The sequence below is a fragment of the Carcharhinus amblyrhynchos genome, chromosome 23, assembly GCF_965287045.1.
Source record: "Carcharhinus amblyrhynchos chromosome 23, sCarAmb.v2.hapA, whole genome shotgun sequence".
Lineage (NCBI taxonomy): Eukaryota > Metazoa > Chordata > Chondrichthyes > Carcharhiniformes > Carcharhinidae > Carcharhinus > Carcharhinus amblyrhynchos.
In genome coordinates, this window is record NC_137346.1 from 32,992,955 (window position 1) to 33,232,075 (window position 239,121).

At 42.0% G+C, this 239,121-nt stretch overlaps 3 protein-coding genes across 10 annotated transcripts; 2 read left to right on the plus strand and 1 right to left on the minus strand.

The window, feature by feature from the left end:
* Positions 1–24,989: 24,989 nt before the first annotated feature.
* On the plus strand, positions 24,990–157,752 carry mtmr4 (myotubularin related protein 4). 8 transcript variants are annotated; one of them, XR_013889311.1, is made up of 21 exons: positions 49,684–49,891; positions 65,177–65,248; positions 84,621–84,710; positions 97,104–97,220; positions 101,781–101,813; positions 103,401–103,483; positions 108,593–108,759; positions 109,743–109,839; positions 122,667–122,780; positions 127,149–127,333; positions 128,843–128,971; positions 131,754–131,865; positions 132,373–132,568; positions 137,941–138,126; positions 139,088–139,258; positions 139,722–139,873; positions 142,945–144,361; positions 148,305–148,415; positions 152,497–152,585; positions 153,774–154,019; positions 156,363–157,752. XR_013889311.1 is itself a non-coding variant. In XM_080210980.1 (21 exons), the coding sequence occupies exons 3-21, from the start codon at positions 65,234–65,236 to the stop codon at positions 153,949–153,951; spliced, it is 3,642 nt and encodes a 1,213-aa protein (XP_080067106.1). In that variant the 5' UTR covers positions 49,684–49,891; positions 50,973–51,071; positions 65,177–65,233; the 3' UTR covers positions 153,952–155,751. The 8 variants fall into 8 exon arrangements, 7 of the variants coding, with proteins under 7 accessions (XP_080067107.1, XP_080067108.1, XP_080067106.1 ...); XM_080210980.1 differs by lacking the exon at positions 156,363–157,752 and adding an exon at positions 50,973–51,071 and having other exon boundaries at positions 153,774–155,751; XM_080210981.1 differs by lacking the exons at positions 49,684–49,891; positions 156,363–157,752 and adding an exon at positions 24,990–25,049 and having other exon boundaries at positions 153,774–155,751.
* A 19,191-nt stretch (positions 157,753–176,943) lies between these two features.
* On the minus strand, positions 176,944–184,035 carry LOC145357303 (fibrinogen-like protein 1-like protein). The gene is made up of 3 exons (XM_080210532.1): positions 183,935–184,035; positions 181,110–181,238; positions 176,944–178,207 (listed from the first exon to the last, which is right to left on the minus strand). The coding sequence occupies exons 1-3, from the start codon at positions 183,948–183,950 to the stop codon at positions 177,573–177,575; spliced, it is 780 nt and encodes a 259-aa protein (XP_080066658.1). The 5' UTR covers positions 183,951–184,035; the 3' UTR covers positions 176,944–177,572.
* A 42,955-nt stretch (positions 184,036–226,990) lies between these two features.
* LOC145357337 (fibrinogen-like protein 1-like protein) lies at positions 226,991–230,559 on the plus strand. The gene is made up of 3 exons (XM_080210592.1): positions 226,991–227,121; positions 229,196–229,275; positions 229,949–230,559. Coding segments are annotated over exons 1-3 (693 nt in total). The 5' UTR covers positions 226,991–227,119.
* The last annotated feature ends 8,562 nt before the right edge of the window (positions 230,560–239,121 follow it).

Below are 239,121 nucleotides of genomic sequence, written 5' to 3' on the forward strand. Positions count from 1 at the left end.
GAGTACTGTGTGCAGTTTTGGGCGCCGCACCTGCGCAAGGATATTTTGGCCCTGGAGGGAGTGCAGAGGAGGTTTACTAGGCTGATACCGGAGTTGAGGGGATTGAGCTATGAGGAGAGGCTGAATAAACTAGGCTTGTACTCGTTAGTGTTTAGAAGAATGAGGGGAGATCTCATTGAGACGTATAAGATGATGAATGGGATGGATAGGATAGAGGTGGAGAGACTCTTTCCGCTCAAAAAAGACAGTAGGACTAGGGGGCACAGCCTCAAGATAAAGGGGAGGCGATTTAGAACAGAGTTGAGGAGGAACTTCTTCACTCAAAGGGTGGTGAATCTCTGGAATTCTCTGCCCGTTGAAGTGGTGGAGGCTGCCTCGCTAAATATTTTTAAGAAGCGGGTTGATGGGTTCTTGATAAGAGAGGGGATTAAGGGTTATGGGGAGAGGGCGGGAAAGTGGAACTGAGCCACGACAGATCAGCCATGATCTTATTGAATGGCGGGGCAGGCTCGAAGGGCTAGATGGCCTACTCCTGCTCCTATTTCTTATGTTTATGTACCCCAGTCCAACGCTGGCATATCCACATCATGACTACTGTTCACTTGCCTGGATTCCATCAGCTGTACCTTGTGTGTCAACATTGGCAAGCACTTGTAAATTAGTGTGCCTGGATGTTGACTCCTCTATACCCCTTTTTTCTCCAGCTTGCATCAAAGTTGAAAAATCTCATTGTTCCATGATGTAGTTCTAACAGTTAGTTTGTTTATTTTAAATTCCGTTCTTAACCAAATTCACCGGCAATTCCTCCTGTTGTTCAAGGTGTTATTCATGACGCTTCTTTGAGACTTTTGATGCTTGACGTTCATGAGATTTTACCTGAAGATCGGCCTTTGTCAAACTTGTAGAATCAAATTTATCATTGCTGCAGCCCTTGCACTATAGATACCCCCATAGTGCTGTTAGGGATTTTGACCCAGCAGCAGTGAAGGAATGGCAATATATTTCCACGTCAGGATGGTTAGGGGAACTTCCGGGTGGAGGTGTTCCTGTTTGTATGCTGCCCTTGTCTTTATAGTTGACGGTGTCTAAAGAGCATTGATGAGTTCTTGTAGTGTATCTTGTGGGTGATGCACGCTGTTGCCACTGTTGGTGGTGGAGGGAGCTAATGCAGGGTCCATCCCAGTGACCATGTCTGTAGTAAGTGCAGGTTGCTGGAGGAGCTCCAGCTCAAGGTAGATGAGGTGGCCTCTGAGCTACAGACACTGAGGCTCATCAAGGGGAGAGAGGGTGCCATTGTCAATGGGGTGCAGGTGACATCCACCCCCCCAGACTGGCTAACTCTAAGGGTCAGGGACAAGAGGGGGCTGCTGGGAGGAGGAAGGGGGGTGAGGAGCGGAGGCCTCAGCCTCTTAATCTGCATAACAGGTTTGAGGTTCTTGCTTCCAGGCTGGACGAGAATGAGGCAGGTGAGATTGGTGAGCAAACTGCACACGGTACAGTGAGGCAGCAGGACATCGGCAAAGAGAGGGGGAAAAGGAACGTAGTAGTGATTGGGGATAGTGGGGTGAAGGGTATTGACACTATCCTTTGTCACAATGACGAAGTGCACAGAAGGGTGCGTTGTCTGCCTGGTGCTCGGGTACAGGATGTCGCAGCTGGGCTGCAGAGGAACCTGGAGTGGGAGGGTGAGAATCCGGTCATTGTGGTACATGTGGGTGCCGGCGACATAAGCAAAATGCAGACTGAGGATCTGGGGAGGGAGTATGAAAAGCTGGGAATGGAATTTAAAAAGTAGAACCGACAAGGTGGTTATCTCTGGGCTACTGCCTGAACCGAGTGCAGACGGGCGTAGGGTTGACAGGATTAAGGAAGTGAATGGGTGGCTCAGGGATTGGTGTGGGAGGAATGGGTTTGAATTTATGGGGCATTGGCACCAGTATTAGGGTAGGTGGGACCTGTTCGGGCGGGATGGGGTTGGTCTGAACCGTGCTGGGACCAGAGTGCTGGCAAATCGAGTAAAGAGGACTGTAGACAGGGCTTTAAACTAATTGGGGGGGGGGGGGGGGGGGGGGGGGGGAGGGTGCGAGGGTAGGTGATGTTACGAGGTCTAAAGTTAAGGAGAGGGTACAGGTAAGGGAAGAGGCCGAGGATGTCCCAATAATAGAGGGAGTAGGGGGCGTGAGTATGGTTGGTGGCGTTACGGCAAATAGGGTCCAGGTGAAGGCTGGGATGAAAGCGCTTTATCTGAATGCACGAAGCATTCGGAATAAAGTGGATGACCTGGTGGCACAGATCGACACAAATGGATACGATCTGGTGGCCATAACAGAGACGTGGCTGCAGGGTGACAGGGACTGGGAGCTGAATGTACAGGGCTATCAAGCGTTTAGGAAGGATAGGCAGGAGGGAAAAGGGGGGGGGCGTAGCTCTACTGATTAAGGATAGCATCACGGTGGTAGCAAGGGATGATATTGGAGCCAAGGAGCAGAGGGTGGAATCGTTGTGGGTGGAGATTAGGAACAGCAAAGGGAGGAAGACGCTGGTGGGTGTCGTCTATAGGCCCCCGAATAATGATCTGGAGGTGGGGCGGCTGTTAACGCGCAAATAAGTGCGGCGTGCAGGAATGGGACGGCCGTAGTTATGGGGGATTTCAATCTGCATATTGATTGGTCGACCCATGTTGGACGCGGGGGGCTCGAGGCAGAGTTCTTGGAATGCTGCCGGGATAGTTTCCTCGAACAGTGTGTGTTGGAGCCGACGAGGGAGCGAGCTATCTTGGATCTGGTGCTATGTAATGAGGCGGGTAGAATTAGGGACCTTGTGGTAAAGGATCCTCTTGGGGAGAGTGATCATTGTATGGTGGAGTTTCTGATGCAGATGGAGGAGGAGAAAGTGGGTTCCCGGACACGCGTCCTTTGTTTGAATAGAGGGGAGTACGGTAGGATGAGAGAAGAATTGGCGAATGTGGACTGGGGGAGCGTGTTGGAGGGAGGGTCTGTTGAGGAGCAGTGGAGGATCTTTAAGGAGATCTTTCTTGGTGCTCAGCAGAAATTTATTCCGATGGTCAAAAAGGATAGTAGGAGGAGAGGTAATAAGCCGTGGATAACGAAGGAGGTGAAGGAAAGTGTTAAATTAAAAGCGGAGGAATTTAGAGTAGCTAAGAGTAGTGGGCGAGAAGAGGATTGGGAGAGGTTTAAATGTCAACAAAGATTGACAAAGAAGTTGATAAAGAAGGGTAGGAGAAATTATGAAGCTGGGCTAGCGCTTAATATAAAAAAGGATAGCAAGAGTTTTTATAAATATATAAAAAGGAAGAGGCTGGCTAGGGTGAATGTTGGTCCTTTAGAGGATGAGAAAGGGGACCTAGTGGTAGGGGATGGGGATATGGCTAAGGTATTGAATAACTTTTTTGTTTCTGTCTTCACGGAGGAGGACGTGAATAATTTGCCGGGTGTTAGCGATGGAAAGGTGGTAGGACTGGAGGGTCTTAATGACATTACTGTTACTAGAGAGGCGGTGCTCGACAGACTGGAGGGGCTGATTGTGGACAAGTCCCCAGGACCGGATGGAATGCATCCGCGGGTTCTGAAAGAAATGGCGGAGGTGATAGTGGATGCCTTGGTGGTTATTTTCCAGACGTCGCTGGATTCCGGGGAAGTGCCGGATGATTGGAAAACGGCTAATGTTACGCCGTTGTTTAAGAAGGGTGCCAGGCAAAAGGCGGGGAATTATAGGCCGGTTAGTTTAACGTCTGTGGTAGGTAAAATGTTAGAATCTGTCATTAAGGAGGAAATTGTGAGGCATCTTGAAGGGAATTGCTTGATAGAGCAGACGCAGCACGGTTTCATTAAAGGGAAGTCGTGTCTGACAAATTTACTGGAGTTCTATGAGGATGTGTCTTGGGCGGTGCATAGAGGAGAGCCGGTGGATGTGGTCTTTCTAGATTTTCAGAAGGCGTTTGACAAAGTACCTCACGAGGTTATTGCAGAAGGCCGAGGGACATGGAGTTGGGGGTAGGGTGTTAGCGTGGATAGAGGATTGGTTGTCAAATAGGAGGCAGAGAGTGGGGGTCAGTGGGTGCTATTTGGATTGGCGGATGGTGACTAGTGGCGTGCCCCAGGGGTCGGTGCTGGGGCCTCAGCTTTTTACCATTTATATAGATGATCTGGAGGAGGGAACCGAGTGTAGGGTGTCGAAATTTGCTGATGACACCAAGATTGGGGGAACGGCAAATTGTGCGGAGGGTGTGGAGAGTCTGCAGAAGGATCTAGATAGGCTGGGCGAATGGGCCAGGAAATGGCAAATGGAATTTAATGTTGGCAAGTGTGAGATGGTCCACTTTGGTAGGAAGAATGGTAGGAAGGACTATTACTTACGGGGCGAAAAACTGCAGCAGGCGACGGTGCAAAGAGACCTCGGGGTCCTTGTGCATGAGTCGCAAAAACCCAGCTTGCAGGTGCAGCAGGTGGTCAGGAAGGCGAATGGGATGCTGGCCTTCATAGCGAGGGGGATTGAATATAAAAATAGGGAGGTCTTGCTGCAGCTGTATAGGGCATTGGTGAGGCCGCAGCTGGAGTACTGTGTGCAGTTTTGGGCGCCGCACCTGCGCAAAGATATTTTGGCCTTGGAGGGAGTGCAGAGGAGGTTTACTAGGCTGATACCGGGGTTGAGGGGAGATCTCATTGAGACGTATAAGATGATGAATGGGATGGATAGGATAGAGGTGGAGAGACTCTTCCTGCTCAAAAAAGACAGTAGGACTAGGGGGCACAGCCTCAAGATAAAAGGGGGGCGGTTTAGAACGGAGTTGAGGAGGAACTTCTTCACTCAAAGGGTGGTGTGTCTCTGGAATTCTCTGCCCATTGAAGTGGTGGAGGCTGCCTCGCTAAATATTTTTAAGACGCGGGTTGATGGGTTTTTGATAAGAGAGGGGATTAAGGGTTATGGGGAGAGGGCGGGAAAGTGGAACTGAGCAGCGACAGATCAGCCATGATCTTATTGAATGGCGGGGCAGGCTCGAAGGGCTAGATGGCCTACTCCTGCTCCTATTTCTTATGTTCTTATGTTTGTGGAATGGGAGTCAATCAAGTTGACTGCTATGTCCTGGGTGGTATCAAGTTTCGAGTGTTGTTGGAACTGCACCCATCTAGGCAACTGGAAAGTATTCCGTTACACTCCTGACCTGCGCCTTGTAGATGGTGGACAGTTTTGGGAGTCAGGAGGTCGGTTACTCGCCGCAGGAATCCCAGCCTCTGATCCCTCTTGTAGCCACAGTGTTTATATGGCTAGTCCAGTCCAGTTTCTCATCAATGGTAAACCCAGGATGTTGATAGGTTGTTAGTGATGGTAATGCCATTGAATGTCAAAGGGTGATAGATTTTCTCTTGTTGGAAATGGTCACGCCTGACATTTCTGTGGCGTGAATGTTACTTGACACTTGTCAGCCTAAGCCTGGATACTGTCCAAATCTTACTGCATTTGGACATGGACTGCTTCAATGTTTGAGGAGCTGTGGACAGTGCTGAACAAATCATTGGACAAATACACTTCTGACCTTGTGTTGGAAGATAAATGATTGATAAAGTGGCTGAAGATGATTTGGTTCTGGACAACACCATAAGGAAGACTGTTCCTAACAGCATTGTGGGTGTACTACACCACATATACGCTGCAGCAGTTCAAGAAGGCAGGTCATCACCTCCTCAAAGCAATTAGGGATAGACAGTAAATGCTGGCCTAGCTGCTGATGAATGAATGAATAAATAAAGAAAAGCTCATTGTTGTGGTACTACCAGACTCTTCTTGATGGGCAGTGAAGTACCCCACCTAAAGTACCTTCTGAGACATTGCCGTCCTCAATGTTTCTTCCAGCTGGTGTCCAACATAGATTAAAGCTTCATCAGCTGAGCGGTGGGGCGTGTCTGTGCTAGATCCCATGAATTAACTAAAACAAAATCAATGTACTAATTGAACCAATAATGGCACATCCAGACCTGATAATGTGTGAAGTGCTCCTTGCTAACATCTCTGCCACCATTGGAGAGCTGTCTCACAGGTTGGTCATACTCGCCAAATCGTACCTTATGGACAATGTCATAGATGCCATCCCCACCATGTCCAGGTGTGCTGGTAGGACAGACCCGTCAGAGGCGGTGAAGGCAGTACAGTGGTACGCAGGCGAAAGGGAGATTACTTGGGAGTCCTCAACGTCGACTTCTGGCTCCTTGAATCTCATGGCATCAGGTCAAAGGTGGGCAAGGAAACCTCCTGAGGATTATCGGATACAGTACCCCCTCAGCAAATGAATCGGAACTACTCCATGTTGAACACCACTTGGAGGAAGCAGAGGCTGACAGAGGAGCAGAATATTCCCTGGGACTTCAATGTCTTATCGTCAAGAGTTGTTTAGTACCACCTCTACACACTGAACTGACCAAGTCCTAAAGGGCATAATGCTAGACTTGGTCTGCACCAGTTTGTGAGGAAACCAATGAGGGAAAAACATACTTGATCTCATTCTCATCAGCCTATCTGCTGCAGATGTATCTGTCCATGACAGTAAGTAGCAACCACCACACACACCTTGTAGAGACAAAGCTTCATTTTCACATTGAGAATAACCTCCATCATGTTGTGTGGCACTACCACCAAGCTAAATTGGAGTAATTTCAAATTGCAACTCAATATCAGCAGTAGCAGAATTTTACTTGAGCACCATCTGTAACCTCATGGCCATTAGCATCAAGCCAGGGGATTAATCCTGGTTCAGTGAGTGCTGGAAGGCATGCCAGGTGCAGCTCTAGGCACACCTAATAATGAAATGTCAACCTGGTGAAGCTACAACACAGGACTGCTTGCATGCCAAACAAAAAGCAATAGATAGAACTAAGTTATTCCACAACCATTGGATCGGATCTAAGCTGTGAGATCCTGTCACATTTTGTTGTTAATGGTAGTGAACAATTAAATAACTTGCTGGGGAAGGAGGTTTCAGAAATTTCCCTAGCCTCAACGATGGGGGAGGCCAACATACCGGTGTAGAAGACAAGGCCAAAGCATTTGCAACAATCTTCAACCACAGATGTTATATGGATGATTCGTTTCAACCTTTTAAGGAGGACCTCAGCATCACGTCAAATTTCAATCATTTTAATTAATTGCACGTGATATCAGGATGTGGCTGTTAGCCTGGGATATTGCAAAGGTTATGGGCCCAAATTCCGGCAGTAGTATTGAGGACTTATGCTCCAAAACTTGCTGCACCCCTAACCAGGTTGTTCCACTGGCATCTACCCAGCAATATGAAAAATTGCCCAGCTATGTCCTATACACAACAAGCAGAACAAATCTGAGGATTGGGCTAACGTGTGGCAAGTAATATTCACACTACACAAGTTCAGGCAATGGCCATTTTCTCTTGCTATTCAATGGTCTTCACTGACTTCCTCACTATCAACATCCTGGAGGCTAACACTGACCAATAACTGAGCAGGACCAGCCACATAATGACTGGCTACAAGAACAAGTAAGAGGCTGGGTCTTCTGTAGCGAGTTGTTTACCTTCTGACTCCCCAAAGTCTGCCCCACCATCAACAAGACACAAGTCTGAAGTGTGATGGAACACTGTCCACTTGCCTAAATGGGTACAAATCCAAAAAAAATTCAAGAAACTCGATACATCTAGGTCACAGCAGCCTGTATGACTGTAACCTCATCCACCACCTCCAGCATTCACTTTATCCATCACTCGTGCATGATTGCAGCAATGTGTGTCATTTACAAGATGTGCTGCAGCAACTCACCAAGGCTCCTTCAACATCACCTTCCAAACCTGAGACTTCTGCCACTTAGAGGGACAAGGGCAACAGATGCATGGGAACACTACTATCTGCAAGTTCCCCTCTGAGCCACACACTATCCTGACTTGGAACAATATCACCAATCCTTCATTGTTGTGTCAAAATCATGGAACTCCCTTCCTAACACTAAGTATACCTACATAACCTGGTCTGCAGCCTCTCAAAAGAGGGGGAAGACCACCATTTTCTTGAGGGCAATAAGTGCAGCCTAGCCAATGATGCCCACATTCCGTGAATGAATCGGAAAAAAAAGGTGGATCCTTTCAAACCTCTCAAACTCCTAGGAGGCTTCAGATCCCTGGTTGAGAGGCACCGCACTAATGCATACTCAACTAAGGAGATTAATGGTTATTATAAAGCCTCCAATCAGAGAAAATTAAATATTATTTGCAAATCTAGGTTTCATACCCTAGCCGTGAAGCTGTATTTAGTCTAGTGAATAGGAAATTATATCATTATTAGATTGCCACAATTCCACAATCTAATGTGGAGTTCACTTTTGCCAGTTTCCAAATGTACAGAGAATGTAGTAACGCACAAGCTAAATATGCTAACTCTTGAAATTGTGCTATCAAGAAAAGCTTTCAATTTCCATTGATATTCAGATGGTACATTACTGTGCTGCAGAAAGGCTCGCCACTAATACGTGACTATGGCAGCAAAATAAGCCCCATACTCATCAAAGTGTAATCATCTGATGCTGTCGTTACTGTAAATCCTGAATGCAAGAAGGATATCACATGGTATAATTGCTCTAGGCTCGTGTAAACTGGAAATGCTATCTTAAATAATCTAAAATGATCTAATTGGCTTTATGTTAATACCTTAAAGGTCAGTGATTGGCAAGGTTTGCCCAAGTAATTGACCTTTGAGTGAACGTTAATGCGTGTCACTATACTTATTACGATAGTGACTTATTTTGAGAAAAATTGGATCGGAAAGCTTTACTACTATAAGCTTGAACAGTGTATTTTGTGTATGTTTCTGATAACTAGGGAGGAAGCTTGTACTGCTCAATAATGATGTAACTCCTTAAATCTGCAAGAGTATTCAGTGTGGGCATATTGGCATCAGTCGGTATTGCATTTGGCCATTCAGTAGGGGAGGAAATAAAGGAGTGTACACTATTGGTGCATAACTACAGCTAAAGTAAACATAACGATCAGACATGTCAATAAAGCAAAGTTCACTGATATTGCCATTAAAAATTAACCCACAGAAACTGGAAAGATTAACCTAAGGCTCAGGGCTGTTTCCTGCTAAAACTGAAGAAATTCCAACTTTGAACAATGTGAATTATTTCTTTCAGACTGTTTGAAACTGGGGTACAGTAGAATGTCACAGTGGTTAGTATTGCTGCCTCTGTGTGAGGGAGCTGGGTTCGATTCCACCATTGGGTGACTGTGTGAAGTTTGCACGTTTTCCCCATGTCTTCATGGGTTTCCTCCAGGTGCTCTGGCTTCCTCTCTCAGTTGAAAGTTGTGCAGGTTAGATGGATTTGCCATGCTAAATTGTTCCATAGTGTCCCTAGATTTGTAGGCTAGGGGGATTGGAAGAGTAAGTATGTGGGTTGCAGACCTGGGTAAGATGCTCTGTCAGAAAGTCAGTGCAGACTTTTGATGGGCTGAATGGCTTCCTGTACTATCCTGAAATTCCTGAGTTTAATTTTTCTATAATCACTTAGTATTTTTTTTTGCTACATACTAGTAACAGGCTATCTTCTAGAAGTTGATAGTGGACTTGTCCCAATTTTCCTGATGAGCTGCACAAAGGGTGTAACAATCATTCAGATCACTAGACTCTTATTCTGTTTCCTGATCATTTAGTTGGAGTATTACTCATATCAGTGTCAATGATTAGCATGGGGAAAAGATTGTTTGTTTGGGTCTTTGAACCTGATCATGATTTAAAATCCTTCACTTGAACGATGCAGGAGGCAAGACTGTAATCCAGTCTGATGCTCTCTACAATAGAGAAACCTATAGTACTTGCTCTTCAGACTTCCACGTGAACAAACAATAGCTTTTTGAGCAAGGTACTAACAGGGCTGCTGGCTTCTGTGGAATTATATGAATTATACCCTAACTGTAGAGGGATTGGAATGCCCTGCCTGCTGCGGTTGTAAATGCGCCTAGTTTGGGGGCGTTTAAGAGATCCGTGGATAGGTTTATGGACGAAAAGGGATTGGTTTAGATTAGTGGGTCATTGTTTTTTTTCAACTGGTCGGCGCAACATCGTGGGCCGAAGGGCCTGTTCTGTGCTGTTATGTTCTATAGTCACATGAATTCTATCTCCACTTTCTTCTCTTCTGTAACTTGTTGCTGTGCTGTAGTTCCAGGCACTGAGATGTCCTTTGTTAATTTTCCTAAGTCATTGTTATTCATACATGAGCCAGTGAATTTAGACCAGCACCCTGACTGGGAGAAGGATCATAGTTAAGCCTGATCCTGTTCTTGTCCAAAGATCATTAATGTGTTTCCAGTAAGGGTTATTGAATCAGAGCAGGAATCACAGCTGATGTTTCTTTACATAACCCATGGAAAATGATACAGAAAAGGAATCAAACAAATGGATAATTAATTTATCTATTTGCATCCCTTATTTGATTTACAGTTTGCACATTAACCAGAATGAACTAGCAATCAGGGCAGAAGTCAAACTAATATCAGGACTGAATGTTATTGAGCGTGCAATTTCACGTTGCATTGCGTGTCGAATTGTAGCTATGCTGATATGGCAATAACTGGATCAGAAAGAGAGAGCTACTAATGGCCTGATTTCTTAGACGAGTGACTTGGAAGAAGCTGAACTGCTGAAATTGGGTGGTCTGAGAAGATTAGAAGAGTAGATAAAAGTGTAAGAGCTTGATGATGGATTCACTTTGGGCTCTTTTTATGCCTGTAATCTGAATGGGCGGTTGGGGTCATCCTGTAATTTCTGAACTCTAGGATATTTTTAGACTTTGTAGTTGCAGGCATCTCCTCATTCAAATGTGCAGTGCCTGAATATCCTCTAGTGAATTTGTCATTGTTTGCTCATTAGTAACTTGTACGTTTCTGCCAAGGGGGAGGCTATGTTTTTAAATTATTCATTCATGGGATCTGGGCGTTGCTGGCTGGGCCAGCAATTATTGCCTATCTCAAATTACTTTTGAGAAAGTAGTAGTATGCTGTTTCTTTGAACTGTTGTATCCATGTGGTATAGTTATATCACAGTAAGAAGTCTCACACACCATGTTAAAGTCCAACCAGTTTATTTGATAGTAAACCCACAACATAACATAAGAACATAAGAAGTAGGAGCAGGAGTAGGCCGTCTAGCCCTTCAAGCCTGCCCCGCCATTCAATAAGATCATGGCTGATCTGAAGTGGCTCAGTTCCACTTTCCCGCTTTCTCCCCATAACCCTTAATTCCCTTGCCTACCAAAAACCTATCTAGCCTACCAAAAACCTATCTAGCCGTGTCTTAAATATATTTAGCGAGGTAGCCTCCACCACTTCAACGGGCAGAGAATTCCAGAGATTCACCACCCTTTGAGTGAAGAAGTTCCTCCTCAACTCCGTTCTAAACTGCACCACCCCCTCCCCTTATCTTGAGGCTGTGCCCTCTAGTCCTGTTGTCCTTTCTGAGTGGGAAGAATCTCTCTACCTCTATCCTATCCATCCCTTTCATTATCTTATACGTCTCTATAAGATCCCCCCTCATCCTTCTAAACTCCGAGTACAGACCCAGTCTATTTAGTCTCTCTTCATAGTCCAACCCCCTCATCTCCGGTATCAGCCTAGTGAACCTCCTCTGCACTCCCTCCAAGGCCAAAGTATCCTTGCGCAAGTGCGGCGACCAAAACTGCACACAGTACTCCAGCTGCGGCCTCACCAATGCCCTGTACAGTTGCAGCAAGACCTCCCTGCTTTTATATTCAATCCCCCTCGCTATAAAGGCCAGCATCCCATTTGCCTTCTTGATCACCTGCTGCACCTGCAGACTGGGTTTTTGCGACTCATGCACAAGGACCCCCAGGTCCCTCTGCACTGTAGTATGCTGCAGTTTTTCGCCCTTTAAATAGTAATCCCTCCTACTATTATTCCTGCCAAAGTGGATAACCTCACACTTGCTAACATTGTACTCCATCTGCCAGGTCCTCGCCCACTCGCTCAGCCTATCTAGATCCCTCTGCAGACTTTCCACACCCTCCGCACAATTTGCTTTTCCACTTATCTTTGTGTCATCAGCAAATTTCATCACCCTGCACTCAGCCCCCTCCTCCAGATCATCTATATAAATGGTAAATAGCTGAGGCCCCAGCACCGATCCCTGCGGCACTCCACTAGTTACCAGCTGCCAATCAGAATAGCACCCATTGATACCAACTCTCTGCCTCCTATTAGACAACCAATCCTCTATCCATGCTAACACCTCACCCCCAACTCCATGCCCCCTAACCTTCTGAAGCAACCTTTTGTGCGGCACCTTATCAAACGCCTTTTGAAAATCAATAAACACTACATGCACCGGTTCCCCTCCTGTCTACCGCACTAGTCACATCCTCATAGAATTCCAATAAATTCGTCAAACACGACTTCCCCTTAATGAATCCATGCTGCGTCCGCTCTATCAAACAATTCTTCTTTGACAGATTCAAGCATTTTTCCAACAACAGACGTTAAACTAACCAGCCTATAATTCCCTGCCTTTTGCCTGCTACCTTTTTTAAACAGCGGCGTAACATTAGCCGTTTTCCAATCTTCCGGCACTTTCCCAGAATCCAGCGAAGTTTGGTAAATAATCACTAAGGCATCCACTATCACCTCTGCCATTTCCTTCAGAAGCCTGGGATGCATTCCGTCCGGTCATGGGGACTTGTCCACCATCAGTCCCACTAGTCGATCAAGGACCACCTCTCTAGTGACAGTAATCGCATTCAGGCCCTCTACTCCTACCATCCTTCTATCTTTAACATCTGGCAAACTATTCGTGTCCTCCTCCGTGAAGACCGAGGCAAAAAACTTATTTAAGGCCCCAGCCATTTCCTCATCTCCCACTACTAAATCCCCCCTCTCATCTTCTAAGGGTCCAACATTCACTCTAGCCAGCCTCCTCCTCTTTATATATTTGTAAAAACTCTTACTGTCCTTTTTTATATGTAGTGCTAGTTTAGCTTCATAGTCTATCCTTCCTTTCTTTATCAACTTCTTAGTCAATCTTTGTTGATTTTTAAACCTCTCCCAATCTTCTACTCGCCCCCTACTTTTAGCCACTCTAAAAGTATCAGCTTTTAATTTAATACTGTCCTTTATTTCCTTCGATAACCACAGCTGATTATCCCTTCTCCTACATTCCTTCTTTACCATTGGAATATATTTCTGCTGAGCATCAAAAAAGATCTCCTTAAAGATCCTCCACTGTTCCTCAGCAGTCCTGCCGACCAATCTGTGCCCCCAGTCTACATTCACCAATTCCTCTCTCATCCTATTGTACTCTGTTCAAACAGAGGACACAGGTTCGGGACCCTACTTTCTCATCCTCCATCTGCGTCAAAAACTCAACCATACAATGCTTTTGGAAACGCTATTCCTTTGTCAGATGTGTAACCTGGTGTTGTGAGACTTCTTACTGTGTTTTACCCTAGTCCAACGCTGGCATCTCCACATCATGTATAGATATATCCACAGTGCTATTAGGAAGGGAGTTCCATGATTTTGAATTAGCAACAGAGAAGAAACAGTGATTTATTTCCAGGTCAAGATGGTGTATGGCTTGTAAGGGAACATGTAGCTGATGGTGTTGCCATGTGTCTGCTATCCTTCTCCTTTTAAATGGTAGCCACTATGGGTTTGGAAGGTGTGGCGTAAGAAGATGTAGTGAATTCCTGGGGTACACACTTTTGCTACTGTACATCGGTGGTGGAGGGAGTGAATGTTTGTGGATGAGGTGCCAATTAGTTGGGCTGCTTTGTCCTGGATGGTGTCAAGCTTCATGAATGTTGTTGGAGCTGCACTTGTACAGGCAAGTGAAGAAAATTCCATTGCACGCCTGACTTGTGCCTTGCAGATGGACAGGCTTTGGAGAGTCAGGAGGTGAGTTACTTACTGCAGAATTCCTAGCCTCTGACTTGCTGTTGTAGCCATGATATTTATATGGCTGGTCCAATTCAGTTCCTGGTTAATGGTTAAACCTCCCCCGCCCCCAGCCCCCAGAATATTGATAGTGGGGGATTTGACAATAGATACTATTGAATAGATTCTCTTATTGGACATGGTCATTTCCTGATACTTGTGTGTATGGGTATTACTTGCTACTTGTGAGCCCAAGTCCAGATATTGTTCAAGTCATGCTGCATTTGGGCATGAACTGCTTCAGTATGTGAGGACACGTGAAATGGTGCAATCATCAGTCAAGGTGCCAATTTGGACCTTATGATGGAAGGATGATCATTGATGAAGCAGCTGAAGATGGTTGGACTAGGACACTATCCTGAGGAGCTCCTCTAGTGATATTCTGGAACTGAGACGATTGACCTTCAACAATGACAGTCATCTTCCTTTATGCCAGATATGACTCCTAGGAAAGGTTTCTTCCTGATTCCCATTGACTCCAGTTTTGATAGGGCTCCTTGACACCAAACTTGGTCAAATGCTGACTTGCTGGGGAATTACTCTCACTTCACCCCTGGACTTCTGCTCTTCATGTTTGAACCAAGGCTGTAATGAGATCAGGAGCTAAGTGATTCTAGCAGAACCCAAACTGAGCATCAGTGGGCAGGTTATTGCGCAGTACGTGCTGCTTGATAGCCCTGTTGCTGACATTTTCCATCACTTTGCTGATGATCAAGAGTTCATTAATGAGGTGACCAGGTTGTAATTGTCCTGCTTTTTGAAAGCTGGGTTTTTTTTTTCACATTGTCGGACTGATGCCAGTAGTATAGCTGTATTATATAGTTATATTCTCAAGTCTTGTGCAGTTTATGTTAAATATTATGGTGCAGAATATTAAATGTTCTCGTACAGAAAAGTCAGTCAGTTGGTCAATGATTACCGCCTTAATTCTTGAAATAACTGATCATGGCAATAATGGACTAAAGGTAAAATTATCCATGGCCCTGACTCCTAAATGCTCTCACTCAATTTATTTATTTTAAGAAAAATGAATGTGTGTTCACTCATTTATTATTAAATTAAGACAGAGTAAAACTTGGTTATGTTACCTGTTGTTGAATATCCTGCTGACGTTCATTGGCAAGATTCAAATCTACATCGCAGAATGTTCGCTTAAGTGAGGTACAGGATCCTGACCACTTTCCGGACTGTATCCCAATAAGAGTTGATGTTTCAAAGAGAAAGTTCAAATTTTAAAAAGAATTGCAGAAGAACCACAACTTGAAACCTGCAAATAATCTTAAAACATGGTAACTAGTTAAAGAATTGTATGTTGCAATTCGGAAGTGTTCATTATTCTGAATTCTGGATTGACCAGAACCACCTGTAATTTGATGAGTGAGTTAATTTGCTGAGGTAATTCAGCAAGCATGTGAATAGAATCCTGTCATTGGTTAGGAACAAGTTTTATTTTCCTTTTAACAATATTTAGTTAGTAGGGTAACAGTTTCATTTTCAGTATAACCAAGATTTATTTCAAACTGGAATGTTATTTTAATGTTATTTTAAACTGTTGCTCTTGGCAATGTGATTGTTGTTAATTACAAATGTTTTATCTTCTCTCTTTTCATTCTTTTATTTCTTTGGTGATTGTTACATTTTTCCTAATTGGGAATATTGGAGTCAGATTCTGTGTGAGCAATTTTGCTGCTGGTGGAGGCCATTTGGCTATCTAAATTTACCCTTGCAGAAGTGTCCAACAGTATCTCTTCACTAACCCCATTGTGGCTTCCAATTCTTTCTCTGAATGGTCTATTCTTTAGGGAGCATGTTCTATATGTTCATGTCAGTCATAATATTTTATCTCTTTCTCTACTCTTACAAGTAACATTGCGTGTTTTACTATCTTGCGTTCCTCTTTAAGTCCATCTCTTAAGACATCTTAGTTCCAGGCCATGGGATCAGAGTTTGTACAGTCTTTCACAATGCAGACCTTTGTTACAGGAAATTGATCTTATAGATTTTCCTTGCACTGCCTCTATTGGCACTTTAATATCTCTACCACGTCAGCTTTTGCCTGTTTAAGCTTTTATGAAGTGTCTTGGAATATTTTCCTAAATTTCATAGCCAGGGACCCAGGTTCGATTCCGGACTTAGGTGATCGTGTGGGGTTTACATGTTCTCCCCGTGTCTGCATGGGTTTCCTCCCACAGTCCAAAGATGTGCAGGTTGGGGGGATATGCCATTGTAAATTGCCCCTTAGTGTCTAAAGACATGTAGGTTAGGTGGATTAGCTGTGGTAAATATGCAGGGTCATGGAGATAGGGTGGGGGGATGGGCCTAGATACTCTGACAGAGAGTTGAAGACTCACTGGGCCAAGTGGCTTCCCTCAGCACTCTAGGGATTCTATGATTAATGATACTGTATACATGCAAGTTGTTGTGAAGAAAGTGCAGTATTGAAATTGGTGTCTCGTTAAACAGTGTAACAGTAGTGTACATTCTATTGACTTTGTTAAATGCTGCTCTGAATTGGTTGGATGTTTAGTATTGAGATAGCTCAGACTCCTAGGTCTCTCTGGACTTTATCCTCAGTTTATTCTTGGCCATTTGTGGAGTTGTGCTGCACTTTTGCTTTTAATTTTATTTGCCAGTCGCCATACTTTATCCAACTACATTGGCTTCTGAGTTGCTTCCACTGCACTCTCGGTCTGATGCCATGTGCATATTTGATCAGTTTGCATTACATTTTTAATTGCGTGTCATTTTATATGAATTAACATTAGTTGCAGCAATGCATCCTGGGCACCGGCTTACTGCTTTCTACCTCAGTACAACTTCTCTAATGAGTGTTTATTTTCTGACCACGTGCAATTTTTTATTCCTGCTCCAGGGTTTACCTTAAATTTCCACAGCTTTGAGTTTGACTAATTCTTTTGGAAATCCTTTCCCTCTGAATCTATGTTGACTGCTGTTTGCTAGATTACTTTAGTATCGCTAATAACCAAGCTTACTCCTGATAACCTGATCAGGAATGTAGGTAAATGGATTTGTAGCTGCTTGTATGTTTAGTCCCCCATTTTGAATGCAAAACGCATTGTTTACTGGTGAAATGCTAGTAGAATCAAAGATATCCAATGCATCTTTATAATGGCTGCCACTGCTTTACAAAGCACCTCTATTGTCCCTGCACTTTGGGATAAATATCCATTCTTAGTAATTTTGTCGATTTACACATTAATAAAATTGAAATTTTCTCAGGGAGATTGTTTTGCTTGTGACTCCCCTTTTAAATACTTGAAGTAACCATTTATTATATTGCAATGTTTTACTATTTTGCTATTCTTTCAAATATGTAGTATCACAGTGTAGCATTCGATCAAATAATTGCTGCTCAGTCTGCTTGCTGGGACAAATATGGGAGCAACTCAGATGTAGTGGTTCTATAACAGTTCCTGGGAGCAGTCTATTCCTGCCACACACTGGCTGTTGTTTCTCTTATTCAAATTTCTTGACCTTTTTGTTTTGATATTCAAGTTGACGCAACTCATTTCCAGTAGCTTTTAGGAAAAATCACTTTCTGTCCCTCTCTTTGTTTGTAGTACTATCATTACCACACGCCTTTATTTCCAGTGTAATGCATCATGTTTCATATTTTGCCCATAGTGTTTCTAAATTTCATCTAGTTTTCTCTCATACTTTTCACTATAGTAATCTACTTTTTGCAGCTCACCCTTCTTAGTATGCCCTTCCCTAAAGTTGAGTGTTCATTTAGTACTCATTCTCTTTCCTTGTTATTCAGTCTTTTTTTTCCTTCTAATCCTAACTTTAAACTGTACCATTTTGTGGGCATTGTGCTGATCTGTTCTCTTGGCTGTTTTAGTTTTGGCTGAGTAGTTCCACACGTGCTTTGAAGGTTGTAGATTCAAGCACCTCTCCATAGACTTGAGCACGTTATCTAGGCTAATGCCTTAATGCAATACACAAGAGTTGCGTTGTCAGCGTAACTGTCTTTTGGATGAATCATTAAACTGATTCGTTCTTTCCAGATGTGTGTAAAGGATTGTGGCAGTATTTTAAAGAGTGTTGTGTACTCCCTGACATCCAATATTTATCCCCATGAACGTTAGTGGGGGAGGGGGAGAATTTCTGGTCTTACATCAGTACTGTTTCTGGGACCTTGCTATACTCAAATTGATTGCTTTGTTTCTTGCATTATGATAGTGACTACACTAGCACTTATTGATTGTAAAGGACTTTAGCATGTCTTGAGCTGATAAAAGATGCTATATTTTTGAAGGATAAATAAATATCCCAAATGCTTGTACTCTCCACACTTCCCTTCCATATCCAAGTCTGCAGTTGAATCATTATCTGCTGCCTTTCACATTTAGATTTTGTATCCTTTGTATCTTGACTGCTTCATATTGTCTATTTTGTGTATTTTCATGCATTATTCTTCACTGTTTTCTAAAATCGGTATCAGTCAGGTGAAACCTGTCCCATTTGTGCAGTTTTGTCCTGCCCCAGCTAGCACTTGTTAGTGGCCCATAAATTTGAAACTCCTTTTATGTCATCATTCTACCCATCTATTTCTTCCTAATTTATCCTAAATATGATACCAGATGTAATTTTGATATTGCGACTTTTAACATCTTTCACCTTGGTTTAGTCCCCAAAACTTGATACGATTTATGCCATGATATACTTTCGTGAACACAGTAAAAAGTCTGACAACACCAGGTTTTAGTCCAACCTATTTATTTGATAATATACTCACTAGCTTTCAGGGTTACCCCCTTCGTCAGGTGAATGGAGAGTTCTGGCCTCAGACAGAGCATATAAAGCACAGACAGTTTAGAGATTACTGATTAAAATGCGAATCCTTACACCTAACCTGCTGTTCAAGACCTGAAGTGGCTGATAATGTGAGTGGAAGGAGCACTGATCACAGTTTAAAGAGATGTGTATTGTCTCCAGACAGTACAGTAAGTGAGGTTTTGCAAACCCAGGCAAGTCATGGGGGTTACAGATAGTGCGACATGAACCCAAGATCCCTGTTGAGACCGTCCTCGTGTGCGGAACTTGGCTATCAGTCTCTGCTCAGCGACTCTGCGCTGTCGTGTGTCGTGAAGGCCGCCTTGGAGAATGCTTACCCGAAGGTCAGAGGCTGAATGCCCGTGACCACTGAAGTGTTCGCCAACAGGAAGGGAACAGTCTTGCCTGGTGACTGTCGAGCGATGTTCATTCATCCGTTGTCGTAGCGTCTGCATGGTCTCCCCAATGTACCATGCTTCGGGACATCCTTTCTTGCAACGTATCAGGTAGACAATGTTGGCCGAGTTGCAAGAGTATTTACCATGTACCTGGTGGATGGTATTCTCACGTGTGATGATGGTATCCATGTCGATGATCCGGCATGTCTTGCAGAGGTTGCTGTGACAGGGTTGTGTGGTATTGTGGTCACTGTTCTCCTGAAGGCTGGGTAGTTTGCTGCGAACAATGGTCTGTTTGAGGTTGTGTGGTTGTCTGAAAGCAAGAAGTGGGGGTGTGGGGATAGCCCTGGCGAGATGTTCGTCTTCATCAATGATATGTTGAAGACTCCGGAGAAGATGTCGTAGCTTCTCCGCTCCGGGGAAGTACTGGACGACGAAGGGTACTCTGTCCACTGTGTCCTGTGTTTGCCTTCTGAGGAGATCGGTGCGGTGCGCACCGATCTCCTCAGAAGGCAAACACAGGACACAGTGGACAGAGTACCCTTCGTCGTCCATAAGAACATAAGAGCATAAGAAATAGGAGCAGGAGTAGGCCATCTAGCCCTTCAAGTCTGCCCCGCCATTCAATAAGATCATGGCTGATCTGTCGTGGCTCAGTTCCACTTTCCCGCCCTCTCCCCATAACCCTTAATCCCCTCTCTTATCAAGAACCCATCAACCCACTTCTTAAAAATATTTAGCGAGGTAGCCTCCACCACTTCAACGGGCAGAGAATTCCAGAGATTCACCACCCTTTGAGTGAAGAAGTTCCTCCTCAACTCCGTTCTAAACCGCCCCCCCTTTATCTTGAGGCTGTGCCCCCTAGTCCTACTGTCTTTTTTGAGCGGGAAGAGTCTCTCCACCTCTATCCTATCCATCCCATTCATCCTCTTATACGTCTCAATGAGATCTCCCCTCATTCTTCTAAACTCTAACGAGTACAAGCCCAGTTTATTCAGCCTCTCCTCATAGCTCAATCCCCTCAACTCTGGTATCAGCCTAGTAAACCTCCTCTGCACTCCCTCCAGGGCTAAAATATCCTTGCGCAGGTGCGGCGCCCAAAACTGCATACAGTACTCCAGCTGCGGCCTCACCAATGCCCTATACAGCTGCAGCAAGACCTCCCTACTTTTATATTCAATCCCCCTCGCTATGAAGGCCAGCATCCCATTCGCCTTCCTGACCACCTGCTGCACCTGCAAGCTGGGTTTTTGCGACTCATGCACAAGGACCCCGAGGTCCCTCTGCACCGTCGCCTGCTGCAGTTTTTCGCCACGTAAGTAATAGTCCTTCCTACCATTCTTCCTACCAAAGTGGACCACCTCACACTTGCCAACATTAAATTCCATTTGCCATTTCCTGGCCCATTCGCCCAGCCTATCTAGATCCTTCTGCAGACTCTCCACACCCTCTGCACAATTTGCCTTTCCCCCAATCTTGGTGTCATCAGCAAATTTCGACACCCTGCACTCGGTTCCCTCCTCCAGATCATCTATATAAATGGTAAATAGCTGAGGCCCCAGCACCAACCCCTGGGGCACCCCCCAGTACTTCCTCGGAGCGGAGAAGCTACGACATCTTCTCCGGAGTCTTCAACATATCATTGATGAAGACGAACATCTCGCCAGGGCTATCCCCACACCCCCACTTCTTGCCTTCAGACAACCACACAACCTCAAACAGACCATTGTTCGCAGCAAACTACCCAGCCTTCAGGAGAACGGTGACCACAATACCACACAACCCTGTCACAGCAACCTCTGCAAGACATGCCGGATCATCGACATGGATACCATCATCACACGTGAGAATACCATCCACCAGGTACATGGTAAATACTCTTGCAACTCGGCCAACATTGTCTACCTGATACGTTGCAAGAAAGGATGTCCCGAAGCATGGTACATTGGGGAGACCATGCAGACGCTATGACAACGGATGAATGAACATCGCTCGACAGTCACCAGGCAAGACTGTTCCCTTCCTGTTGGCGAACACTTCAGTGGTCACGGGCATTCAGCCTCTGACCTTCGGGTAAGCATTCTCCAAGGCGGCCTTCACGACACACGACAGCGCAGAGTCGCTGAACAGAGACTGATAGCCAAGTTCCGCACACATGAGGACGGTCTCAACAGGGATCTTGGGTTCATGTCGCACTATCTGTAACCCCCGTGACTTGCCTGGGTTTGCAAAACCTCACTTACTGTACTGTCTGGAGACAATACACATCTCTTTAAACTGTGATCAGTGCTCCTTCCACTCACATTATCAGCCACTTCAGGTCTTGAACAGCAGGTTAGGTGTAAGGATTCGCATTTTAATCAGTAATCTCTAAACTGTCTGTGCTTTATATGCTCTGTCTGAGGCCAGAACTCTCCATTCACCTGACGAAGGGGGTAACCCTGAAAGCTCGTGAGTATATTATCAAATAAATAGGTTGGACTAAAACCTGATGTTGTCAGACTTTTTACTGTGTTTACGCCAGTCCAACGCCGGCATACCCACATCATGAATACTTTCGTGAACCAGAACTGGCTGCTTTCTCTCCCCTGGAAATTTTTCATCTTTTCATGATACCTTTTATCATATGACCTACAGGGCACACACCATCTGAGTTGCAGCCACAAGATACGACGTCCTTTCTCCACATAGGAGTTTCCCAGCACTGGCCACTGGATAGAACTCAGGATTGGGAACCGTGGCTGATATTTCTTTTCTTTCCTCAATCCAGGAGACCAACATTAATTATCATGTTCTTACCTTACCACCAAGGAAAACTTTGACTGACTTAGCACAACCTGGGAACTGATGATGGGGACCTTAAGTTCAGTTCAGTATTTATTTTTAAAATCCATATCTCAAATATCAGTTTTCAGCCGAGGACAGATGTCCAGTTGCTCAAATGCTTCAGCCAATATCATTCTTGATATGGTAGTTTGGAGACAGCAAAAGAGCAGGGAGAGAGATAACTTACTTACTGCCTGCCTTTTTCTGTGAAAGGAATCTTAGCTCTGTACCAGCGCCTTTCAGGAGGCTGAAGAGCAGAGATTATATTGTGTGTTTGGGCGGTGAGGTAACCTGGTGTCACTCTAATTCAAGGCATTGGTGTTGGCTCGAGAAAACAGGAAGACAATTGTCGAATGAAACTAAATTCAAAGTAACTTCTGAAAAGATAAAATGATTTGGAAGGTGATGCACATGGAAACACTCCGAATGTTTGAAACTACTTACTGCACTCGATGAGGAAGCTTGTGTGTCCTTGTGCATTACTTTCAGAAAACATAAAATGATCTGTAGTTAACAAACTTATTTCATTCGACAACTGCTCTTCCTACAAGTCCTTCTATCGCCATGGAGTTCTCCAGTACTCAATTTATAAAGGCTCAGATTTTCATTCCGATGTGATCTTTCATTCAGATCACGTGCGGAGATGGGAGGATTCCAGGTACTGCTGACCTTTAAAAATGACAGCCTGCAATTCAGATTTTCATTCCAGGGGACATGGCATGGATTAGAAATCAGGCCTGCCACCTCGGAATGAATGCAGAGGCTGCCAGATGTGGAGGGAGCTGAGCGGAAGACCTGCCTCTGTGTTCTGGCACTTAGTCAATTTTTTTTAAATGATTAAGACAAAAAGCAACCCCCCCTCCATCCATGCTTCCATGCTAACTAATGCCATCTCATGCCACCCCACCCCCTGGCCCCTTATACCCCTGTGCCAACCCATGACCATCATCTACCATCCTTTGCTCTTACTGCCTCAATGTCAACTCGCCTAGTAGTCCTTTTTATGAGGGCATCTTTCAGGGTCTGGAGGTGTCTGTCACGATCCTTCTCATCTGAGCAAATCCTATGTATACGGAGGGCTTGTCCATAGGGAATGGCTTCTTTAACATGTTTAGGGTGGAAACTGGAGAAGTGGAGCATTGTGAGATTGTCTGTGGGCTTGCGGTACAGTGAGGTGCTGAGGTGACCGTCCTTAATGGAGATGCGTGTGTATCTATTATCCTAGTATCCATAGTTCTAATGGGTTTATGCACTTTTTGCACATGATCATGTTCACTTTTAATCCCAAAGGATGCCTTACCTCTCCCAAAGAAATATTCTAACTATCCAAGCAAAGTCACCAAGTTCAGACTAGCTCTTACTTGGTCTACTCTTCACATGCCAGGTTTCACACTTCTGGGCTACCAAAATCCCACTGATGTGGCTGATGTAAATGGCTGGCTGTCTGGTTTCATAAAATACATATGTGTGAGCTCCCGCCCGACTCCTATCCTTCCCCATGAAAATAGGAAATGTCATCTATGGGGGTGAGACTTACAGTTTTGAGACATTTCCTCTATTTCAGCCACGTCAGAGAGCCTCTACATTGTGGCGAAAATCTAGGTCAGAAGGTTTGAGTTATCGTGAGTGCTTCAGAACACAGAATGTTTCTGCAGTGTGCGTAGCAGTGCTGCTTGGAGTCATAATGATAAATATTTTAGGCCCCCAGTTGACAATGTGGCTGGAGAATTCAAAATCAAGAACTGTGATTTGAGGCATGTGGCAGGTTGAGTGGGACAATCTCTTATTAAATTTACATTGTCATAGGACCACTTTTGGCACAGGAAGTTCAAATTACTATTATTTTTAAAAATCCATTAGAGTTGTTGGAATGTTAAATGATGGTGTCCTGAACAAAATGCTTGAGGCTTAATTATGCATCATTAATTGAATGGTTATAATGCTATGCCATGCAGTTGCAAATGCAAAGGTTCCGTACGCTGTTTTTGAACTGAAAGTAAATAAATTGTGTGGGTTGTCCTGTTGCTAAACATTAAAAAGAACATTGAGTTTACTGATTTCATTGATTTCAGTTTCTCTGTGATATGGAGGGCATGGGGTTGGGGGCATGGTGGTCAAGGGATGTGGTGAATTAAGTTCTGCCTGTTTGTGGCAACACCGTAGATGGGTGTGTGTGTGTGAATTTCAGTAACAATACGATTAGACCTGACTTAGGGGCCTCCTCTTGGTCAGATAGCTCACCAGCTCTTGTTTGAGCTAGTGCATGACTAAAGATCATTTGAGTGCTTATGAAATACCTTCGTGAAGAATCAAGAGTGAAAAGAGGAATGACAAAAATTGGGATGAGTATTTTGTAGGGTAGTGACCAGCAAAAAAAAGTGAATATCATGAATATGACTCATGCCCATGATTCATATAGTTGTGTGACAAGCTCATGTTGCCATATTTCACATAATCCCTCAGTGATACAGACAGCAAATGTTTAGATTATTAAGTTATATTGGAAGTAAGTCACATTCTTGTATTTCTCCTGCAAATACAAGCTTGTGTCACTAGACATAGAGACGTGTGATTGCTTGCTCTACGACTTTCAAATTAATCCTGTAAACAACCTGACGTACATCCTCCTATTGAGGATAAAGATTGTCTCTGTAGGAGTGAAAGCAGATGGCATAGTTATCAATGCAGTGACATGTGGTGCCATGTTGAGCTTCCTGACACCTCTGCCACCACACTTGTGTGACTGCATGAATGTTGTAAAGGACTGTTTTTAGTTGAAAGAAGCATTGATTTAAAAAATTTTGGTAATTGGGTGAAAAATAAAACTTGCTCAAAGACTTTGCTCGGCCATCGCTGCAAGAGCTTGCTCAAAGACTAGACTGCTTGCAGCGATGGCCGAGTGAAGTTTTTGAGCAAGATCTTGAGCAGTCTCTCCACATACCTCAGAGAGTGCCAGGAATAACATATTTCTATTTTCCTGCAGTAACTGAAATGTGTGAAATTGAAGTCCTAAGCCCTGATGTGGTAAATTGACTGGATTGGGAGATGTCCAGGTAAATCTGCACAATGCTAATTAAGCTGATTTCTGCAAGGTATTACAATTGACTTCCAAATCTCTTAACAAGAGTTCCCATTACAACTATGCAGGGATCATTAGTAAGAGTTTGTGTCTATGGCTATCAGCTGAAGTATATTATTCCCAATAGGCATCAGCGTTGCTTGAATAAGATACAGGCAAATGCCAGTATCAGAACAAATCCTTCAAGTAAGGAATAGAAGGGGAGGAAAACATCTGTGTGAAGTGTGATACTTGGAGACAATGCACAATCTGTGAATTTTATTTTCATGCTTTTCATCACAGAATGGGTAACTTCAACAACAAAAGCAGAAAATGTTGGAAAATCTTAGCAGACCTGACAGCAACTGTGGAGAGAGAATAGAGCTATCAGGTGGGATTCTCCAGCCACGCCTGTCCCAAAACAAGAGGATTCTGCCCCAGGTCAATGGATCTTAGTGTGCAATGCCCCTGCCTCCTGTCCATTACCATTCCAATGGTGCGCGGAATGGGAGAATTCCCATCAACATTTCGAATCCAGATAACGCTTTGTCAGAGCTTTTGTTTCAGATTCCAATATCCACGGTAATTTGTTTTTTCTTAAGACTTCAACCTGACTGACTTGATTGTGTAACAGAAATTAATGTAAGAAAGGCTGCTGGAATCCTCAGTGTATGCTGGAACTAGTGGGGTTGTTGTACACTCCAGACAGTTGCTCTTGACCCTGTCAGTATTTACACAGCGTCACATTTTTGGGAATGTTAAATGATTCACTTAGATAAGTTCATTACTTTAAATATATATGTGTCATAGATGAATGTGAAATTACTTTGCCTTGCAAAAGTGAAAAAGGGTAATACCATATAGTAATATTGCGAGTTTGTATGTGTGACAGCAGCAACTTGCCTTTATATAATATTTTCAACGTAGTAAGATCCCCTAACATGGTTTACCACAGGATGAAACTAAAACATAGCTCAGAACTATGAGATATTAAGGTAGATAATCAAAATCTTGGTTAAGGTAGTAGCTTTAAAGGAGGACAGTGAGGTGGAGATATGAAGAGGGGAAATCCCAGAGCTCTGGGCCAACTGGGGAGAGATGAGTCCATGGCAGGATTTGAAAACAAGTATGAGGCTATTGCTTGACTGGTTATCATTGTAGGTCAGTGAGCACAAACGTGATAGGTTAACAACACTTGGTGTGAATTAAGGTGCAAGCAGAAGAGTTTTTTTTTGGGGGGGGAATGCTGTTGTTCAGGTAGAAATAGGTGGTCTTGATGATGGCATGAATATATAGTTAAAAACTCATGGGGTCAAGTCTGACATCAAGGAAAATAACTGTTGCTAGAGAGGAATGGAGTCAGTGGTTGGGAATGGAAATAGGAATGGGGGTGGAAAGCAATGACTTCAGTCTTCCCAATATTTAATTGGAGTAAATTTCTGCTCATCCAGTCCTGATAATTTAATAACAGTGGGGGAGTTGAGACAGATGGTGGTGAGCTAGAGCTGTGTTGTCATTGTACATGTGTAAGCTAACACTGATTTCTGACTGTCATTGCAGGCAGACATAGTTATGAAGCAGCCAAGGATAGATGTCTGAGGATTTCAGCAGCAGATGAGCTGAGATGGGGTAGAGTCAGGTGATATTTAAAGTGCTGTTACAAAATTGTATGTAGGTGTTGTCAATGATGGAGGCTCATTTCAGGGCCAAGTGTAACGTCAACTTGTGAATAATCTGTTTCAGCCTTATTCATTTGTTAGAGAGATGGCATTAGTGTCTAGGGAGTGGTGTTTATGATGGTCACTGAAGGCAATAGCTTTGATCTTCCCAGTATTTAATTGGAAGAAATTAGAGTGCTGACAGAATGTGGCAACAAGATTTGTACACCACCACCATCATGGTGGTTGCTTAGCTCAGTTGGCTAGATGATCATAGAAGGATGCAGAAATTTGCCAAAGCTGCACGTTTAATCCTTGCACCGACTGTGGTAGTTCCTGGATGTCTGTGTTTATGTCTTGCAGTAAGAAGTCTCAACACCAGGTTAAAGTCCAACAGGTTTATTTGGTAGTGTAAGCCACAAGCTTTCGAAGCGCTGTTCCTTCATCATGTGAGTGGGAGTTATATACACAAACAGGACATATATAGACACAAACTCAGTTTACAACATAATGGTTGGAATGCGAGTCTTTACAGGTAATCAAGCCTTAAAGGTACTGACAATGTGAGCAGAGAGAGGGTTAAGCATAGGTTAAAGAGATGTGTATTGTCTCCAGCCAGGACAGTTAGTGAGATTTTGCAAGTCCAGGCAAATCGTGGGGGTTACAGATAGTATATATGAACCCAAGATCCCGGTTGAGGCCATCCTCATGTGCGAAACTTGGCTATCAGTTTCTGCTCAGCAATTCTGCGTTATCATATGTTGTGGAGGCAGCCTTGGAGAATGCTTACCCGAAGATCAAAGGCTGAATGCCCATGACTGCTGAAGTATTACCCCACAGAAAGAGAACACTTCTGCCTGATGATTGTCGAGCGATGTTCATTCATCCGTTGTCGTAGCATCTGCATGGTCTCCCAAAGTACCATTCCTCGGGATATCCTATCCTGCAGCATATCAGGTAGACAATGTTGGCCGAGTTGCAAGAGTATGTACCGTGTATCTGGTGGATGGTGTTCTCACTTGAGATGACGGCATGCATGTCGATGATCTGGCACATCTTGCAGAGGTTGCTGTGGCAGGGTTGTGTGGTGTCGTGGTCACTGGTGTCCTGAAGGCTGGGTAGTTTGCTATGGACAGTGGTCTGTTTGAGGTTGTGCGGTTGTTTGAAGGCAAGAAGTGGGGGTGTGGGGATGGCCCTGGCGAGATGCTGATCTTCATCAATGACGTATTGAAGGCTCCGGAGAAGATGTCATAGCTTCTCTGCTCCGGGGAAGTACTGGACAACGAAGGGTACTCTGTCCGCCATGTCCTATGATTGTCTTCTGAGGAGGTCGGTGTGGTTTTTCGCTGTGGCTCGTCGGAACTGTCGATTGAGTGGAGTGCCATATCCTGTTATTATGAGGGCATCTTTCAGCATCTGGAGGTGGCTGTTGTGATCCTTCTCACCTGAGCAGATCCTGTGTATACGGAGGGCTCGTCCATAGGGGATGGTTTCTTTAATGCGATTAGGGTAGAAGCTGGAGAAGTGGAGCATCGTGAGATTGCGATACAGTGAAGTGTTGAGGTGACTATCCTTGATGGAGATGCGTGTGTCCAAGAATGCAATCAATTCTGGAGAGTAGTCCAAGGCGAGTAGTGCATCGGTTGAAGGTCCTGTGGGGTGAAGAGGTCTTATTCGATTGAGCCTATGTATGAAGATGTTGGCATATTGAGGTGCAAAATTGGTCCCCATGGCTGTTCCGTGTGTCTGGATGAAGAACTGGTTAGAGAAGGTGAAGACGTGGTCCAGGATGAAGTGGGTGAGTTGTAAAATTGCATCTGGAAATTGGCAGTTGTCAGCGTTGAGTTCTGATGCAGTTGCAGCAATGCCGTCGTTGTGAGGGATGCTGGTATAGAGTGTTGAGACATCCACTATGACAAGGAGTGTTCCTGGTTCAACTGTTCCATGTGTGCTGAGTTTCTGTAGGAAGTCCGTAGTGCCATAACAAAAGCTGCGGTTCTTTGTACAATGGGTTTCAGGATCCCTCGAAGTAACCAGACAGGTTTTCATGCGTTTTGCCTGATACGATGGGACGTCCAGTTGTGTTGACCTTGTGTATCTTCAGGAGGCAGTAGAGATCTCCAGCACAGATAGTATGTGGGATGAGAGCATGGAGGGTGCTCTGAAGGTCCAGATCAAAGGTCCTGATCAGTCTGTTGAGTTGATGGGTGTATTCTTTGGTCGGATCTGCGGGTAACTATTGGTAGTGTTCCTCATTGTTCAGTTGTCAGTACAGTTCTTTGCAATAATCCATTCTGTTCAGTATGACGGTGGCTCCTCCTTTGTCTGCTAGTGTACGCCATGCTTATAGAGTGGTACCACTTACGCTATATATAATCAATTGCTTCTTGCTAATGAAGAAGGACGCCTATGGGTCCTTTTGTGGACCAGGGCTAATTACTTAGAACATTAGTTGTCCATCACTATTCAGGAAAAACAAAATCCACAGATCAGAATGACTAGTCCTACAATATATGGTGATAATCTGAAATTAATCAATTTGTTGAGATTACTGTCAGTAAATTCTTTGTAAAGCATATCATTGTGAAGTTGTGATCATCACAAGTTGTGGTCATCATGCGGTGTGGTGTACCATTACAATGTGTTGTTATAGGTGAAAAATGCACCTGACCAAATTTGAATATACAAACTGAAAATAATTCCTTGTGTCTAAGATTGCTATCTTAGATTGTTGTCAAACCTGGAGATTGGGGGAGGTGCTCTACTTACCTGATACCAGTGTTACTTTCTAAGAAATGTCAACCGTAATTTTGGATTAGCACTCTTCAGTTCAAGTACCATGTTTAAAGTGGGAAATAGGTTTGTATTACTTGGAGCAATCAGGGAGTTGCTGAATGTTTTCTAAAGGCTGGTCAAAATAGGTTAGAAAAATCCTTCTGACACATTCTAACAGGTTCTCTGTGATTGCCTTTTAGGGCCCACAATGCAAGTTACATAGCCCATTAGGGTTAGCATATTGCTTTCAATCTACATCCCTTGAAGTCTTAACCAAGGAGTGTTAAATGTATCGCCTGTGATACAGCTTCATCAAGCCCGTGGTGTCCTGTTATTGTTATTTATGGTTAGCAACGGTTTGTATTGCCGTGTGTCCCAAAATAGAACCTCAATCTCCCAGGCACTGCTTCTCTTAAGCCTGGAAAAAAAACTATTGGCTGTTACCTACCACATGTAGCATGTGATTTACAGTGTTCCCCCATGCTGATACATCAACTTTAAAGATACAGAGAATTGGCTCACACCTGGGAACGATTAGAAGATAAAGGGGTGTGAGTATGTATAAAGGTCAAAGGTAGCTAAAGGAGTGTGAGAAAATGGGATTTGGTGTAAGTGGGAGTAGAGCACCATTCAGGTTAGAGGTGTGAAGTCAAACAGGGACAGTGGGAGGAGGAACGAGGTGGGGGCCAACTTTTCCTGCAGAGCTGGAGTAGCCATTCAAAGTGAGTGAAAACTAGGGCCCTTACTGTGGCTAAATGATTGAAAGATTATTTCCAGTGAATTGAGGGCACAATATAGGCTGACACTTCAGTGCATACTGAGACTGCTACGTTGTTTGAGATATTGTCCATGAGATGAAATGCTAAACTGCTACTATGCCTGTTCCAATGGGGAGAAGAGTAAGATCTCTACTGATACCTTGGCAAAAATGGTCTCCTGGCTAACACTATCCAAAAAGATTATCTGGTAATTCAACTCATTGCTGTTTTGTGGGACCTCGCCTGTCTAAAACGAATGTCAAGACTTAAATACCTAGTTGACTGGAATGCTTTGTGAGCTACTATATAAGTAAAAATCTTTGTCATTCATCTTTTGAACAGGGGAAAATTATGACCAAGGCTGGCATTCTTTAGGGTGGATTCAAAAATGATTATTTTCTTGTTATTGCTGCCATTATTGCAAGTTATAGTCTACATAAACTGGTGCAATTTTAATCCTAGAAGAGCTACCTTCAAACTCGCTTCAATGCCAACATTTTATTGCACAATCAATTGAGGGAAAGGGAATAGGTACGATGGTTCTTTTCACATTTAAAGCAGATCCTGGTATTCGTGGAATGTCCATAGCCTTCATGTTTACTCTGAATTTCCTGCTAGTACAGCCAACAAGTCTCTGCTGACTGTTCTGAACTGTGGAGGCTTGAATGTTTACAGCATGCTCTTGGAGTAATGATGTGAATATCCTCAATGGTATGCAAGCATCATATCTTTGATGTCAGGGTATGTTTTATGTTACGATGGCACTTGAAAATTGGAAATGTTTGAGATTGTGCTTGCAGAGCTTACAAGTTGCATTGTTGCAATAAAACATATGCACTCCACAACACACACCTCCTGGTATTCTGTACACAATAGCAGAGGTTTTAACCATCTAGGTTTTACTTTTTAGAACTGTCCCTAAACTTGTTTGCCATCTTATTTTTCTCCCTCCTTTAAAATTGATTTTTTTTTTGCCAACTGCATTTAGTAACATGCCTGATTGGTTTACTGCTGCACAATCTGTTCTCCTAATTGAAGTGGCTTGGGGTTTTGCTACAGTTGAAGCAATATGCAAATATAAAGTGTCCCCTACTCCTCGTACAGCAGTGTCACTTCAGTGTAGATTCGGGGAAAAGGAAGTGTAAATTTGTAAAACAGCCTATCTGAAGTTAAAGGTTCACAGAAACGTTGGCCACGAAAGTGTTAAAGAAGTCACAGAATTGTGTATACTAGTGGTTTCTGCCTCAGTGCAGCTGTATAATAACTTACTCCAGAATTTGTTGTGAAATTTATGGCTTTGAATTGCTAGTGATCAATCTTGAGGCTTTGGAAAGAGGAATTGATATTTAAGTTTTCTTGAAATTGGTTGTATATAAGCTGGAAAGTATGTACGTTTGAAAGCTGAAGTAATTTATTTTTGGTCTCTGGAGTTCATTATGGGCTAGATACTAATATAACCCTTCTTTCTACCACTGTCTGTCCTTTCCCTATGATAAGGTGTCACTTTTTCAATTAGCTGATAAATTTGGTGCTGAAGGAGAAACATGCCTGATGTATCTCCAAGAATAGACAGCAACCGTTCTTGTTTATTCTGCTGCTGATATTGAGTTTGGGTGAGAGGTATAATTTGCAGTCCATATTAATTTTGTTTTGTTTAAATCTCCATGGTTTAATGTTGCATCAACGTTGCAAGTAGCGTTGGTGTAATGTGGTTTTGCTTTGCTTCAGCCCAACAGTTCTAGTGTAAACTGAACTGAACCTGGAGTCAGAGTAGATCCTAAAATTGAAGTGAGACAGGCTAAGGGAGAATCATGCTTTACTTTTATTTGCATTGTTAGGCTGCAATACTGGATTTGCACAATGTAAGTGTATTATTTTAAATATACTTAATATACTTAACAGAAAGCAGAAGTGGCATCTTTCTGTTTTGAGATAACAAGAAAGTTTTGTTGCTGTCTGGCAGAATATCTGTGTATTAGATTTTGGAGGTGATTCTGGAAATTGCATAATGTATTAAATTCAGAATAGAAGGACAAGTATTATGTTTTGTGTGTTTTTAAATCTAAGAAACTACATTTATGCATCATGTATTTAATAATTATTACTATTTCTATAAGAGTGAACAACAACTCATTTTAGTGCCTTTACATAATAAAATATTTGCTACACGAGCATATAAAACAAAATATAGAACAGTAATACATTTCCAGGTCAGAATGGTGAGTGGCTTGGAGAAGAATTTCGAGGTGATGCTGTTCCCATGAGCTGCTGGCCTTGTCCTTCTAGATGGTTGTGGTCATAAGTTTGGAAGGTGTTGTCTAAGAAGAGATGTCAAATATCATCATGGCATACGGTGATAATACAGGAAAGTGGCATTGAAGCCATGATCTAGGGCAAGGCAGGCTTGAAAGGCTGAATGACCTACTCCTGTTCTTCTGTTTTATTTATTATTACAGTCACAAGTAGGCTTACATTAACACTGCAGTGAAGTTACTGTGAAAATCCCCTAGTTGCCACACTCCAGTGCCTTTCTGGGTACACATGGCCAATGCACCTAACCAGCATTCTTTTGGACTATGGAAGGAAACCAGAGCACCCAGAGGAAACCCACGCAGCATAGGGAGAATGTGCAGACTCCACACAGTGACTGAAGCTGTGAATTAAACTTGGGTTCCTGGTGCTATGAGTCAGCAGTGCTGACCAGTGTGCCACCATGCCACCATGCTCCTGTTCTTGTGTTTGAGGGAGAAAGTGATGTACAGAGGACAAGGAGTGCAGTGAGGATGTTCTAGAACTTGTGGCCTAAGCAACTGAAGGTGTGACCACCAACAGTAGAGCAATTAAAATTGGGGATTCTCATCAGAGGTGCGTGGATATCTTGGATATGGGGTGGAGCAGATTACAGAGTTAAGGAGACGTGAGGCCATGGAGCGACTTATGAACATAAAGAACTGAAGTAAGCCACTCAACCCCTCGAGCCTGCTTACCATATATTTCAATTAAGTTGCCTCTTACTCTTCCAAATTCCAGCAGATACAAGCCTGTCTAACCTTTCCTCATAAGACAACCCACCCATTCCAGGTATTAGTCTGGTAAACCTTCTCTGAACTGCTTCCAACATATTTACATCTTTTACAGTCTCACTAATGCCTTGTTCAGCCGAAGCATGACCTCCCTATTTGTATTCAGTTGTCCTCAGGATAAATGATAACATTTTACTAGCTTTCCTAAAGACTTGCTATACCTGCATACCGGCCTTTTGTGATCCCTCTGCACCTCAGAACTCTGCAATCTCTCACCATTTAAATAATTTTTTTATTCTTCCTGCCCAATTAGACAATTTCACATTTTCCTACATTACACTTGATTTGCTAGGTCTTTGCCCAGACACTTAACTATTTATGTCCCTTTATAGCCTCCTTATGACCACTCACAACTTAGTTTCCTTCCTATCTTTGTGTCATCAGCAAATTTAGCAACTATCCCGTCAATCCCTTCATCCAAATCATTTATATAAATTGTAAACAGTTGAGCTTCCGGCACTGACCCCTGTGGCACACCACTGTTGCACCTTGCCAACCTGAAAAAGACCCATTTATGCCTACTCTATGCTTTCTCTTAGCCAGCTGTCTATCCATGCCAGTATGTTATTCCGTTCAATATGAGCTGTTATTTTCCAGAATGACCTTTGATATGGCATTTCATCAAATACCTTTAAATTTAAGTCCAGTATACCCACTGGTTCCCCTTTATCCACAGCTCAGGCTACTTCCTGAAAGAACTCCAATAAGTTGGTTAAACATGATTTTCCTTTCAGAGAACCATATTGATTCTGCCTGGCTACTTTGAACTTATCCAAGCGTCCTGCGATAATATCTTTAATAATAGCTTTCATGTTTCTCCTACAACAGATGTTAGGCTAACCAGTCTGTTGTTTCCCACTTTTGGTCTCCCTCCATTTTGAATAATGGAGTAACATTTGCGATCTTCCAATCTAATAGAACCATCCCCGAATTAAAGGAGCTTTGGAAAATTGAAACCAAACCGTCAACTATCTCACTGGACACTCCTTTTAAGAGCTGAGGATGAAGTCCGTCAGGACCTAGGCTCTTATAAGCCGCAGCTCCAATAATTTACTCAATACCACTTTTCTGGTGACTAACTTTCCTGAGTTTCTCCCTCCCTTTCATTTCCTACTTCATAGTTGCTTCTGGGGTGTTACTTGTATCCTCTAAAGTGAAGGCTGATGCAAATTACCTGTTAAATTCATCTGCTATCTCCCTGCTTTCCATTGTCAATTCTCCAGATTCACTTTCTATAGGATTAACTCACAACTTTTCTTTTATAAATATTGATAAAAACTCTTACTATCTGTTTTTATATTTCTGTTTAGCTTTTCATGTACTCTATTTTTTCTTACTTATTAATCTTTTAATCATCCTTTACTGTTTATATTTTGTCCAATCGTCTGAACTTGTAAACTGATGAGAATTTTAAAGTCAAGATGTTGCTTGACTGGGAGACAATATGGATCTGTGAACACAGGGATGATAATTGAACAGGATTGGTGCACGTTAAAACATGGGGTAGAATTTTGAATGACAAGAAGAGGGTAGAATGTGGGCTACCAGTCAGTATGGGATCGTTAAGTCTAGAAGTAACAAAAGAACAAAGAGTTTCAGAAGCAGGCAAGATGAATGTTGTAGAGGTGAAAAGTCTTAGTGCTGCTGCAAATGACTTATGAAGTTCAGCTTTGGTCATTCGTGAAACCAAGGTTCAAACAGACCGACTTAATCTTCCGTGGAGAGGGATGGATGTGGTAGCTAGGGAATGGATTTTGGAGTGCAGACCAAGAACAATGGCTTCAGTCTTCCCAGTGTTTAATTGGAGGAAATTTCTGTTCCTCCAGCATTAGATATTGTATAAATAGATAATTTAGCGACAATAGAAGAGTCAAGAGAGATAGTGATGAGAGTGAGCTGTGTCATCAGTGTAGCTGTGAAAACTGATGCTGTGCCTTCTGATAATGTCTATGGGTAACATGTAGATGAGAAACAGGAGGGATGAAGGATAGATCTTGGGGTACTCTAGAGGTAATAGCGCAGAAGCAGTTAGAGAAGCCATTGCAAGTAATATTCTGGGTACATAGATAATCTACCTGGGGCGGTACACTGGTTAGCACTGCTGCCTCACAACACCAGGGACACGGGTTCAATTCTTGGGTGATTGTGCAGTTTGTACCGATTCTCTGACAGAGTATTTTATCCAGGCCCTCTTCCCTGCCCTAACCCTGTAACCTCATTTCCTATGGCTAATCCATCTAACTTACACATCTTGGGATACTAAGAAGAAATTTAGTACGGCCAACCCACCTAATGTGCACATCATTGGACTGTGAGAGGAAACCCAAGCAAACACAGAGAGAATGTGCAAACTCCACAGACAGTCACCCAAGGCTGGAATTAAACCTGGGGCCTTACCACTGTGAGGCAGCAGTGCTAACCACTGCGCTGCCCAAATTAATTAAATTCATTCAACATTCGCACCTAGTGGGCGGCACAGTAGCACTGTGGTTAGCACTGCTGCTTCACAGCTCCAGGGACCTGGGTTCGATTCCCGGCTCAGGTCACTGTCTATGTGGAGTTTACACATTCTCCTCATGTCTGCGTGGGTTTCCTCCGGGTGCTCCGGTTTCCTCCCACAGTCCAAAGATGTGCAGGTTAGGTTGACTAGTCATGTTAAAATTGCCCCTTAATGTACTAGGATGCTTAGGTTAGGGAGATTAGCGGGTAAAATATGTAGGGGTTTGGAGGCAGGGTCTGGGTGGGATTGTGGTAGGTGCAGAGTCAATGGGCCGAAGGGCTTCTTTCTGCATTGTAGGCTTCTATGTTCTATGTACGTGATCTGACCTCTATGGCTAAGCCTTCATAATCTGAGCATCAATGCTCTGCAATGTTAATATTTAATCTTATGTCACCTATTAGTAGAATAAAACAGACTAAGTAGAACATAAGTGGTGTGGCAGGAAATATGTGCAGTGTGCAGGATTCATATACTGTGTGCACAGTTGAATCCTGATTTGCCAGTGCTTCTAGGACAAAATGAGTTGGTAGGCCCTTGTGTACGACTGTTGTGCAGGGTGAAAGTTTGTGTGGAGTGGTGTAGTTGCCTAAATTTTATTTTACTGTTTTCTTTAGAAAAATCCATTTAAGATTCTGGAAGCACAGCAGCTGTAAATTACATTACCCTTTGAACAAGTCTGTCTTTTGGCAATTGCAGTAAAGCAATGGCGTAAAAGACACAAAGACTTATTTGATCATTTTCTTCCGATGCCAGATGCTAATTTCAGCATCTTTAAAGACTTTATAGTGTCAGCCTTGGCTCAGTAATAGTAATCGTTTTGAGTCAGAAAGTCACAGTACCATGGAGATATATATGTACGCACATATATAGGCTATTTCTTTTCATTAAGCTATTGATATTTCATAAACTGTGCAACATTTCTACAGTCAAATGTTTGAATGAATGGTTCATCTGTGTCAGTCACTCTCTAGCAGACTTTATGGAAGATTTCATTTCTGATAAAAGCAAATTACTGCAAATGCTGGAATCTAAAACCAAAAGAGTAAATGCTGGGAAATTTTAGCAGGTCTGGCAGCATTTGTTCATTTGTGATCTTGTTGTAATCCCCAAATCAGAAATAACTTCATAAAGTGACCACAACTCTTTGTTGAAGCATTAGTGAATTATCCAACCATGCCAAGTGACCATGCATCACTACCAGTGAAGATCATTTGATTGACAACATTTGAGATTTGAAGCTGAAAAATGAGACTTAAAAAAAACATTTTTTGCAAGTGGACATGTGGGGTGTGGGTGGTTGAGGGGTGGGAGATTTGAAGGGCGGCGGTGGGGTGGTTGGGGAGGGGATGTTGGGATGCAAATGGAGTTCTTTAACATGACATCAAGTTGAATTCAGCAGTTTACTTGAGCAAACTTGTTTAATTAAATGGAGACTGCAAGGAGTGCTCAGCAATGTTTTAGGATGTTGATGTAGGTTTGTACTTTCAAAATAAGTATCTTTAATTTAGCAGCTCCTTGTTTGATTTGATTTGTTATTGTCACATGTATTAACATACAGTGAAAAGTATTGTTTCTTGCGTGCTAGTCAAAGCATACCTTTCATAGGGAAGGAAATGAGAGATTGCAGAATGTAGTGTTACATCATAGCTAGGATATAGATAAAGATCAACTTAATGCAGGGTAAGCCCATTCAAAAATATGACAGCAGCAGGGAAGAAGCTGTTCTTGAGTTGGTTGGTATGTGACCTCAGATTTTTGTATCTTTTTCTCTACAGTGAAAGATAGAAGAGAATGTCTGGGGTGCGTGGGGTCCTTAATTGTGTTGGCTGTTTTGCCGAAGCAGTGGGAAGTGAGGACAGAGTCAATGGATGGAAGGCTGGTTTGCGTGATAGATTGGGCTACATTCACGACCTTTTGTCTTGGGCCTTACGGTCTTGGGCAGAGCTAGAGCCATACGAAGCTGTGGTACAACAAAAAAGAATGCTTTCTACTGTGCATCTGTAAAAGTTGGTGAGAGTCGTAGCTGACATGCCAAATTTCCTTAGTCCTCTGAGAAAGTAGAGGTGTTGATGGGCTTTCCTAACTATAGTGTTGGCGTGGGGGGACCAGTACAATTTGTTAATGATCTGGACACCTAAAAACTTGAATCTCTTTGACCCTTTCTACTTTGTCTCCATTGATGTAGATGGACATGTTCTCCTTCACGCTTCCTGAAGTCGATGACAATCTCCTTCATTTTGTTGACATTGAGGGAGAGATTATTGTTGCCACACCAGTTTACCAGATTCTCTGTCTTGTTCCTGTACTCTGGCTCGTCATTGTTTGTTTGAGATCCAACTCACTACGATGGTGTCATCAACAAACTTGAAAATCAAATTGGAGAGGAATTTGGCCGCACAGTCACAGATGTATAAGGAGTAGAATAGGGGGCTGAGAACACAGCCTTGTGGGGCACTAGTGTTGAGGATGGTCATGGAGGAGGTGTTGTTGCCTACCTTACTAATTGTGATCTATGAATTAGGAAGTTCAGGATCTAGTGCAGAGCATGGTGCTGAGGCTCAGGCTATTGAGTTTGGAGATGGGTTTCATGGGAATAAGTGTTGAAGGCTGAACTATAATCAATAAAAGGAGTCTGACATAGGTGTCCTTTTTATCTTGATGTTCCAGTTGAGTGCCAGGCCAGGGAGATGGCATCTGCTGTAACCTGTTGCGGTAATAGGCAAACTGTAGTGGATCCAGATAGTCCAGTTTTGGAGTTGATCCATGCCATGACTAGCCTTTCGAAGCACTTCATAATTATGGATATCAGAACCACCAGCTGATAGTCATTAAGGCATGCTGCTGGGTTTTTCTTTGGTACTGGGATGCTGGTGGTCTTCTTGAAGCAGATAAGAACCTCAGCTTGTTGTGAAGAGAGGTTGAAGATGTCTGCGAATACTTCCACCAGCTAATCCGCACAGAATCTGACTGCTTGCCCAGGTACCCCATCCGGCCAGTTGCTTTCCGTTGACCTTCAAGAAAGCTGCTCTGACATCTGCAATGGTGACCCCTGATACAGGGCTTCCAGGGTGGAGGGCATTCTCTCGCTGACCTCGTGTTCAAAATGGCATAGAATGCATGTATTGTATGTATAGAATCCTTGTATTATAATCAATGTTAATATTATGGCCTTCCCCATCTTAGAGATATGGAATGATGTGGAACTGCTGAATGATGTCCTCCTGCTTCCAATTTAATTTTGGCACTTCAGACTGAAACCTAATTTGCAGAATGCACTTATGTCTACTGGTTTGTTAGTCACATATTTGTTGTTCTTGATTATCCACAGATGAATGTTGAAAGATGCAAATATAAAATGAGGAAGGTAGCACTGAGTACACGGTTCAAGATTGAAAAACATGAAACCGCTGTGATCTAGATAAAGTAAAGCTACCATTTGGTTACAGCATATAGTAATGGCATTTATCTATCTTTACATGGGTTTCCTGGAATAGTCTTCTGTAGAAATACACCAAAATTACAAAAGGAAACAGGCCATTCAGCCCAACTGTTGCATGACCATGTTTATATTGCTTGCGAGCACATGGTTGAATCACTTTTTTTCCACCTTGTTCCTGTATTCCTTTGAACAGCTGTTCAATCTAATATTGAGTATTCACAATTTTTTGTCTCAATCCTTGGATGTGAAATCTGCAGCCTACAGTTCTGTAACAACGTTTATTTGCTCCAGAACAAGGCTGTATTTTCAAAAAGGATGTATTTTGATTTCCTAGCTCAGTCCTTATAATGTAGGTGAAGTATTATATCTTTATTTTAAAATAATACATGTCTTGAGTGTACTGTGTGTTGGTTGTTTCTTGGCTTTGAGTGTGGTGTTGAGCACTGAAAATTTCATGTATCATTTCCTACTTTTAATATTATGTGTTAACTAGCCTTGTAGGCAGGCAAGTGCATTGTCATTTTGTAATTATTTTCCCATCAAAGCTAGCAAGTTTCAATTGATTCCCAGCACAATATTAAATGAGGAAATAGGAAGCAGCAAGAAGAGTGGAATCCAAAACTGTGACAGGGCTGGCATGTTCTGAAATAGAATACTCTCCTTGAATAACCTTTTCAATATTGCTCTCTAACTCTGATCCGGTTTTCAGTTAGTTCTTCAGAAAGTACAACATCTATGATGGTGTGCTGTTGAAATATCAAGACTCGAAACGGTCTGTGCCGCCATTCCGAAGTGACTGAATTCTTTGTTTTGTGGATCAGGATGCAACATGTAGATTCGGATGTAATTCTGTGAGCCATTTCCAGGTTGTATTTTGTGGTTGGGAAGTGAAAGCTGGTAAAGTGGGGATATAATTCATTATTCTCCTTTTAATGTGTTTGGGATTGTTGAGATGAGAAAAATCCTTGCTGTTAAAAGTTTTAAATTTTAAGTGGAAATTGATGCTTGCTAAGTCCAGTTCATGTGAGAATACAAAACTCGTCTTGCATCACCCCATTTCTCCCTCACCTAGCCCCCAAAAATCTAGTTAAAGTTGTATGTTAGAGTCCAGTCATTCTTTCCCTCCAGTGACAGAGGGACAATTTTGGCAGCCCAATTTATTTACTAAACTGAACAGTTTAATAAACTGCGAAAATTATCTGTACAGAATTCACGAGATGTACAGCGTACAAGCTGAGAGACTGCATGCACAATCGAAATTTCAGAAACATATCCAAAGAGCACAGGATATCTGAATGTATAATTGTTACTCGCTGGTCCATCTTGCTTTTGATATGTTTCATTTTTTAAAAAAAAATTCTGAGCATTTAGTTAAAGTTTTTGAAGCCTAATATGCTAAATAATATACTAATGGGATTAATTTTACAAAACAAATGTAGACCAGATCTTGTTGCACAAGAAACATATCTCCCAAAAACATGTATTAAGCAAAACTAAAAGCATGTTCCTACTTGAATGCCGTGTTTCAAACTTTGCTTACACTACAGGTTTTGCAATCAGTGAGGGGTTTTGTTTTTTCTATGTATATTTGTGTTATATGTATTATGGTATAGTAATTACTCTAACTTACTTACAGCCATCTTTAGTAGTTATGGTACTACTCCTTGTAATATTCACAGCAATTTTGCATATGCTGGTCACGATATTGCTGCTATCGCTGCTTGTAAGGCTGCGGTGTTCCGACTAACACACCACTTCCCTCCAGCTTGTGCAATGTTGTCCATGAATGCAGTACGGCTCCCCAAGGCGATCCTCCAAGCAGTACCCTGGGTGTTCTTCTCCGCAGCGCCACTCCCCCTAGATTGTGCAATGCTGTCCACCTGAAAAGCACTCCTCCTATTAGTCCTTAATTAATCGCCATAAATGGTGATTAAAGCTGCAACTATAATGAAAACATTTCAGGACTGTATTCTATTCTTCAAACTTCACAGGCGTCTCTTGTGGTTTATGATGCAATTAATTTACTTTTCAGGATTTTTTTACTATTTTCAACTGAGGATCTGTTCCTCTCCATTTCTCCATTCCTTTGAAATATTCCTTAAAACTTGCCTCCATCTGTTCTACTACCATCTTATCAGCTTGCCAAATTTTGTTTGACAACCTTCTTGCAAAACACCTTGGACATTTTACTATGTTAATTATAACATGTATTTTTTTCTGCCTCATGGGAAAATTTAAAACATATCCCAAAATGCATATGCACAAGTTTAGAAGGAAAAAATTGTGCTCAAAGAAAAGGGGTTAAAATGCTAATTGGCAGACATTTTATTTCCTCAAATATAAATAAGGCTAGATGGCCTACTCCTGCTCCTATTTCTTATGTTCTTAAATAAGCAACTCATTAGCTTGTTCTCACAAACAATGAAAAAAAACCTGTGGCACATTATTGTGGGAAGTTGTTCCAGGTATTCAGCAGGATTGGTTGACCAGAGAACCTCTCTTAGGTTAACATAGTCATAAGAGACAAAAATGCTCTTTGACAATGAGATTTTGAACTAGAAAGTAGTGAGAGCAAGCTTTGGCCTAGATTCAGATTTTTATAATGTAGAACAATAGTTATGAATTGTTTTGTTTAGCTAAGACAACCCACTAATGTGGGAAAGTGTAAGATGATACTTTATATTGTAAAAAGATGAGTTATACAAGTCAAACTAAGTGAATCTGATCACAATTGTTGTTCTTTTTGTTCATTCACTGTAAAAGAAAACCGGTTTATGATTTTGTATCCAGTCTTAACACCACGTTTTTGCTCATTATGCCATTGTACCAAGTATAAAGGCAGTCTAAACCAAGTACCAGAAAAAGTTACTCCAATAACTTAAGAAGAATTGATACCACTGAGCTTGAAGCTATTTAATAACAGGCCAGATTTGTAGCAGCATCTATAAATAGTTGGGGATTTCAGGTATTTCCTTCACCAAAACTGGAAACTGAAAGCTAATTTCTTAATAGGAACTGAAGAATTGAAAAGAAGCAAGACCGACTGGCAAAATGTCCAGATTCATTGGCAGGCTGATGGATAATGTACGAAGATCACCAGGGCGGCACAGTGATTAGCATTGTTGCCTCACAGTGCCACGGACCCGGGTTCAATTCCTGGCTTGGTCACTGAATGTTCTCCCCGTATTTGCATGGGTTTCCTCTGGATGCTCCAGTTTCTTCCCACTGTCCGAAAGATGTGGTGGTTAGTTGCATGGTCCATGCTAAATTCTCCCTCAGTGCACCTGAAAAGGTAACAATGTGGTGACTAGGGAATTTTCAGAATAACTTCATTGCAGTGTCAATGTATTAAGTAAACTTAAGACTTTCAGTGAAAGGGCGGCACAGCGGTTAGCACTGCTGCCCCACAGCTCCAGGGACCTGGGTTCAATTCTGGCCTTGGGTGACTGTGTGAAGTTTGTATGTTCTCCCTATGCCAGCATGTGTTCCCTCTGGGTGCTCCAGTTTCCTCCCTCAGTCCAAAGATATGCGGGTTAGGTGGATTGGCCATGTTAAATTGCTGCTTGGTGTCCAAAAGTGTGTAGGTTGTAGGATTAATTATACTAAATGTGTGGGGTTACAGGAAAAGGGTGGGAGAGGGGTCCTGGGTAAGATACTCTGTCAAAGAGTTGCTTTATACTCAGTGGGGCCAATGACCTCTTCTGCACTGTGGAGATTCAATGAAGTCTAAAATACCACTTTTTCCCAGCCTTTTTATACATCTAAACATTTTTACACCCTTCATTTGTCGTTATTTTTTCTTGTTCATTTCCATTAAGAGCTTGTTTGTCTATTGTCTTTATCAGGCCTGAATGTCTTGCTCTTTTTTCAGAATTTCTTAACTTTGAACCCTCCTAAATGCTTTCCACGAGAGGGAGATAGAAGTATATAAATGCTCATAATGTCTTCAACTGGTTTTCTACTGGATGTGCCTAACTAAGAAAGTTGCTACACGTGAATGGTTTCTGATCCAGAGTGTTCTTTGCTTCTGTTTTGGTATATTGTTCCAATATCTGGAAACATGGGACAATTTGTGCTAAGAGCTGCCCCATCCTGTGATTCTAAGCTTTGCCTGCCCTGTCTTTGGGTTTGAGCATTATCTAAACAGATAATGAAAAGGTTTGAGTTTTCAAGTTTCTCCGAATCTATATGTCATCGTACTAGGCAGTAGAAGTGTTATGACCACTCTCACCACATCCTTCCTTTGATGTGGAGCCCAAAACCGTGCACAGTGCTCCAACCAGAGGCCCAAACATCCTAAACCACTGCAACACGAATATCAAACATGCCTACAGCTCTATCGTCTGCCCACACCTTGGCAAAACAGACCACAATGTTGTGTGCTCCTGCTTCCGATTTGCACGCAAAAATTGAAGCGTGAAAATCTGTCTAAGTAAGTCATGAAATGCTGGTCTGAGGAATTGGATGATCTCCTACAGGACTACTTAGAGTCAGTGGACTTGTCAGTATTTAAAAACTCTGCAACCAGCCTAAATGGATACGCCACTACAGTAACTGACTCGATTAGTAAGTGCGTAGAAGACTGTGTGACAAAGAAGCAAATTTGTGTGATTCCCAATGCAAACCGTGGATGAACAGGGATATCTGCTACTTGCTGAAGTCTAGGTCCGAGGCATTCAGGTCAGGTGACCCTGACCTATACAAGAAAGCCAGGTATGATCTAAGGAGATATATCAAAGATGACAAAAGACAGTACGGATGAAGATAGAGTCCCTGGATCCACGGTCCTGTGCCGACTATGGAAAGGTCTGCAAGACATAATAGGCTACAAAATGAAGGCATGTAAAATTGCCAGCACCAACACACCTCTCCGTGATGAGTTCAATGCATTGTATGCCTACTTTGAATAAGAAGTCAGCAAGACCAAGTTCTCCACCCTGGAAGCCTCGGATGAACCTCTATCTGAGGTCACCATTGAAAATGTCAGAACAGCTTTCTCGAAGGTTAACCCATAGAAAGTGACTGGCCCAGATGGGATACCCGGATGAGCTCTCAGATCCTGTGCTGACCAGCAGGCAGAGATATTCGCAGACATCTTCAACCTCTCTTCACACCAATCTGAGGCCTCTATCTGCTTCAAGAAGACGATCATCATCATCCTGGTCCCAAAGGCCAAGAAGCATGCATTAATGACTGTCGTCCAGTGGCTCTGACATCGATCATTACGAAATGCTTCGAAAGATTTGTCATGGCACGAATTAATTCCAGCCTCCCAGATTGTCTGGATCTACTACACTTTGCCTATTGCAACAGGTCCACAGCAGACGCCATCTCCCCAGCCCTGCACACAACCTATATAACAAAGACACCTATGTCAGATTCCTATTTATTGTCTACAGCTCAGCCATCAACATCATTATTCCTATAAAACTCATCTCTAAACTCCGTAGCCTGGGGCTCTACTCCTCCCTCTGCAACTGGATCCTGAACTCCTTACCCATAGACCGCAATCAGTAAGAATAGGCAACAATTCCTCCATGATGGTCCTAAACACTGGTGCCCCACAAGACTGTGTCCTCAGTCCCTTACTATACTCCGTATACACCTATGTATGTGGCCAACTTCCCCTCCAATTTTATTTTCAAGTTTACTGATGACACCACCGTAGTTGGATTTCAAGCAATGACAAGGCGGAATACAGGAATGAGATTGAGAATCTGGTGAACTGATGCGATGACAATAATCTCTCCCTCAATGTCAACAAAATGAAGGAAATAGTCATCGACATCAGGAAGCGCAGAGAATATGCCCCTGTCAACATCAATGGGGATGAAGTAGAAATGGTTGAGAGCTTCAGGTTTTTGGGTAACCAAATCACCAACAACCTGACTGGTCCCTCCATGCCAATACTACACTATAGTTAAGCAAACCCACCAATGTCTCTACTTTCTCAAAAGACTAAGTAAATTTGGCATGTCAGCTACGACTCCCTCCAACTTTTACAGATACACCATAGAAATCATTCTTTCTGTTATATCACAGCTTGGTATGGCTCCTGCTCAGCCCAAGACTGCAAGAAACTACAAAGGGTTGTGAATGAAGCCCAGTCCATCTCACAAACCAATCTTCCACCCATTGACTCTGTCTACACTTCCCACTGCCTCAGCAATGCAGCCATCATAATTAAGGACTCCGTGCACCCCTGACATACTCTCTTCCATGATGTGGAGATGCTGGCGTTGGACTGCGGTAAGCACAGTAAGAAGTCTCAACACCAGGTTCATGTCCAATCAGTTTATTTGGTAGCACAAGCCACAAGCTTGCAGAATGTTGTTCCTTCATTAAGTGAGTGGGAGTTCTGTTCACAAACAGGGCGTCCAAAGACATGAACTCAATTTACAAAGTAATGGTTGGAATGTGAGTCTTTACAGGTAATCAAGTCTTAAAGGTACAGACAATGTGAGTGGAGAGAGGGTTAAGCACAATGAGATGTGTAATGTCTCCAGCCAGGACAGTTGGTGAGATTTTGCAAGCTCAGGCAAGTTGTGGGGTTTACAGATAGCGACATGTTGCACTATCTCTAACCCCCATGACTTGCCTGAGCTTGCAAAATCTCACCAACTGTCTTGGCTGGAGACAATACACATCTCTCTGTGCTTAACCCTCTCTCCACTCACATTGTCTGTACCTTTAAGATTTGATTACCTGTAAAGACTCGCATTCCAAAAATTATTTTGTAAATTGAGTTTGACTTTATATGCCCTGTTTGTGAACAGCACTCCCACTCACCTGATGAAGGAGCGGCACTCTGAAAGCTTGTGGCTTGTGCTACCAAATAAACTGGTTGGACTTTAACCTGGTGTGTGAGACTTCTTATTGTGCATGTTCTTGTCCACCTTCTTGCGTTGGTGAAAAAGATGCAAAAGTCTAAGGACACAAGAACAGCTTCTTGCTACCACCAGACTTTTGAATGGACTGACCTCACACTAAGTTGATGTTTCTCTGCATCCTATCCATGACTCTACACTACATTCTACAATCTCTCCTTTCCTTCTCTATAAACAGTATGCTTTGTGTAGTATGCAAGAAACCATGTGATAATAAATCAAGTAAAAAGTCTGACAACACCAGGCTTTAGTCCAACCGATTTATTTGATAGTAAACTCACAAGCTTTTGAGGGGACTCCCTCTTCGTCAGGTGAATGGAGAGTTCTGGACTCGGACAGAGCATATACAGCACAGACAGTTTAGAGATTACTGATTAGAATGCGTTCGCATTCTGAGGCCAGAACTCTCCATTCACCTGACGAAGAGGGAGTCCCCTCGAAAGCTTGTGAGTTTACTATCAAATAAATCGGTTGGACTAAAACCTGGTGTTGTCAGACTTTTTACTGTGTTTACCCCCGTCCAACGCTGGCACATCCACATCATAATAAATCAAATCAACCCACAAATATGGTCTTGTGTAGTTTTGTGTAGATTCTGTAACTCCACACGTAAAACCCAATATTCCATTAACTTTTTTCTTGATCTTGTTCACTTGCAGTGCTGCTTTTAATGCATTGTAAACACAAACCACAAATTCCTTTGCAGTTCCATATTACCCAGCTGTCTTGCATTCCAAGTATCCATAATAATAGGTTTTGTCTTTCAGAAATGTTTTGGTCAGTTTAAGGACAGTATCTCTTGCTGGATTTACTTGGTGGGCATTTCCTGGTGCAAGAAACTGCTGAATAAATGCAAATATCTTGTCTTTAGGGGCCATCAGCAAGTGCAAACTAGAGGGGATTAATTGCCTTCTCTTTATTACATGTTCTCTCATGCAGCTAAGAATCTTTTAAGGAAGGCGCTAACTAGCCTGCTGAGTGCAAATACTGTAGAATTACTTCAGAGTAATGCATTAACCTGATGCAAGTGAAAAATGTTTCAGTGAAGTGTTAATGACAGTTTTAACCCAATTCAGTTTATTACATTCAATTAAACTTTTGAGATGTGAGTGTTGTTCACTTGGGGCGCATTTATTTTGTGTTACTTTAAACCCAATGGCACAATTTTATGTAGCTTTTTCAGGGTCAGAAGTATTGATTATGGTGAAAGAATTTAAAATCCTGCAATTAAAGTAGTCCTGTTGCAATGCAGACAGTAAGTTGACTGTAAATGTTTTGCGGGTCTCTGTTACTAAATTACATATTTTACATAAGCAAATTATCACTATAGCTTACAACTTTATTTCATTCTCAGAATTATTTATTTATGCCTTCGAATTTAGTATTATTAATAAATTCAGGCCTTACTCCCTCACTTCCTGTAGTCCTATATCATTGATATACACATTGAATTGAAGTGGTCCCCAAACAGAACCCAGGAGACACTGATACATTCAACCACTGTCCACGTCCAGCATTAGTTTCTATCCTGTTTACCCCGTCTCAGTAGTTTATACTCCAAACTGAGAGTACTGTTCTTGCTGGAATAAATACTGCTGGTTCTAATTATTTTCTTAATCTAAACATTCAGTAATTTCACAATAATAAGAACTACAAACTTTTCTCCTCCACGGGTGTCAAACTAGCTGACCTGTGATTATTCACTTTTGAAAATGGGTATTGCATTGACAGCTTGAGTCTTCCAGTATGCACGCTCTTTCAATAGTATTCTGACGTATAATTTCTACTGCCTCTGTTGTTTCTCCCCTTTGAATCATATTTTCTATTTTTGTACATATTTTATAATTTCTCATTTTGTTTTTTCACAGTATTTACTTTCTTCCCAGTGTTTTCTTTTGTGAACACAGAAGGATGTGTTACATGTAGGCTCAACATTGCAGTGAAGTTACTGTGAAAATCCCCAAGTCGCCCCACTCCGGCACCTTTTTGGGGAAAATTCAGGGAAAATTTAGCATGCCCAAAGCACCTAGCCAGCACATCTTTCGAACTGTGGAATGAAACTGGAGAGAACGTGCAGATTCTGCACAGTGACCCAAGCTGGGAATTGAACATGGGTCCCTGTGCATTGAGGAGGCAGTGCCAACTACTGTGCCATCCCATAAGTATTTACCATCCTACCTTCACTGGGAGCCCACCTGACATTCAATTTTTCTTCCGAATATGTTTATACAGTATTATATTTTTGAAATTCATTCTTTATACTCTTTCCTGAAGAAACTTGTTTTTGTATTGCCGCCTTTTCTGTTTGGACGTAGAAGTTCTCCCAATGTGCAGACATATTTAACTCATCATCTTGGTAGGATTTTGTTGCCCATAAGTAGATGTAGCACTGCCTCTCCCATTTTGTCTCAAAAATTATAAAATGATGCATCAAAAAGCCTCAATTAACCATCAGGAATATTTGATTTGTATACTAGAAAAGACAAGATTCAAGTTGTTTTTACAGTTTGGAATCATTTAACCATGGCAGGCTATCGGGTAGGTATTTGAATAAAAAGCTGCAGAATAGACGGCAAAAATTGCATATCTGCCACCTGCCTGTAATTTCTAATTCAAAAGCAACATATTGCGAATGCTGGAAACTTGAAATTAGAGCGGAAAATGCAGGTCTGGCAGCATCTTATAGTTACAGGTCGATGACCTTTAGAACTAGGAAAAGTTAGGCAGTAGCAAGAATATAAAAGCAATATTAGAAATCTGAAATAAAACCAGCACTGGAAAAACTCAGCAGGTTTGGCATCTGAGTAAAGACAGATGTTTCGAGTCCAGTATAATTCAGAAAGAATCATATTGGATTCGAAACGTTAACTGTAATTCTTTCTCCACACATGCTGAATTTTTCCAGCAGCTTCTGTTTTTATGTTGGCCTGTAACAATGTAATTTCCATGACAGGATCCAAGTGCGCAGCCTCAAAATTAAAGCCAAATTTGTCCATGCGATCACTTTCAAGAAAGTGAATCTAACTTTTGTAATATAGTTGTCCTAGTGATTTATCTAGTAGGATCGCATTTGTGAAGGAGACGGTTGTGTTGTGGAACTCGCCGTGAGCATTGGCCAGTTTGCTGTTCAGTGTACGAATTGCCTGAGGTTGCAGTAATTTATTGAGCGCTGAGTACGTGCACCTTGATTTCTCGTGCTTGGATTGAATAGCCTGGCCTCCCTCCTCAAGGAATATTGATATTTTCATGGCCAATCTGAAGCTGCATCTTTGTTTTCGAGCCTATCAGCTGCAGGGGAGGGCAGTGCCTGAAAACTGCAAAGTCTCTGCAGCTTGAAAAGTTTAGAGTTCACGCAACATAAATAGCCCATAAAATGTAACGTCAGATACCCTGTTACATAAAGTGACCGTCCCGGGGTGGGGGAGGGGGTTATACGTTTTGGGTATCTCCTAGGGTTTTGGTTTTGGGGGTGGGGGGGGGAAGATTTACGTCTTTCGTTAGTACAGCACGGTGGCTTGGGCTGTCCATTGTTCCCGATTATTCAACACGTATCTGTAGGGCTGGCCACGTCTCTCACGTTGTCTGTGCATTTGGAACACGTTGTACTGTAATCGGGGAGCTGACACGTCCTGCCATTCCAGGCTGTGCCTGCCTACGTCTTGTGGGTTGGGCATATGCAGTGAAAAACGCTGGAGAAAGTAGCAGTGTGAGTGGGTAAAATTGCAACCGATTGTTCGGTGAGTAAAAAAGCGAGGGCGTTGTATTTACTTTTGCATAATAATTAAATTTACATCGGCAACATTTATTGCACGATCTTAATTCCCGAGTGCTTTACAGCTGCTCCTGTTAGTGGTCGTGCAGAACAGTCAGGGAAGTGAAAGCAAAGTAAGCATTTCTAGCCGTTCGAGATTTATACATTTGCTGTGACAGTCACCTTGCAGTGCACCGTTAAAGATTCCTGGTCTCCGTAAACGGCTCGGCCAGAATAGATTCACTTCCGTCGTAACTTTGTAGAATGTATCTTTCACAAGTTTGGAAACATGGAAGACAAATGGTAAATTCGTAATGATTATGAAAAGGGTGCCCGTGTAAACAGAAGATCCTCCTGGTGGCCATCGCAGTGCTTCGTTCTCATTTTAATTTTATTGTATGACATGGAAAAGGGAAAGGTTAAGGTATTAAATGATTGTTTTGTTTGATACAAATGGACTAGTGACAATATTTTCCGTCAGTTGGACAGTCAGCAGACTGGTGGAAAAGCAATCGGATTGAAAATATTTGGTGCAAATACTGCAATAAATCTAAAAATTGTTCAGGCGCAGAGTTAGGTCTCAACTTGGTATTACCTGGGACTGATACAGGTATAGTAGGAACAAATTATGAAACGAGAGCAGGACAGCTGTGCATGCACTCTGCCAAACTATTATAATATGCAAAATTCTGTTGGCATGACCCTCAATTACAGATAAAGGGAATTCCTCACTATATGTTGGTCAGACCCTAATGTAAATGCAAGATAAACACTAGTAATGGAACAGATTTAAATTTTTAGCATGTGTGTGAGATAAATTGAATGTGTATTCTGTGAACCCGAGGTCATTTTGCTCATATCACAAAAGGAGTCGTTTAGGACTATTTATCATAGAGTCTCTACAGTGCAAAAGGAGGCCATTCGGCACATTGGGTCTATTGAGTATCTTGCCTCAGCCCATTCCCCCCACCCTATCCCTGTAACTCCACACATTTATCATGGCTAATCCATCTAACTAACACATTGTGGAACACTTAAGGGGCATTTTTTTTTCTTCTTCGGGTAAGCGTTTGCCAAGGCAGCCTTCACGATAGAGGACAATGCAGAATTGCTGAGCAGAAACTGATAGCCAAGTTCCACGCACGAGGACAGTCTCAACTGGGATCGTGAGTTCATGTTACACCATTTGCAATCCCCGCGACTTGTCTGGGTTTGCAAAATCTCACTAACTGTCCTGGCTGGAGACAATACACATCTCTTTAACCAGTGCATTGTCTCTTTAACCTCCATTACATTGTCTGTACCTTTAAGACTTGATTACCTGTAAAGACTCACATTCCAACCAGTATCTTGTAAATTGCGTTTGTGTTTGTATATGCCCTGTTTGTAAACATAGTTCTTCACTCACCTGATGAAGGAGCCTGAGAAGTTAGTACTGCCAAATAAACCTGTTGGATTTTAATCTGATGTTGTGAGACATCTTACTGTGCTTAACCCCAATCCAACACAGGCATCTCCACATCTTGGCATTTTTTTTACCATGGCAAAGTCACCTTTGGCCTATGGGAGGAAACAGGAATGTCTGGAGGAAATCCCACGCAGACGTGGAGAAAATGTGCAAACTCCACAGTCATCTAAGGTTGGAATTGAACTGGGATTCCGGGTGCTATGAGGCAGCAGTGCTAACCCTGCATCACCACACTGCCCTAATTCGGGACCAAACATTTATAATCCAAGTTAACAGCTAAATAATGTATATATGCCCACATGACTTAACATTAACATGGGAGATATACCACCTACTGCAGAAAGAATATAGAATTCTGAGTTGCTAAGACACTGCTTGTAGTGTACTATGCCTGGTTACAGATGGACACAATTCTGATGGCCTTGTGAACTCAAGATCTGGAAACCAGAGATTGAAAGCCTGTTATGAGTATTTGGTAATCAGTGAACACTCCTTTATGTTTCTTAGGATTACATGATTTTGCTTTACTCGTCCTTTCATATATTCACAATCAAAATCAGCAATAACTGGAACTGTAGTCCTGCAATACTGGCAATAATTGGAACTGTAGTCAAGATAATTTTTTTTTTAAATTAAATAGTGTGAGTAACTAAAGTCAATGATACAAAATGATCTGGAGCACTCAATCCACCTTGGCAAGCTTGCAGTGCAAAGGGATCATGTAGCTGCTATGCTCCCTAGATCCAGGAGCTGCTGGTACAGTTTGTTCAGTTAATCATTCATTGGGCACTCAGGTGGCAGGACACTTGACAAGGGCACGGTCTGTGGCATGAAGTAATTGATATTGTATGATTGTTTCAAATGTAGTCTCAATCTTTATTTATTAATCACAAGTAAGATTACAATACCTTTGCAATTAAGTTACTGTGAAAATCACCTAGTCGCCACACTCCGACGCCTGTTTGGGTACTCTGAGGGAGAATTTAGCATGGCCAATGCACCTAACCTGCGTGTTTGCACATCTTTTGGGAGGAAATCCATGCAGGCACGGAGAGAATGTGCAAACTCCACACAGACACTGACCCAAGCCAGGAATTGAACCCGGGTCCCTGGTGCTGTGAGATAATAGTGCTAACCACCGTGCAACCCCAATCTTTGCTTCAAATGTCTTCACTAGTTCACTAGGGGCTAGTTGAATAGACTGTGCTGCTGATCATCTTTTGTATCACCACAGAGAATGTCAGTACAAGTTCACTTTGGTTCACGTTTAGTTACTTGACAAAGAACAAGACCGGGTGATCTACAAGAATCCAGTCACCTTGACCATGCAGTCTGCAAGGCAACAGTCCCAGTTGTTGTTGATTTTGATTGTGACCACTCTTGGCGGATCATGTCAGAAGTCATCGCAAGTTTTTGATTGTACATTTTGACAGCTTAGTTCCTCTTTAATATTCACACAGTGCAAAGAAGTGGTTTGTAGTTAGGTGAAGTATCTCTGTCGCTCCTGGTACAACATGATGTTTATATGGTGCTCTGGGTTTATATTCTGTTATGTAACTCCATTGGAAATAAGGCACTATATTACTGGTGTTCTGTTGCCCTGAGTATGTCAAATGGAGAAATTCAATACTGGAATCTGAATTCTTGAAAAAAAAATCCAAATTCTTGAATGTCAGTGGATAAAAACATCGACATGCACAGAAATGCACACAATCAGTCTTCACCCAAAAAAAACACACCATTGAACTTCATTGCTCAGTGCTCCAGCACAGCACCCAGCTGCACTTGAATGCTTTTAATATGTTTGATTTTGCTACCTTAATTGTTATATTTTTTCAACCATATCACTAAGCAAACCAGCTGCTTTCTCATTTTCCTAAAATTGACATTTACAAATTTAAAATGAGCCCTCATGACATGACTTCACTTAAAATAACACTCTTGGTTTACCCTATCAATCTCTTCAAACATTTCATATTCTTCAATGAGCCTCTTAAAAATGTTGTGATTTAATCTCTCTCATCTTTCCTATTGCTCATCTCTTTTACACTGAGAATCACTCTTGAAAGCAACTATGCCCATTTTAGAGTACAGTTCCCAAAGTTGAGTACAGCCATTTAGCGTGCAGTTACCGTCTCACTTTAGCATTGAAGAGTACAAAATTAACAAGTGTAAATCTGACTCTGAAATGCAGTGGTGCCCAATCCGACAGGGTGTTCCCTCGTACCTGATACTGTATGGAGTATGATTTTGTGTGGTGTCAAACGATGTCTCTTGGGGATTCTGGCACTTTATAAATATGAGCAGTGTGATTCTTCTTGGGAGTGTTGTAAACAGAAGCAGAAGAAAAAGGTCATTAGGCCTCTGATTATTTGTGCAGAAAGACATCATGGTCCCCCATTGTACAGTTTATTGTTTCTTAAATGATTTGCATTTTGGCTTAACTACCCATATGTTCATTCAATGTGTTGTTCACAGTGCTGAATTTACTGACTTCGGTCCTAAATTAAAATTTTATTCTCTGGTTTGATATTGTAAGCCACAGCACAAATTGGTATAGGATCAGGTGTAGTAGTTTGAGCACAATTCATGCTCTGAGCCTGCTCTGCCATTTAATGAGATCATTGCTGACCTGTGACCCAGTTCCATATACAGTATCTGCCTTTGCCCCAATTCCATATACAGTATCTGCCTTTGCCCCAAATCTCTTGAAGTAGCCTATACTTTCTTAAATTTTTTTACTCTTGCTTTAATGAATGAAAAGTCTGAGTTTCTCCTGTCTTCCTTGGGATCAGTCTCTCAACTCATGCTAGATACGTTTACAGGAATCAAACACCTTCCATGTATCCCAATCTAGAGGCATTGCTCCAGGTGTAGATTAACCAGCACACTTCAAGTTTGAGCATTACTTTTCTGTCCCTGTAGTTCAGATTTGCTTTACTTATTGTTGCTCTATAGTGATAAAGACATTGAGTGCTGGGTCTACCTAAATGCTTTATTACTTTAAATTTATTCTTTGGTTATTTTGACATTACTTGTGAAATACTCCATTTGCTATCTTTATGTTCTGTATTCTCCATTGCAAAATTGATCACTGCAAATATTCAGAGCTCTGATGACAGGATTGCATTCACAGCCAGAGGCCTGGAGACTTGTTGGCTGTGAGCAGCTTCCTAAAACTAGAGGTCTCAAACTGCTAACTCAGTAGAAGTAAACCTCAAGTGTTGTATAACCAGTATAATTTTAAGCTTCACTAACATCTGTGTTTTTGTATTGGCCTAACTGAGTATGTTACCTTAATAAAAGCAAAATATTGCAGATGCTGGAAATCTGAAATAGAAAGAGAAAGCACCGAAAAAACTCGAAGTCTGTCTGGCAGCATCTATGGAGAGAATAAACATTAACATTTTAAGTCCAATATGATTTATTTGGAACTTTTTTTTATTATCTCTCCACACTGATTGAATGCTCACACCAAGGAATCAACTGTTAGAGAAAAATTTGTATTTATGTTGTGCCATTCACATTCTAAGTTGCTTCACTGCCAATGAATTACTTTTAAAAGTAGTTTGCAGACAAACATGGATGACAATTTCTAGGCTGGGAGATCTGAAGTTCCAGACTAGTTAATAGATGGTCTTTATAAGGAGTGAATTGGATAACTGAGACAAGTGTTTATTCAAAAAAGTTGAGGGATTTTACACTTCATCAGCCCAGGGCTAAGAAAGAAGAAATCCATTCAGGTTTGTAGTTCTGATATTATCTAGGGAAATGGAGACTTTGGGTGAGGACAGGTTCTGGGATAGCAGTAATGGTTGAATGGCCATAAAACTCACTGATCCTGAGGTCTCAAATAACAGGGAACTCTCATACCAGGTGCTAGAAGATTGCTGGCATCTTAGGAATTGTGAGCAAGCAAGACAGGATGTCTTTAGGAGATATGAGAAAAGGAATTGATATCAGATTGAAGGCTGACAGTCATCTCAGCAATCAGAAACAAATACTTCAGTTATCATTTTGGCACTGCATTTTTTTTGCAAAGGTATGCACCACACTGACACCACCACTGGTCAGATCTGTATGGAAGTAGAGCATTCACAAAGTGTTTCTGTGAAATAGTGGCAGGCCTTTGCAATTTGCATATTTATAACCAGCAATCTGATGAAAATAAACAATGTGAAAAAATAATAGTGATTTAAATCACACCTGACAAGCTGCTCATTTAATTTAAACTTGTGCCACATATCTTTTTTACTTTTCCCTGATTCCTACAGCATTCACAATTATGGTGTCAGGAAACCTGCTTCCAGGCATCATTTACTATTGCTGTAGCCAGTACAATACCTAAAAGATCAGTTCAGTCAGCTGACAGGCAACTATCTGTCTCATCTCTTCTTTCCTCAGGATTCAAACTCCAAGTTTCATGCAGTGATCCGTTAATACTCAGGAGTAATACAGTTTTAATTTCATTGCTAACCATGACTATTCATCCAAAGATTTTCCTCGAGGTTATCCGAATCTGTAAATGAGCTGTCCAACAAACACCCAAATCGTCACTGTTCTCAAACCAATACTAGTCGTTGTTTTATCTTCCAGGATTTCTGAAGTCTGATCAGTATGGAACATAATTCTCTCCCTCTTTCCATTCTTTTGCAATCTAAAGGTTTTTGCAAAATCCAAGTTTGCTGACATTTAATCATGACTCCCTAGTGTTAATGTCTTCAACTTGTTTCTAAGATAACAAGTGCCTAGTAGCTTTAAGGATGAAGTAAAACGTTTTTTAAAAACTTTTTTTAAGTTGATGACTGCACTGTGGGTCTTGGATTTTTACTTTGCTCAATTTAGAAACTAGAAGCAGGAGTAGGCCATTCAGCCATTCGAGCCCGCACCACCATTCATTTTGATCATGACTGATCATCAAATCCAATATCCTGAATCCCCCCTCCTCCCATATTCCTTGATCCCTTCAGCACCAAGATCTATATCTAATTCTTGAAATCAGACAATTTTTTGGCCTCAACTATATTCTGTGGTAGTGAATTCCACACATTCGCCACCCTCTGGTGAAGAAATTTCTCCTCACCTCAGTTCTAAAAGGTTTACCCCTTATGCTCAAACTATGACTCCTAGTTCTGGACTGCTCCACCATTGGGAACATTCTTTCTGAATCTAACTTATCTAATCCTGTTAGAATTTTATAAGTTTCTATGAGATTCCCCTCTCTCTTCTAAGCTCCTGTGAATATAATCCTAACTGACATAGTCTTACCTTATATGACAGACCTCCCATCCCAGAATGAGCCTAGTAAACCTTCGCTGTACTATCTCTATAGCAAGGACATTCTTCTAGAGACATCAAAATTGCGCACAGTATTCCAGATGTGGCCTCTGCAACACCCTATACAATTGCAGCAAAACATCGCTATCCCTACAGTCTAATTATCTTGCTATGAACGCCAACATACCATTTGCCACTTTTACTGCCCACTGTGCTTGTGTGCTTACTTTCAGCAACTGATGTACGAGGACTCCAAGATCTCATTGCGTATCCATCTCCCTCAATTTACACCCATTCAAGTAATAATCTGTCTTTCTTTTATTGCTACCAAACTGGATAACCTCAGTAAAGTGGGGGTAAAGCGTTAGTGTGGATTGAGGATCGGTTATCTAACAGGAAGCAGAGAGTTGGAATCATTGGGTGCTTTTCTCGTTGGCAGTTGGTGACTAGTGGAGTGCCGCAGGGATCGATGCTGGGGCCTCAACTGTTTACCATTTACTTAGACGACCTGGAGGAGGGGGCTGAGTGTAGGGTAACATAATTTGCTGATGACACGAAGATGAGTGGAAAAGTGAATTGCGTGGAGGGAGCAGAAAGTCTGCAGAGAGATCTGGATAGGCTGAGTGAGTGGGCGAGGACCTGGCAGATGGAGTATAACGTTAGCAAATGTGAGGTTATCCACTTGGGCAGAAATAATAGTAGGAGGGATTATTATTTAAAGGGTGAAAAGCTGCAGCATGCTACAGTGCAGAGGGACATGGGGGTCCTTGTGCACAAATCGCAAAAACTCAGTCTGCAGGTGCAGCAGGTGATCAAGAAGGCGAATGGAACGTTGGCCTTTATAGCAAGGGGGATAGAATATAAAAGCAGGGAGGTCTTGCTGCAACTATACAGGGCACTGGTGAGTCCGCAACTGGAGTACTGTGTGCAGTTATGGTCCCCTTATTTGTGGAAGGATATATTGGCTTTGGGGGGAGTACAAAGAAGGTTCACCAGGCTGATACTGGAGATGAGGGGGTTAGCTTATGAAGAGAGATTGAATAGACTGGGCCTGTACTCGTTAGAGTTTAGAAGGCTGAGGGGGGGATGTTATTGAGACATATAAGTTGGTGAAGGGACTAGATAGGGTAGAGGTAGAGAGTATCTTCCCGCTTAGAAAGGAAAACAGAACTAGAGGGCACAGTCTCAAAATAAGTGGGGGGGCACTTTAGAATGGAGTTGAGGAGGAACTTCTTCACTCAAAGGGTGGTGAATCTCTGGAATTCTCTACCCATTGAAGTGGTGGAGGCTACCTCGTTGAATATGTTTAAGTCACGGGTAGATAGATTTCTGATAGACAAGGGAATTAAGGGTTATGGGGAGAAAGTGGAACTGATCCACTTCAGATCAGCCATGATCTTATTGAATGGCGGGGCAGGCTCAAAGGGCTAGATGGCCTACTCCTCCTATTTCTTATGTTCTCACATTTATCCATATTATGCTGCACTCAGCCTGTCCAAATCTCACTAAGGCATCTTTGCATCCTCCTCACAGCTCACCCTCCCACTCAATCTTGTATCATCTGCAAATTTGGAGATAATACATTCAGTTCTGTCTTCCAAATCATTAATATATAATGTAAACAGTTGGGGCCCTAGCACTGATCTCTGTAGAACCCCACAAGTCACTGACTGCCAATCAGAAAAAGACTAATTTATGCCAACTCTTTGCTTCCTATCTGCTAACCAGCTTTCTATCCATCTCAAGACATTAACTGCAATCCCATGTGCTTTAACTTTACGTAATAGTCTGTTATGTGAGACCTTGTCAAAAGCTTCCTAAAGGTTTAAACAGACCACATCCACTGGTTCTCCTTGGTCAACTCTACTAGCTACATCCTCAAAAAAGTTCCAACACTGTTCCAAGCATGATTTCCCTTTTATAAATCCATACTGACTTTGTCTGATTATTATTACTCCCTTCCAAATGCCAAGTTATGAAATCCTTGATAATAGACTCTAGCAACTTCCCCAGTACTGACGTTGGGCTCACTGGTCTATTTGTAACAATAAAGTGAATTGCCACTGAAATAGGTTCATTAACCCTGTATGAAACTAAATAGTTAGTTTGAAATCATGTTTCAGAGACTAAGTAATTGTAGTGTTGAATTTGTTTGATTTGAGTTGCACAAGAATCTGAATCATTGAGTGAGTAAAAAAAAAATCAGGTGGAAGCTTATGAAGTTCAGATTATGGTAGAATGTGGTTCTTGTTATTAGCTGATGAACCTTCCTGATGTGCAGTAGAACCTGTAGTGGCATGAGGGAATGGTAGTTTGTTTTTTGTTTGGTAGCATTGAGGGTTTCGGCACAAAGGCCTGTTCCGTAACCCCTGCGTATTGCTAACAACACTGATGGAAGTTTTAGTTTTATAAAACCATTTATTGCTCAAAGACTTTGCACCTAAAGCTAGAAAAATAAATTTCATTAAAAATCAAAGCTGCCACATTGTCACTGAGATTTCAGTAAAGGATAACAGTTGCTGAATGAAATGTTTGGGCTCTGTGGCCTTGAACTGTAAAAGAAGCCAAGCAGTAAAATTATATATTCCGAAACGTAGCTTGTGTCTTTAGTGAACAAATTATGTTTGTGACACTAACATGAAGACGTCCCTGTAGGCCAACTAAACTACTCCTATTTCTTATGTAACAAGCTTGGCGTCTGTAGTGGTGAGAACAGTTTGCGGTGATAAATTAAAGACATTACACACTGTTTCTATTACTGTTTCATGTGCTGGAAGTACTTGGTTCTGGCAGCATCTGTGGAGAAAGAAACGGGAATTACTGTTTTAAGTCTAATTTTACTCTTTGAAATGCATTGAACTGTATTGGCTGAATGTGGTTTCATGTTGTGTTCAGGCAAAAATGTACCAGTTTAAGGCTATTTACTATTCATGTTCATCCATAACTAATGCGTTCCATTATACAGACAAGGACGGTGGCTGACTGAAGTGACATGAATATCAATGTAGGATCCGTTATGTAAATTGACTGGCCTGTAAAACATGAATAATAATAAACGTTTTAAAAAGCTGTAAAATCTTATGTTGTTGATAACAGTCCTGAGCTATTAATTTCAATATTATTTAAGATGTATTGATCTAAAATTTGCAGTTGTCATTAAATTTAATCAGAGATACCACTGGGTTAAGTCATAATTTAAACTTCTGTAGTGCAGTAATTAAGCACTATTAATGCTAGACTGTTTAGGATCAATTTTGGTGCATGCATTTGTTAATTCTACACAGGAATTGACCAGACTTTGCAGGGCTGTCTTTTCTTTAAACGAGTAGTGATTACATTAAACAATAGTTGTACTTGTGTACACACGTGCATTGCCCTAATGCCAGCTTATTGCTACTGATCTCACTGTTCAGTCAGTTTTGGATTGGCCAAATGCAGATGGTAGTTCAAGGATTGGGATGGGGGTAGGGGTTAGAAAGCTCTCCCTACACACTGAACTTTAAACACACTGAGTGCTCAGTTGTACTTTACAGAAACTTGGAGCCTGCATTCATTTTAAAGAGAAGTTTAAATTTAGCAGGTAACAAAAGGCAACTATTGGAATGTTAGATTCTGGATGAACAACAAAGATGCTCATTATGCAAATTAATTGTAGCATCACAACTGTAATACATGTTTACAAAATAATGAGAGTTGGTAATGTTTAAGTATAGACCAGATTTTTCAAAAATATAGTTTCATGAAATTTGTAAAAGTACATTACATAGTTCAAGAAGTCTCACAACACCAGGTTAAAGTCCAACAGGTTTATTTGGAGTCATGAACTTTTGGAGCACTGCCGCTTCCTCAGGTGAGTGGCTACTTACGCCATTCCAAGGACGGCCTCAATTGGGATCTTGGGTTCATGTCACACTATCTGTAACCTCCACGACTTGCCTTGGCTTGCAGAATTTCACTAGCTGTCCTGGCTGGAGACAATACATACCTCTTTAACCTGTGCTTGGCTCTCTCTCCACTCATACTGTCTGTATCTTTAAGACTTGTTTACCTGTAAAGACTTGCATTCTAACCATTATCTTGTAAATTGAGTTTGTGTCTGTATATGCCCTGTTTGTGAACACAAGTTCTCACTCTCACCCGATGAAGGAGCCTGAGTCTCTGAAAGTTAGTGCCAAATAAACCTGTTGGATTTTAACCTGGTGTTGTGACTGAAAGGCCTTAGACAGTAACCACTGCGCTTTTGCTGTGACTGACCCAAGCTTTGGTGCATCCCTTGGCATATAGTCCTGAACCTTGGAAAATGCCAGTCTGCAACACTCTGTTATGGGCAACTCTGCACTGGAAGACTAGCAATTTTCAGCAGACCAGTGAATGTCTCTCAGAGTTGATAGTCCTATAGCAGCAGTTGATGTTTAATGATATGCTGTAAAGGCAGTTCACGGGGATGCACATGTCTGACCTGTGTTTTGGAGCTGTTTGGGATGAGCCTCAAAAACCACGATCTCTTTTTAGAAATTCTTTGCAAATTCTGGCATATTCCAGAAGGTGTTGGACAGCAGTCTCTGCTCCACCAAAGGCACCGTGAGGGCAGCATGTTGAGGGGAGTCACACTCTGGATGTGCAGGAAGGATTTATTAGGGAGGGCCTTTCTCACTGCCAGCCAAGCTATGTCTTGGTGCCTGTTTGGACCTGATAACTATACACTGTAAATTGGAATATGTTTAAAGCTTATTGCTGTGCCAGCAAACTGCATGTGCACCTCATAGTCATACGGTATGTGCTGACTGAAGCATCTCGCTGAACCATTTATGGATGAGGGGAACACTAATGGGTGAGTTAATGCTTGATTCAGAGTCCTGCAATTTTCCGTTTTGTTCTGTTTTCCAGAATCTGATTTCCCATGGTTTTGATTAGGAAAGTTTAAAGATATCTTCACAGCTGGGATCAAAGTCACAGTGAGACATTGATTTTTCTGTTCCCAGGGATGTCTGGAAGCATAAATGTTATTGTCGTTCAAGGTTGAGATTCTAGCTTGCAATTTTTAATTGATTAACATTCTAAGATGAAGTGAAACAGCTTTGTCTATTGGTGGTTTCATTTGTGCTTTATAAGCTGTTGGAGGTACTGTGTAGGGCTTGCACATCTGACGTGGCATTGCACAACCTCACCTAATGGCCAATTGGGTTAGATGCTAAACACTGTTGAAACTTGCAGAAATGCATTACATCAGGTGTAACGTCTTTAAAGTATCAAGGAAGGACAAATAACACTCATCAAAACCAATAGCAACTGATTTATACAACATCTTTAATGTAGCAAAACTTTCCAAAACTGAGCAGGAGTAAAATTGAAGATATGGAGCGAGGAAGTCTTTGACCGTGGAGAGATGTATTGAAACAACAGAGTACGAGAAGTCATAAAACGTGGAAGCTTGTGTTTGAAGGTTCTGGCAAAAGTGGTAAATTTGAGGAGGGAATGCTGAGTATCCCAAAGGTGTAAACACGTGAAGTGCCGTCCGGGAGAGCTGGAAGGGGTTGCAGGTTTAGGAAGGAGAGGATCGTCGGTGGGATTTTAGGATGAAGGTTTTGAAGTTGATACACTGAGGGACAGGAAGTTATTTGGAAATTACAAGACCAGGGATAATACGTGAGCAAAACTTTGTACCAGATCTAATGATATTTACAGAGTTGCATTTATGAAGTCTGGAGCTTAAGAACATAAGAAATAGGAGCAGGAGTAGGCCATCTAGCCCTTCGAGCCTGCCCTGCCATTCAATAAGATCATGACTGATCTGAAGTGGGTCAGTTCCACTTTCTCGCTTTCTCCCCATAACCCTTAATTCCCTTGTCTATCAGAAATCTATCCACCCGTGACTTAAATATATTCAACGAGATAGCCTCCACCATTTCAACAGGCAGAGAATTCCAGAGATTCACCACCCTTTGAGTGAAAAAGTTCCTCCTCAACTCCAATCTAACCTGCCCCCCTCCTTATCTTGAGGCTGTGTCCTCTAGTCCTGCTGTCCTTACTGAGCAGGAAGAATCTCTCTACCTCTACCCTATCCATCCCTTTCATTATCTTATACATCTCTATAAGATCCCCCCTCATCCTTCTAAACTCCAACGAGTACAGACCCAGCCTATTTAGTCTCTCTTCATAGGCCAACCCCCTCATCTGTGGTGTCAGCCTAGTGAACCTCCTCTGTACCCCCTCCAAGGCCAACACATCCCTCCTCAAGTGCGACCAGAACTGCACACGATACTCCAGCTGCGGCCTCACCAGTGCCCTGTACAGTTGCAGCAAGGCCTCCCTATTTTTATATTCTATCCCCCTCGCTATAAAGGCCAACATTCCATTCACCTTCTTGATCACCTGCAGACTGGGTTTTTGCGACTCATGCACAAGGACCCCCAAGTCCCTCTGCACCGTAGCATGCTGCAGCTTTTCGCCTTTTAAATAGTAATCCCTCCTACTATTATTTCTGCCCAAGTGGATAACCTCACACTTGCTAACATTGTACTCCATCTGCCAGGTCCTCGCCCACTTGCTCAGCCTATCCAGATCTCTCTGCAGACTTTCCACACCCTCCACGCAATTTGCTTTTCCACTCATCTTCGTGTCATCAGCAAATTTCGTCACCCTACACTTAGCCCGCTCCTCCAGATCATCTATGTAAATAATAAACAGTTGAGGCCCCAGCACCAATCCCTGCGGCACTCCACTAGTCACCAACTGCCAACCAGAATAGCACCCATTGATACCAACTCTTTGCTTCCTATTAGACAGCCAGTCCTCTATCCACACGAATACCTTACCCCCAACTCCATGCACCCTAACCTTCTGTAGCAACCTTTAGTGAGGCACCTTATCAAACGCCTTTTGGAAATCTAAAAACACATCCACCGGCTCCCCTCTGTCTACCACACTAGTCACATCCTCATAAAAATCCAATAAATTCATCAAACACGACTTCCCTTTAACGAATCCGTGCTGCGTCTGCTCGATCAAACCATTCTTTTCTAGGTGCCTCGCTACTTCTTTGATGATGGATTCTAGCATTTTTCCAACTACAGACGTTAAACTAACCGGCCTATAATTCACTGCCTTTTGTCTGCTATCTTTTTTAAACAGCAGCGTGACATTAGCCGTTTTCCAATCTTCTGGCACTTCACTAGAGTCCCGCGAATTTTGATAAATAATTACTAAGGCATCCACTATCACCTCTGCCATTTCTTTCAGAACCCTGGGATGCATTCCATCTGGTCCTGGGGACTTGTCCACCTTCAGTCCCATTAGTCTATCAAGCACTACCTCTCTAGTGATAGTAATCGCATTTAAGCCCTCATCTTCTATCCTTCTTCTATCTTTAATATCCGGCAAACTATTTGTGTCCTCCTCCGTGAAGACCGAGGCAAAAAACTTATTTAAAGCCTCAGCCGTTTCGTCATCACCCACTGCTGAATCTCCCCCCCCCCGCATCCTCCAAGGGTCCAACATTCACTTTAGCCTGCCTCCTCCTCTTTATATATTTGTAAAAGCTTTTACTGTCATTTTTTTATATTTAGTGCTAGTTTAGCTTCATACTCTATCTTTCCTTTCTTTATCACCTTCTTAGTTATTCTTTGTTGATTTTTAAATCTTTCCCAATCTTCTAATCACCCACTATTTTTAGCCACTCTGAATGCAACAGCTTTTAATTTAATACTCTCCTTTATTTCCTTTGATAACCAAGGCTGGTTATCCCTTCTCCTACAGTCCTTCTTTACCATCGGAATATATTTCTGCTGAGTACGGAAAAAGATCTCCTTAAAAATCCTCCACTGTTCCTCAGCTGTCCTTCCAACCAATCTGCACCCCCAGTCTACATTCGCCAATTCTGCTCTCATCCTATCATATTCCCCTCTGTCCAAATAGAGGACACAGGTTCGGGACCCTACTTTCTCATCCTCCATCTGCATTAGAAATTCAATCATACTATGATCACTCGTCCCAAGAGGATCCCCCACAAGAAGATCCCTAATTCTACCTGCCTCGTTACAGCTTGGAGCTTGGGAGGAGGCTGCAGGTAAATCAAGCTGAAGTAAGGGCAAACTACTGTGGATGCTGGAATCTGAAACAAAAACAAAGTGCTGGAAAGTCTCAGTAGGTCTGACATCATCTGTGGAGAAAGAATAGAACCAACATTTGAAGTCAGAATAACTCTTCGTCAGAGCTCAAATCAAGTTGAACAGTTTCAAATTCTTTGGACATTGTTCACTTGCTAAATACCAGTGTTGCAATCATTCACTTGTTTAGTGTCCTGTGATAAACACATGTTCTGTAATTCAGTACAAACATTTTATTCTACTCATATAGCAATCAGCATTTGAAAATAAATAACCTACAGATGAGATGGGTGAGGAAAGAATACAGTTGTTTAGAATGGGTGGACGTTATTCATATTTTTTTCAGTAATGGCACTGAAAGTCAATTGCTGTTATAAGGCTGAGGACAAATGTTAACAGGGCTTTGTTTTTATTCACCTAGGTGCTACTGGGAGTGAACAAGCAATCACAGCTTTTTTGACTTGAGGTGACTAAGACCATGGGAACTGAGACAGTAAGTTATCTGTGTTTTTATGTTTTTGATTTTGCCAATTTCAGTTATATTAAGGCATTTAAAATGCTATATATGCCACATCTCAACAAATGACAGAATGACATCCCTCTGGCAAGAATCACTGGAGGCGGAGAGTACCAGAGGACTGGAAAGTAACTAATGTAACACCGCTGTTTAAGAAGGGAGGGAGGCAGCAGACGGGAAATTACAGGCCGGTTAGCCTGACTTCGGCCATTGGCAAGATTTTAGAATCCATTATTAAAGATGAGATCGCAGAGTACTTGGAAGTGCAAGTAGGACTGAGTCAGCAAGGCTTTGTCAAGATAAAGTTGTGTCTGGCAAATCTGTTAAGACTTCTTTGAGGCAGTAACAAGGAAGTTAGATAAAGGAGACCCAGTGGACATGATTTATTTAGATTTCCAAAAGGCCTTTGATAAAGTGCTGCAAAGGACACTGGTAAATAAGTTAAGTGCTCGTGGTGTTAAGGGTAAGATCTTGGCATGGATAGAGAATTGGCTGACTGGCAGAAGGCAGAAAGTGGGGATAAAGGGGTCTTTTTCAGGATGGTAGCTGCTGACTAGCGGTGTGCCTCAGGGTTCAGTGCAGGGATCACAGCTTTTTACAATATACATTAATGATTTGGAGGAAAGAACCGAAGGTACTGTTGCTAGGTTTGCAGTTGATACGTAGATATTAGAGGGACAGATAGTATTGAGGAAGCGATGGGCTGCAGAAACACTTGGACAGGTTAAGAGAGTGGGCAAAGAAGTGGCAGGTGGAATACAGTGTGGAAAAGTGTGAGATTATGCACTTTGGAAGGAGAAATGGAGGCATAGACTATTTTCTAAATGGGAAAATGCTTAGGAAATTAGAAACACAAAGGGACTTGGGAGTCATTGTTCAAGATTCTCTTAACGTGCAGGTTCAGTCGACAGTTAGGCAAAAGAAATGTTAGCATTCATGTTGAGAGGGCTAGAATACAAGAGAAGGGATGTACTTCTGAGGCTGTATAAGGCTCTGGTCAGACCCCATTTGGAGTATTGTGAGAAGTTTTGGGTCCCATATCTAAGGAAGGATGTGCTGGTCTTGGAAAGGGTCCAGAAGAATGATCCCTGGAATAAAGAGCTTGTCATATGAGGAACGGTTGAGGACTCTGGGTCTGTACTCATTGAAGTTTAGGAGGATGAGGGGGGATCTTATTGAAACTTACAGGATACTACAAGGCCTGGATAAAGTGGACGTGGAAAGGATGTTCCCACTAGGAAAAAATAGAACCAGAGGGTACAACCTCAGGTTAAAGGGATGATTCTTTAAAACCAAGAAGGGGAGAAATTTCTTCAATCAGAGTGATGAATCTGTGGAACTCTGCTGCAGAAGGCTGTGGAGGCCAGGCCATTGAGTGTCGTTAAGACAGAGATAGATAGGTTCTTGATTAATAAGGGGATCAGGAATTATGGGGAAAAGACAGGAGAATAGGGATAAGAAAAATATTAGCCATGGATGGCGGAGCAAACTCGATGGACCGAGTGGCCTAATTCTGCTCCTATGTCTTATGGCCTTAAGCTGAGTGACCAACCTGAGCAAACTTTGAAGAGGTTGGAGATAACAACTGCAGATGGAGTATGGTCACCTGATATCTTGGGGTGAGGGGTTAGGAGCTGCTTTATGCCACAGGCTTGGAGGTTTAAGATGACCTTAAATGTAATCTGAACCGGATTTGACAATATGATGCATAAAACTGTTAATGTCTTGGTGCTGTTGATTTTTGATTAAAGCCACGGGAACATAAGAACTAAGAACAGGAATATGTCATTTGACTGTTCTGGCTAGCTCCATCATTTGATAATGTCATGGCTGATCTGTTTGTGATCTCAACTTCACTTTCCTGCCCACCCCTTATAACCCTTGACTTTCTGGTTGATCAAAACTCTTTCTAACTTGTCTCGAATATATTCAATGACCTAGTCTTGACTGTGAACTGTTTGTCGGCAAGGAAAAAAAATCAGTCTTAAATGGAAGACCCATAACTTTTAAACTGTATGCTCCAGTTCTAGACTCCCCCAGAAGGGAAAATATCCACTCTGTCAAGTCCCCTCAGGATCTTAGCAATCACCTCTTATCCTTCTAAATTCCAGTGAGTATATAGGCCCAACCTTTCCTCCAACCTCCTCATTCCAGATACCAGAGTGAACTCCTTAAATAAGGAGACTAAATTGTACAAAGTGCTCTAGATGATGTCCTGACTAAGGCGCCATACAGCTGTAACGATATTTCCCTACTTTTATAGTCTGTTCTTGCAATTGTTTCCCTTGAGATTAGATTCCCCAACCAATGGAAACAAAGCATGGGCACAGCCTGAGGATAAATGGCCAGTCATTTGGAGTGGAGATGAGGAGAAATTTCCTCAAAGGGTGTGAATCTTTGGAATCCTCAACCCCAGAGGGTTGTGAATGTTCCATCACTGGATACATATAAGGCTGGGACAGATAGATAGATTTTTGATATCTCAAGGAAATAAGTGATATGGGGAGTAGACAAGAAAACGGAGTTGAAGCCCAAGACCAGCCATGCTCATATTGAATGCTGGATCAAGCTCAGTGCGCAATGTTAGTCTATTCCCGCTCCTAATTCTTAGTTTCTTATAAATCCCAACATTCCATTTGCTTTCCTAATCACTTGTTGCACCTACAAACCAACGTTTTGTGTTTCATCCGTCTAGAGCCCTTTGTACCATCGAGGTTCCCTCACCATTATAGAATATGCCACTTCTGGATTCTTCCTGCCAAAGTGGACAAGTGCATATTTTTCCATGTTGTACTCTATTTGCCAAATTTTTACCTATTCACAACTTATCTAAATCCCTTTTGTACATTCTTTGTCAACTTGAAAGCTTACTTTCCTGCCTATGTTTATGTCGTCAGTTTAGCTACCATACGTTCAGTTCCTTCATCCAAAATAAGTACATCTCCAGCGGTGATCACTACTAGTGACAGTTTGCCAACCCAGAAGTACCCTCTGTTATCTGTTACCTAACCAACATACTAGCCATGTTGATGTTAACCCTCTTCTCCATGTATATTAACTTTTGATCAAATGTTTAGAAATCCAAGTACTTCACATCTACAGGTCCCCCTTTATCCACTTTATTACATCTTTAAAAAACTTTAGTAAACTAATCAATCATGATTTTCCTTTCACAAAACCATGTTGATGCTGCCTCATCCCATTTATGATTTGCTAAAGAAAATGTCCTGACATTACCACCTCAATCCCTGTGTCAGAAGTTAGGATAACTGGCCTATAGTTTCCTGCTTTCCGTTTCCCTCTGTTGAATAGAGATGTTACATTAGTGATTTTCCACCCTAAAGGAATTTTTCCAGAATCCAGGGAATTTTGGAAGTTCACAACCAATACCTCTACTATCTCTGCAGCCACTTCTTTTAAGGCCCTAAGGTGAAAGCCATCAGACCCAGGGGATTTGTCAACCTTCAATTCTAATACTTTTTTAGTATCATTTTCCGAGTGATTGTTTCAAATTCTTCCCTCCCTTTTACCTTTTGATTTTCAATTATTCTTAGTATGTTTTTGTGTCTTCTGCATTGTTGACAGATGTAAAATAACTGCTCATAGTTTCCACCATTTCCTTGTTCCCCATTAATTCTACAGTCTGTAAAGGACAAGTACTCATATTGGCTACTCTTTTTTCCTTTTAAAATACTTGCAGAAATATTTTTTTCTTATTTCTACACAACTTTCTCTTGCACTCTAATTTCTTTCTCATAATTTTAGTCATTCCATGTTGCTTTCTAAAATCTGTTCAATCTTTTGATCTGCCACGCATCTAGAATGGCCTGGTTCCTTGTTAGCACTAGAATGTTCTGATCTAAGAAATTGTCCCAAATAAATTCTATGAACTCCTCTTCCAGGCATATCTTTGCTAATCTGACTCGTTCAATCTCTATGAAAATTAAAATCACCCATGATTATTTCGGAACCTTTTTTATGTGCCTGCATTATTTTCTTCCTGTATCCTCTGTTCTAGTGTTGCAAATTTAAGGGGCCTATAAATTACTCCTACAAGTGACTTCGCACTGTTGCTTTTTCTTATCTCCAACCAAGGTAATTCTACATCCTGATTTTATGAATTAAGGTCATCACTCATTATTCCAATAATATCACCCTTAATTAACAACTAATCACCACTGTTTCCTAGCTTCTGATCCTTCTCAAATGTCAAATATTGAACATTTAGGTTCCAGGCTTGATCACCTTGCAGCAATGTCTCTGAGATGGCTGTCAGTCATACTTACCTATTTATATTTGCTCTGTCAGTTCTCCATTGTGTTGCATGTGCTGTTTACATTCAGATGCAATGTTTTTTCCCACAATTATTGCAAATTCTAACCGTATGAATTTGAATGCAGAAGCAGATAAACTCTGTCCCTTCCTGCCATACTTGCATATCATTACCCACATCACTACACTGCTCTGCTGTATTGCCGTTTATCTTTATTTTACCACATGCCTTCTTTGCCTCTGCAATTTCATTTGAAGACTTGGCCCTAGTTAGTTATGTTGCCAGAATACTAGTCCAGGTGAAGACCTCCTCAGTGGTATAGCTCCCACTATCCCAAGTACTAGTGCCAGTACCCCATCAATTGAGATCCATTTTTTCCACAACAACCTTTTAAGCCACACTTTAAACTCTAGCCTTACTTGCTCTTTGCCAATTCACCCGTGGCTCAGCTTGTAATCCAGAGTGGTTTGGCTTTTTAAATTAGAGCCTAGCTGCTCATAATCTCTAAACAGCACTTCTTTCCTGGTACTAACTATGTTGTTGGTACCCACATGAACCACATCAATTATATCCTTGCTTTCTGACTCTCGCATTCCTCCCTAGCCCTATGCAGATTGTCCCAAACCCAGTACCAGTCAGGAAACACAACCTTGTGGACTTATCCTCTCAGCTGCAGAGAACTACACCTATTCTTCTAACAATACTGTTCCTACTGTTGCTACGTTCCTATTTACTCCCTCCACTTAAACAGCTCCCTAAACCATGATGCCATGATCAGTTTGCTCAATCACCATGTAGCCCTTCCTCTCTTCCATACAAGTTGCAAGCACGTTGAACCTATTGGGCTACTGCAAGGGCAGGGAGCCTCCACTTCTATTTTCTCAATCCCATTTCTGCCTTACTCATAGTCACACCTTTCGTCCTCAACCATGGAATAAATCAAGAGACCCTAGCCGAAGGAGTGGGCTGCCTTCTGAAACAAAATGGCCATAGGAATATGGAATATAGGAGCAGGAGTAGACAAAGGAAGAGCGGTAGATGTGGTTTATATGGACTTCAGCATGATCCCCCATGCAAGACTTATTGAGAAAGTGAGGGGGTGTGCGATCCAAGGGGACATTGCTTTGTAGATCCAGAACTGGCTTGCCCACAAAAGGCAGAGACTGTTTGTAGATGGGTCTTTCTCTGCACGGAGGTCGGTCACCAGTGGAGTGCCCCAGGGATCTGTTCTAGGACCCTTACTGTTTGTGATTTTTATATATGACCTGGATGAGGAAGTGAAGGGATGGGTTGGTAAGTTTGCCAATGACACCAAGGTTGAAGCTGTTGTGGATAGTTTGGATGGATGTCAGAAGTGACATAGATAGGGTGCAAGACTGGGCGGAGAAGTGGCAGATGGGCTTCAACCCGGATAAGTATGTGATGGTTCATTTTGGCAGGTCAAATGGGTTGAAGGAATATAATATTAAGGGAAAGACTCTTAACAGTGTGGAAGATCAGAAGGATCTTGGGGTCCAGGTTCATAGGTCTCTCATCGGTTTCGCAGGTAGAGGATGTGGTTAAGAAGGTGTATGGTGTACTGGCCTTTATCAATCAAGGAATTGAGTTTAGGAGTCAGGAGATAATGCTGCACCTGTATCAGTCCCTGGTCAGACCCCACTTGGAGAATGTGCTCAGTTCTGGTCGCTTCATTACAGGAAGGATATGGAAACCATAGGGTGCAGAGGAGATTTACAAGGATGTTGCCTGGATTGGGGAGCATGCCTTATGAGGATAGGTTGAGAGAGCTCGGTCTTTTCTCCTTGGAGACATGAAGGATGAGAGGGGACCTGACAGAGGTGTATAAGATACTGAGGGGTATTGATCAGGTGATTCTCAGAGGCTTTTTCCCAGGGCTGAAACGGCTGCCTCAAGAGGACACAGGTTTAGGGTGATGGGAAGTAGGTACAGAGGAGATGTCAGGGATAAGTTTTTCACTGAGGGTGGTGGGTGCATGGAATCAGCTGCTGTCAGTGGTGGTGGAGGCAAATTCGATAGGGTCTTTTAAGAGACTTCTGGATGAGTACATGGGACTTAGTAGGATTGAGGGTTATAGATAAGCCTACTAGGTAGAGATATGATCGGCACAACTTGTGGGCCGAAGGGCCTGTTTGTGCTGTATTTTTTCTATGTTCTATGTTCTATTTGACCCTTTGAGCTACTGCACCATTCAGTAAGATCGTGGTTGACTTGGCTGCATTCTTGGTTCCACTCTGTTGTCTGCACTCCATATACTTTCTTGTCCAACAAATATCTAACTAACTCAGTCTTGAATAAATTTAAAGACCCAGTCTTCACTACTTCCTGGGGAAGAGAGTTTCACATTAATGACCCTCTGAGAGAAAGAAATTCTCTTCTCTGCCTTAAAATGGAGTTCTCTTATTCTTAAACTGCAGCATGTCCCTGAGTTCTAGTTTCCTCATTAGAGGAAACATCTTCCTGGTATTCACCTTATTTGATTTGATTTATTATTGTCATGTGTATTAGCATATAGTGAAAATTATTGTTTCTTGCATGCTATATAGAAAAAGCATACCATTCACAGAGAAGGAAAGGAGAGTCAGCGTGTAGTGTTACGGTCATTGTTAGGGTGGGGAGAAAAATCGCAAGGTAGGTCCGTTCAAAAGTCTTAGTGCAGCAGGGAAGAAGCTGTTCTTGAGTCGATTGGTACTTGATCAGAGACTTTTGCATCTATTTCCCAACAGAACAAGGTAGAAGAGAGAATGTCTGGGGTGCTGGGGTCCTTAATTTCACTGGCTGCTTTTCTGAGGCAGTGGAAATGTAGACAGAATCAATGGATAGGAGGCTGGTTTATGTGATGGATTGGGCTACCTTCATGACCTTATCCAGTCCCCTCAAGATCTTATATGTTTCAATAAGATCACCCGTCATTCTGCTTGACTCCATTTGGCATAGGCCTAACCTGTTCAATCTCTCTTCAGAAGATTAGCTCTTTCTCCCAGGAATGAGTCAAGTGAACCGTCTCTGAATTGCTTCTAAAGCAATTGTATTGCTTTAAAATAAGGAGACCAAAACTGTAAACAGTACATCAGATGTGGTCTTGCCATGGTCCTGTACAGCTGCAGTCAAACTTCCCTACTTCTATATTCCATTCCTGTTAAAAGCCCACATTCCATTTACCTTTCTTATCACATGTTGTACCTGCATAATAACTTTCTGATTCCTATACTGGGGGCACCCTGTGTACCACTAAGTTCTGAAATCTCTCTGCATTTTAATAGTATACTGCTTTTCTACTCTTGCTGCCAAAATGGACATGTAGGTAACTTTCTCCCTCCCTGATGCATCACAGTGTTTAAAGTTTAGTCTCCAGCTCATTAGCTCTGAGCAGGAGTTCTCAAGTTGCAGACGTGGTCACTGTGGATCAAAGTCATGTCCATGAGTTTGCATATTCTACAACTGCAACACCTGTCCTGCCACCCATAGTGTGTTCTTATTAACTAATGGATTATTTTCTTTAATTAATACCACTAGTCCTGTTTTTGTTTATATTATATTTCAATTGATGTCATGCTTATCCCAATTAAAAGTCGCTAGTTTAGATTAAAAAAATGCTGACCAAACAATCACTTAACCTTCTTTCCTGTTATGTTACACTTTGGTTTTCTTCAGAATGCTCTGAACCCATAGACTGACCCTTCAGCTCTTCAAACCTTGCAGTTGTCTGTTGGTTGTCCTCTATTTCTGGAAAATATCTTGTATCTTCTACAGCTATTGGAGGTTGAAAAAAGAGCATTCTGTTCCCCCTCTACACTGAATTTTCACATGAACCCAACTTCACTTTCAGTCAACATCTCACTCAAACCTAGTCTCATCTCTGTGCATCCTCCTGAAAAGTAATGCAGAAAGAGTTGACACCTAATGTAAGAGTTGGATTCAGAGCAGTGAGCTTGAAAGAAAATGATTTGAACGGAGCCAAAGTGAAGCTTAACAAAAACTACACATAATTATCAGTGTTAAAATGGAGATGGAGCAGAAGCAGAAACAAAATAGAACAAACATGTTGGGCTAGTTGGAACACGACATAGACTTGTAAAGGTCAGTCAATCCTTCATCCTTCTAGTTCTGGAACTTGATTTCAGATCTCTACCCCTCCCCTTTCCTTGTGAAAATAGTGGTAGACAGAGGGGAACCGTTGGATGTGGTGTTTATCGATTTTCAAAAGGCGTTTGATAAGGTGCTGCACAAAAAGTTGCTTCAGAAGGTTAGGGGGCATGGAGTTGGGGGTAAGGTGTTAGCGTGGATAGAGGATTCATTGTCTAATAGGCAGAGAGTTGGTATCAATGGGTGCTATTCTGATTGGCGGTTGGTGACGAGTGGAGTGCCGCAGGGATTGGTGCTGGGGCCTCAGCTATTTACCGTTTATATAGATGATCTGGAGGAGGGGGTGGAGCGTAGGGTGATGAAATTTGCTGATGACACAAAGATGAGTGGAAAAGCAAATTGTGTGGAGGGTGTGGAAAGTCTGCAGAGGGATCTGGATAGGCTGAGCAAGTGGGCGAGGACCTGGCAGATGGAGTACAATGTTAGCAAGTGTGAGGTTATCCACTTTGGCAGAAATAATAATAGGAGGGATTACTATTTAAAGGGAGAAAAGCTGCAGCATGCTACGGTGCTGAGGGACCTGGGGGTCCTTGTGCATGTCGCAAAAATCCAGTCTGCAGGTGCAGCAGGTGATCAAGGAGGCGAATGGGATGTTGGCCTTTTATAGCGAGGGGGATAGAATATAAAAGCAGGGAGGTCTTGCTGCAACTGTACAGGGTACTGGTGAGGCCGCAGCTGGAGTACTGTGTGCAGTTTTGGTCGCTGCGTTTGCGCAAGGATATATTGGCCTTGGAGGGAGTGCAGAGGAGGTTCACTAGGCTGATACCGGAGTTGAGGGGGTTGGACTATGAAGAGAGACTAAATAGACTGGGTCTGTACTCGTTGGAGTTTAGAAGGATGAGGGGGGGATCTTATAGAGACGTATAAGATGATGAAGGGGATGGATAGGGTAGAGGTAGAGAGATTCTTCCCGCTCAGAAAGGATAACAGGACTAGAGGGCGCAGCCTCAAGATAAGGCGGGGGGCAGTTTAGAACGGAGTTGAGGAGGAACTTCTTCACTCGAAGGGTGGTGAATCTCTGGAATTCTCTGCCTGTTGAAGTGGTGGAGGCTACCTCGCTAAATATATTTAAGTGACGGGTAGATAGGTTTTTGACAGACAAGGGAATTAAGGGTTATGGGGAGAAAGTGGGAAAGTGGAACTGATCCACTTCAGATCAGCCATGATCTTATTGAATGGCGGGGCAGGCTCGAAGGACTAGATGGCCTACTCCTGCTCCTAGTTCTTATGTGTGGGGAACAGGAGTGGGATTTGAATCATAAATAGGACCCTTGTCAGACCCCACTTGGAGTACTGTGTGCAGTTCTGGTCGCCTCACTATAGGAAGGACGTGGAAGCTATTGGAAGGGTGCAGAGGAGATTTACAAGGATGTTGCCTGGATTGGGAGGCATGCCTCATGAAGATAGGTTGAGGGAGCTGGGACTCTTCTCCCTGGAGAGACGAAGGTTGAGAGGCGACCTGATAGAGGTTTATAAGATGTTGAGAGGAATAGATAGGGTGGATTCTCGGAGGCTATTTCCCAGGGCTGAAATGGTCGCTACGAGAGGACACAGATTTAAGGTGCAGGGAAGCAAGTACAGAGGAGATGTTAGGGGTAAGTTTTTCACTCAGAGGGTGGTGAGTGAATGGAATCGGCTGCTGTCGGTGGTGGTGGAGGTGAACTCACTGGGGTCTGTTAAAAGACTTCTGGATGAGTATATGGGATTGGGGGTTATAGATAGGTCTATGGCTTAGTAGGTATACAAGTGATCGGCGCAACTAGTGGGCCGAAGGGCCTGTTTGTGCTGTAGTGTTCTATGTTCTATAAATGTAAAGTGAGGTAAAGGATAATTTTGCGCATCCCTGAGAAACCATTGATCATGTAGAAGAGCTGCTTGTAGGTTAGTTTAGGCAGTGATTGGTGGAAAGCATAAGGCAAGGTAGTTTTTAAAAATTAAATTAATTTTAATGAATTTTAAAAGCCTGTTTTTAATATTGCACAGTATAACTCGATTGTTATATGAGTCATTACACACAGCATAACTATCCTGAATCTGAGTCACCAGCAGGGTGGGGCAAGGAGAGGAAGACAGTGATTGATGAGCTGCTGTTTCCGTTGTTCACCATCTCCTTACTTTATAGGCGACATCAGCCCATGGAGAAATACACAAGTGGGGGAAGAGAACATCGTAAATTCAGCAATACAATCATAAGCAATCTCTGTCATTTGAGATGCTTCCACTTTTGACTTTTGTTAAATGCAGACCTCTGCTGGGCTTTCTACAGCAGCATGGCTACTCATCAGGTGCTCTGACTGTTGTTATCTAGTGCTGTTAAAATTACAGTAACATATTTTGTATATTTTAATTACCTTTTCTAGCCATACAGTTTTGGTCTGATCCTTGTGAAAATTGATATATTTGACGTTGCTCACTGTCTTGAAATTGTTGATGTTATGGGATGATTTTATTAAAAGCACGGTTAAACTGCTCTGTTTCTAACTGTGCCTTTGATCCAGCCCTTTTTTTGGGATTGTTTGGATCTCTACCCCTCCCCCATGCTTTTCTCTCCATCTGTCTCAGTCTGTCTCCTCAGACAGGATCTGTGGACCTGCCTCTACTCCCTACTCCTGAGGAATTTTGGTCAGTCAAGATTTTCCTAGCTGCTCCACTTTCCCCCACCCCTCAACCATCCACCAGGCATTATCTTAAACTCCCCTGTCTGCAGTCATTTTGCTTTTTCCCCCTTCATCAAACTCTATTATTATGTGAAAACACCCAGTCCACAACAATAGTGGAATTGCATTTAATTTCTGCCACTAGAGGGAGATAGCAAACTGTGTTAAAATAGCGATGGGTGGCACAGATAGGGCACTGCACTAATAATATTAGGTACCGATTATTTAATGGATTGTGTCAGGTATTCAAATATATTTTTGACCCCAAGCCCAAATTAAATTTTTAGTACTTAATACAGCTTTTTATTGTGTACTGCTCTTTTTGCACTGTATTGTTTTCTAATAACCATACAGATTGTAAATTCAACGATGCATACTCACTATGAATTTGAAATAGATTCCACTTTGAAACTGTAGAAATGTTTAGAATCTTCCAAAGAAATATTTTCAAATATCTGTGATAAATTCAAACTGCTCCAAATGGATACAGAGATGTTTTCAGCCTGTACCCTGTACAATAGCTGACTGCAGCTCTCTGCAGTGGAAGCTTCCTCTGATGCAGTACAGGTTACACAGCAATGAGTGATGCTGTATAGGAGGAGCTAAAACCCCATTTCATCCTGTGTCTTGAGCAGTAGTACAGCAATGTATACCTGCTGCAGGGAGTGAACTCATTGGACAAAGTCTGGGAAATGCTCCCGTACATTATTCACTTTCTAGGCAGTGTGTGTTCATCATTTTCTATTTGGTAGCAGAGAAACAGCGATGAAGGGGTCTGTGCCAGGGCTGGATACACCCTCTGTACTTCTGTCTAGGCTCCATGTACTGCAGGATCAGACTGGCCTTCACTGAACATGAGTCTGGCTGCTCACGTCAGCTGTTCCATGCTGAATTGCTTTGTGAGTCTCTGCTGTTCTTTTTTCTTTCAGCTTTGAGGCCTGTGCAGCCATGGGTTTGCTGGATAATTCTTGATATGCAATGTATTAGGGGGAACAGGGGAGGAAATCTCATTGAACCTATTGATGTTATTAGGAAGGAGAGGCTGACTGGTGACTAAGCATATTCTGATGCACAGGGCCGAGCCAGCATTACTTTCAGGTGCTCACGAAGGCTCGACATTAATAAAAAAATGTGTTTATTTAGAGATTTCTATTGTTCTGAAGATTATTCTGTTGTTAATCAAATGCTTAATTCTTGAATATTTAGTGAATTATAAAAATTTGAAATATATTTACTGACCTTGATGGCTGGTCAGCCATGCTGTTGTATCCAGAACCAATAATGGGCAGAGGGTGTTTCCAGATGCCGTTTTAAAGAAAATATTATACTACTCTCTGAAGCTCAGGCATTTTAGGAGGGGACAGCTATTGTGGCTTTATAGTTCTATAATTTGAAGTAATTGTGAAAGCAACCACATTTGGGTCCAGTATCTGCCAGCCCAGTTCATATAAATGCAGTGAGCTTTTCACCTTTTTATTATCTTTGTCTCCAGATGTAGTAGATTTATAACAAAGCAACGTTCTAGAATGAACTCTTGTGGAGATGTCTGTTAGGGTTTTCCTAGTCAGAGCGTAATGTCTGATCAATAGTGCCACATAGATTGTTTTTAATGGAAGTTCAGATTGATGGGCTGTAGACCGTTATGGGGATTGGCAGGTGACAGACCATATTAATAAAGAGGGGAGCAGAATAAGATTTAGCTGCAGAGCTTCTACATTAACAGGATGTGTAAAACAATGGAGATTGGTATTTCAGGGCCCCGTAATGATGCACTAAAGAACACAGTAGAGTTCAGTTTAATGGGCTGTAGAATATTCTAGAGATTAGCAGGCGAGAGTTTGGATTAATGGTCTATGATCCGTAAGAGGAATTAACAGGAGAGGTGATGGATTAATGGACTGTTGAACATAGTAGGGAATAATGATCATAGGTCCAGATTGATAGACTGTGAAATATGTTAGAAATTATTGGACAGGGATCTGGAATGATGTCCTATGAAATAAGGAGCAGCAGGAATGGATCTGATATACCAGTAGTAAACGTCCATCAACATTGTTGAGAGAAAGAAAATGATTTAAAAGTGAATGGTAATGGTAAGTTTCAGAAGTTAATGAACTGCATGCATATAAAGTCAGAGCTGTATTTTTATTGTATGAATGTGAGTGCATGTCCTTGTCAATCTGAGCATATACTGGGTTTCTTCCAATTTTTAGAATAATTCAAGGGATGTGGGTTTCATTGCCTGAGCCAGCATTTTTATTGCCCTTGAGAAGGTGGTGGTGATGAGCTGTCTTCTTGAACTGCTGCAGTCCACATGGTGTTGGTACACTCACCCACTGTTAGGAAGGGTGCTCCAGAATTTGGACCCAGCGAAGGAACAGCAATATATTTCCAAGTCAGGATTCCCATTTGTCTGCTGCCTTTGTCCTTCTAGATGGTGGTGGTCAAGGGTTTGGAAGGTGCTGTCTAAGGAACCTTGGTGAGTTCCTGCAGTGTTCCAATGTAATTACAAGAAACTGAGGACGCTTATTGCTACCTGAAGCCAGTGTTGTTCACTTGATGGAATAAATTCAGATTCTTACCGTAAGCAAGGAAAAAAAAGCACAAGTTATTCAGAAGTTGCATTGTAGATTCCTATAGGCTATTTAATTACTATAGTGAATATTGCAGCCTGCATACGGACAGATTCCAACTGTAACGTCAAGGTCAGCCAAGTCAAGGAAATTGAAAGCCACCTTACCCAGAAAGTATGACATTTATATTGTTATATCTTTTGAAAAGCTCACTATTTGGCATCTGTAGTACATATTCATAGTAGATTGGAATTGTCTGTCTTGCACATACTTTTTTTTTTGTAGCTGTCACCAGTTGAAGCTCTGCCAGATCTTAGTGGTCTATGATACCTGGATTGCCGTGGTTGATAGCTTCTTGCAAGATATTTTGCATAGCAACTTTAACCACTCCCCCACCTCCATCCAACTTGCTTTTCGGTTTGGTTCTGTAGTTGGCCTGCTTCAAAATCATTGTCCAAGCTTTCTCTGCAGCTTCATTCTCCATAATAAATAATTCTGTATAAAAGCATCCCTACTTCCAACAAATACGTTCTCATCAATTCTTGATTAGTATGTTAAATGCCATTGCAACCTTTTAGATGTAACATGTAATCATAGAGATATTAGAGGACATCCAATATCACATCCTATGGGAAGGCCATTCTCTTTTACTGACCATTGGAATAAAGTCCTACTCCTTGTACAATGTGTCATTTGCGTAGTTGATGTCGAGAATATCCTGCTTTTCGTGCAACTGATTTTAAGTTTGAGAATGCAAGGAGAGACCTTTTTAACATTCAAGGCCGTGGGCCAAGCATTGTAAATGGGAGTAGGTGGAAGTCATGTTGTGGAGATGCCGGCGTTGGATTGGGGTAAACACAGTAAGAAGTCTCACAACACATGATAGCTAGTGGCTTTTGCTACCAAATATACCTGTTGGACTTTAACCTGGTGTTGTGAGACTTCTTACTTAGTCGGAGGAAGGCCAGGTGTTTCTCATGTGTCGGTGCAGATTCGATACCCTGAGGGGCCTCTTGTGTATTGATGATTCTGTAATTCTAAAGTTAAAAAATACTTTCCAAATTTAACACTTTGGATCTGTTGATACAAAGAACACATGCTTTGATGATGATGTATTCTTATAGTTTGATTGAGTGGTTGGTATTTCATGTGTGTGCTGGTGGGGCATAGTTTGTTATATCCCTCTACTAAATAAGCAGTACATTAATGTCACCGCTCTGCTGATACCTCTGGGGAGGTTACATCAACACCTCCAAGGGAAATCAGGTGAGATTGAAATCGAGCAATGTTATTCTAATTGTTGTGTCTGAAACTAAATCCTCAAGTACACTAGTTTATAATATGGAAATCAGATAGGAATGCTCATGTTTATCTTACTTTGGAAGTTTGTCCATGGCGCACTAAATTAGTGATGTGTTGAACAATTATTTTTACAAAATGAGGTACTATAAATTAATTTAAATTTTCAGTGTGGTAGGTTTTTCATTCTGACACTGTGCATCTCAGAGGAATTTAAAAGAAGGCAGTGATATTGTTGCTGGACTAGTAATCCAGAGACCCACGGTAATGCTTTGGAGACCTGGGTTTGAATCCCACCATGGTAGATGGTGAAAGTTTAATTCAGTAAAAGTCTGGAAAGAATAGAATAATGATGATCATGAAACCATTGTTGATTGTCATATAAACCCACCTGGTTCACTAATGTCCCTTATGGATGAACTCTGTTGTCTTTACCGATCTCCATGTGACTCCAGATCCACAGCAATATGTTTGACTTGTAAATGTCCTCAGATGTGGGTAATAAATGCCAGCCCAACCAGTGACACCAACATCCTGTGAATGAATAAAAATAATTATTTGCCCTTTACCAGAAAGGGATGTGAGTAAACCAGGGCCTCATATTCTCTTACTAGCCCCTCCATAATCCATAGTTTCTTCCTTGTTGATTTATCTAAATCAGGTTCAAGTGCAGTTTGATTTTCTTTTTAAACCTGATTTAAAAACTGCAGTGAGCACACTCTCTCCAACGGTTAGTGAATAAATGTAATTTTCAGGGTAGTCAGTCTCAAGTACTGCACAGCTGTAGTCTAAGGATTGATCTTCAATCTGTGACTGATCTAGGTTAGAATGTCGTGAACACTGGTAGAATTAACCTCAGCACCGGTACTCAATGGAGTGGAGCAATCAGCTAGGAGTGCCGTTTCTTCATTGTCGTTAGAGGGCCCTCTTGTCTGTAAGCCAACCTGTGTTAGAAGGGCTTAGGCTCATAATGCAGAACAGCAGTAACATTGAAATGATTGCTAAATTGTGAATATCTTGTTCATGGCTCATATTATAAATTTTAAAGTTAGTGTGAAGATAAGGTTAACTAAAAGGCTGGACTTTAGAGGTGGACAGAACACCTAAAAGAAATAGCAAATTTAGGAGGTTACCAATGTTTGTCTAATAGAGTCAGAACAGAAGGCTGGAGCCATAAAAAAGCAAGTGGGCTACTTGGCTGGAGAAATTGTAAAGGAGGAATAATTGGCTTGGAGGTCAATTTGAGGGTAAATCAGAGCAGGCTACATCATCATGAAGATGGAAGCTAAAGTTCTCCGGTTTTAATTTATCTGAATATCTGTCAAAGGTCACCCTTACTGAAAGTGTGCTGCAATGTGCAGACTCCAGGCAGCCAGGGATCAAAGAAGCCCTGAGAGACATATGATGCATCTGTTGATTGCAGTTTGGACTTTGTGTGGTTTGACTTTGAGAGGCCCTTGGAGTCATTCAGTGAAACCATAGCTTAGGAAAATCCTGGTGAACTGAGACAATAGTGGAAGGGCGCTGATTCTGTGCTAGAGATGGTTAGGACTCAGAGGAAGCCATGGGAGCCATTTATAGCTCTGTGCAGCTGGGAGACTGGAATTCGGAGAAAACCAGGGCAGTACCACTGGCAGTCTGCGCAAGAGTTGGAAATTAGGCTGGAATGCAATTTTGTGAATCCTGTGGAAAGCAGCCTCAAGAGAAAAGATGAAAGAGTTGGAAGGTCAACAGTTGTTGAGACAACCCTGTTGTTACAGAAGATTAGGAGGCATGGAGTTGGGGGTAAGGTGTTAGCGTGGATAGAGGATTAGCTGTCAAATAGGAGGCAGAGAGTGGGTGTCAATGGGTGCTATTCGGATTGGCGGTTGGTGACTAGTGGAGTGCCCCAGGGATCGGTGCTGGGGCCTCAGCTATTTACCATTTATATAGATGACCTGGAGGAGGGAGCTGAGTGTAAGGTGTCGAAATTTTCCGATGACACAAAGATAAGTGGAACAGCAAATTGTGCAGAGGGTGTGGAAAGTCTGCAGAGGGATCTAGATAGGCTGAGCGAGTGGGCGAGGACCTGGCAGATGGAATACAATGTTGGCAAGTGTGAGGTTATCCACTTTGGTAGGAATAATAATAGGAAGGACTACTACTTACAGGGCGAAAAGCTGCAGCATGCTACGGTGCAGAGGGACCTGGGGGTCCTTGTGCATGAGTCGCAAAAACCCAGCCTACAGGTGCAGCAGGTGGTCAGGAAGGCAAATGGGATGGCATCTTGAGGGGAATTGCTTGATAGAGCAGACGCAGCACGGTTTCGTTTAGGGGAAGTCGTGTCTGACAAATTTACTGGAGTTCTATGAGGATGTGTCTAGGGCGGTGGATAGAGGAGAGCCGGTGGATGTGGTCTTTCTTGATTTTCAGAAGGCGTTTGACAGGGTACCTCACAAGAGGTTATTGCAGAAGGTCAGGGGACATGGAGTTGGGGGTAGGGTGTTAGCGTGGATAGAGGACTGGTTGTCAAATAGGAGGCAGAGAGTGGGGGTCAATGGGTGGTATTCGGATTGGCGGTTGGTGACTAGTGGAGTGCCTCAGGGGTCGGTGCTGGGGCCTCAGCTATTTACCATTTATATAGATGATCTGGAGGAGGGAACCGAGTGTACGGTGTCGAAATTTGCTGATGACACCAAGATTGGTGGAACGGCAAATTGCGCGGAGGGTGTGGAGAGTCTGCAGAAGGATCTAGATAGGCTGGGCGAATGGGCCAGGAACTGGCAAATGGAATTTAATGTTGGCAAGTACGAGGTGGTCCACTTTGGTAGGAATAATGGTAGGAAGGATTATTACTTACGTGGAGAAAAACTGCAGCAGGCGACGGTGCAGAGGGACCTCGGGGTCCTTGTGCATGAGTCGCAAAAACCCAGCTTGCAGGTGCAGCAGGTGGTCAGGAAGGCAAATGGGATGCTGGCCTTCATAGCGAGGGGGATTGAATATAAAAGTAGGGAGGTCTTGCTGCGGCTGTATAGGGCATTGGTGAGGCCGCAGCTGGAGTACTGTGTGCAGTTTTGGGCGCCGTACTTACGCAAGGATATTTTGGCCTTGGGAGTGCAGAGGAGGTTTACTAGGCTGATGCCGGAGTTGAGGGGGTTGAGCTATGAGGAGAGGCTGAATAAACTAGGCTTGTACTCGTTAGAGTTTAGAAGAATGAGGGGAGATCTCATTGAGACGTATAAGATGATGAATGGGATGGATAGGATAGAGGTGGAGAGACTCTTTCCGCTCAGAAAGGACAGTAGGACTAGAGGGCACAACCTCAAGATAAAGGGGGCGCGGTTTAGAACGGAGTTGAGGAAGAACTTCTTCACTCAAAGGGTGGTGAATCTCTGGAATTCTCTGCCCGTTGAAGTGGTGGAGGCTACCTCGCTGAATATTTTTAAGACGCGGGTTAATGGGTTTTTTGATAAGAGAGGGGATTAAGGGTTATGGGGAGAGGGCGGGAATGTGGAACTGAGCCACGACAGATCAGCCATGATCTTATTGAATGGCGGGGCAGGCTCGAAGGGCTAGATGGCCTACTCCTGCTCCTATTTCTTATGTTCTTAACCCTGACTTTTGAGGGAATTTAGAGGCTAGATCTTTGAAAGTAAAGAGTTAAAATACTTCATCAGGGAGATTGATTTTGTATCAGATTGTATGACTCAGTGGTCACTAATATTTAGGTAGGTTGTTGAGAAATCCATGCCACGTGTCTTGGTCACATCTGCCATTTAGTGTGCTGTTTGGTGTGTTTGACGACAATTTTCTTGTTAACTCAGAATTTACCTTGTGTTAATTCTGGATGCTAGAGTATAAGATGGATATTATAAATTGCTTTACCTCTGACTTTATTGTAAAGTTTATTTTTTGTTTGTTTAAAATCGCTGGATCTTGTGGCATTATTCTGAGTGGGTAACTGGGAGTTCAATCAACTTTTTTAAAAAAAAACAAAAAATCGCTGGGCCCCAACTGGACTGTAACTTGGCTTCCTGTAATAGCAAATTATACTTCTTATTGGCAGTAAGAAACAGGTACTAAGTCCAATAAACATATCCTGAGTTCCCATTAAAGTTTGCATTCCCTCTATTATTTAGTTGGTAAGATTCCCCTACTGTGACAGTGACTGAGTGTGAGGATGAAGTGGACTACTCATTTGTTGCAAAAAAAAAGCCAAGCTTTTTAATTTTATGAAGTGCTGTAATCATCAGTGGACGCTTAGTCATGGGACCTTCATCAAAATTAAATTACCGAGCCTCCTTAACCTCCATGGGTTCACATATTGCACCTATTGTAGTTTCCTCAGTTCTAAGCATACCATGCATGTTCTGAGCTTGATCCATGTCTCTTTTTGTTGACAGGGTGAGGAGGGGCCACCCAGTTTGGAGTACATCCAGGCCAAGGACCTATTCCCAAGGAAAGACCTGATAAAGGAGGAGGAGGACCTGCAGGTATTATCTGCAATGATATTACTCTCTGATGACAATTTCCCTGTCCCCAGAAGTGTGTCTTACCGTAGGGCATGGCAGAACTGCCTAGCTTCCCATCTCCATTTCCCGTTCCACCTAAAGTTACACTCAGCATGCTAATGCTTTCATTTACCCTTGCCTGATGGTGATACAGTGTGTCTAGGCACAGCATGCCACCATACTATGCATTGCATGCCCCTTTAATGTTACTCACCATACAAATAACATCAATACTATTGCTGGTGTCTTTATCTATCTCACTATAAAAAAAAATCATGTCAATGTTACTTGTTGGTCATCCCTACCCTATTCCACTATATCACAGGTCATAGATTTATAATTGGATCACTTTACTTAGGTATAATTTATCTAGTACTACTAGGTGTTTTACACTGAACAAGTGTAGCTATTGTGAGTATTAAAGCTAGGTGTCACAGTATCCTAATGAACATGCAAAACATTTTTACTAAGACTTTGTATGGGGTTTAGAGTTGTGAGCACATTTGAGTGGGAAAGGATCAGTGGCATTTGTATTTGAAATGCAATGGATTCTGTTCCCTAGCTTTTTCTAAATTGCCTTCACTGCTTTTCTAAATTATTTAAAAGAACCAGTCATAATGTAACTATCAGTCTAATTCTATTTACTCTTCTCCTGGAGCTGATTATATGTGGCTGTTACTGAAGCAATTTGCATTAGTGCTTAATTTTGTAACTGGAAAATAATCTATGTTAAATATGACAACCATGCAGGAAAAGGCACGGTTTAAAATAGATGGCTCCAATTGAAGAAACAGCAGAGACGTGAAGGGCCAAATGGCTGCCTTCTGTGTTGTCAGTTCAATGTCGGTGCTCCTGTAGCAGCACATAATTAAATTATGCGTTTGCTCTCCCTCTGTGGTACAGCTGGACTCTCCTTTTGCAGTGACTTAAAGATGCTGACTAATATAGCACTGTGCCATTCAATATCTTCTTAAACTGAACAAGCACATTTCTGCCAGGGCAATAGGTTAATGCGTAAAGGGTCAGATTTTGTTGTAAAATTACGATGACTGAGCAACATACTGCTGTTAAAGTGCAAATTGGCTAATGCTATATGATGAAGAAGAAAAATGCTGTAAATGGTAAATCACCACATGGTATTGGCCTATTTTCACCACTCCACATCTATACATTAAATGCCTGTAAAACCTATAAATTAACGTGTGAATGACCTCTTAATTGGAATGTAGGAAATAGGAGTGGGTGTAGGCCTTATGACCCACCTTACCAGCTCTGGCATTTAATTAGATCATGACTAATCTTCTGCCTCAGTACCATTTTTCCTGCCCTATTCCCATTTCCCTTATTTTTAATCTAAAAACTTATTGACCTATATCCTGAATGTATTTGATGACTGAGTCTCCACAGCCCTCTGTGGTAGAGAATCCCAAAGATTTATCACCCTCTGTGTAAAGAAATTCCTCCTCATCTCAATCCTAAATGTCTTACCCCTTCACAGGCCATGTCCCTTGGTTTTAGACACCACTTCATGCTTCAATGAGATTACCTCTCATTTTTCTAAACCAGAAAATACAAGCCCAGTGTCCTCAATTTCTCGTCGGAATAATCCAACCATTCTAGGGATCATTCTGGTGAATCTGTGTTGTACTCCCTTGGTGGCAAATATGTACTTCCTTAAAAAGGAGACCAGTATTTTACATAATGCAACAAGTGTGGCCTCAGCAAAGCATTCTACAGTTGCAGTAAAGCTTCTTTACTCCTGTATTCAAATCCTCTTGAAGTAAAGGTCAACATACCATTTTGCGTTTCCAATTGCTTGCTGCATTGTATGTTAGCTTTCAGTAACTCATGAACAAGGTAGCCCAGGCTCCTTTTGGGCACCAACACCTCCCAGTTTCTCACCATTTAAAAATGCTCTGCATTTCTGTTTTTTTCTCTACATTATATTCCATCAGCCATGTAATTGCCCACTCACTTAACCGGTCTAAATACCTTGAAACCTCTTTGCATCCTCCTCACAATTCACGTTCTACTTAGATTTGTGTCATTATCAAACTTGGAAATATTACATTTGGTCCCCATATCCAAATTATTAATATAGTTTGTGAATAGTTGGGCCCAAGTACTGATTCTTGCAGTATCCTCCTTGTCACACAGTCTGCCAATCTGAAAATTACCCATTTATTCCTCCTTTGTTTCCTGTCCATTAAACAATTCTCAATCCGTGCAAGTGTGATATGAGAATTGTTTGTAACTCCAAATAACATCTCTTGCCCAGAAAGTGAACACTTATAAATGTGGAGTCTCTTCTTCAGGTTGTGAATTGTTGATGGAGAGGTCACCTCTAATCTACAGCATGAGAATCCAAAATTATCTTGTCTAACAGAGAGGAGCAGCTGTGAGTACCCAATGAAAGGAATGGAATTAAAACTCAACCTTATTCTTTGCTTTAGTGGCCTCTGTCCACCTCTCACAGTAAAGGTCAGAACATCTACCCATCTCAGTCGACTCGACTCTAGCGTCTGAAATGTGATAACTGTGATTAATGTGTGCTCATAATCAGATTAAATTAATTTTACACTTTAGGAAGTTGGACCCAGGATCTTACAACTGCAAAAAAAACTATTTTTCAGTCACTTTTAGATTTCTTGCTAGAACTTCTTTCAATACTCACAACCAGAATGGTTTGAGTTAATTTTTCCAACCATAGGATGACCAAAGCTCCACAGTAGCTTGGTGGAGGTGCAGTTCTTCAAAATTAATCAATTAGGTTTTGACTGTAATAAACAGGATAAACTTTAGCTAGCTGCAGCATCTTCCAATAACTCACAACTAAAACTAAAAACCTTCCTCACTACATCAGGGGGGTTGAGGGAAAGCAATATTATTGGCACAGATGCCTCCTTCCTGTGTTGATAATGCATATCTCCATTCTATTGCGATTTTTTTTTTAAAACCAAACCTAATTTGAAAAAGGAAAGAGCAAATGGAAGTCTTTCTACATTATAATAGTGACAACATTTTAAGAATTGGTTGTAAAATGCTTTGGAATTTCCTGAGATTGTGAAAACAACACTGATCAAACAGCCTCCAGGACCAATTCAGAAATATTTACTGGTGATGCTTTGAATGTCAAAAATAAAACCACTCACCATCAAATGGCTGTCAAAACTATTTTTTTACTTTTTAAACTTTCAGCTTTGAATTAAAACAGAACATAATTGAGCTTATTTTATCTCACAACATACTGCAAGACAAAATCATGCCCAATACTACATGCAGTAACTCCTGATTTATTTTGCTGTGTCACAAGTGATGGGTTTATAATTACTTCACTTTGGTATTGTTTATCTGGTACTACTGACTGTTTTACACTTCAGGTGTACCGATTGTGTGTATTTTATGCACATCTAAATGTGATCTGCTGTTGAATGCATAAGCATTTCATTTACAATTAGAAGAAAAAATTGTTAAAACAGGTACAAGAAAAGGCAGGGTTTAGAGACAATAAGGAAATGAAGGGCTGAATGGCTGTTTTCCGTGATATTTCAATGAAGTAGGTGTTATTATGTAGTGAAGCACTGAATTATATGTTTGCTCTCCCTTTATGGTATGGTTCACTTTTTGTGTAGGATGGGGCTAAACTTAGTTAAAGACATTTACATGTCTTTGCTAAAAGACAAAACTCAACTATTTCTATTCAGAGGCAGAGACAACAGGTAAATGCACTAAAGACGAGAGAACAGTTTGATGATTGGTTGATAAAAGCAGGATATGGATATTGTTCTCTGATCAATTTGTTGGCCTGATCAATCCCGTGCCAAGGAAATGGAACTTGCCACCCCTCTCTCGGCCATTCAGATGGATGCCAGGGATGGAACTCAGAATAATGGCAGATTTCATGTAAATTCTACTCATGCCTTCCTGGATGGACCTACATTTAGTCACCCTTTCATCCAAGCTCCTTCACCCCTCTATCTACCACTCTGTCTTCCGTTGCATTTGTGGTCGAATTTGTTACAAGCTGTAATGAATTTGAATGCATCAATAAATATTCCCCACCACCTCACCCCCAGTTCCGCCAGTTCGTCAGATATAAATGAAATCAGCTTCTGTAGTCTCTTTGTATAATTGTACATTGGAGTGCATTTAATTTGAATACTGTTTGGATCTTGAATAAGTGTGTGAATCTTTTATGGACTCACTGCCCCTTCAGCCATGCGCGGTGAGAGCTGTTCAACATTGTGTGTCTCTGATTTTACCATGCAAAGTGATAGTATATTTAGCAGTCTGTTACGCTGACAGCTCTGTACATAAAGGTGTGTAAAGCAGAATTGTCTTGCTATTTCAGGAAGGAATGTAGTCTTAGTGAAAATCCTCAAAGCAAGAAGCAACAATGTAGAACAGTTGAAGTTTACAGCACGGAAAGAGGTAAATTGGGGCATTGTATCCATGCTGGCTCTCAGAGCAATTCCTAGGACATGATTTATGTTGATCTAAATTATAGATGTATGTGAACGATGATAAGCTGCTCTAATAAACAAGTCTTTCTAAGATGCACAGTACTGATGTGATGAATGCACATGGTTTTGAAGATGCTGAAAGGCTGTGTTAGGTGGAATAAATTGTTTTTCCCAGTTAATCAGCTCTATTTAGGCTCCCATGGGGAATGACCAGTTGGGTTTGATGCCAGAGGATGATAGACTCCTGTGGAACTATATCTGGACATGAATCTGAGAGAGATTTGGAACCATGAGGAGTGGTGTGGGTAAGTTATATCTGTGGAGCATCAGAAGGCTGCATAGTTCATGTACATGAGAGATTACAACATGTTGAACTGATTATGTCAGGACCACTAATTAACAAGTGTGTATTGATAGGTTTTCTGAGTTTTCCCATGGATGATAGTTTTCTCATTAGATTTGATGTATAATAAATAGCTTTCTGTCTGAACTCTTGAGTGTCTTCATGCTCTTTCTCCTATCTTATGTTATTGCCACACCCACTATGGCAGAAGGTTGATTATTGATGCTGTATATTGAATAATCGCTTCCTGAAATTGTTCTTTTTCTTCAGAACCAGAGCTTCTATAGCTGTTTTTTAAAAAAAAAACCTCCCATGCACGTTGCAATGTGGTTCCATCTGTAGCTAACTCCTGATTCAAATCAATTCTGAGTGTGTACTTCCTTCAGAATCAGTATTTGTGATTTAGCAATGCCTTTTCTGTTGACTGAGGAAGTCTGTCTGGGAGGACGAGAGTGAAATGATTGTGCATTCTACTATTATTCCTTGTCACTTCATCCAAGTGTTTGAGCTGTAGGGGTTGATATCTCTTCTCAGTCTGGTCAAGAGACTGACCAGAGAGGGATATCCATAACTAACCCACTCTTAATATAATTGACTATCAAGTTGTTCTCCTACCTGTGATGGCATTTGTTTCCTGTCTCTGCCTCTGGGAAAGGAATAGATGTGTTTTGTCTTTCTGAGAAGATATAATTGTGTAGAGCATTTGGTTGCACCCTTTATATGGTGCTAGTATGTTGTGTTGTAAGTACATGATGAGCAGTTCTAAAACATTTAACCAGTTATTGTTGGATCTAGTTAACCTTTCTCGGGAGTATCACTGACAAAGTTAAATGACCTCCACCAGTGGCATTGCCATCAGACTAACCTTTTTGAATCAGATTTCTCATACAGACCAGAAATTCACTTTTGCTATACCTAATTATTGAAGGATGTTTGTAGCCAGAATTGGAAATTCATGAACAAAAATTGTTTTTTATCAAATCTACCTGGAATGCGCATGGTCAAATTCAGCACCAAGGGTGTTATTATCATATGTGAATAGGTGTATAGCACTCTTGATTTCTATAATGTATTACTATTAATATTACAGCAGTGACTCACTTAAAATGCTTCAGTGAGTCTAAAGCACTTTGGGACATCCTAAGACAGTGAAAGTTTCAATATAAGTGCAAGTCTTTATTGTGAGGTTTTTGTAATGTGGTCTTTTAAATTATGAGAAAGCACCTAGTGGTACAGTAAGTTTAGGACAAAGCATGTATTGTGTCAGGAGAGGGAACTCTGAGCTATATAATGCTAGGGTCATGCACTGGTGATTGCTAGATTGTTACTAGGAAAAGGAAATCATTTCAGTCACAGTGAACTGATTCAGTAACTATATTAAAGAACATTGACTGAGGGTAGTTCTTCTGCAATGCTTTGCTAGCAATAAACAAAATCTTAGATCAGGCTCTGCAAAGAAATACAAGCAGCCTTGATTAATAATTTGACTTAACCTGATAGAACAACTGTGACCTTCAATTGTTTGAGTAGCTATGCTGGTAAAATTGCAGACTTGCTGTGTGTGTAAAATAATATGCTGTCCTGGGTAGACTGGGAAAATACTAGTGACCTTGATTTCCTTGCAGTAAATAAATGAAAGCAGTCGGAATTCCCATGGTTTAATTAAAGATCAGATTAAAACAGCATCTTCATTTGGAGAGATGAAGAACACCTCAGCCAGCAGCTGATCAGTCTATCTAACGAATGAGGTGTTTAGGAAGGCATTTCTAACCTGTAATCCTGCAACCCGGTTCGTTGGAACTGGTCATAGGTCATAGCCGGAGAGCTGGCACTGAAGAACAGTGATGGTTTAAAATACAAAAGTGCAGAAGCATTTTGATATTTAAGTTACAGACCAGTTACTTTTCTACTTTCATTCCATATTCCTCATTAAGAAGCTACAGAAATCTCAGACTCAAGTTTATACTACCTTTTTCTTGTGGAGTGGGTAAAAGGGAATTTTACTGGGAGCAAATGGACAAGCAGTGCTAATGTAAAAGGGATTTGAGCAGAAATCCAAACATAGCAGCTGCCTAAAACGCTCCATGTGACTAAGGTAATAAGCTACAGTGGGGAGTGCTAGACTAACCTGGAACACTTGTCAGACTAGCAATGCGTAGATGTAGTTTCAAAAGAATTTCCTTTAGAAATACAGATTGATGCAATATGGTAATACGGTAAGATGCTGGCATTTGCCCTTAATTCAAACATGAATTAATAAAAATTTTATTAAGTTTAGTAGACAAGTAGTGTCTGGGATGTTAGGTTCATGTCTCCTCTGATAGTTTCTACTGATGAATATTGCACTGTTTCAGCACTCGTTAATGAAATTAACTAATCAAGCTGCAACAAGATTCCAGTCCATTGGCTATTCTAAAAATATTTCGATGGATGAGTTAATGTTTTAAAGAAATTTATGCAGTAACTAAAAGTTTTGTTCCCCATTAAATGCTCTGTGCATTGCATGGTAATGGACTACAGTTTTGAGAGAACAGGTATTGTTCTCAAACATATTTCAGTAGTTGTGTTTATTTTAAATTGAGAATAGTCCCTGATGCAGGATTGCATCAAAGAATAAGGTAAATTAAGTACTAGTGTTTGGGCAGCACTAATTTGATGATTAGAAGCCTGTGGATTTGTAAGGAGAAAAAATTCAGGGAGTTAGAGAGATCCAGAGCTTTTGGAAATGACTCGAAGACTTCAGTGAATCTTTGTACCATTGCAGGCAGAGGTGTAAATTGTTTGAATTAACTGCTTATGGAAAGGGACAATCACAGGTTGATTGAAAAACTCAAACTAATACTGATTTTCATGTGTGTTGCTTTGCCACTGGTTTTGAAGGTTCACAGTGGACCGTGGTTGAGGTTCTCCATTACTGAATGCTACATATTGGTGATTAGGGTTTTTGTGTGTTTTTAACACGTCTGAAATTCATATTTTTATTGACAAGAATCTTTGGTTTAGATTCTGGATAATTCAAGTCTGCACATAATTCTGATAGCAATGAATGCAATGGATTAAAAGCAAAAAAAAAGTTGCAAAAGCTTGGCGGGCCAGACAGCATCTGGTGGGAGAAATAGAAACAGAGCTGAGTGGCCTTTCATCAGAATTGCCTCTCGACCTGAAAAATTAGGGTTGGCACCGCTGCCTCACAATGCCCGGGTTCCAGGTTTAATTCTGGCCTTGGGTGACTGTGGGGTTTGCACATTCTCCTTGTGTCTGCGTGTCTTTCCTCCAGGTGCTCTGGTTTCCTCCCACGCTTCAAAGAAATCGCCCCTTGGTATCGTGAGATTAGCAGGATAAATATGAGAGATTACAGGGATAGGGCCTGAGTGGAATTGTTGTCGGTGCAGGCTCGATGGGCCAAATAGTTTCCTGCTGCTTGTAGGGATTTTGTGATTAACTATGTTTCTCTGCACGGGTGCTACCTGAAATGGTGAGTTTTTCCAGCCATTTTTGATTTTTATTTCAGCAGTATTCTGCTGTTGTCTTGCTATAAAATTTGTTTGATTTCCACCAGTGATACTGATTCAGAGCTGACAGGCTTGTGCACAATGATGGACATTCTGTAGTCTGACCTTTTGTCCTGTTAGAAGGATAAAGGAGTGAGTTCCTTAAAGGAAAGGGCTTGAATAGCTTTATTTTCTTCCTACATTGGCTGCTTGAGTGGTGGGTTTAAATCCAGCCATTCTCAAAACAAAAAAAAATTTATTAAAAAATTAACCCCATCACAAAAAGACATTTGACTTGTACTAACCTTTCATATGAATTAATTCATTGCATGAGACGTGTTTTAAAGATTAAAGGGAATAAAATGACCTGACTACAGAATACAATGTATTAACACGGTGGCTGGCTATAGATACCAGTTGAGTTGAGTTTGCCAGATATTTAACATGACTGTTTGTGGAGTTGAGTTTTAGAATGTGCAAATGTGAAAGCAGGAACTGGAAAATGTTATGGGAATGAAAGTTAGTTGCATATTCTGAGACTTCCTATTATTGCTCCTCACTGTTTTATTACTTGACTCTATCGCATGTACATGCGTGCACGCACACATGCACCCCTTTATTATAAATATCCATCTTTGGTTCATCTGGCCTCGTATCTTTGTAGTCCCACAAAAAATGTGACCATTTATTTTGTGTAAGACGAATCATGTACGGTTACTTTTTTAAAAAATAATTATTTGAGGAAGTGGCAAGCAACATGGACAATAGGAAACATGTAGATCTAGTGTTAGATTTCCAAAATGCTTTTGATTAGTTGCATCAAAGGTTAATACGTAAAACAAGAGCTCGTGGTGTAGGGGGGAGCATATTAACATTGATAGAAGATTGGCTACCTCACAGGAAGCAGAGAGTAGGGATAAATGGCTGATTTTTGGGTTGGCAAACTGATTAGTTGAGTGTCACAGGCCTAAACTATTTCTCATCTTTATCAATGACTTGAATGATGGGACTGAATATGTGACTGCTAAACTTGCTAGAGGCACAAAGTTAGATAAGAGAATAAGTTTTAAAGCAGGCGTAAGGATTCTGCAAAGGGGTATATAGATAAGTTAGAGTGAACAAAAGTAATATGGGAAAATGTAAGGTTGTTCATTTTAGCAGGAAGAATTAAAAAAGCAGTGTATTACTTAAATACAAAGTGGTCCAGACTGATCTGGGTATCCTTCCTGGTACGTGAATCACAAAAAGCTAGTATCCAGGTACAGCAAGTGATTAAGAAGGCAAATGGGATTTTGAGTTTCATTGCAAGGGGAATGAAGTATAAAATTTGAGACGTTTTGCTGCAGTTGTACAAGGCATTGGCAAGACCGTATTTGGAATACTGTGTACAGTTTTGATCTCCTTACTTAAGGATGTAATTGCAAGAGAAGCAGTTCAGAGAACGTTCACTCGAAATACCTGAGATGAAGGGGTTATCTTATGAGGAAAGGTTGGTCCTGCATCCATTGGAATTTAGGAGGAGAGGCGATCTTATTGAAACATAGAAGATCGTGAGGAAATTTGACAGGGTGGATACTGAGATGGTTTGCCTCCTGTGTGAGAAACTGGAACTGAGAGGCAAGATTTAGAAATAACAGGTCTTGCATTTAAGATGGGAATGAGAAGATATTTTTTCTGAGAGTCATTTGTCGGTGGAATTTTCTTCTTCAGAGAGCAGTGGGGACACAAGTTATTGAATATATAATGCTGAGTTAGGTTGATAGATTCTTGATTGACAAGGGAATCAAAGGGAATGGGGGTAGACAGGAAAGTAGAGTTGAAGCCAAGTCAGATCAACCGTAATATCAAATGAAGAAGCAGGCTCGGTGTTGAATGGCCCACTCTTAATTTGTATGTTTGTATTTGATTTACATGCTTATAAATGAAAAATCATTCTGGACACACAGTATCTGCATGCACAGAAAATGAGATCCTTGTATAGAGTTTGTTAATTGTCCAGATTTTATCAAGGTCTCAAATTAATTTGGGTGGGTGACCCAAGTACCATGTCACATATATTACAAGTGTTGAATATGAAAGGCTGGCTGACTTTTTAAAGAGCTTATATAGAAACCTGAAATAAGTTGACTGTACATAGAGAGCAGTATATCAGACAAGCTGCATGGACTTCACACAAGTGGAACACCTGAATGACCTGACCATCTTTGCCTGCTCCACCACCACCTCCCTACTCCCAGCCTGCTCCATCTCCTCCTCCCTATCCCCAACCTTATCCACCTCTTCCTCCCTATCCCCAACCTTATCCACCTCCTCCTCCCTATTGCCAACCTTATTCACTTTCTCCTTCCTACTTAGCCTGCTCCACCACTCCTCCCTGCCCCCAGGCCTGCTCCACCACCACCTCCTTACCCTTAACATGCTCCATCTCCTTCTCCCCACTTGACCCAACCTTACCCCAGTTGTGGTGCTATTGTCCTGAAGAAGGTCCATTGATTTCTTATGTTTGTAGAATCATGTTTTCATGTTTCGCAGGGTGTACATGGTACTCTTGCCAAAACAACCATGAACATTGTGAAATTCAGTTGGCTGGAAAACACTTCTAAGACATCTGAGCTTGAAAAATACTATACAACCAGAGTTTTTTCTGTCTACAGTGACATCGAAGTATTAATTGTGTCGTGTTGGACATGATTTCAATTGATCATGAAATTCCCTATTACATTTTTAATCCATGAATTTGTGCTTCAGCTATTGCATGCCCTCATTTCAAAATCTGAGAACTTCTGCAAGAAAGAAAACCTTAGCTGTTCCCCCATGAGGTGTTCTATTACTGATCTGGAGCGTTGGTGCTGATGAACGTTTTTGAAATCGAATGCTTTGGATGTTCTCGCATGGTCCATTGTTCTTGCAAAAATTGTGCTGCAAAAATTATCCTGATCCTCACCCTGAGCTTTATGTTTATTTCAGTTCAAGCCAGAATGGCAGAATAGTCCAAGTCTTTGCAACAATTTTCTGGTTTGTTGCTGTATAAGCACGTGCAACACAGAAAGAGGTCTTTTGGTACAAATAAAATAAGTTGTGGCTTTCTTCTGTGCTGTAGAATCATAAGGAAAGCAAGCATGGGAATATTGTTTATTTTCTCAGTTGAAGCCGAATGGAATGAAGCTGCTTATTGTTTTGCACTTGCCAAAGTTGACCAGACAGTACACCTGCAGCAGTTCATAGCTGAATAGGAATTTCTTCAGTCTAGGGGGTTTGAATTGGTTCTAAGCTGCAACAACTTGCATTTATACTGCACCTTTTTTCATAGCAAGATGTCCCACAGTGCTTTACATCTCAAACTAATCCCACTTCCTTAGTCATTTCCTATTGCCCCTGCATTTTGCTCTATTTCAGATAGTACCCTCGTGCTATTAAACCCTCTATAACCGCTTAATGTATCATTGGAATTTTGCATATTAAAACATAATTAACTGAATCAGTGAGTGAAGAATCAACAAATGATTTGGCACTAAAAACATTTTACTTATAATAGAAACTGTCTATCAAATGTTTCCTATTTCTCGTCTTCATCCAAACAGCGAAGTTGCAGCTTTTTGAGTACTCAATTTATCAGAGGGCAAGGATGTTTAGATACTGTTAACAGTTCTGGTCCCTGGAAGGGTAGGGGTTTTAGTTCAGTCAGGCAGCATGATCATTGCAGGGTTGGAGGGCTGAAGGACCTGTTCCTGTGCTGTAACTTTCTTTGTTCTTTGTATGATGTTGATTCTGAATTCCTGCCAATATAAGTGAGAATTCCTGAACAACTGTCACAAAATTAGCAATTTTTCCTGCAGTAAATGCCAGTGTCTGATTAATGAATAAATCAGCATTTGCAGTTATGAAGAGTTGGATAGTCAGGAAGGAATACATCTGAGCAGAGCAAGACACTTCTGTGGCATAGAAGATAGTGTTTTCTGGTTCCGCAAAACAATGAAGCTGTAATCTTGCAGTGGACTATCTTCACAGCAGTATTCAGTAAAAGTGTGTTGTACAGAGAATGACTTGTGCAATTTTAATTTTCTGTTGTTCTTTGCAGGTGCCTTTTCCAGCACTCCAAGGTGAAGGTGTGGAATACCTGGGCCGTGCAGATGATGCTGTAATCGCTATCTCAAATTACAGATTGCACATTAAATACAAAGATTCTTTAATCAATGTAAGCAGTACTTTATTGGTTACTATTCTGAATCTGCCATAACTTGACAGGTGTTAGAATTTGAAGTATGGAATTGGAATTGCTGCACCCACTATCAAACGAAGCTGTTAGTTTTCTGTTTACAGTTGCCATCCTTCTGTTAATTCATTTGGCAATAATGTTGTTTATCATTGAACATTTCTAAACGCGACTGTTTACCAAAAGGTAAAGTGATAGAGTGGAGGGAAGGTTGAAGAGAGGCATTCCTTAGATGAACAAATAAAATGGAGTAGCTCAGTCTAGGAAATTGTACTAAATTTATCATTTCATTTAGATCAATTTACAGTTAATAATACATCCATTGAGTTATTTTGTGGTTCTTTATCTGTTGATCTGCTCGTTTCCCACACTTTTTTTACTTTAAGCTTCTATTTATTCTCTAGTAGTTGTGTGTGATTTTTCTTTTGTCTCTTTCTACATACATCCCACTTGCACTTCCATTGACTGTCTTGTTCTCCTCCATACACTGAAAGGCATAGAGTCCACTTTGATCATCTGCTCAGCACAGAATTCATCATTGCTACTGTCAAGGTGATAGTAGTACTGATTCTTTCTCCTTTTCCCCTTCCGAGGCTCTGTCACTAGCACATAGTAACTAATAGGTTGCAACGGCAGTCAATTAAATGGAGTCAGGTTATTAAGGTGATGTTGCCCATAATGCTAATATTGACTGTTTTGCACTGGTCAACAAAATATGTTGTTTATTTAGCTTCAGGTAGGTCCATGTTGAACTGGATGGCCGAGATACATCCTCCAGGATTTGGTGGCCTGGATTGGGGTGGGGAGGCTGGTTTCTGAATAGCATCATGTTTGAACCTCATAGATCTGACTATAGTAACCACACAGCAATCACATCTCTGGAAACTGGCAAGAAGTACTTTGATTATAAATACTTCAGCCAGTACTAAAATAGGTTTTGCATTTGCTTTTGAATCTATTCTGTTTGCCTAATTTGGATTGGCAGATACAAGAATAGAATATTTAATAGAAGATGAGGAAATTCGGGATGAGGGAACAAACACCTGTTTATCTTGCAGGAATTGTGTTTCTAATTGTATAGACATTAATATGTCATCTCCGTTGAGTTGAAGAAACTATGGTCCCATTTTATAACTTGAGTATTGCAGGAAAGTTGCATGCTGTTGAAGCATACTTCCCACTGTGTACCAATACACGTGACAAATCAAATCAAAGCTTTTCATCTTGCACTCATCTGGAAGAATAGAAGACAAAAAACTTTGACAGTTTGTTGCATTTTTTAGCAACACTAAAATCAAGTGACAATATATAATTTATTTTTTATTTAATGATGAAAGGTAATTTTGCTACTGGCAGAGAATAGCACCTTGTTCCATATTGTTGTTGACTTGGCTATGTATCTGGATGTGTAGTTACACCCACTGTGAGAATGGCTTCTGGAGGCGGTAGTCCCAAGTTATTCATATTGACACGGTGATGTGAATTTACTTGAGTTGTCTGCCTTGTTTGGTGAGATTACTCTTGCCTCTGATTGAGAAAATCAGAAAACTGTGCATTCAGGTCCCACTCGAGACATGTTCTCAGCATAGATTGCATGCTCAACAACAACTTGAATTTAGATTGTGCTCTGAACAACAATTTGAATTTCGCTGGTGCCTTTAATGTAGTGAATATCTCAACATGCTCATGGGAACATTAATGGCAAACACTTTGTTGGAGACACAAAGACAGATGGCCCAAAGCTTGTCAAATAAGTCGGCTTTTAAGGAAGAGAGAGATATAAAAGTGCAGAGGGGATAGATGTTTAAGGCTTGGAGCTGAAGATATGACTGCCACTGATGGCCAAAGTGTTGGGGCTTCATGAGACCAAAATGCTCTGTTCATGGAGGGTTATAGGGATGGAGGAAGTGACAGAGATGAGGAGTGGTGAAGCCATGGAAAGATTTTAAAATGAAGGTGGTCATAGCCCAAGGACCAGTGTAAAACAGCAAGCAAACGATAAACCTGTGCAAACTAGAATGCAGACATTTGACATTTGGATACACTTAATTATTGGAGGGCAGAAAATGGGAGGCTACCTACAAGAGTATTGGATTATTTAAGTTAACAAAACTATTGAATAAGGTTTTACCAATAGATGGGCTAAGATGGAAAAAGAGAGACTATGTTATTAGAAGTAGATGTCTTGGTAAAGAAGAAAATAACATGAGTTGGAAGCTCAGCTATGAATCAAATAGGATACAGTGGCTACGATCGATTTGCTTTAGCAAGTGATCACGGAAGGGGATGGCATCGATGGCTAGGGACAGATTTTGTAATGGTGCCAAAGCTGAATGCTTTAGTCTTCTCAATACTTGGAGGAAATTTCTGCTCATTTAATACTGGATGCTAGATCAGCAGTGTGAGCTGATGTTGTGGAGGGATCAGGAGTGATGGTAGTAAGGTAGAGTTGTATGTTGTCAATTTAAAGTGGAATGTGTTTTCTGGAGAGGCTGCTGAATGATGGCACGTACGTGAGAAATAGCAGTGAGCTGTGGACAGTTTCTTGGGGTTTCCAGAGGTACTGATGTGGGAGCTGGAAGAGAAGCTATCTTTTGCTATCACTGGATCAGTATAAATGAAACAAAGTGCAGACCAATTTAGGTAGATAATGGAAGAGAGATATTCAGAGGAGGATGGTATGGTCAATGTGCAGAAGGCTGCAGACTGGCAGGGAAGAACGATGTGATAATGCACCATTGTCACGCTGACATAAGATATCATCTGTGGCTTTCAGCAAAGTCGTTTCAGTCAACAGGGTAGAAATATGTTTGGAGAGATTGATGCTTGGATCACAGAACGATGGACATTGATTTCAGTATAACAACACATTCAAAGACTTTAGAAAGGAATAGGAGAGCAGAGCTGGATTGGAAATTTGCAAGAGGTCACAAATGAGTGTTTCAAGGAATGATAGCAGATTTGAAAGTGTGGACTGTATCAGGGAATGGGAATTTTTAAAAAGTTATTTTGTGGGATGAGGATGTCACTGGCAAAGGCAGCATTTGTTGCCCATCCTTAATTGGCTTCGAGAAAACAGTGAACAGTGTTCTTCCACCACTGTAGTCCACTGGTGCAGGTGCACCCACAGTGCTGTGAGAAAAAGAGTTGCAGGATTTTGATCCAGCGATAGTAAAGGAAGTGAGGTTTAGTTCCAAGTCAAGATGGTGTGTAGCTTGGAGGGGAACTTGCAAGTGGTGGTGTTTCCATGCCTCTGCTGCCCTTGTCCTTGGTGGCAGAGGTCATGGGTTTGGAAGGTGCTGTGCAAGGAGGCCTGGAAAGTTGCTATGGTGCATCTTGTAAATGGTATACACCCCCGTCTGTTAATGTTGGAAGAAATTAATGTTTAGGTTGTGGATAGGGTATCAATTAAGTGGACTGCTTTGTTCTAGATGGTGCCCAGCTTCTTGAGTGTTGTTGGAGTTGCGCTCATACAGTCAAGTGGAGAATATTCCATCACACTCCTGGCTTTGGCTAGGAAGTGAATTCAGGTGGTCAGCAATTTAGTGGGAGTAGTGATCAGAGAGAAAGATACAGGTTTCATGGGCGAGATGATCTTGGAGAGGCCCTGAACAGGAATAATAGAGAACCTTGATATACTGCACTATCTATGAAGTGTTTTTTTTGGATGAGGTGTTAAATTATCAGGATGTAGGAAGTCCCATAGCATTGTAGAAAGAAAAGCAGAATAGTTTTTATATCCTGCTCAGCATTTATCTCGCAACCAACGGTTAAAATAGTTCTGGTCATTTATTTCATAGCTCTATTGTGAGTTTGCTGTGTACAAATTCAGTGCAATGTTTCATACATTACAACAGCGGCCACATTCCAAAAATACTTCATCAGATTTAAAGTGTTTTGGCATACCTGAGATCATGAAAGGTGCTAATAAATACATAAAGGGAAAGACAGGGCAGATACAGTTCAGAATTCTGTCCTGGTTGAGGAATCTAGAATGAGAGATGCAATGACATAAAGGGATATGGGAATAGCATGGGAGGAAAAAGGCATTGAAGTAGATGAATCAGCTGTGATCACATTGAAAAGCAGAGCAGGCTCAACAGGCTGAATAGCCTCTTCCTATTCCCATTTTTTTTAATTGCAAATTCTTTCTTAAAGGGTATGAGTGATGTTGAAGTAATAATGGCTATATATAGCTGTAAGGCAGAAAATTATTTACTGAATTAAAATGGCAGCAGCTTTACTATGATTTTTCCTATTCTATTGCAATAGGCCCACATTGGCATGCAGTCTCTGGGTTCTATAATATGGGATGAGGGTGGTATAAAGAAGACTAAGTAGTGGTACTGGTTGGAATGCAGTACTGGATACTGGTTGGCATGCAGTATCTTTAGCTTGCTCTAGTTCTGATTAGGTTGTATTGCCTGCTGTGTCTTGACTTTAGAAAATAGCAAGTATTTTCAGTGTATAAGGTTCCTGCCTTTCTCACATTTATTATTTTGATTTCATTTTCCCCTTCTCTTTCCTTTTGTTCTGTTTTAGACCTTTCTGCAGGGTGTGGACGGTGACATCTCAGTAAGTACTGTGTGTGTGTGTGAACTTCACTGCTGGTTACGCATACAACAGTGTATCCAACACAGCTTGCGTGTATACAGTCTTAAAGTTGTAGGCTTTAGGGTTCCATTGCAATGCTGTGTCACAAAATGCATAGATACGGATAAAGTGTGACCAACTTGAAACTTCTTCATCCTCATCCTCATTTCGACAACAGACAGACGTGTCATAAAGATGCTGCCTTAGTAAATGTACAGACGGGAGCACTGTGCTCTAGCATTTTCCTCTCACTTCACTCCCTCACATTCTTATGTTTGCATGCTTGAAGGTTGTTACTAATTAGGCAGTTTGCTGGTACTCAGTAGATGTAACACAAAACCATGGGTAGCCATTAAGTGTGGACTTTTCCTGATGTGTACCTGGAGTTGTTGAGCAAAGCTTTTGGTAAAAATGGCCATTAGGAACCAGAGTGGCAGTTATGTTTTATTACCAAGCATTTGCAGAAAACACAGGAAAATGTAGAATACCACAGTTTTAGACTATCAGCCTAACCTGCATGAATCCATATTCTGCACATTAACTCACTTTCAGATTTGGCGTTTGGCTTCACTGGTGTCTCGTAAGATGATAATTGGAATACAGGCAGTTTAATATTTAGTTGTTGATCAGTAGTCGACACAATTTTATCGGCTTCAGAAATGCCATTATTATCTGTTGTAAGAGAAAAAAGAAAATTGCACTGAGATGACAGGAAAACTGCAAACATGGAAACTTCACATAAAAACAGAAATGCTGAAAGTGCTATCAACATCTGAAAAGGCAGGTTAGCGTTTTTATAGAAGCCCTATGTTATTTACTATGCATTTGCTGATTTTATTGCATGAAGTTGCAGTGTTCATTGGTTAGTGCTCATGTGGAAAGTCTCGAAATGGTTTTCACTGGAGCACAAATAAAATCTGACCGACATGAGACTTAGCTTCTCTTTTTTGTGTTCCTATTATTGTAGTCTGTTTGAAGTGTTCTGCAGAATTTGGAGGTTTTTATCACCTTTAAATTTTAGTCAATCATCTTACCTATCCCAATGCAAAAAGCCTTCTCACCTTGTTGGAGAAGTAAATGCCTGGGAAATTGCCGCACGAATAGTATCTCTGGTAGAAGGGCTCTGGTCCGCAAGCAGCCTGGTGGCTATAATTGTCAATTGAATGCTCACTTACAGTAGTGGCAGAAACAGTTTGGGAATTTGCATTCACAACTGAAAAGAGTTGATGTTTAAATGTGTTGGATTTAGAAACACAATAATGACACTTTCAAACAGGAGCTGAATTGTAACTTAATTTTGTTCAGACTTTGAGATAGTATTTTCAACAGTTTATTTAAAGTTTAGTGTTCAACCTGTCATATCATTTGGAAGTTGTTCCATGTGGGCTTACTACAATGACCATACTGCTAAGCTAAACCAAATGAATCTAGTTTTTGATGTGATGTGCAAATACAGTAATATTGGTTACTGTAATATTTCTGTATATTTTTTAAAGTGTCCATTAAATATGATATTTCTTGGCAGAGTTGGTTACTGTTGATTGAACTACATTTATCTTCTTGTTACAGGTGCCTGTACGGCTCATTGAAGCTGTTGAGAGTCGGGACATGTTCCAGCTTCACATTGTATGCAAAGATTCCAAGGTGGTTAGGTATGTTGCGTCATGTTCATTGATATAGAACTTGGATAGCAGCACCAGATCATTAAGAATGAGCATAAAACTAGTCTCTGCAGCCTATCAGATGGGCACCCAAAGCATCAGGTAAAAATGGGATTGTGGAGAAGAGGGATAATAAGGTGTAATTTGGGTATATTTGAAGAGAGAGGTAATAAGGAGCATGCAATGCATCAAGAGTATATACTGCTGTAAGCATTGTGTCCAGCTTCATTCTGGAAGCGCCCATCTATTGATTTGAAGTTGCATGCAGTTGCTAGTCCTAGGAAACATTTCTTCAAAGCAAAAAGCTTTGCTATGTTGATAAATGTCCATGTTTTTAAAGCTTTCCTACTTGATAATGTAGGTAACAGACAATGGGACATGTATTAGTTAAGTAGAATAAATAGTGTTCAGACAGTGTCCGGCTTCAGTGTTGCAGGAATCTAATTTTATTTTGTTGTCTTTAAAGTACTTGCAGGAAATACAGGGAAAAGATGTACTTTACTTTCTGTAGTAGAAGGACTAGCATCAGTGGATCTATTGTTTGCATTTTAAAATCTCTGTTTCCAGGATCTGAGTTGATCCTTGGAAAAAATCTTGTTTTTGTGTACTTGAAAATTATATTGTGCAACAGTTAATTGTCACATTCAGTGTGCCTTACGGTTCACCCTGCCTTTATACTTTGAGTTTAGACAATTTGAGGGAAATAATTGTGAGAAAATTGCCACAGACGTGAAAATTGAGCATTTCCCTGAATATGGTTTTCTAACATACTTTGCTTTCTATTGTATCCTTGGCATAATTTCTGATATGTTCAGTAATTTGTCCGTATTTTGAATTGAAAGGCATCTACATCCTGGCCAATTGCTAGAGTGAAGCTTTCCCAATCAGTGATTATTGTGTAAGTGAACTGGTTAAGGAAGCCAGATGAACTTTCTCTGGAAGCAAAAAATAAAACACACGTAGCAAGTCTTTAAAACAGAGCCTCTCATTGTTTAAATGAATACTTTACTTTAATCATATCAGCTGTACAGCAAACTTGGTGCTCATCTTCAATTTCACAACAGTGTGCAAATCACAGATTTCTTCATTTGTTGTTCTCTGTATCTCTGATGTGTGATTTTTTTAAATGAAGAAAATAAGGACGTTTTGAAAAGGGGACCAAGTGTGTATTGCATGGTTCAGTCTTACTTCTTTACACTCAGTTTCATTCCAGAGGTTACTATCATTTATAGGGGAGCAGATGTGGATTATTTTTAAAACTTCGAATTTCTCTTTCCATTTTGTTTCTCATGCATTTTAAGTAGATGGACTGAAGAGACATACTTGACAAATGCTTCGCATGATTGTGGTCCTTGAATCCAGGGATACCTACATTAATATTTTGACTTTGTTGCTTGTTTAACAATGCTAGCTAGGAAAAGAGCTTTAATTCCAAGAGTTCCCTCAAACCTTGGTTGAAAGTCTTTGATGGGACACTTAACACTCGTCTTGATTGATTAAGTACAGACTACTGTTAATCCAATTAGTGATTCAATAACTTGAATCAAAAAACATAGGCAAAACAGTAAAGTTGGAATTTAGTGCTGCACCAGAATGCATCACCAGATAATTTAAGTGATCATTTAGTATATATGTCGGCTAACCTTACGTTGGCAATGTTTGTTACTGCAGCAAAATTCTTCGAACCTGCTACACCATTCAGTGAAGTCATAGCATACTTCCACTGCAATGCCTTTTTCCTGCACTATCCCTGTATCCCCCGATATTTTTAATATGTAGAAATGTATCAATCTCAGTCTTCAACATACTCAATTCACCATCCTCCTCATCTCAGTCCTAAATAGCCTGTCCCTTATTCTGAGACTATGTCCCCTAATTCCAGATACCCCAACCAAGGAAAACATCCTGGATCTATCCTGTCGAGCACTGTAAGAATTCTGTATGTATCCTTAATAGACTAGGCATTGATTCTCTATTTTAGAAGAATGAGATCACCTCTTGTTCTTCTAAAATTCAGCGAATTAAGGCCCAGTCTATTAACATTCCTCATCAAATAATCATTCCATCCTCGGAATTAGCCTGGTGAACCTTTGTTGTACTCCCTCTGTGCCAAGTATACCTTTCCTTTGGTAAGGAGACCAAAACTGTACAGAATACTTCTGATACATAATTGCAGTCAGACATCTTTATTCCTATACTTGAATCCTCTTGTAATAAATGCCATAGATGATTTGGAGTTGGGGACCAAGTGTAGTCTGTCCAAATTCGCAGATGACATTAAAATGGGTGGAAGAGCAAAGTGTACAGAGGACACTAAGCCTGCAAAGGGATATAGATAGTCCAAGTGAGTGGGCGAGGGTTTGGCAGATGGAGTACAATGTTGGTAAATGTGAGGTCATCCATTTTGGTAGGAATAACAGCAAAATGGACTATCATTTAAATGGTAAAAAATTGCAGCATACTGCTGTGCAGAGGGACCTGGGTGAGCTTGTGCAAGAATCTCAAGGAGTTCGTTTGCAGGTGCAGCAAGTAATTAAGAAGGCAAGTGGAATTTTGTCCTTCATTGCTAGAGAGATGGAGTTTAAAAACAGCGAGATTATATTGCACCTTTATAAGGTGCTGGTGAGGCCACCTGTGTACAGTTTTGGTGTCCTTGAGAAAGGATATACTGGCACTAGAGAAGGTTACAGAGGAGATTCACTAGGTTGATTCCAGAGTTGGCTAATTAGGACTGAGTTGAGGAGGAGTTTCTTCACACAAAGGGTTGTGAATCTGTGGAATTCCCTGTGAATCAGTTGAGGCTACCTCATTGAATATTTTTAAGGCAGGAATGATACATTTTTGAACAGTAAAGGAATTAAGGGTTGTAGTGAGTGCGCGGATAAGTGGAACTGAGTCCACAAAAAGATCAGCTGTGATCTTACTGAGTGGCGGAGCAGGCTCGAGGGGCCTACTCCTGCTCCAAGTTCTTATGTTCTAACATACCATTTACCTTGATTGCTTGCTGTACCTGTTTGATAACTTTCAGTGACACATGAACGAGGACACCGATGTCCCTTTTAAAGTTCAAAATTTCCCAGCGCCTCTCCATTTAAGAACTATTCTGTGTTTGTTTTTTCTACCAAAGTGGATAACCTCTCATTTCTCCATGTTGAAATCCTCCTGCCAAATTTTTGCCCACTCACTTAGACTCTTCAAATTCCCTTGAAGTTCTTTATGTTCTCTTCACCCTTCCACCTAGTTTTGTCATCTGCTTTTCAATTACGTTTAATCCCCATGTCCAAATCACTGTAATAGATTATGAATAGCTAGGGGCCAAGCACTAATATCTGCATTACCCCATTAGTCACTGCCTGTTGAGCTAAAAGTGACCTATATATTCCTATTCTGTTTTCTGACCTTTCAAACTTAATGTAAAATCAAATTATTTAATGGTCATTCTTTCCTAAAGATTCTTTTACAACAAGATTATTAATTAGATTTTTTTTGTTGAACAGTACTTAATCTGAAATAGTTCATTCCTCAAGATACTGCTGTAGAAAACCATCTCACGTACATTCAAAGAGTTCATCCTTCACAACATTAGTACCAATAGATTTGCCAAGTCTATATGTAGATTGAATTCTCCCTTGATTACTATGTTACCTTTGTTGAAAACAACTCTGATTTTCCTGATTTATACAGTTTGGCTGCCTATAAACAACTTGCACCAATATTTTCTGCCCTTTGCTGTTTCTTAGTTCCACCCAAGCTGATTCTATACCTTGACCTTTAAAATTAAGGTCAGCTCTCATTACAGAGTTTTATTAAGAGTTTTATTAACAGAGCTTTCCCATCACCTCTGTCCAGCCACCTCGCCTTCCTGAATATTGCATGTCCATCTCCATTGTTCAACTTTAGCAGTGAAGTCTAGATCAAATGAACTTCATTTGGGTTGTCAGCATTAGAATAGTTCCTCTGGTGATATTTTACCTTTCTGTTCACCTGCCTCTTGCTAACGAAATATATGGATTGTTTCCTTTTCAACATTTCTTTGAGAGGCAGTATGATATACGGACTAGGATATTTCTGACTCTTAGACAGCCTTTAGCTACACTACATCTTATAGTATATGGGTAAAGATTGTACATAGAGTTAATTTACATTTAATTGGCCACTACACTATCAGTAGCTATAGTCAGAAATCATTTCTTTGTGGATAATACTAAGTAGAAAATTAAACTGTTGAGGTTGAGAGTGGTCGGTTTCTGGATATTGGGCCTCAGAGGTGATGTATCCTCTCATAAATTCTTTGCAGCTTATTTCATTCATTCACAAGATTTTGTTTTCCTTTAAACAATAACAAGTTAAATAGCTGCACTTTGCCTGAAGCAGATAAACAGATATTTGGGTGGTGATGAGATGTGCTCCTAAAGCGTTCCATTCAAGTAAAATAGCTTGTTGTTGAACAGTCAGCTGTGATTATATATCGTGTCTCATTTTGTGGATATCTGGATGCACAAAAGCTTCTGGTTAACCTAACAAGTTTGTGACAGCTGTTGCAGATTAAGTCACACATCACTAAGAGATCAGAGTGCAGATGTCTCAGTTGACATTTAAATGAATTGCTGGACATATCTTAACAGTCGAAGACCAACTAGCGAATCTATCTAGCCTGTTATAATGTACTGTGGTGGAGTCATTCCCTACCCGGTCGGAGCCATAAAGTTTTAATGGTGACTAGCTATTGACTAAATGTCAGATGGTCATATGGGGCTGAGTTTCCAACCCGCAGTCAAAAGGTGCACAACCAACAAGTTGTAGTGATTAATACAACTGATGAAAAATAAGAGAGTTGATTTAAATGGGATTGTACTACAGCCATATTCTCAGAAAGAGGACACAAATGTATTGGTATTATTTTGATTTGCAACTGAATGATAATGTCTAATTAAGGTGATCTTGTCTTGAGTGTTTTTCTAAATCAATAATGAATATTGAGATTTTAGCAGAAAAGGTTGTGTAGGAATATTCACAAAGATTTGGTCACTTGCATTGTTTAGCATGTACGTATTTTGTTTTGGGGTATGCTTTACTTCCTAAACTCTTGGTGTTCCACAGGTGTCATTTTTCTACATTTAAGCAATGTCAGGAATGGTTGAAGAGATTAAACAAAGCGATTGCCCACCCGACCAGACTGGAGGATTTGTTTGCCTTTGCCTATCATGCCTGGTGCCTGGGAATCTGTGCAGATGAGGAAGATCAGCATGTACATCTCTGTCGCCCAGGTGAGTGGAGAAATGGGTGATGGTTTATGATTTGGGTTTGAGGGGGATGTGATTTGAGAATGTACTGGTGAATGATGTTTAGTTCTTGATATGCTCTTCAAGAATCATTCTAGTATCCCTGGTATCACATCGCGTAGATCACCTTTGCCAGATGAAGTGTGTTGCTTAGTATCGCTTGTGCTACTGCCCTGGCTAGCAAAGAAAACTATGAACCACAACAATTAATATAACCCAAGAAAATTCTGAGTTCATAGGACGGTCAAAGCAGCTGCGCAGGTTGAAGCTGTGGTTAAGAAGGCATATGGTGTACTGGCCTTCATCAGTCGAGGAATTGAGTTCAGGAGTGGAGAGATAATGTTGCAGCTATATGGGATCCTGGTCAGACCCCACTTGAAGTACTGTGCTGAGTTCGGGTTGACTCATTACAGAAAGGATGTGGAAGCCATAGAAAGGGTGCAGAGGAGATTTACAAGGATGTTGCCTGGATTGGAGAGCATGCCTTATGAGGATAGGTTGAGGGAGGTTGGCCTTTTCTCCTTGGAGAGATGAAGGATGAGGTGTGACCTGTTAGAGATGTATAAGATATTGAGAGGTATTGATCGAGTGGACAGTCAGAGGCTTTTTCCCAGGGCTGAAATGGTTGCCACAAGAGGACACAGGTTTAAGGTGCTGGGGAGTAGGTACAGAGGAGATGTCATGGGTAAGTTTTTCACTCAGAGAATGATGCATGTGTGGCTGCCAGCAACGGTGGTGGAGACGGATTTGATAGGGTCTTTTAAGAGACTTTTAGATGAGTACATGGAACTTAATAAGATAGAGGGTTATAGGTAAGCCTAGTAATTTCTAAGGTAGGGACGTGTTTGGCACAACTTTGTGGGCTGAAGGGCCTGTATTGTGCTGTAGTTTTTCTGTGTTTCTAAAATGTGAAAATAGTTAAAAGTCTTTAAATATTTCTAAACCTGTCATCGCTTGTGTTTCTTCAGGCGATCATGTTTGCCACCGGTTTGAAATGGAAGTAGAAAGAATGCGTTTTGACCTGCAAAATGTCTGGAGAGTCAGTGAAGTCAACACCAATTATAAGTGAGTGAATTATAATGGCTAAACAACATTATTTATATGGACTGCTACCTGGCATAGCTGATTAGCACATGACAAGAACTAAACACTTGAATGGCTGAGCCACTCAAGCTTACAAGGTCACAGGAGAGATACATTTGCACTGCAGTATCGTGGAGAATACTGCTAGGAATCAAGCTTCTCTACCCATTTTTCTATTGTCCCTTCGCTATCTTTCACACCATCCACACATAACGTCTTTCATCGCTGCCAAATAAATTGTTCCTTGCCCAGCTAATTCCACAATCCTGAATCCCATCACCCTCAACTTGTCATTAAATGTATTCCCTTAAGTAGAAGTTAAATTGGGCGTCCATTGACTCATGTCACATACTGTTGGCAAGTCAAGCAAACAACTGTATTCCCTTAGTGTTTCTTTAGCTTCCTTGTTCCTCTGAAGTTAATTTATAAATCTTCACCCCATCCCCCTTTTTCTGTTCTGGTCCCTAGTGAGTTTCCCTTAATGGCACCCTGCAGTGGATTGCCAGCTTCCCCCACCACGTCACCCTGCAAATTCAAGAAAAAGACAGAATCTACCCATGACCTTGTGCTGAAGTATTGCTACAAGATTTGGGATTTGGCTTAGTGACTTTGATTCCTTTCGCTGCCTGTCTTTATAAGTCATCACATCCATTGATCAGTTTATCACTCTGACATCATGACCAACTTCCAATCACTTCTCGTTTTATTCTGTCTTTCCATTTCCTTCCCTTCAAGATTCTCTTAGTCTGTTGCCTTCTCAGTCCTCAAAAATCTTTTCCTAACAACTTGTTCTCTGTGACCTGAACCGTAACTATCTCTGTCCCTGTCCTGACTGACTTGGTTTCCTTGTTTTCATCAAATTTTCTGTTCTCTAGAGGTCAGAATGCTGTGGTTCAATTCCCAACCATGAGACTTGAGCACAAAAATCTACGCTGGCACTGGCGGCCAATACTGAGGGAATGCTACATTGTTGTAGATGCTGCGTTTTTGACATAAAATTAAAACAAAGTGTTGTCTGCTCATTTGCATTGATATAAAGGATCCCATGTCACTAATTTGAAGAAAATCCAGATAAGTTGCCCATAAAGTCCTGGCCAGTATTTATGCTGAGTTGTCAATGAAAACTATCACTTTGAGGAGCCACCCTTATTAATGCAAGAGCCATGGTGTCTACATTGTCTCCTTGCTGTGTGCTCAGTGACTCAAAGCCATTCTTGCATCACAGGTGTAACTGTAAAACCTGATGAATGATCCCTATTGATTAAACTAATCTGATATGTAAGAAGGCAGTTTGGAGATGACCAGTATAACAGCTTATTTTTGTCTAAACCGGCAGCATTGTAACTGTTTCTGACAGCCTCATGTGAACTTAATTTAAGTTGATTGCAAGTCATTATGTAAAATGATCCCAAAATCCCTTCCCTGGAGAATAATAAAAAAATTTCCAATAATGGAGGAGGTGAATTTTCCCATTCTGCCTGCCATGGGAATTGTAGCGAGCAAGAGACGAGCCATGGATAGATCTGTTAACCTCGGCTGGGAGTTTTCAGTTTCGAAGCGACCGTGGCTGGAAAATCCAATCTATTTTACTACTCTTGACCCCCACCCCCTTGATTTTGTTGCTAGCTGTGTCCTTGAGAACTTCAATGTCTGTCATTTCCTCTAAAATATGCCGCCTATCTCATTTTTAAATCTCATGGCATGGAGACTTAAGTGACATGGGGATATGAATGATTTTAGAGGACAGAGATAATAAGTATTTTACCCCAGGATGGTGTTGAATTCACCATCCTGATACTGAACAACACTTTTCCCAGGGCTAGAAGACATGCAGATGTGATGGGCCTAAGGGCCTTTTTCTGTGCTGTACACCTCTGTGACTTTGAGAAATGGCAGTCCAACTACGATACCCCCATACTGCGGGAGAGTGTTAAGGTAAACTCCTTGCCCTAACCTGAGCCCACCCAACCCTCAGGATCCTTGGGGGTCCCTCCCTCGGCACCCTGGAAGTGTCAGACTTACCTCCTTGAGCCCACTGTGCATCACTGTGCCAGGTCCACAAATGTCACGACCATCACCAAAGCCCGCTTGGTGCATTTCCTGCTGCAGAGGTGTGTGCATTGCAGGAGCCTGCTGAATGGGCCATCTAGCCTGCTAATGAAATGTAAATCACTGGGGGGAGGTTATTTATGGGGTTATTACGATTATTACGGTTATTAAGATTATGAGGGAGCTTGACAGAATAGATGTTGAGACGTTGTTTTCCTATTGGGGGGAATTTAGAACTAGAGGGGTACAGCTTAAGATTAAGGAATTTCCCATTCAAGACAAGACAGGAGAATTTTTCTTTGAGGGTCATTAGCCTTTGGAAATGTCTTTTACAGAGGCCAATAGGGACTGGATGATTGACTCGCTTTTTTTTAGGAATCAGCTGTGGCTCAGCTGATGACATCCTCTGTATCAGATGCTAGTCTCTGAGCTCAAGTTCCAATCCAGCAGTTTGAGCGCAGTATCTTGCCTGACAGTCCAGTGCAGTCCTGAGAGAATGCTGTTCTGTTGGAGCTTTTGAGAAAGATTTCATATTGAAGCCCTGTCTTTTGTTTAGATGTGTGTAAAAGATTCCTTGGGACTGCTTCAAAGAAGAGCATGGGATCCTAACCAATATTTATCACTCTGTGAACATTAGTAATATAAATTATCTCATCGTTATTACATAGTTAGTTGTGAACCTCATTGTGCACAAATTATTTGCCATATATTCTGCATTACAACAGAGACTATACTTCAAAAGTATTTCATTTGCTGTAACACACTTTGGAATGTTGTGAAATTGTAAAGGTAAATTTTCTGTATCTTTTTACAATAATAGTGACTTTTAAGTAAAAGGGTAAAGTCACCATAGTCACAGATGACACACAAACTCAAAGGGAAGAGGTGGGGTGATTTAACCTGAGGATCAGCACACCTCAGGCAAGGAGCAAGGTTGAGAAGGTGGGCCTTCATAAATAACATCAGCCAGTACAGGAATTAAATGTATACTGTTGATATTGCTATACATCACCAACCAGCTGTTCAGCCAACTGAACTAAGCTAACCCCTATTTTTAAGTAGCAGCATTTAAAATTGCTGAGTGAATTGCTCATTCCAAGAGCTTGTGTGGACACAGCGGGCTGAATGGCCGCCTCCTGCACAGTAACAATTCTGTTATTCCGTAATTCTGTGGTCTTTGACCAATCGGAATTTGTTAAATCTCTCTGAATGACAACATGATCTCTCACCCATTAGATGGGCATGCACACTAGCATTACTTGCTGATTACAGTTGGGATGTCACTAAATAAAGTAAAAGGTGATTTAAGAGTGCTCAGTGCCTGAATGAGGTAATATTTCTTAACTCTGCCAACAAGCAGCCTGTAAAGAGCCCTCTGTTTTGCAAAGTCAGGTCATTTCAGGAAGACCTCACTTGCCAACGAGGGAAAATTCTGCAACAGCATGCACATTTCATGGTGCCCTTGTACATTAATGATATTACATGTGCGTATTCCTGTAATACCAGACAAGCCAAAGCAGTTGCCATAGGTCACTGAACTTCAGTTTAAAGCAGAAAGAAGAAGAAACCTTCATAAGAAAAGCAATGCCAATTATTATTCATTATACCCTGAAACTTGGATCAATGGCTATTTACGTAAGCTTTGGAGTGGTTACTTCAGATTGGTGGTTGTTGGAAGTGTGTGAATGTGACAACATTTTACACAGTGCAATTGGACAGATATTTCTGAACAGATACAAGTAATAACGTTTTACATTAACAAGTATAAAAGTAAAATTAGTATTTGCCAGGAAAGAGAAAATGTACACTGCAGTTGCAGCATGGGTCAGAGTTTGTGGTGCATAAAAACTGTAAAACTGGAGGTATGTACACATGTCGTACTGCTGTAGAAGTATGTTAGTGCCTAAATATTGTTCAGACATTGAAGTCGATACTGTAAACATCTTTAGAAGCTGTCTTGCTAGAAAATTGCAAGCCTTTCTGAATGGCTATATTTTAATTAGTGATACATATTAGTGCTGCAAGAACTGTTAGTGACTCCTTCACTCTCTAGATGAGCAATATCAATATGCATAATACTGATCTTTAGTTCTGCAGTGTTCATAGGAAGTGATTTCTGGTCTGCTCTCTAGCAGTATAACATCAATGCAATGATTTTCTTTTTCCTTTCCTCTGAAATCTCTGGCTCTGCAGTATTTATGTGTGACCTTCAGTTGTGTGATATCTGTGTTATGGCACCACCTTACTCTGGCTATGTAGTATCCCATTGAACCCCTGCAGTGTAGAAGGAAGTTATTTGGCCCAATGAATCTGCACTGACTCTGAAGGTGTGCATGCTGATCCTTAACTAATGTAATTATATTATGTCTCTATAATGCCTTTGCACTTATTTGGCTGTGTGGTATTTGCATAGTGGCTCTACTCTTTCCTGGTTATGGCTGTATTTGGAAACGTGCAATAAAATCCATTTAATGCTTCTCAATTTGGTATAAATGAAAGACCAGCGAGATTGTATAGTACCATAACCATCTTGTCAGGCATTATGTAGATTTAGCAGGTAGTGTTCAAAAAAACACAGTTATTCATATTTCTATTTTAATTTAAGCAAATTGTTACTATGTACATTCTGTAATCTTGTAAGACGTTTATATGGCATATTTGCAGGAGAATCTCTCTCATCACATCTTCCAGTTTGTAGAGTGCTACACAGTCTTTTATCTGGTGCTCATAATTCTTCATTTGAAATTGAGCTACTCAGGGAGAGCGAGCTCCAACTCTGTTGCACTCTGCTACATCTTCTGTCACATCCTTAGTAACAGCTGGCTGAACTTTGTGAAGTATTTTGTTCCTGTTTCAGATATCTCTAATTACTATTGTTCTATCGTACAATAAAATTCCTGTGAAGCTGCAGATGGACCAACTTGTATGTTTTAAGATACTTATGCATAGAGATTACAACATGGAAATTGGCTGTTTGATCAACCCAGTCCATGTTGGTGTTCGCAAGTAGTCAAAGTAACATTTATCCAATTTGTTTCATTTATCCTTCTATATCCATTTTGTTTCATATATCTTCTTTGTCCACGTTTTCATGTAAATCCAACTTCCCCATAGCTTCTCATTACATGTGCATACATCCTAGCCTTACCCTTTTACCTTTAACACTCTCAGACAAACTATTTCTATTAACCTCCCCCCAGCATAATTAAATCATGTACAGACACACAACCTTCTTTACAGAATACCACCATTTTCCCAAAAGTATTAAAAACAATAGTATCTATCTTCACACTCCGTGATTGTAATGCCAAGAGATTCAGTAACTTCTGAACAAATTCATTTCAAGAAACATGTCGTAAACAGTTAGATGAATGAGAGCAACCTCTGGTGAGGTTAATGTAATCCAAAAGCTCATTGTTTATTATGTTGTTTGTTACTCCTGTTTTAAGATTTTAAACTGAGGCTGCTCTGCCATGATACTGTGAAATTGAGTTGTTCTTCAATATTTATAGCACTGGCTCTTTACTCCACCAAGATATTGAAAAATGTCTTCAATATGCATAACAAGGCAATCACAATCACAATTATAACTTGCAGCATCATATTTGCTAGAAAAGTCAATGGCATAAGTTCTATTGCAATGATTCAAATGGGTGAGATTGATTGGTCTTAGAAAGTGCTTGTGTATTTTCTATGTTCATCCCATTGAGCAAGCTGGAATTTGATCAGTTCATATATTTGCATATGTGAAGGTCAGAGTCCAAACATACTTAGATTTCATTTAAGTGGTGTATGGGCTATTAGTGAAATTGTATTCTGTTTGGGATTAAAAATCCTGCTTACCTGACTTTTGAATATATTTCCTGACTTTAATTGCAAGTTAATTTTTGCAACTGAATAGCCTTGAAACATATTTCAATATCAGTAATAAAAGTCCCTTTAATGCATTCTGATGCGGCATAAGGGCAGCATGGTGGCACAGCGATACGGACCTGGGGTCAATTCATGTCTCGGGCTACTGTCTGTGTGGAGTTTGCACTTTCTCCCTGTGTCTGCATGAGTTTCTTCCGGGGACTCTGGTTTTCTCCTACACGCCAGAGATGTGCAGGTTAGGTTGATTGACAGTGCTAAATTGTCCCATATTGTCAGGGGGATTAGTGGAGTAATTACGTGGGGTTACAGGGATAGGGCCTGTGTGGGATTGTTGTCGGTGCAAGCTTAATGGCCCCCTACACAGTAGCTATTCAATGATTATATGGATTATAAATACATTGATTCTCATTATTCTGACTTTAGATTTTTTTTGTAGAATGGTGCTGAGGCTAAAGGATCAAGTTATGTTGAGATGTTGGATGGACTAGATTTGTACACGTTGCAAGACTTGAGATGATGTAAGTGAGGTGTTTAAGAGGATTAAAGGATTAGATGAGATAAAGGAACTCGTTCTTCTGGTGGGGGGAGTGATGTTACCTTAAAAATAGAACTAGGTTGTTCAGGGGTACTGTCAGGAAACACATCTGCACAAAGTGTGGTGAAAGTCTGGATTACTCTTCTCCACAAAGCTGTTGAGATTTCAAAACTGAGATTTGTGGATATTTCAGGCTTTACGTTGTTATTATGAATTCCAGAATCATGGCATGTAGATGATTTGGTTGGAATGCAGAATAGGCTTGGGACTGGATGGCTTTTCCCTGTTCTTGTGGTCAATTTCGCACTGTTCGCTGCTGCATACTCTGCAAATACACTTTACATCTCGCTCCCCCATGTTTGCTACTTAACACGTTCTTGCTCCCTAAAGCTCCCTGCACCGCAGCCCCACCTTGTTAAATCATTGCCTTCACCTCACTCCCTACGGTTCCCTGTGCCTCACCATATAAGTTACTGAGTATTAGCTGGACAGTGCAAGCACTGTTCATTTTGTAGAAATAAGGTTAATAGATTTTTGTTGGATAATGGTATTAAGCGATATGGAATCAAAATGTGTAAATGAAATTGAGATACGGATCACCCGTATTCTAATTGAATGGAACTAATTGAGTAGCTGAAAGGCCTACTTCTGTTTGTATGTACATATTAAATGCTCTTGAGAATTAGATGTAGAATGGTGAAAGAGTGGTTCTATTTTTGGAAATCACCCTTCCAATTGAGGTTCCCTGTCATGAGTTTAGACTATTATTTAAGTGGCGAAAAACTGCAGCAGGCGACGGTGCAGAGGGACCTCGGGGTCCTTGTGCATGAGTTGCAAAAACCCAGCTTGCAGGTGCAGCAGGTGGTCAGGAAGGCGAATGGGATGCTGGCCTTCATAGCGAGGGGGATTGAATATAAAAGTAGGGAGGTCTTGCTGCGGCTGTATTGGGCATTGGTGAGGCCGCAGCTGGAGTACTGTGTGCAGTTTTGGGCGCCGTACTTAAGCAAGGATATTTTGGCCTCGGCGGGAGTGCAGAGGAGGTTTACTAGGCTGATGCCGGAGTTGAGGGGGTTGAGCTATGAGGAGAGGCTGAATAAACTAGGCTTGTACTCGTTAGAGTTTAGAAGAATGAGGGGAGATCTCATTGAGATGTATAAGATGATGAATGGGATGGATAGGATAGAGGTGGAGAGACTCTTTCCGCTCAGAAAGGACAGTAGGACTAGGGGGCACAGCCTCAAGATAAAGGGGGGTGCGGTTTAGAACGGAGTTGAGGAAGAACTTCTTCACTCAAAGGGTGTTGAATCTCTGGAATTCTCTGCCCATTGAAGTGGTGGAGGCTACCTCGCTAAATATTTTTAAGACGCGGGTTAATGGGTTTTTGATAAGAGAGGGGATTAAGGGTTATGGGGAGAGGGCGGGAATGTGGAACTGAGCCACGACAGATCAGCCATGATCTTATTGAATGGCGGGGCAGGCTCGAAGGGCCAGATGGCCTACTCCTGCTCCTATTTCTTATGTTCTTATGTTCTAATACATCATATCCCTGCTGAAGCTGCCAACGTGAAATTTATGCAAGTGACACTGGAGTAACTGTGAAAAATGTGTACATCTTAGACTTCTGAACCACTGTGCAGGAATTTGCAAGAGTAGGGCATAATGCATTGTTCCCAATTCATTAAAACCTTCCAATTTACCCCTAAGCTCAGGAATTTTCTGTCCTGTAAATTTATGGAAGTATGAGTTAATAATAATGCCTTGAGGGCATCCAAGACCATAGTGACCAATGGAACATTGTATCTCCTTAACCACTGAGATTTAAGGATTGAGAAATAAAAGAAAGGAAGATGAATTAGTGTGTGAATTCAAAAGTCATGTACAGAATGAGAAATTGAGAAAAATTGGATTACAATAAGAGGATTTTGAAAAAAGACAAAAGAAAAAGAAAGTAATTAATTTTAATGTTAAAATCTCCAACAACAATTCACTACCCACTGAGTTTAAATTGTACACTTGCTGAGCAAGAGAGGATAATTGGCCGTAACTAGCAATTATCAGATCAGTAAGAGTGTCTAGATGATTATTTGCTGGTCTTAAACTGTGGGCTGAGTTAAATATGTATTAATTGTACAAATATAGTAACTTCATGAAGCTCATGGGGAAATTAAAGACGGTGCTGTTTTAAAAAGCTAATAGCAGAGTGATGCATTTCGTCCCAACAGCTTAGGCGCTTTGCATTTCATAGGGAATCTCTTGATCAACACAAGCTGCTGGTCGCCTGGATCTTTCGCATTCTTTTTACAGCAAATACATCCCAATGTGCACACAAAGGAACTCTGAGCCAAAGTAATAAGAACATAATATAAGAAATAGGAGCAGGAGTAGGCCACCTAGCCCCTCGAGCCTGCCCCGCCATTCAAGAATATCATGGCTGATCTGTCGTGGCTCAGTTCCACATTCCCGCCCTCTCCCCATAACCCTTAATCCCCTCTCTTATCAAAAACCCATTAACCCGCGTCTTAAAAATATTTAGCGAGGTAGCCTCCACCACTTCAACGGGCAGAGAATTCCAGAGATTCAACACCCTTTGAGTGAAGAAGTTCTTCCTCAACTCCGTTCTAAACCGCCCCCCCTTTATCTTGAGGCTGTGCCCCCTAGTCCTACTGTCCTTTCTGAGCGGAAAGAGTCTCTCCACCTCTATCCTATCCATCCCATTCATCATCTTATACATCTCAATGAGATCTCCCCTCATTCTTCTAAACTCTGACGAGTACAAGCCTAGTTTATTCAGCCTCTCCTTAGTTCAACCCCCTCAACTCCGGTATCAGCCTAGTAAACCTCCTCTGCACTCCCTCCAAGGCCAAAATATCCTTGCGTAAGTGCAGCGACCAAAACTGCACACAGTACTCCAGCTGCGGCCTCACCAGTGCCCTATACAGCTACAGCAAGACCTCCCTACTTTTATATTCAATCCCCCTCGCTATGAAGGCCAGCATCCCATTTGCCTTCCTGACCACCTGCTGCACCTGTAGGCTGGATTTTTGTGACTCATGCACAAGGACCCCGAGGTCCCTCTGCACCGTCACATGCTGCAGTTTTTCGCCATGTAATTAATAGTCCTTCCTACCATTATTCGTACCATAGTGGACAACCTCACATTTGCCAACATTAAATTCCATTTGCCAGTTCCTGGCCCATTCGCTCAGCCTGTCTAGATCCTTCTGCAGACTCTCCACACCCTCCGCACAATTTGCCGTTCCACCAATCTTGGTGTCATCAGCAAATTTCGACACCATACACTCGGTTCCCTCCTCCAGATCATCTATATAAATGGTGAATAGCTGAGGCCCCAGCACCGACCCCTGGGGCACTCCACTAGTCACCAACCGCCAATCCGAATACCACCCATTGACCCCCACTCTCTGCCTCCGATTTGACAACCAGTCCTCTATCCATGCGAACACCCTACCCCCAACTCCATGCCCCCTGACCTTCTGTAATAACCTCTTGTGAGGCACCTTATCAAACGCCTTCTGAAAATCAAGAAAGACCACATCCGCCAGCTCTCCTCTATCCACCGCCCTAGACACATCCTCATAGAACTCCAATAAATTCGTCAGACACGACTTCCCCTTAACGAAACCGTGCTGCGTCTGCTCTATCAAACAGTTCTCCTCAAGATGCCTCGCTATTTCCTCCTTGATGACGGATTCTAACATTTTACCTACAACAAACGTTAAACTAACTGGCCTATAATTCCCTGCCTTTTGCCTGCCACCCTTCTTAAACAACGGCATAACATTAGCCGTTTTCTAATCTTCCGGCACTTCCCCGGAATCCAGCAACGTTTGGAAAATAATCACCAAGGCATCCACTATCACCTCCGCCATTTCTTTCAGAACCCTTGGATGCATTCCATCCGGTCCTGGGGACTTGTCCACAATCAGTCCCTCCAGTCTGTCGAACACCACCTCTCTAGTAACAATCATGTCATTCAGGCCCTCTACTCCCTACCATCTTTCCATCGCTAACACCCAGCAAATTATTCACGTCCTCCTCCGTGAAGACCGAAACAAAAAAGTTATTCAAGGCCTCAGCCATTTCCCCATCCCCTACCACTAAGTCCCCCCTCTCATCCTCTAAGGGTCCAACGTTCACCCTAGCCAGCCTCTTCCTTTTTATATATTTATAAAAACTCTTGCTATCCTTTTTTATATTAAGCGCTAGCCCAGCTTCATAGTTTATCCTACCCTTCTTTATCAACTTCTTTGTCATTCTTTGTTGACATTTAAACCTCTCCCAATCCTCTTCTCGCCCACTACTCTTAGCTACTCTAAACGCATCCGCTTTTAATTTAACACTTTCCTTCACCTCCTTCGTTATCCACGGCTGATTATCTCTCCTCCTACGATCCTTTTTAACCATTGGAATAAATTTCTGCTGAGCACCAAGAAAGATTTCCTTAAAGATCCTCCACTGTTCCTCAGCAGACCTACCTTCCAACGCGCTCCCCCAATCAACATTCGCCAATTCCTCTCTTATCCTACCGTACTCCCCTCTGTTCAAACAAAGGACACACGTCCAGGAACCCACTTTCTCCTCCTCCATCTGCATCAGAAACTCCACCATACAATGATCACTCTTCCCAAGAGGATCCTTCACCACAAGGTCCCTAATTCTACCCGCCTCATTACGTAACACCAGATCCAAGATAGCTCGCTCCCTCGTCGGCTCCAACACACACTGTTCAAGGAAACTATCCCGGCAGCATTCCAAGAACTCTTCCTCAAGCCCACCGCGTCCAACATGGGTCGACCAATCAATATGTAGATTGAAATCCCCTATAATTATCGCCATTCCATTCCTGCACGCTGCACTTATTTGCGCGTTAACAGCCCACCCCACCTCCAGATCATTATTTGGGGGCCTATAAACGACACCCACCAGCGTCTTCCTCCCTTTGCTGTTCCTAATCTCCACCCACAACAATTCCACTTTCTGCTCTTTGGTTCCTATATCATCCCTTACTACCACCCTGATGCTATCCTTAATCAGCAGAGCTACGCCCCCCACTTTTTCCTCCCGCCTATCCTTCCTAAACACTTGATACCCCTGTACGTTCAGCTCCCAGTCCCTGTCACCTTGCAGCCACGTCTCTGTAATGGCCACCAGATCATATCCATTTGTGCTGATCTGCGCCACCAGCTCATTCACTTTATTCCGAATGCTTCGTGCATTCAGATAAAGTGCCTTCATCCCAGCCTTCACCTGTACCTTATTTGCCAGAACACCACCAACCATACTCACGCCCCCTACTCCTTTTATTATTGGGACATCCTTGGCCTCTTCCCTTACCTGTACCCTCTCCTTAACTTTAGACCCCGTAATGTCACCTACCCTCGCACCCTACTCTTCTCCTTCTCCTTCTTCTCCTTCTCCTTCTCCTTCTCCTTCTTCTTCTCCTTCTCCTTCTCCTCCTCCTCCTCCTCCTCCTCCTCTCCCCATTAGTTTACAGTCCTATCTACACGGTTTGCCAGGACTCTGGTCCCAGCACGGTTCAGACCAGCCCCATCCCACCTGAACAGGTGGGATATACACATATAATGTGTATTATATGATATGTACACCAATCCAGACGAGTGTTTTTTTGTTAAATATTCTCACATGCAAACACATAAGCACACACATGACTTTTGTATATATAATATGGTGTATGCATGAGGGACTGCTAGAATCACTGCCTCAGTACAATACCATGTACATGCGTGTGGCAACTTACCACTGCATATACACATTATTGCTGTACAAAATATAATGGCATGTGTAATATAATGCATAAATGAGCCATGGAATTAGAATATTTGCATACTAGACTGTATATGTTAGTGGCCCTGAGAATTCATACATATCGTATACATATGCATAGACTATTTATACTGGGCAACATTGCTTCTGTAATATGTCTGCACTTGACAGGTAAAGCTGATGTAATATTTGCCCTGGGACACTGGGATTCCAACATATTTGACCTAGTATGTGTGAAATACGCCATACAGGTGGGGATTTGGAGCTGCAAAGTGAATGCAGTGAAATATATCAATGCAGCGCTAAAACGGTATTTTTGTGTAATACAATGTATGGATTGGCTCTGAAATTGTGGCTCATGCAATACACAGTGCTGCCTGCAATTTAATTGTAAGATCTTGGATGGGGTTTACCAGTTATTGTTAACATCTGCATTGTAAAGTTGCTTTATGCCTTCATACTGATTCCTTATTGCCAATATCACAAGTATAAGGTGGTGTCAGACTAAACACAAATTTTTAATTATTCATTACATTTTTCCTTGCAGGTTGTGTGCTAGTTACCCCCAAAAGCTGCTTGTCCCAGTGTGGATCACAGATAAAGAATTGGAGAGTGTAGGGACTTTCAGATCTTGGAAAAGAATTCCTGTGGTCGTTTACAGGTAAAGTTCTTAAATTTTAATTATGGATTTCTTCAGTCTCTGTGCAGAATTCCTCCTGGAGGTTTTTGTGTTCGAAAATAACCGAATAAGATGGTTTTCTGCCATGTGCAATACCCACATTATTAATGAACTCCATTTGTTGACTGAAAATGGATAATTAAACTTAAATATTGACATTTTATTTCCTTGTGAGCATTGCAGGTCACTAATACAGTTTAGCATAGTTTGTTGAGAAGGAGCGAGAGTATATTTAGGCTCAAATATTTAATTATATCCGAAGAACAGTGAATTCTCCAGGTGTCCTAGCCAGTATGTCTTTCCTCAGCAAATAGTACAAAATGTGCGGGTTAGGTTGATTGGCTATGTTAATTTTACCCTAGTGTCAGGGGGAATTAACAAGGTGAATGAGGGTTACGGGAATAGGGCCTGAGTGGGATTGTATTCCATACAGACTCAGTGGGCCAAATGGTACTGTAGGGATTCTATGAATTGTTCTCAAACGAAAGTAACAGCTTATTAATTTCCCTGCTCCTGTACTATGTTCAGTTATAGAATCATATGTCTTAAGAGTCATTACTTGCACATACATAATGCTAATACATTTCTTAGGATTGTAGGCCAGAATCTTACCACAGTTCACACCAGCGGGATTTTCCCATCCTGCTGCAGTGAACAGAGATTTGTCTATCCATCAAATTCTCCAACCTTGCTACAGCGGAAGCATAGCATGAATGGCAGATAAGATCGCACCCTCACAGTTTCTAAACAAGGTTGGTATGACTATTGATCTTGTTTAACAGGTGCAGTGCTACCTGTGAAGATAAGGACTGTTGAAAGCGTTGCCAGAGTGCTGACCACAACACCTTGACGCAGGAGGCTGTACAAAGAGTAGAGGATAAGGAAAAATTGTAACATGGTAGACTTTGGCGTTCAGTAATTAGGACGACATAGCATCTTTTGTAAGAAGGATTGCGATCTCCCTGATAAGTTGCCTATTTAGTGCCAGGGTGAAGGACATCTTAAATCTGTTTTGAATGAGAGATGGGGGTGGTGATTTTGTTTTTGAGATCCAAATTAGTGCCAATAACAGAGAGAAGAAGCCCTGTTTGAAGTAGACCAGGAGCTAGGAACTAAATTAAAGAATAAAACCTCCAGGGTTATAATCAATGGATTATTACTACGTGCATGTAAATTGGCATAGGGACAAGTAGACTCTTTGAACATATGGCTGAAGGAATGGTTGGAACGATTCCATTTCATGGGACATGGGCAGCAGTACTGGGTTCAGGGGCTCCTGTGGAAAAGGTAGTCTAGATAAAAGTTCAAAAATGAATTAAAAGGAAGAGAGGTTATGATGTGTTGCTCCCAAAAATATGTGCATGCAGGTAGTAAGAGGAATAAAGTGAATAAATTGCAGGCACAAATTCAACTTGGAGGCTATAACATGGTGGCCATGAACGAAATCCATGAAGACAGTTAGTACTGGAATTATACGTACCTGCTTCTACTGGAAAGATAGAAAAGGGTAGAGGAGGAGAGTAAGGATGAGATTACTTCAATGATGAAAGGATATAACGAGAGTTAAACTGACAGTGGAGGTTTTATGGGCAGAATTGAGAAGTAGAAGAGGGGTTGTGACATTTTAAGGAGGTGTATCTCGTCCTGGTTGCAATTGTGAAGTTGTAAGGAGTATAAATCCAGAGATTAATTAACTTGCAGCAAAGATAGAATGCTTTAAATTAGGGACTTTATTCCAATCTATATGAAAGTTAAACAAATTAGCACATATCAGAAGGTGGTGAATTTCTGGTGTGTCTGGCATAGTTTCTGTAACATCATTTTGTATCCCAAGACACTTAGCCTCACTGTTAACCACCTGGCCAATCTTTGTGTCATCCGCAACTTACTAATCCTGCCCCCATATAGTCATCAATGTCATTTATATAAATGACAAATAGTAGGGGATCCAACATAGATTCCTGTGGCTTGACACTGGCTTCCAGTCACTAAAGCAACCTTCTGTCATCACTCTGTCTCTTACAACTGAGCCAATTTTGAATCCACTTTATCAAATTGCCCTGTATCCCATGTGCATTTAGCTTTTTTACAAGTCTTTGACCTTGTCAAAGGCTTTGCTGAAATCCGTATAAACTATATCAACTGCACTACCCTCATCTACGCGCCCGATCACTCCTCAAAAAATTCAATCAAATTTGTTAGGCATGATTTGCTCCTGGCAAAGCCATGCTGACTATCCCTGATCAAGCCTTGCCTCTCCAAGTGAGATTTTCTCCAATAGTTTCCCTACCACTGACGTTTGTGCTGGTTTTTACAGTATACGAAAAGATTAGCATGCCAGAAATCTCAAAGAAATTGATATTGGATCAGGGACTCGCCTAAATTAGCGCAAACAAAATAACAGTTATAAAGAAACTAAAGGTACTAATGTGTGACCTCCTCAGGACCCAAGGCTTCAAAGGAATATCGTCAGTGCCTGAACTATAATCTTCCAAAGTTCCCTCGTTTCAGCAACTTTTAGATTGGAAAATTGCGTATGTTATTCTGCTATTTAGGAAAGGTGAGAGGGGGGAAGCAGGGATTTGTAAGCCAGTTAGCCTAATACCTGTTGTCAGGGAATTACCAGACTATATACCTAAACATTGGGTAACTGAATATCATAAATGTTCTGCTCAGAGAGTTGGAGTGAACAGGTAAAGAAGCAAAACAGTGATTTACAGGTACTTCTTTCAAGTTGGTTTGTATATGCTGCTTTACACTGGGGAGACCAAATGCAGGTTGGATGACTGCTTTGCAGAATATGTCCAATGAGCCTGCAAGTATGACCCCAAATTTCCAGTGGCCTGTCATTTTAATTCACCACCTTGTTTTTGCTGATCTCTCTGTATGAGGCCTTCTGCAGTGTAAATATTGAGCATGAGCTGCATTCCACCAAATACAGGCTATTCTGTACACCTCCACACTATCCATGCCCTGAAACTATTACCATGACACTAAAGCTAATCTGCTAATACAGTATCAAACAATAGGAGAGTTATACACTTTATCATATCATTGAGAATACTAATAAGCGTCAGCTTCTGTACAAGAAATATGATCCTGCAGAAAGTTATTTCAATGCTGAATTGTCATGAAACGCTTCCCATAACGAGTTATTTTTACAGTGCAGAATGTTTTATCTGGGTAGAATACTGAAGTGAGACAAGAGCCTGAGGAACACAGCTAGTAGCCCTGGATTTGATTTCCACTTGAGTTGATGGCTACAAGAGATTGCAGCAGTGACCAGTGTGAATAAATGGAAAGGGCTAGTGGCAGGAAGCGCGTCCAGCTATAAAACCCCGTCTAAAATGACAGTTGATATGAAGGGTGATTGACCTGCTTTGTTGTGACCCTATGAAACGGAAAAGGCTGAAAGAGAATGGGAGAGAATGCTGAAGTGGGGATTGTGCAGGAACATGTATGAGGGCAGACTTTCCAAGACAGCTGAGATGAAAGGGCATTGTATAACAATGAGTCTAAATCCTGGTGTCTGCAGGTTCAGTTTTACACCACACTTGACCTCTGTCTCACTGAGTTAGAGAGGATAAAACTAACTAGGGTTCTGCAGCAGAACGTTTTCCAGTGACCCTGATGCTTGGCTGTGATGTCTTATCCCATCTACATATAAAAACTGTTTCTTAAAAAAAAAACATTTCTGGTTGTTGACAAACTTGACAGTTCCTAAAGGCCCTAAGTACTCTGAAGGATTAATCAACACCATTTAATTTTAGTTATTTTTGCCAGCAGGGCAACATTTGCTTTGGGTATTTTTATTGCACTTCACTGCTTTGCAACTAATATGCTTCAAACGTTCGCTTTTTATGAATTTGATCGCTCATATGCAGATCTATGCACATTTGTTAAGAATGGCCACTTAGGCACGCCACCAGAGGCTGAGACATTTCCTATTTTCACACCATGATTTTCCATCCATTAAAATAAATGATCAAGAAATTGTATGCAGCTTGTGCACACAGCTATTCAGTGCTCATTCCTGAAGCAAGGGTCTACACTAGGATGTGCAAGTAGTACTGTCATTACCGTATATGTCCTTATAATCTCAGACAGCTACCAGTTTCTGAATTCTGTTCTTACAGCCACAAGAGCAATGCTATATCATCAACCAGGATATATCACTTTAATGCAGCAGTGTGTATTTTATCTCCACTGTGTTGGCTTGAGAGCTCACTGTGATTGCATGGGTGACTTTTAACTGAACCCAACAGTTTTGAATATTAGGAATCAAAATGCACTGAAATACTTGGACTCGATTCCAATGTCTGCACTAAGTAACAGTGTTATTTTCTACAGACATCTGCGAAATGGTGCTGTGATATCACGCTGTAGTCAGCCAGAAATCAGCTGGTGGGGCTGGAGGAACGCAGATGATGAGTATCTGGTGACGTCCATTGCTAAAGCCTGCATCTTAGATCGCGGAATCAAACCAAGTGGAAAGAGCACAAATGAGGGAACTTATCTGTCCGACACCGACTTTGGTGAGGCTGCAGAGCAGAAATTTCCCTTCTACCTAATTGAGAAACTTGAGAACTGTTAATGGTCAGGTGCTTTATATTTCCTCTTTTCAGGCTATCGCTTCATGTGAAAAATATCACAAATGCCTTCCAGCATCTCCCCTATTGTTATTAAACAGAGCCTAGACGATATATAGAGACATCACAGCCAAAACTCATTCTTGGCAATGTTCACACAATCATCTCCCAATAGGTGTTATATATTGAGAAGAAATTGAAACTTGATTTTTTTTATCCCCTTGCACTTGAGGATAGGGATGCAAAGTGAATGAATGCACATGCAGTACTGATTTTGGCCCCAAAGCTGGGCTGTTTGCTTTAAAGTTTGGTGGGCAAATGAGGCAAAGCCTCAAAAGTCTTCTCGCTCTCCATCGACAGAGTGAAGAGGAATATGAAATCTTAAAGACGGGTTTTTTTTTAAATGCTGCAAAGAAAGAAGATGGAGATGGTGGGTTGGAAATTTGTTACACGAGAGAACAATGCTGTTTACTGATGGAATACAGTAAGAAGTCTCACAACACCAGGTTAGAGTCCCACTAGTTTATTTGATAGTAATCTCACTGATGGAATACCCCATGTCACTCATTGTCTCCTACAATGCGGAATATGTTCCAGAGGCATCACTGCATATAATGTAGTTATGTTGTTGCAGGAAGGGAGGGATAGCTGAAGCATTCGGCTACCACCAGCTTGATCAGATCTGAAAAGTTAGTGACCTAGGAATAAGCCTGCAGTCCAAGCCCGTTCCTTCTAGCTCTTACTACCAATCATATCTGGTACATAGTTTGTTATCAACAAGAATTGACAAAACAAATGGAGGCAGCTTGATCATGTGAAGAGAAAAAAAGATTTGGAATGCCAGTGAATGGAACTCCAGTGCACTTCTGGAAGAAGCAACACATGGGGGCAGAACCCAAATACATCAGGTTTGTGCCCCAGGTGAAAAACTGCCTGAAATTGCACGTCTTCAACCAGCTTCAGTGGCATTCGTGGACTACGCCATGAGATCATGAAGTACCCACCCATGCTAAGAGCAGTTTTGTTCTTAGCCTTCTGAGATCCCTAAAATAAAAAACCCAAAAGTTATTAATTCCCAAAATATTGATTGCTGAAGATTGATGTCAATGTGTTTACTGTGATGATTAAAATTACATTTTGGTTTTCAGTCTTTGACCTGGAATACCATTGTGCTGCTCTGAATTCAACTACTTCAGTGGGACAAGTGCCTGTGCTGCACTCCTGTGTCAGGAAGGGAAATCTTCCAAAAATATTTAAATAACCACATCAACTGGACTTGGAGTAAAGAGTTACAACAGCAAGTGTCTGTGCTGGCCTGCCACAATTTTGGCTCCTCACAAATGTCTATATTTTTTATAATTGTTTCTGTGGGTGAATGTTAGAAAACTAGCTGAAGGGTCAAACTGCTCATCACAATAAAGTTAGAAACTAATATGTAACAATCTCTTATTCTAGATTCATCCATAACCTCAGGATCTGTGGCAGATGGCGGAGGGACACCACAGAAATTACTGATTTTGGACGCAAGATCATACACTGCAGCTGTAGCTAACCGAGCAAAAGGTGGAGGTTGTGAGTGTGAAGGTATGCATTACACACTGGCACAGTATGTGCTCCTGAGTCTGAACTGGAATTGCATCTCAAGAATTAGTTAGTTCTTGGGTCTGTTAGTAAATAGATACTAATGCACTGGTTTATGGAGGGGAAGTTTTTGTTTGCCTGTGTATAGTCGGATCTCTGTTTACTTAATCCACTTAACGTTGCAGTTTCACTTTAATGTAGTTTGTCACAGACTTCCTTCTCTATGGCCTGCCTGCTCACATGACCTTTCCTGCATTGCTTCTGCTCCTGCCCTTAATCCTGCCCCTCACTCCCACCCTTATTGTGGTCCCTGGTGTATGTTCTTCAGTTGTTTCTCTCCTGGCTCACATTCCGAACTCGCTGAAGTTCTGTGCTCCCATCTGGTTGGCACAGGCAGCTCTGGGACTTTATCTGCCACCTGCATTGAACAATGCCTGCAACTAGATGGGGCCTAGGAGTGCACAGGCACAGTGGTTAGCAGTGCTGCCTCATATTTGCATGTTCTCTCCATGTCTGTGTGGGTTTCCTCCTGGTGCACTGTAATCTGAATATATGTGACTTAAGTTAATTGTGCATGCTAAATTGACCATTAGTCTCGGGGGGCCAGCAGGGCAAATACATTTGGCCTGGGTGGGATTGCTATTGCTGCAGGCTCAATGGACTGAATAGCCTCTTTTTGCACTGTAGGAATTCTACGATAGGATACATGTATGCTACAGTAACTTGTACATTGTTTTCTGAGCAAGAAATAGCCGAAGGAACCTAACTCCAACTTTAACATTGATTTCTATGATTCACTTAAGTTTGTGATTTTTCAGGAACACAGCATGAGTCTTACTACAGAAAGAAATATTCTGGTGAACCATCTGCAGGAAGACACAACGAAAGCAGCTGTGGGTTCTTCAGAGTACCTTTGAGTCTAGAGAGCAGATTAGTAGATGACACGTTCGAGTCCTCAAGCTACAGCTAATAATAGTTGAAGTTTAAAGTCCCTTTTCCTGGAGCATCCTCAATCAGTATCCTGCACATGCCGCTTACTTGAGTTTCAAATATTCAGCAATGAAGCACCTGTCAGTGTGATTTTCAAATTGAGAAAATCCCTGAAAATATTTACAAGTTCTCAGCACTCCTCTTTGAAAGACTTATGTAAGCTTTTAAGAGGGCAGCTTACATTCAGAAAACATGGTTTGCAGAACCTACATGCTCATCAGCCAATAATACAGCGACCAGACATACTTAATTTGTTTTTGTCACATGTATATAGTGAAAAATTGTTTTTTTGCACACTATACAAACCAAACATACCGTTCGGAATACATAGGGGAGGAGGAAAAGAAAGGGTGCAGAATATAGTGTTACAGTCAGAACCCAGGTATAGAGAAAGATCAACTTAATAACAGGGTCCCATAATCATAGAATCTCTACAGTGTAGAAGGAAGCCATTCAGCCCATCAAGCTCTCTGACAAGACCGTGTAACCCAGGCCCTATCCCCTTAACAGCATGTATTTACCCTGCTAATGGTCTTAACCTATGCATGTTTGGACACTGAAGAGCAATTTAGCATGGCCAGTCAACCTAACCTGCATATCTTTGGACTGTGGGAGGAAACTGGAGCACCCAGAGGAAGCCTATGCAAACTCCACAATGACCCAAGGCCAGAATTGAACCCGAGTCCCTGGGGCTTTGAGGCAACAGTGTTAACTGTCATGCTACCCATTTATTGACAAGTGTTTCTTTGTATGTGCTCAAGTCGTCACCTGTGTGCATTTAACCACTATGCCATAATGACCTGTTATGCATAGGACTGGCTTCTGGGATCACTGATCTCATGAACATGAGATCTAAAACCTATATCCTATGTGTCTTGCATTTGTGAGAATGTATTGTGTAAAGTTGTTTAAGTGTAAATTTAATTATTAATTAATTTGAGTATGTCTCATGAAAGAAAGTAGAAGTTTGAATGTGTAATTTTTAATTCCTTCAGTGCCGTAAATAAGAAACTGAATATTTTGGGGGTTACTGGTTGGATTACCTAACTTTTATTTATGTTGAATTTGTGATTTTAGTATGGTTTGAGGGTGTGAATGAAACTTGAAAAAAAAAGTATTATTTTAAAATGCGTGCTCTTCGCTTATTTGGCCCCTAAAATGACGTGAAAATATTAGAGTAGGATAATAGACCATAAGGTTAAACCAGTTTAAAAATAATTAAGGGTAATATCGAAAGGTGTTCTTTACACACACAATGGTCAAATTCTGGTCTCTGCTGGATAGGGTATTGGAAGAAAAGTAGCTGAGATCATTCATTAATCAATGAATGCTGCAATGGAGAGTCTATAGGATCAGTCTGGTTGAATGAATGTTATGATGTTATGATAGAAATGAATGATTATTCTGTTTGCCTTAAATTGTGATCACATGCTAACTCCTTGGGTGTGTTTAGGATTGCACATTAGTTAAAGGCATATCTAGAACTGATATGAGGTACAATTTCTTCACATACTAATTAATCCGGTTAGAGGAAACATTCAGATGGCAATTGAATGCTGCAGTAGTGGGAACCATAGGCTTTTTGAAAATATAAACTTAAGGCTTGCATGATCTGTATGACTCAGTTATCTATTGAAGCATCAGGACTTACATGGATGCCTTTTTCTGTAGACCTAGGCCTGGGCTATGCAGTAATATCCATTACAGGCAATGTTTAAAAATTCAATTTTGTAGACAGTGCCACACACATTCCTGACTTCTCCAACCTGTTTTGCTGATTCTTTGTTTATTGCAGAGTATTATCCAAACTGTGAGGTGATGTTTATGGGAATGGCGAATATCCATTCGATCAGGAATAGCTTCCATTCACTCCGTGCAGTCTGCAGTCAGATGCCAGATCCTGGAAAGTGAGTGCCGTCCTTTCAACGTAGAAAACTGTTTCAGACAGAGTTAATCTCACTACTTGCTGTGTGAACGTACAGCCTTTAACCATTTTGTGTGCAATTGTATGCTGGCTGAATAGTGTATATATAAAACAAAAATTTGCATTTATATAACACCCTTGTAATCAAGTAATAATGCCCCACAGAGAGAAAGAAAAATGAATAGTAAACCAAAGGAGGAGAGAGAAAAAGTATGGTTGAAGAAAGGTCTTAAAGGATGAGGAAGAGTAGGGGGGAAGAAAATTTTAAGGATGAAATTTTGGAGTGTGGGCAGTTGAGGGCAATTTAGTGTCACTGGTAGTAGGGGATTGAAAATGGATGTATCCATTATATGCAGCAGTTTATGTAGTGTATGTGTGCACACTAATTCTCTTCGTGCAGTAGATGCACCACCAGTTCACTGTGTGTCCGTGTCCACTTTTTTGTTTGCACTTAAATAAAATGGTGTGTTCCCTTGTATTTTGTTGACAGTTGGCTTTCAGCCTTGGAGAACACCAAATGGTTACAACATTTATCTGTGATGTTGAAGGCAGCTATGCTGGTTGCAAATGTGGTGGACAGGGAAGGGAGGCCAGTCCTCGTACACTGCTCCGATGGCTGGGATCGTACTCCACAGATAGTCGCACTGGCCAAGATTTTGTTAGACCCTTATTATAGGACGATTGAGGTATGATTAAACCTTGTATTTTACCTATGTCAACTTGTTTATGGTACAAATTACTAAATGTTTTGTGCTATGATGTAAAACCATTCTAAACTGGCTTTAAATAATCCAAACTTGTTCAGATAGAATATTTGACACTCATCGGAGAAGTTGTCTTCATCCTTTCTGTCCAAGAGCAAGAGCCACCTTTTGGAAATGAAAGGCAGCATATTTAGGATTATGTCCAGAACTTTCCTACTTTCACCAAAACAAAGTAATTTAGGCAGTACATAAAAGAGGATCACAAACAACTGAAGTATAGAATGCCTCTGTTCATTTTAATAATTTTGTGAGTGAGCTCTAACTGGGAACTTAGACTTAAGCACCTGTTGATAATTTCTTCTGAATTCTAAACAAGGTTAACACAAAAGTCCCAAAGCTGAAATGAAATCAGGAACAACTTGTTCTGAAACTGGCATCCTAAGTTGACCCATAGCCACATGATGAAGGTACATGGAAATTAAAGCCCTACATCATTATTTTTTCTTTCACAGGATGTGGTTATTGCTAGCTAGGCCAGTATTTATTATCCATCCATAATTTCCCTTGGGAATGTGTTGGTTAGCCACCTTGAATCAGAGCAATCCATGTGGTTTAAGTACACACACACTGCTGTTAAGAAGGGAATTCCAGGATTTTGACCCAACAACAGTAATGGAACGGTCATATAGTCTCAAGTCAAATTGGTATACGGCTTAGAGGGACACTTGAATTTATAGTGTTCTCATGCATTTGCTGCCCTTGTCCTTGTAGATGGAGAATGCAGTTTTGGCAGGTGCTGTTTAGGGAGCCTTGGTGATTTGCCTTTGTGCACCTTATAGATTGTACACACTGCTGTCACTGTGTCAGTGGTAGAGGGAGTGAATTTCAAATGTGGTGAATATGGTACCAATCAAGCAGGCTGCTGTGGATGGTGTCAAGCTTCTTGAGTATTGTTGGAGCTACACTCATTCAGTTGAACAAAGGCTGCTTCAGTATATGAAGAGTCATAAATGGTGCTGAATATCTTGCAGCCATCAGCAAACATGCCCATTTCTGGCAGTATGATGAAAGAAAGATCGTTGATGAAGCAACTGAAGATGGTGAGCCTAGCACATTATACTGAGGAACCCCTGCAGTGACATTCTGGAGCTGAGATGATTGACCTTCAACAACCGCAACCATCTTCCTTTGTGCTAGGCATGACTCCAGTCAATGCTTGGGCCCCTTGATGTCGTACTCGGTCAAATGCTGCTCTGATATCAAGGGCTATCACATTCAACTTGCCTCTGGACTTCATCTATTTTGTCCATGTTCGTGCCAAGGCTGTAATGAGGTCAGGAGCAAAGTGGCCCTGGTGGAATCCAAACGGAGCATCAATAAGCAGGTTACTTATGAGTAAGTGCTGCTTGTTGGCACTGTCGATGAACCCACCCCACCACCCCCCACCTTCACGTTACTGATTTTCCAGAGTAGACCGTCAGGATGGTGAATAGCTGTGTTGGATTTGTGTTGCCTTTCATGTATAGGACGTAGCTGGGCATTTTCTACGTTGTTGCTGGATGTCAGCATTGTAACTGAAACGGCTTGGTTAAAGGCATAGCTAGTTCTGGCGCACAGCCTTTGTTAATACTGTTGTGAAACCCCATAAACCTTGCAAAATTCAGAGCAGCACTTACTCATAAATAACCTGCTTCAGCTAATTCTTGATATCATGTGGAGTGAATTGATTGGCCGAAGACTGGTATCCATGATGTTCAGTGCCACAGGAGGTCAAGATGACACATCAGCATGGCAGTTTTGGCTGAAGATAGTTGCAAATGTTTCCTTCTTTTCTGCAGTAATTTGCTGGGCTCCATCATTATTGTATCTGTGAATCCTCCTCCTTCAGGTACTTGTTTAATTCTCCACTGCTATTCAGGAATGGATATGGCAGGACTGCACAGTTTAGATCCGATCCATTGTTTGTGGGATTGTTTGTGTAGCTCTGTTTTTGGCATGCAGACATTGTGTGGTAGATTCATCAGGTTACTTCTCACTTATAGGTATGCTTGGTGCCGTTCCTGGCATGCCTTTCTCCACATCTTATTGTACCAGGATTGGCCCCAGCTTGATGGTAATGGTAAAGTGGGAGATGTGCCAGGCCATGATATTGCAGATTGTGGTGTTATGCAATTCTACTGCTGCTAAAGGCCCACAGCAACTCATGGATGCCCAGTTTTGAGTTGCTAACCTTTGTGAAATCTATCCCATTTATCACAGTGGTAGTGCCATACAACACGATGAGAGATTTCCTTAATGTAAAGATGAGATTTCCTAAGGAGGCAGTGGTCAATCCTACTGATAGTCACAGACGGCTGCATCTCTGACGGGTAGATTAGTGAGGATGGTGCCAAGGTTAGGGGAGAATCCAGTTGTTGTGTACCAAATGGGAATCAACAACGAAGGTAGAGCCAGGAATTGTGTTCTGCTAAGAGAATCTGAGGAGCTAGGGAGAAATTAAAATGCAGATATCAAAGGTAATAATCTGTTGCTACCTGAGCCACATGTAAATTGGCATAGGGTCAAGCAAATCAGAGAATTAAATGTGTGGCTGAAAGAGTGGTGTGGAAAGGAGGTGTTTCAATTCATGGGGTACTGGCATCAGCACTCTGGGAAGCGTGAGCTATTCAATTCCATTCACAGTATCCTGGACAATCAGATAACTAGGGCTGTGGGCAAGGCTAATGGGGGAGGGTTTGGGTGAAGGGAGATTTCAAAATCCGAAGTGAGGGGTTGAGTCATCAGAACAGTATAGCAATGCGGGTAAAGGGAACCAGAGTGAGTCAAGGAAGGACAGAGTTTAACAAAAATTGTACACCGCTGAGTAAGAACATTGCAGGGAATAGATGTAAAAAAAATTAAACTTTCTTTATTTGAAAGAGTGTGAAGCTTTTGCAATAAGCTAGATGAATTAGTGGCACAAAAAGGGATAAACGATTTAGGTCTAATCACCATTACGGAGATATGGTTACAAGGTAATTAAAGTTGAGTAATAAATATTCCAGGGTACACGATATTTTGGAAAGACAGAATGGCAAAGGAGGAGGGGTGACCCTGATAGTAAAAAATGCCATAAGGACATGAGTGAAAAAGGATCTGACCTCAGAAGATCATGAAGTAGAATGAGTATAGGTGCAAATGAGGAATAGCAAGGGCCAGGAAACACTGTTGTGAGTAATTTATACCTGCCCCCCATATGTAGTCATACTATTGGACAGAGCATTAAACAAATTACTGAAGCATAAGCAGGGCTTTTCAAAGTCGACAAGCAGTGAATAGTGGTGTACCACGAGAGTCAGTGCTGGGGTCTCAGCTAATTTACAATCCATATTCATGACTTAGAGACAGAGAATAATGTATCAAACTTTGATGATGATACCAAGCTGGGTGGGAAGGTATGCAGCGGGGAGGATGTGGATTGTAAGGGGATAGGGGCAGATTTAGTGAGTGGACAACAAGATGACAGGTGGTATATAATGTAGGGAAGTGTGGAGTTATGCACTTCGGTCATGAGTATAGAAAAGTAGAATTTTTTTTAAAGGGTATGAAACTTGTAAATGTTGGTGGTTGAAGAGACTTGGGTATGCTTATACAAGGAATGTAGAAAATTAGCATGTGGGTGCAGCAAGCAATTAGGTGAATGGAATGTTGGCCTTTATTACGAGGAGATTGGAGTACAAGACTAAAGAAATCTTGCTGCAGTTGTACAGGGTTTTGCTGAGACCACATCTACGATACTGTGTGCAATTTTGGTCTCCACATATAAGAAAGGATATACTTGCATTAGAAGCGATTTATTAAATTGGTCCCTGGGATGAGGGGTTTTCCTATAATGAGAAGATGAGTGAAAAGGACTTGTATTTTCTGGAGTTTATAAGAATGAGAGGTGATCTCATTGAAACCTACAAAATTCTGAAGGGGCTTTGAGAGAGAGTTTCAGTAAGTTGGAGTGTCTTAATATTTGGGGCGAGGTGTCTAGGACAAATGCTAAATCATTTAGGACTGAGAAATCACTTAAAGGGTTGTGAATCTTTGGCATTCTGTACTCCAGAGGTTTGTGGGTGCTTCACTGATAAATACATTTAAAGATGATATAAACAGATTTTTGTTGTCTGAGGAACTAAGGGATATAGAGATTGAGTAGGAAAATGGAGTTGAAACTATGATTGTATTGAGTGGTGGACCATGTGTTCTGCTCCTGCTCCTATTGTACTCAAGTATGTTTTCCCTCTTGATTCCCTTCTCCAGTACTGAGGAATCTCAGGGCTACCCCCTCTATATCATTGCCCCCACCTCTCAGGGCACACCTAGGGAATGTGATGGTGATGTCTGGCTAATATAATATAATATAACATAATATCTCCTCAAGATAAAAGGGGGGCGGTTTAGAACGGAGTTGAGGAGGAACTTCTTCACTCAAAGGCTGGTGAATCTCTGGAACTCTCTGCCCGTTGAAGTGGTGGAGGCTGCCTCGCTAAATATTTTTAAGACGCGGGTTGATGGGTTTTTGATAAGAGAGGGGATTAAGGGTTATGGGGAGAGGGCGGGAATGTGGAACTGAGCAGCGACAGATCAGCCATGATCTTATTGAATGGCGGGGCAGGCTCGAAGGGCTGGATGGCCTACTCCTGCTCCTATTTCTTATGTTCTAATATGGCTATATGGTATGATCCAAATCTCATGACTAGTCTGTGAGACTGTTCTCATAATTTTGGCACAAACCCCTAGATGTTAAGGATGACTTTGCAGAGCTGCGCATGCCGTTAACATTCTGATACCTCGGCCATGCCTTAGCAATTTGATACAACTTTGGCTTTCTAGGCCATTTCAAAAGCTATTGAAGACTCAGCCACATTGCTGTGGGTCTGGGGTCCCATTTGGACCAGACCAGGTCCTAACCAGATGGGATTTTATGTCAATAGACAATGGTTTTACGGTCATTATAATTGAGACTAGCTTTTAATTCCAGATTTATGAATTGAATTTCAATCCCATCAGCTATCGTGGTGTGATTTAAATCCATGTCCCTCAAGCCTGGATCTCTGAATTCTAGTCCAGTGACATTACTGCTACACCACCACCACCTCCAGTAATCCAGGAAAGCAACTTAAGCCACAGCCATCTTCTCTTCAAAGGACGTAATCAAATAATGGAAAGAATACAGCAGGGTGCAAAAGACACCCAACTTCAAAAGTCACACAGATCATGACTCCAGACAGAGTGAAGACTAGAGTTTTTAAATCTGTTTGGTATAATATTGACATTTTACAACATGCTGTCACTGGGTCTTTGAATGCAGTATTACTATTTTACAGGGATTTCAGGTTCTGGTGGAAACAGAATGGCTAGATTTTGGTCATAAGTTTGGTGACCGATGTGGCCACTCTGAAAATCTGGATGACCTGAGCGAGCAGTGTCCAGTGTTTCTGCAATGGCTGGACTGTGTCCATCAGCTTTTGAAGCAGTTCCCATGTCTCTTCGAGTTCAGTGATGCATTCCTGGTAAGGGTTCTAAGTAACAAGAACATGTGGAAGATACACTTTTGACAAAGTTGCTTCTGTGTTTATTTAGAATGAATTAGCTTTAAAAATAACCATGTTTGTTCAGTTACAATAACAACTTGCATTTATATAATCTTTAACCTAATAAAATGTTTCAAGGCTCTGCAATGGAAATTTATACCTAAAATTTGACATCACCTTCTTGAGGGCAACGAGGGATGGGCAATAAATGCTGATCTAACCCGTGAGCAATTAAAATCAAATGCTCTCAGGATGCTCTCGTTTCCTGAATTAGATAGGATGTGGGGTTGGTGGAGATTACAGAGTAAGGAGGACCAAGGCCACGGAAGTACTTGAAAATTAGAATTTTAAATTCGAGCATATGCGATCGAGAGAGCGAGAGTCAATGTAGGTCATTGAGCATTATTAGAGTGAACGAATGAGACTTGGCACCCTGTATCGATGTAACATGCTAATAGCTATACATCACCTCCTCAGAAGAACTCAACTGTTCGTAAAAGCTCGATTCCAAGAACACCATGTCCATATCTGAATGGGCACCTTTCTCACACTACTTGTCTCTCGCCACTTTCTCTGTTGGAATCATTTTTGTCTCTTTCTTTAATTGAGGTTACACTGGCCAGGTCTTCTTTGAACTTATCTCTTATTTCTGTGCTCTAAGTTTACAATCCAACTCGCTCCTTTCTTTATTTCCTAATTCTTTATTAGCTCTCAAAATGGATATCTTTCACTTCCTCCGTATGTGCTATGTTCACAGTTCCAAAATTGGAATCATTCGTTCCTTTTACTTTGTTATCTGTGGTGATGGATGCCCTGCTATTTGGTCCTTGACCCTTCAAGTTTGTTTCTCAATATTAATATTATCCAGTGTTGTTTTAATATTGAAAACTGCTGATGGAATGCTGTACCTGAGCCCACTGTTTTATTTATTTGTTAATAGGTAAAGCTGGTTCAACATACGTACTCGTGTCTTTATGGAACGTTCCTTTGCAACAACAGCAGAGAACGAGAGGCACGCAGCATCTACAAGCGCACGTGCTCAGTCTGGTCATTGCTACGAACTGGCAATAAAAACTTCCAGAACTACTTGTATATCCCAAGCGGTGAAACGGTGAGCAATTTGAAGTCTGTTGTAGCTAAGGCTACCCTAAGGGCAAAAGCAAAATATTGCAGATGCTGGAAGTCTGAAATAAAAGCATAAAATTCCAGAAGTGTTCAGTAGACCTGGCAGCATTGTGTGGTGGTGGGGGGCGGGGGGGTTAAATTTTGGGTTGTGACGATTTTTCATCAGTTTAATGAAGTGTTATTACAAGCTGAAATGTTAACTCTGTTTATCACCCATGAGAATTGCCTGAACTGCTGAATGTTTCCAGCGTTTTATTACCCTAGATGCAAGTTTCTTTAGTGTCACCTCTGCAAAGGATAGACCAGGAATCTAACCTGGGGTAGATAGTCTGTCTAGCTTAGTATTACACTGGGTAGTCCTTTACCAATGTTATCCTATGACTAAGAATAGGATGTTTTAGAGAAAGTATGAATCAGCAATGATGCATGTTGTAATTTTGTTTTGATAGGTTTTACACCCAGTGTGTCACGTTAGAGCACTTCATCTTTGGACAGCTGTGTATCTGCCTATTTCGTCTCCTTGCACACCCACTGGCAGTGCTGAACTCTGCCTCTCCCGAAGTGGAGCAGTGGAGGAACGAACTGGAAAATCACTGGACAGGTGCGCAAGACTGGATTTCTTATTTCTATCAGCCACATTGAAATACAAATGATTTATATTGAGCCGTTACAATTCAACTTGTGCTAATGTAAAAACACTTAGCAGGACTTGGATGATCTGAGTGATCCAGTGACATTTTCACTTGTAATAGATGCTTAGAATAGTTCAACACAAGTCTGCCATCGGGCTCATCAGTTCAGCTCCAGTTCTTTCAAAGAATAATCCAGTTAGTCATACGACTCTGCCTTTCCTTATATCTGTGCATTTGTTTTCCCTTCAAGTACTTTTCCATTCCATTTTGAAAGCTACTATGGAATCCATCATCATAACAGGTGGTGCATTTCAAATCATGACCACTTGTTGTGCAAAAATGATTTTTCTCACATCACCTTTTGCCAATCACTTTAGATTTGTGCCCCTTCATTATCAAGTCAGCCATTGGAAACAGTTTCTGTGATAACTGTTGAAGCCAGGAGTGGTTGAGCATTGGTCAAGAGTTCACCCTCAAAAGGGGAGATGGAGAGCATTGGTTGACGCTGTGTGCCAATGTTTTGAGGGACCCAGTGTTTTTTATTGAAATCTGGCAAATTGAACTCTGAGAGCCCAGAGGGTTCATTGGATCTGAAATTGTGATATTCAGAATTGTGTAATGATTGGCTTAGTAGACCCTTTCAAAAAACATTAACTTCTGTAAGTCTTATCTTAATCCTGACAATTCAAATTGCAGCAATGTGTAGTTTACAAATTAAGTTTAACCCTTAATCTCTGAAGTATTAGTTCTGAAGAGCAATCCTGGACTAAAACTGAGGCCTGAATCTTCACACAACAGAGAGCCCTGTATTGAGTGGAAGAAGCTGAATCCCAAAGCACCTTCAGCACAGCAGCTACCATTTTCCCAGAGGCAGAAATGAGCCCAAGTCAAGGGTTTACATATGCACATTTCACAGAGGCGGCTGCCCATTTAAATCAGCAGCTGTGTCTACTTGTGTGATTTTCGTAACCTAGGTGTAAGAAACACGTGGGCAGGTTAGACCTGGTAGAAACAGGTCTGAAATTTGGGGTATTCTTCGGAGAGGTGGGTACCCCTTTGGATATGGTCCTGGGACGTCTTTAGGGGGAGTTCAGGTGCCCATAGGGAGAGGTCATGTGCTCTATGGGATTTTTAAAAATAGCCGTGGAAGTGTGTTTTTAAAAAAAATGCAATAGTTCATTAACTGAGGGGCTCACTGAACTGTCAAAATTGTCAATGTGCACTGTCATGTCAGCTGTAAAGCTGTCAAAGCATTTAATACTCTTTAAATCTTTGAATCCAATGCCTGGAGTGTTTTTAAAAAGTTGCTATTTCACTCTCTGTTGACATAAGCCTAAGGGTTACTATTACTGTGGTAGATGAATGCTGCATAATGATCTCTCAACATTCCATTGAGAGGAATGTTGAGGAATCCTGTAGGAGATCCATTAGGTGCCTCCCATTTCACAGTTTAACTGCTCCTGTGGTAAAGACTCTTTCAAGTGGGGCTGTGATTTCCAGTGTCCCTTGTAAGGGATTAAGTACCCAAATGAAATTCTGCAGTGCAGAAAGAGGCCATTCAACCCATCGAGTTTGCACCAACCACAATCCTATCCAGGCCCTATCCCCATAACCCCATGCATTTACCCTCGCTAGTCCCTCTGATACTAAAGGGGGACTTAGCATGGCCAATCCAACTAACCCACACATCTTTGGACTGTGGGAGGAAACCGGAGCGTGTGGAAGAAGCCCTCGCAGACACGGGGAGAATGTGCAAACTCCACACAAACAGTGACCCAAGCCAGGAATCGAACCTAGGTCCCTGGCACTGTGAGGCAGCAGTGCTAACCACTGTGCCACCGTGCCACCCATTATGAATGAGTATTTTAAAAAAAGTGAAATCTGTAATAGGCACTTAGCACATGGTGGCGCAGTGGTTAGCACTGCTGCTTCATAGTGACAGGGACCTGTGTTCAATTCCAGGCTTGGGTCACTCTGCGGAGTTTGCATGTTCTCCCTGTGTCTGCATGGGTTTCCCCTGACTGCTGCAGTTTGCTCCCACATTTCAAAAGATGTGCGGGATAGGAGCATTTGCCATGCTAATAAAATTGCCCCTTAGTGTCCTGCGATGCGTAGGTTAGAGGGGTTAGTGGGTAAAATATGTAGGGATATGGGGGTAGGGCCTGGGTGGGTTGTGGTCGGTGCAGACACGATGGGCCAAATGGCCTCTTTCTGTACTGTAGGGATTCTATGATGATGATAAATTCTCCCTCAGTGCACCCCGAACAGGTGCCGGAGTGTTGTGACTAGGGGATTTTCACAGTAACTTCATTGCAATGTGAATGTAAATTTACTTGTGACTAATAAATAAACTTTACTTTCACTTTATTTAATCTTAGTATGAATCCTGAGGACTGCTAATTGTGGATACTGGGTTAGTTGGCTTGATTGGGATAAGGGCAAAGGCTGCTGGTGGGGGCATGGATTGGCACAGAGGCAATGAAGGATCATGGGGTTGGAGAAAGGGGCATATATTGACATAGAGTGTATGAGGGGCCATGGTTAGAGGAGTTGGAACGATGGGGGGTTGGGGGGGCTGTTGTGGAAGCCTTGAGATTGCTTGTGTCAACAAACTTGAGAATATTTATTTGCCTGCTTCCTTTTATGGGATATTCTGGAAATTTTTTCACTCCCTTGTAGAGAGGTTTCCATTTTAGCTTGTTGCCCCAGTCTCAAATTCCTTGAACTGGCTTCTGTAATTCTCTTTTGCTTCATTCCCTGTTCTATTCATATCTTCCCGGCCAGTTTGCTCCAAGCCTCAAGTCCCATTCAGTCAGTCCTTACTTGCAGTGACCAGAGATCCAGTCTCTTGTTCTGTTCATTAAGGTAATAAGATCTGCTGCAAATGCAGCACATTGAGGAGAGATAATGTAGTAGATCTAAGGCAGAAATAAGTACCAAACATCATCTTGCTCATTGATGCGTGAATTTTGGATAGACAGTCTGAATTCTCCTATTTCTTCAAGTAATCAGAGTTCTTTTTCTGATTTTTTTTTTCTAGATTACCAAAAGCTCGTTCTGTAGACAATCTTCCCTTGGCCTGTGACAGTGGAGTTCCACTGACAAGAACGTCCAGCGATCCCAACATAAATCAACATTGTCAGGAAGGACGTCTCACTCCAGAGCCCAGAAACATGCCTGTGCTAGCTATACCTGATATCCCTGATGTACCTGATGTCCCTGAAGTTGGGACTGGAGCATCCCTCCCTGACCATAAAGTAAATGGCTTAATAGATCCAGTAGAAACAGCAGAGGAGGCTAGAGAGGAAAATCTATTCAATAACTCATCTCTCCAAACAGAAGAGGAGGAATCATCCGATAGCAGAAACCTGAACAAAAAGACAGAGCGCCACAGAAACCTCGAACCATTGACTCATCCCAAAGACACTCAACAGGAGAAACTTTTAAATGATGTTAGCAGTAATACAATCGCAAACAATAAGCTTGAGGAAAAAACACTTGGGATTACTGAAACTAAAGAAGTTATCCAAGAAAAACCAAAAGAATGTAGGGTTTACGAAAATCATCCAGGTCATTGTGAACAATTTGTATCAAACCCATCTGTAAAGACCACTTCCTCAGGCACTGACCAGTTACCAGAATATAGCAGCAACTCTTCTGCTTTACAACCCTACCTCCATTCTGTGGCAAATGTGCTTAACCTTAAGGAGAAAATTTCTGCCATGCATAGCTCCACAGAGACTGTGACTGAGGAGAGGACAAAGGCAGATGGTTTTTCATTCACCAAGGACTTAAGCTTTACGAAGAATGGTATTTTGTTTGCAAATGGACTTCAAAATGAAGCAGAACAATGTAGGGTTGGGAGGACAGCAATAGAAAGTGTGAGAACTATCAGAAAACACATTTGTCAGAGTCAGTTCAGTGACTTCTCATTACTGAGCTCCAACTGGGATAGTGTACAGGGTTTGGTAAAATCAGCCTATAGTGGGGATACAGGCCACAGGAAAGCCAAGCTGAATGGTTGTCATTATAAAAGACTAAACAATAAGCATCTGAGAGTGGGTGCTGCAGTGAATGGACAGTATTTGCTTAAGGAGGAACAACTAGGAGCACTTAAGAATCTCCGACAATCCCACCAGATCCATTCCAGCCTTTATTCATTAGGATCAAATCTAAAAACTTGTGGTTTTTTTACTCACTCATCACATTGGAGACAGCTTCAACCAATTGGGCAGACTGCTCCCACCACTTTGGAGATGTCTCCAAGCTACGTTGATGATGATGGATTGCCGTTTCCCGTGGATGCAGTTCAACAGAGGTTACGACAGATCGAGGCAACTTACAAGCAGGAGGTAGAATTGCTTCGTCGACAGGTTCATGAACTTCAGATGCGTCTAGACAGTCAGCAGTACTGTGCATCCCCAGTGGAGGTGGACATTGACTATGGGGATGATTTTGTAAGTGAACAACATCTTTAACTTTTCTGAGCAGGTCTCATCCAGTGTAACGAAATAACTTGCATTTATATGACAATACCTTCAAATTCCCAAAGCACTTCACACTCCTTGAAGTGCAGTCGTTATTGTATTGCTGCAATTGCAGCAGTCAGCAGCATGGTTACACAAACAGCAATTAGTTGAGTGGTACACAATTGGTTGATAAATATTGGTGAGTACATGGAAAACTCTCCTGATTGGTTTCTTAAAGGGAGAAGGGTGGGTATTGCTGGCTGGGCCAGCATTTATTGACCATCCCTAATTGCCCACAAAACGAGTGCTAGGTCATTTGCCTAGCTAAGAGTCAATCACACTACTGTGGTTCTGTTTATGTGAATTTCCTTCCCTTAAGAACATTAGTGAACAAGTTGGGTTTTTTGTATACAGCAACAGTCATCATTAGACCTTTAATTTAAGATTTTTTTACTGAAATCAAATTTCACCATCTGCCATGGTGGGATTTGAACCCTGGTCCCCAGAGCATTACCCTTGATCTCTGGATTACAAGTCCAATTACAATACCACTACGCCACTGCCTGCTCTCAGAAAATGACAGATGGCGCTTCAATTTAACATTCCCTTCAAAAGACAATACCTCTAATACTACAGCACTCCCTTTGTACTACATTGGTGTTTAACCATTACGCACCTTGCCCCTCTCGAATGGAACTTGAAGCTAGAATTGTCAGACTCACAAGAGCCATGGGTGATGCCTGACGGTTTAGTTGATTAGGGAATGAGTAACCAAGACTTGTATTTAAAGAGCACATCACATGATTATCACTTTTTCTCTTTTCAACTAAATTTCTTGTTCCATGTTGGAATGCATATCCGTGTTACTAACTTTACACCACAACCATTGTCGGTTGACTATTCTTCTGCCACAGGACAGAGTTTTAATGTTTTAGAAGGCATCTCAGCCATGTCTAATCTTGTTTAACCCAATGATTTTAAATGGGAAGTCATATGGCCAAGAGTTTAGAAAAGGAATTTCAGAGGTTGGGCCCTAACCAGCTCAAGGTACAGGTTGCCTGTACCAAAGTGAAGGGAGAACAATGTATAAGCATATGCTAGGCTCAAGCATGGTAACATAGCTAGGAGTTGGAGTAGGTCTTTTGGCTCTTTTGAACCTGCTTTGCCATTCAATAAGATTGTACCTAATCTATCTCAATTCCACCTCCTTGTACTATTGCCTTATTCCTTAATTCTCATAGTACCCAAAAAGATTGAGTTCACTCAATGACTAAGCACACACAGCTCTCCCAGATAGAAATTTCCAACGACTCACAGTCATAGAATCATAGAATCCCTGCAGTGCAGAAGGAGGCCATTTGGCCCATCGCGTCTGCACCAACAACAATCCCCCCAATCCCTTATCCCCAAAACCCCACATAATTACCCTGCTAATCCCTCTAATATGCACATCCCCAGACACTAAGAGCCAGTTTACCATGGCTAATCAATCTAACCTGCTCATCTTTGGACTGTGGGGGGAAACCAGAGCACCTGGAGGAAACCCATACAGACACGGGGAGAAGGTGCAAACTCCCCACAGACAGTGACCCCAAGCGGGGAATCGAACCCAGGTCACTGGAGCTGTGAGGCAGCAATGCTAACCCTATGCCACCGTGCTGTCTTTTGAATGAAAATCCAGATGGTCAAGCCCTTGTTCTGGGGCTCTGACTCCAAGTTCTAAATTCCCCAGCCATTTTCTGGCTTGACATCTATCCTGAGAAGCCAGGTAAGAACTTCATATGTTTCAATTAGTCATCCTTAATACTCAGGAGTATAGGTCTAGAGTACTCAGACTCACTTCTTCGGACTACCCTAGTACCTGTGGAACTAATCCAGTGATCTTTTGTTGCATATACTTTTAAGAAAAGTGTATCTTTCCTGAGTAGGAAGAGCAAATTGCGCACATTACTTCAGATGTGGCTTCCATAGTGTCCCGTAATAAAATTTCTTTACTCTTATATTTGAAGCACTTTGTGTAAAATGCACCGAAATTCAATTTGACTTCCGAATTGCTTGCTGTTCTGCATGTTAACATTATTTGATTCATGTATATAAGGACACTTGGGTCCTTTTGAATGCAAATATTTCCCAGTGTCTCACCATTCATGGTGGGCCCTAATTTCCAAGCTCCCTAACATCAGATTGATGGGGCTGTACCAAAAGGTGCATTGGGTTTGGTTCCTAGATAAGGCTTGAGTGACAATTACCCAGAAGTGCAGACTTCACCTGGGTAATTCAGAAATGTAATCTAAATTGCAAAACTTTTGGATGGTTCCAATTGGGTAATGCCAGTAGTTACCAAGAATAAGTTGAAAGAATTAAAATCACTTCTAACCTCTGGGTACCTATTGTACAAACCCAGTCTTGACCTTCCATGGGATCCCCCGATCTTGTCAATCCCCTAAGGGATCTCTTCCTCTCCTTCCATCCTAGAGTGGCCCAGTTTCCCAACACCCCACCTCCCAGACATGGTACAGTGCAACCTGAAAGGCTCTTTAAATTTCATGGACCTTTAATCTTACCTGGTTTATGTCAGCCAGTTGCGTAAAAGGAAAAAAGGGCTGTGGTCTCCTTCGCTTCGACTCTACTGAACTTTATCGCTGGGCCCTGGGAAAATGCTTTGCTGTTAGGATCTTGCCAGACCTGAGCCAGAAAGTTAGATGAGACGCCTGGGAAAAAAAATCTTAAGTAATTGTGCATGAAATGTTAGTCTGGTGCTGATTGCCACTCTGAGGAAGTTGAGGCTTGTTGCGGCCTGTAACTCCCATGGAGTGGCAATCTGAGTCATTGGGGATTCACATTGCTGTAAGTTACTTCTCTGCCCAATGCTGAAAATGATGCGCAAGTGCCTTGGTGATTTCCTTGCATTCCATTACATGCTGTTACTGCTGTATAACTGATGAAGCCAGCTGCTTTGTCTTGAATGATGTGTCGAGATTCTTGAGCATTGTTGAAGCTGAGCTCATCCAAGCAAGTGACAAATTTTGTTTCACCTGCATGGAACTGGAAACAATAGTCTAGGACTTGGTGCAGCATGAAGTGCAAAAGATTTGTTAGCTTGTGGTGTCAAAAACGTTGGATTTGATGCACTTGTGTGTAAATAGAACCTTAGAATTACAGAAACGTTATGAGTCAACGCCAGCCAAAAAAGAGCAAAAGTAAACTAGCTGTTCATTTCAATCCTAATTTCCAGCACCTGGTCCCTGCGGTGCAAAAGGGATCATTTGGCCCATCAAGTCTGCACCAACTCTTTGACAGGATACCATACCCAGGCCCTCTCCCCATTATCCCACACATTTGCCATGGCCAATCCACCTAGCCTGCACACTTTAGAACTGTTGGAAGAAACTGGAATGCTCGGAGGAAACCGGAGCAGACAAGGGGAGAATGTGCAATTTCACACAGTCACCCAAGGTTGGAATTGAATCTGGAAGTCTTGTGAGGAACCTGGTGCTGTGAGGCACTACTATGCCACCACGTCAGGTGCAAATCCAATACTTTCGACATGATTTGAGTATTTCAACCTCAACCACCAATTTAGGCAGTGAATTCCAGATGCCTACCACCCTCTGGGTGTAAAAGCTTTTCCTCATGTCCCTTCTAATTTTTCTGCCAATCACCTTAAAGCTATGTCCCTGGTAATTGACCCTTCAACTAGAGGAAACAAGTTTTTCTTGTTTACCCTATCTAGGACTCCCATAATTTTGTACACCTCAATCAGGTCCCATGGCCTCTTTTATGGAAAACAATGCTCATCTGTCCAATAGCATGTATTTTAATGCAGCATAACATGTGAATAGTAGAGGTTGTTATGATGTAGGTGTTAATAAAGCTGAGTTAAACTGTCATTCACTATCGTTGTTACTGATATTTCTGCACTGATTTTCAGACTTGCTTGAGAGAATCTGATGATAGTGACATTGAGGAATCTTTGTCCGTCCACAGTGATGATCAGCGCTCAGAAGCAAGTTGGGAACCTGTGGATAGGAAGGAGACTGAGGTAGGAGCATAGATTCATTGTTCTTGGTGTAACAAAACCTGTAAAAAGGGGTAGGCAGGTCATAAACATTTCTGCTAACTGCTTCTTTCAAGCCTTCGTGAAGGATTTGTTTTTTTTGTACCTTTTGAGTTATGTCCTGCTGACGTGAATTATTTAATGTCTCACTCTCCCAACAGGGAGCCCTTTAGTCAGCGGTTATCCTGCTGTAGAGAAATACACTCTCATTCTCCTTTACCTCCCTTCTTTGTCCCCATAAAAGAATGAAATTGGGGCTAATAGCATGGTTTGAGGATTGATTTATGGGCAGAAAAACATGAAGTTTTTTTGTCTTTTAGGGATTTTCAGGTTATTAGGCTGGTAATTAGTGCAGTATTTCAGCAATCAGTGGTTGGGCTTCAGCTGTTTACAAACGATATCAATGACTGGAAGAGTCAGCCAATGTAATGTCCCCAGGTTAGCTGGCGATACAAATTTGGGTATGAAAGTAAGTAAGAACGTAAGAACATAAGAAATAGGAGCAGGAGTAGGCCATCTAGCCCTTCGAGCCTGCCCCGCCATTCAATAAGATCATGGCTGATCTGTTGTAGCTCAGTTCCACTTTCCCGCCCTCTCCCCATAACCCTTAATCCCCTCTCTTATCAAGAACCCATCAACCCGCTTCTTAAAAATATTTAGCGAGGCAGCCTCCACCACTTCAACGGGCAGAGAATTCCAGAGATTCACCACCCTTTGAGTGAAGAAGTTCCTCCTCAACTCCGTTCTAAACCGCCTCCCCTTTATTTTGAGGCTGTGCCCCCTAGTCCTACTGTCTTTTCTGAGCGGGAAGAGTCTCTCCACCTCTATCCTATCCATCCCATTCATCATCTTATACGTCTCAATGAGATCTCCCCTCATTCTTCTAAACTCTAACGAGTACAAGCCTAGTTTATTCAGCCTCTCCTCATAGCTCAATCCCCTCAACTCCGGTATCAGCCTAGTAAACCTCCTCTGCACTCCCTCCAGGGCCAAAATATCCTTGCGCAGGTGTGGCGCCCAAAACTGCACACAGTACTCCAGCTGCGGCCTCACCAATGCCCTATACAGCTGCAGCAAGACCTCCCTACTTTTATATTCAATCCCCCTCGCTATGAAGGCCAGCATCCCATTTGCCTTCCTGACCACCTGCTGCACCTGCAAGCTGGGTTTTTGCGACTCATGCACAAGGACCCCGAGGTCCCTCTGCACCGTCGCCTGCTGCAGTTTTTCGCCACGTAAGTAATAGTCCTTCCTACCATTCTTCCTACCCCCCAAGTAAGCTGTGAGGAGGATGCAAAGCTTAACATCAGCAGTAGGAAAAATGTTGGAATCCATACTAATGGAGAGATCAGAAATAAGAAATACAACAGCATGAATTTCAAACAGGAAAATCTTGCTTAATCAAGCTTATTGACATTTTAAAGAGGTAACAGAGAGTAGACGGTGGTAATACAGGACAAGCAATTTATCTGGATTTCCAAAGGCTACTTATAATGTGTCTCATTGTGGCCTAACGAATAAGATCAGAGAATGTGGGAAGCACTGGTCTTAGAAGTAGGAGCCACAGTCTCAGGATAAAGGGTAAACCACGTAGGATTAAGGTAAATTTTGTGAATCTTTGTAACTCTCTGGACCAGAAATTGTGGATGCTCAGCCATTGAGTATGTTCAAGGAGATTGATAGATTTTTGGATACTGAAAGAATTGAGGACAGTGTGGAAGGTAGACTTGAGATGGATCAGCTATGGTCTCAGTGAATGTAAGAACTGGTTCGTAAAATACTGTGTTTCTTCCCTTCCCCATATTCATTATTCCTAGCCATTCTCCCCAGTATCCTTCCCCTTCTCTCTCATCCACATACAGTTTTCTGCTCTACCCAATACTCCCCACTACACTACCTTTCTACTTCTCCCCTGAGAGGAGCATATGTGAGTGCAGAACACCAAGGACTTGTAAGTTGAATAGAGTCTGAAATTGGAAACTCTCAGATTCTAAGCAATCAGCAAAAGATTATGAAAAGATAATATAAGCAAATTGTTTATTAATAAGCAAATTGCTCGACAGACTGGAGGGGCTGATTGTGGACAAGTCCCCAGGACCGGATGGAATGCATCCGAGGGTCCTGAAAGAAATGGCGGAGGTTATAGTGGATGCCTTGGTGGTTATTTTCCAGACGTCGCTGGATTCCGGGGAAGTGCCGGAAGATTGGAAAACGGCTAATGTTACGCCGTTGTTTAAGAAGGGTGCCAGGCAAAAGGCGGGGAATTTATAGGCCTGTTAGTTTAACGTCTGTTGTAGGTAAAACGTTAGAATCCGTCATCAAGGAGGAAATAGCGAGGCATCTTGAGGGGAACTGCTTGATAGAGCAGACGCAGCACGGTTTCGTTAAAGGGAAGTCGTGTCTGACAAATTTACTGGAGTTCTATGAGGATGTGTCTAGGGCGGTGGATAGAGGAGAGCCGGTGGATGTGGTCTTTCTTGATTGTCAGAAGGCGTTTGACAAGGTACCTCACGAAAGGTTATTGCAGAAGGTCAGGGGGCATGGAGTTGGGGGTAGGGTGTTAGCGTGGATAGAGGACTGGTTGTCAAATAGGAGGCAGAGAGTGGGGGTCAGTGGGTGCTATTCGGATTGGCGGATGGTGACTAGTGGAGTGCCCCAGGGGTCGGTGCTGGGGCCTCAGCTATTTACCATTTATATAGATGATCCGGAGGAGGGAACCGAGTGTAGGGTGTCGAAATTTGCTGATGACACCAAAATTGGTGGAAAGGCAAATTGTGCGGAGGGTGGGGAGAGTCTACAGAAGGATCTAGATAGGCTGGGTGAATGGGCCAGGAAATGGCAAATGGAATTTAATGTTGGCAAATGCGAGGTGGTCCACTTTGGTAGGAATAACGGTAGGAAGGATTATTACTTGCGTGGAGAAAGGCTGCAGCAGGCGACGGTGCAGAGGGACCTCGGGGTCCTTGTGCATGAGTCGCAAAAACCCAGCTTGCAGGTGCAGCAGGTGGTCAGGAAGGCGAATGGGATGCTGGCCTTCATAGCGAGGGGGATTGAATATAAAAGTAGGGAGGTCTTGCTGCGGCTGTATAGGGCATTGGTGAGGCCGCAGCTGGAGTACTGTGTGCAGTTTTGGGCGCCGTACTTACGTAAGGATATTTTGGCCTTGGAGGGAGTGCAGAGGAGGTTTACTAGGCTGATGCCGGAGTTGAGGGGGTTGAGCTATGAGGAGAGGTTGAATAAATTAGGCTTGTACTCGTTAGAGTTTAGAAGAATGAGGGGAGATCTCATTGAGACGTATAAGATGATGAATGGGATGGATAGGATAGAGGTGGAGAGACTCTTCCTGCTCAGAAAGGATAGTAGGACTAGGGGGCACAGCCTCAAGATAAAGGGGGGGTGGTTTAGAACGGAGTTGAGGAGGAACTTCACTCAAAGGGTGGTGAATCTCTGGAATTCTCTGCCCGTTGAAGTGGTGGAGGCTACCTCGCTAAATATTTTTAAGAAGCGGGTTGATGGGTTTTTGATAAGAGAGGGGATTAAGGGTTATGGGGAGAGGGCGGGAATGTGTAACTGAGCCACGACAGATCAACCATGATCTTATTGAATGGCGGGGCAGGCTCGAAGGGCTAGTTGGCCTACCCCTGCTCCTATTTCTTATGTTCTTATGCTTACAAAAATACAGGTGCATATGTAAAAAGTAAGCAAGTTAGGAATAGGAAAGGAGTACAATAGAAATGTGCATAAGTTACTAAGAAAGGCAACTTAAATAAGTGTGTTCAAGAAGCTATTTTGTGACGAGATGAGGATCTTAGATACAAGGCATAGATAGTTAAAAATTAAGAAAATACGGAGAATTATTTCAGCCTTTCCCTATTGCTAAAAGATCTTGTATTCTGTTCGTATGCATAACTACGTATTCAAACAAAATACTGAATTTCTCTCTGAAATTTGAAGTTTAGTATACTTTAAGGGTGGCTGGTGGATGCTGACGATTGTATGTTTGGGTAGTTAAGTTGTGTTTACATCATTGGAAGCAATGATGTTCTAATTAGTTGATGTATTGCAGGTGACACGGTGGGTCCCTGACCACATGGCATCGCATTGCTTTAACTGTGACTCGGAATTCTGGTTAGCCAAAAGGAGACACCACTGCAGGTGAGCAATCTTTGGGCAATGTACTGTACCTTTAGCCTTACTAAGAACCATTACTCATTACAAGCCCTCACTCCAACTTTGCTACTTATCATCATCCCTTGTGTGTGTGCACGCGTCTGGCTGTGTTGCTGTGTTTACTTGTAGGAGATTGCATTTACTCAGAATTAAGATGTACACAGATTGCAAAGAGACAGTCAATCATTAAGCAGTGCTAATTCTCATTTCAGTCATGTCAAAATCAGCCCGTTCTCTAGTATTGTTACATAATGCCAAGCTTCACTCCAGTAACAATACTCAACACTAAAACCATCACTGAAGTAATTTAATTTTCATTCTCATTCCCGTCCCGTTAGTCTATCAGACTTGATCTACTTGCTTAATTGCATATCAACAAAACAATTAATTGGCCTTGAAGAACTCGCTCAAATGCCACACATCAGCATGTTCTCCCACTTCTGTTGGTTAACATTACCCCTCCCATCGATACAGTTAACTCTGCATAAATCTCTAGATCAGTGGCATTACTTAAAACTAAATGCTGGAATTACTCCATGATGTTGTTCAACACTAATGCTCGTTCTAGTGCCATTGCCCATGACTAAACTGGACTTAATCTGCTGACATAAGTGATTACGTTTCAACAAATAATTGACTGAAGTACTTTCTCCAGGATGTCCTGAGGGTCAGATGAAGCTATATACATTCTTTCAATTAACAATCACTGAACCTCATTGCGTAACAGTTTAGTAATACATCTCCCATAAACACTCCCATTTGTATTGTTCTACTGTTGAAAAGATTTCTGTGTGTTTTGAGGATATAAATTTTAACTGAGTGTACTTTGGCTTATATTCTGAATGATTTTGTTTCTGCTCTGATTCTGGTGCTTAGTGTAAAATTAATGTATTAGGTTAGAGAAGGAAAAATAAATCAGGTTCCTTCTGATTGCTGCCCTGTGACCTAAACTGAAAGTATGTATGCTTGACTGGATAACCTGTTATTGTGCTCCACCTCTACCAAGCTGTTATATTTGGAGAATTCTGACTTTGTTGAGGTATTGAAAGGTCTCCCAATAGGTGTCTGCACCTTCGAGGCATGAGAGTTAGGCTTGAGTATGCAGTGCAGCACAGATAAACTATCTCCTTTCTGTGTTTGAGCGTGTTAATGGATTGATGTTTTTATTCCTAGGAATTGTGGGAATGTTTTTTGTGCCAATTGCTGCCACCTGAAGCTACCCATTCCAGATCAGCAGTTATATGACCCTGTCCTGGTCTGTAACTCCTGCTATGACCAGATTCAAGCGTGCCGCACCCGGGAAATTATGAATCAGCAGCTGAAGAAGCCGATTGCTACTGCATCCAGTTAAAATGGCACTCTGCCTTCCCCCACTTGTGCCGTGAAGCTTCTGTTATCCTGGAAACTTGACACTTGAAGGTTAGCTGGGTTCTACAGAAAAAAAAATGCAAACCCCAGCCGGATAGGTGTTTTGGAAGATTTCAAAGTACTGATATGAAAATGCTGCTACAACAAGCTCTTGACCTGTGCACTATGAACTTTGGGTTGGGGGGAGAGGGGAGAGAGTAGAGAAATAACCAAAATATTAATGAGAAAAGAAACAAATCCATCTCTAACTGATGAGCTTCTTAGGTTTGAAAAGAAATTCTAATTCTTGCGTAAAGAGCTTCTGAGATATAAAGTGGAGACTATGTGGTGTCCTGTTTCTCAATTGCTTGACCAGCCATTACAAGAGTGAGCAGCTTCTGTGCCTCAGTAAAGAATGTGATAGAGGTAGAATTGTGTAAAATCTAATTGTATATTGCAGGCTGTGGAACCTCTTAATTCTATCCACTTTTCAACCTATATTAAAGGTTGCAAAGAGGTTGTTTGAGGGACTGTGGCAGTTGCTTGTTTAAATGACACCGGCAGCCTAAATTTTATTTCTGAGTCCCTCTGAGATGTGTGACAATGATGCTCGTGATTCTAAGACATGCCTCTAAACGAGACATTTCTCCAATCTGTTTTCATTTATTGTTTTTTTTTAAATGTTGATGGAAGATGGGGATGTACATGTGAAACCTGTATGATATTGGGGGGGGGGTTTGCTGGGGATGGGCGGATCCCACAGTATTATCACTCCTGTTAGCCTACTATATTGGGGGAACAACATGTCCCTCTTCAGTTTATTAATCTTGCAATTTTCCTTCTCTCTTTCCTCTCCTTTCTCTTACAAAAGAATTTTTTTTACAAACTGGAAAAAGCCATTAGGCCCAAAAGCTTGTCCCCTTTCTCATAGACCAACCACACTATTTATTATTCGTTTCACCGTATTTCTTGTCTCTTCAAGCATTCATTTAATTGTCTCTTGTACTGTCTACTTCAATGCCTTTCCCTGATATTAATTGCAATTGATTTCTCTCAGTGAAAATATTTAACCCAACTTCTTCATTCTTCACACTTCCAACAAAGCTGTGGTTACATGTAAATTATAAATGGGCAGATCCAACTGTACATCTCTAAATTAAAATATATGATTATAGGAATTTGAATTGAGAGGAAGATAGCTTTTTTCTTCTTCATCTGTGCCTCTTTACCTTCTCTTTCTTGTCTTTCTCTAGTGGATCTCCCTTCTCATTTTCCTTTTCTCCCTCATGGTGCACTTGCTGGGTCCTACATTTCTCAATAATACTGATTGGCCTGTTAGTTGGCTGGTCTGAGGTGACACATTAGAGCTACCATTTGCTGGAGAGCGTTACGTGTGTTGCTCCATGGTCTACCACAACAACAAGTAATGAATTTTGCAAGTGGAGTTAACCTGAGATGTGTAAAACTGTTTACTTCCTTACTGTTAGAAATTGACAGACATAAGTGATCTTAAAAAGCGCATCTTTGAAGCACCACCGAGAATTTGTGATTAACACCTTACTCAGCCCACACTGAAATGGAAAAGTTTTGGGAACCTTCATTGGATTGACAAGGGAGTTCTTGAGCAATTATTTTCACTTTTGTTTTACACTCTTTGAACAGTGTCTCCTTTCTAATTGTCTAACAGACTGTATTGATTTCTGTCCATTTCCCAAATTAAATGTAGTGAATTTCACAGGCCCCAGATTAAAGCTGGCTGGGAAGGAATCTTGCTGCTGATAATAAACATCTGTGGCAGATTTAATTCTTTAATTTTCTATTCATTTATCGGACTTTCAATGTTTGATACAATGCAAGTGGCACTTGCAAGTCATCAAACTTGTAACAGAGCTAAGACAAAACTAACTGACAAAGTATCTTGTGTTCTGTAACAGCAAATGAGTGCACTTGTTGTGGGAATGCATTTTCCAACCTACGGGCTGATAGTGTGGTTTAAATGATACCTGTACACGTTGGAGAGAGTTTTCCTAAACCTGTGGAGGCAGGTTTGGAGATCGAGGGTAAAAGTGGGTGGTGGGCTGGGAAAATTGAAAAAAAAATCAGATTCCAACATGCTTCTGCTTTTTTCAATTTTTCCTAGGAGTGGATAGGGAATAAATTTGAGAAACTGTGGCTGAGGAATTCAAATAAAAGTGTTAAGCAGGCAATTAAGAGGGAATTAATGTATAAATTTCCCCTTTCTCAAAAGGATCGTCCAATGTTGTGTCTCCAACCAGTTTGGAGAAGTGGACACGATCAGACAGCAAGACTGCAGTGCAAAACACTCCTCTGCAGAAAGTGTTATTACTGCATAAATGGTGATTGCCAGCTCCAACGTCTGAACCAACTTCATTCAACTGTTCCCCTTTCTACTAGCCTTGACAGTAGCATGGGAGCAGCTTATACAGCCCATCTCCCACCTCTGCTGAGGGTCTATGGCAAAAGGCCTACCACTGCCACAAGCTGCAGCAGGAGCAGCACCAAGAAAAGTAGTAGCTGCCTTCTCAGCCATGTGCATCTCCACAGAAAATGAAGGCTATCAAGATACAAGTGGAAGGAGGTGAGAGTTTCTCCCCACCCAACCCGAGTGTCTACAAGCAGGTGTCCAGTTATTCTGAAATGTGCAAACTGTTACGTCAGGAGTCTCAGACTCTCATGCAGGTTGTTATTGACATCTGCACAGTCATGACGGTAAATTATCTTCCTAATAGGGCAGGTAGACATGCATTAGCTGTGGCTACAAGGTGCCTGGAGGACCACCAATCCTCCCCTCTCCTGACCACAGATCTGTGCTTCTCCCAAAGTTGTGTGCAGTCTTTTCCTGTAAGGACAGAAAGTAGGTGGAATTTAGTGATTGTAGTAGCAGCTTTGGAAGTTCGGCAGGGGGCTGGAAAAGTTGAGAAAAATGCCATTGGGCCGGTTTTCAGACATGCTGCTGCCTCCTTCATCTTTCCTGCGGTGAGTAGGGAATAAAGCCATGAACCTCTGCTCTTGCGCATGGGGTGCATCCATTTGTGCCGGGTAACTCTGAGGCATGGTTGAGACAGAGAGCAGTAAGTTGAGTGTGCACTCAGGTGTGAAAATGTGACGCTGGAGCTAGTAAGATGTATGATCTGAGGCTAGCATTGCACATTAGAATGTGGGGCCTGCCACCTGAGTTGCTATGCCATCCACCTTTCATGCACACCAGCTGTTCCTGATTCCCTTACACAGCACACAGTCTCCAGACTGAAGTGGGGGCACAGTTGCTTCTCACTTGGGCACTTCCATTCATGCCTGCCCTGGAGAGGCTGACTTCTTCCCATCCTTAGGAGAGCTCACCTCATTGTGGCCCCTCAACTGGACCTCCAGGTAAGAGTGGGAGTGCTGGGAGCAGCTTTTCTAGATGTCCTTCCTCTCCCTGATGGCGTTGTAACCTAAACACAAATGCTGGTGAGCCTCTCTGGAATGCCATGGGCTAAGCAGAAATTATTTGACAAAATGGCGTGATCTACCAGCTGCACTTCCCAATAGGTCAGGAATCCCTGAAGCAGGCTCTTAATTTCATAGAATCCAACAGTGCAGAAGGAGGCCATTCAGCCCATCGAGTCTGGACTGACCACAATACAAAGAACAACACAGCACGGGAAACAGGCCCTTCGGCCCAACAAGCCCGCGCCGCCGTCCCATTGTCTCAGTGACCTATTCATGATTTTAGTCTACGCCTAATGTGCGAGGATCAGGGAGGTCCAATATAGGGACAATTTGTTACCCAATCAATCAGCCTAAAAGCGCATCTTTGGGATGTGGGAGGAAACCGGAGCACCCGGAGGAAACCCACACAACCACGGGGAGAACGCGCAAACTCCCACAGACACAGGCCCAAATCCATGTGTCCGCACAGCAACAGAGATAGTCTCTGAGCTGTCATGTTGCCCTCGAGATGGTCCAGTTTAAGCACACTAACAACATGAAGCAATAGGCAACTCCCGAAGCAACATCCAAGAGCAGCCCACTACAACCTGCCGCATGCATGCCCCTTGCTGGTCAACAAGGTGGACTTAAATGCCTGTGGAGACAAAAAATTCATTATTAAACAGGCAAAGACTGTAACATCCCTGAGGCAAAAACGGAATCCCAAGCCTACAATGTTTAGTAAGGCCTGCTATATCCCCCTATATGTAGACCGCTCATGTGGCTGTCTAAGTGACTCTTAAACAACCTTAGCGTGCCTGCTTCCACCACCTTACTCGGCAGTGCATTCCACACCCCCACTACCCTTTGCGTGAAAAACTGCCCTCTAATATTTGTCTTATACCTAGCCCCCCTCACCCTAAGCCCGTGACCCCTCGTTCTATCCATTTCTAATAGCGGAAAAAGCTTACCACCATTTACTCTATCTATCCCCTTCATAATCTTATAAACCTCTATTAGATCCCCCCTCAGCCGACGTCTCTCAAGGGAAAACAGCCCAAGTGCGTTCAATCTTTCCTCGTAAGACAGCCCTTCCATACCAGGCAGCATCCTGGTAAATCTCCTCTGCACTCTCTCCAGGATCTCTACATCCTTCCGGTAGTACGGCGACCAGAACTGGACGCAGTACTCCAAGTGAGGCCTAACCAACATTCTATACAACTGCAACATCAGACTCCTACTCTTATATTCTATACCCCTTCCTATGAAGGCTAACATACCATACGCTTTCCTCATCACATTCTGCACCTGCACCGACACCTTCAGGGACTTGTGCACTTGCACCCCCAGGTCTCTCTGCGTATCTATACTCCGGATAGTTCTACCTTTTATCGTATAACTCCCCTCCACATTATTCCGGCCAAAGTGCATCACATCGCATTTCTCCGGATTAAATTCCATTTGCCATCTATCTGCCCAATCTACCAGCCTGTCTATGTCCTGTTGCATTGCCAGGCACTGCTCCTCAGTACCCGCCAATCCAACCATCTTAGTGTCATCAGCAAATTTGCTGATCACACCACCTACCCCCTCTTCCAAGTCATTAATATATACTACAAATAGAAGAGGTCCTAGTACCGAGCCCTGCGGCACACCACTGGTGACAGACCTCCAATTGGAAAAGGAGCCTTCCACTACTACCCGCTGTCTCCTCCTCCCAAGCCAGTTCTCCACCCATCTACATACCTGGCCTTGTATCCCATGAGCCTTCACCTTTTCTATCAGCCTACCATGAGGGACCTTGTCAAACGCCTTACTGAAATCCATATAGACGACATCAACGGCTTGTCCTTCGTCAACCGTTTTTGTCACCTCTTCAAAAAATTCCACTAGATTCGTAAGGCACGACCTCCCTGTAACGAAGCCATGCTGCGTATCCCTGATCAGATTGCAGCGCTCCAGATGTTCATACATCCTATCCTTGAGGATCCTCTCCATTAGCTTGCCTATAACTGAAGTCAAGCTCACCGGCCTATAATTCCCTGGGTTATCCCTCTGACCCTTTTTAAACAACGGTACTACATTTGCAATCCGCCAATCCTCTGGGACCTCACCTGTGTCCAAAGGAGAGACAAAGATTTGCGTCAGAGGCCCAGCAATTTCATCCCTCACCTCCCTTAGCAGCCTGGGATAGATGCCATCAGGCCCCGGAGATTTATCCGTCTTTATACTGTCTAAAAGTCCCAACACCTCTTCCCTCGTGATGACTATTTCCCTCAACGGATCCTCAAACTCCTCAAGCACAGCACCAGACATCAGGCCCCTCTCCTGCGTGAATACTGACGCAAAGTATTCATTCAAGATCTCCCCCATTCCCCCAGGCTCCAAGCATAGTTCCCCTCCTCTGTCCCTGAGAGGACCAATCTTCCCTCTAATCATCCTTTTGTTTCTAACGTAGGAGTAAAATGCCTTAGGATTTTCCTTAATCCTACCCGCCAAAGCCATTTCGTGGCCCCTTTTTGCCTTTCTGATGCCCCTTTTAAGTTCTCTCCTACATTCTCTGTATTCTTCTAACGCTATCCCACCCAGACCCTAGCCTCATAATCCCTGCATTTACACTAACTAGCTGCCCACCAGGCTATCGGAATATGGATAAAACTTAAGTTAAAGCATACATCAGACAAGATCTAAGAGAATGATGGAAGAGGTTTGAAGGCTTGAATAGCTGCCTAATATTCTTATAGACCAATAAGACCTAAAATGTGGTAACTTGTTATTTATGCTGCAAATTCTGTAACTTAGCTCACTCTGCACCATCTCTACTGATGATGCTAGGAAGGATGCCAGGAGTCTTTTATTTTTGGTGTGTATCAGATATATGGGACTATAGCTGGCTGTAATATGACCATGAGTATTAGAATTTAAGTTGTATTGAAATGAGTGATGTTATGATCTGATTAGGGGTCAGTCACCTTTTGTTTAAAGCAGACAAAGTTTGAAGGTATCCACTAAAAGAATAAAGACACAAGATTCAAATAAACAAAATAAATACTATCAAAAGGAAGATAAAACAACTTAGAATATCTATCTTATACGCTAACATTCAGAATGAACAAGGTAAATCTGAATTAACAGGCTGATTCAACACACCACTCCGCACTGCACATTAATTGACAGGTGTGATCAAGACTGATCCCATGGGTTTCTCAGCAACATACCTGGACATCAGTGGCCATTAAGTCACAATATCTTGTTACAATTCTGCCCCCCTCGTGAGGGATTTCAACTGTTTGCTTTCAAAGATTTAGCCTCTGAATTTTCTCAAAAGCCGCACTGACTCAGTCCCTTCAGAAACTATTTTCCCACGGGCTTCACAAAGCTGTGTTCCACCCTAATTATTGGTAAAATCACAACTCGTAAACCATTATCCTTACCATGTTGGCACTGCCCTGGGATTTCTTCAAGCTCCAGTGACCTTCCACCACCTTAACTGAGTTGTAACTGCCTGGTGCCTGCTAACAGATCCTAGGGTTCTATTTGAATTATAAACTACATGAGATCTGAGCTGCAACTAACCACCTGCCTCAGCAGGCACATGGATAAATTCTTAAACTCTACCACCTCCATGATGATGTTGCCTTTTACGGATCACTAAATGCTTTTAAATTAATTTTACTTTTAACTTCCAAAACCAAACATCTCTTGCATAACACTTATTTGCAACCAGTGTAGAAATCGGGCAGAATCTTCCCAAAGAAATCTTAAGTGTCATAACAACATGGAAACAGGAGTCCCACCATGCCAATTTTGTGGGGCGGTGTTTGGTTGTGGTGCCTAATTATGCCAGGAAAATGTAGTGCATGTGTTATAAAGCCTATTTCATCATTTGAATTAGTTTGGGCTATTGTGTGCACAGAAAATAAAATCAGCCTCACTTCCTGCTGTCAGAGTTCCTGGGGCTTGTCACAAGGAAATACAGAAAAAGTCAGTACACAGTGAAATAGAGCAAAATTAGCTCTTCTGTATGGAAATGTTTTGACTTTTTAGTCTTGATGACATCATTGGAGTGTCTGAAAGTCTTGGGAGTGTCCTATATGCAATATTTCTGGAAATGTGCTCAAATCTAGAGCAATTTGTCCTCATGAAGATGCAGGGTACGTATCTTTTCTAATTGAATTGTAGCACAAATTGAAATTAGGCACATTTATTTTCTGACAATCGAAGTAAAAATTGCTCTTCAGAGTTATGCTTTCATTGAAGACCTGACAATGAAACTTGAAACTGTCCCTGATCTTAAATTAAAATTGTCCCTTGCTCAAATAATACAAGTACTTTGGTCTACAAAACACTACATTTTCCTGAGGTGTTAGTTGGACTCTTTTCTAAGTCGGAAGGTTTGAGTTCAAGTCCCACTCCAGAACCTGAGGTCAAAAATTAAGGCTGAAACTCCAGTACTGTGCTAAAAGTGTGCTGCACCACCAGAGTTATTATCTTTACAGATAAGACATTAATTGGTAGCTCCATTTGCGCTTTCGGGTGGATGGACAAGATCCCGTGGCACTATTTTGAGGAAGAGCATTGGCCAAGTTTTTCCTCAATTGACATCACAAAACAGTGGTTTGTTATCACGAACTTTGTGTCGCTGCTATATGCGAGTCAACTGCTACGTTTCCTGACATACAACCATGAATCCACTTGAAAAATACTTGATCAGCTGCAGAACACTGGAATGTGCTGTGGTTGTGAACGAAAATGTGAAACAATGACTAACTGTGGTAAAATGATCCTGGTCAAGTAGTCATTATTCTAATGTTCCTCAAACCACATCGTTATCCAATTGGAATACTTGAACCTTTTTCCCCTTGTTTGACTAACAAAAGACAGGTGACTCAGTTACTGAAACTCTACTTAATATTCAGGTACCAATACTCAACAAAAATATATACTAGTTTCAACATTTTAATTCCATGTCATCATTTAACTTCAACTTAACTTTAACTCATTTAGCTTCAATTCTAACTCTAAACTTTAACTCATTTAAGAAATAGGAGCAGGAGTAGGCCATCTAGCCCCTCGAGCCTGCCCCACCATTCAATAAGATCATGGCTGATCTGTCGTGGCTCAGTTCCACTTTCCCGCCCTCTCCCCATAACCCTTAATCCCCTTGCCTATCAAAAACCTATCAACCCGCGTCTTAAATATATTTAGCGAGGCAGCCTCCACCACTTCAACGGGCAGAGAATTCCAGAGATTCACCACCCTTTGAGTGAAGAAGTTCCTCCTCAACTCCGTTCTAAACCGCCCCCCTTTATCTTGCGGCTGTGCCCTCTAGTCCTACTGTCCTTTATGAGCGGGAAGAGCCTCTCCACCTCTATCCTATCCATCCCATTCATCATCATATATGTCTCAATGAGATCTCCCCTCATTCTTCTAAACTCTAACGAGTACAGGCCTAGTTTATTCAGCCTCTCCTCATAGTTCAACCCCCTCTACTCCAGTATTAGCCTAGTAAACCTCCTCTGCACTCCCTCCAAGGCCAAAATATCCTTGCGTAAGTGCGGCGACCAAAACTGCACACAGTACTCCAGCTGCGGCCTCACCAGTGCCCTGTACAGTTGCAGCAAGACCTCCCTACTTTTATATTCAATCCCCCTCGCTATGAAGGCCAACATCCCATTTGCCTTCCTGACCACCTGCTGCACCTGCAGGCTGGGTTTTTGCGACTCATGCACAAGGACCCCGAGGTCCCTCTGCACCGTCGCATGCTGCAGTTTTTCGCCATATAAGTAATAGTCCTTCCTACCATTATTCCTACCAAAGTGGACAACTTCACACTTGCCAACACTAAATTCCATTTGCCAGTTCCCAGCCTATCTAGATCCTTCTGTAGACTCTCCACGCCCTCCGCACAATTTGCTGTTCTACAAATCTTGGTGTCATCAGCAAATTTCGACACCATACACTCGGTTCCCTCCTCCAGATCATCTATATAAATGGTGAATAGCTGAGGCCCCAGCACCGACCCCTGGGGCACTCCACTAGTCACCAACCGCCAATCCGAATAGCACCCATTGACCCCCGCTCTCTGCCTCCTGTTTGACAGCCAATCCTCTATCCACGCTAACACCCTACCCCCAACTCCATGCCCTCTAACCTTCTGTAATAACCTCTTGTGTATCAAACGCTTTCTGAAAATCAAGAAAGACCACATCCACCGGCTCTCCTCTATCCACCGCCCTAGACACATGCTCATAGAACTCCAATAAATTCGTCAGACACGACTTCCCCTTAACGAAACCGTGCTGCGTCTGCTCTATCAAACAATTCTCCTCAAGATGCCTTGCTATTTCCTCCTTGATGACGGATTCTGACATTTTACCTACAACAGACGTTAAACTAACCGGCCTATAATTCCCTGCCTTTTGCCTGCCACCCTTCTTAAACAACAGCGTAACAAAAGCTGTTTTCCAATCTTCCGGCACTTCCCCGGAATCCAGTGATGTTTGGAAAATAATCACCAAGGCATCCGCTATTACCTCCACCATTTCTTTCAAATTAAGATTCACTGATAAAAGGCAAGAGATTTGAGTCCTTTGCTGATATCTGTGCCTGAGGCAGAACCTTTCCACAGAGATCCTGAAATTCCAATGGAGTTGAGACTGATATAACTGCAATTTCTAGAGTCTCTTTTAAGCCATCATCCATCATTTCTAAAAAGTCTATGCAATTGAGCCTGAGTTTTTTTTTCCCCATTAAATCTCTCCTGTGGAGGCTTCCAAAAATATCTGATGGGGCCTTAAACCTGAGAGAGAGAGAGATGGGTGTTAGTTCTCCATTGGCGGATTTCTTCCAGACTCTTGTTTCTAGCAGCTTGGATGTCGTACTAGAAACATTTCAGAATTGTCATTCTATTCACATGACCTCACTCCATATGATTTCAGAAGCTAATCGATTATAAAACAGGAGATGTGTTTCCCAATCATTGATCCCTAAATGATCCATTCTCTATCCTGAGGAGGTAGGAAGAACAGCCTTATAGCCATTATCCAAGCAGATTTTTTGTCTGTACTTGAGAAGTAGCTTATAAATCCTGTGAGGATCAGTAAAGTTTAAGTAAACTTTTGAAGTAATTCTTGACATTAGCAGGTGTTAAATTCCATAGGATGTGACCTTGGCAAGACCTGATTGTAATCCAATTGCAACGTTCTAGAAACTAGAAGAATACCAGGTGACCAGTGGCAGCCATCTTAAATCCATGGCATTGTTTGCTTTTCAAAAGTTAATTTAAAACAGTTAAATATATATATTTGACTGATGAATTTAAAGATTTATATCTCATATGCACACATCATGTCATTATGACAGTAGTGAAATAAGAGCTGTTCAGTATATTCGATACACCAGAACTTTGAGCACTTCACTGATTTTTTGCATTTATTCATTATACAATAAACATGCTTCGCCAGGATTGCATGAAAACAATGTCAGCTGCTGAATACCACAAGGATTCAATGCTATAGAAAGAATTTTTCACCTCAGCAACAGTGACACCTCAATCACTCAAATTTTCAAAAGATCGAGGCTTCAATAGTGGTTTGCGAAGATAGAATTTTTTAATTTGGCCTAAAGGGTTTTGAATTCTCAATTGACACAATTTGTGTGTGAGTCAAGCATCACTTACTATGCTCTCACTTTAGTCTACTCTGAAAAATTGAAAGGTTTTAATTTTTGTCATAAAAAGATTGCTTTACCGAATGATTGCTTAATTAATGCAAAGGACCCTGTGAATTGGTAGTTTAGCGCTAAGGAAATTTGAGTTCAGATTATTCAAATTAGGCAGTGTTAAATTCCGAGTGTAAATTTGAATAACATCCCAGCAAGATGACCTTCCATTTTTGGAAAAACTGTTTCCAGTTGTCTGAGAAGCATATTGATTCCCAATTTACTCCTTTTCATTGGGGAAGACATGAACACTTTAACACTCTAGAAGTCTGCCTTCCCTTCACTTTTGATACACTGAGAGGTTGTAATTGCTGTTGACATCAAGGCAGCGTCTGACAGAGTGGCCTGCCACAGTAGCAAAACTGGAGTCAATAAGAATCAAAGGGAGAACCCTCCGCTGATTAGAATCATACCTGGAACAAAGGAAGATGGTTGTTGTTGGAGACCAGTCACCTCAGGTTCAGAAGATCATTGCAGGAGTCCTCAGTTTGGGACTCGTGTCCTAGTCCCAGTCATTTTCAGCGGCACTAAATGAATAGCCTTCCATCATAAGGTCAAAAGTGGGGATGTTTGCTGATAACTCCTCAGGTACCAAAGCTGTCTAAGTACAGCAAGAGCTGGACAATACCGAGACTTGGGCTGACAAGTAGCAGGTAACGTGCATGCCCCATGAGTGCCTGGCAATGACCATCTCAACAAGTGTGCATCTAATCATCACCCCTTGATATTCAATGGCGTTACCACAGCTGAATCCTCACTGTCAACATCCTGAAGGGTATCATTGACCAGAAATTGAATTGGATTAGCCATGTAAATGCTGTGGCCAAAAGTGCTGATCAGAGGCTTGGAATCCTGTGGTGAGTATCTCACCTCCTGATGCCCACCATCTGCAAGGCACAACTTAGGAATGTGATTGAAAACTCTCCACTGGCCTGGATAAGTACAACTCTAACAGCACTTGAGCTTGACACCATCCAGGAGAAGGCAGCAAGTTTGAATGGCACCGTATCCTCAAACATCCACTCAACCACCGATGAACAGTGGCAGCTGTGTGTACCATCTACAAGATGCACTGCAGGAACTCACCAACGCTCCTCAGGCAGCACCTTCCAAAGACAGGATCATTACCATCTAGAAGGACAAGAGTAGCAGATACATGGGACCACCATCAACTGGAAGTTCCCTCTAAGTTACTTAACCATCAACTTGAAATATATTGCCTATCCTTCATTGGGCTAAAATCCTGGAACTCCCTCCCTAACAGCACTGTGGGTGTACCTACATCACATGGACTGCAGCAGTTCACAAAGGAAGCTCACCACCTTCTTCTGAAGGATGATCAAAATGAACAAATAAATATTGGCCTAATTAGTGATACTGATCTCCATAAATTAATTTTATGAAAAACTTGTCCCTGCTAGGTGGCATCACTGAGTCCATTTCCTGCTTTCCCCACATATATCTGTCTTCAAAACAGTTGAACTGAAGGCGCAGGCATTAACAAATAGGCACCCAACCAGTCTGATAATCTGTAGCTTTGTCCTCCTATTACTGCAGGAAAATGTGGAGGGGAAGGACACCACGAAAGTGTCTATGTTGCATTATCATCCTCACCTTCATACCTGCTGAGAAAATTCTGAATTTCTTTGTGTAATGTCTGGCATTTGTAAGAATAGTTCAGCTGTCCTAACTTGTTATATCCAGAGTCAACTCCAAGATATTCGTCGTCAGTCTTGTTTCTAGCCCTTATTAGAATTCCAGTGACTCCCTGAATTTGACCACCTCCTAATCAACTTTTATCATGAGTTGTGATTACATCACAAGTTACTTCTGTTGTCTACAAAGCCGCTGCTGCTTTTATTCCATTCTGAATAACCCACGCTTAGGTCGCAAATTTACTGGCTCGCCTTGCTCATCTATGGGCAGAGTGAGCCGTAAAATTGCGAGAGCTGAGAAATCGGGATCACGCCCAGTTTCTTGGCTCTCACAATTTTACCAAAATTGGATTTCTGGCACGATCAGCCTCTCGTCTATTTTCAGCAAGAGGCTGAATATATTACTTAAATATATTTAAATTATTATTCACATCTGTTTAGTGAGCCCGGCACTCAATTGTCTGGGCTCACTTGCTTTTGCAGCATCACTAGGAGAGGTTCTCTCCAGCGAGGAAAACACTTGCTCCCCATGAACAGGGTACAGTCATGTTGCCCTCGCCGGTAGAACCGGAGGATGTTGAGACCCCCTAGGGAGGTCAAGGGCAATGTGCCCCTAGGGCAGTGCCAGCCTGGCACCTTAGCAATGCCCACTGGACTCATTGTCACTGCCAACTGGGCAGTACCAGGGGTGGAGCCTGGAGGGAGCAGGGCCAGTACTGCAACAGCCTGTGATCAGTGGAGTGTTTCTATTACTATTGACTTGGGACAGTCAGCAGACCTTTTGCTCCCATGCCACCACACTCTCCAGTGTACTATGTACTTGGTACTCTCCCAAATTTTATCTATACATTAGCTTTTTGTTATTATCTGGAAACATTGGATCCTTCTTCACTATCATCCTTGAACCACAAACCAAGCTTTGAGTAAGCCAAAATATCCAGAAGTATTAGCAAAAATGAAAAAATCTGTTTGCTTTCCATGTCTCGCCAGGAATTCTGCACCTTCTCCATGTCTATCTGCTTCTGTAAGTATTCAAGTGGACAGTCTAGTTTTTCTGTTTGATTGTTGACTTGAGCTTCAATGCACCATAAGTAATGGTTATTTCTGTACCGTATGAAGTACTCATCTGGCCGGACCTTTCAGTTGTGTCTCAGTCAATGGCAGTTTTGCCTCTGGGTCAAAAGGTTTTACGTTTCAGTCCTATTCCGAGCTTTGAACATAAGTATCAAGGTGGGTGTATAAGATTATTTTAAGGAAGAACAGAGAGTCATTCCTGGTATCCTGGCCAATATTATCCTTTATCTGTTAATTATCACACTATTGTAGAAATTTACTGTGTGCAAGTGGACTGCCATGATTCCTACATTACAAAAATCTTGAAAAGTGCCTCATTGCTGTAAAGTGCTTGAGATGACTGGGGTTGTGAAAAGTGCTATATAAATGCAAGTCCATCTTTTTTTCTTTATTGATTCCCTATCCCTTTGTGCAACAAATTCCAGAATCCACATCTCTGTTTAGCAATCTATCTATGTTCTTAATCCACTTTAGTTGCAGCCTCACATCTCCACTCCCAACCACTGCAATGCTGGTTCTGGGCCACCGTGTTTTAGCTTCCTCCCATCCTCCACTGTTAGCTGCAGTTCCTCCAAGTATTGTCGTCTGTGCTTGAATTATTTTCCAGAACTCCTGTGACTTCCTGTTCTTACTTTGCAGTATTCACATTGCCATAATCCCCAGAGAGACCAATAACCTGAAAAGAATGGAATCACCAACTAATCCCTGATGAAAGGAATCAATGAAGAAGAGTTTTATTGTAGCAGTCAAACCCAACGTTAACTTAAAATTGGTAATTTACTTAATGAATTTAACTTTAAATAGCAGATGCAACAAACATGTGTTGTAAAAATCAGCCTGTTTTAACCCTTATACGGTGGACAAATAACTTTGAGTAGACGTCTTATTAGTACAAACAATATTTATTTAAACCCACACAATCAATAATCACCCACCTGACCAACAATAAGTTATCTTACAGAAAATACTAGAATTCAAGTACAGTACAAGTCCTTGACTTAACTGTGTGTGACTGACAAATACCCAAACAGATACTGGCCTTTATCTGTGTGTTGGCCTTGGTAGTTGTCTGTGTAGTTTGGTCCTTTGCTGTGGTCTGGCATTCTGGCTGTAGTCTCTCTTTCTTCCTTCTCGGGTGTGGTGGCTCTCCTCTTGCTGGCGATGTTCACCATTGTTGTAGCTCGTTCGTGGGATCAGAGAGAGAGAGATTCCTGGTTGTGCAGCATCCTTTATACCCCGTTTGGTTTCACGCCCTTTTTTTGGCCATTGCCAATCAATCGATCAGGACTTGATCACCCTGATCGATAAGAGTCCAATCAGGTGCTACCACACCGATCTCTGGGTGTGTCCCTGGCGGCCATGCCTGTATGTGTTGTAGGCACATAGGTCACATACCTTCCTCCTAAATAAGGATTCACGGTGCCTTTACGTCTGGCACACAACCCAGTGTGACCAGAAAGTCTCTTTCATCCTGGAGATGGCCCATATCCTGTGTATTCACTCATCAGGGTTGCAGCCTGTTTGTCTCTGTCTTTAAACTGCAGCCTGTCGGTTTAGTTTCTTGCCCAGTTATCCCAGAGTGCTTTACAAAACGCCATTTTAGATGGCCTGTTTGGCTACACATGCGTCTTACAAAATGACAGGTAATCTACTTCCCACATATATGTGGCACTATGTCCAGGACCAAAGCTGTCTAATTGGGCCTCCAGTCTGTAGGCTGTTTCATTTCCCACTCGAGTGATTTTGCCCTTGAGTTGTCTTCACCAGCAACCACATTCTATCAGATGAGACACACACCTGCGAGTACTGCCTCACTCGTGTCACGTCCGTCCTGATGGCGCAGCTTTCCAGAGTTCCTTTTCAACCAAGCAATCTGGTCCCCTAATATAAATTCTCAGCTCTTCAGCATCCCTGCTATTCAAACCACTTTTAGAATTCAGTACTTATCTCCCTGGTACAATGCTTCCCCAAAAGCTTCTGGAGTTTAGCTTTCCTTCTTAGAGAATTGTACAGCATGTTGTGCCTCAGCTGGAGTCTGATAGAACGATCCAGTTGTTCCATTCCCTTTTGCAATTTGTTACTTTTCACGAATGCAACTTTTTCTTGCAAGTTACTTTTAAGTCTGTTTCCGTTACCCTTTTAGGCAATGCATTCCTGACTATAACTTGTTGCATAAAAGCAGCTCCATTCCTCTCCCCCACCTCTAATTCTTTTACTAGATATCTTTAATCGTGATCACCAACATCCCACCCATCCCTTTCAAGTGGCAACAGTTTTGTCTTGTTAAACTATCAAAACTATTACATTTCCCTTAATCTTATCTTTTCTGATGAGAGCAACCCCAACTCCTCCAGACACTCCACATCACTGAAGTCCCAGTCCTCTTGGATTCATTCTAATAAATGTGCACATGGGCAGGAAGTTTTTTAAAATTCATTTGTGGGGATGGGCATCGCTGGCTGGCCAGCATTTATGCCCATCCCTAATTGCCCTTGGAAGGGTAGTTGAGAGTCAACTGCATTGCTGTGGCTCTGGAGTCACATGTAGGCCAGACCAGGTAAGGACGACAGAATCCCTTTCCTAAAGGACATTAGTGAACCAGATGGGTTTTTCTGACGATCAACAGTGGTTTCATGATCATCAGTAAGTTCTTAATTCCAGATATTTTTCATTGAATTCAAATTCCACCATCTACTATGGCGGGATTCGAACCCAGGTTCCCAGCTGAGTTTCTGGATTAATAGTCTAGTGATACCACTAGGCCATTGCCTCCCCATTAAGTGAACCCTTTGCTGTTGCAGTGCCTATTAATGCAATAACACATATCTTAATACCACATGCTTATATATGATATGTCCTATTACAAATACTATAATATGGTCTTTAATGTCTGCAACCACAGGCAGAAAGGACAAAGCAACAACTCAGATCTCAGATGGGAACCCAGGCCTGGGAGACAGTGACTCTCAGTGAAGCTCCGCCAGCCTCACCTTAAGGCTACCCATACTGAACCCAGAGCCACTGCTCTAGACAGATTAAGGGAAGGGAATGGGCAGACTGACACAACCCCCAACCAACACACAACCAGGCAATCTTGCATTTAGTTGGTGCTAACAGTCCCCCAGTGGAATAGATGGGCCAGTGCCAACTACAGCCTCTGGTACCCATAGCCCTCAGGACCACAACTAGTGGTCCAGCAGCAACTATGCCAGTGAGACGGGACCCAAGTGCACATGCACGCACCTGGATTCGAGTTGGTGCACACGTAAGTGCACTTTTAATTCAATATTGCCTGTACCACTAAAAATGCTTGATTTGGCATTGAATTCACCCCCTCTCCTCAGTCATCCTTGTGTTATTTGCCAATCCCTTAATTTCATTGGTTAAAAAGATGTCTTGATGCTTCACAACACATATTCCAGATGACCTGTTTCCTAGCCACACTGTTAAGCTCACACTTCCAGCAATTTTGTGGTAAAAGTTTTTTTGTGTGGGTGGCTTTGAAGCCTGTAGGGCCATAAGAATATAAGAGATAGTACCATATGGCTTGTCACGTCTGCTCTGCCATTCAATGTGACCATGACTGATCTTCGACTTCAACTATATTCTGTTGCCAGCTTCCCATTTCCATGGTTCCCTGGGAGACTTAAAATCTCAACTTACAATAGAGCATCCACAATGGTAGGGGGAAGACAATTCCAAAGATTCACAGTCCTTTTGAGTGAAGAAATTTCTCCTCATCTCAGTCCTAATTTATCTATCCCCTTTAGACAATACTCCTGTGTTTCAAATTCTCCAGCTAATAGAACCAATCTCTGCATCTAACCTGTTAAGACTTTTCAGCATCTTGTGTGCCTCAATGCAATCACCTCTCGTTCTTCTAAACATCAGAGAACTTAGATCAATTTACTCACTGTTTTTATCATAGGACAACCCCCTTGTTTGACTAAGCCATGATTCAGTAAATTTGACCCACGTTTTCCTCGCACAAATTATGTTCCTCTGCTTGTTGCCAATTTGGAATTCAGCCTCATTGTGGCAGCATATACTGAAGGCCAACAACTAGTAACCTGTTCCTGAGTCAGGAAACGAAGGCTCCAATTTTCCTTTCCCAATTCTAGCAAGTGCCGAAGCGAGGAGGGTCACAATGGCACGACAGCTTCTGACAGTCTCATTTGTAGCAAAGCCTGGAAGTTACGACCCACCTCAGTGGACTCTGGAGGAGTGCCACACATTATGCCTATCTGTAATGAGCCAGATCTAAACACCTCCCATTGATTTTCATCCAGTCCCATCACTGGATTCCCTGCTATCTGCATTCTGAGGATCAGAGGCCAGAACCTTAACTAGAATTTCCATTTAAATATTGCAGCTACAAGAATAGGTCAGAAGCTGGGAGTTACGCAGTGAATTCCTAAGTCCTAATTCTGAACATTTAACTCCCCAAAGGGTCTAATGTTCACCAGTCAGGAGTGTGATTCAATACTTCCTACTTTCCTGGATGAGTGGATCTTCAACAAGACTCAAGAATTTTGGCACTGTTCAGAACAAAGCACCATGCTGGTTTTAAACCCCATCCATCATGTTAAGCATTCACTCTCCAGACTGGGAAAGAGCAACAACAGCAAGTGTCAGCCACAAGATGCACTGTAGCAAATGCACAAGATATCTTCAACAGCATCACCCAAATTAATGACCTCTCCTGCTTGAATAAACAAGGGCAGCAGGTGAATGGGCACTTCCATATGCATTTCTCCTCCAAGTCACAGCTAACCTGACTTAGAAATATATCACCATTACTTTAACATTGCTGAGTCTTACCTAAAAGCGCTGTGGGTCTACCTACACAACAAAGGGGTACAGTAGTTCACAAAGGTGACTTGCCACCACTATTTCAGAAACAGTTAGGGATTCAGAAACAGTTAGTGATACCCACATCACATGAAATAATGAAAAAAAAAATCCTTTTCTCTGGGTGTCAGGGAAATCCAATTCTGCAAAGGACAATCTCTCCAAAGGTTGTACATGTTAAATCAGTTCACTCTCCCAGTTCAGGAGCAATTTGTCAATATTCAAATGTGGTTTCAGCTTCATGAGCTTGAAGAATTATGGTGCCCTTACAATCATCTATTTATTCAAGGTGAAATATCCCTGTTTACTTTAACATAACTCTCATTAAGAGTCCAACTGCTCCAATTATTGCCCAAGCACTACCAGTTTTGAAGTTGCTGCCATGTCCTCACCAATTCCTTGTGGCATTTTACCTTGCCAAAGATCAACGCAGCAACAGCCACGTGTGAGGAATGAGAAGAGTTGTCATGGATGAGTGAGCACAGTGAGCAAGCAGGAAGAAACAACTTCCTTCAGCTGGAAACCAGAACTAGGTGCTCAATCTTCAAAAGTTCAATGATTTGGGAACATTGATTCCCACACACATGGACAAATAGCAGGAGTCTACTTCTTGTATCCATAGCACATTGGTCTATGTTTGTCAGGATATGCAGACATCTGGGAGTTGCTAACAGTCAAGAGAAACTGGAAGAGTTTCCAGGAACATTCTTCAATTCCAGCATGCTTGATGCCAATGCCTCAGTCAGTGTCCTGTCGGTGAGTCTGAACCTCACACTGGAACAGGGTCTCCAAGGCCTTACTGGGACAACTTGGACTGTGATAAGGTTGGCTATTAGGATCTCTGAACACATGGCCAGCACAAATGGACTGTAAGGAATGTGTTCAGATGCAGCTGACTTTCCAAAGGGTGGCAATGAATCTTGTTCCACAAAACCCCCTCCAATGCCATCATGTGAAGTAGTTTCTGACACAACCCCTTGCTCCCTGCAAGCATAAAGCTACCAGATGTTGATCCACTTCATAGTGTAGCTACCCCAAGGTGAGAGCTACCTCCCATCGCCCACCATCCAAACTTCATCCAACACAGGAAGCACATCATTATGTTGTGAAGTTGAGTTTATAAAGAGATGCAGATGTCTATAAAGAGTGTAAAATACTAAAGGGGAAACAACAGGGCAGGACCCCTTTAGAAGCTGATTGTGTCAGTGCCTGCAAAAACTGTTTTGTTCAAGGCTAAGATGTTTAAGATGCAAAATACCCAAATGACAACACTTGTTCCAGACCAGAAGCATCAGGATTGCCTTGGTAACAGACTTTGCAGACAGTTGCATTTTGATAGCATATCAAATTAAAGACTTCCAGCCAATAACCTATCAGTTTAAAGAAGACACTCAACGGTCAGGACCCTATCAAATTTGTTGTCAATCTCAAGCCAGTCCGAGTACAGGAATGTTAATAGGTCATAAGGACCATAAAAGAGGAATGCAGCTGCCTTGAGGGACGTTGAAACAGAAGTTCCACCAGGGTTGAGCCAGGAGTTCAACCAGAAGCAAGGCCAGACCATCTGAAACAGTTAAAGGCATTAAGGGCAGTTAGATTAGCTGCAGCTGTTAATTCTTAACTCTGCCAGTTTCAGATAGATCTTTAAAATAGTTCACTCTCTAACCAGTGAAAGGTAAAAATTCCAGCAGCATTTACACACAGCGGACAACTCTTGAAGATCTCCAGAAAGCTTTCGAATACAATCAAATTTGGTTGTATCATTTCATTGAGAGTTCCTAGAATTCCGTTATTTCTGCTTTGAATAATGACTGTTCCTTGTAATATCCAAACAGCATTTCAGTCAAACTGTACCTTAATTAATGTGTTGCTTGTTTAGTTAAAGTTCCTGGTTATTTAAATAAAATACCTTGTTAATTCTTCACTTAAAGCGAGTGCCAGGCTTTTGTTTTAACAAATCTCTAAACATTAATTAAGAACAGATAACACCCTCCCATAGAATTAAACAGATTATGACATGGGTAAAGGGGATTAATCTCTGTTTTGTAACAAATAGCGTAAAAGAATAGAAATTAGTGCAGGTTAACTGACACAAAAGAAGTAGCTAGGGAAAGAGAAAATGGATAAAGTACAGGCAGTTTGATCACATGGATTACGTGAGTTTGTACAAGGAGAGAACCACATGCATGAAAGAAGTGACTTAATTTGGTTAGTCAACATTTATCTCTTGAAGTTATATATAAATTATGCAGACTATAAATTATACGGATTCTTCATTTCCACTTCCTCACTTGCTTGTGTTCCTTTATTGTTATGTAAAGGTGCCAAAGTAAAAATGTCTTGATCTGTAAATTGAGATATGTGAGGATCTGCATGTTGGAAAAAGAGCATTTTCGTATTGTACAATTCTGAGTGTCCCGTCTTGCCTGTTAATTGTTTTTCCATCTCCCCTGCATGGCATCAAAATAAATCATATTTCCATTGAAAAACCAAGAATAAAGTGCAAAGCACAACATTGCTTAGAGCTGAGTAAGGATAGCTGCAAAAATACGGTCTTCATATCTAACATATTACAATGCAGGCAAAGAAACACCAACTTTCAATAGAGCAACCAGAACAGCCGCTTTAATATGGTGTCGGGCTTGGGATACAAGTTACAGCGATCATTATGGCATGGGATAAAATTTGAAAGAAATGGGATGAAAGAGTTATCCTTAGCCCATTTAAAGGTAGAATTGGCTGCACCCAGTGGTCTTAAAGAACCGGTGGCGTCTGCAGAGGGAAATGAGAATGCAGTTTGTGTGGCTGAGAAAAAATTCAAGATCATTGCCTTTAAGTACATCTTTTCCTCTGTTTAGTGCACCAAATGTACTCCAAAATGAGTGGGGAGGAAAGTAATTCAGGTTGAGGAAAATCAATATCAATCTCTTCCTCTTGAGTCAAATCTGTTCCAACCCAAATCAAACCTGCAAAACAAGGACAAGCCCAAGTCCCTTTGAGAGAGTTGCAGCTTTTTCAAACATTCCTGCCTTGTAATCGCAGTAGAAAGAAATTTTCATAAACAGTCCAAACCTGCAATAAAGTGAAATCAGAAACCAAATATACATATGTATAAATATATATGTACCATTTCTGGGGTAATATACTCAAGTAGAACAACCTTGATTCATAATATTTGTTGCGTGTAGAACAATCTGCCCACCCATGTATTTGAAATCTTGAAGAAAAATGATGCCAATTAATGAATTTGTGCAGGTTGCAAGGGCAAGGTTATTTGCAGAAGATATAATATAGATAAGCAAAGATGAATTAGAATGCTGAGGAGCAAGAATGTAAAAACGAATTAAAATTGATACACAAGAATTCATAGAAATATTAAAATGTAGATGAAACAGCAAGGTTTGTCTTGGTTGGCCTTTGGTGCAGTTCAGAGTTCAACAGTCACTTTGCGACTTGGTGCCAACGTGTGCCAAATCATGAGGTGAAAGAGTATGATAAGAGAGGAAGCGATTGAGCTCCCATACAAAATTTCAGGGAGACAAGTGAGGGAAGGTTGACTACATTTTGTGCGAAATGTAGACTGGAGTCAGGAATCTGATAAGCGGATAATATTTGCCATTCAGTAGCCAGGATGTGATTGTGATGGTGACAAAAAGGACTGTCATAAAATGAAGGAATTGTGACTTGGGTATAAGGGCAAGCTGCACATTGAAAGTATTAGAATCCCTTCCAGTCCATTACATGAGGATCATGCATTGTGCCTGAAGGCAGTGGCATCCTACAGCAATGAAAATCTTGCAATTTGCAAATTCTGCTGATTTGTTCACATGCTTGTCTCTGGAAAAGTAGAGTGAGAGAAATCTTATTTCTTTGTGTAGAGAGCATTGCTGACTACCCTTATTCAGCAGCGCGTTGCAAACAGTAAGATGTCACTTTTATCTGCAGTACCTTTTCTATTACTTTCCTAGAAGCAGATGAATGTATGTCCAATATTTGTTGTGGTGTCATGTTTGGTTACATAAAAATAATTTTTGATACAGAATGCAATTGGGCAATGTTCACCTGGGACAAGGATGACAACATTCTCAAGTCTATCTGTGAATGGGATTTGTTTCCTGAACTCACATCAGTTAATCAATGGATTCTTTTAGTGGGATTGCCAATTTAATGTCAAAGAAAGGAATATTCTTTAATGACTAGTTCTGAATGGTTATTAATCCACAGTATCCCAGTCCTGCAGAGATCACACTCAAAGCATCAGACAGATTGAAGTAGATTTTATTGTAACCATAAGCAATTTGATCAATGTTATGTACAGAATGAAACACAATTTGTATAAGTAGTCAGACTTGTAGCTCTATATTTTTGCACAATATCTGGTTTTCAATCAGGGTCTTATTCTTGCCCATAGTTGCCAATTATTGTGACAACATAAACCACAGTCAAACAACCATCACAAAATAACACTGCTCTTTAGATGTGTCAGAACATTTGAAGATTGTTCTAAACATGAATCTGTGAATTCTCAAAACTAAGATTTAAACTGGGAAACACTTGAGAGATTGTAGAGCTTGTTTTGTTTGTGATGGTTTCTGATTCTTCGAGCAATGTAATGAGCCAATTGCCATTTCACTGATGGCTTCTCCTCATTCTATATCTGACATTTTTGTACAGAAATTCAACTCCCCAAAAGAAACGATAGGTAAATCCCAAAACACAAGTACAATCTATCCTAGATATTTTACTTCCTTGCAAACAGACTAAAATAATTTTAAAACAGAGGGGTCTGGATGGATACACAGAGTTAAAGTATATAGAATGTATTCAGGACTTCTTCCCCTTTATTGGGGTGAAGGCTCATCTGGACCTCACTGGCTCTAAATTCTTTGTATTAATATACCTTCCTACACACATTGTTAGGTTTGATCAGAATCTGAGAAGACCTGCAGTTGCCATTGCACGAGCCATACCAGTAGATTGAGCTCTTTGTATTCAAGTTAACCCTGTAACAGTTATTAAACCAGAAGCCGCCCCCACAACGTTTTGCACAGTTTGACCTTGACAAATCCTGGTCTCGGTCAAATGTTGAAAACTTCATGTTATCATGTAAAGCGGTCTTCAGAGTTCCGATCATAGCATTGCCTGCATTTCCTGTGTATCGACCTAAACTTAATCTGTAACCATTTCTTTCATTCCCGATAGCGAATGAGTCATAATTAGCAACACGTAGTTTATTGTATCTATTCCTCAACAAGAACTTTATTTTGTAATTTCCCTGACTTATGATCTTATATATGTATTCATTTCCCAGCCAGTGATCCCGAAGGATATTGCCAAATCCGTACTTGTAGGCTGTCCAGTATTCTTTCCAGGTAATTTCCGAACTCCGACTGTTCCTTTGAATCATGGTCCATCCACCACCATCTGTATTCATGTTGCAATACACAACAAGTAGGGGGGATCTGTTAGGCTTGATGACATAAAGTCCACTTCTACCCCTGACACCACTGCAATCCTTGGGATAACCTGCAATATGTAAAATTGATTTATTGATCTGTTGGTGAAAGGAGAGAGGGTTGAGGGTAGGGGATAAGAATGAGTGGCATAGTGTGGAGGAATTGAATGAAGTGAGAAACCAAAGATTACAGACAGAGGTAAGTGGGAGGAAAAGACAAAATAAGGGAGACAGAGAGAGTGGGAAAGTGGACAAAGTGTGGGAGAAGATGAAAAGTTAAACTTTATTTATTAGTGTCACAAGCTTGTTTATATATTGTAGTGGTTTTCATGTTTGCCTAACACACCAAAGGACCTCTGTATGAAACTGGGCAGAAGCATTCATTAAGCTTTTTCATGTAAGGTGAGGATAGTCTGTATGATTTCAGTTTCAAGGTAGAACGGTGGTTAGCACTGCTGCCTCAGTGCCAGGTTCAATTCCGACTGTCTGTGTGGAGTTTGCATTTGCTCCCAGTGTCTGCATGGGTTTCCCCCCGGTGCTCCAGTTTCCTCCCATAGTCCAAAGTGTGTACATTAGGTGGATTGGCTATGATAAATTGACTCTAGTGTCAGGGGGATTAGCAGTGTAAATGTGTAGGGTTACAAGAATAGAATCTGTGTGGGATTGTGGTCATGACAAACTCCATGGGCCAAATGGCCTCCTCTGTACTGTAGGGATTTTATTCTATTCTATTTGATTCCAAAGTAGGCTTACATTAACACTGCAGTGAAGTTACTTTCAAAATCCTCTTGTCACCATACTCTGGTGCCTGTTTGGGTACACTGAGGGAAAATTTAGCATGGCCAATGCACCTACCCAGCATGTCTTTCGTACAGTGTGACAAACCTGGAGGAAACCCACACAGACATGGGGAGAATGTGCAGATTCCACACAGACAGTGACCCAAGTTGAGAATTAAACCTGGGTCCCTGGCGCTGTGAGGCAGCAGTGCAACCACTGTGCCGCCCCCAGCACTGGAATGGATTGCAGACAGATTAAAAAGTGGATGGGATAGGGAGAGAGTGGGGAGAAACCATCAATGAGAGGAGAAGAGGAAGGGAGTAACTGGGAGGGAAGAGGAACTGAGCAAGGAGAGGATTGATGTGGAGAGAAGGGGACAGGATCAGATGGAGAGAAGTGGAAGAAGGAAAATTGAAGAAGGGGAAATGAAGGCAGAATAAAGGAAATGAGGGCTAGGGAAGAGTTAAGGAAATGGGAGGAAACAAGATAGAGATAAGAACATGACTGGGAAATGAGGGATCAGAAGGACAGAAAAAGAAAGAGAAATAACAATGATGAGGTGAAAAGTGGACAGAACAAATTAATGGGAATAGAACATGGAATGGGGAAAGGAGAAGAGAGGTAGGTGAAATGGGAGGCAGATGCCAAATGCATGTTAGAAGTGAGAAAGGGAGATGAGGTGAAAGTGGAAAGGGAGAGTGTACCTCAATGAAAACCTGAAGCTTATTTATCAAAGGGGGAAGGGGCTACCAATATTAGTTTGGATATGAATGGAGAGTTGGGTGCCAGTTGAAGATTTCACTGAAATTTTAGGACTGAATTTGTAGATCACCAATATTATTTCATATTTACAAACCTATCCCTGGCCCAGGTTTTAACTAAAGCAGATTTTCTTTCAAATTCCAGGGGTCTCTAACAGTGGCTGCAGCAATCTGTATCACATATCTGAGTGGGCAAACAGCCCTAAGCTAACCAACTCACTATTTCTTCATCCAACTCATTCATATACACAGTAAAAGCTAAGATCCCATTACAGAAAATGGGAGGTCCACACCAACTGACACAAGAACAGCTTCTTCCCTGCTGCTGTCAGACTTTTGAATGGACTTACTTTGCATGAAGTTGATCTTTCTCTACACCCTAGCTGTGACTGTAACACCACATTCTGCACTCTCGCGTTTCCTTTTCTGTGAACAGTATGCTTTGTCTGCATAGTGTGCAAGAAACAATACTTTTCACTGTATGTTAATACATTGACAATAATAAATCAAGAAACCTCGACATATTTCTCAATTTGGAGACATTCCTTAATCCCTACTCTCTCTCCAACAGTGTGATATGTTAATTGCTTTTGGTGAATGATTGAGGGAAAACAAGGTAAGGGATAGGGTCCAATTTTCTGAATGTTGGCAGCACCCCATGTGGACAGCAGTGATTTTTTGGGTGCAGGGCATTCCTGTTCTTGTTCTTTATTTCAAAGAGAACTGGAGTGACCCTGAGTGCTAGGAATTCTGCGATAGTCACTGCAAGTTTTCACCATTTCAGAAAGATATTGACATTTGCTAGTGATGCTGTACTAATCCTCCTGTTCCATTTAGCAGGATGCTCCTAGCAATTTAAGGAGTGTTTTAAAGGAGAAAAGTGAGGTAAAGAAGCACAGCAATGTATAATGAATTCCAGAGCATGGGGCAACTGGAGGCACAGACATCAGCAGTGGAGCGATTAGAATTGGGGACACGCAAGAGACCAGACTTAGAGGAGCACCGATGAAAACTTGTGTAAATTAAAAAATGACAGTAGGGTTTTGGATGGCCTCAACTTTATGGCGGATACGCTAGCCATGTGTGGAGATTAGAATCATCATGATTAGGGGTAGCATTGTGAATAAGAATTTCTGAAGGAGATGAGGTGAGATGAGGGCCAAGCCAGCCAATATTACTGAGGGGGAAATAGGTGGTTTCAGTCATGGTGCAAATGTGAGGTCAGAATTTCATGTTGGGGTTAAATGCGATGCTAATATCATGAACAAACTGGCTTAACCTCCGACTGTTGCCAGGGAGAGCAATGGAGCCTGACTCTCTTCTCACAATTGCTTTTTGGGTAAAGCCAGCTAATTTTGGTGATTAACTTTTAACAAGGATCATAAGGGAAAAGGATTGATCTCAAATATTAACCAGAATTCCATATACTAACCATGTTTGGCTTTTGTTGGGAGGCCTCTGATGACCCTTTCTTCAGTGCTTAACATGTGCACGTTTGCAATTTCCTCTTCACAGTTTGCGATACCCATTGCAAGAAAAATGATTGCAGTCAAAACACAACCTGAGATTTACAAACAAAAGGCATTACGAATCATGAAACAATTACAACAATCAGACAGACACAAACACAGAGCATCGAAAAGAGAGAGCCATAGCACGAGTTAAACAGTAACAATGCAAACTTCAGAGAGAGGCACAATGCAAAGCAGGAAGGTGGAAGATAGAGTAGAAAATTGAAGGGACAGTCAAGAGAGAACAAGTGATTGAGAGAAACATTGCAAGAGTCACAGATAGTATGTGAGAGTCATAGAGAGACAAAAAGACACAGCTGAAGTGTCTGAGGGAGAGCGACAACATCTTAGAGAGACGATGGGGGGAGGATTTTAATCTTCAAAAATGGGAAATGGGTGAGATGCAAATATTTTTAGAATCCCAAACACAATTCCAGCCTACCCATGTTGGGTTTAATGGAGACTAGACAAGGAGCAGTCAACCAACTTGCTTCGAGAAACTGGTTGAGCTGTTCAAATGCCACAATGAAGACAGGTTCTTTATTTTTATCTTCCCTTACCTGCTAAACAATTAACCTTCTTTATTTCCCAGGAACCCAACAGTCCAAGGGAGGTGAGGACAGTTCGGCAATTGGCCAAGGTCTTTGCAGCACTGCTTCTGGGCCATGTGGAACAGTACAGCTCCCTGGTCCACCTACATCCTTCCTTAGAATCTGACTCCACTCCCCCCACTGTCCCCAGCCATGTCCAACCCAGGGGCTATACTCACCTCATGCCCCAGCATTGTCACCACAACTGGTTTCTGTTTTTGCAAACCAGTAGTGATTCCCACTGGCTTGACGCATGCCAACAGGAGGAGCATTCCATGCTCCTGGAAGCAATAGCATTAAGCTGTACAATTATACTTAAAGTAGTCAATTTCATAGTGAAACTGATTGTATTTCTGGCTGTGTTATAAAAGGTAGCAGTCATATTGGGATTTGCATCCGTAGCAAAAAGAGAGGCCCTGAGAATCTTGCCCTGTGTTAGCCTCTGTGAGAATCAGTTAAACAGTAGCTGGCTGCTGTGGAAATTGTTCTTTTAAAAGTAGTTTAATTTCTCTCAGAATGCTGACGTGTTGAGAGATCTTTGACCTTGCACACAAAACACAAGAGGTTAGCATACAGGTACAGCAATTAGGAAGACAAATAAAATGTTGAACTTTATCATAAGGGGGATGAAATATAAATTAAGGAAACCATGCCCCAACTATTCAGGACATTGATGAGACCACACTTAGAGTACTGTGTACGTTTTTGATTCCTTATTAAAGGGGGGGATATACATTCTTTGGATTTTAGAAGAATGAGCAGTGATTATTTTGAAACAGAATAGACGCTGAGAGGATGTTTTCTCACCTGGAGAAGTCTAGAACTAGGGGACACAGTTTCAAACAGTGAGTCATGAATCTTTGGAATTCTCTAGGGAAGCTGACTCATTGAATATATTCAATGCTGAGATAGACAGAATTGAATTGACTTGAATTATAGAGCGTCAAAGCTTAGGGGGAACAGACAGATAAGTGAAGCTGAGATCAAGTTCAGATCTACCAGAATAAATGGCAGAGCAAATGTGAGGGGCTTCACTGACCTACCCCAGCTCCCATTTCTTATGTTCCTAAGCCACCCTGTAAACCAATCTCCACCCCACCCATCACACTCCCCAGACCTGATCTCCTCCACTATTGTCTCCTCCCATAATGCTGAAGAACCACACAATCTTTCCATTCCCCCAAGAATCAGATTTGCAGAAACAAACTGCAACAAATCCTGGAGTAAAGCTCCACAGCATTTGAGGAAACCTGCACTTTTTCCAAGAGAACTCCTCTCTCTGTTCCCAAACTCATGCCTCGGTTAATATTGAGGACAGGTGAAAGAGAAAGAAATATTGTATGTCAGAAAGAGAGAAGACAAGACAGGCAGAAATAATGGAGTAAGAAAGAAGGAAAAGTGTGTTAGTGAAAGTAAGTGGAAGGCAGCCTGAGAGAGAATGAAGTTTAATAGGTTACTGAATTAAATTAATTATGCAGATTAGATTCAATTCTCCTTTTTTGCTTAAACAATCTTAAGATTTAAATCTTACACAAAGATTTGTGGTCTGCATTACACTGGTATGGAACAGCTTTCATTGGTCCCAGGCAGTTTCACTCTGAGCAGCAGAGAAGGCTGATCAGATACAGTGATAGCAATTTCTCTGTCCTGACCCTTAACAGTTTGTATGACTGAAATAACAAGTGAGTGCTCTTTATTTCTGCCACTGCTCAACTCCATTTCGGTTCTCTTGAAGGTGTTCTACACTCACAATCACCTGTCACTTTCCTTATCTCTCCCAAATGATCATCCTTTCTATCTGAGCCCAGAGATCAGATTACAGTCTTTTTAACCCAGGGGCATTTGGAGCTATTTACAGCTCCGATTGCCATCTAGCTTTCTTGTTTCTGATTGTTGTGCTGCAAAGTTTTTGCACATAGGGATGTTGGTGAGGATAGGAATGACACACTGCTAAATCAAGTAACCTGTTGCCATTCATTATGTAGATAGACACAGGAAAAATATCTTCTTGGGACAAGGTACTGAGGACCCCCCTGTGATCTGCAGAAATGTACCCTACAAGAGTCAGCAACTTGGAAAGGACAAAACTTGAAACAAAATAAACTCAATTTTAGGAATGTTTTTGTTTAGTAGAAAACACAGAAACTCAGACTTACCCATTTTGGTTGCCATCCTGCCTCAAATAGTGCAGATTAGCTCTGAAACCTCTGTATTTATGCTGACTGAGATCAAGGTATTTGCATAGACACACCTACACAATAGTTCCAGTAGCCTGCTCAGTGCGAGCACTTGAGATATTTGATATTGACACTGAGACAGAACCTGCTAAAAGTTCTTTTTTAACTAGCATGTCTGATTAACTCTAAGTACTGCAGTTATGTTAACCATATTTTTGCCATTTGTCTCTCTATCTCTAATTTATATTGGCCCAGTTTCAGGGTACCAGATATCATCTGCCATCACACACAAATGACTAAGGAATGAAATCTCTACACGGGATACGTTGTTTGGGAAGTGTATGGTTGGAGTCATGGTGGAAATTATTCCTCAATACTTTAGGAATTAAAGAAGTTAAGAGGTGGCCAAGGTGGGGTCCTAAGCTGAAACATTGGTTTAGCTGAATTTTGGCACAAGGCACCAATTGTTATAAAGAAATTGATACCAGGGTAGGGACAGTCCCCCAGTGGCTTATTAAGTAATTGCCTCTTAAACTGCCTGTTGAAATCCATTAAAATGTTGGCATGGTATATTGGTAGTTTTCACAAAAATTAATGCCTTCTCCTAACAGTTGGGAGTGAACACAGTATCAAAGTTTATTTCCCAGTAATTCTCACTATTTCATGTTGACTAGCTGCTGGAGCTGTGAAGCAATCCCCTGCAACATGCTGGAAGATTTAGTGGAACAGTTTACTCAAGATTTCACCAACTTCCTGGAAATTCTCTGAGAATTTTAGCTTCAAAAAATTAATTGTGTGTTACTCTATCTCATTGGACACCTTACAGGAGTCATCAGGAGAAAGGAAGTTCTCAGTCAAGGGCATCTTGTTAGGGGACCCTTTTGGTTTGGATGAGGAATGGGTGTGGGATGTGAAGTCAGACAGAGCAGTAGCAACTGCTGTAGGAGAGCGACAGAAGGGTGAGGTGGCTTTTGCCACCCCACTCAGCGTAAATGACATCTGTTCTCCAGACCATCTCCACCTGGATCTCCAATGCTGCATCCAAGTACCTGTCCCCTCATTCCCTTAGCCCCCAAGCTATCCAACAACCTGCTGCTGTGTGTCCGACAGAACAGTATGTATACACAAGTAAATTGGCTCATCAGCACTTGGGTGTTAAAACTGTAGGTTTTTGGTTAGCATTTCCAGACAAGTTGAAATCAGCAATTAAGTTAGGACCAAAATTACATGTTAAACCTTGACTTTCAAACATTCGTCTTATTAACTCTACATCCATTCAGAGCCTGAATATTTGACTAAAATAACCCTCAGGAAGAGGAAGGGAACCAGCGATGTGATCATAACTGAGAACTTCACAACTTTGTAACATTCATTGGTGTGAAGTAGTTAACATGTAAAAAAGATGATCACCAGGCAGAAGAAATCAATGATTAGAGAATAGAGCAACATGGATGCAATTCTAATGCAAGGTAAGTTGTAAGTAAGTTAGTCTAATTTAATCACATTTCTATATTGTTATGCCTTAGAATGTGCCATTCATATTTATCAACATGGTGCTTTTGTAAGTAAGACACGGATTACTGGGCAGATTAGAGAAGTAAAAGAGCTGGCCAATGGTGTAGTGGTGGGCAGCACAGTGATTAGTACTGCTGCAGAGCTGGAACAAAATTTTTCATGCAGCCAGACCTTGGTGGCACCCAGCTCAGTAGGAGGCCAGTGGCATTGCGCTTAGCAGTTGAAGGTTCAAAACCATGTTCTGCAACCTCCAAATATGGAAAGCAGTTACTTCATTGCATCTTCCTGCTTCCCACTTGATGCTAGTATTGGACGCAGGTCGTATAATCTTTGAGAAGGGCGCGAATATTCGGCATGGTGACATGGTGTTTAGCACTACTGCCCCACAGCGCCAGGGACCCGAGTTCGATCCCCAGCTAGGGTCACTGTCTGTGCAGAGTCTGCATATTCTCCCTGTGTCTGCGTGGGTTTCCTCTGGGTGCTCCAGTTTCCTCTCACAGTCCGAAAGACATGTCGGTTAGGTGCATTGGCTTAATTCTCCCTCAGTGTACCTGAACAGGTGCCGGAATGTGGCGACTAAAATGGTATTCTTCAATTATGGAGAAGACCAGTGAGATGGTGATGGGCAACAAAGCCTGTCCCTAGGAAATCAACATTAGTCTGTATAGTTCTGCTAAAGAAACATTTCTTCCCATTATGCCTAAATCTGGAAGACTGCTTATTCGTGTAAAGGAGGAATTTCCTGTTCATGTTTAGGTTACAGTATCATGAATAATGAATGAGGTGGTAACATCAATAACAAATTTGTAATTCAGTATGCCACCGCCCTTCATAGCCTTTTTCCTCGGATGGAGAAAGCTAGCACGAGGGGGCATGGCTTTAAATTAAGGGGGGGTAGTTAAAGGACGGATGTCAGGGGTAGGTTCTTTACCCAGAGGGTGGTGAGGGATTGGAATGCCCTGCCTGCTGCGGTTGTAAATGCGCCTAGTTTGGGGGCGTTTAAGAGATCCGTGGATAGGTTTATGGACGAAAAGGGATTGGTTTAGGTTAGAGGGTCATTGTTTTTTAACTGGTCGGCGCAACATCGTGGGCCGAAGGGCCTGTTCTGCGCTGTAATGTTCTATGTTCTATGTTCATGGTCCTCTTTCAACTGACTAATATTAATGATACATTGTTATAACATAATGAATATGTCACAGAAAAATTGTATACTCTAAATTCTTTACTGAAGCAACATTCCAATAACAAGGAAGATATTTCTGTTTTGATGTGGTTTTCTGATTGTACCAGGAAGAAAAGCTTTAAATAACTCACTGACCTTTAAGTGAAGAAGTTTGAAATGTTTTGCAGGTCATGTCATTTAAATAAACAATGCACAAGACTAGATTTGTCGATACATTAAACAAATTCACTCATCTCTCTGGTGTCAGGCTAATGGCATCAAACTCAGGTCTAATTGTTTTGAATTTCAATCATCACATTTCATTTCAAAACTGTTCATCTGACATTTTCTCACCAAATGAAAATCTGAAGGAGTCCTGTCATGGGTCATCTTAATCTTGGTGGAAGTTTGTGACCAAGCACCAGACATGCTGTGATTAGACAAAGTGTAGGAGGGATCAGAAATCAGAGTACTGGACAGTTGATGACAATCAACTGTGTTCTAATTCATCAAGAACTAGTCAGCTAATGCCATCAAGAAGGTGGCCAAACATCTGAAAGTAGCCTCACAATAAGAAAACCCTGCTATTTGTTACTCATTTCAAAGGTCTCTTTTAGGACTAATCAACTAAAATAATTTATTAACTGAATGTTACAGGTCTATCTAGAACAAAGTTTGGGATCCTGTTGATCTTAGAACACAAATGTTTTCTCATCTCCTTGTATCCAATCCATACTTTATGCAGATAGATGGATTCCACATGGCATGATGCCAATACCATAATGGCACAGTGATTAGCATTGCTGCCTCACAGAACCATGGACCTGTGTTTGATTCCAGCTTTGGGTGACTGTTTGGTGTTTGCATGTTCTCCCCGTGTCTACATGGGTTTTCTCCATGTAGTTACTTCCCACTGCCCAAAGATGTATTGGTTAGGTGGATTGGCCAAGCTAAATTGCCCTTTAGTGTCCAAAGATGTGTAGATTAGGTAAATGTGCGGGGTTATGGGGATAGGGTAGGGTGTGAACTTGGGTAAGATTCTCTTTTGGAGAGTTGGTGCAGACAAATGGCCTCCTTCTGCACTGTAGGGATTTTATGGTTCTATGGTATTGTGGTATGGCCTCATGTTCAGCCAATCTCATCACTGAAGCTGAAGAAATACCGCCTTCTTCATTGCAATCAGAGTGGGCAAACTGGATGTAGTGAGCGTTTACGAGCCCCTGATAGGGATGTGGAATCATAGGAATAAGGTATTCAGCCTCTTGAGCTTGTTTCACTATTTAATGAGATAATGCCTGATCTGTGACCTAACTACACATACCCCATATTCTCAGTGCCTTTGACTAACTAACAAAAATCAATGAATCAGTTTTAAAATGAACAATCGATTGCTATTTAGCAAAGAAAGTTCTAAACTGCTACCACACTTTGTGTGAAAAAGTGGTTTCTAATTTCACTCCTGAAAGATTTGGCTGTAATATTTTGATCATGAGCTCTGATTCCTGGCCCCTTAACTAGCACAAACAAGCTGCTAGGAAAGAACTGCGTGCTTAATTCTGCAAAAAGTGACTTACCCATGACCCTCTTGCCAGAATACACAGATAGGATTCTCACCTATGACCTCAATTCACCAACACTAAACCAAAGATAAAAGCCAGAGTAATCTTGGCCTGGAAACGTGCTGTAATGTAATAGGGGGAGCACAACCATAACAAAGGGTCATCTGGACTCGAAATGTCAGCTCTTTTCTCTACTTACAGGTGCTGCCAGACAAAACAAGGAAACTGGAAGTAATCATCTGTAGACAGGAATTAGGTCTAGCAAGGATAACGATTAAAACTTTCATATGTCAGGAATAGGTTATAGTGGGATCAAAAGAGAAAATGCTGGAAAATCTCAGCAGGTCTGGGTTGGTAAGTTTGTTAGTTGGAGAGATGAGGGGTGATCTGATAAAGGTGTATAAAATGATGAGAGGTATTAATCAAGCAGACTTTCAGAGGCTTTTTCCCAGGGCTGAAGTGGTTGCCACAAGAGGATACAGGTTTAAGGTGCTGGGGAGTAGGTACAGAGGAGACGTCAGGGGTAAGTTTTTCACTCAGAGGGTGGTGGGTGCATGGAATCGGCTGCTGGCAGTGGTGGTGGAGGCAAATTCGATAGGGTCTTTTAAGAGACTTTTGGATATGTACCTGGAACTTAATAAGATAGAGGGTTATAGGTTAGCCTAGTAGGCAGAGACATGTTCGGCAAAACTTGTGGGCTGAAGGGCCTGTTTGTGCTGTAGTTTTTCTATGTTTCTATATATATAATGTATGTTGGTCTTGTGGGGTGCATACTGCCCCTTTAAGAGCCTAGGTCAGGTGACCGCTGGGGGGATTAGCTCCTCCCATTGTGGGACCGGGTTGTGCACTCTTAGATCTGACTGTGGAACACTGCACATTTACAATAAAGAATTCCCAGTGTTCAAGTTAGCAGTTCTACCTTGTGGTTCCTTATGCACCATGCTTTGGTAGTGCATACATAATAACTATCAGATCCCTCTTTCCATCTCACTTTAATTTACTGGTGTCAGTAGCAAAGTTCTCATTTATATTTTTGCAGTAGGTGGATTTATACAAATAGCACCCACTGAAGAAGGAATTCTGCCATTTTTCATGAAGCCTCTTTCTTTGATTTAAAGATAATTTATTTGGAGGTCAGGAGAAAGTGAACAGGAGAGTTTGTTCCAACTCATGATTCATAACTTTCTGCACTTTTTTCCCTTCCAGTCATAACAATATCTCTATTAAACTATTATGTTCATGACATACCCTTGATTTGATTTGATTTATTATTGTCACATGTATTAACGTAACTGAGAAAAGTATTATTTCTTGTGCTCTGTGCAGATAAAGCATACCGTTCGTAGAGGAGGAAATGAGACAGTGCAGAATGTAGTGTTACAGTCATAGCTAGGGTGTAGAGAAAGATCACCAATGCAAGGTAAGTCCATTCAAAAGTCTGACAGCAGATTAGGAATAAACAGATCATCCTCACATTGACAGCCTGTGACTAGCGGAGCGCTGCAAGGGCTAGTATTTGGACCGTAGCTATTCACAATGCATATCAATGATTTGGATGTGGGGACCAAATGTACTATTTCCAAGTTTGCAGATGATACAAAACTAAGTGGCAATGTGTGTTGCAAGGAAGGTGTAAAGCGATTTCAAGAGGATTTAGACAGAGTTAGTGAGTGGACAAAAATGTGCAGGTGGAATATAATGTAGAAGAATATGAAGTTATCCACTTTAGTATGTGGAACAAATGTGTAGAGTATTTCTTAAATGGTGAGAAATTAGGAATTGTAAATCCACAAAGGGAGCTGGGTGTCCTCATAAATAAGGCACTGAAAGTTAACTTGCAATTGCATAAAGCAATTAGAAAGGCTAAATTATCCTTAATCAGAAGAGGATTTGAGTTTAGGAATTGGGGTGTCTTGCTTCAATTGTATAGAATCTTGGTTAGGCTGAACATGAGGTACTATGTGTAGCTTTGGTGCCTCTATCTTAGGAAGAATATTATTTTCACAGAGGAAATGCAACAAAGATTCACCAGCTTTGTTTCTGGGATGATGGGACTATCCTATGAAGAGAGATTGGGAAACTGGGGCTGTATTCTGAAAGGTGATCTAATTGAAACCTACAAAATATTTAACAGGAATAGACAGGGTAGATGCAGGTAAGATGTTCTGCTGGCTGAGGCATCTAGAACCAAGGGGCACAATTTCAAAATAAGGGGAATGCCACTTAGAACCAAGATGTGGAGAAATTGTTTTAATGATAGAATCGATCATAGAATCCCTACAGTGCAGAACAGGACGTTCGGCTCTCTGACAGAATATCTTACCCAGGCTCTTTCCCCCATCCTATCCCCCTTTCTCCACACATTTACCATGGCTAATCCATCTAGCCTACGCATCTTGGGGCACTATGGGGCAACTTAGCATGGCCAGTCCACCTAACCTGCACATCTTTGGACTGTGGGAAGAAACTGGAACACCCAGAGGAAACCCACGCAGACATGGGGAGAATGTGCAAACTCCATACAATTACCCAAGGTCGGAATTGAACCCAGGTCCCTGGAGCTATGAGACAGCAGTGCTAACAACTGTGCCACCGAGCTGCCCTAGAGGGTTACTCAGAGGGTTGTGAAACTTTGAACTTCTCTACCTCAGAGGGCTGTGGAAAGCCTGTCACTGAGTATGTTTAAAATAGAGATTAATAGATTTCTAAATACCAATGGCATAAAGTGATATGGGAATAGTGCGGGGAAAAGGACAATGGGTGGAATTTTACAGCCTCGCTTGTTCCAAAACTGCAAAATCCCACCCCAGGTCAACGGACCTTTCCGTTTTCCGCCTCTCACCTGCTCTGATTCGTGTGGTGGATGGGGCAGTAAAATTCCAGCCATTGAAGTTAATGATCAGCCATGATTGTATTGAATGTGGAGCACGCTTGATGGGCTGAATGGCCTACTCCTGTCCCTATACCCTATGTTGACATGAATGCCACATGTCACTTTCACCCAAGCCTGAATGTTGTCCAGGTCTTGCTGAAGAGCTATGTACCACCAAGTGCTTTCAGGTTTACCAAAATCATCCTTCATCTCCATTCATAAACTTCTAATTCTCACTTCCTGCATTACATTATTCAAGACTCTTCGCTCTCACTCTGCAACTATCTCTCACTTTCAAATTCTCCTTAAGATTCCTTTAATTCTTCCAGACTCATTTCATTTTCTCTCTTTCATGGATTCCTCACTTGCTATTCAACCTGCAAAGCTTTTGGGGACAACTCTTCACTACATAATAAACATCAACAAAATGTAAGTTCCTTTGGAAAAATAATAATTGAATTGGAATTTTGTGGTTTAAAATTTTAAAAATAGCCAACCAGAAGCTGCTTGCATCTTTTCCAGAAAGCCACTATGGCCAGACCGTCACCTTTGACACAAGACTGAGAGCCATACAGGAGAGGAACCAAACTGCGAGGCTTGAGACAAGAATTGAGGGAAATTGAATTATGGCATGTTATTGCTGAAGGAACTATCCGTGGAGCCACAATAAGGACAAGTAGAGACCAGCTTTGCCATCTGTTGAGATATGCTTAATGGAAAACAAAAGATCCTACCAAATCAATTCCCTCAAAGGTATGGGCTCCAATGAGATTGGAGCACAGATCCCAGGATGGAGGAGGTTAGTCCAATCCAGTAAGTGGAGAGTAGTTATTAATGGTAGTCATGCTGCTCAGAGACCAGCTCTGGTGGAGTCCTGTATGGGTTAGTGTTAAGAATGTTTTTCTTTGTGACCAATAGTAATGATATGGATGAAAGTGCTGGGGGAGCTGTCAGCAAGTTTGAAGATGACATACCAAACATGAGCACCATTCTCATGTCACATCCTAACTTGTGCACAAACAACAACTACTCACGCTGCTGCTGTCTCGCCATCACACAATCTTTACATTCAACACTTCCTCATTCTTATTCCTTCTTGTTTCTGTTGTGCTTCTCACGAGAAATGGGAACGATAGTAGGCCACCAGGCCCTTCAAGCCTGCCCGGCCATTCAATACGATCATGGCTGATCTATGTCTCAACTCCTTTTCTGTGCCATTTCCCCGTAGCCCTCTATTCCTCGACCAATCAAATATTTATCCACCTGCACTTTATGTACTTCTAATGATCGGCCTCTTCTCCACTCCTGATCATCAGCCCCTTCTCAATAATGACATACTAATGTATTAAAAAGGCATGTTTCACACCACTCCACCATCGAGGGGCTGGTAAGATTTGAACTCAGAAACTCATCAGCGCGCATCGCATTCTCCGGATTTTGAGCACGTGCCACCATTCCCACAGATGGAGAGTGTGGGCTCAAAATTGCTCCCAACGTGTCTGATAATAGAACAGTTTTCACAAGTGCTGCGTTTCAGAACTTCACTGCCTTCATTGGTATCAAGCACATTAGGACTGTGCCTTACCACCAGGAATCCAACAAGTTAGCTGACCCTTAGGTTTGGTCTAAAGAAGCAGTCAGACCCTGGAGACCAGAATCTCATGCTTCCTTCTGGCTTATAGGACAACTCCACGTGCAACAGCAGAAGTCCTGTCAGCAGAGCTGAACCATTGTCTCAGACCGGGACTGAGCCTCAATTTGGGGATGGTAGAGGCAAGCCAAAGTAATCAGAAAACAAGCCATGATTCATGTCAGTCAACATTGTCATTTTCATGAAAGTTGTTTGCATGAAGCCATGTGGGTGAGGAATTTTATAAGTGGGTCAAGCTGGGTCTCTGGTGTCATTGTAACTAAAACTGGACCCCTGTCTTAACAAGTGGATGGAGAAGGGAGTATCATCTGGAGACACATAGGCCATTTGAGAGAGTTCAAGGATGTTCCAGCAGTCTGTACTGCCGTCAAGAGCTATATTGCCATCTGGGAATGTTGTTGACTATCCAAGCACTGAAGTACGTGGTCTCCTGTGTCAGGCACAACCGGCATCTCCATGGAAACAGATAGAACTGAACAGCCTGTGCCTGAAGAAGCATCTGTCATTGTGGTTTCAGCTAACAACAATCTAGTGGAAGTGTCCCAGGCAGGAGAGGTATACCACTCTACAAGGATTAAGGAAACCCCTGAAAGAATTAATTTGATATTGAAGGGTTTGTGAAATAACTTCCACAAGATCGGTGTCCTTTCACCAAATCCAGATTTATTTACAATAGTTAATAATACTCAGCCAGGTACTTTCCAGTACAGGGTATACACCCTGAGTACCAGTAACCTGGATACTCCACATTATATACCTCTACAGGGCTCACAGACTGGATAGCATTAACTGCCTCAATTAGGGAGCCCATAAACTATCAGGTCCACCTCATGGACCTTGTTAAAGTCATTATAGTTTGAAGGGTTTGAAGGTCTGTAGCGAGCAGGCCGGTAGGTAGAGTTGAGGCTAAGATGAAATCAGGCATGATTATATTAAATGGTGGAGTAGGCTTGAGGTGCTGAATTACCTCTTTCTCCTAGTTCTTGTGTTTCTTATGACTAAATTCATGTACTAAATGTTTAATTATCTTGGACTGTGTAAATGGAGTATTGACATATGTATTAAGGACTTGGAGGTGGAAAGATGTGGTGATTGTCCCTTCAAGGATCCATCTGCAGCATAAGCATCACATGATCCAAGGAAGCAATCAGACAGCAGGGTGGAGGAGCACCCTGGTTGGCTCAGGTTTCTGTTCCAGAATCTTCTCAGAAGTTGACTGGCAGCCATGAGGTTGTAAACCTCTACATTAGAGTCAATGAACATTGCAGTTGTTATTTACCTAACTGGTAAACATAAATTATTGACTGAACTGCTCAGATGACCCCAGAGTGGCCAATTCAGACACATTGCACCATGAGCGTGATGTTATTCCCATGAAAATGTTTATCCCAAGGATCTAACAATTCCAGTGTGGATCATGCCAAAAATGACACTTAGCTATATTTTGGAAGATTTTGTCCTCCGTGTAGGTTAGGATTATATTCATTGGAGTTTAGAAGAGTGAGAGAGAATCTCATAGAAACTTATAAAATTCTAACAGGGTTAGGCAGATAAGATTCAGAAAGAATGTTCCCAATCTTGGGGGAGTCAGAATTAGGGGTCATAGTTTGAGGATAAGGAGTAAACATTTTAGAACTGAGGTGAGGAGAGATTTCTTCACCCAGAGGGTGGTGCCTATGTGGAATTCACTACCATTGAAAATAGTCAAGGCCAAAACGTTGTCTGATTTCAAGAAGAAATTAGATATTGCTCTTGGGGCTAAAGAGATCAAGGGATATGGGAGGAATTGGGGATCAGGATATTGAATTTGATGATCAGCCCATGATCAAGATGAATGGTGGAGTAGACTTGAAGGGCCGAATGGCCTGCTCTTGCTTCTATTTTCTATGTTTCTACGTGTAAGACAAATGGTGATCTAGAGGTGTCTATCTGTATGTAGAGAAGTATATAATACCAGTGGCAGGGGCAATACACAAAATGAGGCATGCTTCTTGGCTAGCTCAGGACGATAGAGATTAGAATTTCCAGCAGTAAAACAAGTGGAAAAACTGCTGGCCTCACACAGAGGGTTGTGCAGGTGTTGGAAGACAGGTTAAAGTCTTATCACTATGGTCAAGGATATTAAAAATATGGTGTCTCTTCATGTGATATCACTATAGCTGGCCTAGAGGGTATGGCTAACTCCAGCCTTCCATGTGGGCATGCTTGTCAGCATTGATGGAAGCTCAAATATGTGCAGACTCTAGATGCCACAATACTGGCGAGGCGATGGCCTAGTGGTATTACTGCTAGACTATTAATCCAGAAACTCAGTTAATGTTCTGCGGTCCCAGGTTCAAATCCCACCATGGCAGATGGTGGAATCTGAATTCAATAAAAGATATCTAGAATTCAGGAACTTCTGATGACCATGAAACCATTGTTGATTTTGGGAAAAACCCATTTGGTTCACTAACGTCCTTCGTTGAAGGAAATCTGCAGTCCTTACCAGATGTGGCCTACATGTGACTCCAGAGCTACAGCTATGTGGTTGACTTTCAACTGCCCTCAGGCAACTCGGGATATGTAATAAATGCAGGCCAGCAATGTCCATGCCCCACGAATGAATAAATAAAGAGCGAATAATGGCAAATCGAATGGACAGAGGATTTGGAGATCTAAGTGATCTTCTGCAATATTCTCTCGACAGTTTAATGGTGCTGAGGCGCTTTAAACCCAAAAGGGGTGAGAGTGACACAATGGGAGACATTCATACCCTTCACCCACCCCTCAAACCAATACCCACAACGTTGCCAGCAGCCCAGATAGGCCAGATTGTGTAGCAGCACAAATCCCAGTTCAGTGTTGAACATTGGCTGCAAATACCTTTGAAGGTCTGCACACGAAGAAGAGCAGCCATACACCAACTCGTAGGTCATTAAAGCAACATTTAGTCTATGTTAAGAAAATTTCTTTGAAGAATATCAGGGATTTGAACACTGAGTGGGAAATGAATGGAAAACATTTGTAAGTTTGACACACAGTTGCTTGTAATACTTTGGAACTTGATCTTTAGAATGGTTTCATGGCAGCTCCTGAGTCTGCTTGGTCAGAATGTCATTTCTGTAGTCATTTCATCATAATGAAAGAAAGGTTCATAGAAATCATAGAAACCCTACAGTACAGAAAGAGGCCATTCAGCCCATCGAGTCTGCACTGACCACAATCCCACCCAGGCCCTACCCACATATCCCTACACATTTACTCAATAATCCCTCTAACCTACGCAGCAAAGGACACTAAGGGCAATGTTTTTTTAAGCAAGGCATATCCTTGGATTGTGGGAGGAAACCAGAGCACCCGGAGGAAACCCACACAGACACAAGGAGAATGTGCAAATTCCACACAGACAGCGACCCAAGCTGGGAATTGAACCCAAGTCCCTGGAGTTATGAAGCAGCAGTGCTAACCACTGTGCTACCATGCCGCCCCCATTGTATCAATCACTGTTTGTCGAGTAATGACAAAGTGAGTTTTGTAGGCAAGTAACCTACTCCCTGAGTCCCTAAATCCCACAAGTCCCAAACCAGGAGTGTGATTGAATACTCTTCACTTGCTCAGATGAGTGCAGTTTCAACAACACTCAAGAAAATTGACACCATCCAGAACAAAACATCTCACTTTACAGCTACCCTATCCAAAAACAATCATGCCTTCAACTGCCGACAAGCAATGGCAGCCACGTGTATCATCTACAAGATGCTCTGCAGCAAATCACCAAGAATCTTCCAAGCTACCATTTTGGAAGACAAGGGCAATAGGTACAACTGAACATCACCACCTAGAAGATCCCCCCCAAGCCACTCATCATCCTGACTTGGAAATATATTGGCCATTCCTTCACTGTCGCTAGACCAAAATCCTGGAACTCCATCCCTAACAGCATTGTGGGACTGCAGCAATTCAAGAAGGCAGCTCACCCCCACCTGCTCAGGGGTAATTAGGGGATAGACAATAAATGCTGGCCTAGCCAGCAATGCCCGTAAATTATTTCTTAAAAAGCAGTCAGGGCATGCTCAGAACTACTGAGCTATGAGTTGAACACTGGTGCTTCATATTACAAGGAAATAGAAGTGCTTTTCTGTCATTTATTTATTTATTAATATATTTGAAGAAAGATTGCACTGATTCTGAGTGGAAACCTGCAGTCCAAATCACATCTTTGTCTTATTTGACTTAAAAGTGTTTTATTGACACTGGTTTTGAAAATGGAAATGTATTTTGTTCCTTAGTCTTGGTGATCCTCAATTGAGCAAAAAATAAGTAGACAAGTTCTTTGTTTATTTGTCATGTTTATTTATTCAACTGTTCTCCAAATGTAGGAATGACCAAAAGGTTCTTGTGGAACTTCCTGTTATTTTTCTTTGTTCCACTCATCACTGAATATGGGAACAGGCTAAAATCATTGCTCATGGATGAGCTGTGACCCACACATTGCAGGCAATTGTAATTGGAATTGAAATATGCAAAATGAACTGTCAATTCATTAACACAAAGTCAAAATTGCCTGCAAGGGGTTCTCATTCTGTGCCTATAAAAACAAATCTTTCCTTCTGATTATTTATTTTACTTTATCCTCATATAATCATAATTGACATGACTGTCAATGTGAAGCAAACTAGCTGAACCTGTCAAGCAACTTGACATCTTCCTTACAGGAATCGTCTGAAGCAAGATAAAAATAAATTCTTCCTTCTGTTCACATGTTCTCTTAAGGAATGTAACATGTTGGGAATTAACTATTTTACCATCATTAATATCCTTTTGGTTGTGTGAGACACTACTTAAAGTTTTGTAGCATTGCTAGGTGTCGCTTGGCAGGAATTTGTTCTGTGCCTCAGTTGTCTTGGAAGGAAAATCAAAACTCATTTTGCACATAGTAAAGCAACGCAAATGGTGAAGAGTAGAGAAATGGCCATTTCGTGGTCTGGATTAACATAGGAAAACATATGTGAGGATCGTACTGCAGGGTTTACTTGAACCATTTCAGAGCAATGCAGCTAGCACATAAAATTATTGCAGCATGGTCATTTCCATGACTGCTGTGTGCATCCAGCTCCACCTAAGATATTCTTTGACTGGAGAGTCCTAATGCTCAGGAGCCACAATATTGGTTTTAAAAAGCCAACGGATCTTAAAGGGAAATTACATTCTGTCTGGAAGGATAGTTGATTTGATTTATTTATTATTGTCACATGCATTTGTCTACAGTGAAAGTACTTTTTCTTGTGCACTATCCAGACAAAGCATACCATTCATAGAGTACATAAGGAAGAAGGAAAGGAGGGTAGAATGTAGCGTTATAAGGATAGAACGCAGAATGTAATGTTGTGGTAGCTAATAATGAAATGGCTGAAACAAGGAGAGGGGGCAGTGAGATTCTCTGTTGTCATACTGGAGCCCTTGATGCAGAAAGTAGAGTAGATGAGAATTGTCCTCTTTTCCTCAGAACTTCGGGAATGAGGAGAAGCCAGTCTGCTGAAGAGCAGGTTTGTATACAAGTTCAGCTGCAGAGGAATCAAATACGAACTTTAGCGGACCAATGTGCCAAAGACAAATAATAGGTGGTTACCAGGAAATCACATGACTCCAGCACTCTATTTTCCAGCAGAGTAGTAGGGGTACTGTGGCACAATCTCAGGAGCTTGGTCTTAGCGCCCTGAGAAAGAAACATTCCTAGAATGCTTGCGTGTCTGCTCCCCCACCAGCCATTCCATTATTGCATTTCTTGATGTGATTCAGCCAGCTTTCCCAGGCTGCCTCAGCTAAGATCTAGAGCTGCTCAAGGTGTTCTCCCAAATCTATTAGAGAACATTTCATAGGAGAATCATAACAGGCAAAGGGACAGAAAAGATAAACAGTAAATGGAATGGGCAAAGGTGAACAGTAATCTTTCGTTTGCAAATTATTACGTTATCTCTTTGATAAATTTGGTTTTGTCTCTGGATGTAGCATTGACATTTATTTTTGTGATAAAGGGTGAAATCAAGGTGTGCAGTGAAGGAGATCAATGTGATGGAGGTTGTAAAAGGAGAGGAAAGGATTTCTGAAACTGTTTTAGAATCCAGAGAATTCTGGAAGATCACAACAATGCATCCACTCCAGGCACCTCCTCTAAAACCCGACACCATCAGCTCTGGGGGATGTGTTAGCTATTGGTCCATTGACTTCCCCAGTACATTTTCATTATTAAATAGTAATGACTTTAAGTTTCTCAAACTCACTAGGCTCTTGGCTCCACACCATTTCTGATTTGTGTTTGTAACTACTGCCTGCCTTGGTCACTGTCTCTCCTCCTCCACTTCCTGTTGCATACATGGATTTGTTGGTCATGGGTTTGAAAGCTAAAATATGAATATTCAAAATGAATACACAGAATCATAGAATGATCCAGCCACTGGAAGTTACTATTTGGCCCATAGGGTCTGTGCTAGGTCTTTCATAAGTTAGTCTCAATCACTCAATCTTTCCTCAAATCCCTACTATTTTTCTCCTTATCCAATGCTTTGTGAAACCTGTTATTGAATTTCTGTTCTCCACTTCTTGGCATAGCATTTCAAAGCCTAACTACTTGTCACATTGAGGGGAGTATGATCAGATGAGGGCGGAATTGGCGAATGTAGATTGGGGGTGCAGATTGGTTGGTAGGACGGCTGAGGAACAGTGGAGGATTTTTAAGGAGATCTTTTTCGGTACTCAGCAGAAATATATTCCAATGGTAAAGAAGGACTGTAAGAAAAGGGATAACCAGCTGTGGTTATCGAAGGAAATAAAGGAGAGTATTAAATTAAAAGCTGATGCGTTCAGAGCGGCTGAAAATAGTGGGGAATTAGAAGATTGGGAAAGATTTAAAAAACAACAAAGAATGACTAAGAAAGCGATAAAGAAAGGAAAGATAGAGTACGAAGCTAAACTAGCTTTAAGTATAAAAAATGATAGTAAAAGTTTTTACAAATATATAAAGAAGAAGAGACTGGCTAGAGTGAATGTTGGACCCTTGGAGGACGAGAGGGTGGGATTTAACAGTGGGTAACGAGGAAATGGCTGAGGCTTTAAATACGTTTTTTGTGTCGGTCTTCATGGAAGAGGACACAAATAGTTTGCCGAATATTAAAGATAGAAGGATGGTAGGAGATGAAGTCCTTAATGCAATTACTGTCACTAGAGAGGTAGTGCTTCATAGACTAATGGGACTGAAGGTAGACAAGTCCCCGGGACTGGATGGAATACATCCTAGGGTTCTGAAAGAAATGGCAGAGGTGATAGCAGATGCCTTAGTAATTATTTATCAAAATTTGCTGGACTCTGGGGAAGTGCCGGAAGATTGGAAAATAGCTAATGTTATGCTGCTGTTTAAAAAAGGTAACAGACAAAAGGCAGGGAATTATGGGCTGGTTAGCATAACGTCCGTAGTTGGAAAAATGCTAAAATCCATCATCAAAGAAGAAATAGCAAGACACTTAGAAGAGAACAGTTTGATCAAGCAGACACTGCATGGATTCATGAAGGGGAAGTCGTGTTTAACGAATTTATTGGATTTCTATGAGGATGTGACTAGTGCGGTGGACAGAGGGGAACCGGTGGATGTGGTGTTTTTAGATTTCCAGAAGGCGTTCGATAAAGTGCCTCACAAGAGGTTGCTTCAGAAGGTTAGGGTGCACGGAGTTGGGGGTAAGGTGTTAGCGTGGATTGAGGATTGGTTATCTAACAGGAAGCAGACAGTTGGAATCAATGGGTGCTTTTCTGATTGGCAGTTGGTGATTAGTGGAATGCCGCAGGGATCAGTGCTGGGGCCTCAACTGTTTACCATTTATATAGATGATCTGGAGGAGGGGGCTGAGTGTAGGGTAACAAAATTTGCTGATGAGACGAAGATGAGTGGAAAAGTGAATTGCGTGGAGGGTGTGGAAAGTCTGCAGAGAGATCTGGATAGGCTGTGAGTGGGCAAGGACCTGGCAGATGGAGTATAACATTAGCAAATGTGAGGTTATCCACTTTGGTAGAAATAATAGTAGGAAGGATAATTATTTAAAGGGTGAAAAGCTGCAGCATGCTTCAGTGCAGAGGGACCTGGGGGTCCTTGTGCACAAATCGCAAAAACCCAGTCTGCAGGTGCAACAGGTGATCAAGAAAGCAAATAGAATGCTGGCCTTTATACCGAGGGGGATAGAATATAAAAGCAGAGAGGTCTTGCTGCAACTGTACGGGGCACTGGTGAGGCCGCAACTGGAGTACTGTGTGCAGTTTTGGTCCCCGTATTTGCGAAAGAATATATTGGCCTTGGAGGGAGTACAGAGAAGGTTCAATAGGCTGATACTGGAGATGAGGGGGTTAGCTTATGAGGAGAGATTGAATAGACTGTGCCTGTACTCGTTAGAGTTTAGAAGGCTGAGGGGGGATCTTATAGAGACTTACAAGATAATGAAGGGGCTAGATAGGGTAGAGGTAGAGAGATTCTTCCGGCTTAGAAAGGATAGCAGAACTAGGGGGCACAGCCTCAAAATAAGGGGGGGGCGCAGTTTAGAACAGAGTCAAGCAGGAACTTCTTCAGTCAAAGGGTGGTGAATCTCTGGAATTCTCTGCCCGTTGAAGTGGTGGAGGCTACCTCATTGAATATATTTAAGTCACGGGTAGATAGATTTCTGATAGACAAGGGAATTAAGGGTTATGGGGAGAAAGCAGGAAAGTGGACTGATCCACTTCAGATCAGCCATGATCTTATTGAATGGCGGGGCAGGCTCGAAGGGCTAGATGGCCTACTCCTGCTCCTATTTCTTATGTTATTATGTTCACATACTAACATTTTTCTTTCTCACCTTTGGCTCTTTTACCAATCACTTCAAATCTAAGCCTTCTAATTATTGACCCCTCTGCCACTGGAAATAAATGATTTTCTTTATTGTATCTATATTAATAATGATTTTAAACACTTCTGTCATCTCTCCTCTTACACTTTTGTGGTCTTCATAGAACTATCACAGCTTCAACAGAATTGTCATCTCTTATCTCTGATCAGTGCCATTCTAGTAGGTCTTTTCTGTACACTCTCCAAATCTTTACGTCCTCCCAAAATGTTGGCGTCCAGAACTGGATTTTGTATCTGGGATTGAACTAGCCTAGCTCTGCATTCAATAAGATCATAACTGATCTACTTGTGTTGAGTTCCACATTCCATCTACCCCGAGTAAAGAATCTTTCTACCTCCACCTTAAAAATATTCAATATTCTGACCTTCACCATCTTCTGAGATAGCGAATTCCAAAGTCACACAACCCCTGAGAGAAAAGATTTCTCCACACCCCTGTTCTATAAAGGTCACCCCTAATTTTAAAACAGTGCCCATTCTTTCTGGGAGGAAACATCCTTTCAATGTCCACCTTGTCAATACTATTAAGGGGCTGGGATTCTCCAGCCGTTCACACCTCACTGTCAATGAGAAAGGAGAGTTTGGCACTCAGTCAAATTTCCATTTACTACAGTGAGACCAGAGAATCCCAGCTGTCAGCAAGTTTGGAGAATTTTGGTCAAGATCTTACATACTTCAATCAACACCTCACCCTTCTAAATTCCAACCTGTCCAGCCTTTCCTCATAAGATAACCCACTCATTCCAGGTATCAGTCTAGTAACCTTTTATTTGGGATAACATTCAGGCCTTTATACTCTCTGCCTCTATTTATAAAGTGCAGGATCCCAAAAGCTTTAAGAATGACCTTGCTAAGCATCCTGTTACTTTAAAATCTGGACACAAACTTTGAAGTTTTACCATTGAGTTTGCACTGTCAGTTCTCATTCTTCCTACCAAAATGAATCACCTCACATCGAATTCCACTTAGAGTATCTGTTCATTCTAGAAGCATGCATCCTCTTGAAGTCTATAATTATCTTTCTCAATGTATACTACATTTAAAGTTTGGTGTAATTGAGAAAACTTGTGCCTAGTACCGCCCCCCCGCAACCCCCACCCAAGTATAAGTCATTAATGTATATAATGATCAGTAAAGATCGTAGTACTGAACCCTGTGGAGCATTGCTGGGAACTTTTCCCATTGGCTCCATCCTCACTCCCCCCACCCCCAACACACACACACACACACACACACACACACACGCACACATCATCCAGTGTGAAAAATAACCATTGACTACAAATTTACATTTTATTCCGTGGTTTCTAATGCCCTCTTTTAAACCACAAGCTTCGAATTTGCTAATAAACCTATTATTTGGTACTTTATCAAAGACCTTCTAAAAGTCCACCCTTAAAGCTGCTCTTTGATGTTATCTAGATACTGTAACAAGCTAAAGCTTTGTATTGTGTTAGAGGTACTGAGTTTCAAGGTCACTGCTACAAAATCTGAATCATTGCAATGGTGAAAGCCCAGCAATATTGAATTTTTAAAAAACTAAAAACATTTCTTCTTTTCTGTTTCTGTTCTGTTGGAAACAAGACAGCAGATTCACAAGATCCTTGCTGTATTGCCAGTGATAGTTGATTCACAGCTACTGGCAACTTCAAAGAAGCTAAATATTTCTAGTTCTTCTTTCCTATGATCAGATAACATCAGAATGGATTTACAAAAAGGAGATCACGCTTGACGAATCTATTGGAATCCTTTGAGGATATAACTAGTAGAGTTGACTGAGGAGAATCAGTGGATGCGAATTATTTAGATTTTCAGGAGGTTTTTGACAAGGTCTCACATAAGAGACTACTCCGTAAAGTTAAAGTACATGGGATTGCAGGTAATGTCTTGACATGGTTAGAAAGCTGGTTAGCAGATAGGAAGCAAAGAGTTGGCATAAATGGGTCTTTTTCTGATTGGCAATCAGTGACTAGTGCGGTTCCACAGGGATTCTATGCTAGGACCCCAAATAGTTCACATTATATATCATAATATAATGATAACATACCATATATCATATTACATATCATAATAATCATGATAACAACATATCAATGTTATCATGACTTGAATATGTTTGGCTGATATTGGGGCTGGAACTCTACCCATCTCGCCTGTCCAGAATTGGAGCAGGCAAGGATCAAACAACGGACATCTGCGTTGACCTCAGGTGGGAATTTCCGGTCTTGCCCGAACATGGCCATAAATCCTGCCCTGGGTGTGAAAAGAGGAAAACTGCTTCATTTCTCAGTGTCTTGATTGAGCACAATATTCTCTAAACATACAAATTTGAAATTCTTATTTATTTACACAACAGAATGGCTATAAGGCTGGTGGGGTTGGAACTTTCAGTTTCTGTTTTTATTCTTTATTATACAGGACTCCCCTCCAAATATGGTGCTCACTAGTGAAGGCTGCTAGTTTTGTATCAGTCAGGTACTACATGACCTGAACACAGAGGGACGATTATTTTAACATTGTGCAATCTTGTAAATGGGTAATAGCAGCATGAGATTGACAACATGTTAAAATAACAATCCAAATTGGGGGAAATGGACTCAGCAACCTTTAAAGCTAGAATGCAATTTTGAATTTGCCTCCAAGGTAAATGCAAACATTCTCTATTGTGTTCTTTTCTTCCTTGCATAACTTTAAATAACACAACTGACAGAGTTATCGTTAAATGTGACAGATTAGTTTCACCTTTCATATTAACAATCGCTGAACAGTCAGAAATTAAACATAAACAATTCTTCTGTAAGGGATGTAATATGTTGAGCTTTTACCCTCATTGTTTATTGTTTGTTTGTTTTAATGTACTTATGGAACATTGGTGTGATACCACCCCTACAAAGGCTATGGGGAATCACTGATTGATTTCCATTGGGGATTTTCCAGTAACTTCATTACAGTGCAAATGCAAGCCTACTTGTTTCTAATAAATAAACTTAACTTATGGGGCTCATTGAGTATGAGTTCCCCTGGTAAAGGCAGTGGCCTACCCAGTTGGAAATCATTAGCTGAATGACAGGCCCAGGACTTCAATTCTGTAATAAACTATATTCTTTTCCAGTTAGGCTTCCTGAGTTATTGCATTGGCAGCAAGGGGAACAAGAAAAGTTTCAGACAGCCTTGCCTTCCAACAAACCTGGTTAGACAGTCAGAGGGAGATATTGAAAATGCTGCTATTTGGGAAACTGGAAGCTTATGATGTGGGAGTGTAGGATTGACCCCAGTATGTCAAAATAATTAGATATTTCTTCTGGGCAAATGGGATAAAAGGGAATAACCGACAAAAAGTCATCCTCCTGACTGCTTGTTGGGCCCTGACTTCCAGCATCATTAAGAGTTTAACCTACCCAGCAGCCCAGGATTCTAAATCTTTTGATGAATTGGTAGATGTGATATCGGACCACTGCAGCCCTAGACCTTATGTTATATTGCAATGCTACAGGTTTAACACAGCAATTAGGCTCCCTGGGGAACCAGTCACTGAATTTTTGACGAGACTGCGGGAATTGGCAGAACATCATCAGTATGGGTCAGCACTTCCAGAAATGTTAAGGGATCATTTAGTATGTGGAATTAACATTATTACAACCCAAAGGAAGCTACTGATGGAACCAACTCTGGACCTCAAGAAAGCCATAGCATAGGCCCTTTCCCGTGAAAATGTGGAAAAATGGCCCAGGGGTTTTAGGGATCTATGGACGTTACCATCCTCAGCCTTCGGCAACCCCTATACTGCAGAATCATATCCCCAGTGGAGAATACTCAATTCTTCCAGTTACTGCTAAGAAAGGATGATTGGAGTCGGAGGCCATGGAGTAACCCCACAATAGAGTGAGGTTACATTCCCCACATTCATGCTGCATTTGTCATAGGGTCCATCCTGGATAAGGTTACTGAAACAGGCAAAACACAGCACGCAAAACCTGCCCACTAAACGCTCCCCTACCTCCACTGACCAGCCCCTATCAGCAATGGAAATTAGGCCACGGGCGAAAAGACAGAGAATGCCCCATCATCATAGCAGCGAGGGGGATCTCTCTGACTTTGGGCGGGGTGTGAGATGGTTGTGCTAACCCATCGAGGCCCATGGGGAACGGCTGATTGATCTTGCTGTGGGGCTCATTGAGTATGAGTTCCCCTGGTAACAGGCAGTGGACTGTCCAACTGCAATTCATTGCCTGAGCCATTTATAAGTAATGCCTAGGACTGGGTCTGCTGAACTGCAATCCCAGGCAAGGACTAGGGTGTGTACATCATGGTAGTAGTTTTACTTTACATACTGTAAATGAACTATATTCCTTTCATAGAATCATAGAATCCTACAGTACAGGGGGAGGCCATTCAGCCCATCGAGTCTGTACTGACCACATCCCATCCAGGCCCTATTACCGTAAACCCACACGTTTATCCTGCTAATTCCACGAATACTAGGGTCAATTTAACATGGCCAATCAACCTAACTCACACATCTTTGGGCTGTGGGAGGAAGCTGGAGCACCCGGAAGAAACCCTCGCAAACATACGGAGAATGTGTAAATTCCACACAGATAGTGACCCAAGGTCAGAATTGAACCTGGGTACCTGGTGCTGTGAGACAGCAGTGCTAATCACAGTGCCACTGTGCCACTCAGTCAGGCTTTCTGAGTTATTACAGTCGGCAAGAGTAGGTTTATAACAAAAACTGAGACTGGCTTTCAGATCTAGATTTTGTTTTAATGAACTGAATTAATTAATTGAATTTAAATTACACCAGGTGACATTTGAACACATGCCCCCACAGGCTTGAGCCTGCGTGTCTGTTCAGGAATTTGCCATCTGCCTCTTTTGTATTGGAAGCAATCTCAAAAGCCACTTTTTGACAATAAGGAGCCACAAATGGAAAAGAGTAAATAAGTACTACTTAATGGCTCAGAAATATTTGGCATGATAGACTGTACACAGGAGTTGTGTTGCATGGAAATTGTGGTCTGTGGGGATTAACTGACAGCATTTTAGGCCAATACAGTCAGCACATAAATGTCATTTTCACATTTGTTGAACCCATGTTACCCATGATGATCATTGGCTACAAGCATGAAGGGAAGCTGCAATATCAGACCACAATACCATTTAAAATCTGCTAGCAACTCAAAAAGGGAAGGTGCATTCTGCCTGGAAGAGCTGTCATGGTATCTAATATTCAAATAGCTGGAGGAGGAAGTGAGCAGATACCAAGGTTACTGGTGCAAGGAAATGGAGCTGAGGAAGAGAATCAACCTCCTCTTTCACCAGGGGCATTATAACATCAAAGATGCTGGAGCAGGAGTCTGCATACTGGTTCTGCTGCAGACAATTCTATTCTGGACTCTGTTAGGCCAGGGTACTGAAGAAGGTGCATAGGCATACAACAGAAAATGCTTGGTGCACGATGGAGCCTGCTGGGCAGCTTGCCCACAATATGGGGAAGCATGGAGGAGTCCATCTCCAACTTGCTATGTCAAACCTGCTCCATCATCCAATTAGACCAAGGCTGATCATCTAACTCAAAACAAATTTCCTGCTCAATCTCCAAATCCCTGGAAACTCTTGGTCTCTGTCTTGGGTATAGCTAATGAATGAGCATCCTCAGCGTTCTGTCTGATAACCAATCCTCAATCCAAGCTAATGTGTTAAACCTAATCCCATGAATCATAATCTGTGGAACAATTCTCTTGTGTGGCACCTTATCAAACCCCTTTTGAAAATGAAGCAGCGTGCAATCAATGAGCTGGATGACAGAATTAGGTGTCATAACTCCTATAGATGAGACCATAGAATGGGTTTCAACATTGGTGACCCGTGGTAAAGAAGGATGGCACGGTCAGCGTTTGCATTGACCCAGTGACTTAAACAAGCCACTGCTCAGACCTCATCATCCAATGGAGCAGATGATAGCAGACATGCCAAATGCTAAAGTTTTCAGCATCCTGGGGGCAATATTTGGGTTCTGGCAGATACTGCTAGATGAAGAATCCTTGAAACTTACCACATTCATATCTGATATAATTTTCTTCATGTGCCCTATGGGATCTCCGTTGGCAGTGAGGTATTCCAGTGGTGCATGGAGCAATTCTTTGTAGGACACCCTGCAAAATCATTATTGATGATTTCCTGATTTGGGGTCATACTATGCAAGAATGTGATATATGTCTTTGTCTTGTCCTTGACAGAATCAGGACCATATAGCTGAAACTCAACCCTGTGAAACACAGATTCAGGGTCACCCAGTTTCCCTATGTGAGCCACTTACTCACAGCCGAGGTGTAAGTCCAGACTCAGACAAGATGGCTATATTACAGATGACCATCCCCGTCGACAAGCATATCTTACAGTCTTTTTTCAGTATGACAGATTATCTTTCTGCTTTTACCCCTATAATACTGAGGTCACTGGACTTTCTCATCAACTCTTCCCCCAGGATGGCGCTGGCAAGAGCACCACACAGCAGTCTTCAACAGACTCAAACAGGCACTCTCACCACCAGCAGTGTACAATACTTTGACATTCGAGTACCTGTACTCCTAGCAGCAGCTACTTCCCAGCACTGACTTGGTGCAGCCTATATCCAGAATGGCTGACCAATGGCCTTTGCTTCAAAGGCCTTCACTGAGACTCACTATGCACAGATTGAAAAGGAACTCCACGCTCTAGTTTTTGTCTGTCAGAAATTTAACAACTTCAGATATGGTCATCCTACAACTGTTGAATCTGATCATCAGCCACTCACGACTATCTGAAAAGGTCTCTTCATACTGCATCTGCATAATACTAAATCTGCTACCTTACAATCTCAGCATTGACTGCAAACGTGGGAAGGAGCTGTACTTGCCTGATGCCCTTTCAAGAGCCTTCTTACCCACCACAGACAGGCAGATTGTGAAGAAGACATAGACATCATGACAATAGAGGCGCTGTCCTCTCATAGAACACAAAGATGCCTTACAGGTGGAAATTGCATGCAGATAACTTCAGGACATCATCATGAGGGGCTGGCTGGAGTCCTCAATGGAACTTCCCCATGAACTCTGCACATTCTTCATCATCAGAGATGAAGTCATAAAGTCATAGAGGTTTACAGCATGGAAACAGGCCCTTCGGCTCAACATGTCCATGCTGCCCCTTTTTTAACCACTAAGCTAGTCCCAATTTCCTGCATTTGGCCCATATCCCTCTATACCCATCTTCGTCTGAACACTTTTTAAAAGACAAAGTTTTCCCTGCCTCTACTAATACCTCAGGCAGAGGTATTGTTCCAGAGACTCACCACCCTCTGTGTGAAAAAATCTCCCCTCTGGACCCTTTTGTATGCCTCCCCCTTCACCTTAAACCTATGCCCTCCAGTTTTAGACTTCCCTACCTTTGGGAAAATATGTTAACTATCTAGCTGATTTGTGCCCCTCATGACCATACAAGTTCGATTGATATTGTGTGGCCAGCAATTTATTATATCTTCTTCTTTTTAGAGGTACTACACTCAACAACTTCACCAAGGGTACCCTGGGTTGGAAACAACTAGATACAGGGCCAAGGAATCACTGTACTATCCTTCCCTGTATGCCAACATGGAAAAGGAAGTCTCCAGATGTGTGCTGTGCTATGCACTCAAGCCACACCAAGCAAAAGAACCTCATTTACATGAATTCCTGGACCTCCCATGGTCATTCACAACAGCTGACATTTTCGATGGAATGGAAGATAACATTTAGCCTGAGTCAATTTGTATTCGGGTGGTTTGAACTTGTCTAATTGCTAAACATGACGAACACCACTATTATCATTAAGCTGAAGAGACACTTTGCCACACATAGCATCACGCAGGGACACGTGACAGACAGCGCTCGCCAATTCATCTCCACGGAATTTTGAAACTTTGCACAGATGTGGGACTTTGACTATATTATGAGCACCCCCTATATCCATAGTCCAATGGGCTTGGCAGAACACACAGTATACTCAGCTATGCACCTTCTAGAGAAATGTGCTCAGGATCACACAGATTACTATGTTGCACTCCTCAGTCTGTGAAATCTGCCATGTCAGGGCCTACCCTCTTCAGCGCAATAACTCTTTTCCAGGTGGATCAGGATCACAATTCCTATTGCCAAGGCTCTGTTGCAGCTCAAACTTAAAACCAATGTGAATGATACCAGCTTCAATGCAGGTTGAGAAGCAAAATGCACTATGATCAAAATGCTTACAAACTCAGTCCTCTCACACCAGGTCAAATGGTCTGGATGCAGAACACATGTACCCATGACAAGTTGGTGGTGATGCACAGCCAAGCCTTCAACCAAACAGTTACGTGGTAGCCTCAGACAGTGCCCAACTCCTACAGGTAATGGAACCAGCATCAACAGACACCGCAGCATTGTTTTCATCCGGCCTAGAATACAGGCCTCGTACATCAGTGGACATGCAGACTCCTTTGAAGGTCTACACAGGCAGCCCTGCACCCACTCAAGACATTGATGAAACACCACAGGTCGTCTACACTGAGAGTGCCAGCCTGCGGAAACCTACAGTAAAACCAACTGGCATAACAACACACTCAAAGAATGTGATCAAACTGAATACAAGGCTCAAGGACTTGGTCACTGCTTGGTTTACACCTGGCCCTCGAATCTTATCTTCACACAACATGAAAAGGGCAAGGGAAGGGCATGGAATGGGCTATGCACATGCTGCAACAGCTTAATCTGTGTCTGACATATGTAAATAGTTATGTATTGTTAACCTATTCAGTCTGTGTGTTGTATAAGGGTTTATACAGTGGTCGCGCACATTGATGCATCTCAATACCAACAGTTGGGAAGATGTAGGTCGAGTGGTTATGTGATGACATAAAAGGGTCACAGGTTGGGCGTTCTCCCTGGGAGCGTGGGCAGAGCACAAGCATGGAGTAGCTGCCCAGCTAGTGAATAAAGTGTTGTTTGTTAGAAGTCTTTGTTGTCAGTGTTTGGGAACCCAGCAATTCTACAATACACTCAGCACTTCAGGCTGAAGATTGTTTCCTTATCTTTTGACCTGATATGCTGGGCTCCTCCATCACTGAGGATGGGTTGTTTGTGGAGCCTCCTCCTCCAGTAAGTTGTTTAATTGTCCACCACCATTCATAACTGGATCTGGCAGGACAGCAGAGCTTAGATCTGATCATTTAGCTTTGTCTCTTACTTGCTGCTTATCTTGTTTGGCATGCAAGTGGACCTACGTTGTAGCTTCATCTGGCTGACACCTCATTTATTTTAGGTATGTCTGCTGCTGCTCCTGGCCTTCCCTCCTGCACTCTTCATTAAATCAGGGTTAATCTCCGGCTTGATGATAAGGGGAATGATAGTGGGAGACATGATCAGCCATGAGATTACAGGTTGTGCTAGAGTACAATTCTATTGCTGCTATTAATGCCCACAGTACCTCATGGATGCCCAGTGTTGAGCTGCTAGATCTGTTCAAAGTCTATCTCATTTAGCACAGTGGTAGTGCCACACAATGTGATGGAGGGTATCCTCAATGTGAAGATGGGACTTTGTCTCCACAAGGACTGTGTGATGGTCACTCCTATCCATACTGTCATGGACAGATGTATCTGCGGCAGACAGATTGATGGGGATGAAGTCAAGTTTCCCTCTTGTTGGTTCCCTCACCACCTGCCACAATCCTAACCTAGCAGTTACATTCTTTATGATTTGGCTAGCTCAGTCTGTGATGGTGCTACTGAGCCACTCTTAGACAGGGACATTGAATCCCCCTCACCCAGAGTACACTCTATGTCCTTGCCAGTTTCAGTGTTTTCTCCAAGTGGAGGAATACTGATTCATTAGCAGGATGGCACCAATGTCAGTGTTCTCACTGAGGCCAACATCCCCAGCATTGAAGCATTGACCATGCTCAGTCAGCTCTGGTGGGCAGACCACATCATCCATATTCCTGACACAAGACTCTCAAAACAAGCACTCTACTCAGAACTTTGACACAGCATGTACACCAGCAGAAGACAAGCTAGTGTTTTGTTTAAGTTTAGCGCAACATCTAAGCTTTCCAATCGGCTTGTATTTATAAAGCCCAGACTGAATCACTGCAAACAGAAATGGACAAAGTGGGACAGTCTGTGACCATAATTACTCAGAGATGTCATTTAGTTAGTTAGTGAGAGAAAGGGTAATGTCATATAGCTGCTATGGAAGAACTTTTCTGACACTAGAATTAAGAATTCTTGTTGTGTTACTCAGGCAAAGCTTTAGTTGAAATCAAATCCATGTTATATTTGATTTGATGTGTTCATGTCTGACACTGGGTTTGAAAGTGGAAAAATGGTACATTTCACAGCGTTGATGTCACTCAATTGAGGACAAATTCTCCAAATGCACAAATTTAACCATCTTATTTATTTACTTTGCAACTTTTCTAATGTAAAAAATGACTAGAAGATTGATTGTGATGGAAGTTTGTAGTTTTTTTTGTACTTCCCCCATTGAATATAGACTGGTGAAGACCATTGTTTTGCACTTCATGGACTGTAACCTGGATACTGAGCTGGGATGATTTCACTTTGCGTGATAATGTAGAATGGGTGTTAGTGAACAGAAAGGTGTAAAATACACTGCCAAGAAGTCAAAATTCTTCTAATGGGCTCCAGTTCAATGCTGCTGAAATGAAACATTTCCTTCTTCGAAATTCTGTTAACTTTACTTCAAATAGAACTATAATTAATGCACAAAATCGAGGTATGTTTGAACTTGACAAAAAAACATTCAAAATACTCTTTCCTGAAATAGCTCAAAAACCCACAAGATAAAGGGTAGGTTTTTACTCCTGAAACAATAAAATCCTGCCCAGAGTCAATGGACATTCCCATTATCCACCCTCGCCCATTCCATTTCCCCTGTGGAATCGGCGGAGCGGTAAAATTCCGTCCCAAATCTTCTATACTCTCACAATATTGTCCAAAGGAATGTAACATGTTGCTATCTCAATCAAGTCTTTACCCCCATTAGTTTCCATTTGGTATTTTTTAAATGGGATGTAGGCATCGCTGGCTAGACTAGCATTTATTGCCCATCCCTAGTTGCCCTTCAGAAGATGGTGGTGAGTTGCCTTCTTGAACCACTGCAGCTCCCAATGTATAGGTACACACACAATGCTGTTAAGGACAGAGTTCCAGGATTTTGACTTAGGGATAGTGAAGGAGCGGTGATATATTTCCAAGTCAGGATGGTGAGTGACTTACTTGGAGGGGGACCTCCAGGTGACAGAGTTCCCAGGTATCAGCTGCTCTTGTCCTTCCAGCTGGCCATGGTTATGGGTTTGGGAGGTATTGCCTAAGGAATCTTGGTGAGTTCTTGCGTGCATCTTGTAAATTATACACATGGCTGTCACTGTTCATCAGTGGTGGAAGGAGTGAACATTTGTGGAAGGAGTAGCAATCAAGTGGGCTGCTTTGTCTTGGATAGTTATCAAGCTTCTTGAGTGTTGTTGAAGCTGCACTCATCGAGGCGAGTGCAGACTATTCCATCACACTCCTGAATTGTGCATTGTAGATTTGTGGACAGGCTTTGCGGAGTCAGGAGTTGAGTTACTCACCACAGGATTTCTGGACTTTGACCTGCTCTGGTAGCCACAGCATTTATATCACTAGTATAGTTCAGTTTTTGATCAGTGGTAACCCCAGGATATTGATAATGGGGATTCATAGACAGTAATGTCATTGAATGTCAAGGGGTGATGGTTAGACCCTCTCTTGTTGAGATGGTCACTGCCTTGCTTTTATGTGGCGCGAATGTTACTTGCCACTTGTCAGCCCCAGCCTGGATATTGTCTAGGTCTTGTACATTTGGATATGGGCAGCTTCAGTATCTCACAAATGGTGCTGAACATTATACAGTCATTAGAGAACATCCCCACTTCTCACAGAATCATATAGTGCAGAAGAAGCCCTTTGGCCCATCGAGTCTGCACCGGCATGCAAGAAACACACAAACTCCCACCTAATCCCATCTACCAGCACTTGGCCCATGGCCTTGACTGTTATGATGTGCCAAGTGCTCATCCAGGTACTTTTTAAAGGATGTGAGGCAACCTGCCTTGACCACCATCCCAGGTAGCACGTTCCAGATCGTCATCAACCTCCAGGTAAAAAGGTTTTTCCTCACATCCCCCCTAAACCTCTTGCCCCTCACTCCTTCCTTTTTAGATCCTCTACATCTTGATCTAAAAAGTTCTCCTCTACACATTTCAAGAAATCTACTCCATCTAAGCCCTTAACACTATGTTAACCAGTAATGAAATCACCTAATATAATAACCCTATTGTTATTCTCTTTACACTCCTCTGCAAATTGAGCATATATTTGCTCCTCAATATCTCACCGACTTTCTGGGGATCTATAATAAACACCTAACATTGTGGCTGCCCCTTTTTTATTCCTAAGCTCTACCCACAAAGCTTCATTCAGTACCCTTTCTGAGGTATCATCTCTCCTTACTGCAGTAATTGACTCCTTAACCAATAATGCAATGTCTTCCTTTTTGACCCCCTCCTCTGACCTGCCTCAAGATTCTGTATCCTCATTCTGTCCTTATGATGGAAGGAAAGTCATTGATGGAGGTGCTAAAGATGGTTGGGCCTTGGACACTACCCTGAGGAACTCCTGCAGTGATGTCCTCAAGCTGAAATGATTGACTTGTGACCCCCAAAATCATCTTTCTTTGTGCAAGGTATGACTCCAACCAGTGGAGAGTTTTCTCACTGATCCCCATTGATTCCAGTTTTGCTAGGGCTCCTTGATGCCATACTCAATCAAATGCTGCCTTGATGTCAAGAGCTCTGTCACCCTCACCTCACCTCTGGCATTCAGCTCTTTTGTCCATGCTTGAACTAAGGCTGTGATGGGATCAGGAGCTGAGTGACTCTGGCAGAACCCAAACGGAGCACCTCTGAGCAGGTTATTGCTGAGTAAGTATCTCATGAAAACATTGCTGATGTCCCCTTCTATCACTTTACTGATGATCAGGGGTAAACTGATGGAGCAGCAATTAGCCCAGTTGGATTTGTCCTTTCTCTTGTGTACAAGACATATTGGACAATTGTCCACATTGCTGGGTAGATACCAGTGTTGTAACTGTTCTGGAACAGCTTGGCTAGGAGCTCGGCAAGTTCTGGAGCACAAGTTTTCAGTATTATTGCTGAAATATTGGGTCCATGACCTTTGCAGTATCCAGTGCCTACAGCTATTTTTTGGCATCATGTGGAGTGAACCGAATTAGCTGAAGGCTGATATCTGTGATGCTGGGGACTTTTGGAGGAGTCTGAGTTGGATCAGCTACTTGGCATTTCAGGCTGAAGACTGGTGTGAATGCTTCACCCTTATCTTTTGCACTGATGTGCTGGGCTCCTCCATCATTGAGGATGGGGATATCTGTCGAGCCTCCTTCTCCATTAAGTTGTTCAATTGTCCACCACTATTCACAGCTGGATGTGGAAGGACTACAGTGCTTAGATTTGATCCATTGGTTATGGATCATTTAGCTCTGTTTATTACTTGCTGTTTATGCTGTTGGGCACACAAGTAATCCTGTGTTATAGCTTTACCAAGTTAACACCGCATTTTTTTCAGTATGCCTGGTGTTGCTCCTGGCATGCCCTCCACCAGTCTTCATTGAATCAGGGTTGATCCCCTGGCTTGTGGTAATAGTAGAATGAGGGATATACTGGTCCATGAGGTTCCAGGCTGTGATTGAGTACATTTCTGTGCTGCTTATGGCCCACAGCCCCTCATGGATACCCAGACTTGAGTTGCTAGATCCATTTAGCTCGGTGGTAGTGCCACACATCACAATGTGAAGATTAGACTTTGTCTCCACAAAGACGTACAGTTGTCACACCTACTAATACTGTCATGGTCAGGCAGGTTAATGAGGATGAGGTCAGGTATGTTTTACCCTCTTATTGGTTCCCTTATGACCTGCCACAGACCCAGTCTAGCAGCTATGTCCTTTAAGACCCAGCCAGCTCGGTCTTGCGGTGGTATTACTGAGTCACTTTTGGTGATGGACATTAAAATCTCCCACCCAGAGCACATTCTGTGCCCTACTACCCTCAGTGCCTCCTCCAAGTGCTGTTCAACATGAAGGAGAGTGATTCAGCAGCTGAGGAGAGATGTACATGGTAATCAGAAGGATGTTTCTTTGCACATGTTTGACCTGATGCCATGAGACTTCATGGGGTCTGGAGTCAATGTTGAGAACTTCTAGAGCAACTACCTCCCAAACATATACCACTGTGCTGCCACTTCTGCTGGGTTTGACCTGCCAGTGGGACAGGACATATCCAGGGAAGGTGATGGTAGTGTCTGGGATATTATCTGTGAGGTATGATCATTATGTGAGTATGACTATGTCAGGCTGTTGCTTAACTAGTCTGTGAGACAGCTCTCTCAATTTTGGCATAAGTACTAGATATTGGAAAGGAGGACTTTGCAGGGTTAACAGAGCGGGGATTGCCATTGTTTCCTGTGCCTAGGTTGATACCAACCTGTCTGCCCGGTTTCATTCTTTTTCATTTCCTTTGAAATGATTGGATACAACTGGGAGGCTTACTAGGCCATTTCAGAGGGCACTTAAGAGTCAACCACATTGCTGTGGGTCTGGATTCACATGCAGAGCAGACCAGTTAAGAATCATGTTGCATCCTTCCTTAAAGGACATTAGAGAACCAGTTGAGTTTTTTATGATAGTCCGAAAAAAAAGGAAATGATAAATACAACCCCTGTGAGTAAGTTGGCAGAGGAGCCAAAGGAAGGATCTGAGGCTTACACACTCAATAAGGTCCAGCTTGGCAAGATACCTCTCACTGAGTTTGTTTTAATGGTTAATGGCACCCCCCCTCCCCCACCCCCTGCCCCCTCACCCCCATAAATGGAGGTTGACACTGGTGCTGCAGCCACTGGTATAGGTGATAAAACATTCAAATGTCTTCAGAAGGGATGCAACCCTTAAGCTGTTTGGCTAATTGAGACTACTTTGGTAACATACACTGGAAAGACACTAAAGATTATGGAGACAACCTTCGTGCTTGTTCCTACAGGAACTAGTCAGCTCAGCTCCCATCATGGTGACTGAAGGACAGAGGTCAAGTCTCATGGTGACAGAACTGGTTAAAACAAAAAAAACTGAATTGATTGGAAATATTTACTGTCCAGGAAGGAGGATTCCAAGAGTTCCTATGTAAATATTAGGAGGTATTCCAGAGAGAACAGCGTCGGATAAAAAGGGTTAAAGCAAAAGTTTATCCAAACCTTAAGGCTACACCTAGATTTTTTGAGCTTGTCCAGTACCATGTACATTACACCAGAAGGTAGAGGCTGAACTGAAAAGGTTGGAGGATCTAGGCATCATTAAGCCTAGCAATTTTCCGATTGGGCTGCATCCTGAAAACAGGCCACACTGTGAGGATCTATGGGATCTACAAACCAACAGTAAACAAGGAAGCTCAGCTGGATTGTTAGCCCATTCCAAGCATAGAGCTAAGTTAGCAGAAACCTCAAATATACCAACCTGGACCAAAGTCATGTTTATCAGCAATTGGAGCTGGAAGGAGTCTCCAGGAAGTTAGTCACAATAAGTATCCACAAGGGCTTATATCAGTCCATCCGATTGTCCTTTGGTGCCTTGTCTGTCTGTGCTGGGCCATCAAGTAAAGATGCATGCCAACCACTCTGGACCACCTTCCATTCTTTGCGATAAAACTGCTTCAAAAGGCTTTGCAGATAAAAATGATTTATTTTGAGGGATTAAAATGAACTAAGAGAGAGGAGGACTGCAAAGCTAGTTTAACCTGTTTAGAAGCTTCATTCTGATGCTCTCCAATACCACCTCTGGTGTTTCTTAAGCAGTGTGTGTAGGGGTGTCAACATGGTAGAAAGATTAGGAATAAATCAGCCATAATGATAGTACAGTGTTCCTAAAAAAAATTTCAATTCTGATATATTTTTAGGAGCCAGCGCTTTTTTGATTACTTCTATTTTTTCTTCGATAGGGCATAGACTTTGAGCATCAACTCTAAACCCGAAGTACATTACTTCATGAGCTTGGAATGTGCATTTTTCTCTTTTATGCCTTACTTCAGCCTTCTTAAATGTTTTTAACATTTCTCTGAGATTTGAAAGGTGCTCTTCTTTTGATGCTCCTATAATCAGTACATCATTTAGGTAGACAACCACCTTCAGTAGCTTGTGTAGTAAGCTTTACACCAAGAATTGGAAAATTTCACATTCTAATGAGACTCCAAAGGGCAGTTGGGTGTACTGATATAAGCCTTTGTGCATACTTAGAGTCACAAATTCTCTAGATATCTCATCTAATTCTAATTGTCAATGCACATGGCATATATCAAGTTTAGTATAAGTTAAGCCTCCTACTAATTTAGCATATAAATCTTCAATTCTTGGTGTTGAGTATTGGTTTCATTTGGTCACTGTTAATTTGTAATACCCGCATGTTCTGATGGTTCTGTTGGGCTTGAGCACAGGCACAATGAAAGCTGCCACTCTGAGAATTGCACAGGCTTGATAATGCTTAATTCTTCCAATGGCTTGAGTTCAAACTTAACATTCTCAGGTAAGTCATAGGGTACTGGTTGGGGTCTGTAAAACTTAGGATTGGCCTCAAGGTCCACAGGGTTTTTAAGCCCTGTGTCTTGCCTGACTTGTCTTGGTATTGCTTTAAGACATCCAGAAAATCTCCTTCATTAATTTTGAGCCAATTTAATCTGATTTGGGCATTGTTGTTTTTGTTCCCAGGATCCTTAAAAGTTCCCCATTATACATGGCTAGCCTGACTGTCATGCTTTTTAAAGTTAGGATCCAACCTGCAGATAATGATACATTTAGTCACTTACAACTGTTGTGGAGGCCCCCATGTCCACTTCCATTCTGAGTGACTGAACGCTTACTACCAACACAATTGTAATCGGGGCCTTCTTGCCCACCTTACTGTTGTTTAATTTGTATTCTGCAGATTCGTTTGCAGGCTCTTCTCAACATATTTTACTGGAGTCGCATTATTTGTTGGCCTCCGATGAGCTTTGCTTAGTTTTGCTCCTAATGCCTCCTCGTATTGTAGGGAAAGCACGCAGCGGGCCCTATTTTACCTTGTTGATCCTAAGTGCCTGGCGGAGTTGAAACTGGGAGTGTTTCAGATCCGACTTTTAGACCAGTTCTCAGGTGCCCCATACACACTCTGCCTGGAAAAATATCTGTTTCTGAATTGTGCTGCACAAGCCTGTGGGCCCAATGCTCAAAACCTTGCAGCTCCAATTGGTGTCTCAACTGCTCATGTGCAAAAAAAAGATAGAATGCTGCCCTCCTGCCATATCTTTCTTGGGCCAAATAATGTCTCCCCTTGGTCCCCACAGACATTGCCCCACCCCCACAACATTATTGACAGCCTTATCCCCCCATCACTCCACCACCAAGACCAATCGCAGGCCCCTCACCCCCTGCTTCCCCCTACAGGCAGAGTGGCAGTGGACCCCCCTTCCATCTCACCAATCTCAGGCAGAGTGGCAGTGGAATCCCTTCCACCCTACCGATCTCAGGCAGTGTGGTAGTGGCAATTCCCTTCCACACCACTGATCTCAGGCAGTGTGGTAGTGGCATTCCCTTCCACACCACTGATCTCAGGCAGATGACAGTGGCATTCCCTTCCACACCACTGATCTCAGGCAGATGACAGTGGCATTCCCTTCCACACCACTGATCTCAGGCAGTGTGGTAGTGGCAATTCCCTTCCACACCACTGATCTCAGGCAGTGTGGTGGTGGCATTCCCTTCCACACCACTGATCTCAGACAGTGTGGTAGTGGCAATTCCCTTCCACACCACTGATCTCAGGCAGTGTGGTGGTGGCATTCCCTTCCACACCACTGATCTCAGGCAGTGTGGTAGTGGCAATTCCCTTCCACACCACTGATCTCAGGCAGTGTGGTAGTGGCATTCCCTTCCACACCACTGATCTCAGGCAGATGACAGTGGCAATTCCCTTCCACACCACTGATCTCAGGCAGATGACAGTGGCATTCCCTTCCACACCACTGATCTCAGGCAGTGTGGTGGTGGCATTCCCTTCCACACCACTGATCTCAGGCAGTGTGGTGGTGGCATTCCCTTCCACACCACTGATCTCAGGCAGTGTGGTAGTGGCAATTCCCTTCCACACCACTGATCTCAGGCAGTGTGGTAGTGGCAATTCCCTTCCACACCACTGATCTCAGGCAGTGTGGTGGTGGCATTCCCTTCCACACCACTGATCTCAGGCAGATGACAGTGGCAATTCCCTTCCACACCACCGATCTCAGGCAGTGTGGTAGTGGCATTCCCTTCCACACCACCGATCTCAGGCAGTGTGGTGGTGGCATTCCCTTCCACACCACTGATCTCAGGCAGTGTGGTAGTGGCAATTCCCTTCCACACCACTGATCTCAGGCAGTGTGGTGGTGGCATTCCCTTCCACACCACTGATCTCAGGCAGATGACAGTGGCATTCCCTTCCACACCACTGATCTCAGCCAGTGTGGTAGTGGCAATTCCCTTCCACACCACTGATCTCAGGCAGTGTGGTAGTGGCAATTCCCTTCCACACCACTGATCTCAGGCAGTGTGGTGGTGGCAATTCCCTTCCACACCACTGATCTCAGGCAGTGTGGTGGTGGCATTCCCTTCCACACCACTGATCTCAGGCAGATGACAGTGGCATTCCCTTCCACACCACTGATCTCAGCCAGTGTGGTAGTGGCAATTCCCTTCCACACCACTGATCTCAGGCAGTGTGGTAGTGGCAATTCCCTTCCACACCACTGATCTCAGGCAGATGACAGTGGCAATTCCCTTCCACACCACTGACCTCAGACAGTGTGGTAGTGGCATTCCCTTCCACACCACTGATCTCAGGCAGTGTGGTAGTGGCAATTCCCTTCCACACCACTGATCTCAGACAGTGTGGTAGTGGCAATTCCCTTCCACACCACTGATCTCAGACAGTGTGGTAGTGGCATTCCCTTCCACACCACTGATCTCAGGCAGTGTGGTAGTGGCAATTCCCTTCCACACCACTGATCTCAGACAGTGTGGTAGTGGCAATTCCCTTCCACACCACTGATCTCAGGCAGTGTGGTAGTGGCAATTCCCTTCCACACCACTGATCTCAGGCAGATGACAGTGGCAATTCCCTTCCACACCACTGATCTCAGACAGTGTGGTAGTGGCATTCCCTTCCACACCACTGATCTCAGGCAGTGTGGTAGTGGCAATTCCCTTCCACACCACTGATCTCAGACAGTGTGGTAGTGGCAATTCCCTTCCACACCACTGATCTCAGGCAGTGTGGTAGTGGCAATTCCCTTCCACACCACTGATCTCAGACAGTGTGGTAGTGGCAATTCCCTTCCACACCACTGATCTCAGACAGTGTGGTAGTGGCATTCCCTTCCACACCACTGATCTCAGACAGTGTGGTAGTGGCAATTCCCTTCCACACCACTGATCTCAGACAGTGTGGTAGTGGCAATTCCCTTCCACACCACTGATCTCAGACAGTGTGGTAGTGGCAATTCCCTTCCACACCACTGATCTCAGCCAGTGTGGTGGTGACATTCCCTTCCACACCACTGATCTCAGGCAGATGACAGTGGCATTCCCTTCCACACCACTGATCTCAGGCAGATGACAGTGGCAATTCCCTTCCACACCACTGATCTCAGACAGTGTGGCAGCAGCAGACCCCCTTTCACCCTCACTGATCTCAAGCATTATAGCAGCAGCACCACCAACCCTCCAGCAACCCCCTCCCACCAACCAACCTCAGGCAGAGAGCTATCGGTTGCTAGGCACTTACCTACTCACTAACTAGAGTGCCCAAATCGGACCTATAAAGAGCATGTCTGTTTTGTGTTGATTCTGAATGGACCAATGTGGTGGTAAAGGGGGAAGTGCCGGTAAAGTTGAACATGCAGCCCCTTAAGTCAATTTAAATTTAAATGCATGCAAATACATTTAAATGGTTATTGCGCCCATTTTGGGTGCAGTCCCAGTCCTGGACAATTTCAGGTGTTGGTAAAAGGGGAACTGGCGTGGAGGTTGGCACAGATTGCACTGCTTGCTTCATGCCCGACTTCACCAAGTTTTCGCACCCGAAAACGGGTGCAACGCGATGGTCCAGCATCCCTGAATATACATCTCTCCTTGGAGGGTGATACAGTTTGAATTCAATCCATAAAAATCCGGAACTAAAAGTCTAATGATGATCACTGTCATAAAAATCCACCTGGTTCATGTTGGTGTTCTACAGACTCCGGGCTCACAAGAATGTGGTTGGCTTTTAAATGTCCTCTGAAATGAGTTTGCTAGCCACTTGGTTGTATCAAGCTGCAAGTCTAAGAAATGGAAGCAGATGGATGCATTAATATAACAAAGGAAAATGACAATGACTTTGTCAGCCCTCTTGACCCTGCACAGTCCTCCTTAGAAAAATTGGGACAACTTTCCTATAGACTAGTCAAGCAATTGCCTGACAATCACACCCACAAAATCATACCTTATAGACAATGTCCCAAACGCCACCAACACCATTTCTGCAGATGTCCTGACTCACCAGGCTCACCAAGACTTCTCAGTCAGCACTTTCTAAACCCATGATCTAGAAAGTGTAGAAGGAGACAGGCATCAGATGCAAGGAAACTGCACCACTTGCAAGTTTACTCCAAGCCACTCACCATCCTGATTTGGAAATATATCACTGTTCCTTCACTGTCACTGGGTCTAAATCCTGAATAATATAAATACCATGAGGCCCTGAATCTTTTTGCATCATTGAGTATTTGGACCATGTCAATCATTTGGTTCAAAGCTCCATCATTCTTTTGAACAATGGCTGGACTGTTGCCAACTTTATATTACCATGGCTTGCAAACACTTTCGGGAAATACATTTAAGTTCCCGAAATACTTGCAAAACATGCTTCAGGGTACCTGGTATCTTGAGATCAAAATGAATAAATCATATTGCATTCTTCTGCATAGATTATCTGTCTAGATTGTTACTTATCATAATTTCCTGTTGCCTAATGATAATTTTCATTGTGTTTATGAAAATTGCCTATTTCATATATTTAGATTTACAGCAGACATTCCTGCTCACCAACCCAGTGATGGTTTAGAGGGGACAAAGGGAATTCCAAGGTAGTTTTGTTGAGGAGGATATCTAGCAAATTGGGGTTTTTTTTAACCCATCTTGCAGAGTGGGACACGATTTGGATCAGATGAAGTTCTTTATTTTATGTTCATTTGTGGGGCATGGGCATCACTGGCTGGCCAGCATCTATTGCCCATCCTTAATTGCTCTTGAGAAGGCGGTGAGGGGGCTGCCTTCTTGAAATACTGATACAGCTGAGTGGATTGATAGATTATTTCAGAAGGCAGTTGGGAGTCAACCACATTGCTGTGGCTCTGGAGTCACATGTAGACCAGATCAGGCAGTATGTGCTGTGACAGGATTCGAGCCCGGGTCCCCAGAACATTACCTGATTTTCTGTATTAATAATCTAGTGCTAATATAACTAGACCATCCCCCCTCTTAAAATATATAAATATGAATGGCATCTTCAAATGACCAAACCATTCTCAGTGACATCACGGATTCTCCCCAAAAAATCTAAGTGTGGAATTTACATAAAAACTGGAGTAAATTCCACTATTTTTTCAGGAGGATTTTCTAAATGAATCTGCTACACGCTGCGCACCACAAAGTTCACTAGCGTGAATCACGTGAAAAATAAGGAGACAGGGCCTATTCCCACTGAGAGGCCAGCAGCATAGCGTGAGTGGGTCATTGTGCATGTGGCCATCTGTCAGCACCGAGATTGGAGCATGCACAGTAGCCCTGCACTGCCAGCCACCTGATCACTGGCCTCCCAGATGTGTCCGGGCCAGCATCAATTCCTCCCCCATCAGCCCACTCATCTCTGCCCGGCAGTCCCTATCTACCCTCCCCACATGCAGCTGAAGTGACCCCTGGGTATTGCCACTTTGCCCCTTGGGGAGTGAATGGGGCCAGACTGGCACTGCCAAGCTGCAATGCCCAGAGGACACACCCCCCCCTTACCCCCAGCCCTCTGGGTGGCCTCCATGGCCCACCCTTCACTCCAGTGGGGTCGGGTCACCACAAGCAGGGAGCCATTGTAAACGCTGCTGGAGTGAAACACTCCTGGCACTGGGGGGATTCCCTGGTAGGCTGGGAGACTTCAGTTCCGGGCCCACTGATGATATCCAAATGCCTATTAGAATAAATTATTCAGCTCTGTGCTGATTTCTGGCACAGAGCTGATGGCACTGGAAAAGAGTCTCCATTTTCCTTGAACTTGGATATCACTGTGATGTTGGCCATCCCTCCTCCTCTCCCTCCTGTTGTGGGCAAGCCTGGACTGCCGACAGAAGGAAGGAATGTGAGGAGAAAGGATGGAGCAGAGGTTGTGAAATTTACAAGTGTCTGGTGTGTGCGGTGAGCCCACTCCAGAAACGGTTGACAATGAAGTTTGTGCAGCATGATTGGTGAGATAGTGGTGATATGAAAATATCATGAGACAATTTGTGTTGATATATGTCCCCTGCTAATGTTGTGAGATCCCTGAAGATTGTAGCCCTTTGAGTGCATGACAGTGTGATTTACAGAAGCTGAAGATTAACTTATCCTAGCGGAGTGGATATGATCCTGCACTGGATAGCATTTTGGGGGCAATTGCCGACTGCACTGACCTGATATGCTATGGCCTCCCAAGTGAGAGAACTGAAGCTAGTGTGCTCCTGGAGCTATCCATCAGGAAAAGCACATCCCAGTATTGGTGAACTCCTGGTATCAAAGCCTCGAGGGAGTCATGGCTAAATCTTGGAACAGTCTTCTTCTACTTCTGCAGCGTAGATATCTTTACAGGTCCCTTGAAAAACAGCTGGATTGGAGAGAGTGGAATGTGTGTGTGCCCAGGGGCATTTAGATATGGCATTTGGACCTTTGACCCATTAGACAATGGTGGGGCGGACTGATCAGTTCCCAGGGGGTTAGGAGAGATAATCGACTGTACAGAATTAATTTGTTTCTGAGTGTGAAAATGGGAGCTATTTTCCACCAGTCCAACCAACAGGAACCCAGCCATGGAACCCAGCCACTAAGATACTTAATTGCTAAAATGGAATGTTCTACCCATTGTTCCTGAGCTACTGCCAACTTCACACACCCATGGAATAATACACTTTACATTTAAGATTATGCAAGAAAAGCCCAGAACATCTAGTGGTATTTTCACATGAATATTTTTGGAACATCAACAAATCAATGTTGCATTCTTCTGCATATATTATCTACCTATGTAGTTATTTTATCATAATTTCCTTATTTCCTGAAGACATTTTACATTGTACTTTTGAGAATTGCCCATTTCATATATTTAATTGATTTGAGAATTGAGGGGAGATCTCATTGAGACGTATAAGATGTTGAATGGGATGGATAGGATAGAGGTGGAGAGGCTCTTCCCGCTCAGAAAGGACAGTAGGACTAGAGGGCACAGCCTCAGGATAAAGGGGGGGGGGCGGTTTAGAATGGAGTTGAGGAGGAACTTCTTCACTCAAAGGGTGGTGAATCTCTGGAATTCTCTGCCCGTTGAAGTGGTGGAGGCTGCCTCGCTCAATATTTTTAAGACGCGGGTTGATAGGTTTTTGATAGGCAAGGGGATTAAGGGTTATGGGGAGAGGGCGGGAATGTGGAACTGAGCCACGACAGATCAGCCATGATCTTATTGAATGGCGGGGCAGGCTCGAGGGGCTAGGTGGCCTACTTCTGCTCCTATTTCTTATGTTCCTATGTTCTTATGTACTGCCGTTGCTGGAATCTGAAACAAAAACAGAAAATGCTGGAAAATCTCACATATCTGACAGAATCCATGGAGAGAGAATAGACCCAACATTTTGAGTCTAGATGACCCTTCATCAGAACTTTTTTTTGACTAAGGATAATCTATACTCAAAACATTGGCTCTATTCTCTCACCATACAAGCTGTCAAACTGCTGAGATTTTCCAGCATTTTCTGTTTTTGTTGATGTAAGCAGGGGGCTGGCAGTTTGGATGGCAGGGCAGAAGGGGCAAGAGCATTTCTGAGGAAGAGGTAATTGGATTAGGTGCATTGATAGGGGCCAGCGGTCTTTAAGGGTGCAGAGGAGGTTAGGTCATTGAGGAAGGTTAAGGGGATCTTAATCAGCCGAATACCTTGGATGCGGTGTCACAGAGGTTGAAGAATTTCCAATTTGTTCTGTAAATTTACTCCAGACTTGTGCATAGTTTGCTGGAGGTGAGATTCAGTATTGCAGCAACAAAGATAGAGAAGAGAGTTTGTGCAATAATATAGCCTTGTTTGACTCCAGTCTTCACTGAGATAGGGTGTGTGGTACTTCAGTTGGTGAGGATCATGGTTTCCATGTCATGGTGCAGAAGACGGAGTATGGTGATAGATTTCTTTGGCCAGCCAAATTTGCGGAGAATACTCCAGAAGCTTTCACCTTTGACATAGTCAAAGGCAGGTCATGTATAGCAGTTGGTGCTGTCCCTTGCATTTTCCTGAGGAAATTAGATAAAGTGCTGCCCACCAAAACACGATACAGACTTTTTAACAAGACAGGCATTTAAAATGGCAATTTAACAAGCCTACAGACGACTATTCCATGTGCTGGCTTCAACTACTTTGCCAAATAAGATGGTAAACTGAGCACTTCAGCTTAATACTCCCATCTTGGTAACATCTTTACCTCCATTTGGCGAAAGTTCCCTCTGGCCCGCACCTCCCGACTGATGTTTAAAATGGAACTACGGATCTTTGCCTTACTGCTAGTTTGTTAAAGGTATGTTATTGCAGATAGCCAGCATTTCAGGACTGGTTTTGTTTTTATTACACTGTGGAAAAATAGCTCTGATGTGAACCAAATTCATATCCACCATTCCCACAACCCTCAAGTTGCTCCAGTGAGCCCATTCTACAGTAGGGTGACATTTCTGTCATTTGTTATATCATCCTGGGATTTCATGGACCAAGAGGGTAGAGTGGTGAAGAAGAAGTTTCCACTGATGTCATAATTCAAACAAGTTTTATTGTCACAATCAGAGACATCCCCCCCCCCCGCCACATTTACAATTCCTAATAGTACCCTTCTCCCGAGTTTAACTTTATGAAAATTGAATAAAATGCTTATGTTAACATCTAGTGAAGCCTGTTTGACAGGTGTTTGGGAGAACGTCAACGCCTCTATTAAACGTCACATACATATCACTATAACATACATCACCCAACCTCTCAAAATACAGTGTGCCTTCCAAACTCTCTGTGGCTGGAAACCTGTCCACAATGTAAGTATGTCTGTAGCCTTGTTTGTTGTTCTAAGCTACTAATTCAATATGTGCTGTATAGTAACGAGTCTGAAGGTAATGGAACAGGGTCAGTTCCTGCTTTACATTCCCTATCTACGTGTAGCTAATTGTAAGTCATGTTAAAGGTGCAGGATTTGCAGAAATGATCTCAGACAGATCTAAGTTTAGATCCACACACTTTGTGCTGAGTGTTCTTAAATAGCTTTGTGCTTGGTGATGTGAATACGTCTGTTTCCTTTACACAAAAGAGGAAACAATATGGGCTTTTGACAGTAATGCTTCATACATGAGAATGAAATAATAAAGTAATATCACTGAATTATAAATAAAAATGCATTGATAGTACATATGATAATCAGATATTTAATTATTTGGAGACATGTGCTAAAGAGATCTTTAATCTGCAAAACAACAACAATAACTTGTATTTATGTGGTGCCTTTAATGTAATGTTCTTAACAGGAACAAGTGTTTAACCGGAACATTATCAAACAAAATCTGACACATTGGTCACCCTATCACACATGAAGGTTTTAGGACAGGTGACGGAAAGGGATTTCACAGTAACTTCATTGCAGTGTTAATGTAAGCTTACTTGTGACACTAATAATAAATAAACTTTGATAACTAATAAAACTTACTCAGAGTGAAGTCTTAGAAGTATGTTAAAGAGGGAGGAGAGCTCTCGAGGAAATTCGACGATTAGACAACTGAAGGCACATCTGCCAGTGCTGAAACAATTCAAATTGTGGAAATAAGAGCTTGCAATTGAGACAGTGCTGAGATCTCAGAGGGTGGTGAGACTAGAGGAAGTTTCTGGGATGGGGAAGGAGGGAGAGTTAGTGCGGGGTAAAATGGAGGCTACGCTGGAACATAAGCCAATGTAGGTTAGCGAGCACAGGGGTGATAATGGTTGAATATTGGTGAAATATGAAATGAGTGTTCTAAAAATCCATCTGGGTCACTACTGAGAAGGAAATCTGTAATCCTTACCTGATCTTGCCTACCTGTGACTCACAATCCATAGAAATGTGGTTTAGTGTTAACTGCCCTCTGTAATGGTGCAGTAAGCCATTCAGTTCAAGGCAACAGATGGGCATTGATGCTCACATCTCCTGAAAGTATAATCGAAACAATGAAATATTAATGAAACATTATACAGAAAGACAACTCGAGAGCAAACATTTGATGAACAATTGTTTAATGTTAATCTCCTTGCATCCAAATTGTTCGGTACCCTTGCTCATGCATCTTCCACCTTTTCAGCACCGGGAGAAAGTCAGCTGGAAAGCTGAAGAGCTCAAAGAAATTTGAGCACATTGTAGGGCTGTGAATGATTGGGACGTTGATCCATTGATAATGTCAGAATCACAGCAGCGGAGTGTCTTTGTTGCTGATGTTGGGAGCCAGAGGAAGGTTCCCTAATTGGCATTTAAATGGTGGATGCCATCACCACAGTGTTATAATAGTTAAAAAGCCACCAGCTGCTAGACTGTGGGAGAGGGTTACTAGGTCTTATCAGGAACCTTATTCTGTGGCACCCCTGATATTCCTCCACACAATGAACTCTAAATCCACCACTCAGTGCCCAGGTTGCTTATAGCTATTGTGCTACTCAACATGTTCACTGAGTAGGCAGGGATGTGGAAATTCCAACACTAGATCACAGTCCTTCCTGCATCAGTGGCTGCACACACTTCTGCCACACTTTTGCTGGAGTATGGTGAGAGAGGAGGAGCAGAACCATGGTCTTTTGATCCTATACCTTTGTGCATGTATGATTTTTCTGCCACATGTATAAGATTTCAAATTGCAGAGAGAACAATGCTGCGACAGAAGGAGAAGTCTTTGCTGGAGATGTTGTATCACTAGGAAAAAGTGGAACTAGTCGCATTGAATCATTCCAGTAACATAGTCAGGGATAGAGAGTAGGTATGGAGGATGCTGCTGATGTACGTTATTTACTGCGACAGTGGATTTTAAGTTCCTTTTTGTCTGAGTTTTTTAAAAGGTAACTGTGACCACGATCTATTAAATGACCTTTACTTCCCAGGAGATTGATGAAAATGGAGCAAAGAATCTTCTTTCAGATTGGTTTCTTCCTCATACTTACAGTGGCAACAATTTCAGCAGGTAAGAAATATTATTGCAAAAATCATCATTAAGACCACTCAGTCAGATCCCTAAATCTCCTACTGAGAATTATTCTGTTCATATTAGCAGCATTATAGCTGCAGTCCCAGATCACAAAAGCAGATACATCTGGTGAACTGGATGCTGAGAGGAACAACCTTCTCGCTTCCAATGAAAAGGAAAGGTCTGTGAAAGAAGGTTAGAGCGCGACAGTCTAAAGACCAGATAGTAAAGAGGGAAATTCATTGAGGTGTAAAAAAAATGTAATGTTACATATCAGCTAAACACAGGTGACTTCAACGTACTGAGGGTGTAAGTAAATACATTTAAATGAGTGAGGAACAGTTTCACAAACAATTATTAGAATAAGTTTCTTTCCAGAAAGAGAAATAAATACCTGGATCTGCTTACCAGACAAAGTTGTGCAGAAAAATCTATTAGAAATTGTAACTAGAGAGATTGGAACCAGATGATATGTTTCAATAAGCTGAAAGATCTTTTTCATCCTTAATTTTTCTTATGAAAAATGAACAGTTAGGATTCTTTTATTTTGCATCCATTTAAGAGACAACACTATTAGCTGGGACTGACTAGATACCCAGCTTCCCAATATGTATATGAACCATTATTGTGTATGGATTCAAATTGTTGGCATGATTTTGTTTATCTTCAGTGCCACGTGACTGCACAGCAATTCACCAAAGGAACAAAAGGGCTACTTCAGGGCTTTACGTTATTCGGCCTGCACGGTCCCCCCTACTTGTGGTCAGATGTGTCATGAAACGCAATGGTGGCTGGACAGTGATTCAAAGAAACAGCAGAGGCAGCAAGATCACCTGGAAAGAAAGCTGGACCACATATAAATACGGTTTTGGTGATGTGTTGAGTGATCACTGGCTGGGCAATGAGTACATCTACCTTCTAACTAAGCAGAATAGGTACAAACTGAGAATAGAGTTTATAGATAGTAGGAATAGATTTAAATATGCAGAATATTCCTCTTTTTACCTAGAATCTGAGAGTGGGAAATACACCATCAGACTTGGCTCATTTTCTGGGAATGTGATTGACCAAATGACCCGAAATGTAAACAAAGGAATGGTTGATAACCAGCCCTTTTCCACAAAGGATCGAGATTATGATAGTTACCGAGGGTCATGCAGTTCTAGTTATGGGGGATGGTGGTTTGATGCTTGTGGTTATGTGTATCTTAATTACAAATATCCATACTGGAATGGAATTTCCATCAAGAAAGTTACCATGATGATTCAACCAACCTGTTAACAAGGAAAGATATCTGCTTGTTGGTCACACCTATTTATTCGGTGACCATGATCATCATGTCGCATAGAAGCAATCAAATTATTTCCATTACTGCAAATTGCCAGGTGGGCACAGTACCCAATCCATTCTTAGCTCCATGTGTATGCTAGATAATCAATCCCACAATGGATATACTCTTAAATATACCCTTCTCACGCACAGCAGCACAGTGATTAACACTGCTGCTTCACAGCTCCAGGGACCTGGGTTCAATTCCTGGCTTGGATCACTGTCTGTGTGGAGTTTGCACATTCTCCCTGTGTCTGCATGGGTTTCCCCTGGGTGCTCCGGTTTCCTCCCACAGTCCAAAGATGTGTGGGTTAGGTTGATTGGCCATGCTAAAATTGCCCCTTAGTGTCCTGAGATGCTTAGCTTAGCGGGTAAAATACGGAGGGATCTGGGCGTAGGGCCTGGGTGGGTTTGTGGTCGGTGCAGACTCGATGGGCCAAAGGGCCTCTTTCTGTACTGTTGGGTTTCTATGATTTCTATGATTTCTCCCTATCCAGTTGCCCAATTATTCACTATTCCCCTGATTTCAAATATATTTACTATTCATACTCGTCTATGAGAAACTCATACAGATTCTCTCACCTAGAAACTATTAATTCTGTGCGTCACAATATTCATAATTTCTCCCATCCATATTGTTCTCTAACCCCTGGTTAATGATCACAGAATGAAAAGAATTAGTTACCCTGGTGGTGATGATGTCTAATTATTTCAGGGTGCTAATGATTTACATAATTCTGGGACAATCTCAATATTTTCCACACCTCAGTCACTGTTTGCAAAATTCTAATGCAGGGAAATTATATGGCCAAAACATGAGTGAACATGTTTATATTCTGCAAAATAATGTACCACAATGTGTAACTGTGTTTGGAGAGTTCACTGACTACCACTTGGGTTGTTTCTACTGGGGATAGCATGGCACTCGATCCAAAGAGAATTCCATAAATCTGCTTCTATGTTTTCACTGTGCTGCTGTACTTTAATCATCTGTGTATGTTTGATTACTACGATCTTGTTCAATAAATCCACATGAGCGAAGAGTTTGTGATTGTATGCTTATAACTATGAGCATTTCCTGCCTGATTTTGCCATAAAATAAAGAACACAGAACTGTACAGCAAAGGAACAGGCCCTTCGGCTCACCAAGTCTGTGCTGACATAGATGATTTGATTATTATTGTCATATGTATCAGTATACAGTGAAAAGTATTATTTCTTGCACACTGCACAGACAAAACATACCGTTCATAGAGAAGGAAGAGTGCAGAATGTAGTGTTACAATCATAGCTAGCGTGTAGAGAAAGTTCAACTTAATGCGAGGTAGGTCCATTCAAAAGTTTGATAGCAACAGGGAAGAAGCTGTTGTTGAGTCGGTTAGTATGTGTCCTCAGACTTTTGCATCTTTTTCCCAATGGAAGAAGGTGGAAGAGAGTATGTCCGGGGTATGTGGGGTGCTTAATTATGCTGGCTCTTTTCCAAAGCAGCGGCAAATTGGACACAGTGTCAATGGGTTGGAGGCTGGTTTGAGTGATGGACTGGGCTTCATTCCTGACCGTTTTTGTTTCTTGCGGTCTTGGACAGAGCAGGAGCCATACCAAACTGTGATACAACTAGAAAGAATGCCTTCTATGAAGCAAAAGTTGTGTGAGATTCATATGGGACATGCCAAATTTCCTTAGTCTTCTGAGAAAGTAAAAGCATTGGTGGGCTTTCTTAACTATTGTATCAGCATGGAGCAACCAGGCAGGTTGTTGGAGATCTGGACACCTAAAAACAAGAAGCTCTCGACTATTTCCAATATCCCCCACTGATGTGGACAGGAGAATGTCCTCTACTATGCTTCCTGAAGTCGATGACATGTCCTTTGTTTTGTTGACTGAGGGTCATCGCACCAGTTCACCAGATTCTCTATCTCTTTTCACCATTGTTTGAGATCTGACACACTATGGTGGTTTCATCAGCATTGAAAATTGAGTTGAAGGGGAATTTGGCCACACAGTCATAGGTGTGTAAGGAGTAGAGTAAGGACACAGCCTTGTGGGGCACCAGTGTTGAGGATGATCATGGAGGAGGTGTTGTTGCCTATCCTTACTGATTGCAGTTTGTGGTTTAGGAAGTTCAGGATCCAGTTGCAGAGGGAGGGGCCAAGCCCCAGGCCACTGAGTTTGGAGATGAGTTTCATGGAAATAATGGTGTTGAAGGCTGAGCTGCAGTCAATGAATAAGAGTCTGACATAGGTGTCACAAGATTGAAAGGTCTCATGGGATGCAGGCAGACAGCTGTTTTAATGACCATTCACGAGATTCAAATACATGGAAATCATGTTCATGCCACCAACCAGTTTGAAGAGTGACCCACCATTAACCCGCCACTTGGAGAATTGCAACGTGATTTTATGTTGATGGTTTTACAACTTCATAATTCCATTAGATTCTTTGCTCTCACCTGCAGCAAACCCACAGCAGTGGGATGAGAAAATTCCTCCCAATGTATCTGAGCAAACATCAACAGGAAGAATGGCAGAATCAGGAACAATTCAAACATTATTCCTGAATTTAATCCTGACAAATGCGAGGTGATGCATTTTGGAAGGAATAATGCAGGGAGGAGTTACGTGATAAAAGGTAGACCGATTAAGAGTATAGAAATACAGAGGGACCTGGGAGTGCAGGTGCACAAGTCTCTGAAGGTGTCAACACAAGTAGAGGTTGTGAAGAAAGCTTACGGAATGCTCGCCTTTATAGGAAGGGGTATAGAGTATAAGAGCTGGCGTCTAATGCTTCAGTTGTACAGAACGTTGGTTAGACTGCATTTGGAGTACTGCGTCCAGTTCTGGTCACCTTACTACCGGAAGGACGTGGAGACCCTGGAGAGAGTGCAGAGGAGGTTTACCAGGATGTTGCCTGGCATGGAAGGACTGAGTTACGAGGAAAAGTTGAAGAAACTGGGGCTCTTCTCCTTAGAAAGATGGAGATTAAGCGGGGGATATGATAGAGGTGTATAAAATACTGAAGGGAATAGATAGAGTCAACAGTGGTAGGCTTTTCCCTAGATTGGGGACAATTACGAGAGGTCACGATCTAAGGGTGAGGGGGGAGAAGTATAATTTGGATACGAGAGGAAGGTTTTTCACGCAGAGGGTCGTGGGGGTATGGAACGCGCTATCGAGTAGGGTGGTGGAGGCAGGCACGTTGGACTTGTTTAAGGTTTACTTAGATAGACACATGAGCGAAACAAGGATGGAGGGTTATAGTAGAGGGTATTAGATAGGGACAGAGCCTTGGGACGACACCGGAAATGTAGTATTACATGTTAATGTTTTGTCTTTTTATTCCACAGGTGTGGGTCCACCTTGTTGTCAAACGAGGGGCATGCACATGGTGGGTCGTGCGTGGGCTGCTCTTGGAGGTTCCGGGAGTGGCCTAGTACTTTGTGTCGTTGTGTATGCTCAATCCTGGACCAGCAGACGGGCGCCACAACAGCTCAGTGCTAGCTCACTGCTAGCTGTGCAGATACATGGATTTGGGCCTGTGTCTGTGGGAGCTTGCGCATTCTCCCTGTGGTTGCGTGGGTTTCCTCCGGGCACTCCGGTTTCCTCCCATACCCCAAAGACGTGCTCTTAGGCTGATTGGTGTGCCAAATTGACATTATTCTCCCCTGAATCTGGCCACATTAGGGGTTCCACTCACATACACAGGGCAGGGTAGGTGTAGGAAGATGCGGCGGCGCGGGCTTATTGGGCCGAAGGGCCTGTTTCCTGTGCTGGGTTGTTCTTTGTTCTTTTGTTCTTTGTATTGTTTCCTCAGTGAAGAATCTTAAACTGAACAAAGTTAAATGCCAAGACCATGGAAAAACTATTGTTGGGGAGGTTGTTAAATATTGCTCCTGTATTTGATATAAGCATGTTAACTACCTATAAAAGAGCAGAGCCACTCAGTTCCTGTACTAAGAGAGAATTAGTGAGAGAAAGAAAATTAAGGAAAGATGAAGTATTGGAAAGTTATTCTCTGAAAAATAAAATGAAATAAACACAGGAAAGGGATGAAAAATACATTTTGCTAAGTTAGCTGTGTCTGTGAGCTGCGCAGAAGCCATCGCCACAGAATTGTTAAAGTTTGCAACCGTAAACTCACTTCATTCCCGCACTCTTCATTTTCATTTTCCAAATCTCCATTCAGTTCTCTTTTATTGTCAATGTAAGCCTATTTGTGACACTAATAAATAAACTTTTAAACTTTATTAGCGAACCTGAGTAACTGCAGAGCAAAGTTTCTGAATGAAATTACTGGGTACAACTGAAAGACAAATCGACACCAAAATTGAATATTGATCTAAAAGATAAGGATTAAGGCTTTGGAGATGAAGATAGAAGAAAGTAGAGAGGCAAATGTAAATGAGGGGTTTGTTAAAGCTAAAGTGGTTTGCAATAAAGGGATCCACACAAATCAGTATTAAAGCCAGGCTAGCATTTAACTTAACAAATCATATGTTATGGAGACGTGTGATGTCAAATACTAAATTTCAATCTGCTGGACTGGAACTTTTTTAAAAGACTGTTAAAACAGAGGAAGTGACAAGATGGCTGCCATAGGTCACCTGACTTGTCTGCCACTGCAAGTTGGTCAAGTTTGGAAGTTTCCAATGAAGGTTACAATAGTATGTCCAGTCAAACCTCTTATGGAATTTCGCATCTGTTAATGTCAAGGATTACTTCAAAGATGGATTGAAACCTGAAATGGCTATCACCATGAGCATTACTATAAAAGTTACATTCTATTTCATCAGTCAGAGACAGAAAATCTACAAAGATAATAGCTATATTGGGGATGTGGATCATAAAAGAATGGGCCAATCAAAAGGGATGACTGAAACATTTTTAAAAAAAAATCACATAGGCAAAGGCCTGTTTAGACATGAGCTAATCTATTATTTTTTGTGAAATATTCAAATCAGCCTTGTCTTTTGCACTGATGTGCTGGGCTTCTCCATCGTTGAGGATGGGGATTTTGATTTGATTTGATTTATTATTGTCACATGTATTGGTACACAGTGAAAACTTTTGATTCTTGCACGTGATGTAGGCAAAGCATACTGTACATAGAGAAGGAAATGAGAGAGTGCAGAATGTAGTGTTACAGTCATAGCTAGGGTGTAGAGAAAGATCAACTTAATACCAGGTGGGTCCATTCAAAAGTCTGATGGCAGCAGGGAAGAAGCTGTTCTTGAGTTGGTTAGCACATGACCTCAGACTTTTGTATCTTTTTCCTGACGTAGAAACATAGAAACTAGAAGCAAGAGAAGGCCTTTTGGCCCTTAGAGACTGCTCTGCCATTCATTTTGATCATGGCTGATCATCGAATTCAATATCCTGATTCTTCCTTCTCCCCAAATCCTTTGATCCCTTCAGCTCCAATTTCTATGGAATTCTTGAAATCAGACACCATTTTGGTCTCAACTACATTTTGTAGTAGTGAATTCTATACATTTACCACCCTCTTGGTGAAGAAGTTTCTCTTTACCTCAGTTCTAAAAGGTTTACCCTTTATCCTTAAACTATGACCCCTAGTTCTGGACTCCCCCACCATTCAGAACATTCTTTCTGAATCTACCCTGTCTAATCCTGTTAGAATTTTATAAGTTCTTATGAGATTCCCTCTCACTCTTTTAAACTCCAGTGAATGTAATACTAACTGATTTAGCCTCTCCTCATATGACAGACCTGCCATCCCAAGAATCAGCCTGGCAAACCTTAGCTGTACTCCCTCTGTAGTAAGGGCATCCTTTCTCAGGTAAAGACACCGAACTTCCACACAATATTCCAGGTGTGGCCTCACCAACGCCCTACACAATTTCAGCAAAAGATCCCTATACTCAAATCCTCTCGCTATGAAGGCAACATACCATTAGCCTTCTTTCCTGCCTGTTATACCTGAGAATTTACTTTCATCAACTGATGCACAAGGAAACCAAGGTCTCACTGAGTATCCACCTTTCTCAATTTACAGCCATTCAAGTAATAATCTGTCTTCCTATTATTGCTACCAGAGTGGATAACCTCACATTTATCCACATTACACTGCATCTGATGGAAGGTGCAAGACATGTGTGGGGTCCTTGGTTATGCTAGCTGCTTTTCTGAGGCAGAGGGAAGTGTTGACAGACTCAATGGATGGGAGACTGGTTTGCATGATGGACTGGGCTTCGTTCACAACCCTGATATTTGTGGAGCTTCTTCCTCCAGAGAGTTTTTTATGCCCACTACCATTCATGGCTGGATGTGGCAGCACTGCAGAGCATTGATCTGACCCATTCATCGTGGAATTGCTTAGCTCTGTCTTTTGCATGATGCTCCCCAGCTATGTCCGTGCTTGTATTATAATAGTGTGGATTGCCCTTTGGGGTGGTGACATGGATTTACCACTGTTTCTCCCAAAGGAAAGTTGAAACCACATCAACTACAGTACCCTTTGCCTGTGCTCTTTCTGGCTTTTAAATTTGATGCCCATTATTATTCTTGCATTGCCACCCTCTAGTGGACCCATAGATAATATCAGCAGGTTAACAACAACTTGTATAGCACCTTTAACACATTAAAATATCCTAAGGTGTTTCATAGGGACATCATAAAAGTTACAACAAACGACATAAGGTGATGGCAGGAATAGATGCTTGCAAGTCCATCTCAAGTTCAAGTATGACACCAACACTGCAAACAGTCTGGATTTATTTCAGTTACCTGGGGGTGGGATACAGTCAGTGGCGAAGTAACAAAGTCTGCAGCAAGAATGGAAGACAAAGGTTTCAGTCTTCCCATTACTTAACTGGTGGAAATTTCCATCCATCTGGCATGGGTACATGTAAAAAACTGATTTTATATTTTTGGATGATGTTGTTGAGGGTCAGCATGTAGATGAGGCAGCATAGTAGTTAGCACTGCTGCCTCACAGTGCGAAGGACCTGGGTTCAATTCCTGGCTTGGGTCACTGCCTGTGCAGAGTCTGCACATTCTCCCCATGGCTGCATTAAGTATCTCCGGGTGCTCTTATTTTTTCCCACAGTCCGAAAGGCATACTGGTTAGGTGCAATGGCCATGCTAAATTCTCTTTCAGTGTACCCAAAGAGGCGCCAGAGTATGGCAACAAGGGGATTTTCACAGTAACTTTGTTGCAGTGTTAATGTAAGCCTATTTGTGACACTAATAAATAATAAATTAAGATGAGTAACAGCCAGAGGCCAAGGGTAGATTCTTGGGGGACAGTAAGGTAACAATAAGATAAAAGCAAATTACTGTTAACAGAAAATGCTGGAAAGTCTCAGCAGGTTCGACAGCATCTGTAGAGAGAGAACAGAACTAACATTTTAAGTCTGGATGACTCTTTGTCAGAGCACATCAGAGGATAAGTATGGGAAAGGGAAGCAAGTGGATTTTACTCTACCACCTCCTGGCTCTGCATCCCTAATATTCATTCTTTTCATACATTGCACATGGATTAGCTTCACTTCCCACTATCTGATTTTCCATTTCCTTTCTGACATTTGTGTCCAACCTTATTATCTACAACTTTTTGTGGCCTGTCCTTTATATGCCTGTTTTCTGGTAACCATTTCTCAAAGATCTTAAAGTTTCCCCTCTGCTTCTGAATACCTCCACCTACCCATTTCTTTCTAGTCTTTGCTCTTGTTGAGTCTAAATGTCAGTTTCTTCTGCAGTCCTCTCTTTGTGCCTTCTCAATTCCAACATTTCTCTCCTCTCCCAGCCTTCTCCTGCATCCCACAACATAAGAACATAAGAAATAGGAGCAGGAGTAGGCCATCTAGCCCTTCGAGCCTGCACCGCCATTCAATAAGATCATGGCTGATCTGAAGTGGATCAGTTCCCCTTTCCCGCTTTCTCCCCATAACCCTTAATTCCCTTGCCTACCAAAAACCTATCTACCCGTGACTTAAATATATTTAGCGAGGTAGCCTCCACCACTTCAACAGGCAGAGAACTCCAGAGATTCACCACCCTTTGAGTGAAGAAGTTCCTCCTCAACTCCGATATAAACTGCGCCCCCCACCTTATCTTGAGGCTGTGCCTCTAGTCCTGCTATCCTTTCTAAGCGGGAAGAATCTCTCTACCTCTACCCTATCCATCACTTCCATTATCTTATACGTCTCTGTAAGATCCCCCCTCATCCTTCTAAACTCCAATGAGTACAGACCCAGTCTATTTAGTCTCTCTTCATAGTCAAACCCCCTCATCTCCGGTATCAGCCTAGTGAACCTCCTCTGCACTCCCTCCAAGGCCAAAATATCCTTGCGCAAATGCGGCGACCAAAACTGCACACAGTACTCCAGCTGCGGCCTCACCAGTGCCCTGTACAGTTGCAGCAAGACCTCCCTACTTTTATATTCAATCCCCCTCGCTATGAAGGCCAACATTCCATTCACCTTCTTGATCACCTGCAGGCTGGGTTTTTGCGACTCATGCACAAGGACTCCCAGGTCCCTCTGCACCGTAGCATGCT

Bases quoted from the DNA above. Each gene is read 5' to 3' on its own strand.
- mtmr4 (XM_080210981.1), top strand. The intron at 108,760-109,742 runs GTGAGTGGAGAA...GTGTTTCTTCAG, and splicing joins TGTACATCTCTGTCGCCCAG to GCGATCATGTTTGCCACCGG. The intron at 152,586-153,773 runs GTGAGCAATCTT...TTTTATTCCTAG, and splicing joins AAAAGGAGACACCACTGCAG to GAATTGTGGGAATGTTTTTT.
- LOC145357303 (XM_080210532.1), bottom strand. The intron at 178,208-181,109 runs GTTAGTATATGG...TACATATTGCAG, and splicing joins CCCAACAAAAGCCAAACATG to GTTATCCCAAGGATTGCAGT.
- LOC145357337 (XM_080210592.1), top strand. The intron at 229,276-229,948 runs GTAAGAAATATT...GTTTATCTTCAG, and splicing joins AGTGGCAACAATTTCAGCAG to TGCCACGTGACTGCACAGCA.